The sequence below is a fragment of the Schistocerca piceifrons genome, chromosome 5 (assembly GCF_021461385.2).
Source record: "Schistocerca piceifrons isolate TAMUIC-IGC-003096 chromosome 5, iqSchPice1.1, whole genome shotgun sequence".
Classification (NCBI taxonomy): Eukaryota; Metazoa; Arthropoda; class Insecta; order Orthoptera; family Acrididae; genus Schistocerca; species Schistocerca piceifrons.
Genome location: NC_060142.1, coordinates 490,633,290 through 490,921,647, shown reverse-complemented (window position 1 = coordinate 490,921,647; position 288,358 = coordinate 490,633,290). Strand labels below are relative to the sequence as shown.

At 42.2% G+C, this 288,358-nt stretch overlaps 1 pseudogene; it reads right to left on the bottom strand.

The window, feature by feature from the left end:
- Window positions 1–240,552: 240,552 nt before the first annotated feature.
- LOC124799520 lies at window positions 240,553–240,669 on the bottom strand (annotated as a pseudogene).
- Window positions 240,670–288,358: the final 47,689 nt, after the last annotated feature.

Genomic DNA, 288,358 nt, shown 5'->3' with positions numbered 1-288,358 from the left:
TATTACACTACATTACTTACACATTTCCCCTTTACAGATTCATTATCTTACACTTTTTTTTAATCTACCAGTTCTATCACGTGTTTTACGACGTTTTAAGCTTTGCTTCATGAGAAACGCTTTTATTCCACACGTAACGCTATGCTGTATTCTTATATTGTACATGCGTGGCTCACATTGACACTGATGCTGTTCTCTGAGACATGTTTTTCATCACATAAGCTCTCTGTCTTCAGATTATAAGACAGTGTAGGTTACGCAACCAAAAAAAAAAAAGTTTCTAGGGTGCGATTTCTTACACGTCGAGGCTCTGAATCATATGGTTTGCACCTCATGCACATCTTCCATATTTAATAGTATTACTTTGAAGTAAATTCTTTTCTTTTTCTTTGTGCTTTTACCTAAGCATTGACCTGTGCTGTTGCTATTTTAAAGTCAAATCGTGTTATCAGTGGGTCATATTCACTGTCTGGCGGTATATTTCCGGGTTTGGGTCGAGTTCATAACTTTGTATGAACTGAAGGGTATTGTTTTGAAAGGAGAGGCAGCCTGCATCTATAAGATCCTGCTGCTTTGTTCCTAACAGATACAGCTCATTGCTTGTACGTGACACCATACGCCTTATATACAGATCACAAAAATCCGTCTACACATAATAAACTAACAAGCGCCGGAGCTGATCCTCCTTGGTACACAAAACGGGTTAGAACACTGTTGCAGAAACAACGAAACAAAAATGCCAAATTTAAACAGACGCATAATCCCCAAGATTGGCGATCTTTTACAGAACCTCGAAATTTAGCGCGGACTTCAATGCGAGATGCTTATAACAGTTTCCACAACGAAACTTTGTCTCGAAACCTGGCAGAAAATCCAAAGAGGTTTTGGTCGTATGTGTAGTGTGTTAGTGGCAAGAAACAGTAAATGCCTCCTCTGCGCGATATGAATGAAGATACTATCGAAGACAGTGCTGCCAATGCAGAGTTACTAAACACAGCCTTCTGAAATGCCTTCACAAAAGACGAAGTAAATATTCCAGAATTCGAATCGAGAACAGCAGCCAACATGAGTAACGTAGAAGTAAATATTCTAGAAGTAGTGAAGCAACTTAAATAACTTAATAAAAGCAAATCTTCTGGTCCAGACCGTATATCAGTTAGGTTCCTTTGGGAGTATGCTGATGCATTAGCTCCATACTTAACAATCATATACGACGGTTCGCTCGACGAAAGATCCGTACCCAAAGACTGAAAAGTTGCACAGGTCACACTAATATTCAAGAAAGGTAGCAGGAGTAATCCTCAAAATTACAGGCCCATATCGTAAACGTTGATATGCAGCACGATTTTGGAACATATATTGTGTTCGAACATTATGAATTACCTCGAAGAAAACGGTCTATTGACACACAGACAACATGGGTTTAGAGAACATCGTTCCTATGAAACAAAAATAGCTCTTTATTCACATGAAGTGTTGAGTGCTACTGACAACGAATTTCAGATCGATTCCATATTTCTGGATTTCCGGAAGGCTTTTCACGCTGTACCATACAAGCGGCTCGTAGTGAAATTGCGAGGTTATGGAATATCGTCTCAGTTATGTGACTGGATTTGTGATATCCTGTCAGAGAAGTCACAGTTCGTAGTAATTGACGGAAAGTCATCGAGTAAAACAGAAGTGGTTTCTGGCGTTTCCCAAGGTAGTGTTATAGGCCCTTTGCTGTTCCTTATCTATATAAATGATTTGGGAGACAATATGAGCAGCTGTCTTCGGTCGTTTGCAGATGACGCTGTCGTTTACCGACTAATAAAGTCATCAGAAGACCAAAACAAACTGCAAAGCGACTTGGACTAGATATCAGAACGGTACGAAAAGTAGCAGTTGACCCTAAATAACGAAAAGTGTGAGGTCATCCACATGAGTTCTAAAAGGAACTCGTTAAACTTCGGTTACACGATAAATCAGTCTAATCTAAAAGCCGTAATTTCAAGTAAATATCGTGGTATAACAATTACGAACAACTTAAATTGGAAGGAACACATAGAAAATGTTGTGGAGAAGGCTAACCAAAGACTGCGTTTTATTGTCAGGACACTGAGAAAATGTAACGGACATACTAAGGAGACTGCCTACACTACGCTTGTCCGTCCTCTTTTAGAATACTGCTGCGCGGTGTGGGATCCTTACCAGATAGGACTGACGGAGTGCATCGAAATAGTTCAAAGAAACGCAGCACGTTTTGTATTGTTGCGAAATATGGGAGAGAGTGTCAGAAAAATGGTACAGGATTTTGGCTGGACATCATTAAAAAAAAGGCATTTTTCGCTGCGACTGAATCTTCTCACGAAATTCCAGTCACCAACTTTCTCCTCCGAATGCGAAAATATTTTGTTGACACCGATCTACATAGGGAGGAACGATCACCACGATAAAAAAAAGGAAATCAGAGCTCGTACTGAAAGATATAGGTGTTCATTCTTTCCGCGCGGTATATGAGGTTGGAATAATAGAGAATTGTGAGGGTGGTTCGATGATCCCTCTGCCAGGCACTTCAATGTGGCTTGCAGAGTATCCATGTAGATGTAGATGTAGAATCAAACTAAAGTGCAGTGCACCTGAAAGATATCGTATTTCGTATCGTTGTCTTGGGAAAACGATAGTCTCATACCAAACAAAACCCACTGATATTTATATTTTCTTCTATAAGCATCAGTTGTTAATCTTCTTCGTCTTATAATATTTTACGAAATATGCAGCATTCAAGAACTTTATTTCTTCTTTTTGGGAAACATATTTTGTCTACTATGGGGGAATTTCAAAAACTCAACCCGGAAAGGGGCTGGGGAAAGATTCCTTCTTGCAGCAGAGGACGGGAACACAAGTGGTAGAAGAAATCAAGTACATCTCCAGTTAATTCTTAAACGATGCTGCTTTTTTTTCCTTTCTTTTCAGTGACCATCTCGCTGATGCCTCGCTACGGCCCAGAATGTGAAGCGCCTTGAAAGGCATATATTGCCTTTGAATTTGTATTAAGTAAGTTATTGGTGGTGACCAACATCAAGCTAAGGATCCTTTCAGGAAAATGTTACTTCAACAGGTTCCATGAATTCGAGAAGAAACTTCTTTCCTCATTTAGCTTTCGAACTTTGCTGAAAACGGAATACAATTTATGTGTTGTACTACGCCAGGCGCCCTTCGGAAAATAAAACCTATCGGTCCGTCTTCTTGTTATCGACGTACAACTTCTTACTTCGGCGCGGCGCTGCGCACATCAATAATAGATCCTGTCGTGTGAAGTTACTACTTGGAAACTAGTCTCCTGTTTCACACTTTAAGTTATCAATACGTCAGGTGAATATCTCATTTCATTCCATAATCGTAATAACACGAACCATGTGTCTAGTATTGTGTGTATGTGGTACAATGATTGACCATAGTCAAGTATGCACTTCTTTAGATGCACCTGCTCGTTCCTATTTCTTATCTTCCACCAGAATTACGGCACTGAACGTCATTTTGTACAATGTAAAATCGAAGATCTGATTCCCATCTCTCGGCTATAGACCTCGGAGATCATGGTGACAATAAACATAGCACATGCAGAATCCCGTGAGGCTGTTGGTTGGCACCGCAGGTTTATGCGTAAAAGTAGTCTCCGTATCCAGTGAAGTACTTCACTACCACACAGACTGCCAGAAGATATTACGGAGTAACTTATTTACTTCCATATGTACGTAATCCAAATGCTGTAGCAGCACTCTTGCCCTCAATGTCAGATCGGCAACAAAGAAAACGCGACCGTCTATTTGGACATGCTGGACAATATGTCAGTGAAATATGAAGTAAAGAAAAGTATCTTACTAGGAATAACAGAAAATAAAAAAACAAAGAACTACTATGAATCAAACAGTTAGTGCTGAAAGAGGAAACTCGACACTGATAGCGAAGTTGATAGTTACATCAATAAAGATTGTTTAGTATTTTTTGTGTAACTTGTCTACATTGCAGTATTGAAAAGTAATTAGTAAACACATCAAAAAAAGTTTTCCATCACCTAACCTGTACAGAAAATTGGAATAGAGGTCAACATAAACATCATTTCCGCCCTTGTTATTCCTCATGACGAACTTGTGTATAGTATGCCACGACGAATACAGGTATGCAACAATGCAAGAGAACGTGCTACTGGGTATTAGAGGTACCGGTGTGTACAGCAATCTGGACCACCACCTCTGAAAGTCTCGCTGTATGGTGGTACAACATGAAATGTGCACGATGGGGGCGCGAATTATCGTCCATGAAGACGAATGCCTCGCCAATAAGCTGCCGATATGGTCGCACTATCGGTCGGACGATGGCATCCACGTGTCGTACAGCCGCTACAGCGCCTTCCATGACCACCAGCGACGTACGTCGGCCCCTCATAACGCCACCCCAAAACAACAGGGAATCTCCCCCTTGCTGGACTCACTAGACAGTGTGTCTAAGGCGTTCAGCCTGACCGGGTTGCCTCCAAACACGTCTCCGACGATTGTCTGGGTGAAGGCATATGCGCCATCCGTCGGTGAAGAGAACTTGATGCCAATCCTGAGCGGTCCAATCGGCATGTTGTTGTGCCCATCGGTACCGCACTGCGTGGTGTCGTGGTTGCAAAGATGGACCTCGCCACGGACATCTGGAGTGAAGTTGCGCATCATGCAACCTATTGCGCACAGTTTGAGTCGTAAGACGACATCGTGTGGCTGCACGAAAAGCATTATTGAACATGGTGGCGTAGCTGCCAGAATTTCTCCGAGCCATAATCCGTAGGTAGCGGCCATCCACTGTAGTAGTAGACCTTGGGCGGCCTGAGCGAGGCATGTCATCGACAGTTCCTGTCTCTCGTTATCTCCTCCATGTCCGAACAACGTACCTTTGGTTCACTCCGAGACGCCTGGACACTTCCCTTGTTGAGAGCCCTTCCTGGCGAAGTAAAAATGCGGACGCGATTGAACCGCGGTACTGACCGTCTAGGCATGGTTGAACTACAGGCAACACGAGCCATGTACCTCCTTCCTGGTGGAATGACTGGAACTGATCAGCTGTAGGAGCCCCTCTGTCCAATAGGCGCTGCTTATGCATGATTGTTTACATCTTTGGGCGTGTTTAGTAACATCTCTGAACAGTCAAAGAGATCTGTGTCTGTGATACAATATCCACAGTCAACGACTGTGTTAAGGAGTTCTAGGACTCGGGATGATGCAAAACTTTTTTTTGATGTGTGTAGTTATGGTATTGTGAAAGTGTTCAGAAACAGATGATGTACCATAAATTTACCGCCAGTCTGTTTCTGTCTTTCTTCGCTCTCAAAATTAAAAGTGTCAGTTGCATTCAGAAGAAGCTTAAATTTGGAACAATATAGTATATAGTGCGGTTGCACAAAAATATGGAAACACAACAACACATTATTATGCCTAATACTCTGAAGGAAACCCATTTGCATTCAGAACAGCTTTATGGCGTCTCGGAGTGGATAAATACAGGTCCTGTATGGTTGCCAGGGGTATCTTATACCATTCTTCCTGCAAAGTGGCAGTATGTTCAGGAAACAGTGACGAAAGTGGGTAGCGATCAAATACTCTACTCTCCAGGGTACACCACAAAGTCTCACTAATACTGTCGTCTAGCGACTGTAGTGGCCAGAGCAGAAACAATTCATACTTTCGTTCACAATGATAGGCGTCACGTGTAATTTTGGTATCTCCATCGATTATGAGCGAGCAGCGACGTCGTAAAGCCGTATCGCAGAAGTTAAGTTAGTATCTTTGATGTGCGTGATGGCGTTGTGGAGCAGTCAATGTTAAGCTTTGATAGAGAGAGCAGTAAAAGTTTAGCTGTGTTAGAGTGAAGGAGATAATGTTAAGAAATGTTAGAGTGAGTAAGCAACGGCAAAATCATATTTCAAATTTAAAGTCTCAATTTATCATTTAATTTTTTGTAAAGGAGGAAATGTAATGGAAAACTAGGTAAAAGATACAATGATGTTACCTTTTTTTCATTATTGCCGCGCCACCGGACTAACCTGGTTATTGTGCAGAGAGTTGCTAGGTTTGAAAGATACGGAAGTGTATTATTGGATGTTAACAACTTCAGGAATGTAATATCTGCCTTGAGCACTTTTTCTCAGTATATAGAAAACACAGTGATGTCATTTACGCGTATTTCATTTTCTTACCAAACTTTACCTTACAATTTTTAAACGATCATGCAGCCAAGTGTGTTCGAAAAACAATTCGATTTGCAATTAACAGAGAATTCATTGCAACTATCGAGTGTCTCTGTGTAGATACAGTAATCTACAGCTTCAGCGTAGCGGCTCGCGAGACAGAGCAGTATTGCAATGCGTTATACAGATTTGCGCAAAATAGATGTAAGGAACAAATATTTTGAATTTTTTAAATTTATTCAGTGGGGGCCAACTTACATTATTCAGAGACAGTTCTTTGTGATCAATTTTGCAAAACCAATTACGCTGGGTATCATGTCAAAGTTCATTATTCAGGCAGTTTATACTGTTCAAAACTCTTGCAGTCAAATTGATAAATTTTACAGTATGAAATACTTCTCTTTTCATTATGGCCATTAATTATTATTACAATACAGCTTTGGTTTCGCATTTCGACAGTACACCTTTCTTTACGACAGTTCATTTATCATTACAGCTCAGAGCTTACAATCAGAAACAGAGTACTTCAGACATATTTTTATTCTTTTAGATAACCTTCGCTATATTTTTATTTATTTAAATGACTTTCACTTGTCGATGTCCTTGCACAGTACGGACGACGAAGGAATATTTTGAGAAACAGTCAGAAATTGTAAACTGCTCTGTCTTAATTACTTCAGTGCAATTCATATTTTGCTAATACTGTGTATTGCCTTTCAGCTTTGACATTACTCTTCTCGACGCTGTCTTTTACATATGTGATTTGCTTTTATATTTGTGTGTTATCATGCCGCATAGTACGTTTGTCATCAAATCACATACTACGATGTATTCGCAAAAATCTGATTTTCAAAAAGCAACCGACAGCACCAATACCTTCGCTGATCATTCTATTGCTACTAACACTAACCATATTTCTGATGTAATAACGCAAGATGCTGTGTCTTTGCAACCAGATAGTCAGTGCATGAACATTGTAGGCACTCTTGATTCTGACGTAACCCAACATACTGATATTAATATTTGTCGTAATACTGATCTTCGGTTTTCTGAGAATATTAACTGCACACAGATAAATATGGAAGATCCACTACCTTTGACGAAATCAAATACGCAGCCTCGACAAAACGTTTCCGACGATTCCGGTACGCAATAGGATTCTATGCCAACCAACAATTCACATCCTTTTCCTCAATCAGATCTTGAACGCCTGTGGGAAGCTGTTAAGACATTAGATGACGAAAATAATAAACGTTTTGATGAACAAGCTACTCGTTGTGCTGACTAAATTAAAAACAGTAACGAGACTCTGCATGGGGGCTTAATTAACAATATTAATGAATAAATACAATAATTTTAGTAGTTGTGTGACCGGTTACGAAGTCTCGTAACCGGTTGGGCCTGACTAGTATTAGCAGGCAATCTGACTGCATAAAATAAAAATAAAGAATGACATGGAATTTCCATTAACACAATTGATTAATTAAGTCCCCTGCAACTATAAAAGCTACGATACAACAAGGCACAAGTGTAACTGTTCTGTGTGTGGTAGTGTGACTCAACGTACATGTATCTGGCTCGGTTCTTTCTCAATACGACAAAGTATTTTAAACACAATTTACAATGAATTAATTGAAAAACCAGAAATACTATAATTGCACATATAAACCAGAATTACAAGTCTAATAAATGAACACGAGCCAGATGCCATGTTGACTGTACCTGTGAGTAAGAGGCATTGTCTTTAAAGAAAACTGTAATACCTTTTACCTCATTATATATTGATGAAAATTTTCCATTACACCAGCATCATAAATCGAAAGCCCATCTCCTTTCTCAAATACACTCTGACAATTGCAACTTCTTCCATCTATACATTACACCAATCAAACAGCATGTACTCTCTCGCCCAACAGAACAACAACTACCCTCGACATCCTCTGAACTACTACTGCACCAGTGGAGGCGGCGGAATAATAATCTTTGGCGCAATCTCTGGCGCTGTGACTCAGTGTAGCCACCTTTCATATGACCCCGCTCCACGAGCTAGAATTTTGTTGTATTTTTGACAGCATTGGTGGTGAAAATACCACCGAATTCGTTCATTACTAAAACATTGTCAAAATCAGCAAATGTATGCAATCATGTCGCTTCACAAGTAAATTCATTGATCATGAAATTTAACAGAAGGTATAAATCACGTAATCGCGAGCAGCAAATTACGTATGAAGTACAACCTAAGTAGAAATATGTTACCTGAAAAATAAACTCAATTAATAGTTACCTTTTTAGTTTATTACTTTCTTCCACGAAATTGCATGCTTCCTGAAATTTTCTCGATAGCAATTCTTATTAATGTCGGACACGCAGAGAATTTACCTGAAGTTCTTAAATATTCTATACAACTGTATCCTGGAAAAACTGAACGTTAATAACATAAGTTATCAAGTCACTATAGCTTTATACTGAATTTAATCGGAGAAACTAGACTGTGTGTTTGCCTACGGCTGTCAGGAAGTAATTGTTTGCGGACAACGACTGTCTTGTGCGGCGCGCGGACTGACTGTCGCTTTGTGTACGTGCTGCCGCTAGAACAAGGCGCCGTATCCCTGTATTCTCTGCGTGTTTACGCGTAACTGTTAATTTCTTAAAAGTATTTCATTTCACAAAAATTTTAACGTTCGATATGTGATGTATTCCCTTAGAGCGCCGTGATTTAAGAGTTTCTACTTCAACAGTGTTATCATGAATAATTTTGCGAACTCTATATGGACCGTTATAAAGCAGAAAAAATTTGCGACACTAGCCTTTTCCTTTTTGAGACAAACGAGAGACTTAATTAACACCTTTTGACCAACTGACAAAGTTTTTAAACGACCAGTACGTTTAGGTGATTTCTCTCTTCTAGAAGCCGCAGTTGCAATATTTTGTAGAGACAGGTTGACAACTTCAGAATGCCGCAGTTTCCTTGTAGGCGGAAAAGGAACGATTTCAGAAATACGATTTGTCGGTGCTTTATTTTTTAATATCAATATAGGCGGTAAAGAAGTTGAATCATTATGGATTTCATTCAGAATGCTTTGAAAAATATGAAGTACTGATCCCACGTTCTTTGATCATGATGACAATAAAGACGACACAATTTATTGAGTTCCTTCATCCATCTCTCTGACGCGTTAGATTGAGGGTGAAAAAGTGAAATGAAAATTGCTTTCATCTTACGACACCGTAGAGAACGAAGCCAAATTTTAGAGCGAAACTGTGATCCATTTTATCTGTATAACTTTATCAGCATGACCCACTTCTTTAAGAAAATGTTTGATGGTAGCATTAGATACTGAAAGAGCTGTTTCTTTGCGTAAAGGTGTAAAATACACATATTTTGATGTCAGTTCCACTGCTACCAAAATGTACGCAAAACCATTAGTAGAACGAACCACTGGACCGAACAAAGCGACTGCACCAATCTCCTTTAATCTCGCTGGAATGATAGGAAACTCTGTGAGAAATAGTTGGCGGTTTAGCCTTTTGACATAATTTGCATTTAGCAAGAAAAAATCGAATACGTTTTTCCATATTACTGAAGTAGCAAAAAAATGGTTCAAATGGCTCTGAGCACTATGGGACTTAGCTACTGTGGTCATGAGTCCCCTAGAACTTAGAACTACTTAAACCTAACCAACCTAAGGACATCACACACATCCATGCCCGGGGCAGGATTCGAACCTGCGACCGCAGCGGTCGCGCGGTTACAAACTGTAGCGCCTAGAACCGCTCGGCCACTTCAGCCGGCTACTGAAGTAGCAATTTTCTCGTAATTTATGAAAGCATTTTCTGGGACCAAAGTGTACATAGCTGAAATGTGTATACCAAATCAGTTTATTAACCCACTCATCAGGAATGCAAACTAACCAAACAGAGTTGTCAACCGATTTTCGTTTGAAAGAATATCATTGCGAACTCAATAATATTGTCTAATCGCTACGCTTTCCCTTCTCCTGCACTTCTCCTTTATGTCCTTCCAGATTGGATACTTGTTTTGCTCCTTAGCGATGTCCTGGATCGAAGACGAAATAAAATTTTCAAACGCAACGCCTTGAATATACATCATACAATAATTGTTTTCTTTGCAGTCCTCCTCAGCACTTTGTTTCAAACCCATAGGTGCACGTGATAAAGCATCAGCAATAATATTAGAAGAACTCTGGATGTAAACAATACTAAAATCAAATTCCTGTAGATACAGTGCCCATCGTGATAATCTTCCATGAGTTAATTTTGTTGATATATGAAATTCCAGAGCTCGATGATCGGTGTAAACCTTAGTATGCCTGCCATACAAAATGCTGCGAAATTTTGTGAAAGCCCAAACAACAGCCAAAGCTTCAAGTTCCGTAATCGAATAATTCTTTTCTGATTTAGAGATAACACGACTTCCAAATGCAATAGTTTTCTGTACTACAACGCCGTTTTCTTCTATCTCTTGAAATAAGTGTGCACCTAGACCTTTGTATGATGAGTCCGTCGCCAAACAAAAATCTTTAGATAAATCCGGATGTGAAAGAAGTGGAGCAGCAACTAAAGCATCACGAAGTTGTTCAACCTCTAATTGAGCTTCCTCATCCCAACACCAATTAGAATTATTTCCAGAAAGTTCACATAAACGAGGTGTGGCCAAATAGTCCAGTCTAACAAAGCGTCTAAGAAAATGACAGACACCAAGGAAACTACGAACGTCACTAGTAGTAGTCGGAACAGCATAATTACGAATAGCGTCTAGTTTCTCTGGATCAGGAAGTATACCTTCTGTAGAAATAATATGACCAATAAATTTAACCTGAGACCGACCAAATTCAGATTTTTCCAAGTTCACTGTAATGCCAACTCTTGCAAAAATACGTAATAATGAATCCAAAATTCTGTTATGTTCACTCCAAGGACGTTTAGCAATAAGAATATCGTCAACATATGAAGTGATATTGATACGAAGATAAACAGGTAAAATTTCATTTAAACCACGAATGAATGTCGCTGAAGATACAGTAAGTCCAAACGATAATTTCCGAAATTGATAACAGTTACCAAAGGCTAAAAAGGCAGTGTATTTTCTACAATCAGGGTGGAGTTCAATTTGCCAAAAACTTGCGCCCATACCAATTGTGAATGAAACGTTAATTCCATGGAAATGTTGAAGAAGTTCATCTAAATTCTGCGGACGGTCAGTTTCAGAAATGATGATATTATTTATCTATCTGGAATCCAGAACCAAACGAATTGACCCATCCTTTTTAAGAACGACATGTAATGGGCTGGTATAAGGACTGACTGCTGGCTCAATAATGCCTTGATCTAACATGTATTGAAGTTCACTCTTAACCTTGCCTCTATAAGCCAAAGGAATAGCGTACGTTTTTCCCCAAAACGGTGTCTGTTCTTTTACTTTAAATAAATATTGTAAGCCTTCTATAGTTCCTGCGTGATGACTAAATACTGTAGCATGTGAAGTCAAAATTTGGTGCAATTCTTCTCTTGCAACGTCATCTGTCACTTCAGCTTTGTTAACCTTTTCATTAATTAATTCTTCACTATTAATCATACCATCCATCGCGTCTCTGTATCTATTGTCGTTGATATGAATGAACACATTGTCGTCGTAATACTCAGCGAAAACGTCAGAAATAAGAAACCTTAAACAATTTGTGTCTGATTCAGGTTTCGTTACACACTCGAAAAAATTCAAACATCTCGGCATTCCGGCAACAGTCAAGTTCACACTTCCTTCCTTAAAGTTTAAAATTGACTTATATGTGTTAAGAAACTCCATAACTAATATAATTTGTGTACTGAGTAATGGAACAATAATAAAATTATCAGAAAATTCATATCCTTGACAAATAAAATTTAAGTTGGTCTGTTGTTTGACTTCCACACTTTTTCCAGAAATAGCTCCTTGAAATGTAGTTTTAGAAACGGTAACACAGGACAAGCAATAGATCTTACACATATACGAAAAACTGATCACTAATTACATTCAATGGGCTCCCAGAATCTAAAACCGCAGTGAACTTATTCTTACTCACACATACTTCAGTAACAGGATGTAAAAATGCGTCTACATTATTTTCCTTTTCGTCTCGCAAAATATCTCTCATGTCTTCCAAGCGTACGTAGTGCAAAGTCGTTTATATTGCTGCCAGAAGCCGAAGCTACAAGTCATTGTCGATTGTTTGCGTCACGTCTTTGATTATTCGCGTCAATTCGCGGATCAATTTCTACGAATTGCACTTGTCTCTCTGAATTTCTGTCACGTGGAGGATGCCAGTTAGGTCCCTCCTGTCTGTTAGATGTAAATTCTTGGTTGTGTCTGTTATTAAAATTTCTATTTTCCTGGCTATCTGCATGACTACTTCTTGTGTAATTTCGACTGTCACTTCTGAAATTATTGTTAGGTCTACTACCCTGGTTATTTCTGTAGTAGGAATTTCTATTATTGTATGAATAATTTCTGTCTTGATGATACCGATTACTGTTTCCGTATGATTGATAATTCTGGTAAGAATTTATGTTATTATAATTGTCTGTTTAATTTATGATAGAACGCCTGTTATTGTCATAAGGCTGGTATCTATTGTCCTGTCTGTTTCGTGTGTCATTTTCAATATTACCGCTATAACGTCCGTCCCTTTTCTCTGAAAATCTATTGTGATTACCATTACTGAAAAAACTACAAAAAGTTCCGTCGTCGTTGTCATACTCAAGTTCTTGTAGCAAAGTCTTAAAAGTTTCAATGTCGTCTTTACATCTTCGTCTTTACATCTTCCGGCTAAAGCAATGTGTCTTATCGATTGTGGCAGCTTAGTTAAACAAATACGAATTAATTCAGTCGGGCTATAACGGTTGGAAAGGAATTGATACTTTCAAATCATGTCTTCAAATTATTGTGCCGACGTGCGGAACTCAGACTGTTTAAAATTACGCTGCATAATAAGACTATGTTTGACTCTGTCTTGCGTGTTCTCGGACCAATATGCCGATAGAAATGCATGATAAAAATCATTTAAATTATTACAATCTCAAATAAGTGCGCGCATGCGCGTCGCTGGTTCGTATTCTAAATATCCACACATAAATTCCAGTTTGTGACTTAGTGGCCAATTTGGCGGAAGTGCGTACATAAATTTATCTAACCATGAACATGGTTGTATGTCATTATTAGAATTGCGAAAGATTTTAAATTTCCGAACTGTTAAAAAATGTTTATAGGCAAAGTTTTCGCCTCGTGGCAACAAAGACCTACCACGTCTGTCCCAGTACGAATGTCGATTATTGTCAATTTCGCGCGCCTGGCGCTCTCTTGTTGTACATCGTAAATGAAATAAATTATTTTCTTCAAAACCCCCGCTATCGGTGATTCCAAACTTCTTCTACTGTCTTTTCCTACGATTTCGCTTTCAATTTGTTTAACTTGCTTTCGTAAAGCGTCAAATTCCCTTTTAACGCGTTCATTAAATTTTCCCTGATTTTCAACATGTTTATTTATATTCTCGAGCTCTTCTGTTTCTGCAAATGGCAATGGAGCTGTATCATCTGAATCTCTGTCCCAATTTAAACTAAGACTTGTCAATTTATCTGAAATCTCCTCAACTTTTTCCGATAAGCCACCTATTTGTTCTTTCTGTTTATTTACGTCTTCCATAAGTGTCGCAACTCGGGTTTCAGTATTGAAACATTTAGTAGTTAACTGTTCATATTGTTGTGTTAGGTTATTTATTCTGTCATTTGGTACAGATTCCTCGATTCTTTCAAATATCTCTTCATTATCGTGTGCACGTTGTAAATTTAACTCGGAAATTTTTTGTATTATCATGCAATCTCTTTCTTCGTGTTCTCTATCCTGTTCCTTTTGTCTGGTTTATATGGAAGTTAATCTGTTATTGTGAGCATTCAAAATCGGTTGTACTTCTTCTCTAATTTCTTTCTTTAATTCATCTTTCATGTTTTCAAAACATATCCCTATTCGTGAGTCTAACCGTGTTTCCATTGTTCCTATTTGTGATCCCAAATTTAATATTTCATTCATCAGCTGCTCCATACTAACTGGTTAGAAACTCTTTTCGCCCCTAGCATTTCCCATGAAACTAACTTACTTCGTCATAGCCGTTAAGCTATCTGTGTTCGATACTAATCATTTACCAAACATACAAAACTCATCACTATACGAAAATTACACACAATATCACACTTTATCACCAACAATACCATTCACACGAAATGCTTCCCGACAAACAAGATTAACGAGCAATTAAAACCTTCACAATTGCACAAAATTGTCAAACCCGTATACGACACATCAAAAATTAAATTATGCAAAAATACCATCAAAAGAATGACAAGACAACTACAAATGTTCACTTACAAAATTTACACGTGCAATATAGACTACAATCACTAAACTACAAATTACTGCAACAATACTATTGCCTACTATTTTTACTATCAACAGAATTCCAATGGTCGATCCGAAGCAGGGTCTCCACGTGCATGGGCGCTTAATTAACAATATTAATGAATAAATACAATAATTTTAGTAGCTGTGTGACCGGTTACGAAGTCTCGTAACCGGTTGGGCCTGACTAGTATTAGCAGGCAATCTGACTGCATAAAATAAAAATAAAGAATGACATGGAATTTCCATTAACACAATTGATTAATTGTGTCCCCTGCAACTATAAAAGCTACGAAACAACAAAGCACAAGTGTAACTGTTCTGTGTGTGGTAGTGTGACTCAACGTACATGTATCTGGCTCGGTTCTTTCTCAATACGACAAAATATTTTAAACACCATTTACAATGAACTAATTGAAAAACCAGAAATACTATAATTGCACATAGAAACCAGAATTACAAGTCTAATAAACGAACACGAGCCAGATGCCATGTTGACTGTACCTGTGAGTAAGAGGCATTGTCTTTAAAGAAAATTGTAATACCTTTTACCTCATTATATATTGATGAAAATTTTCCATTACACCAGCATCATAAATCGAAAGCCCATCTCCATTCTCAAATACACTCTGACAATTGCAGCTTCTTCCCTCTATACATTACACCAACCGAACAGCATCTACTCTCTCGCCCAACAGAACAACAACAGCCCTCGACATCCTCTGAACTACCACTGCACCAGGGAGGTGGCGGAATAATAATCTTTGGCGCAATCTCTGGCGCTGTGACTCAGTGTAGCGACCTTTCAACTCTCAATAAACAATTTCAAGAACTCATTGATAAATGTTCTAAAAATCATAAATCTCTTACAGAACTATTTGATGTATATGCTACTTATTTGGAAGAGCTTAATCACAAATTCGAAGAGCATCAAAAATCTTTAGATGTGCTCCGTAACAATCAGAAAGCACTCTATGGCGAATTAAAAGGCAGCCACAAAACAGACCGTACAAAAGATGTTTCAACCGACGTCACCAATGTCACATTTCGTTTAAGCGAACTAACTACAGCTCATGACAACCTTAATCAATGTGTGTCAGACAGAAGAGTAGCAGTTGATGAACAACTGAATACCATTTCTGAGTCTCAGCGGCAAGACAAAGCCCTAATTATTGCTACAATTAGGAAGTCGGTACCGAGTGAAATTGTTGCTACTCCGCAAAAGAAAACGAGTAGTCACGCTATACAGTTACGCTAGGCACAAACTGAGACGCGTATAGGGTGTGTGACGCAGCGCAGCACACTTCTTTGTAACTTCACTGGTTCATATGGGACGGCGCAAATTGCGACGCGACGCGATTGCGACGCGATTCGTGCCTGCGCTGGATCGTGCGGCTATGTAGTTGTGGCAAAGTTTCTAGCGTCGCGCACCACGCGAGCACTGTGGGAGGGGTGAGGCGGGCAGCTGTACGGTAGTCCTGCCATATGCTCACCTCGGCGTAGGGCATATGGAGAGCGGAAGTATTGCCCATTCGAAAAGTCAGCCATACGGTATACCGAATTTTATTGTCACTAAGTAGTGTTTCGTTTTTCGTCGTTTAAGCGCTCCACTTCTTTTCGTTAGTACATAAGTTTCCAGTTACACATATCTGTATACATTTTTGTTTTGTTCATTCTTTTATCAAGAGCAATGCACAGTTCAATAACTGGTGAGCCATTAGCCACTGGAATTTTATCTTCTGCCTCCATAATGTTAAAGATCGTAAGAAGAGACATACTTCATTGTGAGGGTAGTGAATAAGGAAGTAAAGGATATTATAAAATCATGTGATCTGGAAGCAAGGCAACAAAGTAAAACAAGGTTATGTACTTGCTGCCTGTGCTGACTTATCTCTACGATCTGTTACAAAAAGTCAAAAAGGCGTAATTTTCACATGTAGAGCCCCTTAGTGGTCCTGGTAAATAGCGTCCGAGATATTAAGTACGTAAGTTTCACTATCATTATTTGGATATGGATGTAATAAGAGACATTATACTACGTACATGTGGACATCACATTTCCACTGCGAGCTAGAAAAATACTATCAGCATAAATAAATTATATAACAGGTTACACAAATGAAGTAGTGGTCGGTATTATTCCGAAAGTATGAGTATCCTGAAAGAGTGTTGTGATTTGATATTTTTAATTTGTTGAAATGTATTGCTGACAAAGGCAGATCTACTTTCACAACAATGTTTTTAGAACGACTTGAACTCTCCCTCTGACAAAGCACTCTTGGCTAGCTTCCGCATTCTGTCGCACGCATTATTCAAGTGGTTCAAATCGCTCTGAGCACTATGGGACTTAACTTATGAGGTTATCAGTCCCCTAGAACTTAGAACTGCTTAAACCTAACTAAGCTAAGGACATCACCCACATCCATTCCCGAGGCAGGATTCGAACCTGCGACCGTAGCGGTCGCACGGTTCCAGACTGTAGCCCCTAGAACCGCTCGTCCACCTCGGCCGGCGCACGCATTATTCTCAGCTGCTGACGACACACCGATTGTTCTGTTGAGCCACGTATCAATTGTTTACTTTTCTCAATAACAACTATTTTATTCGCGAATCACACATTGTCAGTTCGGCAAGGCATAGGTGACTAACCAGCATCTCGTATGTGGGTGACATTACGCCTGAAGGGTACACTCATTATTTTAATACTTCTCAAATGAAGAAAAGGAATAAAGTCTTTTGGTAACTTTCCATTCCAGTTGCTCAGTGTGAAAAATACGATGGATTATGGGATTCAACCAAAATTCCAACACAATTGGCGATTTACTTTTTGTGTGAACTGTTAACATTTTCTGATTCGAAGAAGCATCACCATTTATGAGTAACGCCTACATTTCTCTTGCTGACAGGTTTAATTGTACTTTTTTTGCCAAAAGTAACTGGCTACCAGAGGACTTAAGGAAAACCTCATTGTTTCGGTTTACGGTAGCACAAGAGAAAATATTTCCTGTTTATTTTCATACTAGGAAACTCTTGTTTCACTAGCTGCCGATAACTCTTTAAGAATTACGGTCGCTAAGTTGAAAACAATAAAATAGAAAGTACAACTTCTGATACATCATCATAGATAAGAAAGATCAGTGTGTTTATGAACTGGCAAAGTACTCTCCTTGTGTGCCATCATTCGCCAAAATCTTGTTTCGATGTCTCGAGTGGCTTAATGGATATGAGGGATGTTGTGAATAATTCATTCCAGAGGGCGTGAGGTCTTGTGTGAAAGCACTACATTCTCAAGATGCTGACAAAGTTTCACTGTCAGACGTTAAATTAATATAGACTGTTTAATGCTTTACACCGAAGCATCATCTGATGAGAATAAACTTTTTTTACTATCTTTGGTAGAAGGCGTGGCACCTATTCCAGAACACAGCAAGCTTCAGACAAAAATTGAAACAATGCAAGTTGTTGCTAAATATAAGCTGCAGACTTCCACGACTATGCATCGGCCAGGTTGTGCAAACTTTGAAGCAGAAATGGCACCACAATGTAATATTCACCCAGCAGCTTTTTAGCTATCCCAGAAGTTTTCCACAAACGCCTTTGTAACGAATCACTCAACTACCCATCTCAATTTTTTTTAAACAGCAGTTGCACACAACATTCTCCACAGCCCACTCCAGAAATCGAAACCCAATCTGATAATTCGTCACTTCTGAGACTTTGAAAAAACTTCTTACCTCGTTAATACATACAGTACTTCAACTGTCGTACAATTTGGAAAAATCTCCATGACATTCGATTCTACTACGTTGTTTGACATTTATACAGATGACAAATAATTTGTTACAATTCTAATAAAATGTTCAATGTTTCTGCAACAATGACGTTTGTTTTGCATCCACCTCAGAGTAACACTCTTTCTTCCACTGTTATATGCTTCCTCATGTTGGTTTCTGTATTGCACACAGTTCATGGAATACTGTTAATGACATATGACAGAAATTTCTCAGGATCGGCTTGCAGTATCATGTGCAGGTGATGAAAAGTCGCAAAACTTAACTGACATCTAAGTATTGGGTGGCTGCAATGCTCTCTTCTCTGTACTTTCCGTTTCTACAACTACTTTCTCTACAGTAAACAACGACTTCCTTTACAGTAAACATTTTGTTACTGACAAGTTCTAGAAGGAAAATTTTTGGAATTTTGTGCTAAGATCTTATGGGACCAAACTGCTGTGTATTCAGCCCTAAGCTTACGCGCTACTTAAACTAACATACTCCAAGGACAACACACACTCATGTCCGAGGGAGGACGCGAACCTCCGACGGGAGGAAGGGGGGAGGGGAGGGGGAGAGGAGCCACGCGAAACATGCAAGACGCCTGAGACCGCGCGGCTACCCTGCGTGGCGTTCTAGAAGCAACACGCTGACAGACAGCTGTTCTCTTTCGCACCACGTGACAACTGCAGCGGGCGGGTGTTCTGTCCGAGAACCGAATACAGCCTGCAGTGAGCGGGACTTAATGCACGGTCTCCCATGTGAAAGGGCTCCTAGACGTATTGTACTGTGACGATGAAAATCGTTAATACAGTCACAACAACGGTAGCCAAAGTAGGGACCATTACATTAATAATGTCAACCGTAATCAAAACAGAAATATCGATGACAACCATAAACAAAATAAAACCATTGCATTGCCAACCACCATCAAAGCAATTTTAATAACGATTAGAAAGTAAGATTCCCTCAAGTGGTTGGAAGGAGAAGAGTACTCTACAGCATTGGCTTGCATTTGTCGTGAATCTCTCCCCCAGCACAAAGTCCGAAGCGACTGAAAAAAGCGCAGGTAACGCCAATATATATGAAGGGTAAAAGAAATGGCTCTCAAAATTACAGATAATTGTCCCTAACTTCTGTTTGCTATAGAATTCTTGAACATATTCTCAGTTGGGGTATAATAAACTTTCTTGAGACTGAGAAGCTTATGTCCACGAATCAGCATCGTTTTAGGTAGCTTCGTTCGTGTGAACTCAGCTTGCTCTTTTCTCACATGATATATTGCAAACAATGCGTGAAGGACAACAGAGAGATTCCATATTTCTAGATTTCCAGAAAGCATTTAACACGGTGCCTCACTGCAGGCTGTTAACGAAGATACAAGCCGACGGAATAAGTACATAGAAACATCAGTAGCTTGAAGACTTCTTGAATGACAGAACCCAGTATGTTGTCCTCGACGGCGAGTGTTCATCAGAGTAAAGGAGTGCCCCAGGGAAGTGTAATAGGACCACTGCTGTTCTCTATATAGTCCTGTGGTTTGGCGGACTGGGTGGGCAGCATTCCGCGGTTGTTTGCTGATGATGCCGTAGAGTACGGAGGATGTCGAAGTTGAGTGACTGTATACGATACAGGACGACTTATAATTTCCAGTTGGTGTGATGAATGGCTGCTAGCCCTAAATGTGGAAAAACGTAAGTGAATGCGGTTGAGCAGGAAGATCAAACCTGTAATGTTCGGATACAGTATTACTTGTGTCTTGGTAAGAGTCATGTAAAGGAGATCGCGTGTAGGGTGCTGGTTTGACCTATTCTTCAGTACTACTCACGTGTTTGGGATCGATCCCAAGTCGGATTGAAGGAAGACATCGAAGAAATTCAGAGGCGGGCCACTGGATTTGTTACCGGTGGGTGCGAAAAACACGCAAGTATTATGAAGGTGCATCGGGAAATCAAATGGGAAGCCCTGGAGGAAAAGCAACTCTCTTTTCGAGAAACACTATTGAGAAAATCTAGAGAACAGAAGTGTGAAGCTGACTACTGAACGATTATACTGCTGCCAAAAATCATTGCGCGTAATGACCACGGGGATAAGAGACGAGAAATTAGGGCTCATACGGAGGCATATAAACGGTTATTTTTCTCCCGCTCTATTTGTGAGTGGAAGAGGAAAGAAAATGACTAGTAGTGGTACAGGTACCCTCTTCCACGCACCGTACGGTGTCTTGCGGAGCATCTGTGTAGACGTAGATGCTAGTGAAAACGGAGATCCGCAACAATGGAGGGGCGTACTACTGCGGGCAGCGTTGAGAGGCCCCACCGACATCAAAGGCAGAATTGCCGCCACGACAGCAACAACAAAACATATAATGTGTTTATGCAAGGTCAAGTAAACGACAGTAACGGTGGACACTATCAACAGTACATAAATATCGCACTTCGGCTCCAGGTTGAACCAAAAGTAGTTGCAAACGAAAAGACGAGCGTTGTCGGAATGACTGTTCGCGCTTGCTGCTGCACCGAGTTCGGCGCTAATTCCGGTTGTGGAATCGCAAGTCGGCTTGGTAAGTGGAGAGCAAATTGTAGTCGAGAGTAGGGAATGGCTAATGCAATTAAGTAAATGTATGATGGGTTAGAAGAACGGAAGAAAGAAAGTCATGTACGTTTTATAGAGAGTAACAATAAAGTTATCAATTATGGTAGCGAATATGTTGTATGTGAAACGAAGGGGTGCGAGAAATTGGAAACAGATATTGCGTAAAGTAGGTATTTTGATGATGTATGTAAATACAATGAGTATGAGGCACGTGGGGTGCGTAAGAATAATGTTTTTGTTGATGCCTTTACCGTGCGCGACATAGGCCGCGGATTCGAAAGGACAGCCAGAAACTGTTTTACAGGGCAAGAGTGTATTAATTTTGATAACCGGGTGAGATTAGTGATCGAAACCGAAGATTCAAAGGTACACAAAGTTTTGTTGTTGTTGTCTTCGGTCCAAAGACTGTTTAGATGCAGCTCTCCCATGTTATGGCAGACATATTACGTACAGATGAAAAAGGCGAACTTGCTGACGCGATTAGTAATACGGAGATAAAGCATATCTTATATCAAATGGGAGGAGGAGATAAGAAAAAAAAGATAAAGAGAATGAGCCGGGCGATGTTCTGGGAATGAATAGGAGATGGAATAGGACTTACTATGGGAATATAAAGGTAACGAATCGAAACGAGATAATCAAACTATGGTTCCTGTAAATATATATCATTTAGAAACTCAAATGTTGATTTATAGTGGTAGTCAGATTAGTGCGTTATCCCCGTCATTTGACGAGCATAGTAAGAGTGGATTAGAAACAGTCGAGATGCCAGTTACTGAAGTGAAGGTAATAGGTGCAACTGATACTTGTAGTAAACCGATCAAAGCTCAAATGTTGATATTAAGAATGTGGTATTTGAACATGATTTCTTAGCGGTTTGTCAGTTGACCGCTGGTATGGATTCGACGATGAAACACCAAGTAAGTATTCATTGTGATAGAAAGGTAATGATTTGTTCGGTAGGAGGAGTTAAAGTAACAGCGAATTTTGATGAAATTGGAGAAACCTATAAGAGTGATACAAATTTGAGAATAATTACAATGTGAATGTGTTTAGGTTGAGTGAAGAAGCTGAGCGTTATTGAGATAGAAATTTGAACTTGTATTCATTTAAGGACATATTGAGAGAAGTAGTCGAAAGAGTCCAGGAATATCAATCTAAGAGAAAGGGTAGTTGTACAAAAAGTTTGGTCAATAACAAAGAAGAGTTTCCGGATAAAGCTGTTCTGGTACGTGACTTGTAATATAAAATTGAAACAGTACCACACGAACCCTTTTCAGATATTCCTGGTGTGGTATGGGACTTTGAATATAAAACTGAACGGGCACCACGTAAATCACTCCATCAAATGCCGTTAGCTAGGAAAGGAAGCAGTACAAAAGGAAATAAGTAGTATGGAAGAATGTGGAACTACAGAAATACCTGTCAGTACAGAATCCTCTCTTTTCGATCAGTAAAAAAGATGGAGAGAGACCTGTTGTAGACACTCGCTATCATAATAAAGTAGTTCAAATGGATCAAATGGCTCTGAGCACTATGGGACTTAACTGCTGAGGTCATCAGTCCCCTAGAACTTAGAACTACGTAAACCTAACTAACCTAAGGACATCACACACATCCATGCCCGAGGCAGGATTCGAACCTGCGACCGTAACGGTCACGCGGTTCCAGACTGTAGCGCCTAGAACCGCTCGCCCACTTCGGCCTGCAATTATAGTAGTACTGCTCGAAATTGATACACCGGAATGTTTAGACGACGGGCTTCAGAAATTCCATGGTGTGAGATACAAGCGAGTCTCAATTTTACGACGGGATACTAGCAAATATCACTCGAATTGGATACAAGAAAACTGACGGCATTTCTTTTCGTAGGAAATAGTTATCCTCCTTGGATTAAACATGTCTGAGTCAGTTTTTATCCAACCTTTGGATGGTGTGTTAGGAAAAGAGCTACATTGCAGAATAACTGTATGTAAAATAAAGATAGGGGAATAACTTCAGATCTGCGGAATAACTTCAGATCTGCGAAGGTAGAAGCTATCAGAGAGCGCCAACAACCAAAGACGAAAAAACCACAAGTCAGTTTTTGGTCTCTGTAATTTCTATCGCAAATATGTAAACAGGCAGGCTTATAATGATCCAGTGTTGTAGCTTATTGAAGAAAATAATGTGTTTGTTGCTTTCGACAGGTTTTAACAAAACTCAATGGACTGCAATATAAGGATGTAGACAGTGTGAGATGTGGATGTTTAGGTAGGTCCATGTCGTGTATACAGATAGCCGTTGTGGTTAAGGCAATCACTTGAATCAGGGGGAAATTCGGGCTCGAGTCTCGATCGGGCACAAATTCGCATATGGATAGTGGATTTGTATTCGTACATAATACAGCTAATGTGAAAGACTTCGTATTCAGATTGTTCAAATGGCTCTGAGCACTATGGGACTTAACATCTGAGGTCATCACTCCCCTAGACTTAGAACTACTTAAACCTAACTGAGGACATCACACACATCCATGCCCGAGGCAGGATTCGAAACTTCGATCATAGCGGTGGCGCGGTTCCAGACTGAAGCGCATAGAACCGCTTGACCACAGCGGCCGGCGACTTCGTATTCAGCAAAGTACTTTCGAAAGCAGTGGATCATCAACACTACTCGTTCTCTCAGATGTACATGTACATTTGTATTCGATCTTACGAAATTTCTCCTTTTCTCAAACACTTTTCTTGCTATTATTTCATCCTTTCTGAAATACTTTTTTTTGCTGTTAACATCCTACATTTTATATCCTCTCTACTTCGATCGTCGTCCGTCATTTTACTACCTAAATAGCAGAACTCATCTGCCACTTCTAGTACCTCATTTCTTAATACGGAGCGGTTAGGATAATGGAAGCGCGTTTGAGAGGACGACGGTTCAAATTTGCGTCAGGTCATCTAAATGTAGGTTTTCCGTGTTTTTCCTAAACCGCTCCATGCAAATTCCAAAAGGTTCCTTTGAAACGGCACCGCCGAATTACTTCTCCATCGTTGAAACAACCTGAGCTTTTGTTTCGTCTCTAACGATCTCGTTGCCTATGGGAAGTTAAACACTCATCTTCTCCCTTTCCTTCCTTTTGCACCTTAATCTAATTCGCTCAGAATCACCTCATTTAAGTCGCCTACATTCCCTTATTCTTGCATTACTTTTACTGATGTTCATCTTATAACCTCATTTCAAGACACTATCCATTCCGTTCAACTACTTTTCCAAGACTTTTGCCGTCTCTGACAGAATTACAATATAATCGGCCAACATGATCGTTTTTATTTCTTCTTCCTGAACTTAAATTCCGATTTCAAATTTCTCCTTGCTACTTGCTCGATGTACAGATTGAACAACATAGGAAGTAAACTACAACCCTATCTCACTCCTGTCTCAAACACTACTCCCTTTCATATCCGTCGACTCTTACAGCTGCAGTCCGCATCCTGTATAAGTTGTGGATAACCTTTCGCTCCATGTATTTTACTCCTGCTATAGTCAAAATTTCGAAGAGTATATTCTGCTGAACGATGTCAAAAACTGTCTCTAAATCTACTAATGCTATAAATGTAGATTTGTCTTTGTTTAACCTGTATTCTGTAATAACTCATAAGGATAGTATTACCTCTCTTATTCCTACATTTTTCCTGAGCCAAAACTGATCTTCCCCGAGTTCAGCTACTAATAGATTTTCCATTCTTCTGTAATGAATTCACGTCAATATTTTGTAAACATGACTTATTAAACTGATGATTCTGTTATAATCACACTCGTCAGAACATGCCTGGATATTTTTCCTGTGTCTCATATGTTTTGTGTACCAGGTGAAAGTTTTGTCGTGGCTGGTTCTCCAAACGATCTGAATATTTCTGAGTAATGTCTCCTTCTCCAGTTGCCTTATTTCGTCATAGACTTCAGACATCGCACCAATAAATAATAATTGCACTTTTACCTCATATTTTTGTTAATATTAGTCGAAAACTTTGCCTTGTCTTTCCAAAATGTGTAGAAGTTCTACAAAGGTAGTAAAATCAGGTAGCGGCACCAGCAATAGAATTTTCAACAAGAGCAGATTGGATAGACCAATTATCCTGCTGGTAGGAGAGAACTGATTAGTGGTTGATTTTTACAGAGGCCTATTGTTTCGGTTCAGTAGTAAGATTGGTGGAACCTGGATCAAAGAGCGTTTATTTTCAAAACAAGATCGAGAGCCGTCTAAGATTATAATAATTAAGAATTAACGAAATTCAGGTTACAGTATTCTGACTCCAGAAATAAAACAAAACATTAACAGACAAAATAAAGAATAGGAGTACCTAGTTGATGGCACTGATTTATTTCACATTTTTAGATTACGTTAGAGATGACACAGTTAATGTTTTTCGGTATACATACAGTTATTCACAGTTCCAAAAAATTACCATGTATGGAAAGAAGCCAAACTGGCAACCTCTTTCACACTGCGAAGGGCCAGCAGAAGTTTATGCAGTAAATTTTCTGCTTCAGCCCTCTGATCTTAAATCACTCGAGAAAGTTGTTTACGGGTGATAGTTAAGCCGTTTTCGTATCTGATTCATATTTTACCTCTCTGTTTCGGCCACCGTGGATGCCTTCACCCGGAAACGAAAAGGCTTACTTACGAGAACGAAAGCAGATTGTCGGCGCGATAGGAGTTTAAGGGCCAATTTCGCGTGACAGAGCTACGAGCATCTCCCCTCTCCAGCCTATACCTCCTCCCCCTCCACCGGCATCCCTTGATGCACGGCATAATTTATCCCGCCTGTCGCTGCCAGCTAGTGTTTACCCTTCAGGCCTGGTCGTGTCACGCACCCACAGGAGTGGAAGACGTGCTCCCACTGTGTTCGCTATTTCCATCTTGTCAGTAAGTCGGCAGTTGTAGCCCCCACACGTGCTTCTCTTGCCATGCCATTTAAGCTATATTATGTCATGACTGCAGCTGCAATATATGCTTTATTTATAGCGTACAGCAATTTATCGTACGTTTTCAGTTAAGCTCGATGTGAAAAAGAATAACTTGCTTACAAACACTTTTCAAATTTTATTACCATATATAGTACCTGTTCTGGGCCATGCTTTGGCTCAATTTAGTTAAATGGAAAAGAAATAAAAGAGAAAGCACAAGTCTCTAATATGTATGGGAATTAGATGTGTGTCCTAATTTCGCCCCTTCCTCTGTTTCTGCCGATTCACCGCCTCGCCCTTTCTCTGTCCATGTTCCATGTTCTCGTGCTTCCCCTGTCTCCATCTCGTCCTGCCCCCCTCTCTCTGCCACTCACCCCCTTCCTATATCAATCTTTTCCTCTTCCATTTCCTCCCGCTCTCCTCTCTGTCTATCTCGTCCTTTCCGCTTTCTACGTCCAATATCTTCGATCCCTCTGTCCTTTTTCTATTCGTCCGTTTGCTGCTGAGCCTTGTTTATTGTTGCTGCAAATTCAGGTTCTAGTAGTATTCTAATGATAGTATTCTAATGATAAGCTGATAAGCCATAAATTTAGCTAATGTCATATATATAGGAGAGAGAGAGAGAGAGAGAGAGAGAGAGAGAGAGAGAGAGAGAGAGAGAGAGCCTGTATGTGTCCATATATTTATTAGAATAACATGTAAAAATATGAAGTAATTGGTCAAGTACTTTTTTAAATATTTGGTAAAATGGTATCCTTCTATATATTATACATCCATTTATACTTTATATATATTAAAATATATAGCCTATGTCCGTCTGAAACATTTATCAGAGCATTGCGTAAATATTAGAAGTAAGTCAGTAAGGAACTTTACGAGATTATTGATAACGTTTTCCCTTCATACATTACATATTTATATATTATATTTGATAAAAAAGTAGGCATATAAAATCACATGTGTATTTGAATGCAACGTAGTGTCAAAATTTTGGAGAATTATGTGAAGAACTTTCAGAGATTTAAGATTTTTACGTTTTATGTTAGTTTGATCAGAATCGTAAATCTCCGATTGCATTGAAATTTTGACACAACGTTGCATTCGAAGTATCGCGTGTTTTAATATGCCTACTTTAGTGCCATATAGTATATACATTGATATGACAGAAGTCGTGGGATAGCTATGTCCACAATAACACCCAAGTAGCAAAAGACGAATTTTAAAGGAGAGCCCACAAACTGTCTAGAAAACCTGATACGTTTCATAAGGACACGAAATTTGCATTGCTGCATTACAGTGATATTACGCATCGGAACAAAAAGTGAAAAAAAGGAAATACTCTTTATAAAGCTTAAGTACGGCAGATACGCATAATTGTCTCGGTATTTATGAAAGAGGAATGTTATCTACGTGGTATTTGTTTGACAGTCTACTGTACGACTTACAACTTTTACCTTATTTTTGGTTCTGAAAAACAATAACAACATCGTTTTGGAAAGACTTTATTGAAAGACTTCATGGGAAAACTTCAAATATACACACGGTTCACATGCGTCTGATAATTTTTGTAGACTGCTTCAAGAAAAAACTGCCGAACAAGAAGAACTACGCCGCACTGTCATTCCTGAAACAGTTACGTCCAAGTTGATGATCATTCGTAAGGCATGTTTTCATAATAGCAATGACAACCCTTAGGAACAACGGCTTTAAGTTGTTGTAAGTGAACCCGTTTGACTTCCTTTATTTTCAGTCTTTCTTTGTATACTTTCAGGAAGCAAACTTTTCTAGAAATATTTCTCGGACGTGTTGGTATTTCTTGCCACACTTCGTTGAAAGTGCACTTGGACGGTACTGAATCGCCCTCAGGTCCGTTGACTCATTCTTTGCAGCTCTTCTAGGCTTAATTGAGTCATACAGCCACACACTTTTCTCAGCTTAGTAGAAAAAGGAGTAATCTAGGTAATGGACTTCGCTTGGTTAGGAAGTGTAACTTCACGGCTTTTGAGCTTGCACTGTATGGGACTGTGCACTGAGTCACATTCCCTCTGAGTATGACCTGTCTCTAAAAACTTTTGCGTACTCGATACCCCTGAATCAGTCGATAATCTTGAAAGAGCGTTATCACGTTTCTGTTCTGATACATGCAGCCGTCACAATACAAAATGACTGGGACAGGAATTTCCTTAATCGTTTCGGATAATGTGTCCACAATGCACGAGGCAAAACTTGATGCAAACAATTCACCTTGCGTTTCATCGAACCAGTAACACACGGCATCATGACTTTCTAAATTATACATTGTAAAGTTATTGTAGGCAGTTCTGTTTTATAATAAACTGCACTTGCCTGTAAGAGTGATGCTACTTTCACGGCCTGTAAGTCCATGGAGTAGACTCCGCAGAGCTTCCACTGGGCATCTTCCTTATCTAGATCTTGCTGCAACCTCGCCTGGTCTCTCCGTTGTATGTGCTGCTTCCACATGTCAAGTTTCCGAGTCTGTAACTAGTCGCACTGGTCTTTCTTGGAGAAAATAAGCTGAGGTTACCCTCTTCGAAAATCAAGTTAAAGGTGGCCAAATTAATGGTGAAACCTGTTCCTTACTACATTTTTGGATGTAGAGTCCATACAGCTATTGTTTGCTTTGTACAATAGGCTCAATATACAGCTTTGAGGAGGACTTTCTGCAGTAATGTGCTGGCAGTTTCTAAAGAAAGTTCAGGAATTCTTCTACGATCTTTATATCATCTTTCTTCTCCGTTTGTTGTATTCGGGAACTTGACGATCCAGAATCAGGACTCAACCCCTGTGTGAAATTATCGAATCAATATATCACTGTCCATTCCTTATGCCAAGAGTACAGAGAAGCCTATTTTGCATACTTGATGTTCTCTCGTATCATTTCTCAGATAATAAACCAGCGAGCTTTTTTTCCTGGATTCACCAGTAATCTTCCCTGGACGTTTGGTTGGAATTATCTCCACAAGAATGATTACATAATTGTTCGTCTGTCCCATTGCCGGTCTGTCACCAGCAAAAAATTAACATTTTCTTTGAACGGATTTCTGACACATATTTGAAGTACACGTCGAACCTAATTTTCGTGCCTCTCTTGGACTATTATGAATAACTTTGCCACTTCGACTTATTTGCATCCAGTATAAGCTTGTCCGCGCATTTCAATTTTTTTTCTTTTTTTTTTTTTTTTGGCGTTTTTCATCCACTCTTCAGGGCAGGCTTAGAATTCTTTTTCCTGTCATCACAGAATTCTTGGCCGCCACTTTCAACATCCTTAATTCCTTCAGCTTCGAATAAGTTATCTAAATTGCCCGGTAAAAAGATCTGCACCATCGTGTAGCAGTAAATGCGAAGAATTGCTGTCATCTCCAGTGGCGATGCGCCGGCGCGGTTCCTTTCGTCCATTACCGGCACCTACCAGTGAACTCGTTGCAGCAGATAGCCAGTAGGAAAGCCGAGCAGAAATCTACCGTACTGCAACTCGCACCAGGCTGCATGCAAGGTAACTACTCCAAGAATCGGGTGAAAGGTCTTAATTTTGAATGAAAGGAGGAAATACTGGCAAAACGTCTACACAAATTACTTAAAAAATCCGTACTTTCTATAACACACACTGGAATAAATATGCCTTCACTCTAAAACACTTTTGAAGCGTGTAGTACAACTAAAACCGGCAAACTACAACTATCTTCGGAGCTCATGCTACACACAACCGTACGATTGAAACGCTGGGTTCCGAATACTTTAGACTGCTGTAAGCGTTCTCTATCTCCAAGAGCCAAAAGACGCGCGAAGAATACGCCATTCTGGTTGTTCAGTTTTCTATAAGGCCAATAGAAAAAACATAATTCTCCCTGTTAGTCCGCGTTTTACGTGACTAACCAGTCAACAACTAACACACTTTCGAACTGTAGTTTTTCCCGAAATAAATATTTAACATTCTGATATTTTGTTTCTACTTTACGTTATTAACTGTTTTCATTTGAACTCGAATTAGTTTTCCTTTTGCCATAAACGTACCTAACATATTATGATACAAAATTCCCCGTCGTTTGAATTCACACTGTCTTAAAAGCTTCTCACACTACTTCGTACAGCATTTATTAGTCGAACAATGATCTATATATTTACTTTAGACCACATTCACGCATCATTCACACTACTAAAAGGATATACAAAACTGTACAAACATAAATAAACAAAAAGGCGTTCAAGAAATAAACAGAACAATTCACAAAAACATTCTCTTTACCTATTTCTTGAATGTATCTGTCCACTACTGTACTCTGGTGGATGAAAATTAGAACTACGTACTCAACTGAACCCGCTTCAGACCATCTGTCATTGTGCACGCAGGACTCATTCTCCCAATACACAGGTTCGAGACAGGGACCATATAAGGCGCCATGCCTCAGCAAGTTCATTTTGAGCATACTTGGATGCAGTGAGCGACGTTTCTAGAAAAGAAATGTCTGAAAAATTAACTTGGGAAGACCAAAGTTGAATTTCAGATTCATGTCTTTACGATTACATTATAATTAATAACACTAATAGTCATAATAAAAATTACCGGTGTCATTAGAAGGCACAGGAAAAGTGACTGGGAACCCCGCATACGAAATTGTTTCTTCTCCTGCGCATGTAACTTCACTGTTGCTACTGTCCTTGCCTGTTGTTTGCTCTGTATTTACATGAGAATATATAATCATTTGGGCATTCGAAACATACCTAGCAGAAATTGAAAAAGCACACAATAAGCGTTGTGTGGCGTTACAATAAAGCATCTGTGGGACTTCAAAATTTTAGATATTTAGCGGACTGCTGTTAATGCGAGATAAATGAAAAACAATTTTCTTACCACTATCAATGACTTTTAAGAAGATTCTCGGCTTTCATACCCTAAATTCAGCCGAGAAACAATTTCTTCCTCAGTAACGATATCATCTTATAAAACGCTGTCCATTTTCATGAACTGCAGGTAGAACCAAGGAACCATTTTTAAACACTGAGAGATAAACAGAACAATTTGCTGTGGCTGCGCACTTTTGAATTCACGCAGTGTTATGTACCACATCCGAAACAATCTAGTTACGCAGTATAACGTTCTTTTGCACTGAAGCGGTATTTCCATCCATTTTTCGCTGTGTCATATATGCGGCATCGCTTTAGTTCACTTTATATGTAAATAATTTAAAAAATCGTCGTTCTGGCGGTAACAGAAAATGCGCAGGGAGTCAAGGATGTCAACTGACTGAAAACCGCAAAATCGATATCAGTCAGTTGCGCGGAATGTTTGTACATCGACGATATACAGAACGGTGTGGCATCGCGTACACAGGGTATAAAAGGCAGTGCATCGGTGGATCATTTGTGGTCAGGTGATTCATGTGATAACGGCGACACAATGGAATTAACCGACTTTGAATGCGGAATGATAGTTGTGGCTAGCCGCATTGGATATTCCATCTTGGAAATTGGCAGAGAATTCAATATCCAGAGATCCACACAGTTAAGAATGTGCTGAGAATACCATATTTCAGGCATTAACTCTCACCAGGGAAACCGCAGTGGCCGATGGCCTTCGCTTAGCAAACGAGAACAGTGGCGTTTGCGTTCGGTTGACAGTGCCAACAGACAAGCAATACTACAAAGATCAATGTGTGCCATAAGACGAACATACCTCTTAGGATAGTGCAGCGAAATAATGATGTTAATGGGCTATGGCAGCAAACGTCCGACGCGAGTGCCTTGGCTAGCAGCATGACGTCGCCTGCAGCGCTAATCCTGGGCCGGTGGTCATATAGGTTGGACCCTAGAAGACTGTGCTGCGCTAGTATTAGTCTTAGTCGCAGGAAAGAGGAAATTTTATTAAAAGTCAATGAACGCTCGGTTGGACGATGGAATCTGGGGCCGCTGGCAGAGTGTTGAAACAGTCGACAGCTAGGAGGCCAGGAAATGTAAACATAGCACTCGCGAGCACATTGCTGCGACGGTGCTATTGCGCGCACGAATTGCTTTGTATGAAGCAACAGCGAGGCAGAAAACCGCAGCGTTGCTTGAAGTTATTGCGATATGAGGCGAGGAACTAGGCTGGAGCCAAGTCGAAATTTGTAGATGGCTGACGTTTGAGAATTTATCTCTGCCATAGTTTCTGTCTCTCTGTGACACTACGTCAGAGGCGTAGGGAAAGGCAGTTTAAAAAGTCAGGTACTTTTACCTTGGGGCGGAAGGTGTGCTAGGCCAGTCTAGCGTCGGGACAGACCTGTGCTGGTCCACGCTTATAGGGGCCAGTCTGGCAGCAATGTTGTAAATCTTCTATATAAATCTTACTTTGTTTCTATGTACTTGTTCGGACTGTATTCCGCCTCCGGGACTGGCAACCCTGGGGCGCGACGGAATGGCAGCCGGGTACTTGGAGATCGCACGGTCAGCCTGAAGGAGGGCAGTGGCAGCGGTCTGCAGCATCCAGGACAGGCCACGTTCAGTTCCCACCTGGCGTACCGGGGTCCGGGCGAGGCGTACGCTACGGGAGGCTAGGCAGCGCTGGAGCAGTGCCAGGGACAGCAGCGGGGATTGCCATCCGGCAAGCACCACTAGCGGCAAGTTGCGGCACAGCGTCCTGGTGGGTGTGCGTTCGAGTCCGTTCCGGTCCTGGCCACGGGTGACCAGTACATCCACCTTCGTTCCATGGTCGGACAGAGCAGGCCAAACAGGGCGAACGGCGGCGAGGACCGAGGACTGTAGCAGTCTACGAAATAGCGGGCAGCGGCGCAGCGCCAGCCGCTACGCCTCGGGAGGCGAGGGCGATCGCGCGAGCGCTGCTGAGTTCCAGCTGAGCGGCCTTGCAGACGGCAGCAGCGGTGTCGGCATACCAGGAGTTGCTGAGCCGGCTAGATTCGTGGCCACTGACACTATGCTGCACTAATCGAAGCACTGTAAATTATGAGATTAAAGTAATGCCAACAAATACCGCAATATCACTCTGCACTTCCCCTTGACGCTCTTGAACTTGCTCGACCTCCTGACGAAAGAAGGCGGTGCGTCCCGGCTTCAGATCGGCCATCTGGAGTCCCGGGTTCGACCATACTGACCACCCTGCAACAACTGGAAAATCGTGACCTGGTCAAGTGAGTCCCGATTTCAGTTGATAAGAGCTGATGTTAGGGTTTGCGTGAGTTGCAGAACCCATGAAGCCATGGAGACAAGTTGTCAACAAGACGCTGTGGAAGCTGGTTATGGCTCTAAAATGGTGTGGGCTGCCGGCCGGTGTGGCCGAGCGGTTCTAGGCGCTTCAGTCTGAAACCGCGAGACCGTTACGGGCGCAGGTTCGAATCCTGCCTCGGGCATGGATGTGTGTGATGTCCTTAGGTTAGTTAGGTTTAAGTAGTTCTAAGTTCTAGGGGACTGATGACCTCAGATGTCAAATCCCTCAGTACTCGGAGCCATTTCTTTTTTGGAATGGGCTTTGTTTATATAGAATGGACTGGGTCTTCCAAGCCAGCTGAACCACCCATTAAGAGGAAATAGTTACATTCGGCTACTTGGAGATCATCTGCAGCCATTCATGAAATTCGTGTTCCGAAACAACGATGAAATCTTTATGGGTGACAATGCGTCATGACACCGGGCCACAATTGTTCGCGGTTGGTTCGAAGAACATTCTGGACAGTTTGAGCGAATGATTTGGCGAAACAGATTCTCTGAAATGAATCGCATTGATCATTAATGAGACATAATCGAAAGCTCATTTCGTGAACTAAATCATGCATTGGCAACACTTCCGCAATTATGGACGGCTATACAGGCAGCCTGGATCAGTATTTCTGTAAGGGACTTCTAGCGACTTGTTGAGTTCGTGCCATGTTGAATTGCTGCACTAGGCTGGGCAGGAGGAGGTCTGAAACTTTATTAAGAAGTATCCCATGCTTTTTGTCATCTCAGTGTAAATACACGAATTACGTTTTATATCATATGGCGCTCCAATAGACCCATATTCCATTGCAACAATGTGTTAAAATTTCAGAACATTAGGGAATATACGATTTTGAAAGAAACGAACATTTACATTTTTGTGTACATAGATTCACAGTTGTATGTTTCACAGTTGGAGAGCAAGGATAAAAGAAGATATAAGTCGACTGATGTCACAATAGAGGAAAATACATTTTTAACTTCTAGACCTTATGTGATAAGCGATTTAAAGTAGCGAAACTGTCCAGCCACTAAATCATCATCTCGCGTATGGGTTAATTGGTCTAGACAGTGATATGGCCAGCAAAATGCTGTGCTGGCCGTTGGCTTTCCATATCTAGGAACCACTGTTTCTCACCAAGTAATTCATCAATTGGCATCACGAGACATCGCGTTGTCTTCACGTCCTCCCACCATGGAGAAAACCCTGATAGTACTGGGCATTTAACCCGGGTCTTCTCAATGGCAGTCAGACCTATTGATCACTGAGGTGCGAAGGCGGCCTGCTAATGGTTGTAGTGAGGTGACGTACACTATAATACACTGAAGCGTCAAAGAAACTAGTGTAGGCATGCGTATTCAAATACAGAAATATGTAAACAGACAGAATACGGCGCTACCTTCGGCAACGCCTATGTAAGACAAGTGTCTGACCCAGGTGTTAGATCGGTTACTTTTGCTACAATCGCAGGTTATCAAGATTCAGGTGAGTTCGAACGTGGTATTATAGTCGGTCCACGAGCGATGGGAAACAGCGCCTCCGAAGTAACGATGAAGCGGGGATTTTCCATTACGACCATTTCACGAGTGTATCGTGAATATCAAGGATCCGGCAAAACATCAAATCTCCGACATCGCTGCGGCAGGAAAAATATCCCGCAAGAACGGGACCAATGATGACTGAAGAGAATCATTCAACGTGACAGAAGTGCAACCCTTCTGGAGATTGCTGCAGATTCCAGTGCTGGGCTATTAACAAGTGTCAACGAGCGAACCATTCAACGAAACATCATGATCTGGGCTTTCGGAGCCGAAGGCCCACTCGTGTACCCTCGATGACTGCATGACACAAAGCTTTACGCCTCGCCTATGCCCGTCGACACCGACATTCGATTGTTGATAACTTGAAACATATCGACTGGTCGGACGAGTCTCGTTTCAAATTGTATCGAGTGGATGGGTGTTTACGGGTATGGAAACAGCCTCATGAATCGATGGACCCTGCGTGTCAGCAGGTGACTGTTCAACGTGGTGGAGGCTCTGTAATGGTGTGGGGTGTGTGCAGTTGGAGTGAAATAGAACCCCTGATATGTCTAAATACTACTACGAAAGGTGACACGTATGTAAGCCTTTTGTCTGATCACCGTTATCCATTCTTCTCCATTGTGCATTCCGACGAACTGGAGCAATTCCAGCAGGACAATGCGACACTCCACATGTCCAGAATTGCTAAAAAGTGGCCCCAGGAAAACTCTTCTGGGTTTACACACTTACGCTGTCCACCAAACTCCCCATAAAAGAACTTATTGAGCACATCTGGTATGCCTTGCAACGTGCTGTTCAGAAGAGATCTCCACCCCCTCGTGCTTTTACTGATTTATGGCCTGCCCTGCACGATTCCTGGTGTCAGTTCCCTGCAGCACTACTGCAAGTATTAGTCAAGTCCATGCCACGTCGTGTTGCGGCACTTCCACGTGCTCGCGGGGGCCCTACACTGTATTAAGTAAGTGTGCTAGTTTCTTCGGATCTTCAATGTAGAATGATAATAAATTCTAAAATGCACTCGAACATCATTGTAACTTGAACTATTTCAATGAGACATATTTTGGATCCTTTTCTTCCTCAAGGGATCTTTTCCCTCCTCAGTAGTGTAAAACCGTAGAAAACTCACAGGGACTTGATATTTTCCTTTGATAATAACTGGTAGAAGAAGTTAAGTCAAGGAACTGTTGAGACATTAAGATTGCTAAGCAACACACTGCATTTACCTGTTGTCATCTGGTGATTTGCCAGACGCTTCAGGCTCATTTGTATGTATACAACTTGATTTCTTGTAATGCAATATTGCTCTGCTATAAACAGAAATCCATACAGAATTTCACTTGGTGAGCACCGAAACAAAACGGGATATAAATGGCATCAATTCCCAGTTTTGCCCTTATTCAAGGAGTCTGCATGAGCGCTTATTTTTTTCAGTTTGCTTTGCTTTCTGCTTCGGATATCCCTACATTTAATAATGTGCCCAAAAATCCAAGTATAGTGTAGATGATTACATATCAATTATTCCCTGCTCTGTAGCATGATCATGAGGCACTAAATTAAAATATGTGTCCCACTATTTTTGGACACTACATTCACTCGACGTTCCACAGGGAGTTTCGTGGCGAAAGAACTGTGCAGTACCTTTGTCTCATGGTTGTAGCCTGGACGCTCCAGAGTGCTACACTCGTCTCCAGACAAACATCTTGATCCTTTGGTTGACCCTCCAGGCTACCTTTGTTAGGCAATGAGAGCTAGTCAGTTAACACTCTCATGACTTTTATCACCTTGTCCATTAAAGTTGATCTCCTCACGATGATACCAAATAAAATTTATAGTAGGTGTCATATTTTAACATCAGAAATTAAATGTGTTGGAAACCACTTAGGAAGGTCACTGCACTGAGGAAACGAGTTCTTTGCATGCACCTATAATGCGGTACTGAGGGTTAAGTTTGTGTGACTCAGGGGAACTGGTGAAGAGCGTCGGTCTGCCACAACAAAATTCCACGCACTGAAATACTTTTCAGGATAATGAATTTACTGAAATATTCACGGAGGGCTCGTTTATCTACTTCTATTCATTTTGCTTAGCAGAGATATGGTACATAGTTATCGGGGTTGCTGTCTAATTTTGACCCAAAGATATGTATCAATAACGCCGTATCGCCTGAAATCGCTCGTGCCGTTCCCTAGCATTATACTGATATTTTGTCGAGAACTTTTAGTGGCTCCAAGAATAAGTGTTCTCTTTAATAGAGTAGAATCAGCTTCAAGTTTCAATTAAGCTTTGTAGTTTTGAATTTCGTTTTCACGTTTGTCGAGAACTTCTTATGGCTCCAAGTATACTTGTTCTCTGTACCGGAGTAGAAGAAGATTCACGTTTTAATCAAGCGTCGTAGTTTCGAATTTCTTGAGCAGCTTTGAAAGCTTTGCGCGGAGTGGAAGCTCCAACTTTTGAGACAAGGAATGTCGTGGACAAAAGCGGTACGTGTCAGTAACTTAACTGTCGCCTATTTATTTACCTTGCCGCACACTGTGTGTGTGTGTGTGTGTGTGTGTGTGTGTGTGTGTGTGTGTGGCGGGGGAGTGCTGTATGTTTTCTAGTCAGACTTCATTAATTTTGAGCTGTCCGTTGTTGGTAAGTACATTTTCATAATCTTTTTTATTCACTGTGAGATTGTAGCTTGCTTATGGAAGGGAAATTTCTTTGATTGAGGGTTTTCGAATTTGTGTTTGTTTTGTTTAATTTGGAGGGGGGGTTTGTATAAATGTCTGTGTTTGAGCTATATAGGTCTCGTGAAAATTGCGATAATTATTGTTATAGTTTTATGGGGGTGAAGAAGAGGTGTGTATGTTTTGAAGTAAAATTTACGGTACTATTTACTATTTATCTGTGAGAGGGGGCGGGGGTGGAGTGTCAAGTATGACTGTCTTTCTTTCAGCTATAATAATCAAGTGAAATATTCGATTACAATTTTATTTTTCTTGTGTTATTTTGTCTGGTTCATTATGGAGGACTTCGTGTGCGTTATTTTTCGATTTTGTGGTTATTTGGAATGACGTTAGTCTTAACGTAGCGTGTATTTAGTTTGTCACTACAGAAAACCACCAAATTCTAGTGGTTGTCTCATATGTTTAATTTAATTATGTGACTGAAATATTTCGCCTGTTTCTTCTGTCTGTTTGCGAGCGTAATGACCTATCTTGTGGTCGCCGTCTTGAGGCATGTAAGCAGCCCGTTATTAATTGTTGCATGTGGCTGTCTTAGTAAGAAGTGTATACTATGATGCTTGCTTCAAATATGAACTCATGGGTCAGAGCAATCGGGTGAAATCAGAACGTGCGATAATCCCTGGAAGTGCCTCGCTACACATACATTCCCAGTGGTAGGCTGGAGGCTCACATACGGTATACGCGTGTGGGTGTCGTTATTGTGACGGAAAAATCTCGCTTGATGTCGAATCCACCTGAAAAGCGCTTCCCCCAGGCGTTGTATGTGGAGCAGGATGGGCTGTCGTAAGGCAGCTTGGGGAATTCGCCTCACTGTGACTGCCACTGGATTTTCAAAAATGACAATTAACTGGCGGGGCGCCAGTGCCGATGCCGCAACAAAAAATAATTTTAAGAACAATAACTACGAGTGGCGATTTTAAACAGGCACTGATTTCGCCGTTTATGAATACGAAGCTACTTGTGACCAAAGCTAAACCCATAATCAAAACCACTTCATATAGGATAACATTAGGTCTCATAAACAGTGTAAATTAGTTATTCTGTTTCACCTAACTTATCATTTTTATTCCGTAAAATATCGGAACGAAAATATACATTTGGCATGTGATTAAATACATGTGAATAAAAACAGGCGAATTATTGCCAATCTTCTGTGGAAAGTGCATTAACAATGTTGGGCCAAACTAATATTGCCCTTGAAAAGCTACGCTCGGAAAACTTACCCCTGACAATTTATTTTTATTTGTTGACTAAATTTTTGAAAGTATTGCAGAACATCGACCCGACCCACCGGGGCGCTTCTGAGACGTGGAGGTATATCGGCCCCGGATCGATCCACCCTGCTAGGTGAATACCGGGCTGGCACCCAAGCTTCGTTTCAGTTACACGTTTTGCAAATATTGAGAAGACTTTCGCCCATTTTCACAATAATAATACTACGCGCAGGCGACTGGGGTACGCATATTCCTTTTCGGGATGGTAACGGTGTGGCGAAAGGAAGAGCATCGGGCAATCTTTAAACTAAACATGCCAAACACGTTAATACCCATGCCAACGTTACGCCTATGAGGGACTCGGCCGCAAGAAAAAGAAGAAGCAGGTTGGAGTCACCGTTCTCGCCTCACACCAATACAAGTAATACATTCAGCTGGCGATGTGAACAGCTGCAGGGTAAACGCTCCCAGCTATCAGCGATGTGTCTGTGTGATCACCGATACGCCTGCAGCGAGATAGCAGAGTCGTGGTTCTGTGATTTACTGCCCTCTGTGAAGGGACTCGTGGCCGAAACGGTCAGCAGCGCAGATCGGTGCTGAATCGAGTGGGCCTTTCCAAAAGAGTTTTACCATCCTGGTTCTTACGTAAAGAGAAGAAATATCTTTTCGTAGCATTAAAGGAAAATCCATTGAATAGAGCTGGCATGGAATATTCCTAATTTTTACATCACGGAATCATTCCACTGCAAAATATTATTATTACATTGCTGCCATGAAAGCAGTAACACCATGATAACCGGATAGAACATACTGCAATTTGCATGCCGTGTACTATATCCATGGATACACAAACGATGCGTATTTCAGCGCAACCTTACAAAATAGGTAGGAGCAAGACCATCTACAACCAGTATACACTACATGATCAAAAGTATCCGGATAAGCCTATGCAGTGTAAAAATAACTAATGGATGTCTCGAGAGGTGGATTTGCCAGTATAAAAGGTGACGGGATGTTCTGTTTTGTCAGTAGGGAAGCACTGACAGAAGAATGTGTCAGTCAAGAGAGCTTAGTAACTTCGAACATGGACTAAACACTGGATGTCACCTGAGTAACAATCGTCAAGGACATGTCAAACTTTCTAAAACTACCCATATCGATTGTTGGTGATGTAACTGTGAAGTGGAAACGCGATGTAACAACTACACTAAAACAATACCGCGAAGACGTTATGTACCGACGAACAGGGTGAAAGTTACCTAAATAAACAAAATTATGTCTGAAGTACTCTGTTTCTGATTGTACGCACTTAGCTATAGTACTAATCGAAATCTCGTAATGAAACTTACTCTGTCGTTATGTGAAAGCTGCAATGTAAAAGTATTCAACTGTCGTAATGAAAAAAGGAGTATTTCATATTGTAAAAGTTAACAGTTTGACTGCAAGAATTTTGAACAATATAAACTGCCTGAATAATTAACTCGGACATGAAACCTAGAATAATAGGGTTTGCAAAATTTAATCACAAAAATTGTCTGTGAATAATATAAGTTAGCCTTGATTGAATAAATTGAAAACATCGTAATATTTTGTCCTTACCTGTATTCTGTGCAAATCTGGATAACGCGTTGTAGTACTGCTCTGTCTAGCGCGCCTCTATGCTAAAGTTGAAAATTACTATATCTACACACACACTCGAGAGGTGCAATGAGATCTCTGTTAATTGCAAATTGAACCGTTTATCGAGCATACTTGGTTGGATGATCCATTAAAAAGAGTTGTAAGAGAAAGGTTGGTAAGAAAATGAAATATGGTGATAAATGACAAAACTGTGTCTTTGTCGTATATTTAGAAAAAGTGCTCAAGGCAGATTTGAAATTTAATGAACTTCTCAACATCCAAACAATACACTTTCGTGTCTGTTAAATCCAACCACTTTCAGTACAATAACCAAGTTAGTTCGATGGCGCAGCAACTGTAAAAAAAACTAGTATCATTAATGTATGTACCTGACATTCCATTAGATTTCTTCCTTCACAAATCATTCGGGAGGACGACGGCTCAATCCCGTCTCCAACCATCCTGATTTAGGTTTTCCGTGATTTCCCTAAATCGTTTCAGGCAAATGCCGGGATGGTTCCTTTGAAAGGGCATGGCCGATTTCCTTCCACATCCTTCCCTAAGCCGAGCTTACACTCCGTCTCTAATGACCTCGTTGTCGACGGGACGTTAAACACTAACCACCTACCTACCTACCTACCTACCTTCACAAATCAGTTTCATAAACTTGTTGATTGAACAAAATGATAAATTGAGACATTAAATTTGAATCATAATATTGCCATTACTTCCTCACTCCAACACTGCTTAACATTGTCAGCCTAACTCTAATACAGCAGAACTTTGGCTGCACTCTCTACCAAAGCTAAACGTTGTCTGCTCCACTGCGCCCGCGCGTGGCTCAAAGATACTCACTTCTGCGATATAGCTTAAACATCGCTGCTCGCTTACAAACGATTCAGACACCAAAATTATACATAACACCTATCAAGGGGTAGTCATTGGGCGGGATTGTTGTACGAAAACACATGAAAGGAGCAGAAGGAGATACTAATTGCCACCAGAAGTCCAGGCAGCATAGTGGCTGTGCGTAAGGACCCAAGAACAAAGTACTGTGGTCCAGCAGTTTCTCATAAGCCACACGTTTCCGTAGTAAACGTTAAGCGACGCTTTTCGTATTAAGTGTGTGGTCACCTTATTGTACTTAAGGAAACGCTACATGCGGAAGGATACGAACACTTTTTGCAGCATTCTGTACTGAGCAGAGGAACAATTCGGAGACCCTGATTGTTTCTCGTCATTATGAACTTGCCTCTCTGAGGCAATGGTTTGTAGACAAAAACATTTCTGAAAAGGACTGCCTGCACAACATCCCGACCTGATCCCAATGAAACACCTTTAAGATGACTTAATAGTTTTCAATATCATCACAGTTTCTGGTTTCTGCTGTTAGAAAGAACGGGATAACGTTCCTCCACAGACATTCAGACACCTCATAGACTCATTGGAAGTGTTCGCAGCAGAGTTCTAGCCGTCAAAAAGGCGAGGGGTGGATACAGCTCATCTTAATATACATTAGTAAGTGTCGGGATACTTCAGATAATATTGTGTATGGGGGTAGAACCTGCGACGTGTTTCTCATTTAGAAATCGCATTTAAATGTTGTTTGTTTGTGAGAAGATCGTGTTATGCTTCGTGTAAACAGGAGAAACGTCTTCCAGCATCTCTCAGACCCAGGCAGCAGTAGGATCGTAACACGATTTTCATCAAATTTGCCGTTAAAGCAAATGAGCTGGAAATCGGGCTGAATCAGGATTACTCTTACGAAAAACACGTTCAGCATTCCTTTAAGATTTTATTTAATTATTTGTTTACAAATATTTCAGCAGTGGAATCATACTAACAGCACTGTTAGGTAATAAGTTGACTAACGTATGTTCGGAGGTTTGATGCAAGCCACCACGATTTTCTCTCCTGTGGCAATCTGTTCATCTCAGAATGGCACATATATCCAACGTCCTCAATTACTTGTTAGATATAATACAATCCTTTCCTTCCCCTTTCTACGCCCCACCTAATAGATACCCTGCTTCTATAGAACCAAGTCTTAAATGCTTCGATTACCTTGTTTTTGGGTTTACAATGTACCATTATTCTCTTCTAGCAAAGCTGTGCTCCAGGTGTGATGTTGTTGTATTCAGAAGAATTTTTGCTGCAGTTCTCCAGGCTAGTCTGTCCTGTGTAAGCCTCTTCATCCCCGAATAAGGTTTCAATCTTCTTACTGTATACCTGTCTAGGTCTCCCTCTAGAATTTTTATCTCCCACAATTTCCTCTATTACATAATTGACTACTCGTTGATGTCTCACGATGTGTTATGTCAACTGATCCCTTCTTGTACTGAATTTCCGTAATGATTTTCGTTCCTTCATAACCCCCCCCCCACCCCCCAGTTCCATTCAGCATCCCCTCATTGCTTATACGCTCTATCGCTATAATCTTCTATAGAATCAAATCTCAAATGCTTCTATTCTCTTCTTGTCTGAAACATAGCGTGTTGTCGCAGTGGTTAGCAATCTGGATTCGCATTCGGAAGCATATGGTTAAAACCTGCGTCCAGACATCCTGATTTAGGTTTTCCGTGATTTTCCTAAATCGCTCCCAATACCGGGAAGGTTCCTTTGGAAAGGAAATGGCCGATTTACTTCCCCTTTGTTGAAACATTCTGACCGTGTGTTCTGCGTCTAAAGATATCGCTGTCAGTGAGACCATAAACCCTAGTTCTCCTTCCTTTGCGTGTAAACAGTTTATCGTTCACGTTCCGTATCTGTGCAAGAAATAATTTCTCATAGATCTCTTCGCCAAATTAGGACCAACGTTTGATACTAGTAGAGCTCTTTTAGCAGTGAATGCCCTCATTGCCTATTCATTGCCTTATTCTGGGTGATTCGGCTGGCCTACCGATTCGTTTTATGCAACTCGCACTACAAAGATATCGGGAATCGTATCGAGACAGGCGACAAGCAAGTTGACATAAGTTCTCTCTCAGAGCTTGGAATGACCTCTTAGCAAATGGAATCACATTGTAAAAAAATACAACTGATGATGGGCCATGAGTTAGTATTTTGTGACCAAGATATACCTTCCTACTCTTACCCAAGTCGCCCGAATCTTCCTTTGTGTAATTAACGATGTAGTCACACAGTTTTTGAATGTCTCTGTAAGTTTATTTCGTCTACAGTACTTAATCGTTCGTACATGGTTCAGAGGTTCTGTACCGGAATGTTGTTACTTCTACACTGCCCGTTTTGAAATCTCCTATTAATTTTGTTTCTCATGGTGAAACACACTTTATAAGGTATCATTTCTGAATAATTTACGAAAGATGAAGTATTATAAACGGCATAAACTTGCAGAGACTTCCAAAACTTGTGTGACTACGCCATTAGTTACACAGAGGAAGACAGGAGACACTTGGATAAATGTAGCAGAAGCAAAGTATATCTTCGTCATGAAACAGCATGTAACTCACGGCCAATTGTCGCTTGTATTTTTTACAGTGCAGTTCCGTTTGCTAAAAATCGCCAGAGCACCGAGACGGAACTAATACCGTTCATGATATAGATGAAGTGCCGGTTGCATAAAGCAAATCGGTAGCGGCGGTAAATGGATCACCCTGTATACTCTACTTGCTTCACCTGTAATGCGTAATTTTGCCTCCACGCTAGCGAACTAGCTTCACTTCGTTTTCTTTGTGGTCCCAAGTTGTGACGTTAAATATATTGCCTATCTCACTTTTGCTACTCCTGTTTACCTTTGTCTTTCTTCGATTGTGGCCGAGCGGTTCTAGGCGCTTCAGTCTGGAACCGCGCGACCGGTACGGTCGCAGGTTCGAATCCTGCCTCGGGCATGGATGTGTGTGATGTCCTTAGGTTAGTTAGGTTTAAATAGTTCTAAGTCCTAGGGGACTGATGACCTCAGATGTTTAGTCCCATTGTTCTCAGAGCCATTTGAACCATTTTTTTCTTCTATTTATTCTCAATCTGTAGTGTTCGACGGTTCTTTCCGTTCAATAGGTGCTGTGATTCATCCTCACATTCACTCAGAAATCACTATCATCTGCTAATCGTATAGTGATATCCTCTTATCCTGATTTTAAGTCCCAGTCCTCAACTTCACTTAGGACAACTTTTTCAGTTACTTTTGAATCTGAAGAAAATGTCAGAACTTAAATTTTCGCTTAGGGGACTGGTGCGTGGGCTGTTTTCGTTGCGTGCCAGCTTTCCACAGTGACACACAGTGCTGACATTGAAGGCAAAAGGGTTCGCGCATAACAACAGATCGTCAGATACACGACAAGTCACGCGAGATTTGCGACCGCTGTTTACTCATTACACCAACGCAGTATTAATGACCACCGTCCTACGGCGTGCGACATGTTACGCTCCGAGGTGCGCCAAATATTGGCCGTAATCAGCGCAGGTCGTTCCCACCCGCAGGGCGGGCCGCTATACAGGTGTACAGGTACGTCGCAGTATCGCGGACGACGCCTACGGCAGGCGCCAGCGGCAGCAAACACCTCATCCCATGGTACGCCGTGTGTCGCTGGCAAGGCCCGCTGTTGTGTGAACACGAACGTGGCCTTCGGTACACGCTGCTATCTCGCTGACACCTTGCAAACATGCCACCTGTCAGAAAGATCTCTGCTGTTACCGAAATTCTGTAGTGATTTACGCTCAAAAGCTCGAAACGCCCCAAGTGCCCTCCATGATCCGTCGATTTATATCCCTATCCCTCTGGCTGCCTCTGCTCGTTATTACACACACACACACACACACACACACACACATATATATATATATATATATATATATATATATATATATATATATATATATACTACGTCCTCAATTTTATGCTGGGTGTATTCGAATGTCTGCATTCCTCTAGAGATTTTACCCTCTAAAGGTTCCTCTAGTACCATGGAAGTTATTCCCTGATATCTCAACACGTGTCCAAGCATCGTGTCCCTTCGTTTTGTCACTGTTTTCCGTATACTCTTGTTCCTGTCCTTGCAGATTCTGCGTAGAACCTCCTCTTCCCATACCTTATCAGTTCACCGTATCTCAAATGCTTCAATTTGATTCCCTTGCTTTTTCCCATAGTCCATGTTTCATTACCAATACCATGCGGTGCTTCAAATGCACGTTCTCAGAAATATCTTCCTCAAATTAAGGCTTATGTTTGATATTAGTAGATTATCTCTTAGCTAGCAATCCCCTTTTTGCCTGTGCTAACTGCAATCTGTGATTTCCTTGCTCCGTCCGTCATGGATGAATTTCCTAGGTAGCAGAATGGCTTAACTTCAAATACTTCGTGATCTCCATATTTGATATTTAGTTTCTGGCTGTTCTCGTTTCAGCTACTTCTCATTACTTTCGTCTATCTTCGATATACTCTCAATCCATATTCTGTACTATTTAAACTGTTCATTCCATTCAATAGCTTCCGTAGTTCTTCTTCACTTTCATTGAGGATAGCAATCTCATCAACGAATCGTATCAATGGTATCATTTCAACTTTAATTTCAGTCACAGTCTTGGACCTTCCTTTTCCTTTCATCATTGCTTCTTCGATGTAAAGATTGAACAGTAGGGGCGAAAGACTACATACCTGTCTTACACCCTTTTCAATCAGAGCACTTCATTTTCGTTCTCCACGTCGTATTGTTCATCCTTGCTTCTTATATAGACTGCATATTATCCGTCTTTCGCTACAGCTTACCTCCATTTTTCTCAGAATTTCGAACATTCTGCACCATGTTCACGTTGTCGAACGCTTTTTCCAGGTACCCACATCCTATGAATGTGTCTGTATTTTTCTTCGGTCTTGCTTGCATTATCGACCCCAATGTCAGGGCACGGCACAGCGGACACACCAGGAACCGCGGTGTTGGCCGTCGAATGGCGCTAGCTGCGCAGCATTTGTGCTCCGCCGCCGTCAGTGTCAGCCAGTTTGCCGTGGCATACGGAGCTCCATCGCAGTCTTTAACACTGGTAGCATGCCGCGACAGCGTGGACGTGAACCGTATGTGCCGTTGACGGACTTTGAGCGAGGGCGTATAGTGGGCATGCGGGAGGCCGGGTGGACGAACCGCCGAATTGCTCAACACGTGGGGCGTGAGGTCTCCACAGTACATCGATGTTGTCGCCAGTGGTCGGCGGAAGGTGCACGTGCCCGTCGACCTGGGACCGGACCGCAGCGACGCACGGATGCACGCCAAGACCGTAGGATCCTACGCAGTGCCGTAGGGGACCGCACCGCCACTTCCCAGCAAATTAGGGACACTGTTGCTCCTGGGGTATCGGCGAGGACCATTCGCAACCGTCTCCATGAAGCTGGGCTACGGTCCCACACACCGTTAGGCCGTCTTCCGCTCACGCCCCAACATCGTGCAGCCCGCCTCCAGTGGTGTCGCGACAGGCGTGAATGGAGGGACGAATGGAGACGTGTCGTCTTCAGCGATGAGAGTCGCTTCTGCCTTGGTGCCAATGATGGTCGTATGCGTGTTTGGCGCCGTGCAGGTGAGCGCCACAATCAGGACTGCATACGACCGAGGCACACAGGGCCAACACCCGGCATCATGGTGTGGGGAGCGATCTCCTACACTGGCCGTACACCACTGGTGATCGTCGAGGGGACACTGAATAGTGCACGGTACATCCAAACCGTCATCGAACCCATCGTTCTACCATTCCTAGACCGGCAAGGGAACTTGCTGTTCCAACAGGACAATGCACGTCCGCATGTATCCCGTGCCACCCAACATGCTCTAGAAGGTGTAAGTCAACTACCCTGGCCAGCAAGATCTCCGGATCTGTCCCCCATTGAGCATGTTCGGGACTGGATGAAGCGTCGGCTCACGCGGTCTGCACGTCCAGCACGAACGCTGGTCCAACTGAGGCGCCAGGTGGAAATGGCATGGCAAGCCGTTCCACAGGACTACATCCAGCATCTCTACGATCGTCTCCATGGGAGAATAGCAGCCTGCATTGCTGCGAAAGGTGGATATACACTGTACTAGTGCCGACATTGTGCATGCTCTGTTGCCTGTGTCTATGTGCCTGTGGTTCTGTCAGTGTGATCATGTGATGTATCTGACCCCAGGAATGTGTCAATAAAGTTTCCCCTTCCTGGGACAATGAATTCACGGTGTTCTTATTTCAATTTCCAGGAGTGTATTATTCTTGTCAGCAACTTGTATACTTGAGTTGTTAGGCTGATTCTGAGACAATTCTCGCACTTTTCGATTCTTGCTATCTTGGGAATTGTTAGGATGATACATTTACGAAAGATTGATGATATATCGCCAGTCGCATACATTCTACAAACTAACGTTTTATGGCGTCTTCCTCCGATGGTTTTAGAAATTCCGATGGGATGTTACGTATCCCGCTTCCTTATTTGATTTTTAGTCTTCAAAAGGTCTTGATATCACCTGTACTCATCTCACAAGAAATCTTTGTATTCTTTCCGTTTCATTTCACTTAGCCCCACTGAAACTGTATTGATCCTTAGCATTTCCCATATCAGATTCCTGCCTTCCCTATCAAGTTCAAACTCCGGTCGTTCCACGCACCGCCTCGTAGAGCACTATTCTTTCGTTGGCTATTCAGTCTTTCTCCCGTGGTCGTCTCCTCCTTGGAAGTCCCCTCTCGGAGATTCGAATAGGGAGCTAATCCGGAATCTTTTCCCAATGAAGAAATCATCATGACACTTTTTCAATGTGTGTGGATACACATTATGTGACTTTGGTGCGGTGGTTTCCATTGCCTCCTGCATCCTCATGCCGATGATCATTGCTATTTCCTCCGCCTTTTAGAGTCAGTTTTCTACCCCTAGGGCCATAAACGTCTCCCCGCTGTTCCGCCCTCTTTGAAAAGGTCGTTGGCAGGGTTAGGGTGCCTTCTTATGTCCGAAGTCTTCGGCAGCCATTGCTGTTGATTTTTATTCAGAATGTAAGCAATGGCGTAGTTCGTACCCGGGAATGAGGACGTTCTATCGACTATTGAAAGACGCTGTACCTAGACCACTATTTCTTTTTTTTGTGACTACCATTCCACCATTGCTATATAAAGTTTTAAACTGCAATTCAGTGTGCAGCACGTAGCATTCGGTAAGTGGCATGCCAGTGACATTTTTCACACTGAGATCTATTTAACTGTCGTTGTTTTGTTTATTAAAATTAATCCCCCATCACCAGATTCTCAAGTCCAAAACTCTCGTCGATATAATTATCTTGCTGTCGCTGATTTTACAGAGTTGTAGGTCCACACATTCATTTTATTAATTAAGTGATTTTTAGTTTCATATATAACACAGTCCTTCACAAACTGGCAGTTCGTATGAAAATCGTGTTCACACAGTATTTTAAGGGCTCTAAGACCCTATGGACTATAAGACGCACCTTAATTTTAAGCATTTAAAAAAAAATAAGTATTACCATTTTTATTATTACGAGGGTTGAATGATAAATAATGCCTCCATCTTCGTTAATTGGGTTTCGATGGAAATATTTTAATAAAATCAAACGCAGAAATAATACTTAAAATGTGATCTTTAATTACCAATAGTCACTTTTCCACATAATCACCAGCCAATTGGATACATTTCTGCCAACAATGAACAAGTTTTCTGAAGCCGTCACGGAAAAAGTCGACACTCTCTTTCCGCAACAACAGTCTCAGTTCTCTCAACGTCTTCATCGGAAGCATAATGATGTCCCCGCAGTTTGTCTTTCATTATCGGGAACAGATGGAAGTCTGACGGTGCTAAATCTGGACGGTATGGAGGATGCCGCAGGTGAGGTCCAGTCTCTGAAGTTCTGCTGTGGCGGTACGTGAAGTGTGTGGCTTGGCATTGTCATGCTGCAGGAAAACATTTTCCTTTTCGTTTCGGACGCTTTTTAGCCGTCGTTTGAGAGTTCGCAGCGTTGTGATGTAACTGTCTAAATTTATCGTTGTTTCACGATCAAGGAAATCAACATGGATAACACCATCTGCGTCCCAGAACACTGTGGCCATGAGTTTTCCAGCTGAGGGCTGCGTCTTGAATTTATTTTTCTGGGGCGAGTCTTCGTGTCGATATTCCATATACTGATGTTTCGTCTCCGGGTCGTAATGGTGCACCTACATTTCGTCTCCTATCACAATTGAATGGAGAAAGGCGTCACCTTCATTCTCATAACGCGGGAGGAGTTCCTGGATAATTTCAAGTCTGTGCGCTTTCATTTCAGGAGTCAGCATCTGTGGTACCCATCGTGCACAGATTTTCCGATAGCCAAGCAAAACAATAATGTGATCCACACGTTATTATGAAATGCTGATTGTGCTTGCAGTTTCTCTCTGAGTGGTACGACGATAGTCTTGAATCAATCTGTTAACATTTTGCTTGAGAAACTTGGCGGTTGCTGCTACAGGACGTCCAACTCTTTGTTTGTCACGCAGTTCAGATGTTCGCTCCTCAACGTCTTTAAACTTACTCGCCAAACGACGCACAGTACTCACATCAACACAATCACCATAAACAGCTTTCATTCTCTAATGAATCTCCTTTGGGGTGACACCTTCTGTTGTCAAGAATTCAATGACTGCACATTGCTTAACCCTTTCATGGATAAAATTCATTTTTTACAGATTTTTAAAATATTAAGGTGATAACGGTTTCTCTTCAGTCCCATTATTGTATTTTCACCACCAAAATATTTTTTAAGTTCTCCATTTTTTCACAACAGGAAGTGGGACACATATGTCCCATGAACCATGAAGAGTTGATAATAGCCAGATCAAGAAAAAAATAGAATAGTCGATGCCACCATTTTATGGATCGTCTGCCTACCATATATCTTTCACATAGCTGATCAAATCGGTCAACGCCGCCCATTGTGTTATTGTAATGACTTACTACTTCAGGATAAGATACAGTTAAGTTAGAGCCATCTTTCAGTTTTCTTTCAATAAATTTGACATCTTTTGGATTGTTGTATGTGGAAAGAAGGCCAACTGCTTTATTGTCCTGCCATTTCACAGCAGCTACACCACACTTTACTGCAAACTGAAACTCTCTACGTTTGAGATTACTTTTTTTTGTTTTCTAATAATCCTGGTAGTCCTTTCCTGTTTCCTCTTACAGTTCAACAACTGTAGAGGCCTTTGTTCCTCAGTCCTTTCATCAACTTGTAAGTTGTGAAGAAATTACCGAAGACAATGATTCTGCCTGTGTAAAAAAAAAAAATGGTTGACAAGGTTCCAGAACCAATCGTTCACACATCTGATAATTCTTGAAGTCTTGTGTTGGAGTGCTGTATTTACCAGTGTACACTTCAAAATTTGAAACAAAACCGCTTTTCGAGTCTGCAAGACACCAAATTTTGTAGCCCTTCTTTGTTGGCTTCATGGGCATATACTGTTTGAGAGACGTACGTCCCTTGAATGCCACCATTGATTCGTCTACTGCTAATGTAGAAGTGGCTCATATACTGCAAAACAGTTTTTGTTTAGTGCTGCAATAATGGGTCAAATTTTCTAAAGTTTGTCATAGTTTGGATCTGTTTTTGGAGGAAGAATAACACTGTTGTCATGGCAGTGCAGGTTCTGTACGATTTTCTTGTATCTTGACAGTGTCATGACGTTTGAGACTGAACTCACTTTTAACATTGGATCTGAACTCCAGTAATTGTCAGCTGCTGGTAGTTGATGGATACCCATTATTATGAGCATGTCTATGAATGCCTTCAGTTCAGGAACAGTTATTTATTTCCATTTGACACTTCTTCTGAGCAGCATATAAATTTGTTTGAAAACATGTGTGCTCCATAATGTTTTTGCAAAAAAGTTTCTCAAAATAAACACATTCACTGTCTGTTACACTGAAATCTACTTTCGATATTGGCTCCTTACACAGAACCACAGTGTTTTCAAAACATGTAGTATCATCACCCCAGTCACTGTCAGAATCACTTACATCTTGATCTCCTGTCTCTTCAGTGTTTATATCACATGCATTATGTTCAGCCTTTTCATAAGAGGTCTCATCAGCGAATTTATCAGGAAAGACCTTTGCAATTCTACTGTTAGTGTTATTTGTTATTTGTGAAATGTCTGAACTACCACCTGCTGTTCGATTTTCTGATACCTCATGTGGCATACCACTTCTAGATGACTCTGCATCGGAAGTATTGTCCTCTTCAAGATAATCAGCTTCAGCTTCCGAATCCTCAGTATCATCTGGCAGCGAGAAAAGATAATGGAGAATCTCACTGTCTTTTATAATCTGCAAAATAGTAATGACAATTCATTGATAGCAAGCTTTAACTGTATTATTTTCAGTGTGAAAAGGAATAAAACAGCATCACATTATATTTCAAACCGTTAAATAACTTTACAAATAATGTCTGCTCACCGCCTTCTCTATTGCCTTTACAGTGCAGTCCCGATTTTTTCTCAGGTTCAGTACAGTCGTCCCTAGATGGCAGCATCATGCAGAGTTGGGTGACATATATCCCGAACTGATGCTCAAAGTTAGTGGGACATATATGACCCATCAACCACGAAAGGGTTAAATCACATTGACCGACCGCCTGCCATGGTTTCATACTTTACACTGTAACAACGCAACCATTCACTGTCTAAATGGGCTGCTTCTGTGTTGGCAGCGCTGTCTAGCGCTTTGCATTTGATCTCTGACTGCGCTTTCTTTGTAAGAGACTCTGTGGCTGGTTGGACTCGTTGTTGGAAGTTAATCGCCAGTAGTGTTGGGCAGTTGGTAGTTAGTCGCCAGCAGTGATGGAAGTACTGTTAGGCAGTTGGAGGTGAACAGCCAGCAATGATGGATGTTAAGTGTGAGAAGTTAGCGTTGATGGAGAGTAGAGGTCTGAAGTGATAGCGTAGGCTAACTATCTGGAAGTAACCGTCTAGGAGACTGAAAATTATTCATAATTATATATCTCTGTACTAGATGTCAATGACGATTTATATTCGTGTTTGAACTGGATGTCACATTATTAAGGTAAAAAATACGTTATTTGGTTATAAGTTATTGTTAAGGTTTCTTTTTAGTCAGGGCCATTCTTTTGAATTAATTAGGTTGTAATTTTTTTTGAGCAGTCAGATTGCGTTGAGCAAGAATATTGTGGGTCAGTGTTGACGTGATAAGAACAAGTAAAGCGAAAGTAGGCTCAGTACGTTCAGTTTTACTCAGCTGTTTCAGAATCAAATAACTTGGAAGTTTCATCTTCTCAGTCTTTCAGCAATTTAAGTTCAGATGCACTCATTTAAATAAAGAAGATTCAATTGCTAAGACTTCCCGCCAACTGGAGCTGTACATAAGAGGCTACGGAACAAGCCAGTACCTGCCGCATACCAGTGCTGCCTAGTGTTGTAGAGTTAAGAAGGTGGAGGCATTACTTTTCAGTCAATCCTCGTGGATTGCAAAGCCAGGCTAAAAAAATATCTAGTTTATAAAACGGAACCGACATTTAAAATCCCTGAAAATCGTTATCTGAACTGTCTTCTGCTTCTTCTTCTTCGTCTTCATCGTCATAGTTGTCCTCTTCATGTATAAGATGGTATTCACTGTCATCGAGAGCGTTACTTACACCGCACTTCTTGAAAGATTTAACAATGATGTCTTCTCTCACTCTACACCACGACTGTTTCATCCACTGACGCACTTGTTTGATTGTAGGTCTTTCTAAGGTTCTCATCGGAATGAATTCATGTTGAGTTCCATCAATTATCCATTTCTTCCTTTCCTCTCTCATTTATAATATCTCTTGTGCCAAGAGATGCTGTACATGACGCATCTTGTGCGGTCGACGAAGCCACTCAAATATCGCATTTCTATCCCCTCTATCCTCCCTCCCAAATTACACACTATTGTTGCATATCGTGGTTGCAGCCGAGGATACGAAGGAGGTCTGTGCCGTGGTGCCACAAATGGAACTGGCTTTGGCAGAACCGTAGATGGGATCAAACCAACACACGTCCCGACGTTCGTCTTGTGAACCACCGGGTAACTGGAGGTAGGACTTCCATACAACAGCGGCATAGGTGGGTGCAACATCGGCATTGTTGTGGACGCCGAAGGCTGTAATTGTGATACAGACTCGATGTCCATGACTGATATCGCAGTGAACGGCGACGGCTGCTGCGGCCGCGCCAGTGGCTGCAGAATCGTGGCGGCTGTGTGGGTGGGCGGGGGTCGACCTCTATGTCAGAATGGTCTGAAGATCCAAGCATTCGAGTGACAGGTATGGTAAGGGCTGCCCAGGGTAGTCTAGGATGCAAGCAGTGTTCCTGAAATGTGAAAACCTGAAAGATGAAAACATATTGCAGGATCACAATAATCACAATTGCACTGTTGTGACTGGTGCCTCTGTTGGGACCTGTTTTGCTGCAAATAATATAATGAGCTCGGCGAGTCGCCTGAGTGACGATGTTGGAATCCCATTTGTGAGGATGTTAAAGATATGATAGAAAACTTTGTCCTTCGGGCAGAACGTTTTTGCATCGGTTGCAGAAGGTACCTCACCCTATGTCATACAATGGAGAGTTGCCGCTATTACCAAAGCGGCGGCGGCGCCACCGACGACGACGACGACGTCGACAACCGCGAGGGTCTCTATCAGGGGTAGAAAACACATTACAAGAACGAAGTATTTCACGTCGGCATTGGAATCCCATTTGTGAGGATGTTAAAGATATGATAGAAAACTTTGTCCTTCGGGCTGAACGTTTATGCATAGAAAACTTTGTCCTTCGGGCAGAACGTTTTTGCAAAGTTGGCGCCTGAAGCAGGTGAAGTAGGTGCAGCAGAGTGCGGTGGCGCCGACCATGTAATAATTCTTCCAGCGAAGAGTTGTAAAAAGGCAGAGTGCTGTAGGTGTTGAGGAAGAGTAACACAAAGTATTTTGCCTCAAGTGCAAAACACGAAGTTTTAACATTTTAGTCCAGAAATTGAGAACAAAACATCTGGCTTCACCATCCGGTCGAGGAGAAAATGGTAGATTAAATGGATCCGATTTTGTTAGCAAAATTGTTGAAATTCCAATTAAGAAAACTGCATCACTGTCAGAAACAAATGTTAGTGGTAAGCCTCTTAAACGAAAGACAGAAGCAGTTGCTTTTATAGTGCTGACCTATGGCTATTTGTGGTGGAAAGACATTCTAGATCGGAGAAGCCATCGCCAGTGTAGGTCTATCATAAGATGCGTCCAATGCAGTGGGCAATCCGATTGAACCAAATAAACTAAGCCTTGATTCGCATTATTGTGCGGTCAGTGGCACCGAGACGTCGCTTTATATGAGTGTGTAGCCTGACATTCCATATCATATCTTATGTATAATATAGCTGCAGGAAGGGAATGATGTGCTGGATTCAGTGAGTAGTTTGGTCGAAAGGAGTATCGTGTAATATAGGAGCGAAATGGTGAGGGGGTGGCATCCCTCAGTCTCAATGAAAATGCAGTTGATGAAGGGCATGTTAATAGCGAGGTTGGACATTCCGGAGGAGGATAGGATGAGGAGGAGGAGGATGAAGAGGAGGATAAGTGCACTGGAGCTACAAAACATGGGGTATTACAGGACGTTGCTAAGGCTGCATTACATAGAAAGGTGGAACATCAGAAGGGAGCAGACAAAATTTGAGGAGCTGTTTTTGGAATCTGACGATTTGTTTTTTCTTTGAGGTACATTGCCAGCGATGCCATCATGAAGCACTAAAATCGGACAGAAAATGAAGCACTGGTGTACTGCAAACCTTATAGACTTATTCGATGTTTACAGCCTCTTCTAGAGGAGTTTGTCAATCAGCAGTTGGCTGGTGGGATAAAGAGAGTAATAGCTAACGGGAGCGCGAATAGCGATTGTGTCAAAAAAGTCTAGGGACAGTTGTAAGAAATACAGATTCTGCTGTGATTACCATCACCCTAATAGTTTGACCATAACAGATGCTTACCCCATATCAAATATCACGGAGACGATAGACAATCTGAGGCGGTGCTTGTTATTTCTCTGCCATAGATTTGAGAAGAGGATACCATCAGTCAGATGTGGTCCTAGAAGACTGACCAAAGACAGCTTCTTCGTGATCCTTGGACCATTGTCTACATCTACATCTGTATCTCCATACATACTGTGGAAGACGCGATATAATGCGTGGTGGCGGGTACCCTGTACCATTACGGGCCATTTCCTTTGCTGTTACACTCGCAAACAGAGCGAGGGAAAAACGACTATCTGTGTGCCTTCTTATAAGCCCTAATTTTTCATATCATATCTTTCAGGTCCTTACGCAAAATGATGTTGGCAGCACCAGCATCGTTCTACAGTCAGCTTCAAATGCTAGTTATCTAAATTTTACAAAGAGTGTTTCTAGAAAACAATGTGTCCTTCCTTCCTGGGATTCCCATTTGAGTTCCTGAAGCAACTCCGTTAATACTTCCATATTGTTTAATCCTATCAGAAACAAATATAGCAGTCCACCTCTGAACTGCTTGGAAGTCTTCCTTTAATCCGACCTGGTGCAGATCCTTGTTGTATGCTGCCTACTAGTCAAGTATGGGGTGCATAGGAAACCTGCTTTCTCGGATCGCTAGATAACAATTCAAGCAAATCGTATTAATGAATTTTATTATAGGAAATAAATGTCAGTACTTAACTTTGAGAATTACGGAAGTGTCGCAAGCAAAGGACGACAAAATAAGAAATCACTTCAGTTTGGACAATAGTACATAATAGAAGCGTAATAACTAATCTTGATGCTATTCTTGAACTCACTGCTGTAGATCTCGTAGAACCGTCCGCGGCGAGGCGGCGCGGTGGTTACACCCTCTTCGTGCAGATGGCGCTGCCCCCGCATTGCCGTCCTGAAGAGAGCTCGGTCAGCGTGCAATTGGCTCATGTCATCTCACAGCCCTTTCTGCTCTAACGTTCCCGCCTGGCGTGCCGGCGCTGGACTTTACTCCGGAACAATCCTAAACACCCGAGCAAAAGTAAATAATAGGTCCCTCTAGCGTCCTGCATTTGGCCTGCTTTACAGATGAATCACATTTTCCCGAAGTGGCGCCATGCATCGATACCACTTCACAGGCGTCATGATTGGCAAAAGAATTTCAATTTTCCACCTATTGCTGATAATGGTAGCACGGGGTCTGGCGGAGCCATTTATGCGCGCCTGCTGAGCATCCCTGCAGCGGCTAGGTTCGGCGAGCGCACCTCTGCTGCTGCGATATAGAATTTCCAGTGGCAGTCAGACAGCCTGTTTGCACTTGGCGCCTCTTCACTATTACTTTAGGGAGGTTAATCCCAGTTGACATTGTGATAAGTGGTCACTGTTTCTTGCTACATTATTTGTAATGTGTTTTCATACACTTGCAGAAATACAAGTTAAGTAAATCTTCTGTTTACTGTGTTAACTTGTTTGCTAATCAGTACTGCTCCTTTTCTACTTTTCTATGACGAAACTTGCCACATTACTATGCAGGCCACCTCTCCATACCGTTCGAAAAGGAAGTTTGTCATTCACCTTCCCTACACGATCCTCAGATGCTCTTTCCTTTCCATATCCCTTTCTCTACGCCCAGATATTTAAACTATATGACTGGGCAAAGCAGGGCGTTACTAATGCTGTATTCCAGCGCTACACGTTTGTTTTTCGCACTCAACCACACTAACGTACGTTTTTCTACATTTAGAGGCAGCTGCCATTCATCACACCAACTAGAAACTTTGTGTAAGTAATCTTGTATCAACCTACAGTCACTCAACGACGACACCTTCCTGTACGCCACAATAAAGAGTAAGTACTGTCCTATTACGCTTCCCTGGGGCACTCCTGACACTATACTTGTCTCTGATGCACAGTCGCCATCGTAGACAACATACTGGGTTCTATTACCTAAGAAGTCTTAAAAGCCACTCACATTGTAGACATAAGCGTTTTGCAGAATGAGATTTAAACTATGCAGTGGAGTGTGCGCTGATATGAAACTTCCCGGCAGATTAAAACTGTGCGCCGGACCGATGTTCGAATTCGGGACCTTTGCCTTGCGCGGGAAAGTGCTCTACCATCTGAGCTACCCAAGCACAACTCACGCCACGTACTCACAGCTTTACAGCAGTACCTCGTCTCCTACCTTCTAAAACATTCTAGAAACATCCCCCAGGCTGTGGCTAAGCCCTGTCTCCGCAATGTCCTTTCTTTCAGGAGTGCTAGTTCTGCAAGGTTATCAGGAGAGCTTCTATAAAGTTTGGAAGTTAGGATACGAGGTACTGCCATAAGTACAGCTGTGAGGACGGGGCGTGAGTCGTGCTTCCGTAGCTCAGATGGTAGAGCACTTGCCCGCGAAAGGCATAGATCCCGAGTTCGAGTCTTGGTTCGGCACACAGTTTTAATCTGCCAGGAATTTTCGTAAGCGTTTTGGTCTCTAGAAAATTTATTACATTCGAAACCAGAATATGTTCAAGAATTCTGCAACAAACTGATGTTAAGGATATTGGTCTGTATCTTAGCAGGAGGATGCCCTTTGCGATGAAGAATGCTCTTGTGACGTTTCTGCGGTTACTGTCGGCCGGGGGGGGGGAGTTGAAGCCTTTCAGTGTCTAATTTACCTTGACCGATATAGTTGTCGTCTCAAGAGACATGGAGGAACGTAGACTACAATAGAGAGAGGTATTTAAGGGGTTACAGGCTGCACATCTGATGCTGAGTACGGATAAGTTTTATTTTGTGTTGGAGGAAGTAGGTTACTTATGACATATGGCTACAGAACTACGAGTACAGTCATTCTTGGGACTCTCAAGCTGTTATAGGAAATTCATGGCGCTGTTTGCTGATATAGTGCGACCACTCAAACGACTCTTGAAACTAAGGTGCGAAAGGTACATTCGTGGAGATGAATCGAGCTTTCATGTCGAGTCTAGTACTACTTTTTCCAGATTCCCAGAACAAATTTATATTATCTTGCAATGCGTCCAATCAGGCTTTAGGGTGCATCCTGGGTCAAGGGGCTATTGGTGAGGAACACCCTATGGCTTTTGAATTGAGACAATAGAGCCAAGAAAAGCTATTCAAACCTCGGACAAGGAAGAGCTTAGCCTCATATAATGAGCTATGTATTTTCAATGATACCTTAATGGGAAGAAATTTAAAGTAATAACCAATCATGCTGCTTGAAAATGGTTATTAGGTTTGAAAGACCTGTCTAGCAGACTTACAAGATGTGTACTGAGACTGTGTGCGTTTTACTGTGAAGTAGTTACAAGGCAGGAAAGAAACATGGAAGTGCAAATATGTTAAGCAGTGTTAAGGTAAAGAATAGTAAGGGGTAGGAAATTAGAAATTTTTGTTAAATATTGTTAACATTGCCACTGGGAAAATTAAGTCATGACAAAGAAGCAGGTGGGAGCAAGAAGCGAACCATTAAGTCGCAAGTGGGTCTGGCCCTCAACATATTATGACACCATATGCTGAGTGAAAAATGCATTCAGCTGAAAGAAGACTGCGACAGGAAACCGAAGGAATAGAGACAAGCATATTCGTTAAGTCACGAGCCAAGGTGCAAGAAACACTGTTACACTAGAGCTTGTAGTGTGGAGCTGAAAGAGCAGTTAACGGTATGTTAAGTGAATATAGCACAATAAGGACAACACATGTGTTCATTATGAACCGAGCCTCGTGTTATAGGCTCTCTTTCAATGCTCCAACGTTCCTTTTCTTGCCGTGAGCTGATCATTGGCATCTACGGGATTCACAATAATAGCACTTGATTCCTGGATTACGATACTGTAGTGAACCTTTGTCCTAAATGATGCAGCACAGTCTATGAACGAGCCAAAGCTGTTCTCAAGATGATGGTCTTCACCTGGTGAAGATCCTGCTAACTGCCTATCAACTACTGATGGAGAAACTAACAGTCTTCTGACAACACCATATCCAGAAGGCTACCAGCACTGAATTTCAGTACAGAAGCCAGCAGCAGGACCTCTTTGGGTCCACTTTCCTGTTCAACACTCAGCCACATCCAGGTGCCGAAATCTACCATGGAGTAGGGAGGATATCAACGGACCACACCGCTACAGACACAGGTACACAGTGGATGGGTCAATCAAGAGTCGTCGAAGACTTCATAATGGGACCAAGGACACTCTAACAGCCAGCACGAGATCACTTTAAGGGGGGCAATGGCTGCTCCTGCTCGCTGGAGATCTACCGTGGCACCAGGGTCTTTAACATCTTCCCCTGGGCGTGCAACCAATGAGCTGGTTGGACAGATGTCAGCTAGAATCCAACACATAGGTTAATAGTCAAGTGAAGACTGGTGCGGAAGAACGATGACTTGTAAACATTGTGAATGAATAACTGATCCCTAATAATGCTTTACTACCATTGAAGATGCTTCACAGGTTCCCAACAGCTGTCCTGACTTCGCACAGAGAAGTCTTCGCTCGTCTCCCCAGCAGCAGGTAGGTAGCAGTAATGCAAGCACTGCATCAGGGACTTGCTGGATGGGAAACAACATAGCAACTTGACAGTACGTGCGAACTATACAAGACCCAGCCACGGTTCAATATATATGACAATCAGTTGTGTAATGTAACTAGTTTAGGGCTGTGCGTGTCGTCCCATCTAAGTTGAATAAGAAGATCTGAGAGAGAAACAAGAACGTGTGCTGCCTGGTGTGGATGATGCAGAGTAACGAACCAAAGGGTGCTTTAGACAGTCTGCTGGAAGGGAAGAAAGGGATATATGGAACACCAGGTATGGAACTGTGTGCTGCGTACACGAGATGCGAACTTGACCTGCGAACGAATATTATGACAGAGAGTGCCAGATGCATCAAAGCTATTTTAAATGGTTAGCGTGGATTCTTTACGATTGTTTACCCAGACTCAGTAATGGGCCTTCACGCAAAATTCAGGTCTTACACCATGCACCCCTCTATGGTGAAATGAGGAGCTATAGGGAAATCTGTGCAGGTGAGGATAGGAAGTGAGCTACTGACTTCTGAAGAGAGGGACAAACATGCAGCGATGACAGAGGAGGACCTGCAACAATCTGGGAGGGAAAGGATTGCAGTGTGTTCAGTTCGAGTGATTCAAACTGGCGCAAATGCATCGTGGTGCAGTTACTCATGGGCGGAACAGGGGGACAGGATTGCCTGGAGGATACTATGCAATCTAGACCTTATTTCCAGCGAGCAGGATTGCACTAGATTTATTATGTGTATGACAGCGTGGTATGGATAGAGAGTTGCTACGAGCAATTAAGGTTCACGGAAGCCAGACGCTTAGAACTTATTGCACTATTTGTTTATCGTTCATCTAACATTTTTTTTTATAATTTTTGCTTTAAAATTTTTTCGCATATTGGTACTATATATTAAGTGTATGTAAAGTGAAGTGCGCTATACTGGAGGTTGAAGTTCTTTGCTTTGTATGTAAGTATGTAAAATACTATGTAAATTACGTTAAATAATTTTCTGACATTTTGTATTTAAAAATATATGTGTATATAAACTGTTCATGTTGATGTAAATCTGAAATTTTAAGAAATGGTCACGCTTAGGAACATGTAAGAAATAGGTGTTGTGTAAAGGCCAGTGTGCTTTTGTTTGAAACGAAAGTGGCTCTGGGGAGTGGAAATGGTGGCAAGGGCGAATTGGCGCGCTACCTGGAGTCAGCGCGGGAAGTACGTCACACAGTCGGTAGGCAGCAGAGATTGAGCCAACACCCTTGTGGAGCAGGAGAAGCTTTGCCTGCAAATTTCTACAAAAATGCCTCGGATGAAGGCTGCAAACGGCTTACGGCATAGTTGCGAGTTGCTGGGCTACTGTAGGTAAAATTGAACGCCGACGCCAAGAAGAGAAATTGAGCCCATACAGGAAGACACTTGCACGCCGAGCTGTGGGTAGTGTAGCCGCCATAAGTGTTCGCCACACTCAAGCCTACAACCACCAGATAAGATTTTTTTTATTTTACTTTTGCACAGCGTGAACCATTAATTTAAACTGTGTTGTATTAGTGAATAATCTTTCTTGAACTTCAGAGAAACTGGTTCACCCTGTTAATTCATCCTAATCATACACCTATACAGTGGTTAATTAATCCGAGTATCCTATCTCACGGACTTACGAAGTGCCAAGTTAATATAAAGAGGCGCTATTTAAATTGCTGTTGTGTAAATAATGAGATATATGTGTGAGGGACTAAATCCTGTAGTAATGAAATCACTTCTCAGTAGTGGAAAAGTGTAAATTGAATAGAGTGAATTTAAATGTAATTTTGCATCATAAAGTTAAAGAGTTCATAAATATTTTCAACTTGAACAATAGTTAAAGAAAAGTGGTCTTAGTTGATTCACTGAAAGGCGTAATGGAAATTTTAGTTAGAATAATAACACGTCCACTCTTTAGTACATGCTTTAGTACATTACAGAGAAGTAAAGTCAAACTATTGCAAAGTGTTATAGTAAAAGTTTGCTGACTTAAAATTCAGTCAGAGTGAATCAAAGTTACCAGATCTTTTAACTGACTATACAGAGTTAGTTCGAAGAGTAACATTTTTGCCGGCCGTTGTGGCCGAGCGGTTCTAGGCGCTTCAGTCCGGAACCGCGATTCTGCTACGCAGGTTCGAATCCCGCATCGGGTATGGATGTGTGTGCTGTCCTTAGGTTAATTAGGTTTGAGTAGTTCTAAGTTCTAGGGGACTGATGACCTCAGCTGTTAAGTCCCATAGTGCTCAGAGCAATTTGAACCAGTAACAGCTTTTGAAAGTAAATACCAATAATAAGAAATTTTTTTAAGGGAAATAATCAATATAAGAAGTGTGTGCTTTAGTGTCCAAGTATTTTAGTATTTAAGTTTATTGGTTATGGAAAGTGCTTTTCTAAAGGTCCCCCTGGCCAATTTTTTTAGCTACCTTGAAGTTATCTACTGGCCTGTTCCTCTTTTAAAAACGTAGTGTATAAGGGTGTAGTAGTCAAATAATTTCAGTGTCTACACCAGTATCGTTTACGTGGAGCAATATTTATTTGAAGAAGCAACTTAAACAGTAGCAAGAAAGTAGGGAAAACTCATACTTCTGCTTTTCCAGTACTTCACTGTTTCATTTCCTGGATAGGCTGGCAGCCGTTAATATATATTTTAATGCACTGAATAAACTTGGAACTGAGTTGTCCTAGATTCAATATAACACTATTCACATTGCATTTCTTTCTATTAGCTGGGTAAGGTCTTAGGAAAATAATTGCACAATCTGATTTACTTATCCATTAGACACAACACACGCTCAAATCCTGTTAAAATAGTAACTCTACTGATTAGCTATTCCTATTAACAGGACTATCCTCCCATAGTGTACTTTATTTGGAAACTAAATGTATTAAGAGGGTTATACGTGGCAATGTAGAAACAGGGTGTTCTGTTATTTAGGTAAAAGAATACTAAATTACAATAGTTGCAGTAAGTAGAGGGACAACCTATGCGTCAAGACACGCTGTGTTGTTGCCAATTTTCTTCAAGATGGCGGCGATGACGTCATCCAAGATGTCGACATGTAGAATTGGCAACATCGCATGACGCCATCCAATGGCGACTCTTGGTGGGGAAAAAGGCCAATTGTGCTATGTCCACTAACCTTACCTTCAGAAAAAATGGCGGGAATTTTGAATTTTGGGGGGGAAAATAGCTCAAATGTGCTATGCCCACTAACCTAAGCCTACAGAAGAAAAAAGTGGCGGCAAGTTGGAATTCCAACAGGATAATGCATGCAAAGACCGTACTTGTCTTTATTATTATCATTTATTATTATTGACCTGCCTCCACTAGAAAATTCCATCCAAATTCAAATTCCAACACGATAATGTCTCGAAAACTGTACTTCTATTTATTATTATCATTTACTATTTATTCAAGACGGCCGATTTTCTTGGCGAGAAAGCCATTTTCCTTACATCCATAACAAAACTCTATCACAAGCTCAAATCCCAATACCATAATTGATCACACATACGAACTTTCTCCGTCACTTTCTTTTTTCACTGGTAGCCTATCATAATCACGTCAAATAATAAACTGCTCTTACAGTAACATGAGTCATGTCCTTTGATTTCTCATGGGGGAAGGGACTGAAGACTTTATTTCAAGCAGTACGGTCATCACTTGTTCTCCAACACAGTCAGCACACACATCTTTGATATCATAGTGCTGTCGCCACGACGTCCGCGCTCCAACTGAATTAGTTCAAATCCTCGCCACCCCCTGGCCAGCACGCAGAGACACTGCCGACGCCTGTCACGTGAGGCGGCCACCCGTGCTGGACTACTGGTACGCTGGGGTGGGGGGGAGGGGGCGAGCCCAGCGATCGCTCCCACGTCATAAACATGTTTTCGCTGGACATGCTGGAACTTGCCGAGTTTGACGTCACAGCGGCCCCTTGTCCGCTCACCACGTGTATTCGTCGCCTCCGCACGTTTCCCGCCAAAATTGTTTGCCTCGGAGCTGAATCACACAATAGCCGGCTGTTCCCAGCCACACGTTTCGCGCCAAAGTTGTTTTTCTGGGCACGTTCAAACCTGTCGATGTCGACCGCTCACCGTCCACCACGTGTCCCTGTGTGAGCGAGAACGCAGCGCTACACTCTTGGCGGCAAAGTTTGGTCGACAGTGGAATCCGCCATGACTAAATAACAGCACGTTTGGACCGCACTAGAATGCTCGCTAATTGACTCTCTCTCTTGCGCACGTAGTAACTGTACAATCGCTGCGCCGCCGCCCCTCTTACGTCAATGGTTCAAATAGGTTTGAGCACTATGGGACTTAACTGCTGAGGTCATCAGTCCACGTACTCCTAGGAACAAGCGCCAAGTTTGAAATCTGGCATTAAACAAAGCTCACTGGCGCTTCCATCACCAACCGAAGAAAATTGTTGCAAACCAAGTTCATCAGCGCTAAACTAAGCCACCAGCACTCAACCTATTCATACACGTTTCGGGTAATAGGATTCACCCTGCACTAGGCCCATGGATGGAGGAAGCAATTTACTTTATTTAGGAATGGAGTATATGTATCACACCGACATGTTCCACACCAATCAGACCTGCAAAACACTCCTACATAACTCGTTTATAATGATCTAGACATATGCTTGCTAATTGTAAACAGTTAAAAATAACTCATAGCACAGCCTACAGACATGCGAACAGCTCATAAATAATGCGAGACATTTACCTCCAAATAGCCAAACAACTGCTAATTTTCGGAAATAATTTCAGTGCATAGGCTGATGGAAGGAGGAACGAGTGTACTTTATTTATTTGCGACATATCTTTTTGAAACTTTTACTTCTCATAGATTTCGATATGTAATGCTGTCATAAAGCAGTTTCTGAACTTTCTGAACTCCAGTAGTGCACTACACTGGGCAACACAACCACACCCATCAAGATATTCATTCCAATCCAGACCTGTAACTCCTCTACAGATAAATTTGTCCAGTTATTTGTCTACTCACTCACATTCTGACCAGATTGCCGTTATTGCGCAAAAACAGCTCAGACTGCGCTGTGCTGATCGGGGAAGTGTGGAAGTGCTGCACTCTATTTATTTGGAGCCCTTTTATTTAGTCACGGATTATATTTGTTACAAAACACCCACACTGATCCGACTGTGGTCATCTGACACAGGCCACAAACACGTAAACAACTCCTAATTTCACCACACAATAGCAAACAACTCTTAAATAATGCAGTACACAATATCAGCAGACGAACTCTGTACTCTTAAACTCTCCAAATAAAGCACCGCTCAGTGCACAGACATGCTCGCAAAATAGTGCAACAGACACGCCCAAACAGCCTCAGCTCCCAAACTGACCAAAAGTCTCTGCTCGGCCTCCCCCCAAACATGACCTCAACACACTCGCATTCCCACCTATCACCGGATAAATTGATATCGCCTATACGCCTTAGATTACGCTCCAAGGCAGGCCGCGCGCGCGTGCGGTCAGCAGGGAAGGGGGTTCCAGAGTCTCCAGCCAAGTTCAGCTTCCGAGCGCTCGTGACAGCCGACACATGTGAAAGCTGCATTGTTTTTCTCATGTATACCGCTGACGCCTCAGGTCTGGACCTGCCTTCACGTCTATTGTCAGAATAGCTCATAGCTCGTTGACACACGATTAACGTGGCCGGGAAAACATTTACTACTCGCATGCAACCGAGATGGTGACGGAAAACCAATCACTCTGATCTGCACTGCAGACGCGTGTAATCATTGAGAACACTGTATTTATTTTTTCGAACAACTTATTTAACCATACAGTATATCTATCACGCTATCACAAAACACCAATCCCAGATGTGCCCTGGGCAATGTTGCACAGCCCACAGACACGCACCCAATCATAATTTCAGTACACATTATAGAAAACTGCTACTAAATAATACATCACACAGATGTGTAGATACGCTCAGTACTCGTAAACTATCCTACTAACGCATAGCAGAGCCTGCAGATCCGCACGCAAAATGACTCAGCAGACATGCGCAGGTACCCCCACTCTGCACCCCGCCCACAGAATCGTGAAGTCACCCATCCGCCTGATTTCAGACCTCGCACAGCCGCTGCTCGGCTTCCGCAAGCGTGAGTTGGCACGGTCAACGCGCTCGTCAGCGGTCAAAGCACACACATACGTCCGTCCACGACCTTGATCCCGAGCCGCGACCACCGGACGCGGGTGAAAGTCAACTTTATATCAACGAAGCATAATTGCAAAGCGCAGCCTCCATACGCTAGACACATCATAGCAGCACATGTCTTTACCTCCTATGACACTGTAGCACACTTCGCATTGCTCCTCACACGACATTACACGGCCCTTTAACTAAACATAACTACACTTCCCTGCTCTCGCCTCGTCGGGTGACCAGCCATCTAAAATCTTCTCAATATTATTCTTACTTTACAACATTGTTTTTAAAAAAATAAGATCTAATTTACACCTCCCACCGCACCTAACGTCACACCCGTCCCACCATCAACATACGCAAACGTCCTCAACCCTATCTTGACACTCATATATCACCCCACAAACCATGCCCATCAATAAATTTACCATTGTCACCCCCTCTTTACGAATTACAAACGTAGCCTCTATCTAAACACCAGTCCACTCATCTTTCTCGCGCTTTCAACGGTAAAATAAATTTTACACACACACAGAAATACCAAACGCAATTAAAGAGTCAAACTTTTATACAGAGCATCAAGCACATACGACACTCACACCAATATTCAAAGCCTGGTCCATATTTACCACCTCCACCTTCAATTAAATATTATTACCATTGCCGCAACATTCTGCCAGCGCTCGATTTGTACCTATTTTTCCGCTCTTAACTGTTGTCACTAGCGGTCGAATATCACTATCTATAGATTTCATAAATTTCCACATAAAAAAAAAATCTTGCCCCCCCCCCCAGTTAGAGACTCCTATTACCAAACACATAGCATCATTCAACTATCACTTGCTCTTATCAAATAACCCATCCATCAGGTCTTGGGCAAGGTCATCCCTTTCTTTCTGTCTTTCTTTCTTTCAGCAGCAGACAGTTATTTTTTTTACAGTGGTAGCTAAACTGCGCCATCAACTTAACATCACCATTCACGAAACGTATCTTCAAATACACTTACTCAATTACACAGCGGTCCCGCTGAGGACATGACCTTCAATATTACAGATCTTAATCCAATAACCACCGAAACATGTACTAAATGCTCAAACTAATGCCATACCGCCTTACAAAGCGAGTGTCCGAGCGACCCCGGCGGCATGTCAAAGCCACATAGCTGTCCATCTAAACAGCCATCCACTCAGCACCAGGACCAGAATGCTGAAGTGGGCTCTCGCTATACTTGCTCTCCAGCTATTGTCTAACAACACACAGTGCACTAATGGATTCCTGAATAGCGCAAATCTCTATCTCCCCCTTGCATCTCCAACAGGACATGTAAACAGTGTTTCTCCCCAACCAGCGAACCCGACGTCATTCACCCTTCGCTGACAATTTCCACTCGTATATATAAAACCATATTCACTCTTGCCAAAACTCACTTAATAATAAAAAAGAATTCTCGCTTTCTAATCATAGATGAGTATGCATTTATCTTCACCCATCTGATCTCTGCAATTTAAGTCGGAGAAAGACATATCTATTACCTTCTGCAACCTTTCTATAAACCGAACGATCTAAGTTACTACAACATGACTTTGTTTTGACCATTCGCCGGAAATGCGCGCAATGTTGTACCCCTCAAACTGGGTACAAGTACAACAGATCCTCAACACCCTAACATCTTTATCCTCTACCATCAAACAGTGAAAAAGTCACGAAGGCACCAATACGATCCAGCTCCAGCGCGGACAAACGGAATTCACAATACTCCCCCCGAATAACTCAAGAGTGCAACCATCCAAGAATTCCTAACAGCTCGCCAAATCCATCACCTCAAACTACAGATGCCTATATGAACAAGATCATATTAAATATACACACACACTGCAGAGACCCCTTTAAAGTTTGATCACCCATACTCTAAGCGAATGAGAAGCTGCCTCTGGCCCTTGTTCATATAGTGTTTTCTAACACGCTTTTGCACACTGCCGACCATTTCGTCTTTCAGCCGCGACTTCGAAGTCATTGTCGGATTCTAAACATACATTAACACGGACTGATGCACGACCTCGCACGGGAAACTATACCTTGCACCTTGTAAATCATATTCTTACAGTCGATAGCATAACATTGAATGATTTTAAATAAAGGAAAGCCAGAACACAAGGAAAATAGAAGAGCCTGCTCGCGTTGTAGCGACTTCGCTCGAAAGTGATTGACAGTCTCTACATTTCTCTACATTTAAAGTCAATTGTCGGAGTGACCGAATAGTTTATAACTATGCATTCCATTTCTAGTGGTTGGTCATTGTAACACACAAGTACGGGATCACCGTTTTTGGTGCTAGCAACCCCGGAAGTTGCGGTCCATCAACCAAAATTTGTCCCCCAACTCAAGCAAGCATTGTCAGTCAATCATTATGTCGTACCCAATGCACAGATGCGATGGATAAGACACCACCGATCTACTGTAATATTATCCATCACAGCTGATAACGCGAAAAATCTTACAGTAAATCCAACACTGGCCAACCATGTGACAGCTTGTTTTCTTAATTTCAGTATCAGAGCTAAACCATACATCCTCTACTTTGAAAGTATCATTGCGACCATTCATAGATGACTGTTCAGCTCGTCCATTCACACTTAATCTCGAACACATAAAGACGATCAAATTATAACAGACAACGCTATACATATTTCTAAGACCTCGCGCATAGTACTCGATCAATCCCTCTACGTATGGCGGTCACAGAGCTATCTAGTCCTCTTGCGTTAAAAGAACATCCTCACCTTGCCATTGACCTACCTACCCCGCAACATCGCTACCCAATTATTCCTCAACCGAACAGACGAATACAGCTACACTCCACCTCTCTTGACTGAATGGAGCTTTCCTGGTCCTAAGCCATCCAAGTACACCACATTTCTTGAAATGTAACCAAGTCTTGGAGCTTACCACACCATATCGATCTATAGTAACAGATCTCAAAGTGCCTTAATTTAATGGCATACAGTTAAGAAGAAGAACAAGAATGGTGCGATATTTATACACAACGTAGTTCTATAGATTTTTAAGCAAATCATCCAATCTATCATGTGTAAAGTATTGTTCTAGAGTCCATGATCGGTGCATCGAAGGTTCCGGTAGGAGAGAGTGAGAGAAAGAGAACATTAACACACACACACTCCTAAGACTAGAACGTTCAGAACTTAAATACGGGAAATATCCTTAGATCGCTTACTTTTCCGTTCTGTCAGACGTACATCCTTCTACCCGGTCACCCTACGCTGAGCCATCTCTACCCCAATCTTAAAACTTTTCCTTCCTATGATACGAGTCCAATATAACCCTGTGGATACGCCTAGCGCCAAATGATCACACCGGATCACAAGTCAGATATAATACTATTACTCCATCAGGTCTATATAAAAAATGATAGTTATTAGCAGCAGGTACATCCTACAAGCAAACAGATATGTATAACAGCAGCGTCCAACATGTGAAAATTACAAGTCATCCTGTCACCAACTCTGTAAGTTTCCCGTGCGAGGTCGTGCATCAGTCCGTGCTAATGTGTGTTTAGAATCAGACAATGACTTCGAAGTCGCGGCAGAGAGACGAAATGCTCGGCAGTGTGCAAAAGTGTGTTAGAAAACACTATATGAACAAGGACCAGAGGCAGCTTCTCATTCTCTTAGAGTATGGGTGATCAAACTTTAAAGGGGTCTCTGCAGTGTGTGTGTATGATATGATCGCTATAGTATGATATGATCTTGTTCATATAGGCATCTGTAGTTTGAGGTGATGGATTTGGCGAGCTGTTAGGAATTCTTGGATGGTTGCACTCTTGAGCTATTCGGGGGGAGTATTGTGAATTCCGTTTGTCCGCGCTGGAGCTGGATCGCATAGATGCCTTCGTGACTTTTTCACTGTTTGATGGTAGAGGATAAAGATGTTAGGGTGTTGAGGATCTGTTGTACTTGTACCTAGTTTGAGGGGTACAACATTGCGCGCATTTCCGGCGAATGGTCAAAACAAAGTCATGTTGTAGTAACTTAGGTCGTTCTGTTTATACACTCCTGGAAATGGAAAAAAAGAACACATTGACACCGGTGTGTCAGACCCACCATACTTGCTCCGGACACTGCGAGAGGGCTGTACAAGCAATGATCACACGCACGGCACAGCGGACACACCAGGAACTGCGGTGTTGGCCGTCGAATGGCGCTAGCTGCGCAGCATTTGTGCACCGCCGCCGTCAGTGTCAGCCAGTTTGCCGTGGCATACGGAGCTCCATCGCAGTCTTTAACACTGGTAGCATGCCGCGACAGCGTGGACGTGAACCGTATGTGCAGTTGACGGACTTTGAGCGAGGGCGTATAGTGGGCATGCGGGAGGCCGGGTGGACGTACCGCCGAATTGCTCAACACGTGGGGCGTGAGGTCTCCACAGTACATCGATGTTGTCGCCAGTGGTCGGCGGAAGGTGCACGTGCCCGTCGACCTGGGACCGGACCGCAGCGACGCACGGATGCACGCCAAGACCGTAGGATCCTACGCAGTGCCGTAGGGGACCGCACCGCCACTTCCCAGCAAATTAGGGACACTGTTGTTCCTGGGGTATCGGCGAGGACCATTCGCAACCGTCTCCATGAAGCTGGTCTACGGTCCCGCACACCGTTAGGCCGTCTTCCGCTCACGCCCCAACATCGTGCAGCCCGCCTCCAGTGGTGTCGCGACAGGCGTGAATGGAGGGACGAATGGAGACGTGTCGTCTTCAGCGATGAGAGTCGCTTCTGCCTTGGTGCCAATGATGGTCGTATGCGTGTTTGGCGCCGTGCAGGTGAGCGCCACAATCAGGACTGCATACGACCGAGGCACACAGGGCCAACACCCGGCATCATGGTGTGGGGAGCGATCTCCTACACTGGCCGTACACCACTGGTGATCGTCGAGGGGACACTGAATAGTGCACGGTACATCCAAACCGTCATCGAACCCATCGTTCTACCATTCCTAGACCGGCAAGGGAACTTGCTGTTCCAACAGGACAATGTACGTCCGCATGTATCCCGTGCCACCCAACGTGCTCTAGAAGGTGTAAGTCAATTACCCTGGCCAGCAAGGTCTCCGGATCTGTCCCCCATTGAGCATGTTTGGGACAGGATGAAGCGTCGTCTCACGCGGTCTGCACGTCCAGCACGAACGCTAGTCCAACTGAGGCGCCAGGTGGAAATGGCATGGCTAGCCGTTCCACAGGACTACATCCAGCATCTCTACGATCGTCTCCATGGGAGAATAGCAGCCTGCATTGCTGCGAAAGGTGGATATACACTGTACTAGTGCCGACATTGTGCATGCTCTGTTGCCTGTGTCTATGTGCCTGTGGTTCTGTCAGTGTGATGATGTAATGTATCTGACCCCAGGAATGTGTCAATAAAGTTTCCCCTTCCTGGGACAGTGAATTCACGGTGTTCTTATTTCAATTTCCAGGAGTGTAGAAAGGTTGCAGAAGGTAATAGATATGTCTTTCTCCGACTTAAATTGCAGAGATCAGATGGGTGAAGATAAATGCATACTCATCTATGATTAGAAAGGGAGAATTCTTTTTTATTATTAAGTGAGTTTTGGCAAGAGTGAATATGGTTTTATATATACGAGTGGAAATTGTCAGCGAAGGGTGAATGACGTCGGGTTCGCTGGTTGGGGAGAAACACTGTTTACATGTCCTGTTGGAGATGCAAGGGGGATATAGAGATCTGCGCTATTCAGGAATCCATTAGTGCACTGTGTGTTGTTAGACAATAGCTGGAGAGCAAGTATAGCGAGAGCCCACTTCAGCAATCTGGTCGTGGGGCTGAGTGGATGGCTGTTTTGATGGACAGCTATGTGGCTTTGACATGCCGCTGGGGGCGCACGGACACTCTCTTTGTAAGGCGCTATGGGATTAGGTTGAGCTTTTAGTACCTGTTTCAGTGGTTATTGGATTAAGAACTGTAATATTGAAGGTCATGTCCTCAGTGGGACCACTGTGTAATTGAGTAAGTGTGTTTACGTATTGATGATATGTTTCGCAAATGGTGATGTTAAGTTGATGGCGCAGTTTAGGTACCACTGTAAAAAAAAATAGCTGTCTGCTGCTGAAAGAAAGAAAGGCAGAAAGAAAGGGACCTGATGGATGAGCTATTAGATAAGAGCAAGTGATAGTTGAATGATGCTTCCTCCATCCATGGGCCTAGTGCAGGGTGAGTCCTTTTACCCGAAACGTGTATGAATAGGTTGAGTGCTGGTTGCTTAGTTTAGCGCTGATAAGCTTGGTTTGCAACAATTTTCTTCGGTTGGTGATGGAAGCGCCAGTGAGCTTTGTTTAATGCCAGATTTCAAACTTGGCGCTGGTTTCTAGGAAGACGTGGAGGTCGGGTTGCTGAGGATAGTACAATTGCCCTTTATTTACAACAATTTTGTTAGGTTGGTAGAGAAAGCAGAAGTGACCTTTCTTTACTGCCAGAATTGAAACTCGGCGCTGGTTCTTAGGAACAGGTGGCTGTCTGGTCCTCGAAAAGCAGTTGAAATTAGGCAGTTGAACAGCTTTGCATACATATATGAAATTGTAAATTGAATTATTTAATATTATTAAAAACGAAATGGAATTAAGTACTTAGGTATTTACAGAAGACTAGGTCCGTCACGTGTATGGAGGGTGTGAGATGTATGCGGTCCGGCCATGGTGGCCGAGCGGCTCTAGGCGCCACAGTCTGGAACTGCGCGACTGATACGGTCACAGGTTGGAATCCTGCCTCGGGCATGGATGTGTGTGATGTCCTTACGTTAATTAGGTTTAATTAGTTCTAAGTTCTAGAGGACTGATGACCTCAGCAGTTAAGTCCCATAGTGCTCAGAACTATTTGAACCATTGACATAAGAGGGGCGGCGGCGCAGAGATTGTACAGTTACTACGCGCGCAAGAGAGAGAGTCAATTAGCGAGCATTCTAGTGCGGTCCAAACGTTCTGTTATATAGTCATGGCGGATTCCACTGTCGACCAGACTCTGCCGCCAAGAGTGTAGCGCTGCGTTCTCGCTCACACAGGGACACGTGGTGGACGGTAAGCAGTCGACATCGACAGGTTTGAACGTGCCCAGGAAAACAACTTTGGCGCCAAACGTGTGGCTGGGAACAGCCGGCTGTTCTGTGATTCAGCTCCGAGGCAAACAATTTTGGCGGAAAACGTGCGGAGGCGACGAATACACGTGGTGAGCGGACAAGGGGCCGCTGTGACGTCAAACTCGGCAAGTTCCAGCATGTCCAGCAAAAACATGTTTACGACGTGGGAGCGATCGCTGGGCTCGCCCCCCTCCCCCACCCCAACGTACCAGCAGTCCAGCACGGGCGGCCGCCTCACGTGACAGGCGTCGGCAGTGTCTCTGCGTGCTGGTCAGGGGGTGGCGAGGATTTGAACTAATTCAGTTGTAGCGCGGACGTCGTGGCGGCTGCACTACGATATCAAAGATGTGTGTGCTGACGGTGTTGGAGAACAAGTGATGACCGTACTGCTTGAAATAAAGTCTTCAGTCCCTGGCCCCCTGCAAAATCAAAGGACGTGACTTACGTTACTATAAGAGCAGTTTATTATTTGATGCGATTATGATAGGCTACCAGTGAAGAAAGAAAAGTGACGGAGAAAGTTCGTACGTGTGATCAATTATGGTGTTGGGATTTGAGCTTGTGATAGTTTTTTGTTATGGATGTAAGGAAAATGGCTGTCTCGCCGAGAAAATCGGCTATCTTTAATAAATAATAAATGATAATAATAAGTAGAAGTACAGTTTTCGAGTCATAATCGTGTTGGAATTTGAATTTGGCGCAATTTTCTAGCGGAGGTAGGCCTATAATAATAAATAATAATAATAAATGATAATGAATGATAATAAATGATAATTAATGATAATGAATGACAATGGATGATAATGAATGATAATAAATAATAATGAATAATAATAAACAAAAGTATGGTTTTGCAGCCATTATCGTGTTGGAATTTGAATTTGGATGGAATTTTCCAGTGGAGGCTGGTCAGTAATAATAAATGATAATAAATAATAATATATGATAATGAATGTTAATAAATGATCATGAATAATAATAAAGACAAATACGGTCTTTGCATGCATTATCCTGTGGGAATTCCAACTTGCCGCCAATTTTTTCTTCTGTAGGCTTAGGTTAGTGGACATTTGGGCTATTTTCCCCCCAAAATTCAAAATTCCCGCCATTTTTTCTGAAGGTTAGGTTAGTGAAGGTAGCACAATTGGCCTATTTTCCCGCCAAAATCCGCTATCTTTGATGACGTCATGCCAAGTCTACATGCCGCCATCTTGAATAAATTTGACAACAATGCAGCGTGTCTTAACACATAGGTTGTCCCTCAACTGCGGCAGGGTTGTTAACCGAGAGTTGATGGGTTGTTGATTAATTATACAGTAGGCGACATAACAGGCCCAACCTTCCATCTACCAGTCATGGTGCTGCACTTGAACATAACACAGCTACAGCTGTACTGACCAGACGAGCCACTAGAGATAATCCCAAAACAGAATATAGCCCTCCTGAATCATATGTTTAAATCAGACCTGATCGAATTAATTTCCACAGAAGAGGGGCGAATTCCTGCGAAGTAGTTAATACAGCATCTCGAACAATAATGAGAAGAGCACGTAACGGCGCGGTTATTATGTTCCTCGTGGTTATCTTCTTCTGCAGCTCGAATACTCGGTTGCCCTGTTAAAAACGAATAATGTTTCTCTACTGGAAACGTTGTAGTAGAACTAGTAACATTACAGGAGTCAAACCGGTGCAACAAATGATTTTTAGCATAAAATTCACAGAGCTATTAAATGATGAATACTTTGAGAGTGAAAAGTTCAATATTTTGTTTGTTTGTTACAAAAACACAGGCAGCCACGTGCAAATCTTAAGCTACAGTTTCAACACTCAGACGCAATCACAGATACTAACAATACCCAGCTTGTGGTACATGACCAAATCTGTTACCGGAAATGTAACAAAAGGTGGTGTCTATAAAAAAACACTTGCTCAAATAGGCACAACTCGATCCCTTTGAACATTTAGTTCTCGCCCTCGACTTAGTATGCCACGCGGATTTTCGTAATTAAAAGGTCATAGTATACACATAAAAGTTGGAATTTCTGGCGTTCATGTTTCTCACAAGTTTTCGTTCACTTTGCGTGACTTCATGATCAAGTTTTTCTCATTATTCAGCAAAGTTATTACACCTATAGAGAGTTCCTAATGTGCGTGTCCGAATATGATGATAGCTTTATAAAGCAATGACATTATCCCACAGAATACGTGCGAACATACTGTGCTCTGACTGGCTGATACAGATCGTGGTCAATCCGATGTATTAAACCATGCAATCCCGCGTCTCGTACTTTTGACCAGTCACAACTTAATAACATTATCGAACAATTTAGTAAGTGCACAAGTTTAGAAAATCCACAACTATCGAAATAAATCCTTCTTTAAATAACAGAATTACCGTAAAATATTTCTTGTTTTCCGAGTCTCATAACTGGCTAGTCGCACATTACAAAGTTTCCCCCAAGGGGGACGTATAGTCCGTTAATAGGCATAACAATAGTCATTTATTATATTATTCTCTACTCAGATCATTATTCACACTGACAATTCAACTTATTAAATTACCAGTCGTTAATAGAGGATACAGTATTGTTTCCAAAATAAACTAGTTTATCTACGTATGATTTCATAGTCAGTAAGATGCTGACACCTTTCGGGTGCAGTCGTAACTACTTTCAGCTACCTACTGGATCGGATCGCACAACTGTCATGTTATATGACTGGTGTATGAATCCGTCTGCTTGCAGCTGCCCAACTAAACTAGGCGTGATGCTAGGCGCTGCGCCTCAGTCAAAGACGTGTTACTGTGACCTTGAGCATCGCAGTATCTAGCGCCGTGGTGGCTCCAACTCTGCCTTCATCTATTTAAGGCGGAGAGCCCCCCAGCGAGACGAACCTCCTGTAATATAAACTCTCGTTGACTGGATCTCTAGAGCGTTAAATGTGTGAAGAATATTGCTATCTAAATACTAGAGACAAATGTAATTCTTAGTGTGTAAAAGAGTATAATGCCACAGAATAAGCCGTGAATATTTACAGATAGAAGTGCCAAGGGGACATGACTGACAGTTTGTGGGAAGTATAAAAGCATGAAGTAACGAATATTCTAGAGCAACTAATAAACTGTTAAGTGGATAGTTACGAACAACTAAGTAGCGTAAGATGAAATTCAATACTTGAGGTTTGTAAGTTAAATGTAGACCTTGAGCTGTGTAAAGCGACCTGCCTGATACATTATGTGATCAAAAGTACCGGAGACCTGGCTGAAAATGACTTACAAGTTCGTTGCGCCCTCCATGGGTAATGCCTTGATGACAGCTTCCACTCTCGCAGGCATACGTTCAATCAGGTGCTGGAAGGTTTCTTGGGGAATAACAGCCCATACTTCACGGAGTGCTGCACTGAGGAGGGGTATCGAAGTCGGTCGGTGAGGCCTAGCTCGAAGTCGGAGTTCCAAAATATCCTAAAGGCGTTCTGTAGGATTCACGCCAGGATTCTGTGGAGGCCAGTCCATTACGGGGATGTTATTCTCGGGTAACCATTCCACCACAGGCCGTGCTTTATGAACAGCCGCTCGATCGTGTTGAAAGATGCAGTCGCCATCCCCGAATTGCTCTTCAACAGTTGAAAGTAAGAAAGTGCTTAAAACATCAATAAGGCTTTTTCTGTGATAGTGCCCCGTAAAACAACAAGGGGTGCAAGCCTCCTCCATGAAAAAAACGACGACACCATAACACCATCACCTCCGAATTTTACTGTGGCACTACACACGGTGGCAAATAACGTACACCGGGCATTCACCATACCCACATCCCGCCATCGGATCGCCACATTGTGCACCGTGATTCGTCTCTCCACACAACGTTTTTTTAACTGTTCGGTCGCCCAATGTTTGCGCTCCTTACACCAAGCGATGCATCATTTGGCATTTACCGGTGTGATGTGTGGCTTATGAACAGCCACTGAACAACGAAATCCAAGTTTTCTCACCTGCAGCCTGTCATAGTATTTGCAATGGAACCTGATGCAGTTTGTAATTTCTGTGTCATCGTCTGGGTAGATGGTTGCTATTACACATTACGACCCTCTTCAACTGTCGGCGGTCTTTGTCAGTCAACAGGCAAGGTCGGCCTGTACGCTTTTCTGCTGTATGTGTCCCTTCTCGTTTCCACTTCACTATCACGTCGGAGACAGTGGATCAAGAGATGTTTAGGAGTGTGAAAATCTCGCGTACAGACGTATGACACAAGTGAAACCCAATTACCTTATCACGCTCGAAGCCCGTGAGTTCCACGGAGCGCCCCATTCTGCTCCCTCACGATGTGTAATGACTACTGAGGTCGCTGATATGGAGTAGCTGGCAGTAGGTGGCAGCACAATGCTCCTAATATGAAACACGTATGTTTTGTGGGCGTCTGGATACTTTTGACATAGTGCATTTGTGTAACAAAACTTGTGTGTTGTATGGTACATACGATATACTGTGTAGACTGGTACTGAGAGAGAACGGAGGGTATAGTGTAGCATCACTACCATATAAAGGGCTGTTGTGGAAAACTGCATTAGCAGCTGTTACCTAGTGAGCACGGCGCGTTGTCATTTGGGCTAAGGCAACAGGGATGTTGATTCATTGCAAGAACGGCAACGCTCGCTCGATGTAACCTGTCTGAAGAGCGATAAAGTGGTGCACAGGCAAGGGAATAACTCCACAATGGGGTTTCGATTATGTTGCCGAACATGTGACCAGAAGTGGCGCATAGGCATAACAGGTGCACTGCTATCAGTAAAGTAGCAGAATAATTTTCAGCCCATCGTACCAGTGTAACAGGACGAAGGATCTCTGCCAGACGAGGAGGCGACGTGTAGCCATCAGCAGCACCCGTAGGCTTGACTCTCTGTCACATTACCAGCTTCCAACACTAAGTCACATCTCTGGACTTACTGTCATAGTATTGTGAGCCTAAATGGCTCACTCCAGCAGAATCTGGACTCTTTCCCAAAGACAGTGGATCACACCCCAGGCACAGCAACTACCTTGTGACAAGACAGTGGTTTCGCCTCCTCCCTGCATGTTTCGGCTGCCCTTGTGGGATCATTGGATACCTCTGTAGGATTCCCGATCATTCGTGTAACAGTGACGCGTCCCAGGCACGGAGTGCAAGCATCAGCAAAGCAAGGCACTGGCTCATGTTGCAGCTAGCGGACTGGTCGCAACAGCCGCCTAGAGAGCTACCTGATATCTATCCTTGCAGTGTTGGCGTAATCGCCTCCCCAAATCGGTGCAGTGTTGATGCACAATAAAATATTGATTTTTGTAGCCACTATCGCTGGGTCTTCGTCGACCTGCCACCCTTCTTCAACCCTCATCCGTTCAAAATCCTGACAATGTAGCCACCCATACAGGGTTTTAGGGCCATAGGTACAGATATTGTGAAAACTACTATGTTAGTATATACCTACTTCAGTGTATTAGTTGCTTTTTCTCAGCGTCTGTTTCGATACCTGACCTGCGGCTCACGGGGCAATAGACATTAATGGGTTGCTTGTGCCACACGTACCTGGAGGTTCTAACCAACCTAGAAACACACTACTCGTAATAGCTACAATTATTAGTCTGCAGACGAAACAAATGTTGATGCCACATTGTTCAGTACACTATCCTCAACACCAGTAGATACATTTGCACGTATACATAATACTGGGGTGACGAAAGTCATGGGCTATCCCCTAGTATCGTGTCGGACAACCTTTGATCACCTTCTGCCAGACGTAGTGCCGCGACTCGATGTGGCATGGACTCAACAAGTCTTTGGAAGTCTCCTGCTCCCTCTGTAGCCGTCGTTAGTTGCGAAACTTTGACCGGTGAAGGATTCTGTGCTCGAATTGACTTCTGGATTATGTCGCATAAATGTGCTGATGGGATTCATGTCGGGCAATCTGGGTTGCCGAATCATTAGCTCGATTTGTCCGGAATGTTGTTCAAACCAATCGAGAATAAATTGTGGCCCCTTGACGTGCCACATTGTTATTCATAAAAATTCCATCGTCGTTTAGGAACACGAAGTCCGTGAATGGCTGCAAACGGTATCCAAGTAGCCGAACGCAGCCATTTCCAGTCAATGATCGGTTCCGTTGGCCTAGAAGACTCACTCCATTCCATGTAAACACAGCACACACCATTGTGAAGCCACCGCCAGCTTGCACAGTGCCTTGTTGACTACCTGGGTCCATTGCTTCGTGAGGTTTGCAATGTTTCGAACTCTATCATTAGCTCTTACCAACTGAAATCTGGACTCATCCGGCCAGGCCATGGTTTTCCAGTCGCCTAGGATCCAACCGATATGGTCACGAGCCCAGGAGAGGCACGCTGGCGACGTCATGCTGTTAGCAAAGGCTCTCGGGTCGGTCGTCTGTTGCCATAGCCCATTAACGTCAGGTTGCACCGCACTGTCCTAACGGATAGGTTCGTCGCATGTCTCACATTGATTTGTGCGGTAATTTCATGCAGTGCTGCTCGTCTGTTAGCACTGACGAGTCTACGCTGACGCCGCTGCTTTCGGTCGTTACGTGAAGACCGTCGGCCACTGCGTCGTCCTTAGTGAAAGGTAACGTGGGAAATTTGATATTCTCGCCACACGCGTGACGCTGTGAATCTCGATATATTGAATTCGGGAATGAAATGTTCGTCGTCCAGCTCCAGCTACGCTTCATAATCTGTTAGTTCCCATCGTCCAGTCATAAGCACGTAGGAAACCCTTTCACACGAACTCACCTAAGTACAAATGACAGCTCCGCCAATGCACTGCTCTTTCATACATTGTGATACTACCGCCATCTGTAAATGTACATATCGTTATCCCATAACTTTTGTCGCCTCAAGTGTTTTTGTGCTTGTAGAGCGCGCACACACACGCAAAACAGACACGAGTTGGGGGACTGATGACCTTAGCTGTTTAGTCCCCCTTAAACATCCCAACAACCACCACCACCACCAGACACGAGTAAGCGCGCTCGTGCTTACGAGTGTGTGTGTGTGTGTGTGTGTGTGTGTGTGTGTGTGTGTGCGCGCGCGCGCGCGCGCGCGCGCGCGCGCACGCTACAAGCGGTTCATTCAAGATGCGTTTAGTCCAAGACACAAAATGCTTCAGCTTTAACCAAACTTTTATACTTTATTTCTTTTGTTTTGTTTGCGTACACCACTCACATGCGAAGCAAGGCTTTTCGTGTATACAGCTTGTTTCCGCAATTAATATCCTGTAACTGAAAATAAAACAAACATTTTTCCGTTATGAAAAAATGCATCTCACAGACAGAAACTGAAAACAATTATTTATTAAGAACACATATTAACTTTTAATCATCTGATACTATGCAGCCCATGCATAATCCAGTCTTTATCTGCCCTGACTGTTTTCTCTCTCACTACTGTTCTTTCCACTGGCAAATTAACTATATCGGGTAGCCGTAGCAGATATCGTACCTACACGTGCCTTACTCTGGCATCGCCAGCCGTGTACGTCTTTCCTGAAATCATTCTTTTCCAAACTTCCTTAGCTAGTAATTCATATGTCGTCTTACGTTTAACACTCTTCAATGACACTAAAAGTACATCTCGAACGCTACCTCTTTCTTTCTCTCCGTACTTCTTGCGGTCCTGGCTCTGAGCACTATGGGACTTAACTTCTGAGGTCATCAGTCCCCTAGAACTTAGAACTACTTAATCCTAACTAACCTAAGGACATCACACACATCCATGCCCAAGGCAGGATTCGAAGCTGCGACCGTAGCGGTCTCGCGGTTCCAGACTGTAGTGCCTAGAACCGCACGGCCACCGCGGCCGGCTCTGGCGGTCCTCGCTTCACTTCCATACACTGTAGCAGTTTTCACTTTTGACAATTTGCTTTCTCTATGTTTCTTGCTTTTACCTTCATGTACGATCCTGCTTCCTAATTTTTTCACTTCTAAAAAATGGTTCAAATGGCTCTGAGCACTATGGGACTTAACTTCCAAGGTCATCAGTCCCCTAGAACTTAGAACTACTTAAACCTAACTAAGGACATCACACACATCCATGCCCGAGGCAGGATTCGAACCTGCGACTGTAGCAGTAGCGCGGTTCCAGACTGTAGAGCCTAGAACCGCTCGGCCACCCCAGCCGGCTTTTCATTTCTACCTGTACTGTCAGTTTTCATGTTACTCCTCTTTCTATTATTTTTCAGCCGAGCGGTTCTAGGCGCTACAGTCTGGAACCGCGCGACTGCTACGGTCGCAGGTTCGAATCCTGCCTCGGGCATGGGTGTGTGTGATGTCCTTAGGTTAGTTAGGTTTAAGTAGTTTTAAGTTCTAGGGGACTAATGACCTCAGAAGTTAAGTCCCATAGCGCTCAGAGCCATTATTATTTTTCACATCGTTTAGCTAATACTTCAGTGTTTTTGTTTTGCCTGGGTATCCACTCACACGAAACGGAGGGCGTTTCGTGCTTTCACAATAAAATTTCTGTAAATGAAAAAAAAATAAACTTTATTCCACTTTGAAAACTGCATTTGACAGAAGAACTCTAAGAATAATTATTTAAATCATCATATAAATATTAGTTTAGAATATGTATTCATTTTTAATCATCCAGTACCATGTAGACTAGTGTAATCTGTTCATGCAAGTCCTAGTCTTTGTCTACCGGTAGTGTTCCTCCGTCTGCAGTTCCTTACGTTGCCAAATTAGCTACAGCTGAGCCCCATAGCTGATATCCCAATTACATGTTCCTTTTTCTGGTATGGACCACTCACAGACGTCTTTGCTAAAATCATTATTTTCCAAATTTACTCAGTCTGTAATTCACTTGTCTACTTAATGTTTGACACTGTTCGACTACACATCTCAAACGCTACCTGTTTCTTCTTTCCGTGATTCCTGGCGGTCCTCACTTCACCTCCATACTGCACTCTGCTCCAGACGTAAACCATCAAGAAATTTATCCTCATTTCAATCAATATCTGAAAGCGGTAGAGCTCTTTCAGTGTCGAAGGCGGTTTTCACTTTGGCAGTCTGTTTCCCATACCTTTCTTGCTTCTACTATCCTGAGTAATTTTGCTGCCTAAAGAGGAGAATTATTTTCACTTCTAGGGTTTCATTGTCAGTGTTGATTTTATTCACCTTTCTAGTGCTTTTCACCGACTTTGCCTTTACTTTTTTAATAAGGCATATTTCGTGTCGAGTATATGGGCCAATCTTTTCAACCGATTTTGTAAGCTTCCCTTACACCTGGGCATACTTGCTCTGTGGCCTGGGATCCTTATTCTCGGTATCTGTTCCCATTTTACCTAACCATGATGTCCAGTTGGAATCACTCTGTTTTTTATGTTTTCTTTTTGTGTTCTACTCAGGATTTCGAAAGAGAGTGCTTTCTACAAACAGATGATACCTATTGTAGATGCTTTTCTCCCCTCGAATCCATTTCACCCACCCCCTATTCTCCAGAAAACCTACCTCCAAACTCCTCTCAGGTATTCCATTTCGGTTTGGTTCCCTAACAATATCAAACTTTCATCCTCATTTACATATTTTATCAAGTCTATTTCCTCACATGTTCTCTCAATGTCCTTATCCGCTTACAATAAGGGCCTTTAAATCTGTGCAATACTGTTTGGTATAGGTTTCGTTGAAATCTGCAGAAGAAAAGTTTTGTCACTACGTGGCTGTCAGTAACTCGCACTGTTAACTGTTTCTCAACTGACAATGTCGACACTTACTACACCACTGATAGATGCTGCTTTTACTACACTATAACATTCCGACTAGAAATATCAGTCCTCTATCTCCTTACCTTCAGTAATCCCTTCGAAATCTAAGACTAGTCCGCTCATCTCTCTGTTCAGCATCTCAAGTACCTTTGTAACAGTGAGACTTTAGTCCCTCTTCTATTCTAGACTGTTAGCCTAAGTATTCGTCCCCCTGATACGTCCCTAATGGTAGTCCTCACTAGGAGATACAAACGTGCTACTCGTTTACCTCATTTTCGACGGACGTCATATGACTGCGCAGGAACAAATAGACACTGAGTAAACAGCAAATATGCACATCCTCATTACATCAAAGAAGACTGGAACAAATAAAAAACTTAAGTTCAATTGATTAAAGTTTTTCGTCTTTTACTATACATTTTTGCTTGTGGACTGTCTGGAAATTAGCACCGTAATTCTAAGAATGAAGTTGTGGAACACGTTTCGTATCACGAACATCATGCCACAGTCTTTGTGATATGTTTACTGGATTTCCTCCATGTATTTGTAGCTTATGGATGCGTTAGAAACACAAAAGGAACTATGAATGAACTCATGTATAACCAACCAATCCGCAGTTCTCACAAAGCAAGTGGATATAACTACGCAACGCTCGGTTGCATGTAACGAATGAACGAACACTTTTTTAACAGCGGAGCCGTACGCTATCGGCATTTTGTTTATTCAGCCGGGTTGCTCGAAGCAGATACGTCACAAAATCAACAAGCCTAGGCAAATACTCAGGGAATGTTAATAGACGGCATTCCTGACGGAATGATCAGAGACGGAATAAGAGCTATCTTTGAATGTAACTCATTGAAACCACTTTGTACTACCGCAGAGCAATAATTTTCAGAGTTAAGAATACCTTTCTCAGTTTTCAGCTTTGACCTGCAAACATATCTGAAATTCATTTTCCATGGCGTGTTACGGTAAAAGCCATTCGCTAATGGTATGGAACGCTAGACTGAGCGAACCTTTGAACAGCGTTCTCTGAATATGTCGCATTGCGTTATTTCAGAAAGGCAATCTCTGTGAAGCACGGAAAAGTCTTAAGTAATGAGTAAATAATCATGCTTCCAGCCGTTTACAGTGTACAGGAAAAGGTACGCCCGATACTGCAGGACACATTCCTCAACAAAGTGTGTAAGCAAATACACTCGTGAGGCAAACATACTCACTTACAGCAGACTGGATGGCAATCGGCAGCAAATTACGACGATTCAATGAAATTACGAAACCGTCAAAGTTGCACAAAAGTGTTTTATTTAAATCGCGACCAGTTTCGGACCTCAGTCTATTATCAGGCCGTCCACATAAGTGCCATGATAATGTGTGTGCGCTGGCCACATTACGTGAGTGGCTAAGTGCGTGGGACAATTTGCATACGACAGTTCAGAGCTGCGTGCAGCATTAGTCTGTCGTATGCCAATTGTACATTGCACTTAGCCACTCACGCAAACAATTTGGCCAGCGAACACACATTGTGGTATCACTTGCGTGGATGGCTTGATAATGGACTAAGGCCAAAAACTGGTCGTCATTTAAATAAAAACAAACTTCTGTGCAACTTTGATGGTTTCGTAATTTCATTCAAAACATTATTACCACTGCCCAGCACACAACTGAGTGTTGCTTGGGGGGCGTTGTGGGCAAATGACGTGGTTAGGAAAGCGTGTAAGAGGAACAGAGACGAATGGGGACATATTCTGGTGACTATGCTCGTTACAAATGCAGAAATCCTCTGAAATAGCCGACTTTTACAAAAGGCGGAAATTTACGGCCCATATCCCGGGAACGACCATATAGGAAACGGCGAAGCTGGTCGGTTTTTCACGTGCTACTGCTTGTGAGAATCTACTGAAAATGGCTCAGCCACGGTGGAACCATGAGCAGACGACAATCTATTGGATATCCACGCCTCAATACAGGACATGGAGCTCGGAAGTTTTCCACACTGCAGACGACCGAGTACATTGTTCCCACAACCACAAATGTTTCGTAGCAAGTCACTGAACATGAGGCACCACACCAGGCAACCCGTACGTGTTCCAAAGATGACCGGACGACATCGTCAGTTAATCATTGCCAAGGTCACGAGACCATCGAAACAGCCGTAGACCAATGGAAACGCATTGCCTAATCGGATGAATCGAAACTGGCGTTACTCCAGGTCACTGGTCGTCTGGGGATCCGCCATCATAACTCCTTCGAACAGCTCGAATCATGCGCCGCGCCACTGTGTACGCAGACCAGCAGAGGCAATATTATACAATGGGTATCACTCAACTTGGCTTCCATGGGACCTCTGGTAGTAATCGATAGCACCGCGAGTTTTGTGACATCATAGCAGTCTACCTGCATCCCTTCATACTTGATTTGCTCCCTGAGGGAGCTGTCAACTTCCAGGAAGATAACTGTCCGTTTCAAGAAATCATACTCGTGCTGCAATGATTTTAGGACCACCATAGTGAACCAATGTTGGTATGTCGGGCAACATTTTCGCCTGATATTGCTAAGTTCTCCTGGTTTTTTTTATCGTGACATTGGGTGGCGAAGTATCGTCTAATCGGGAGTAAGACTTCCTGTTATTTACTCTTGCTCTCATTATTTCAGCACATTAGCCAACCTCTTCTGATCGAACATTTTCTCGAAGAGCTACTGTTAACTGCTTGGAGCTAAGAAAACAAATCCATCACTTACTGCAGGAAGTTAAAAGTACAAATCCAGTGTCCATCACGCAAAATAAATACGATGTATCTCATTAATAGCGTCTCGTCTCCATCAGCAGATGTCTACGGAATGTATCCGTGTAACAGGTTTTCCGTGACGTCATAGCCATCGTCACTGTCGCTTTTCCTCTATGAGGCGCACCGTATATCCTAGGCAGAAACCGACGACAGGGACTAATCCGCCAGACCAGCAGGTACCGCGAACGCGGTACTATGTCTATCCTCGTTCCGGCTTGCAGTTTTGCTGCATTCTTCCATCTCATGATAGATGCGCATAAATAAAACCCTCAATAACACAGAAGTTAGTCTAATATATTGGCTCTGAGCACTATGGGACTCAACATCTGAGGTCATCAGTCCCCTAGAACTTAGAACTACTTGAACCTAACTAACCTAAGGACATGAGACACATCCATGCTCGAGGCAGGATTCGAACCTGCGACCGTAGTGGTCATGCGGTTCCAGACTGAAGCGCCTAGAACCGCTCAGCCACAGCGGCCGGTTTGTCTAATATATTACGAAAGTAAACTTTTTATAGTGGCGATCATCATCCGCCAGATTGAAAAATGCTTGTGTAACATATCACTTCATCAAAGTGATACGTTACATTACAATCTGTATCCAATGGAAAGCATGCAGAGCTCTTACGGGAAATGTATGACCTATGCGTAGTCGTCTGATTCCTCATACGTCCGGGAATCTACCAAGCATTTTCCCGATGTATGCCTCGCAGAAACACTAAATTATTACGTTCCAAAGGAGCACCAATACGCTATAAAGTGGGTAGTCCTCATGTTTGTGGCATGCTAGTACGTATTATATGGACGTCAGTCAGATAAAGCTTTGTTTCCGTCAGAATCGATTTTCTACAGAGCCATTACATGGCGATGTTACAAACTTTTAGGAATGATGGAGAAGGATGAAAGTATCAGTTTGAGATAAGGGACCCTGAAGTTGAAAATTATCAGCAAAAATCGATCGGATTATTCTGGTAGTGGAATTCATGTGCCGGTAATCCTGTTTCTAAGATTGTAGGACAGTCAAGCTATGGCACTTGACCAGTAGAGGAGATGTGTATCACAGTAATGAGAAAATGCTTAAAGTTCTTAAGGTATGCATATCAGAGCCCGTGTTTGCTACACATTTTTTTCTTCTTTTGATCCATACTAACACCTCTGAAAATTTGCCTCGCTACTGTCTTAGAAATAACAGTATTTCACTCTCAGGGCTATCGGATTCATTTTTGTTTTTAGCTTTCGAATTTTTTCGGAACCAGAGACCTTCACTTAAAATTTGTAGTTTCACCCCTCTTCATCACAGGCGAAAGTTGCTAAAATTATCACGGAATCACCTTGTAGAGCTCCCCATAACACACTGATTACGACAAACACGCAGCAACGCAATGTACCAATATAACACACGAAATTCTTTCTTAAGTGAAACTTTCATAGCATTTCCATTAGCAATAATACATGCCTTCCCCCATGAACCATGGACCTTGCCGTTGGTGGGGAGGCTTCCGTGCCTCAGTGATACAGATGGCCGTACCGTAGGTCCAACCACAACGGAGGGGTATCTGTTGAGAGGCCAGACAAACGTGTGGTTCCTGAAGAGAGGCAGCAGCCTTTTCAGTAGTTGCAGGGGAAACAGTCTGGATGATTGACTGATCTGGCCTTGCAACACTAACCAAAACGGCCTTGCTGTGCTGGTACTGCGAACGGCTGAAAGCAACGCGAAACTACAGCCGTAATTTTTCCCGAGGGCATGCAGCTATACTGTATGGTTAAATGATGGTGGCGTCCTCTTGGGTAAAATATTCCGGAGGTAAAATAGTCCCTCATTCGGATCTCCGAGCGGGGACTACTCAAGACGACGTCGTTATCAGGAGAAAACTGGCGCGTGGAATGTCAGATCCCTTAATCGGGCAGGTAGGCTAGAAAATTTAAAAATGGAAATGGATAGGTTGAAGTTAGATATAGTGGGAATTAGTGAAGTTCTGTGGCAGGAGGAAGAAGACTTTTGGTCAGGTGAATACAGGGTTATAAATACACAATCAAATAGGGGTAATGCTGAAGTAGGTTTAATAATGAATAAAAAAATAGGAGTGCGGGTGAGCTACTGCCAACAGCATAGTGAACGCATTATTGTGGCCAAGATAGACACGAAGCCCACGCCTACTACAGTAGTACACGCTTATATGCCAACCAGCTCTGCAGATGATGAAGAAATTGATGAAATGTATGATGAGATAAAAGAAATTATTCAGATAGTGAAGGGAGACGAAAATTTAATAGTCATGGGTGACTGGAATTCGAGACTAGGAAAAGAGAGAGAAGGAAACATAGTGGGTGAATATGTATTGGGGGAGAGAAATGGAAGAGGGAGCCGTCTGGTAGAATTTTGCACAGAGCATAACTTAAGCATAGCTAACACTTGGTTCAAGAATCATAAAAGAAGGTTGTATACATGGAAGAATCCTAGAGATACTAGAAGGTATCAGAAAGATTATATAATGGTAAGACAGAGATTTAGGAAGCAGGTTTTAAATTGTAAGACATTTCCAGGGGCAGATGTGGACTCTGACCACAATCTATTGGTTATGAACTGTAGATTAAAACTGAAGAAACTGCAAAAAGGTGGGAATTTAAGGAGATGGGACCTGGATAAACTTACTAAACCAGAGGTTGTACAGAGATTCAGGGAGAGCATAAGGGAGCAATTGACAGGAATGGGGGAAATAAATACAGTAGAAGAAGAATGGGTAGCTTTGAGGGATGAAGTAGTGAAGGCAGCAGAGGATCAAGTAGGTAAAAAGACGAGGGCTAGTAGAAATCCTTGGGTAACAGAAGAAATATTGAATTTAATTGATGAAAGGAGAAAATATAAAATCGCAGTAAATGAAGCAGGCAAAAGGAATACAAACGTCTCAAAAATGAGATCGACATGAAGTGCAAAATGGCTAAGCAGGTATGACTAGAGGACAAATGTAAGGATGTAGAGGCTTCTCTCACTAGGGGTAAGATAGATACTGCCTACAGGAAAATTAAAGAGACCTTTGGAGAAAAGAGAACCACTTGTATGAATATCAAGAACTCAGATGGAAACACAGTTCTAAGCAAAGAAGGGAAAGCAGAAAGGTGAAAGGAGTATATAGAGGGTCTATACAGGGGCGATGTACTTGAGGACAATATTATGGAAATGGAAGAGGATGTAGATGAAGATGAAATGGGAGATACGATACTGGGTGAAGAGTTTGACAGAGCACTGAAAGACCTGAGTCGAAACAAGGCCTCGGGAGTAGACAACATTCCATTGGAGCTACTGACGGCCTTGGGAGAGCCAGTCCTGACAAAACTCTACCATCGGGTGAGCAAGATGTATGAGACAGGCGAAATACCCTCAGACTTCAAGAAGAATATAATAATTCCGATCCCAAAGTAGTTCTAAGTTCTAGGGGACTGATGACCTCAGATGTTAAGTCCCATAGTCCTCAGAGCCATTTGAACCATTTGATCCCAAAGAAAGGAGGTGTTGACAGATGTGAAAATTACCGAACTGTCAGTTTAATAAGTCACAGCTGCAAAATACTAACGCGAATTCTTTGAAGACGAATGGAAAAGCTGGTAGAAGCCGGCCTCGGCGAAGACCAGTTTGGATTCCGCAGAAATATTGGAACACGTGAGGCAATACTGACCCTACGACGTATCTTAGAAAATAGATTAAGGAACGGCAAACCTACATTTCTAGCATTTGTTGACTTAGAGAAAGCTTTTGGCAATGTTGACTGGAATACTCTCTTTCAAATTCTAAAGGTTGCAGGGGTAAAATACAGGGAGCGAAAGGCTATTTACAATTTGTAAAGAAACCAGATGCCAGTTATAAGAGTCGAGCGGCATGAAAGGGAAGCAGTGGTTGGGAAGGGAGTGAGACAGCGTTGTAGCCTGTCCCCGATGTTATTCAATCTTTATATTGAGCAAGCAGTAAACGAAACAAAAGAAAAATTCGGAGTAGGTATTAATGTCCATGGAGAAGAAATAAAAACCTTGATGTTCGCCAATGACATTGTAATTCTGTCAGAGACAGCAAAGGACTTGGAAGAGCAGTTGAACGGAATGGACATTGTCTTGAAAGGAGGATATAAGATGAACATCAACAAAAGCAAAACGAGGATAATGGAATGTAGTCGAATTAAGTCAGGTGATGCTGAGGGAATTAGATTAGGAAATGAGACACTTAAAGTAGTAAAGGAGTTTTGCTATTTGGGGAGCAAAATAACTGATGATGGTCGAAGTAGAGAGGATATAAAATGTAGACTGGCAATGGCAAGGAAAGCGTTTCTCAAGAAGAGACATTTGTTAACATCGAGTATAGATTTAAGTGTCAGGAAGTCGTTTCTGTAAGTATTTGTAGGAGTATAGCCATGTATGGAAGTGAAACATGGACGATAAATAGTTTGGACAAGAAGATAATAGAGGCTTTTGAAATGTGGTGCTACAGAAGAATGCTGAAGATTAGATGGGTAGATCACATAACTAATAAGGAGGTGTTGAATAGAATTGGGGAGAAAAGGAGTTTGTAGCACAACTTGACGAGAAGAAGGGACCGGTTGGTGGGACATGTTCTGAGGCATCAAGGGATCACAAATTTAGCATTGGAGGGCAGCGTGGAGGGTAAAAATCGTAGAGGGAGACCAAGAAATGAATACACTGAGCAGATTCAGAAGGATGTAGGTTGCATTAGGTACTGGGAGATGAAGAAGCTTGCACAGGATAGAGTAGCATGGAGAGCTGCATCAAACCAGTCTCAGGACTGAAGACAACAACAACAACAATAATACGTGCATCATGCCTGCATCACATACTATCCACGGTGCACCGACTCATCCACGGAGTATCGTGTATAGCCTGTTCCAACGCTTACTCCTAAGGTGCGCGCATCCTTTGTTTTGCTCGAGGGCAGGTGCACGTGGTATAGGCTAACTACGAGGCGGCGCTATTACACGCATCACGCGAATGTGCTAACTCTGCTGCCTGTCCTCTGCTCGTGCAAAACTGTTCCATAAGTTTCATCCCAACTACCTGATCGCCCACAAGCCAACCTTTTGCCTACCCCTGCTCACCTATGCCCATGAGTGGCTGGTTACCCGCCTGCAAAAGAGTCCAAACCTGTAACACTTACGGCTTGGACTCAAGAGCCGAATTTTTGAGAGAAAGGTGGTGTTAGCCAATCACTCTTCTATACGTAAGGTCTTCAAATGAAGCCGTATTAACAATGCGACGAATCTTCCGCTACCTCTGAAATGTTACTATTTGTTAGTGGAGTAACAATTCAAATAAAGAAAATTCTCCAGGAGATTGGTAAACAACCACTTTTGTCAGAACAAAATAAATGACTCTTCCGCAACTTATAATCGACGTGATTGAATGCCATCACGCTGCGGGAGACTGATATCACGTGTGGTTGTGCCAAAGAGCATGTAAAAGAACCCTGGAGGAGAATTCAACAGCACCACATACTTTTAAAACAAAGCGTACAATTTGTTGTAGCATAACACGAGGAAAAATATAGCCTGGATATACACTGAAACGCCAAAGAAACTTGTATAGGCATGTGTACTCAAACAGAGATTTGTAAATAGTCAGAATATGGTGTTCGATCGGCAACGCCTATATAAGACAACAAGTGTCTGGCGCAGTTTTTAGATCGATTTCTGCGGCTGCAGTGTCAGGTTACAAGATTTAAGTGAGTTTTAACATTTTGTTATAGTCCGCGCATGGGTGATGGGATACAGCATCTCCGAGGTAGAGATGAGTGGGGAATTTCCCGTCAACCATTTCACTAGTGTACCGTGAATATCAGGAATCCGGTAAAACATCAAATGTCCGACATCACTGCGGCCTGACAAAAATCCTGCAAGAACGGGACCAACGACGACTCAAGTGAATCGTTCAACGTGATCGGAGTGCAACCCTTCAGGAAATTGCTGCAGATTGCACTGCTGGGTGTAGCGGAACTTTGAATTTCGCCGCGCTACACTCGTACCCTCAGATAAAAAATATCCCGTCGCAGCGGTATGAGCGCTCGACGGCAGAGAAACTACTAAAATTGTAACTCTTTTTTTGTTTTCTATTCGTTTCTTAATTGTCTCTTGACAGCCGAAGCTTAAGGCAGACGTGATCTGATTAAGTCGAAAAAACTTATTAATGTGTAGACATTGTGGAAGTTGTTATGAAATTCGGAGGATGGAGAGTAGCACTAAAATAAATTGTATTTAAGATCAAGACGGTTTTGTATACATTAGAAATTCCTGGACAATGAAACTTATTGCAAGATTTCGGAGCAGACTTTTCGCACAGAAATGAAGTAGGAGATTATTGAAGACCTGGACGCCGCATGAAAGAAGAAGACATTTAACCTGGTAAAAGATGAACTCTCATCTACGCCATTTCCCCCTGTCAGTTACATTTTGTTATTCTCTGTTCTTTTTCAATACTTTTTGTAGTGGAAATTGGTTTAACTTTTGCCCAAAAACGCCACAAGGACCACCCCAACAATAGATTTTCTGTAATACGAAGTCCGATTTGCTTTTCATTCTTTCCCTTTTTTTTCACGGTCATTTACGATATTAAAACCCCTTTTTTTACTCGCCATTTTTTCCCACATTTTCAACCTTTTTCTTTTCTTCTCTATTTTTCTCTTTTATTAACCACTACATGGGCCATTAACAAGTGTCAGCATAGCATGCGAACCATTCAACGAAACATCATCGATGTGGGCTTCCGGAGCTGAATGCCCACTCGTGTACTCTTCATGACTTCACGACACAAAGCTTTACGCCTCGCCAGGGCCCGTAATCACCGACATTGGCCTGTTGATGACTGGAAACATGTTGCCTGGTCGGAGAGTCTCGTTTCAAAATTGTATCGAGTGAATGGACGTGTACGGGTATGGAGACAATCCCATGAATTCATGGATCATGCGTGTCAGCAGGGGACTGTTCAACTTGGTGGAGGCCCTGTAGTGGTGTGGGGCGTGAGCAGTTGGAGTGATATGGGACCTCTGGTACGTCTTGATACGACTCTGACAGGTGACATGTACGTAAGCATCCTGTCTCATCACCTACATACATTCATGCCCATTGTGTATTCGGCCGAGCTTGGGCAATTCTTGGAGGACACTGCGACACCCCACGCGTCCAGAATTCCTACAGAGTGGCTCCAGGAACACTCGTTTGAATTTAAAAACTTCCGCTGGCCACGAAACTCCTCAGACATGAACATTACTGAGATATCTGGGATGCCTTACAACGGGCTGTTCAGAAGTGGTGTCGCCCGCCTCGTAATCTTACGAATTTATGGACGTCCCTGCAGGATTCATTGGTGTCTGTTCCCTCCTGCACTATATCATACATTAGTCGAGTCCATGCCACGTCGTGTTGCGGCACTTCTGCGTGCTCGCGGGGGCCCTATACGATGTTGGCAGGTGTACCAGTTTTTTTTGGCTCTTCAATGTAGATTTAAATAACGTCCGAGTGATGGCCAAAGAAAGTACTGTTCATAGAAGGTAAATGCGAAAGTAACTGAAATTTCTAAGAATGAGTCCAATCGAAATAGATATAACGGCTACAAGCTTCTGGCTTCGTGGCTTGTGGCCAATGCAGCCACCACGTGTGACAAATAGAAAAAGTTACCACGAACCACGCCAGCAGCATGACGAACAAATTATTAGATAATATTCCCTCTCTTTTTCAATCCAAATGTCATTCAATTACATCGCAATTGCATTTTCACATTAGTTATCATTGTTCAGTGATGACTAAATTTATAGTGGTGCCCTTCACATAATTACTTAACCTCTTCCTCTAAATTGGTTAAAGCAAAACAACTAAAATTTTATAAACAGAAACTGAGATATGTAAACAATAATATGTTGATTCTGTCAATAATAATCTGTGTCACTTTCCTGGAAGCTAACTTTCAATCAATCTGAGACAAATAGTACATTAGTATGTGGAATTCGACGTGGGAGTTTTAGTGCATGTAACTACTAGACAGGGCCCATTATCTGGGAGATGTCACCTGTTGAATAGCATCGACGCTGTATTTCTCAAAGGGCTGAAGGCAAGCAACATGCGTCAGGGCCCTTCAGCAACTACAACTGTGCTCGTGGGAACTCGCCTCGCATTACGTCTGACGAGAAGCATTTTTCGCTTGTCTTTTGTTCTTTCCTTGTATAGAATCATCACAAAGCCTAACAGAAAAGTGCGCGTTCTGTCTCCTCTTTATCAAATGTCACGCTACCGAAGTTCCATATCTGCGTTTCCAGTGGTAAAAATCGATTAACTTGCATAATACCGTAGTCACTTTCTGGGATGCTCCATAATCGCTCTAAAAAGTGAAGTCCAATCTAAAATTATCCTAAGTGACATTCCGCTTCACTCAAATCGAAAAAATCACGAAACTGCTTTGCAAGGGCAGGAAAGCCTTTACTACATTGAAGTTTCAGTCTTCTACTCATATCTGTTCGGCTATTACCATGTTTAAAGCCACCATGTGCAATAACGTCTTACCACACCTGTCTCTGTCTCTCTTTTTGTCTAGGGATTATTAACACAATTGTGGTCTTATTGTGGAGCAAAATGAGCTATCTGTGTTTTATGGGTCCATAAGGTAGGTATACATCAAAAACCTTCCTCAAAAGTTCAACAAAGCAAACGAAATCATAGAAAACAACACGTTAAGAACTGTTGCACGTATACCATAGTTGTTGGTGGCTTGTGGTGGTGCGACATACAAACCGAGTCTGATCGTATTTCTGTTGATTAATCTACCACTGAACATCATTTGTAAACTACTGTGTTAACCTACGGCAATAGGTTTCCTATGCATTCTCCCACTACGCTCCACGTGAATTCTTCGTTATCTTTATTGTAGTACTGCAACACAATCGAAAAGAAAAATAACAGACAAGGAGGTTTCAAGAACAATAAAATTATATGGAACGTTTTGCACTGAGTTACAGGCCTTGGTTATGCACCAACTTGAAGAGTGAACGCAGGTCTCCATTCACGAGTAACCAGTAGTTTATCAGCCACATAAAGTTCAAACACATCAGAAAACTATTTCATTCTTAAAGATAGGTCAGACAGTTCATCACTCCCGTTCACCTGTACACTATCTGATCAAATATGTCTTAGAAAGAGTGGCACAATCGTCCTACAAGCTGCCAAATGTTAAAAACACTATGCCAACGGCCATGTTACTGTCACATACGGTATTGGTTTTACAGGTGCTCACAAGTATTGCTAACGATAGCCATGTTAATACCTATACAAGCCTTTTAAATCGAGGTATGGCACTATCACCAAATGAAGTGGTTTTCCTACACAAATACCTCAACCTTTCAAACAGACAGTGATCACCGGAGTGTGTATTAATAGCCCGACAGTGCTGTTACACGTCGCAGACGGTGTAAGCTCGTAATAAAATCACCGAATTTAGATAGTGATTCGGTTAAGGAACATGTTAAGAAGCTTATATTTGCAACTCCCTCGTGCCACCACTTGATAATTCTCCAGTATTTGTTACGTAATTTTTTCATTGCACAGTTTGTCACCATAGTTAATCGTAGAGAAACCTCCAAGGAGAAAGTATGTCGTGCGCTGGAAATTTACATTGGGATGGTAATAGCGTTGCATTCCATATGTCTAATAGGTTCCCTTAGGAGTGCATGTCTTTATTTTCTCTCTTACCAATATCTTCTTGGTAATAACCCAAGACACTACAACAGTACTTTAGAATTGATAGTGTAGTTGATTTACGTAAAATGCTGCAAACTCCATCTCCCTGGACCTCGATAATGCATAAAAACCACCCGCTTTTTATTCTTAACTGGCTTTTATATCATCACAACAGTTCTATATGAACTATACAACGATCAGGGGTGCCAACTTCCTCGACATTCGCGCATCTGCGGAAATCCTATGCTCTTAGATGATTGCGGGACAGCAGTCACAGCCTCGGTTCACACCGTTCCTTCACGAAACGTGGAATGTACCGGTCTACTCCTGGTGAGCTGCAGATTAAATCGGTGACAGTGATGCAAAATGGTTCAAATGGGTCTGAGCACTATGGGACTTAACTACTGAGGTCATGAGTTCCCTAGAACTTAGAACTACTTAAACCTAACTAACCTAAGGGCATCAACACACTTCCATGCCCGAGGCAGGATTCGACCCTGCGACCGTAGCGGTCGCGCGGTTTCAGACTGTAGCGCCTAGAACCGCTCGGCCACCCCGGCCGGCGACAATGCTGCAGGGAGCTTAAGTCAAAGACCATGCGAAGAGATCTTTCGGTCCCTAATTTTATCCTAAGAATGCGAGCGGGCCCTCTGACTCCCACCCACATACAGAAAGATCGTAAATTACGCACTCTGATAGAAGTGCTAGACATATGTAGGCTACTGTCTGTTATACTTTACAGTATATGTTAGAGAATTGGCAATGAATTTATGTACTGGAAAGTCATCTATTTAGATTCGCAATGGTACCCGCAACGTAGCGCAGGGGCTGATTAGCAACGATGCAGAAATGGGGAAGCATGCTGCCATGTCATTGGTCGGTGTTGAAATTACGGTAAAATTGCTAAAAATAATCTCACTATCAACTGTGATGTTTTTTATTACAGCACATCGACGGTGTCTTTTCCATACCATCTGTCCACTGGTACGCTGTTGATTACCACATAATGACTGACTGACATCACTTGTTTGGGATGGGGAAAGAGTTTTGGTGGAAGGGGGCAACACCTTCCGGGGACGGCTAGCACCGAAACAGTGATAGCGTTCATGGCAGCAATATGAGGAATCAACCAACCGGAACACAGAGCCGTCAGCTATCCCGTCACTCTGAATTATGAGTTTAGATGTAGAGGTCGTCAAACACCTTTGGACAGCTGTTTGCAAAAGCTCCATAACACCTGAAATCTCTTCCAGGTTCCTTATGTTGTGAAAGTCTTTTGTTTCAAGCGCCCAGTGCGTGTGTGTGCTTATGGAGCAGCAGCAGCAACAATATCATTTACACTGTGTGATGTCTAGTACTCTGTGAGAGCCAATGGATCAAACTATGTTAATGTCAGTTCACAGCCTGACTCAGACGGAGGTTGTGGCGGAAAAAACAAAATATAATGCAATGTACAAAGCGTGTTGGCCGGCCGTGTGGCCGAGCGGTACTAGGCGCTTTAGTCTGGAACCGCGCGACCTCTACGGTCGCAGGTTCGAATCCTGCCTTGGGCATGGATGTGCGTGATGTCCTTAGGTTAGTTAGGTTTAAGTAGTTCTAAGTTCTAGGGGACTGATGACCTCAGATGTTAAGTCCCATAGTGCTCAGAGCCATTTTTTTGAACTCGATTCGAAATTGCAAACAGCTTTTCTACCGGAAAACGTAGAGATCTGAAAATCCAGTGTATATTTCGTATAAACTCAATCGGCACACCATCTACTACATGCGATGATTCTGAACCAACCATCGCCTAAGACCCAGAGGATATATTGCAGAACCTCTAACGTGGCATCGAGACAGAAAGTGTTTCAAATACTGGAGAAATATCTAGCAGCGCCATGAGGGAATTGCAAATACAGATTCTTTAGCGGAACCACTTTCTAAATTAGGCGATTTTATTACGCGCTTACACCGTCGGCGACATTTAACAGCACTGTCGGTCTGTTAGTGCACACCACGAGGACACTGTCTATATTGAAGGTTGACGTATCTGCGTGCAAAATCCACTTCATTCAGAGATAATGCCATACCCCGATTTATAAGACTTGTATAGATTTTTAACATGGTTATCGTTAGCTGTGCTTGTGATCACCTGTAGAACCAATACCGCATGTGACAGTAACATGGCCGTTGCTATCGTGTTTTTAACATCAGGCGGCTTGTAGGATGATTAGGCCTCTCTATCTAAGATACAGTGGTACGACGTACAAGGAAAAAACTTATGCGACACTTCCACCCATTGCTGATTTTCGCTCAACATTGTTTCGTATCGCCAGCATACAGTTATTGGTGAAGTGTTATAGTGAGTAGCAGTAGCAGGTGATGCGTGATAGATTCACCTTAAGCAGCAGGCTTACAAAGTATCTGAGTGTTCCGATATGTGCAAAGAAAAAGGCTACATACTTTTGTAAGGGACTGTTTCAATTTGACGTGGAAAATTGCGATAGTCGTAAGGAATGAAAGCTTTTTCTACACTGCTTATGGAGGAACAATAGAGGAGTACATTCAGTTTGCTGGTTATGATCTTCCTCCAGTACAGACGACAAAATTTTATGCAGATATGTGCAAAGGACTTCGAGCACTAGCCTCCAGGTCCAAGCAGCGATACAGTATATGTAATATGCTCAATGACAACACGCAGACAGTAATTGTTATTCGATATATCTAAAGAGAGAGACGCGCTAAAGTCTTATAGGAGGTACAATTACAAGGAGTGCTATAACTGGTTAAAGTTTGGATACAGACTGTTATCTCAAAACTACAGCGATTTTGCTCATAAAACTAATAGGAATCAGCTGCTTCTATTCTCGTGGACTCATGGTTGTTTTTTTTTCTGTTGTTATCGTCATGATTGCGGGTTTAAAAAAATAGGTATTATTTCATATTTCATAACCTCTAATTATAATGTAGACGCCACTTGAATTATAGCTCATTGTGGAACATAGAAAATTACCTCGAGCAATTAAACAGAGAACCGACTTGTGGAGATAACAGCTTGGACCTACTGATAACAAACAGACCCGCACTTTTCGACTCTGTAAGCGCAGAACAGGGAATCAGTGATCATAAGGCCGTTGCAGCATCCCAGAATAAGGAAGTAAATAGGAATATAAAAAAAAGGGAGGAATGTTTATCTGTTTAGCAAGAGTAATAGAAGGCAGATTTAAGACTACCTAACAGATCAAAACCGAAATTTCTGTTCCGACACTGACAATTTTGAGTGTTTATGGAAAAAGTTCAAGGCAATTGTGAAACGCGTTTTAGACAGGTACGTGCCGAGTAAAACTGTGAGGGACGGGAAAAATCCACCGTGGTTCAACAACAAAGTTAGGAAACTACTGCGAAAGCAAAGAGAGCTTCAGTGCAAATTTAAACGCAGCCAAAACCTCTGAGACAAACAGAAGCTAAACGATGTCAAAGTTAGCGTAATGAGGGCTATGCGTGAAGCGTTCAGTGAATTCGAAAGCAAAATTCTATGAACCAACTTGACAGAAAAGTTCTGGGCTTACGTTAAATCAGTAAGAGACTCGAAACAGCATATCCAGACACTCTGGGATGATGATGGCATTGAAACAGAGAATAACACGCGTAAAGCTGAAATACTGAACAGCTTTTTCCAAAGCTGTTTCACAGAGGAAGACTGCACTTCACTTCCTTCTCTAAATCCTCGATACAGTTCCGCACTGTCGTCTGATAAACAAAGCAAGAGCCTACAGAATATCAGACCAGCTGTGTGGCTGGAATGAAGAGTTTTTAGCAAACAGAACACAGCATGTTGTTCACAATGGAGAGACGTCTACAGACGTTAAAGTAACCTCTGGCGTGCCACAGGGGAGTATTATGGGACCATTGCTTTTCACAATATATATATAAATGACCTACTAGATAGTGTCGGAAGTTCCATGCGGCTTTTCGCGGATGATGCTGTGGTATACAGAGAAGTTGCAGCATTAGAAAATTGCAACGAAATCTACATCTACATCCATACTCCGCAAGCCACCTGACGGTGTGTGGCGGAGGGTACCCTGAGTACCTCTATCGGTTCTCCCTTCTATTCCAGTCTCGTATTGTTCGTGGAAAGAAGGATTGTCGGTATGCTTCTGTGTGGGCTCTAATCCCTCTGATTTTATCCTCATGGTCTCTTCGCGAGATATACGTAGGAGGGAGCAATATACTGCTTGACTCTTCGGTGAAGGTATGTTGTCGAAACTTTAACAACAACCCGTACCGGGCTACTGAGCGTCTCTCCTGCAGAGTCTTCCACTGGAGTTTATCTGTCATCTCTGTAACGCTTTCGCGGTTACTAAATGATCCTGTAACGAAGCGCGCTGCTCTCCGTTGGATCTTCTCTATCTCTTCTATCAACCCTATCTGGTACGGATGCCACACTGTTGAGCAGTATTCAAGCAGTGGGCGAACAAGCGTACTGTAACCTACTTCCTTTGTTTTCGGATTGCATTTCCTTAGGATTCTTCCAATGAATGTCAGTCTGGCATCTGGTTTACCGACGATCAACTTTATATGATCATTCCATTTTAAACGACTCCTAATGCCTACTCCCTGATAATTTATGGAATTAACTGCTTCCAGTTGCTGACCTGCTATTTTGTAGCTAAATGATAAGGGAACTATCTTTCTATGTATTCGCAGCACATTACACTTGTCTCCATTGAGATTCAATTGCCATTCCCTGCACCATGCGTCTATTCGCTCCAGATACTCCTGCATTTCAGTACAATTTTCCATTGTTACAACCTCTCGATACACCACAGCATCATCTGCAAAAAGCCTCAGTGAACTTCCGATCTCATCCACAAGGTCATTTATGTATATTGTGAATAGCAACGGTCCTATGACACTCCCCTGCGGCACACCTGAAATCACTCTTACTTCGGAAGACTTCTCTCCATTGAGAATGACATGCTGCGTTCTGTTATCTAGGAACTCTTCAATCCAATCACACAATTGGTCTGATAGTCCATATGCTCTTACTTTGTTCATTAAACGACTGTGGGGAACTGTATCGAACGCCTTCCGGAAGTCAAGAAACACGGCGTCTACCTGTGAACTCGTGTCTATGGCTCTCTGAGTCTCGTGGACGAATAGCGCGAGCTGGGTTTTACACGACCGTCTTTTTCGAAACCCATGCTGATTCCTACAGAGTAGATTTCTAGTCTCCAGAAAAGTCATTATACCCGATTATAATACGTGTTCCAAAATTCTACAACTGATAGACGTTAGAGATATAGGTCTATAGTTCTGCACATCTGTTCGACGTCCCTTCTTGAAAACGGGGATGACCTGTGCCCTTTTCCAATCCTTTGGAACGCTACGCTCTTCTAGAGACCTACGGTACACCGCTGCAAGAAGAGGGGCAAGTTCCTTCGCGTACTCTGTGTAAAATCGAACTGGTATCCCATCAGGTCCAGCGGCCTTTCCTCTTTTGAGCGATTTTAATTGTTTCTCTATGCCTCTGTCGTCTATTTCGATATCTACCATTTTGTCATCTGTGCGACAATCTAGAAAAGGAACTACAGTGCAGTCTTCCTCTGTGAAACAGCTTTGGAAAAAGACATTTAGTATTTCGGCCTTGATTCTGTTTCAGTACCACTTTGGTCACAGAGTATCTGGACATTTTGTTTTGATCCACCTACCGCTTTGACATGAGACCAAAATTTCTTACGATTTTCTGCCAAGTCAGTACATAGAACTTTACTTTCGAATTCATTGAACGCCTCTCGCATAGCCCTCCTCACACTACATTTCGCTTCGCGTAATTTTTATTTGTCTGCAGGGCTTTGGCTATGTTTATATTTGCTGTGAAGTTCCCTTTGCTTCCGTAGCAGTTTCCTAACTCGGTTGTTGTACCACGGTGGCTCTTTTCTATCTCTTACGATCTTGCTTGGCACATACTCATCTAACGCATATTGTACGATGTTTTTGAACTTTTTCCACTGATCCTCAACACTATCTGTACTTGAGACGAAACTTTTGTGTTGAGCCGTCAGGTACTCTGTAATCTGCTTTTTGTCACTTTTGCTAAACAGAAAAATCTTCCTACCTTTTTTAATATTTCTATTTACAGCTGAAATCATCGATGCAGTAACCGCTTTATAATCGCTGATTCCCGATTCTGCGTTAACTGTTTCAAATAGTTCGGGGCTGTTTGTCACCAGAAGGTCTAATATGTTATCGCCACGAGTCGGTTCTCTGTTTAACTGCTCAAGGTAGTTTTCAGATAAAGCACTTAAAAAAATTTCACTGGATTCTTTGTCCCTGCAACCCGTTATGAACGTTTGAGTCTCCCAGTCTATATCCGGCAAATTAAAATCTCCACCCAGAACTATAACATGGTGGGGAAATCTACTCAAAATATTATCCAAATTATCCTTCAGGTGCTCCGCCACAACAGCTGCTGAACCAGGGGGCCTATAGAGACATCCAATTACCACGTCTGAGCCTGCTTTAACCGTGACCTTCACCCAAATTATTTCACATTTCGGATCTCCGTCAATTTCCTTCGATACTATTGCACTTCTTATCACTATAAACACGCCTCCCCCTTCACTGTCCAGCCTGTCTCTGCGGTATACATTCCAATCTGAGTTTAGGATTTCATTACTGTTTACGTCTGGTTTCAGCCAACTTTCTGTCCCTAGTACTATATGGGCGTTGGGACCGTTTATTAATGAGAACAGTCGTGGGACCTTTCTATAGGCGCTCCTGCAGTTTACTATTAGCACATTAATATTGTTATTCCCTATTGCATTTTGCCTACTCCTACTTTGCCGCGTCTCAGGAGGCGTCTTGTCGGGCCTAGGGAGGGAATTCTCTAACCTAAAAAACCCACATGTGCACTCCACACGTACACCGCTACCCTTGTAGCCGCTTCCGGCGTGTAATGCACGCCTGACCTATTTAGGGGGACCCTACATTTCTCCACCACATAGCGGTGGTCGAGAAATTGGCACCCCAGATCTCCGCAGAATCGTCTGAGCCTCTGTTTTAAGCCTTCCACTCGGCTCCAAACCAGAGGACCGCGATCGGTTCTGGGAACGATACTACAAATAGTTAGCTCTGATCGAGACTTTCCGCCTTCACCAATTCCGCCAACCGCCTGTACGAAATGAGGATGATCTCTGAACCCAGACGACATGAGCAACAATTTGCAGTCGGGTGCACCCAGTGCTCTCTATCGCCGCCGGCAGGGCCTCCTCCACATCTCGGATGAGCCCCCCGGCAAGCAGACAGAGTGAACACTGGCCTTCTTCCCCGACCTTTCCGCTATTTCCCTACGGGGCTCCATCACCCGCCTAACGTTGGAGCTCCCAATAACTAATAAACCCCTCCCCCCGAGTGCCTGCACGGACCTTGCTGAAGGAGCGGCCACATGTCCACTCACAGGCAGAGCGGGCGATGCCACACGGCCAGACTCCACTTCGACCCTCCGCCTCTTGCGCCGTGAACGCCGCTGAACCCGCCACTCCCCTTGGGGAGAGGGTGGCCCAACCGCGCCCGGTACCCGCGAAGATGTCTCGACAGCAGGGACAGTGGGTGAAGCATATAACACCTGGGGTGTACCATGCGACGCACCAGACTCCCCACTGCCGCTACACTCCGAGGCAGCAGCCTGAAGACGGCTGACCGCGGCCATCAACACGTTCAGCTGTGCCCTGTGCAGGAAGATATGCAGCGGATTGGCACTTGGGGCACGGAGTGGCAACTGACCCTTAACACGGACAAATGTAATGTATTGCGAATACATAGAAAGAAGGATCCTTTATTGTATGATTATACGATAACAGAACAAACACTGGTAGCAGTTACGTCTGTAAAATATCTGGGAGTATGCGTGCGGAACGATTTGAATTGGGAATGATCATATCAAATTAATTGTAGATAAGGCGGGTGCCAGGTTGAGATTCATTGGGAGAGTCCTTAGAAAATGTAGTCCATCAACAAAGGACGTGGCTTACGAAGCACTAGTTCCACCTATACTTGAGTATTGCTCATCAGTGTGGGATCCGTACCAGGTCGGGTTGACAGAGGAGATAGAGAAGATCCAAAGAAGAGCGGCACGTTTCGTCACATGGTTATTTGGTAACCGTGATAGCGTTACGGAGATGTTTAGCAAACTCAAGTGGCAGACTGTACAAGAGAGGCGCTCCGCATCGCGGTGTAGCTTGCTGTCCAAGTTTCGAGAGGATGCGTATCTGGATGAGGTATCGAAGATATTGCTTCCCCCTACTTATACCTCCCGAGGAGATCACGAATGTAAAATTAGATAGATTCGAGCGCGTACGGAGGCTTTCCGGCAGTCGTTCTTCCCGAGAACCATACGCGACTGGAACAGGAAAGGGAGGTAATGACAGTGGCACGGAAAGTGCCCTCCGCCACACGCCGTTGGGTGGCTTGCGGAGTATAAATGTAGGTGTAGATGTAGATGTAGTGTTCTTTTCCGACATGTGAATAGATTGAGTGAAACAGGTTGTGGTGATCAAATTGCTTACAAAACTAGAACGCAAGACTTGGGTGCTGTATGACAAAAATTTTACAGCCATGTCGGTAGAGGTGAGTTATGCATCAAAAGTGTCAAATGTAAGCAGGCAGATAGTTATTGGTTTCAAAGTTACGGAAGAGATGCATGGTAAAATCTCATAGGAGGTTCTGTTACAAGACAGATTCTCACGATTTATTTAATAAACATCTGTATGCTTTAGCATTGCAATGGTAAAACGAGACCTGCCATACTCTACAAAACAGCAGCGCCATTTTAAATTATAGCTTGTTGTCGAACGTAAAATGATTGTGCTTCTTTCTGACATGTGAGCTAATGGCATGAAAGATGAAAGATTTACGTGTCTGAAATATTTGTAATACACATGTGATCATCTGTGATTTGCGGCAGTGCACTTCGCTGGATGTCGCAAAATAATGAAATGTGAATTGTGTCCTGCGTAACGTAAAAACTAATACCGATTTTGCTTATAAAACTAAAAGAAAGTGGACCGTGCCTATTTCGTGGAAAGAGCACATTTATTATCGTTGTGATTATCTGTTACTTTTTTAACAGTTGCTTTATTATAGGAGTAGTATTCATGTGAAATACAAATGTTATAGTGTAGTGCTCGAACCGATGTGATGTCTGAGTTTCCTAAGAGGTCGTAGCTGTCCATTTAGATGAATAGCCTGCAGTGGGTATAGCCCTCATTTATCACTGTTTAGTTGTGAGGGATGCTGGCGTCGTACTCTGTTGTATGTGATGCTATTGTCGGCGTCGATAAAGTTGTTTGCCCAGCAGTGTGCTCCCCGGGACACATTGTACTGAGGCTGTCGTCGCTTTAGGGGGAAGACTTCCTGTTTCTCAAGCAGCTATCTTTGAAAAGGTCATCTGGAGCTTTCTCTGGTCTCTGGAATTTCGTTGTCGTTCCAGGGAGGTCCGGTCATTCTGAGAAATATGTTTAACAGATTTCAAGAACGAGTTACTTTTATATTATGTAAAAGTGTTCTCCAATGCAGAACGGCAGTCCTGTTGGAAGCGTTGGGAACAGGCCTAGTCTGTGGGTGTTTGCTGCCTAACCAGGGAGTCGGCATGTGGGGGCTTGGTTGCTATATTTTAGAAGAACAAGTTGCACTTGCGACGGCTGTCGTTTTATTTCCTATTGTTTAGTTAACTATACATGCTTTTTTGTTTCCTAAGGAGCGTTGCCTCAAGGTTGCCAGCGATTTTGGGGGTAGTGCAGCGGGCCGTTTGAGAAAGCCCCCCCCCCCTGCCTTCATGGGTAGATGGAGGGGGAAGGAAGTGAGGAGAGGCATGAGGGGAAGTAAGAGGGCCTCGGCTTTCGGCAGTTTATGGATGCCTATCGACTTGAGCGCACTTTCAACTACCGCCCCTTTTGCAGTATTTTGGGACAATGACTTTCCCCAGTACTTGTCTTGCATTGTGACCCGTTCATTACGACTGCTGTTTTTTTACTACAATTTTAAGTTTAACTAGAACTGTGATGGATTTCTTCCATCAGTTAAGGTAGCGTGTATTGGTTTTGGGTACCTGGACTGTGTGGTGGTTTTTGAGCAGACTTCTGTACCGAAGTCTAACGTCAAGCATCGATAGATACTGTCCTCAGCTGTATGCTTATAGGTAATACACTTTCTAAATTCCTCTCTGTCCAACACCTGCATCTCGTCAGTTGAACATATTTCCAGCCAGAAAGAAGAAAGAGAGTACCTTACCCCTCTGCCTTTTTCCCGCCACCTTACCGGTGAAGAGGAAAGTTTGAGTATGTCTATCACTAGTTTCGAGTGGTGTTGTGAAATTTTTTCCCAACCTCAGTTGAATGGTATCGTCAGTTTTTTAGCTTTTTTGCGAATTTAGGCCGTACTTGCGCAGCGGTACCCATATGGTTGTCTAATTAGGCCCGATCCTTATGATTAATTACATAATTAGGAAATATCTTTACTTCATCGTTACGACCAAAATAAATAAAATGTACCAGCCTAACCGTTCTTTCCTGCATCTAGACAGTTTCCATGTGTTGGAGGAAGCACTTGGGCTTTCCATCCAGTAGAACCAGGGTTTGATTTCCAGAAAGGCCACCGCCATTTTCTATTTCCCGCCTATTCCTGGATGGGTGGGTTGTCAGCACAGCCCTGGGACACAGAAAGTCCCACCAAAATTCTAAATTCTGGCCATAATTCAAAATTGCCATCAATATTGGAAATTCCCGTCAATAAGGTAGGTCGTGGCAGGGAGAGGGTGGGGAGGGGGAGGGTGCTGTAACCCACATGCCGTCTGATAAAAACACATGACCTCATCTGGGTGTGTTGATGAGTGTGGTCAGGTGTGTGGCTGGGCCTGGTCAGGGAGGGATCAATTTAATTAATTTGCATATCAATTTGATATCCAAATTGCACCAAGAACCCCATCTCCCCACTAATCTTACAGTCTGCTGCGTCAATCACACAGCCTCAACATACAAGGAATGCACGGCTCTTGGTCAGAGGTACTGTCATTAATTAGCGTCATCTAAGGCGGCAACAATGCATTTCTGGACTCATGTTCGTAGGAACTTTTTTCCTCCATTTCCAGTAAGGAATCCATCCCTGCAGTTTGTCGGTTTTATTAATGTTCAACCTGTATACCCTTCCTGCTGTCATGGTAGGAACTTCTGTGTTGCAGGGCGCTAATAAGAACGACTATTAAATGTAAAATATGTGTACAACCATTTCGTGTACATAAGTTAAAAAATTTTCTCTCTCCAAGTGAAGGCCTCCGATTTCAGGAACATTATGGTACCCATAGTGTCTGTAAACATGAAGGTCTCTATTTTCAAGCTCAATGCGGCTAAAATATGAAATATGTAAAACAGAGGTGCTATCGTTTGACTTCTGAATTTTAAGTAGCTACATTCCGTTTTCTATTAGTAACAATAAAGTAACATTGTACAGAAGGCGATCACAGCTGTTGTTAATACGTGTAACCATGTGCAACGTATACATTCTTGGTTAACTATTCTAAAGCGCATGGCAGAAGGTATATCCCGTTGTACCAGTCGTTAGGGCTTCCTTCCATTCAATCCGCATATGGATCAAGGGAAGAAAGAATGCTTAAACCCCTCTGTACGCTTTATATTAAGTGTAATACTGTCTTCGCGGCACCTGCGAGTGTGTTATGTAGGAAATTGTTCTATGTTCCTAGATTCGTCATTGGTTCTAGAAACTCTGTGAGTAGGCTTTCAAGAGATGGTCTGCGTCTATCTTCAGGTAACTGCCAGTTCAGTCCTTTCAGCATCTCCGGGATGAGCTCCCACGGGGGAAAGGTATCCTTGACCATTCGTACTACTCTTCTTTGTTTAGTTCAACGTCTCCGTTAAACCTGTTTCTATTTGGTGCGTGTTCCACACATCTTAGCAATATTCTACGATGGATTGCATAGACATTTAGTGTGAGATGTCGTTTTTAGGTTGATCACATTTCTCTCTTGTTCTACAAATGATTCTAGCTCTGCCACTTGCTATACCTAAGGTTGATCCTGTGTGACCCTACTATTTTATATCCCTACAGTTTGTTACACCCAGGTATTTGTAAGAGCTGAGCGATTCCAGTTGTGACTCATCGATATTACAGTCATATGAAACAATTTTTTTTTCATTTAGTAAAGTAGTTAATGAAATAACTGAGCCCTTAATTACTAAACAGTGAACATAGCACGTAGGTATATTCGGCAAGTAGGCAGTGCTTTTAACATTTTAAATGTTCGGATAATAAGTTGCCGTCTCTTTAATCTAAGAATGGATGATCAATGCAGCTAGGCGCTATCTCTGTGTAATGTCTTGTCTGTATAGACGTGTATCTGTTGTCTTTAAGATCCCTTCACCTCCACACATAAGTCTATACAGTAAAGTAAGGCCCTCCCAGTTCTTGGCTGATCCGTGATAAGACAGGCGAAAAATTAGACTAATGGAGGATTATTAGTATTATCTCTATTTTCATTCGCTCTTTCTCTTTCTCTCCTTTATCTAAGTATAGTTTTTAATATAAGATTTCATTACGTGACAACGAGAAACAGCCAAATAGAATCTTTGGTGGAGTCCTTCGTCTTGGTAATCAGCGGCTGGCTTGCTGTAAGAGATCTTTACATTTATTATTACTGTTAAACACTGCAGTCAGTCGGGAGAATCAATCGTTTGGACAGTTTGTTCCTTTTACGAAATATTGCGAATTCCAGATGTGAACGAAGCGTTTTTGGACGATTTAACACAGACTCAGTGATTGCAGGCTCTCTTCGACACAGCTGAAACTTCCCCACTAATTACAGGGCCAAAGTGATGAACAAATGATTCAGAAAAAAACTCATTCGTTCATTCACTCCAGAACAAAAAAGTTACAAACCTTGTTTATGGAGGAAATCGTGTATTAAATCCATTTCCATTACATGTCCAGATCTCCGGTGATTCCACGCCTTAATTATTTTCCTTTTACAATCTCTTTCTCTTCAAAACAAACCGCCAACGGCACAAATGTTAATTGGCTCGCTTTAGCGAGAAGAAAAGCAGAATATGTATCTCTCAGAAACACGCCAATCCCTCAGAAACACGTCAATCAGATACTCCAGAAGCTGTCCTAGTTACCACTCTAACAACCATGGAGAATGCATATATGCATCTCTGTTATTTCAAAGAATAAACGCACTAGAAAATACTTTAGCGTCGGCGAGCTGTCGCCGCATATATTACGAGAAAATCAGATAAGATAACTTTTTCAAAGTGAATGAATGTGGATGGTTTGATTGAAAATGATTAATTGGTGCGTGGTAGAAGGTATTTGCTGTTGGGACATTACATGCTGTCAGACTAATTAGAGAATTACCTGATAAACGTAATCTTTCTCAAAATAGTAATAAATAAATAGCAAAAAGTAAGTAAATAAAAAGTTAGTCATACATCCTTGGTTTACTGGAATATGGGACTAACAGGAGCCAAAAAGTTGACACTTCATTCCAGAGTGACAGTCCTTTAACATTGTAAGCTCTGTTACCTTTAAATTATAGCTATCCTACCACAACATAAGTTGATACTGCAAATGATTAATTCCACCACAAATTAAGTTATTCACGTCGTAAGTTGCTCCCGATCTTGTGAATTACACCTTGCATATAAATGCAAATGTAGAATAACTATTTAAGACCCGGAGTACACCGCCCCCCCCCCCCCCCAACCACAGATATAAGAGAGAGTTTTGAAGTGTAGCGCTATCTGATTAGGATATGATAGTGCGAGGCAACTTACGCAAGAGGGAAACAAATAACCAATTTAATCGTGTGCTACTGAACATTCATCACGAATTGTACAAGTGCAAGCACAACTTGTCCCCGTCCCCCACCGAAAGATCTCGGAGAAAACTGCATCCGCATCAGACTTACCTTACGACCCGAAAAACGATTCACGGAAGACAAGGTCGAAGGAAGACGCTAGTACAATGTTTCCTTGAGAATACTAGTATTTACTGTTCATATGAGCTTGCTGAGAAGTTTGATTCTAAATTTCAACACGTTTGCCATGTAAGTAGGGTATTTAGGTTTTTATGTTGGTAACACCACGTAGCGCTCTTTTATTTAACTGGCAGTATTGGCGCTCGCTGTATTGCAGTAGTTAGAGTAACGAAGATTTTTGTGAGGTAAGTGATTCATGAAAGGTATAGGTTATTGTTAGTCCCGGGCATTCTTTTGTAGGGATTTTTGAATGATTGCGTTGCGCTTAAAGTATTGTGTGTCAGTTTAGTGTTGATCAGAATAAGTAAAGAGAGAAATGTCTGAGTACGTTCAGTTTTGCTCAGCTGTTTGAAAATCAATTAACGTAATTGTTTATCAGCACAGTAATTCATTAATTTTTCGAAGGGGATGTTTCAGCCATATCACATGGCAAGTCCGATACTCTGGGAAAAAGGGAAAATAAATTACTTACAGCTTGTAGTTATATAGCCTGAAACTTTAATTGAAAAACAATAATATCAGATACACAATTTAACTTTGGTGACTGTATTTACTCATAGGAATCAACTAACATTGCTCGTAATCTGAAGAATATATTAGAACTACAAGAAGGAGAATAGTATGGGATATGAAATAAAGACATCGTTCAATGCGAGATAAACGTCCTGAAAGCTGTACACGATTTGGAATGCGTATCACAGAAGTATATTTCGGATCAGATATGCTAGAGAATAGGTGATGAGTTGAACGAAGACGCACATTTGACACACGAAATTACTACCTAGTAATCCGACAGACAAGACCTAAATCGAAAGGAAAATAAAGTGGTAGACGGCCGGCATTACGCATTATCACAAAAATATATCAGAGTATGCTGCTCGGGAGCATCCATCTTGTGCGCTAGACGAAAGATTTGAGTAATTTTGCAGATATGGCGTGCTCCAAGTCAGCATGCCTGTCACGTCGAACGGACGTCCACTAGCAGCAGAAGAACAGCATAGAGTCTTTGTGTGCTCGGAATTCCGTTACTGGAAAAACGTCAAATATTACCACGCTGACCGGTGTTCAAATGCCTTTATGTCGTAGAAGAGACGACCGCACGTTCACAACGGCAAAGATGCAGAGCGTCCGCGCTGTGCACTTGACACGCTGATAGACACTCTGGTGAAACAATTGACGAATACAGTGCATATTCCAGTTTCAGGAGGAAAGAAAGGGCACGGGTCATTAAGTAGCCGGCTCTTAACGTTAAGACAATTATTCACATCAATATCCATACATAAAAGGCTTGTGTGTGTACGTACTGACAGACTTTTCTCCATGACCACCGCTTCTAAACACTCATGGTTGTGTGGTTGATATACCTCAGTCCCATGTTGTTTGTAAGGGAGTTTGGTCGCGGTGGGTAAGTGCGGCGAGCAAAAATCCGCGAAATATGAAACAATAAATTCTCTGAGGAAAAATTATGCGCTGTATGATGTACAAACTTTACCTTACATGTGAAAATGCGTTTATTGCTTCATAGGTCCAAGATAATACGATGCATGCACGGTTCAGATGGTTCAGATGGCTCTGAGCACTATGGGACTTAACATCTGAGGTCATCAGTCCCCTAAACTTAGAACTTATTAAACCTATCTAACCTAAGGACGCCACACACAACGATGCCCGAGGCAGGATTCGAACCTGCGACCGTAGCAGCCGCGTGGTTCCGGACTGAAGCGCCTAGAACCACTCGACCACAACGGCCGGCATGCACGGTCTAGTCATTCAGACCTTAATAACGACGTGTAATATTAAACAGATCAGTTTTCAATCTCTCAGGGCGTTTGTGTCAATCACACCTCGCCGACGATCGATAGGGATGGTTCAAGTGGTTCAAATGGCTCTGAGCACTATGGGACTTAACATCTGAGGTCATCAGTCCCCTAGAACTTAGAACTACTTAAACCTAACTAACCTAAGGACATCACACACATCCATGCCCAAGGCAGGATTCGAACCTGCGACCGTAGCGGTCGCGCGGTTCCAGACTGAAGCGCCTAGAACCGCTCGGCCACAGTGGCCGGCGATCGAGAGGGACACGAACAAAAGAATTCTGATAGATTCAAAGATAAAAATACTCGTATCTAACAAATTAATAATCGAACGGTACACTACAGTGATTTCGGGTAAACATTTCGCTTATTCTTCCTGAGTATCATCCTTTTCATAATATAGCACGTTTTCGTCAATTACCTTCTTTAGGCTTCTTTTGCATTATCCTTCGTGAGACTAATCCTTACCAGACTTGTATTAGTTACTGTGGATGATATAATATTACTCATAACATAATTTCGTTTGCAGACAAGATGCCGAAGCATAAAACTGTGTTCTCACACTCTTTTTCGAAAACCAGCTGGCTCAAACGAAAAGGAAAAAGAATGAGAAGCGACACATTCAACATCATTGGCCGCGGAGTGTTAGCAGTGGTTAAATATGTTTGCGTAACGTAATGTTAATGCCAGTAAGGAAAGAACAGGGTGAAGATTCTATAAGCGAGTATACTCAGTAATGCGGTGAAGTTCTAAAGTCATAGAGAATACAGCTGACTTTAAAGAGAACTAAGTGCCCCACATCGCACTTTATATTGAAATATCTGCCAACAACAGTCATCCACTTGCACCCACCATAGTATGGATGGAACACTATGAGAACTCTTATCACCATTAAGTTGCAGCGTGAAAGAAACAGAAAATTTTCACTTATATGGTGAAGTTTGTAAGTCATATACAGTATTAATATTTAGAAGAATCAGCCTCAGTTGCAAAAATTTTCTGGTCTTTACCAGGTTCCGGCTAAATTAATCTAACCTTCTTCAGAAGCATAAAATAACTACAACATGCCAGAGTAAGGCAGCGGCAACTACGTTGGCCCAGTATTATTTAGCTTTACCTAAGAGTATTTATTGCTCCGTATTTCGCGAATTTTTCCCTCAGTACTCACTCTCTGCCACGCACCACGACCAAACTACCTTACTAACAGGCTAACTGCATTCACAACATCCTTAATGAGGTATACGTCTTTATGCATCGCATATCGAGAATGCTACTAATGCCTTCTCCCATGTCGTATATTCTGACCCGGGCAACTTCGGGTTTCTCACCTAGTTGTTTGTAGTTGTACTACCCTAGGTGCAGTGTACCACCTGCGATCATTCCGCAGCTATTAAATCAAGACTTTTCACTTTCGTTCCGCCATGTTTACATGCTCCTCACGTTCAAGCAGCTGCTCCCTTAAACCCAGAACTACTTAACTGGTGCTGCAAACTCGTGCCAGACGAGCGACTGTGGTGGGGGAGAAGCGAGAAGTTGTCTCGCAGCAGGCACCGCCGCTATCTGGACGGGAGCTGAATGCAAACGGGCTTCCGGACGCGAAGCGTGACGTTGGTCCAAGAAAGACCCCTCCTGCCGAGTTCTCGCCGAGGCTCCTCCAGGGCAGCCGCCAAACAGAACGAACTCTTGCCAACGTCATTTCAGACCGTAAAGGGATATCCTAGTCTGTAGTCAGAAGCGGACGTGAATGCTCACTCGCTAAATGAAACTCTGTGTAAAATTCCTTACGGTCCAAACGGGTAACGTGCTAACGTGCAGTCAGATCGTGAAGACTGTTTGCTTTTTAAGCAAGGTTTAACTTCCTGCTGCCGTGTGTAATTATCTCGAGCAGCATTGTACCTAGCGGAAGTACAATGAGGTGACAAAATTCATCTGATACGTCATACTACCGGGTCGGACCTCCTTTTACACGACATAGTGAAGTAACTCGACGCGGTATGGCCCCAACAAGTCTTTGGAAGTACCCTGCAGAAATATTGAGCAATGCTGCTTCTAAAGTCGTCCATAATTGTGAAAGCGTTGCCGGTATAGAATTTTGGGCACGAACAGACTTCTAGATAACATCACATAAATGTTCGATGGGATTCATGTCCAGCGATCTTGGTGGCTGAATTATTCTGTAGAACTGTCCAGAATGTTCTTCAAACCATTTGCGAACAATTATGGACCGGTGACATGACTCATTGTCATCCATAAAAAGTCTATCGCTGTTTGGGAACATAAAGTCCTTGAATGGCTTAAAATAGTATACAAGTAGCCGAACATAACCATTTACAGTCAATTGGACCAGAAGGCCCAGTCCATTCGTTCGATATGAACACAGCCCACTCTGTCATGGAACCACCAACAACTTACAGAGGGCCTTGTTGACAACTTGGATCCATGGCTTCGTGGAGTCTCCGACGCACTCGAACCCTGTCATTAGCTATTGCCAGCTGAAATCGGTACTCATGTGACCAGGCCACGGTTTTCCAGTCGTCTACGTTTTAGCCGATATGGTCACGAGCCCGGGAACGGTGCTGCAGGCGATGTCGTGCTATTAGCAAAGGTATTCGAGTCGGTCGTCTGCCACCATAGCCCATTAACGCCAAATTTCGCCGCACTGTCCTAACAGATATATTCGTTGTATATCCCACATTGACTTCTTCCGTTGTCTCATGCCGCGTTACTTGTCCGTTAGCAATTGCGACTTGACGCAAATGCGGCCGCCCTGGCTCGTTAAGTGAAGGCCGTCGGCCACTGCGTTGTCTGCTGTGAGAGGTAATGATTCAAATTTAATATTCTCGGCACACTCTTGACACTGCATCTCGAAATTTCCGAGATGATACGTCCCGTGTGGCTAGTTCCAACTACATTCCGCGTTCACTGCTTGCTAATCCCGCCGTGTTGCTATAATTATGTCGGGAAGCTTTTCACATTAATCAACTGAGTACCAACAATAGCTCCTCCAATGCACCGCCCTTTTACACTCTGTGTAAGCGATACTACCGCCACCTGTACAGCTGCATATCGCTATCCCATGCCTTTATCTCCTCGGTGTAAAGCACACGGTGTTTGAAAAAGAGTCATCGGATCTCACAAAACTGCATGTGATACATGACTGAAGACAGAAACTTCAGGCAGAGTTTAACTTACTCATCGAAACTAAAAGCTGTCGTTGCTGGTTCATGTAGCAGCCGGCTGAGATCTTGCTGGTGCAGATAGTCGACTCGCTTGTTCGTCTGGTTTCTTCCACAATTCCAAAAACATAACCCAAATTTTATTTTTTCCAACAACATGGAGCAACACTGCACTAGCAACCTGCATGTAAGAACTTACTTATCAGCTCGATATTGCAGTACCTGTGTTATTACAAATTACGATGCAAGCGTGCATGTCCGAAGCAACAGGCACTGCGGCGACTACAGCTGTTACGTAATGGGTGTACAAGTACAGGTTGTAGACTCACAGTTGACGACATATGGAAGTTTGGGGGTAGCAGTGAGTCGTGCTCGGACAGCCACAAGGTAAAGCGACCGCTCGCGAAAAGAGCGAAATTCGGGTTCGAGTCCCGGCCCGACACAAATTTTCACTGTCGTCGTTCCCTTATACAGCTGATAATTGCCCATATTCACAAGTGCAAAGTGTTTAATGTACTCATTAACGGGCTGTCTCAACGGTGGACCCCTGCCGTTAGGAGGAGTAAAGATGTCGCATTCCATGGTTCTCATCCAAGATCGCCTGATCCCAAGGTAGTTTTATTTTAATTCCTTTTTTTGGGGGAGTGTGAGAGGGGACGAACGGTTTGTGAAAGTATTTGTCGATTTGCCCTGTCTGTTAACAGACGTGTGTGAAGTCCGATACAGCACACCAACAAGAGTGAACAATTCAGACAACCTCGTCAAAGAATGGGGCAAGATTGATTATCGTTTGGATATTTGTTAGGCGTCTTGTAGAGGACATGTTAATAAGGAAAATGGATAATTTGATCCTAGATCTTATTGCAAAACCCATCCCAAAGTTGTATGCGAATGCATGTGAAAGCTTTACCCTTGCGATATTAGTTGTTTCTTCTGAAGATAAAGAGGAAGTCAAATGGTAGTAGTTAGTTATTTAGACATTTAATGAAGTAGTATCGCAATACTCAGGTCCATCTTTAAATGACCGTTAACGCTATCATAGTCGAGATAGCACAAAACCAACACTTACCTTGATATTACAAGCATTAATGCCTGCGAGGACCATAGATGATGACATTGAAAGAATGTATGATGAGATAAAAGAATGTATTCAAAGAGCTGATTGAGACAAAAGTTTAACTTTCAATTCATTAGTAGGAAAAGGAAGAGGAAGGAACATAGTGGGAGAATGGGGACTCAGTGGAGAGAACGAAAGAGGAAGCCATCTGGTAGAATTTTCGACAGAGTATAACTCGATAGCTGCATTACACAGTGGTAAGAGAGTCTTCGAAACGAAATTTTAAACCACAATTCAGTTACAAGGGCAATGCATTCTTACTGTAATTCTGTAATTTAATGGCTACGACCTGCATATTACAACAAAAGGTAAAAAATTTTGGGATGGTATAACACGTGAGCTGCAAGTTAGCGCCAAGTATAACACTAACCCATACTAGCGTTACCGTCTGGGAGGATTTTTTGTAGTGTTTTGACCGTGTGTTTAACTAGTAGGTAGAGGGCAACGAACAGTAATTTCGTATTTAAGGCAATTAATAGAAAACGGGACAGGCTTTGCTCTGGGAGTAACGAAAGTCGAAAGGTTCATACAAATGAAACTATAAACTGTGGCCACCTTAATTACCCATAATAATTTGAAACACTTTGGTTGAAGAAGTATGAATGTGAGTCACTAATTTGACTGTCATTAATAGTCCTTTCAAATAGTACAATAAATACCCACGATTACCGGACGAACTGAGTAGTGGGTAGCAGTAGTTACTATTTACACAAATCAGCAATCATAGAAAATGTAAAAGTTATTTCATTCGAAATAATAATCGTTACTGTAGCAATCAATACCTAATTCAGCACAAAAATGTTATTATAGACATCACGAAATTAAAATTGGGCAAGACAAGAGTCCTGGTCTAACTAATATACAGACACCACAAATGAGGTTAAATAACATTACACACACTTTTTATACTTACACTCTTATGGAATTGCTTAAGATTTCTTTAGTGAAAACAATATTATTTTATTTTTCTTATAATAGAGAAGAATATAGTGGGGAGTCATAAACTGAAACTGTTTTTACAGGCAAATTCTTTGGCTATTTCAGAAACAAATTGCAATTTGCCAATATTGGTTTCGAACCATACTTGAAATAATTTATATGTTCATACTTTAAAGCAAGTAATTTAAATATTAAGTTCAATTAACTTCAGAAATTGCTTCATGGTAATAAAACAAAATTGCTTTTCATATAGGTTCAAATTTTGTGCCTTATCCATTTCCTGTGAAGCAGGTAATTTTAAGCAAACACTACGTACTTTGGCACCGAACTTTAGCACATTTAGTACAGAAGAAAACCATTAATTAGTTACAAACAGGATACTCGATTTATGCACATTTAGGATGGGACCCTGCCTTGCGCAATAGTGGCGGCAAGCACTTGGCGGCTATCTGTTGTCATACTCTTGATGTTGAATAATCTTTATAAATTCTTCTTGGCGACGTATTATCATTGCCATTCCATTATAACAAGAGCACTATATGACAGCTGGAACGACATCTGATGCAATTTCAATGTAAATTGGCTTTCAAATGCTTCAGGTGGCACCCTCGATGTTAACCGTACAACGGCTAGCCACTGACTGCGTAGCGTGCTCACCCAGTAGCTGCCTAGATCGACTGCCAGAACCACCTTTTAGCACGTGGGCCACTTCTACAGCTGGGGGGGGGTGGGATTCCCTACTCCTTTTATACAATACAATACAAGATCCATAAGCATGAACCAGTTTCATACATACACATTTCTTTTTCTTAATATACATATTTTACAAAGTTTCATTACTTTTAAACATTATTAAGTTTTTACAATACGTACATCACAAACTTCAACTTCCCTCTGACAATTCAAAGATCTTAACTAGTAAAGAACAACTACTTCACAGTTACGCATACACAGTTGCATAGTGCAATCTGCTTACTATCGACATGGGTGTTACACATACCCCATGTTTCATTGAGGTTACACAACGGGGATATATCTGCGAAACATCAATAACACTTATGCGATGTCTAGCAGTAAATAAAAAAGGAAAGGAAATTAATTAATTTAACCAGAGTTGGGCATAAAAATGTCACAAAATACGCTAAAATACAATAAATAATATACACATCTTCATCAAAACAAGACATAAGCATCAATATTCAATCCTATAGACCCATGACAATTCTTTCTCATTTTGTGAAACAATAAGTTAATCAAGATTACCTGTATTCCTAAGAAGATTGCATAGTATTCCAGAAAAGTGTAGGTATATATACACAAGCATAAACATAACAATAGCATAAGAAAGTTTACACTGGACACTTCGTACATCCTATAGTATAGTTTTGAAATTATTAAGTAAAGGATTTTGTCAATGCTGCTTCTAATATTAGCAGCCCATTCCAGAATATTAACACAGACATGTAAACATATTTAAATTGAATTTGGCATTCTTTTCTCACTGCCCTTACTTGACACAGACAGTCAACTTTAGAAAAATCATAGTAAAACACACACAACATTGATTAAGAAAATAATCAAATTATTTTACTGCCTGCAATAGCATTTGGCAGTCCATATTTGCAAACACTTCAGTTTTATCCTACACTAAGTATTTGGCTGCCCACTTTGAACTTTATGGCAGTTCATTTCAGACACAAATTTACACAGAAAACACACAAAATAATTTTAATGCTAAACACTGCCTATCCCTGATGTATGGCAGTCCATAATTAATATTTTATCATATTCACACACACTTTTTTGCCCCTATTTTGGCAAGTCCGTTCACGCTGCTCACTTTGTATTTAAGGCAGTCCTTTTTTTGTCATCACCATTGTTTTTCTGCCCAATAACACATTTGGCAGTTCATTTGGTCTACTGCGAGATTCCAGTAACGTAGTTCTTACATAATTCATAGTCAGGAGTTTACATATGTTGTACGATATTTCCTCTTATATTATACAGAATCTGAAACTTACAGAGATGCATTAGAAATCTGATACCAGAAAAGTCAATTTCAACACGACAACATTTGGTAATAAAATTTCAAAACATGAACCATATAGATTAATTTCTGTAATAACTTTTAACTTATTGTTCCTTATTATTCAGTTCTGTGGACATACAGTTTTAAGTCTACAACATTGTGAACACTCAATGGTTTTTTCGATTTCGGGTATACAAGTTGACATGCATTAGTGTGCGGAGTTCCCTGCACATCAAAAGCACCATTATAAATATATTTGATTTTAGAAATTTCTTTGTTTACCTCACAGGATTTTTCCTGAGTTTTTACTAGAACAAAATCACCAATTTTGAATTTGGTCTCTTTAAGACCCTTATTGTGCATTTTAGATCTGGCTTTTTCCTCTTTCAGATCAAGTTCTACAACAGGGGGAAACTGTAAACTCTCTTCAGTTTGCTTTTACGATTTCGTAACATTTCTTTAGGTGTAAATCCTGTAGTTTCATGATGGAGGGTATTCATTACATTATCGAAATCCGGAACAAACCTACCCCATGCTTTATGACTGTGGTGGCAGTAAGTTTGACACAACCTACCTAATTCACGCATATGCCGTTCCACTAGATTACTTGCCGGATGGTAGGCCAAAATGTATTTTTCTTGGATGCCATTTTGTTCCATTCCTTCCTTCCAAATTTTTCAGGTAAACTGAGGCCAATTATCAGATAGTATCGCCTTTGGTTTTCCCATCGTATTAAAATATTCGGTCTTTCTATTAAAAACTGCTTTTGCAGTAACGTTTTTGACGGGAAATAATTTTATAAATATAGAAAATACATCCGATATTACTACAATGTATGTACAACATCTGGAAGTCTTCGGGAGAGGTCCATATAAATCCACTGACAAAAATTCAAGTGTGTCTTCCAGGATGTTCTGCATACATCCTTGATCGGTGCAGTATGTATCCTTTGCCCTTTGACAAATATCGCATGATTTGATTCTATCTGTTATCTTCTTTGCAACACTGACATTGATTACTATTACATCAGAGAGTTTTCAGATACACTTCTTCGGACCACAATGTCCTCAAGTGAGGTGGAAATAATAATTAACCTCGGTTTCAAATGGAGATACCCAACATAATTTACATTCCTCTCTATTTACAACTCTCCTTTTGTACAAAATACCATTAAAGATTTTATAAAATTTACGAATTTGAGGATACTTGGTGTTATTGAAATATACATGAACGGAATGGATAGTGTCTTGAAAGGAGGATATAAGATGAACATCAACAAAAACAAAACGAGGATAATGGAATGTAGTCGAATTAAGCCTGTTGATGCTGAGGGAATTAGATTAGGAAATGAGACACTTAAAGTAGTAAAGGAGTTTTGCTATTTGGGGAGCAAAATAACTGATGACGGTCGAAGTAGGGAGGATATAAAATGTAGACTGGCAATGGCAAGGAAAGCGTTTCTGAAGAAAAGAAATTTGTTAACATCGAGTATTGATTTAAGTGTCAGGAAGTCATTTTTGAAAGTATTTGTATGGAGTGTAGCCATGTATGGAAGTGAAGTTTGGACAAGAAGAGAATAGAAGCTTTTGAAATGTGGTGCTACAGAAGAATGCTGAAGATTAGATGGATAGATCACGTAACTAATGAGGAAGTATTGAATAGGATTGGGGAGAAGAGACGTTTGTGGCACAACTTGACTAGAAGAAGGGATCTGTTGGTAGGACATGTTCTGAGGCATCAAGGGATCACCAACTTAGTATTGGAGGGCAGCGTGGAGGGTAAAAATCGTAGAGGGAGACCAAGAGATGAATACACTAAGCAGATTCAGAAAGATGTAGGTTGTGGTAGGTACTGGGAGATGAAGAAGCTTGCACAGGATAGAGTAGCATGGAGAGCTGCATCAAACCAGTCTCAGGACTGAAGATCACAACAACAACATGAACTGATTTTCAGACTTCATCTTCGTTTTGATAGAGCCACATATTATTGCAAATTTGTTCAGTTTTCTTTTTAACCTGAACCTCTTTGATATATCTCATATGAAAGTACCGTCTTCACTAATTTCCTCTGGTACACTGGCCATGCCTTCCGGTAATCTGGATAAAGCAACTACTACCTAATTTTCTCTGCCTTTTACATACAAAATTTCATAGTTAAATTGTTGGAGATACAGTGCCCAACGACTTAATCTGCCGTTAAATAGGCGGCAGTCTTTTAGAAAGATCAATGCATTATGATCTGTATATATAATGGTATGGTGTCCCCATAAATAATTTCGGAATTTTTCAAACCCCATATAATAGCTAGAGCTTCCTTCCCTGAGATTGTATAATTTCTCTCGTATTCAGTTAGGGTTCCACTAGCGAAAGCGATAGTCCTGCGTTTCGGTTCCACTGATTCTATGTTCTCTTGGAAAATCTAAACCAATCCCATATACACTGCTATCAGTACTTATATGGAACGGTTCGTTCAAAACCAGGTGATGCAAAACATGTTCCCTTATTAATCCATTCTTCAGCTCCTCGAAATCCTCTTGGCTTTCTTGTTTCCAAATAAGAGCACTACTTTTCTTTAACAGTCCATTTAAATGAGGGCTATTAAACGCTTGCCCCTGCGCAAATTTGCAATAAAATGCACAAAGACGGAGAAACGCTTTCAACTGCTTACAGTTCCAAGATGGTGGGCATTTTTCGATAGTGTCTAACTTCTCTGGGTCCTTTCCAAACCTTGACGAAGTTATAATATGACCCGAAAACTTTATCTCTAGTTTTACTAACTCGCACTTTTTCAATTTCAATGTCAATCCTCGTGCTTGAAGAGCAGAAAAGGTTTTTTTCAACAACTCGCAATGTTCCTTCCAATTTTCGATGGCAGTTAATAGGTCATCCACATCGATTGTCAATCTAGCACTAAGTTCTCTTCCTAGTACAAACACTAAAGCTCTAATGAAAACAAACAGAAGTATTTAGACCAAAATGAACAACTTCATACTGGTAACATTTTCTTGCAAATAAAAATGCGTGTATTTTCGGAATTCTTTATGTAGTGGTGTTTGGCAGTATCCCATCATTAGGTCTAAGCCAGTCAAATATTTCACATTGTGGAACTTTTGTAACAGATCGTCTAAGATTTTCAGGTGGTCTACTTCTCTTTTAGTAACTTTGTTCAGAATTCGTGCATCGATCACAACTCGTACGCCTCCATCCTTCTTATTCACAATAATTATTGGGCTATTATATTTACTATTGCTCCTTTCTACAACCCTTCATTCGATCATATTATCTATCTCAGCCTGTATGGCTTTTGTCTTAGCTAGTAGTACTGGGTAAGGTCTCACAAAAAATGGTTCGTGTTCTACCGCATCAATACAGTATTCAAAGTCCTTTACCATCCCTAGTTTATCTGAGAATACTTCATGATTAACAGTTAAAATACTAAACAAATCGGCCTTTTGTTCTGTTGTAAGTCCTTGTATCTCATCAACAGTCTCTTTAAAATTTTCTGTTGTGTCATTACCCATTAAGCTCTTCACGTGATAAATTTCGTACAGGTTGGATAAACCATCATTTCCTGGTTCTAATTCTAATACCAGTGACTCAACATTTGTGTCCAGTAGAGTTTGGTGTTCTGGGAACTTAATTTCTAAGTTGCCAGATTTACTAATAATTTTGACAATTCCGTTACCACAATCGATGAATACTATTTCTTTGTCTAAGTAATCAATACCCAAAATCATTTCAGCACTTGACTCTCGTACAACCAAGAAATCATGTTCAAATTTCTGTCCATTAATTTCAAAATCTACCAATACCTGTCTCCAAATGGGCTTACTGGACTTTCCAGTTGCTTCTACAATTTTCACCCCATTCGCTGACATCATAACCAACCCACATTTATGTGAAATATGTTACAAAAAGGATTGTGAAATAGCACTAATTTGGGGAGCCTCTATCCAAAAGTACCTGTAGTTTAATATCGTAAATTTTGACTGTGATGGTGGTTTGTTTAATTATTGTACTTTCTGTATTTTCCAGTTCCTCCCATAACAAATCTTGTTCGACCATCAGATCACTCCAAGAAATGTTATTAACTGACAACTCATGTATAACTGTTTTTTTTGTATTTTTTTGGTCTTTTGATCTCTACTTTCTTTGCAACTTGCATTAATTTTTGCGCTGCTAAAGTATCATCAGGAGCCTCTTTTGGTTTTTAAAGTTCAAAGTCCTTCACTACTGTAATCAAATCTTGCCCCAGCATTGTATCATCCAGAGGCTCTTTCTTTTTCTGTACGGTGTTTACCACAAGATTTTGCTTAGAAAAAAATTTAATTAGTCCTCTCATATCTATTTTCGGTAAAGTTTTGTTCTCTCTCCTCTATTTCTATGTCTTCTTCCCCTCAGCTGTTACTCGTTTCACCTTCATGACCTGATTCTAGCATGAATGCTACCATAAGATTGATGAGCCAGTTCATCGTTTGATCTTTCGTTATTTTCTACTTTCTGATTATTTTGAAAATTTTGCACTTGATTTTCAGTTACAGGCGTTTACTCAACATCACTTCGGATGACGTCAACTTTCACTTCATACTTAGTATAAACATCATGAATTTCAGTGGTTCGCATGTAATTGTCAGGATCGACATATTCATCACTATCGCTAACAATTGTTTGTTCGAGGTTTTCGTCAGCTAGGATCGAATCTACACTGTTGAGGATTTCATCCTCCTCCCAATATCTACTCATACTGGCCACTTTCCCATTTTCTGAACCACTTTCCCTAATATCGGCAGCTCATGTTCTTTGTGCGGTGCCTTCGTTCTTCTCACTAATCTCTTCTTCTAAATTTGCTGCATGCACACCTAATTTCTTTTTCTAAATTTGCCACATGCACACCTTGCATGGTGCTTCCTATTTCCATTTCAGTTCCATTTATGGGAATGTCCTTATTCCGACGTGTCCTCCATTTATTACATTCCTAGCCATACAACCTTCTTCAAAATTATCCCTCTCATACTGTTTTATACTGTTAATTAAATCATCATGACCTTTTTCAACCCCTGATGACTCCCTGACGAACAACTTTTGTTCCTTTGTACTTTATTAACCAACATGTCTGACACAGTTTTCGTTTAGGTGCTATTTTCCACCAAAACATGTGCACTGACTTCTTTTACTACGTTATCTCTTTTTACTGCAGATACTTCGGTCTCACAGTGGCCAGTTAATCGCTCCGCGAAGTTCAATGCACGCTGTGGCCTAGTTTGCATGTTACTGCCTGTCGCCCTGTCGTCCGCGCATGAGTCATATTTACCAGCACCTGTCATTCTGTGTACACCACCTCATAACGGGTTCCTACCATTAACTTGTGTCTTACGTTTATCTTGATTTATCCTGTAACGTTTCTTCAATATCGGCCCAGAATAATTTTCATCGCGAATCTGGCCCGTAATACACGCAGGCCTCAGTTTCTGTACCATCTCTGTTTCTAAAGTTTCGTGGTACAGATCCCCTACCGCGAAATGATATGTTACCACGACATCGGCCTCTAACTCTTTGTGTCATATTTATTCGGTAACATTCGCCTTCAGTTTGTTCATTCTGATCGTGATTTTCCCTTGTTTGGTTGTTATTGCTTTGATGATAATCACGATTTCCTGCCCAGTGATCTTCGTCTTCTATTCTCTCAAAAAATGATGAGGAGTTTTTATGGTTGCTTCCCACATATCGTTTCGAAACCTCTGGGAGTTTTTTCGATAGCTCCCACACTATTTCGGATTCTGTTTGCCTAGTTCTTAAGTGGGTCAATTTCCGTTACAAAATTTCGCAAAATTCTTTCAAGGAGTTCCTACCTCTAATATCATACAACCTCGCCAAGATAAATTCTCGCCATAGGTGGTCCTGCTTCCGTTCTGATCAGTGTTCCTCAATAAATTTTTTCTTAAACTCTTCAAAAGACATCTGGTCTGTATCTAGATTTAACCTCCATCTTTTTTCATCACCTATTAAGGCGCTGATTACCACATTAAACCCTTCTTGCTGTGTCAAATAATCAGAGAAATTCCTCTCATCATTTTTCAAAGTGTCTAAAGGATGCCATCTGTTATGTCTTTTCGCTGGGTCGAATCGTTCTTCGCCCTCCAGCAATTTACTGCAAATTATTCTTTCATTGGCATAATTTGGTTTTTCTCTCACCTTTCATTCAATATCGCTGACTTTTCCTTGAATCTGTGAATTGTTTTGTTCACACTTCTTCTCGCAAGTTGCTACTTGTTTACTCAATTCTTTTTCAGACTTATTCACCGTTTGTCTCAACTGAGACATTTCTGTGTTACATTTACTAATAAATTCGGTATTAAGGCCGAAAACTTTTTCGTCACCTTTCGTTACTACCAACGTTCTACCTTGTCTTGGGTTTTTAATCATTTCAGTGTCGAAACTATCGTTAATGACATTAATCTGTCCTTGCATGGTGGCAACGTTGTTATTAATAGTATTTGTCTCAAATTTTAAATCCCTAATTTCATTGCACACAACGCCTACTCTTCAGTTTACTTCTTCGACTTGTTTACTAATTTTAACCCCTTGCATTTCAATTTGGTTCCCTTGTGCTTTAATTACATCTGCTTGTATTTTAAGTTGGTTGTTAATTTCATTATTCTGAGCTGCAATGTAATGACCTTTTGCTTTAATCTGTGTATTAATATTACTACTCTGAGCTGCTATTTGTGCTTTAATATGGTTATAATTGCTTTGGCTGTGTGTTGCAACTTGTGTTGCAATTAGGTCGTTAATATTGCTACTGTGTGCTGCGATCTGTGCAGACAACATTTTTAATAAATCGTTCATGCTCAGTGGTTTTTCGCTTTCCTGTTTTTGTTTTTTCTTTATTGGATTTAAATTCCCCCCCCCCCCCTCCCCTCATCCCAGAGATGGGGTGGGCTGGCAGCAGCACAATACGCCTCACTGCAGCCTACAGAAAAGTTAAAAAAACAAAATTAGGAGATATGAGAACAATAAAAGCAAGTGGTAAAACGGGGACTGTTAAAAATTGAAACATGGAGGAAAAGGTGCGAAGAAAATATAGAAATAAACGGTTGGTGAGGCTGATTGAGACACACAGCAAATAGTCACACACAATTAAAAAACACGGCGACAGTCTGGTTCGTGTTGGAAGTAGATAAAATAAAAACTAGCGACAGTATGGTGGCTGTTCGCAACACTGACAGGGGACGCACAACATTAATCACTCGCTTAAAACTGCACCATAGAGGCGACACGGTTCTAGATGGAGCGAGAGAGGACACGGACCTATGTGAGGGAAAACGGGGAGGAAGAGGAAAAGAAAAAATGGGGAAGCCGATGGAGGGAGGGGATATTGAAAAAAGTGGGGGCTGGGCGGGCGCGAAGAGTGGGAAAGGCAGTGGAGAGGAGAGCAAAAGGACTCGGGGGTGAGAAAGGAGTCAGGGAGTGGGTAGATAAGGGAAAGAACAGGATGGAAGGAGGGGGAGGCGCTTTCCTGTTCTAATATTTCCTCATATTAGGATTCATCTCCTTGCATTTCACTAGTTTCACTTTCGACTTTCGATGAATTAAACATACCCATGGAGTCGTTAATGTAGCCACTGTCTTTAGTTATTTCGTCTTTCCTACCTTGTTTCATTTGCGGCGAGTTCACCAGTTGAATCTGATCGTTTACGTGCGTATGATAATCCACGTAAAGCTGTAGCCGTCTGGTGGCGTTTCTGTGTTTGCGTCTAGCGAACTACTGCCACCTAGTGCACTGTGTACTTTCTCGTCCCTCTCGTCCTGGTCTACTTTCGTTTTTGTATCCATTTTTACTTTGACACTATTTTATATTGTAACTTCCAAATACTTGGGAAACTTTCTATCAACTATTTTGCCTGATGTATAGCAAGTTCGTGCCGCTAGACATCGAATACTCGCCTTACAATTGTTTTTCGTTCAATATTCTGTTCTGAACTGTAGTTGTAAGTAAAACTGCAAAACGTCTTGGCACGCGGTGACACGTTTAACACATGAGCTGCAAGTTAGCGCCAAGTATAACACTAACCCATACTAGCGTTACCGTCAGGGAGGATTTTTTGTAATGTTTTGACCGTGTGTTTACGTAATGGGAAGAAGGCATCGAACGGTAATTTCGTATTTAAGGCAATTAATAGAAAAATGGACAGGCTTTGCTCTGGGAGTAACGAAAGTCGAAGGGTTCATACAAATCAAACTATAAGCGGTGACCAGCTTAATTACCCATAATAATCTGAAATACTCTGTTTTAAGAAAAATGAATGTGAGTTGTTAATTTGACTTTCATTAATACGCCTTTCAAATAGTACAATAAATACCCGCGGTTACCGGACGAACTGCGTAGTGGGTAGCAGTAGTTACTATTTCCACAAATCAGCAATCATCGCAAATTTAATAGTTATTTCACTCATAATAATAATAGTTGCTGTAGCAATCAATACCTAACTCAGCACTAAGACGTTATTAAAGACTTCACGAGTCTAAATTTGGGCATGGCAAGAGTCGTGGTTTAACTAACATACAGACACCACAAATGAGGTTAAATAACACTACTAACAAAAGCAGTATTTAGTTTATTTTTCTTATAATGGAATAGAATGTTGTGGTGACCCATAAACTGAAACTGTCTTTACAAGCAAATTCTGCAGCTATTTCAGAAACAAACTGCAATTTGCCAATACTGATTTCCAACCCCACTTGAAATAATTTATATGTTCATACTTTAAAGCAAGTAATTCAAATATTAAGTTCAGTTAACTTCAGAAATTAGTTCCTGGTAATAATCATAGCAAAATTGCTTTTCATATCGGTTCAAATTGTGTGCCTTATCAATTACCTCTGAAGCAGATATTTTTACGAAAACACCACACACTTCGACACTGAACTTTATCACGTTTGGTATAGAAGAAAACTATTAATTAGTTAGAAACAGAATACTCGATTTTTGCACGTTTAGGATGGGACCCTGCCTTTCTTTCATGATCAGTACAATTTTAAGGTAAAAGACGTATTTATATCACTGAAATTATTATTCGAAAACACTCACACAAATATACTGGTTCATACTATGATACATATCTGAGTTCCTGAGTTCAGGGCGGTGGCGCAATAGTGCTGGCAAGCACTTGGCGGCTATCTGTTCTCATACTCTTGATGTTGAATAAACTTTATAAATTCTTCTTGGCGACGAATTATCGTCGGTTTAGAGCCATTCTATTATAACAAGAGCACCACATGACAGCCGAAACCACATCCGATGCAATTTCAGTATAAATTGGCTTTCAAATGCCTCACTTGGCACCCTCGATGTTAACCGTTCAACGGCTAGCCACTGATTGCATAGTGTGCTCAGCCAGTACCTGCCCAGATCGCCTGCCAAAACCACCTTTTAGCGCATGCAAGGCCACATCTGTAGCGGAGGGGGCTCCCTACTCTTTTTATACTATACAAGTTTCCCAAGCATGAACCAGTTTCTTACATACACATTTCCCTTTCTTAACATACATATTTTATAAAGTTTGATTACTTTTAAACATTATTAAGTTTTTACAATAAGTAAATTGCAAACTTCAACTTCCCTCTGACAATTCAAATATCTTAACGAGTAAAGAACAACTACTTCATAGTTACATATACACAGTGGCAAAGTATAATCTACTTACTGTCGATATTGGCGTTACAGTGGGACCTAGATAGGTTAAGAATTAAAGGTTTTCGAAGACCTCATTGGGCAATGACTGCATTAAACAGGTGTGCCGTATGGAGATTTCTGTAAGTTTTCCTCTGTGGTGTGCCGTATGGAGATTTCTGTAAGTTTTCCTCTGTGGTGTGTGCGGTAGGCAACTGACACTTTTTTATCTCTGGGAGCTACTGGCTGTGACTGATTTTTATTTCATATTTTGATTTTTTGGTCGATGTCTTTTGAAGATTTTCGTGGTTACATATAACTGATTTCTGCTATTAGCTTTCGGCCGTCGATGTTTGCAAGTTCAGTGAAGTTGTTTTTCTTGCTGGTGTTAGCTGTTGTTAAGCGAGTAAGAGCAGGGACCAAGATTTTATTAGTGTCGGTGATGTGTCGTTGTGCTATAGTATCTTTTCATGAGAGGAATTCGTTTGACGTTTGTTAATCTGTGGTTAGCGTTGCTCCAGTTCTTCTTTAAATTTTTATGTGGTTTCAGGGGCTGCGGTGACTAGCACGGCTCCTATTGGGATGTTCAATATATGTACATATCGCTATACCATGACTTTTGTCACGTCACTGTACAAACCATTTTGGGACGTTAGCAGGAGCCTTCAGCAACCCTTAAGCTATTCACCTTGTAAATCCTCATGCCGGACTCAACCTGCCTCCAATTATCACAATGCTCTGGTGCTGTCTGACATTTCCATATATTTTGTCGAATTTAGTCATGCACACGATTCAGTTTCAACGATGCGCCCACATATGCGTCAAGTGAAACCATATGCGCCAAGTGAAACTTCCTTTCTGATGGTGAAGATATTTTTATACTTGGTCTCCAAATATTTGCTAACCATCTTGGTAATAAGAATACAGAAATGAAGGCGACAAAACCTGCTATATCGAGGCAGAAAGCTATAAGACGAAACGATGAACTCTCTCGGGTCGTATCTCTTCAACTGGAAGACCTTGCTCATTGTTGTACTTTCTTCTCTCTAGCTTTTGGATGGCTCAATGGACATACGCGATGTTGTCCAGTTTGCCACTTACCATAGCACTGCAAGTTTGCTCTAAAACTTCCGAAACAATCCTGTACTAAAATATTACTGCATTATATACCAAGGGCCATCATGTGGAAATTACTTAAAACCTGAAATATGCCTGAATAAGCCTAGAGCTACGGCATTAACTACACGAGATCTCTGAGGGTACCGTGATATGATGGATTTGGAATATGGTGAACTTTTCCTTCGTTGTGAGGCGCAGTAGTTCTAGAGGAAAGTTTCTGAATACATTCTGAAACTTGAAAAATGTTGTTTCTGATTTTTTGAAGAGGAAAATACACTACCTGCAAGAAGGAACCTACGGCATAGAGCTAAGAATTTAATTTATCATTTTTATTTGAAGTAATTGCCAACTCAGAGTTAGGATTTGAGTCAGTTTTCTCACCTGAAAGAACAGAGTGAATGTGTCGCAGATAACAGCAAAGTGACCAAATGCATTGAAAAACGTAATACTTTAAGGATCAATTGAAAGTTGTTTTCATAAGTTTTAAAGCCATTTTTCGTTAGTAAACAAAATACAATGCAGATTCGTAGTGTCACAGAAGAGAGCTATTTAATTTAAAAACAAATTCATTGTTAAAATGAAATCTGATAAGCATTTTTCGTATCAAAATGATTCTGTCATAATTAATTTGAGTATGGAGTGAACATTTCCTAAAATTCAGAACGTTTACACATAGTTAAATGGGCCTATGCCTCTTTGAGACGACAGACAGATGAATCCAAGGCTTTTCATCCTTGACATTTATTAAAGGCAGAACCACTTAACTGGCAAAATAATCAAATTAATGGCATGTAAGGCTCCTCTGCTGTAACAGGGGTTATTTAAATAAATTAATTAAATAATTTAAAATGTTAAGTCTATAAACGTACTTATATTTTAGGCTATTAAGCATATGCTGGATCTCCTCCTAGAGAGCAAAGGGAACAGACAGCTCCAAGTTCCTCTCTCTCCCCCTCTCTCTCACTCACTCACTCTTCGCATCCAAAAATCTGGCCCAGCGTTATGCTCACTAAACTATCGAGGAGGTGATTTTCGACTGCTGATGATGGGTGCTCCTATACGCTGTGTCTTTTGAAGAGACGTAAATTAATTGTTGGAGTCCCGGACCGGCAGACAGTTTGAATCTGTCAGCTTAATATCAGCACACACTCGGCTGCAGAGTAAAAATCTCATTCGGAAAACATCCTCTATGCCAACGACGCCATATCGCCGCAATTTCCTTTCCTGCAAGAGTACTAGTCTTACTAGTTTAGCAGGAACGCTTCTGTGAAGTTTGTAAGGTAGGAGATGAGGCACGGGTCGAAGTGAAACTACGATGGCTGATCCCGTGTCGTGCTTGGATAGCTCCGTTGGTACAATACTTGCCTGCAAGAGGCAAAGGTCCCGTGTTCGAGTGTCTGTCCGGCACACAATTTTAATCTGCCGGTAAGTTTCACACCAGAACACACTCCGTTGCAGAGTGAAAGTTTCATTCTGGAATTATCTTTGTTTCTTGAAAGACTTTTTTAAGTTATAATTTCTTTGCAGTTTTAGTCTGTGTTTCGTAAAGTAGGTCGTTCAAGGATTTTTTTTTCAGTGATAAATCGGGAAAGGAATTTTCTTTTACACTCCTTGGCTTTATTGTATGTCTTTTATTTCAAAATATACTGCGGCCAATTCGTCGTAAGTGCCAGCAGAAAGATAAATCCTCACTGACAGACAGAAATTACCAACCAAAAGGATCAACAAGAAACCTAGGTTCCATCAGACTTTAGTTCACGTAATTAAACAATCAGATCAAAATTAAAACCTCTCCAGATGTTGGCATCACACGTCCCACTAAATATGCTGTACGTGTGCTCCTGTAACGGTTCTTTTAAAGGTTGTTATCTCAAACCAGGCCCACAAATCCTCCAGCACACAAAAACTAAACAGCCGCAACTCCATAGTCTAAGTGTGCCACAAAACAACAAAGTGGTCACAACTCAGTTACCTCTGAATGTACTACCTGAACAGAGAAGAGTACGGATTCCAGTCCGTTGTCATCAATCAACAACTCACAATCACAATAATTAACTATTGTTCCTTACAGGCCATTAATTCATATCAATACAAATAAATATGTATGCAAGCCCAACAACCACTAGCTCATGACCAAATATATTCCAACCCCCCCCCCCCCCCTCCTCCAAACAAAGTGTCAGACGATTCATAACTTGTTACCTACGAAACCAGTAAACCAGATAATTCCAAAATTCATATTTATCTTCGCAGAATACTTGAAGCAGCATGTGTTATTGGTAGTCACTCTCTGCATCACACGAACTGTTAGGCGAATCCTCCTTGTCAACCATGAACCTAAAAAACTAGATAATCCTCAGTTTATTTTGGTAGAAAACTTGAAGCAGCAGTTATTGTTGATATTCACTTCCAATTATGACTTACCGGACACAAGAGCATGCTCCAGACAACTTTGTACCCAAGACTACCATTTCACAAGTTGAACCGACTTCTCGTTGAGTTAAAATGGTACTGGCTGTCTAGACCATACAAAAAATGGTGGGGGCCATTAACGTCGACCAATGAACAAGCCAATATTCCTTTCGTAGATTTAGACATAGTCGTCAGAGGCTGTCACTTGCAGTGTTAGTAGCCAGCTAAAACAGTAGGCTGTAACCTCTCTGGACTGTACGGTGACATGTTGTAGCATACAGCACCATCTCTCGGGCATGCATGTGCTGTATCTCGACATTTGGAAATCTACAACACATTTACAAAACATACAATAGAAAACTCTTATGCACATCGGTTTTTCCATTTCCGTGGATGTTAATCTATTTCTGAATTTCAAAATTCACTAAGTAAAGGCAATACATACCTACAAAAATAAAGTGTGTGTTTTCAACTTCACACAGCATACACTGCATTCATTATAGACTGGAATGTAATGGAATCTTTAACGGTGCCTTTTCGTTGAGCCACTGTGGATTCCATTTATTAGACATTAAGTCTGAGTTTGTGTTTCACTACCTTGATGATCTGGTTATCTATAGTGGAATTATGGAGGAAAATTGGGATCATTAAAATCACGTTTTTGATAGACTATGTCATGCTGGGTTTACAGTTAATCCAAATAAGGTCAAGTGTGCACAGAGATCGAATCCATATTTGGCTCATATAATCTCTGAGGAGGAAGTAACCATTGATCCAGAGCGCAAACAGTTCTTAACTGTCCTAGGCCTGCAGATGCTACAGCCACTGCCACATATTTTGGTACGGTAAGGCAAATTTCCTTAGGAAGTCTGTTGCTGTATTTTGTTAAAGGCAGCGCCACAGAATGAGCTTATGTGAAAGGGACAGAAGTTTGAATGGGCTGCATCAGAAGAAGTTGCCTTCCAGGCACTGAAAGGAGGGTTTGTCTCTGCTCAAATTTTAGCTTTACCCAATTTTGATTCATTGTACAACAAACGCATTCATGTCTGGCCTAGTTGCTGTGTTATTGAAGAAAGGAAATCAAGATAAACGGCTGATTGCACACTCGTTGAGGAGATTATCCGATATTTAGAACAAATATTTGGTTTGTAAATAGGAGGTCTTGGCTAATTTTTTTACTGTGGAAATTGTGTTACTATACTGAACATACCACCTTCATCTCGAGACCAATAACCGGGCACTGAGCTGTGTCCTCGGCAGGCCTCCTAAGACTGGGCGATTAGTGACAGGACTTCTTTTTTTGGGGGGGGTCTGTTGTCAGCAGTGCTCACTATTCAGCACTGAATTCTGATGGGAAGTGAAGCACCAGTGTATTGTAAACCATATCGGATATGATTATGGAGGAGTTCATCAACCAGATGTTATCTAATGCCATAACAGGATACATTAAATGGGGGCCACAAATTATGGTTGTACTTAAAACGTCTAGGGACGCTTCTGCTGTGATTGCTGTCAACTTAATAATAAGTTACAGTTTAAGAACTGGATTCCATCAGCTGGAGGTGGTTCCACAGGACCTATCCAAGACAGCATTCTCAGTTCCCTGGAGTCATTATCAGTACAGGAGGAAGCTGTTCGGGTCGAAGAACACTACTGTCATGTTTCAGCGGCTGTTGGACGGAGTATTGATGAAACTGAAGTCTCACCAATGCATAGTTTACCTGGATGATTCAACTGTGTTCTCAAAAGACATAGAGGAACATAGACAACCACAGTGAGAGGTATTTGAGAGGTTGTGGTCTGCACATCTGATGATAAGTACTGCAAGGTATCATTTCGCTTTGAAGTAAGTAGGTTACTTGGGGCATGTGATTAACAAAGATGAGGTGAGAACGGATCTAAGATTGGTATGGTCAGTACAAAATTTCCCAGATCCTAGGTCAGCTACATTCGCTTTAGGGACTCGCCAACCGTTACAGGAATTTTGTGAGGTGATTTGCTAATACAGTGTGTTGTCAGAGTAGTATTAGAGTGTGTATGAAGAACTGAATGGTTTAATGTCAAGTCCAGTTTAAATTTTTATGAATTTTCAGGTTGACTTTGTACTATCTTACGAAGCATTTGACCACGCTTTTGGGTCTTTTCTCAGTCAAGAGATTTATAGGAAGACTCATCCTTTAGCTTACACATCCAGGCAACATAATACATCAGAAAAAATTCTTCCAGAGAGAGAGGTGCTTAGACTTTTGTATGGAGTCACAGATTGTCAGTAATGCCTTTAAGGGAATAAATTCAAAGTAGTGCCTGACAGTGACACTCCAATGGTTATTGTGATTAAAAGATCCGTCCAGCAGAGTAACAAAGTATGCATTAAGTTCCTGAGAATTTGATAACAAAGTTGTCGGCAGATATTACTGAAACTAAAGAAAGGCAGATGTGGATCAGTACGTGCGAAACTATGTGCAGCGTGAGCACTGTGCATGGACGAATATCATTACAGAGACTGCCAGTAGAACTAAAGCTGTTGGAAATGATGACTAATTTTATATCGGACTTGATGTGGAATTGTGTTACATATTACACATGAAGAAACAGAACAAGCAGTGTCCAGCCAAAACGTAGGACAGAATGTGTAACACCACAGCTCTTATGCTGTATGGATTCATTTTGCTTTATTTAATGTTACATTGTTGATCGCCTGTGAATGTGTTCAAATCGATAGCATAAAATTGTGTATTCTTTTCTTTGTCAAACCTTTGATGTCGTGATTTGATTCTATGCAAAGTAGTGTATCTGCAATTTGTATTCTTTGTCCCATTTGGAGGGAACAGAACTTATTGTATGTAATTGTAATTTTGTGTGAATAATTTTTTGTAGAAGTGTCAATATGTGAAAATGTTCTGTTTTATTTAATGTATTTGTTTGCTGTTATGTAAATTGCTGATCCTCACTTAGGGTTCTTAGTTAGTTTGTATGTAAATGGTGTAGTGGTTCCCCTCTGGAACGGAAATGCGTAGCACGCGCAAATTGTGGTTGGCATAGGTGGAAAAGGTGGAACTGATAGTCAGTCGGAGACGAGCCACCAGTCGGAAAGGAGCTACCAGTCTGTGCACTGTCAATGTAAAGGTGCATATCATGCTGATTCAGAGAGGCTTTTACTGCTTCTTTCCAATGCCTCGGATGGGTGGATAAATAGCTGGATCTATTCTGGAATTTGTATGAATCATCGCCATGAAGATACGATAAAGTCCGGCAATTCTACCTGTAATTCCACCTACCAACATGCAGTTGCCACCACATTGCGCAATCACTGTAACGTAATACTATATTGATGTACAGTGAAGGATCAGCCTAATGGATGTGTTAGTGTGCTGAAATATAAGGTAATTCATATCGGAATTTATTTACCTACCTTGATTTTACTCCTCATCATAACACCTCTCAGGGTCCTCTCCGTTTGAAGTAAAGTGATTACCGAGTGTCCTTACTGAAAGTACGTTGAAGCCTAGAGCTTTGTTAAATAATGCCTCTTGAACTTATTAGAAAGATAGTTAAAGCTAATGTGGTAACAGAGTGAGTTAAAGCAAATGTTATTTGTCCAATAATAATTTTCCTATTGAAACTGTTATTTAAAATGCTGTTACCAACTTCAAACTTTAGGCTGAGTCTTATAAAGTAAATGATCACGTTGTTGTCTGTAGTAAATTCTAAAAAGGAGAGTCAGTTCCTTGCAATTTTGTCAACATTGTGTTTCGTTGTAGTAAAAGTGAGAAAGCTGCAGTTGTGAAACGTTACATTCTCATGTATGCCAAGTGTTTGTCTCTCTTGTGTGCATATTAACAGTATAAAGACCACTCAGTTTGTGTAAACCCTGAAAGTGATAGTGTTTTTCTGTACCTGTTATAATTTTGAAAATAGTTCCTGCTGCTCTAACTGTTAGCTTCAATCTTAAAACATATGTGTGTTAGAGTTCATTGCACTCGCGTGTTGCTAAGTCTAGGTTGTGTCTGTTGTGTTGTCCATTATAGTTACTTATACCTACTTTCATAAACGAGAATGTTAATCTTTCTCTTGCCTAATTAGGCTGGCGACCGTTTCCCTTATTCTATAAACAGTATAGCTAGGCAAAATTTTGTTTGTCACTATTCCAATATTAACGTAATTCTGACTTTCATTTCCGATAAGCCACTTCCATTAGGAACAATACGGTCAACTTAACAAAATTCCTCTCAGAGGGTAACACTGCTCTGTTGCTTTGTGCCATAGTTACTTTTACAAAATTGTTTTATGTTACAACCTGCTTCTGGCATTGAGGTTATGGTACAGTAGATAGCAGACGGGGAGTGTTATACGTGGCGCCGCGTGACAGGACGTTGTTCAGTTTGCACCTACAGACGGAAAAAATTATAAGTAGTTAGCATTTTACAAACATTGAGTGAACATAAAACGTCCAGCGGCACGAACCTGTACATTACTTGACAGAACTAGTAGTGAAAGTTCAGTTTAAATTAAAAACAAAAGGTATCAGTACTTAATAATAGCTAAAATGGACAGGAAATTAGAAATAAATTTAGACGCGCGAGAGCAGAATGCTACCGAGAGCAGTTCAGGCAGCACACCAACAGATGGCATGACGCGCGAGTTAAATTACGTACGTTATCACGCAGACGCTAATAAACAGATCGAAGCTATGTGTGTAGCGCGTACTAAGCAAGACAATGTAGGCGATGTTGTCGAAGACAGTGGCTATGCTGATGAATCGAGGGATATGTTTGAATCACCAAAACCAAAAAGGGGTGTAGGATCTGAATACGAAAAGGCAGTAGAATCTAAAAGTGAAAGACATTAAATCTGACTGACTTGCTTAAAATACTGTCTGCACAAAATGACAATATTAAGGCACAAATTGCAGTACACAGTGACAATATTAATGCACAAATCGCAGCACTAGGGCAACAAAATGTAGAACAAAGACAGCTAATTGCAGCACAGGGTAGTGATATTAGTAAACAGATTGAGAAAGTTGATGTAAAAGTAGACATTGTGAGTAATGAAATTAAAAACCTCAAAAGCGAAATTACTGTCATCAATGGCAATATTGCCAACATACAAGGACAAATTGATGACATTAACGAAAGATTTGACTCTGAAGTAATTAAAATTCAAGATCAAATTGAACCCTTAGTCTGTACTAAGGTTGACGAAAAGGTATTCGGTATGAAATCCGAAATACAAATCGAATGTAATTTGCACAGATTAAACAATCTGTAACAGAAACAAGCAGAGCTCTAACCAAACAGATTCTTACTTGCGAAAAGAAGTGTGAACATAACACTTCACAAATCCAAGGCAAAGTGTATGACTTGGAAAGGAAAATACAAACCGGACCTACACATTTTACTGAAAGAATGCCTCTCAGTAAAATATTAGAGGGCGAGGAAAAATTCGACCCAGCGAAGAGACATAACGGCTGGCACCCCCTTGATTTTGTAAAGAATTGCGAAAGAAATTTTCCTGAATATTTGTCTGACCAGGAAAAAATTAATGTTGTAATTAGTGCACTAACGGGAGAAGCAAAAAGGTGGGGGTTGAATCTTGATACTAACCAGATGTCTTTTGAAACCTTTAAACAAAAATTTATTGACGAGTACTGGTCAGATCAAAAACAAGACCAGTTGTGGCGTGAATTTCTAATGGCCAGACTGTATGATGTCAGAGGTAGGCAAACCATGAAAGAATTTTGCGAATCATGGTACAGAAAATTGATACATTTGAAGGCTAGAAGGACTGAAGCTGAGATCGTTTGGGTTCTTTGGCAGAAACTGCCTGAGGATTCTAAACGGTATGTTGGGAGTACCCACAGTAGTTTTTCTGCGTTCTTGGAAAGGGTAGAAGATGAAGATCACTGGCGAAGAAATCGCGAGTACCGTCCCCATAATAACAATAATTATTTGCGAGAAAGTAATGACCAAAATGAACAACCTGAAAACGAAAGATATCGTGTAAACGCGATTCAAAGAGGTCGTGCGAGAGGTAGAGGAAATTATACGACGCGCGGCAGAGGATACATAGCACGAAATTCCCAAACTAGAGACGAAATGGAAAACTAAAGACCGCGTGTGTTACGGGCCGGATTCACGCGGAAACCTATTTTGGGCCCAAAGAAAAGATGCCAAATATTAGATTCGAGAAGGAAAGACGTGAACTACTGGGCAGGAAGGTTAAGGGCGCGCCTATAGCAGACGGGCGCGGAATGATACATAGTGGCGTTCCCAGTGCGAAGTCACGTGACCGTTCGTGCTCTGGCCAGCCGTTGCCGAAGCAGCGTACATTGCACTTGGCAGCAGACACAAATGGCAGACGTCGGAACAAGATGGCTGCCGTAGAGAGAGACAGAAGAGGCGGGATCGGACACTTCCGATTGCCGGTTTCAGTAGTAGATGAATGTAGAGATGAAAATAAAGTTAATATGTCATATGATAAAGATAACTCAGTATCGGAATCGTGCGAAAAGACTTCATTAAAGAATGAAAGGGAGATAGAAAACGCGAGTGAAAAAGAGAATATTGGTACTGTTAATAATGTATATGAAGTAAAAGACGTAAATGTGGGGGAGGTTGTGATGAATAAAGAGGAAAGGGAGGTAGAATATGCCACGCAAAAGACGTGTGCACAATTAATAATAGGCAAAAATGAGGTAGAGGAGGACGTTAGTAATCATGACATTATGAGCAGTGCAGATGAAATTATTGTTGATGGAAAGGTGTTTAATAGTTTTGATGCAGAAGGGTCCAGTAAGAATTTCGCACGATTACCTGAAAATGACAGCATGGAAGAAAATGAAATGAAAGTTATTGAAGTATATGACAATTATACTAAATATGAAGTTAAGGCTGAAATCGTTCAAAGTGATATAACAGAAGTGTCTGACTGTCCAAACGATGTGTATTGTGTAGAAAATGAGTCAAAAAACGAAGTGGCTGAAACATCTAGTGATAATCTGCCTCACTGTTTAAAAGTTGCCTTACTGCTCGAATCTGATGACGAAAATGAAATCAGTGATAGTTCAGATGATGAAGGGTATATGAATACAGATAAGAACGAATATTCTAACATTCCCTATTGTGCAAAGGTCGAGGTCTTAAGTGAATCTGATGGTGAGGAAGAGAGTAGTGATGACTCTAGCGAAGATGAATTTTCGGGTGTAAACGAAAGTGAATACACTTTTACTGAAAGAGGGTATGAGAAAATTAGTGACATTTTACCAAAGCAAGATACAGAAAGTGAAACTGGGCCAAAACCGAATGAATTATTTAGTAATGTAACACAGGGGCATAATTTACAGGAACCTCCAGATGATACTATACTGGGGCAAGCCTTGATAAATGTTTTGAAGGAGTGTGAATTACAGGAACAAAAAGAACCACCTGATAAAATAATAACAGAACAGGAGATGTCGTGCCTTCCTAAAGACTTTGAAATCCCAAAACCTAAAAAGCCACCTGATGAAACAAAACGTTGGCAAGATCTGAATAGCTTAGTGAAAGATGTAGAAAGTAGGAGGCCTAAAAAGCCACCAGACTTGAGTAACTGTTTTATGAACCATAAGAGACTGCCTTGTTAATAAAGAGACTGGGGGCAGGATTCTATATGTATATATACTGTTAATATAATGCATGACTATTATTATTGTACCGGAGTGTTACCTGAAAGTGAATTATTGTTTTGTTGATCCTGAGACCTGGGGGAGGTTGCTTATTTATTGTACTGTACTGTATGACTCTGCTTAGGATCTGTTTCAATTTTAATTGGATACTTATTGTTGCCAGTCTAATTATGAAGAGAGGGCCATGTAATGTAAGAAACCTGAGAACCTTATGAATAATTATGCTTATAGTAACTCAATGAGAGTGCAAAGAACTCTACAAGATAATGATTAATTTCTAATGTACTTAAAAATCAGAAAGGGCGTATGTTTGCAGCATGTGGTTTACTCAAAGAGACATGTGCTCAGATGAGGGTCCTTAATCCTCAGGGGACAATGCACTCTTTGCATTGTCAGGTGTCTGACAAGCACCAGGGACCCGAGTCGTTGCCAGCACTACTTCCATTTCTTTTCGTGCTGCCAACCTTCCTCTTCATCATTCAGAACTTTTACTATCTTCTTTCCTTCTTCTCTATCAGAATAAACTGAAAAGTGTAGAAATAATGTAAGATACTGTGTATTGTTTGTGGATAAGTAAATGAATAATTAAAATGGGTACACTAGAAAATGACTAAGAATAATGAAAGTATAGTGGGTATTGTAAAGGAAAAATGTAATGGAAAAGTAATGGGAAAGTATAGATGAGAAAAGAATAGGTTACTGAAAAGAAAATGCAAATGAATGCCATATTATGACTAAATGTAAATGTTTCTGAAAATAGGGATAATTATGATGATGAAAAATGTTCTGTGTCAAAACTGAGGAGAGAAACCTGATTAATATGTGTAAAGTAGATATGAGATATATGTGTCCAGTGCCACAAAGAGTAGGCAGAAGTCACAGTAGGATTTAAAGTTATTGTTCTGATCTTGACATATATGATGACCTAAATGTGTGAAAAAATAATTAAACTAAATACTGACGTCATAAGAAATACTACTGAGTAAGAAAGTGGGGAGAAAAACCACAAATCAGGGACTCAAATAACCCCTGAATATTGTCATTATGCCAAAAATGTCATTTAAAATTTTCTTGACTAATGTATATGTTTTCTGATGTTGTCATTTGAAAAGAAAAATTTAATATTACCAGTGTCTAATTACTGTTTCAAAGTTGCAGATTTTATGTTTTATACCATTAAAGCAAATTTTACCAAAGATATGATATAAAGATGAAAAAACCTGGAAATGATGTCAATAAAATGCTCAAAAATATGTTATTGGGCAACAAAACAAGACAAAAGAATAAAAATGCTGTGGTCCTGAAGTTGAGGGCTACCAAATATGCTGTGTTGAGCAGTAGCCAAAGGACTTGCCATTGTGGGGCAAGGAGTTGATAAGTGGTCATGAACTGCCAAACCTAGAGGATGAGGCAGTCTGTCAATTTAAAAATGTGTTTTCTTTAGTGTTATTAATCTAAATTGTGTTTTTGTGCCTAAATGTTTAAGGATAAAGACTGCCAAACCAATAATGGTCAGAATGTGTAACATGGACTGCTAGCACTGAGGCAAGCAGTGAAGTAAGTTAGGTTTTTTGATCAGTGTGTTATGAACTGGCTATTCTTATTGAAGTCAGTGAAAAGTTGTTTTACAATATATATGTGTTCTTATTCAAATGGATGTAGATGTTTGTTTTGGACTGCCTTGTTTTAAAATTACAGCAGTGATGATTAAAGATAGGGTCTGAAGAGGTTAATGTGTTTATGTGCAACAAATATTTTGGAGTGCTATTAATGAAGAGCAGCTTTAAAGTTAATTATTTTGAAACAACCTTGCAAAGTTACTTTGGTATTTAAGGAGTCAGTTGGAAAAGGTTTCTCATAGTTGTTTGTATAAATAATTGTGCATATCCGGATGCAAACTGAAATTTTCAATATTTCATTAATTGCTGAACCTTGTAAAATATACTGTGATCATTAATATGCTTGTGTGTCTGTGAAATTTTACATTCCTCTATAATTATTGAGAGACAAAATTCTGTTTTGCTAACTTAGAATGTCCTGTGTTATTGTATATGTGTTTAAATTTTTTTTCATATTATTTAAAGGCTTTTCCTATTCTACTTATATGTAGATGAGTTTGTGTACTGATTGCCTATTAATTGAACTGTGTGTGTATGAAAAGAACATGCTTAAAGATATCCTGTGTAATGGTGCAAAATTAGTTTCCTTAAACCAGTGTGAAATTGAAAACTGCTTTAGATATTTTACTTTGAAAATATTTTGGAAGAAATATATGCAATTTCTTAGTGTATATACTGTATATTTGTAATGTGTGTGTGTGTTTTTTTTTCTCCCAACTGAAGTTGGATGGAATAAATTTTTTTTGCAGCCAGCACCACTTAGGTGTTATGGATGTGTCCTTGAAGTATCCCTGATGGGAAACTTCAACGAAACATGGGGCATGTGTAACACCACAGCTCTTATGCTGTATGGATTCATTTTGCTTTATTTAATGTTACATTGTTGATCGCCTGTGAATGTGTTCAAATCGATAGCATAAAATTGTGTATTCTTTTCTTTGTCAAACCTTTGATGTCGTGATTTGATTCTATGCAAAGTAGTGTATCTGCAATTTGTATTCTTTGTCCCATTTGGAGGGAACAGAACTTATTGTATGTAATTGTAATTTTGTGTGAATAATTTTTTGTAGAAGTGTCAATATGTGAAAATGTTCTGTTTTATTTAATGTATTTGTTTGCTGTTATGTAAATTGCTGATCCTCACTTAGGGTTCTTAGTTAGTTTGTATGTAAATGGTGTAGTGGTTCCCCTCTGGAACGGAAATGCGTAGCACGCGCAAATTGTGGTTGGCATAGGTGGAAAAGGTGGAACTGATAGTCAGTCGGAGACGAGCCACCAGTCGGAAAGGAGCTACCAGTCTGTGCACTGTCAATGTAAAGGTGCATATCATGCTGATTCAGAGAGGCTTTTACTGCTTCTTTCCAATGCCTCGGATGGGTGGATAAATAGCTGGATCTATTCTGGAATTTGTATGAATCATCGCCATGAAGATACGATAAAGTCCGGCAATTCTACCTGTAATTCCACCTACCAACATGCAGTTGCCACCACATTGCGCAATCACTGTAACGTAATACTATATTGATGTACAGTGAAGGATCAGCCTAATGGATGTGTTAGTGTGCTGAAATATAAGGTAATTCATATCGGAATTTATTTACCTACCTTGATTTTACTCCTCATCATAACACCTCTCAGGGTCCTCTCCGTTTGAAGTAAAGTGATTACCGAGTGTCCTTACTGAAAGTACGTTGAAGCCTAGAGCTTTGTTAAATAATGCCTCTTGAACTTATTAGAAAGATAGTTAAAGCTAATGTGGTAACAGAGTGAGTTAAAGCAAATGTTATTTGTCCAATAATAATTTTCCTATTGAAACTGTTATTTAAAATGCTGTTACCAACTTCAAACTTTAGGCTGAGTCTTATAAAGTAAATGATCACGTTGTTGTCTGTAGTAAATTCTAAAAAGGAGAGTCAGTTCCTTGCAATTTTGTCAACATTGTGTTTCGTTGTAGTAAAAGTGAGAAAGCTGCAGTTGTGAAACGTTACATTCTCATGTATGCCAAGTGTTTGTCTCTCTTGTGTGCATATTAACAGTATAAAGACCACTCAGTTTGTGTAAACCCTGAAAGTGATAGTGTTTTTCTGTACCTGTTATAATTTTGAAAATAGTTCCTGCTGCTCTAACTGTTAGCTTCAATCTTAAAACATATGTGTGTTAGAGTTCATTGCACTCGCGTGTTGCTAAGTCTAGGTTGTGTCTGTTGTGTTGTCCATTATAGTTACTTATACCTACTTTCATAAACGAGAATGTTAATCTTTCTCTTGCCTAATTAGGCTGGCGACCGTTTCCCTTATTCTATAAACAGTATAGCTAGGCAAAATTTTGTTTGTCACTATTCCAATATTAACGTAATTCTGACTTTCATTTCCGATAAGCCACTTCCATTAGGAACAATACGGTCAACTTAACAAAATTCCTCTCAGAGGGTAACACTGCTCTGTTGCTTTGTGCCATAGTTACTTTTACAAAATTGTTTTATGTTACAACCTGCTTCTGGCATTGAGGTTATGGTACAGTAGATAGCAGACGGGGAGTGTTATAAATGGTGCATCCAAACATCAGAAGGATGTTACGCTACTACGCGCACTCACACCACAATGATTCTGACTCACATTTGTCATTTCTCGTTTCGAAATACAGGTAAGAGGTCCACTTTAACATTGTATTATCTCTGTATGTGATAGTATAACCATTTGATATGATTAAGGCAATAAGGGTCATGGATGGAGATGATCTTGGGTGAACAGGAAGAGAAGTTTGGGGAAAGGTGTAGAAGGCAAATACAGAAGTCAAGGAGAGAGAGTATGAAGCTGTGAAATGCGTGGTGAGCTTACCACATTATACAGCAGGTCAGAGGGTAATGTTATTCAGCTCTTACACACCGAATGATAGGAATGGCTGAAATGGCTCTGAGCACTATGGGACTTAACATCTGAGGTCATTAGTCCCCTAGAACTTAGAACTACCTAAACCTAACTAACATAAGGACATCACATACATCCACGCCCGAGACAGGATTCGAAAGTACGACCGTAGCCGTCGCGCGGTTCCAGACTGAAGCGCCTAGAACCGGTCGGCCACACCGCGCGGCGAAGGATAGGACTAATAAATTCGTCATAAGGTACTAATAATCTTATAAAGTGGTTTAAGAGATATCCACAGTGAACGTTAAACTTAAGTTGTCAACAAGGTCAACAAAGGAAGTGCTTCAGACTCGATTCTATGAGTCCTAAGAGCTGGGCCTGAGAAGGACGCATACAGGCTGAAGTGAAGGAGTGGATGTGAGAATGTACATGGACCCTTCAGGAGGTAAGGTATGTGTTGAGGTCAAGGAAATAGCAGTTGTATTTTGTTGTGTTTATAGGTAATTATGTGCAAGATATCAGATAGTAATATATAAAGTGCAAAGGTATAAGTTTTTGTGTTGGAGTAAGGGTACTTTAAATTTCCTTTGTATAGGACTGCTGAACTGTGGCAGCTGCCCTCTGAGGAGGATGTAAAGATGATGATGATAATCCCTGTCATCAGATTGCTGCAAAGTGTAACCTTCCAGCCCCACTACAATTTTATGGGCAATTCTGTGAGAGTATGTGGTGTATTATTACAGTAGGCTCTGCTGTCTTGTGAGCGCAGGGGTTTTCATTTCTGTTATATCAACAGAGCTGTTGAAGTATTGTGAGAGAGGATAGGTTGACTTGGTAGAATCTGCCAGTGGAGGAATAAAGCACGGAACTGTCAAGGCGATTTCTCCACTAGAGGGTCCAGTAGTATGCCTTAGACGTCACCAGAAGCGACGCATTAGGATAACAGATGCACTGCTATCTTGTATTAATAGTTCGGTGGCAGTGTCATTCACAGCTCAGCAGTTTTACCATGGTGTCGGGGCTACATCTGATGAGGAAACCACATCGAGCAGACCAGCAGCAATCACGCGTTCAGTTCTCCATTGCAGTACCAGCTTCCTGCACTACATTCACCCTCAGGACATAGTGCCACGGCACACCAGGCAATGCCAGACTCACCCCATCAGAAAGTGGGACGCGTGCAAGCATCATTGCAAGATTCCTAAATGTGCTTGTGAGCCACTGACGAAGGTGATTTTGTTGCGACTTATGCAATGAGGTTGCATGCCACACACTGAGCACAGGTGTCAGCAAAGGTTGGCGCGCATGTTGAAGCCAGCCGGCTGGGCGCTAGTCGTCACGTTGCCAGGCACTCGACTGCCGATATGGTCAGTGCATCGCACCGAAGTAACACATATCGTGAAAAATAAAGTGTTGATTTTAAAAGCTGAGCCTCCCTGAGTATTCACTAGCCCTCTTTATCACTTCAAACATCTGCCACCTGCCATCCTGCCATTGCAGCCTCCCGTTCAACCCCGGGAATGGCTGGATTACCAAACATTTCCATTTAATTGTAAAAAGTGCAAATTGTTTTGCCTTGTGAGAAAGTACGTTGTATATTTTTACTAGGTTTCATGCAATATGTACTTTTTGTATTTCTTGATTATATTGCGAGTATTTATTTTTGATACATTAAGAGAAAAAGCAGGCAGCCACGTTTTATCGAGATTTATTTATGCAGAGACGCGTTTTGGGCGCTATACTGTCTTCAGCTCGTGTGATACGAGAGGCGTTCAGTAAGTAATGCAGTAAAGCAGATTAGTTTTATTCTAGATCGAATACACCATATTGTTTCCTACTCTTTTGGCTACAAAACCCTATTTTTCAACATAATATCCTTGCAATGTGATGGCCCTACGCCACCCTACTGGAAGGGCCCGTATGGCTGCATGGTACCACTCCACTGGTCGACGTCGGAGCCAACGCGTTGCTCCATCAATAACCGCCCCATAATCCACGTACTGCTTCCTGCGGAGTGCATCATTCATTGGGCCAACCAAATGGAAGTCGGAAAGTGCAAGATTCTGGCTGTGGGGTGGATGAGGAAGAACGGTCCAGTTTTTTTTTGAGCTTCTCTCAGGTGCGCAGAATTGTTCAAAAATGGCTCTGAGCACTATGGAACTTAACATCTGAGGTCATCAGTCCCCTAGAACTTAGAACTACTTAAACCTGACTACCCCAGGGACATCACACATATCCATGCTCGAGGCAGGGTTCGAACCTGCGACCGTACCAGTTGCACGGTTCCGGACTGAAGCGCCTAGAACTGCTCGGTCAGGGAGAAGGCGAAGTTAATTTGCATATTTGTGGCGACGAACATGCTAATGGCGTTTCTTCAATTTCCTGACAGTAACACAATACACTTCAAAGTTGATCGTCACTCAACGAGGGAGGACGTCAAACGGAATAACCCCCTTGAGAGTGCCGGAAGAGCATCGCCGTGTCATTACTGGCTGATAGTGCGGCTTTGAACTTTTTCTTCGGAGTAGAGGTGGTGTGCCACCACTCCAAGGATAGCCGTTTTTTTCTGGTTCGAAGTAATAAACCCATGTTCCATCACTTGTGGCGGTGTTTGACAAATAATTATCATAGTCAGCCTTGTAACGCGCAAGCAGTTCCGCACAGACTGTCCTCCGTTACTCTCCATCGTCATCTGTTAGACGGCGTGTGTATCAGCACTACCAACAGAGACTTCCAGTTGCACAGATAGATGTTTTCCCGTGATCCGTTGATCACCTCGAATGAGTGTGTCCGCACGTTGCAACACTGCAGGAGTCACAGCTGTACGCAGGAGACCGGACCGGTTTGCTCGACCTTGTAGGCAGATGACAGATGCCTCGTCCAATGACTCGCCGTGTTTCTGCAAGAGTCTGTAAATATAAGTGGTACTCTGTTTTACGCCAAAAGAAACTCAATGGCAGCTCTCTGACTGAAATGCACCTCCATTACAGACGCCATTCTGAAGGCTACATACAGCGCCTCCACCTATCGGAGCTTAATGAAATTGCAGTGTCTGAAGCGGGAACATTCCACGACGTCCTGCAATAAATTCTACATACAGCACTAATGCGCTTAATTACAGGCCCATATCGTTAACGTCGATATGCAGCAGGAGTTTGGAACATATATTGTGTTCGAACATAATGAGTTACTTCGAAGAAAACGGTCAATTGACGCACTGTCAACATGGGTTTAGAAATGATCGTTCTTGTGAAACACAACTAGCTCTTTATTCTCATGAAGGCTTGGGTGCTATTGACAAGGGATTTCAGATCTATTCCGTATTTCTGGATTTCCGGGAGGCTTTTGACACTGTACCACACAAGCGGCTTGTAGTGAAATTGGGTGCTTATGGAATATCGTCTGAGTTATGTGACAGGATTTGTGATTTCCTGTCAGAGACGTCACAGTTCGTAGTAACTGACGGAAAGTAATCGAGTAAAACAGAAGTGATTTCTGGCGTTCCCCTAGGTAGTGTGATATGCTCTTTGCTGTTCCTTACCTATATAAACGATATAGGAGGCAATCTGAGTAGCCGTCTTAGGTTTTTTGCAGATGACGCTGTTGTTTACCGAATAATAAAGTTATCAGAAGATGAAAACAAACTGCAAAACGATTTAGAGAAAAGGTGGTTCGATAAACCCTCTGCCAGGCGCGTAAATGTGATTTGCAGAGCATCCATGTACATATATACAGAACCGAAACTAGGAGAAAAAAAATGTTGCATTACTTACTGAACACCGCTCATACATAAAGGTTTTCATCTAAGTAGTTCTTTAATAGACTGCAAATCGAATGGTGCGGATGTCCCTTTATCCTAATTGAATGTTTATGATTAAGTAATAAACAGCTGTATTTACTATTATTCTGTAGCTTCTAGCTCATTTTTGCATCGCACAAACACATCTAGATTCACTCAAGCAGCTGCAGTGTTAAAAAAGTAGTCCTGTTGTTGACTAAGATGCTGTAAATTTATAAGCCCCTGAAAGACAAACGAGGAGAATGGTTCAAATGGCTCTGAGCACTATGGGACTTAACTTCTAAGGTCATCAGTCCCCTAGAACTTACAAGGGAACCTCCCCATCGCACCCCTCTCAGATTTAGATATAAGTTGGCACAGTGGATAGGCCTTGAAAAACCGAACAAAGATCAATCGAGAAAACAGGAACAAGTTGTGTGGAACCATGAAAAAAATAAGCAAAATATACTAACTGAGTAGTCCATGAGCAAGATAGGCAACATCAAGGAGAATGTAAGCTCAGGAGCGTCGTGGTCCCGTGGTTAGCGTGAGCAGCTGCGGAAAGAGAGGTCCTTGGTTCAAGTCTTCCCTCGAGTGAAAAGTTAATCTTTTTATTTTCAGACAATTATTATCTGTCTGTCCGTCCGTCCGATGCGAGGTAACTGCGCCGTAGTATGGGGACGCTACACCTAAACAAACGTTAAAAAAATATGTTTTGACAGAGCACACGGAAAACTGCGCGACTGTGAAACTGTTGCATTCATTTGTTGCAGTTTATGTGACAAACTCTTATGCTTTCATCACTTTTTTGGGAGTGATTATCACATCCACAGGAAAACCTAAATTGGGCGAGGTAGAAGAATCTTTTTACCCATTCGCCAAGTGTACAAGTTAGGTGGGCCGACAACATATTCCTGTCATGTGACGCACATGCCGTCACCAGTGTCGCATATAATATATCAGACGTGTTTTCCTGTGGAGGAATCGGTCGACCTATGACCTTGCTATCAAATGTTTTCGGTTCCCATTGGAGAGGCACGTCCTTTCGTCTACTAATCGCACGGTTTTGCGGTGCGGTCGCAAAACACAGACACTAAACTTATTACAGTGAACAGAGACGTCAATGAACGAACGGACAGATCATAACTTTGCGAAAATAGAGAAAGTAAAATTCTCACTCGAGGAAAGACTTGAACCAAGGACCTCTCGTTCCGCAGCTGCTCACGCTAACCACGGGACCACAGCGCTCCTGAGTTAATGCTTTCCTTGATGTTGCCTATGTTGCGCGTCGACTACTTAGTGTGTATATTTTGCTTTTTTTTTTTCATAGTTCCACACAACTTCTTCCTGTTTTCTCGAGTGATCTGTGTTCAGTTTTTCAAGGCCTATCACCTGTGCCAACTTATAACTAAATCTGAGGGGGGTGCGATGGGGAGGTTCCCTTGTTAGAACTACTTAAACCTAACTAACCTAAGGACATCACACACATCCATGCCCGAGGCAGGATTCGAACCTGCGACCGTAGCGGTCGCGCGGTTCCAGACTGTAGCGCCTAGAACCGCTCGGCCACCGTGGCCGGCGAGCGAGGAGAATTCAGGAAGTAAGCTACACATCAGCTTATATTTAATGCGGTACTAAATTTCAAAATGACGCAGATACGTGACATTATTTTCCAACAGTGTCACGAAGTGTATGTAAAAAGGGTTCAGGTCCTTCTATCAATCGTTCAGTTCCTTGACTATAGAAATTCAGTCATTCATGACCGAGAGATCACAAACACACCGCTGTGCAGCTGGACGTCTTTGTTGGTAGTGCTGACACTCGGCCAGCAGATGGGGTTTTCAGTAGTGTGCGCGCGCTGGATTCCTTGCCACCCATGAAGGGCAACGATGGAAAGTCAGTGCGGAATTGCCTACGTGTTACAAGACTGACCATGACTATTACTTGTTGAACTTCGTCACAGGTAATTGATGGCTCCATTTAACTATGGCAGCACGCTACATTGCATTTGGTCGATATGCCGTCGATATTTCGCTGTGAATCTGTGTGCAGTTTAGACGGTTTGCCCATAAGAATCGTACTGTCCCGCGTATTTCTACTTTAGAGTACGTTTCCAGTTGGCACGGCCTTTCACCCCCACATTGTGATGCACCTGTTATTCGTACTCCAACAGGACTGTGTCTGGAAGAAACTCTGAATATTGATATCTTTTGACAATGCGCAATGGTTTTAGCGTGAGATGACATGTGCAACTTACTTCTTTGTAAGAATATAATTTATTAATCGAGTTTGTAGGTGAAACTAACAAGCCTACGAAGTATGAGATGAAGGTGGTTGATAGTGAAGTCCAGACACAAGGAAGGCGGCAAAGTGGCTTGTCATAAGCACCTCTAATGAAGAGCAGGTGGATGCTGTTTTTGTCCAAGTAATTTAACCGTAAGCTACGGACATCAGACACCATTAACATGTATAAAATTATGTTTTCATTTCTGACGTCTGCGGCACACCACCTGCACACTAGTACGACCACAAAACAACAGCATAGTTAACAGATAACGGCAATGTTGAATACAAGATCGTGCCACCAAAATTGTTTTTTAAATAAAATTTTCCGCCTTTTCACTGTTAATTGTTCATTTATTTTACACAGTCATGATTTTGATCTCATAGCGATTCTCAAGTGCATGTTGAAATGCTAAAATCTGACGTCAGCTCACGAAGAGAATCGACGAATCACAGGAACATAATCGCTGTTAAATACACCATAATGTGGGTTAATCGTTCATTCACTGTGCACATAGTCAGCCATATTATGTATCTTCGATGTGTACTCATGTCCTGCAATACGACAACTGGTCTACAAGACAAGAAATATGTTTTTTCGACTATGACATGTCACAGTCAGGTCCGACGTATTTTAACATTCCAACAACCACCTGAGAATGGCTATAAAGCCGAAATCATGATCATGTAAAATAAGAGAACAATTAACAGCCAAATGGCGGAAATTCCTTTCTAAAAGCTCTTCATAACTGTGGTCCCCCAACAAAGACAAGACGAAGATTTCTGGTGGTTGGTGCTCAATACAAATGTTCTTCTAATATATAGACGCTTGGAAGCACCACCTACAGACAATGTATATGTAGTAATAACTGTGTACGCTCCGAATGAACGCGATCAACCATCGCCATTTAAGGTGAAGCGGCGTAAAGACAGCTCTTGGTGGAGACCTCTTTGGGAAATGCGTGTGCCCTGCCGAACGCTTTGATCGGCCGTGCGGAAGAGCGCATCGTCTGCAGTACAGCACCAATGCGCATCCAGGCCAGCGAGAGCAAATATTCCGCAGATCTCCCACGCGACGGTACGTTACCGAGAGAAGCGGTAGGCTTGTGTTTAGTGGCGCCAGTGTTCTGGCCACCAGTATGGACGCCGGCTTTGTCTCGTGTAAGGCCGCGTCCAAACTGCATTCAAGAGCGTTGAATTCCTGGAAATTCAATTAACGCGACTAGCATGTGACGCAGACCGCAATACAATAGGACATTTGCTTGCGTCAGTATCAATCCGTGCTAGTGTAGCAGCAATGGTAGGACGAAATTTAGTGTGACTGGAATTAGTGACAGAGATAGCTCAACGCTCCAAAAATCCTATATATTGAAAGTAACTTAGTGGTACGTTTGGGTTTAGTATTAATTTACGAAAGGCGATCCCCAGAAAACTTACTTCTGTGAATAAAATGCTGTTCTCATCCTCAGTAAATGCAAGCAACTTAGGGCACAATCTCAGCAACAATAAAATCACATTTGCACAGTATATCTATTGCATTACTGGTACATAATGAGTTCTTCACTATCCAGAGGGCATGCAGCTTTACTCTATGGTTAAATGATGATGGCGTCCTCTTGGTTAATATATTCCGGAAGTAAAATAGTCCCCCATTCGGATCTCCGGGCGGGGACTACTTAGGAGGACGTCGTTATCAGGAGTAAGAAAACTGGCTAATCGGAGCGTGGAATGTCAGATCCCTTAATCGGGCTAATAGGTTAGAAAATCTAAAAAGGGAAATGGATAGGTTAAAGTTAGATATAGTGGGAATTAGCGAAGTTCGGTGGCAGGAGGAAGAAGTCTTATGGTCAGGTGAATACAGGATTATAAATACAAAATCAAATAGGGGTAATGCAGGAGTAGGTTTAATAATGAACAAAAAAAAATAAGAGTGCGTGTAAGCTACTACAAACAGCATAGTGTACGCATTATTGTGGCCACGATAGACACGCAGCCCATGCCTACTACAGTACTACAAATTTATATACCAACTAGCTCTGCAGATGATGAAGAAATTGATGAAATGTATGATGAGATAAAACAAATTATTCAGATAGTGAATGGAGACCGAAATTTAAGTCATTGGCAACTGGAATTCGAGAGTAGGAAAAGGGAGAGAAGGAAACATAGTAGGTGAATATGGATTGGGGGTAAAAAATGAAAGAGGAAGCCGTCTGGTAGAATTTTGCACAGAGCATAACTTAGTCATAGCTAACACTTGGTTCAAGAATCCTAAAAGAAGGTTGTATACATGGAAGAAGCCGGGAGATACTAGAAGGTATCAGACAGATTATATAATAGTAAGATAGAGATTTAGGAACCAGGTTTTAAATTGTAAGACATTCCCAGGGGCAGATGTGGAATCTGACCACAATCAATTGGTTATGAACTGTAGATTAAAAAATGGCTCTCAGCACTATGGGACTTAACATGTGGTCATCAGTCTCCTAGAACTTAGAACTACTTAAACTTAACTAACGTAAGGACATCACACACATTCATACCCGAGGCTGGATTCGAATCTGCGACCGTAGCGGTCACGCTGTTCCAAACAGAAAGCACGGCCACACCCTCCGGCGTACATTAAAACTGAAGAACCTGCAATAAGATGGGAATTTAAGGAGATGGGACCTGGATAAACTAACTAAACCAGAGGTTGTACAGAGTTTTAGGGAGAGCATAAGAGAACAATAGTCAGGAATGGGGGAAAGAAATTCCGTAGAAGAAGCTGTGAGGGATGAAGTAGTGAAGGCAGCAGAGGATCAAGTAGGTAAAAAGACGAGGACTAGTAGAAATCCTCGGGTAACAGAAGAAATAATGAATATTATTGATGAAAGGAGAAAATACAAAAATGCAGTAAATGAAGCAGTCAAAAAGGAATACAAACGTCTCAAAAATGAGATCGACAGGAAGTGCAAAATGGCTAAGCAGGGCTGGCTAGAGGACAAATGTAAGGATGTAGAGGCTTATATGGAAACCCAGTTCTAAGCAAAGAAGGCAAAGCAGAAAGGTGGAAGTAGTATATAGAGGGTCTATACAAGGGCGATGTACTTGAGGACAATATTATGGAAATGGAAGAGGATGTAGATGAAGATGAAATGGGAGATACGATACTGCGTGAAGAGTTTGACAGAGCACTGAAAGACCTGAGTCGAAAGAAGGCCCACGGCGTAGACAACATTATTAGAACTACTGACAACCTTGGGAGAGCCAGTCCTGACAAAACTCTACCATCTGATGAGCAAGATGTATGAGACAGGCGAAATCCCCTCAGACTTCAAGAAGAATATAACAATCCCAATCCCAAAGAAAGCAGGTGTTGACAGATGTAAAAATTACCGAAATATCAGTTTAATAAGTCACGGATGCAACATACTGACGCGAATTCTTTACAGACGAATCGAAAAACTGGTTGAAGTCGACCTCGTGGAGGCAATACTGACCTTACGACTTATCTTAGAAGAAAGATTAAGGAAGGCAAACCTACGTTTCTAGCATTTGTAGACTTAGAGAAAGCTTTTGACAATGTTGACTGGAATACTCTCTTTAAAATTCTAAAGGTGGCAGGGGTAATATACAGGGAGCGAAAGGCTATTTACAATTTGTACAGAAAGCAGATGGCAGTTATGAGAGTCGAGGGGTATGAAAGGGAAGTATTGGTTGGGAAGAGAGTGAGACAGGGTTGTAGCCTCCTCCGATGTTATTCCATCTGTATATTGAGCAAGCAGTAAAGGAAACAAAAGAAAAATTCGGAGTAGGTATTAAAATCCATGGAGAAGAAATAAAAACTTTGAGTTTCGCCGATGACATTGTAATTCTGTCAGAGACAGCAAAGGACTTGGAAGAGCAGTTGAACGGAATGGACAGTATCTTGAAAGGAGGGTATAAGATAAACATTAACAAAAGCAAAACGAGGATAATGGAATGTAGTGGGACTAAGTCTGGTGATGCTGAGGGAATTAGATTAGGAAATGAGGCACTTAAAGTAGTTAAGGAGTTTTGCTATTTGGGGAGCAAAATAACTGATGATGGTCGAAGTAGAAAGGATATAAAATGTAGACTGGCAATGGCAAGGAAAGCGTTTCTGAAGAAGAGAAATTTGTTACCATCGAGTAGAAATTTAAGTGTGAAGAAGTCGTTTCTGGAAGAATTTGTATGGAGTGTAGCCATGTATGGAAGTGAAATATGGACGATAAATAGTTTGGGCAAGAAGAGAATAGAAGCTTCGAAATGTGGTGCTACAGAAGAATGCTGAAGATAAGTTGGGTAGATCACATAACTAATGAGGAAGTATTGAACAGGATTGGGGAGAAGAGGAGTTTGTGGCACTACTTGACAAGAAGAAGGGACCGGTTGGTAGGACATGTCCTGAGGCATCAAGGGATCACAAATTTAGCAGTGGAGGGCAGCGTGGAGGGTAAAAATCGTAGAGGGAGACCAATAGATGAATACACTAAGCAGATTCAGAAGGATGTAGGTTGGAGTAAGTTCTGGGAGATGAAGCAGCTTGCCCAGGATAGAGTAGCATAGAGAGCTGCATCAAACCACTCTCAGGACTGAAGACCACAACAACAACATCCGTCCACATTATCTCATGTTTGCTAAGCTTGTTAATTTTACCTATCAATGCGATTAAGCAATTATATGCTTATGAAAAAAGAGAACGGTGTATCAAAAGTGTCAGAGGATGTTTCCAGTGCTTACTTACGTCCAGAGAGGTGTTGACAGAATTTACTCTATACTGGCCTACACTGCGTAGTAAAAACGAATGAAACACGCAAGAGATACGGCCGGATGTCAATGCAATATCGTACACATATACACGATTGGCGGGTGAGTAAATGATTTGTTCGTGTTTACTTTTGTTACAGGCTCGGTAGGGCACGTAAGGGGCGTGAACAGAGTCAGATGTTGAGTGAGCACTAAGAAGGTCGCGAAGATGCCACGTACTCGTGATAAATAGCCTTATCACCGGCTGTCAGAGTTTCATGTGACAGTACTCCTATGTTGGACTGCATACAAACTTGAGGGTAGTGTTGTTCCACTACCATGTCAGGGGCAAATCAGAGAAAATATGTGGAGGAGTATTGCAGCAGCCACTGATAGTTGATGAGCGCAGGATATTATCTGGGTTGTAGCAACAGAGCTGTTGAATTATTGCAAACACTACTCCGCCCCCTCAGTGAAACCGGCCAGCAGGGCGTTGCAGAGTACGTGACTAGCTTTGTAAAGCCTCGTCACCGGTTTTGGTAAGGCATCGTCGCTACTGCTATGAAGGAAGAGTTGCCACTGTTATTACGGTTGGCCGAGTCTGTGATTTCGTGAAACGGTTTCTGGCGCAGTACACCGCTAAGATAATTTCTCCCTGCCACTATTACACAGCTACACCCCAGAGTTAGCTAACAGGATAGGAGAACGAAGGTTCTACAACACTCCAACAAATTAGTAACAAAGTCACGCAAATAAGTTAAAAATGTTTACTTATCTTTTTTGACTTGTTGAATAAGGAAGTCTGCAACACTGCATGTAATATATCAGAAAATGTCTCTCAGTGGCTAAGTGCAAATAATCGCTGTTAAACTTCACAGTACACAGCAAATGAAATTTACAACAACCGTCTGTTCACTTCTAAGAGTTCACTAAACGACGTCTCCTGTCTAGGTCAACCCTGGAATATGATCTATAACCAAGTGGTCGAGAGCTGCTCTATCTTCCGAGTAGGCTTCTGTCCATTGTCGTCCGGTCATTGGCGGGTTGTACTCAGCCGGCAATTGGCCGAGGCGAAGCCGATATCTTCATCCTCAGCGCCGCCCGTGGCGCTGATGATACCCGCGCAAATGGCCAGTCTCTATATCACTAGCGCCAGCTCGCATCATTGTGCCTGTGGTTCTTTTGCCCTGGCTGTGTCTTTTTCGGACGGCACAGTCACTAAAAGTGACGCAGTAGCATAGCAGATGCGCTGGTGCCTTGTGTAAGTACACTACTGACCATTAAAATTGCTACACCACGAAGATGACGTGCTACAGACGCGAAAGTTAACCGACAGGAAGAAGATGCTGCAATATGCAAATGATTAGCTTTTCAGAGCATTCACACAAGGTTGGCGCCGGTGGCGACACCTACAACGTGCTGACATGAGGGAACTTTCCAGTCGATTTTTCATACGCAAACAGCACTTGAACGGAGTTTCCTGGTGAAACGTTGTTGTGATGCCTCGTGTAAGGAGGAGAAATGCGTACAATCACGTTTCCGACTTTGATAAATGTTGGATTGTAGCCTATCGCGATTGCGGTTTATTGTATCGCGACATTACTGCTCGCGTTGGTCGAGATCCAATGACTGTTAGCAGAATATGGAATCGGTGGGTTCAGGAGGGTGATAACGAAACGCCGTGCTGGATCCCAACGGCCTCGTATCACTAGCAGTCGAGATGACAGGCATCTTATCAACATGGCTGTAACGGATCGCGCAGCCACGTCTCGATCCCTCAGTCAACAGATGGGGACGTTTGCAAGACAACAACCATCTGCACGAACAGTTCGACGACGTTTGCAGCAGCATGGACTATCAGCTCGGAGACCATGGCTGCGGTTACCCTTGACGCTGCATCACAGACAGGAGCGCCTGCGATGGTGTATTCAACGATGAACCTGGGTGCACGAATGGCAAAAAGTCATTTTTTTTAGGATGAATGCAAGTTCTGTTTATAGCATCATGATGGTCGCATCCGTGTTTGGCGACATCGCGGTGAACGCACATTGGAACCGTGTATTCGTCATCGCCATACTAGCGTATCACCCGGCGAGATGTTATGGGGTGCCATTGGTTACACGTCTCTGTCACCTCTTGTTCGCATTGATGGCACTTTGAACAGTGGACGTTAGATTTCAGATGTGTTACGACCCGTGGCCCTACCCTTCATTCGATCCCCGCGAAACCCTACATTTCAGCAGGATAATGCAGGGCCGCATGTTGCAGGTCCTGTATGGGCCTTTCTGGATACAGAAAATGTTCGACTGCTGCCCTGGCCAGCACTTTCCCCAGATCTCTCACCAATTGAAAACATCTGGTCGATGGTGGCCGAGCAACTGTCTCGTCACAATACGCCAGTCACTACTCTTGATGAACTGTGGTATCGTGCTGAAGCTGCATGGCCAGCTGTAACTGTACACGCCATCCAAACTCTGTTTCACTCAATGCCCAGGCGTATCAAGGCCGTTATAACGGCCAGAGGTGGTTGTTCTGGGTGCTGATTTCTCAGGATCTATGCATCCAAATTGCGTGAATATGCTATCACATGTCGGTTCTAGTGTAATATGTTTGTCCATTAAATACCCGTTTATCACCTGCATTTCTTATTAGTTTAGCAATTTTAATGGCAGGTAATGTAACTGTAATTTCTGTAGCAGTTTCAATCACAGCTCAGCAGTTCTAGCAGGACGTGGGCGCTACGCCATGCAAGGGGCAAGCAGCCAGCAGCAAGCATGAGTTCGAGTCTTCGTTGCAGTGCCAGCTTCCTACACTACACCCACCATCCGGTCATGGTGTCACAGCGTAGCAGGCCTTCCGGGCTCACTTCAGTCGCAGCTGAACTCTGGCCTCGGAAGCAGTGGGTCGCATCCCATGTACTGCCGAGAATTCTTCCGGGTTGTATTGCCGTGCTCCATGGAACTCCTCTATCCCTGACGTTTCGTCCAAAGCTACGTTGGACATCTTCGGAGGTGCTCCTGGTTGTGCTCAGTCTAGTCTACTAGCACTTCCGAAGATGTCCAACGTAGCTTTGGACGAAACGTCAGGGATAGAAGAGTTCCATGGAGCACGGCAACACAACCCGGAAGAATTCTCTGCAGCTGGAACATCCGGTCGTGAAAACCTTCATTTTATGAACCCATGTACTGTTGCTGATTTCCACCATCGTGGTGGGTGCTGTTCGATGCTACACACCAGTGGTTGCCTGGACCTGGTCGTTATTCAAACAGATGGCTACCGCAGTAAGATCTCCGTCAGCTTCAGTCGTCGCTGAGAACTGGTGTTTTCACCATTGCACATGCAACAGTGTCGCATGCCAAGCACTGAGTGCAGGTGCCAGGAAGTTGGGTGCGCGCATATTCTAGCCAACTGGCCCGGATAGTGGCTGACATCTTGCTGGCCGCCGACCCTCTTCCCAAGGAGTGGGGGTGTGAGGTTACCCCGCATCGACGCGGCTTTGATGTGAGAATGAAAAGAAAATATTGATTTTGATAACCGCTTCTTTCTGCTCCTTTAATGGCCTGATACGTTGCCTCAACCATCCACCACCGGCTGTCCTCCGTCATTCCCCGGGGTCGGCTAGGCTCCGGTCACTGTCTTGTGCATCAAGCATCATAACTCCTTCACATTTGCGGCTGCCATATCAGAACAAATAATGGACTCCCTGCAACACTGTGAGTCATCGCACACCTTTCGTGTAATACCACTAGCGGTCAGAATAGGGAATTACCGTAGGCTGCCGTTAACGCCACAGCAAAAACGGCTTTGTTTGTAGTTCACAGACGACTGTTGAATGGCATCGAACAGCAGTGTTCAGCGATTATTCACAGTTCTGCACTACGCCAAACTATCATCGTCGGCGAGTATGGCTACGACCTCGGTGTAGGTCCCATTCTTTTAATGTGTTGGAGAGGGGTGTTACTTCTGATATCATGCTGTGTGGAGCCATCGGGTATCACTTCAGGTCACAGCTGGTAATGATTCAGGGAATTGTGAGGGCACAATCGTACGTCACGGGCATTTTGCGTCCTCATTTGTTACCTCTCATGCCACAGTATCGTGGAGCCTTAGCCCGTAATGAAAATTATTGCCCTCACATGTAACGTGTTTCTAAGCACTGCGTGTTTGAAGTTGGAGTATTGACGCGGCCAGCAAGACCCCAAGGTCTGTCCCCTATAGAACTTGTGTGGGACCAGCTCGGATGTCAACCCTGTCCCGTTGTCAATATCTATGATATTAATGATCATATTCAACAGTTGTGGGTAAGAGAGTCTCAGGAGAGGATACAACGTCTCTATGACACCCTTCTCAATCGAATTAGTACATGCATACAGGACACAATGATACTGATATGTGAATTCATACTGCCAAGTACCTTGTAAATTTGACTCCTTTTGCAATGACTGCGGTAACATCACATACCCTCTCAACCTGTCGTTAACATCACATACCCTCTCAACCTGTGAAGTTTCAGTTTTTGTACCCCTTCCTTTATGGAAGCAAGTTGCTGTATCTTTGGCAAGATGGAGCTTCTTTCCAAATTATTTGAATTTAATAACCAAATTGTTTTATGTATTATTTTTTTATGGTCTGTTTTACACATCAGCATATTTGAGTGGATTATTTGGTGAAATTTTAATTCATAGGGCACAGTTTTTTATTCATAATCGCAACTTTATGTTAATGCAAGAAGTATTTAGTACTAAATTTCATATGGGTGTTGCTTAGGTATTAATTCACAGATAGAGTGAATACTTGCTGTCAGATTTAAGCGAATTCCATATGGACAAATGGCTCCCATTAAAAAGTTAATCTCACGAGTATTCCTCTGTAATTTAAACGCTGTTTTCTAATTTGACTTGCTATGTTTGTAATATAAAGAACGTTAATCTTTTTATTAATATGAAGCGGAAGGAAGAAAAATAATAATAACGAAATAAAAGTAAAATTTGAAGGAAACGTCCCCCACAGCACCGCCCTTTCTCAGCTGGAATTTACGTCTAATTTTTGAACCAGTAGTTGACTGACACGCTCATTAGGCAGAGGTTTTAATACTGACACCGAACCTTGTTTCGCAAATTCAGATTATTTTGTTGACTGAATAAGTTCAATTTACTTAATCAATAGGCGAATGCATAATTACAAAAATAATTAGTGAGTTCACTGAATGCAATATTTCTGAATATAAAGGATTTTTTACTAATTTTGTTGCAGACCAAGGCAAGCAGTATTGAGCTTTCAGTTTGGCTCACGAAGTTTCGTTGCGTTTGTTGTATTTAACCTTGCGTGGTTTGTAAGTGGTTCGACGTACATACTGGGTGGTTGTAATTAAAGAGCAGGTACCTACGTAGGTCCAGTGTGGGCTGTAATTATCGTATGCCGGTGAAACTCGTTAGCTGTGCTAATGCAATAATGCGGAACCGATTTACGCTGAAACAATTTAGTTCCAGTTTCAGCCACCAAATACTAATCTGGCGCTGTAAAGAATCTCGTCGACGTTCCTGGCGCTCATACTGAACAAATCGTGTAAACCGCGCTTAATAACAATATCAACATTATGCCTTTTTCAGTTGTTTGGGTTTTTCTGCATGCGTCTCATTCCTAATCCCTTACATACTGAAATATTTCTATATGTTTCTGTTGAATTCTCAGCGCCAGATTTGCATTTCCTTGCTAAAATTAGAACTTTTTTTCACTGTAAATCGGTGTCGCATTAACGCATTAGAATATCGACGAAGTTTCACTGCCATATGAAAACTGCAGTCCACACTGGGCCTGTGTGACTAGCTGTGTTTTCATTATAGCCACTCGGTATAGGAAAATTGTGAGGTAGCCTTTACAGAGTGGGGAAACACCAATACACAATTCCATACTGTCCGGGGTAAATGCCTCCATTTCACAGCATTAGGAATGCAAAAAAGAAGAATATAAAAGATGAACAAAAATTCCATCTATCCCCTAGGGAGTTCTAATTGGTAAAAAGCGCGGGAAACTGCTCTAAGAGAGAGAGTGCAGCAATTGGTTGAAAATGAGCGTGAAAGAGATGCGAAAGCAAAGGACAGCGCATGGAGCAACTCCTGAAAAAGAAGCTATGTAGTCAACACGCATAGCAGATTGCATGCATGCATTATTTTGGCAATCTTGGTAACCGTGTGAATCCTCTCATGATGCGACCGACTTCCTACTGTGACTCCTCTACCCACATCTGACTTCAAGGTGATGGAGGTCAGAACATGCTGCTAGGTATACTTGCACGCCAGACTTCACGAACGATCCAAAAACCAAACGGATAAGACGAGAGACTCTCTAAGAAAGCTGCTGACCGTTCCCCTTTAGTTTTGCTGCCTATGTGGTGTGATTCCATTGGTAACACAGAGTACATGCAGGCAACATTGAATAGACTGGATTGGCCTATCCTATTGTTTTCTCGCAGCTGGGCGGAAGTGACTTCCAGGCACTTACATCTACATCTACATGCCTAATACGCAGTTCGGATTTAAGCGCCTGATACAGGGTTCATCCAAAGACTTTCACACAGTTTCTCTACCGTTCTCCTCTTGCCTAGCTCGTGGGAGAAAGGTGCACTGAAATCTTTCCGAGCGAGCTCTGATTTCTCTTACTTTATTATGATAGTCATTTCTACCTGTTTGGGTGGGAGTTAACTAAATATTTTCGGATTCGCAGGAGAAAATTGTTGGTTGAAATCCTGTGAAAAGACCTAGCGGCAGCGACAAACGCCTTCGTTTTAATGAGTACCACCACAGCTCACGTATAATATCACTGACATTCTCGCTCCAGTTTCACTTTAATGCAGATGATGCTGCCCTCTTTTGATCTTTTTCTATGTCCCCCGTCAATCCTGTCTGGTAAGGAGCGATTTGGTTCCACTATTAGTGAACTACGGGTAGTGCTGATACTGTCACTCAAGGTTTTTTTATTGTTGTTTTGGGATTTACTGTTATTTGTTTATGACCATTGGGAATTACTTATATTGTGGTTTTTTTAAAAAAAAGAGTTTTACATAATACACTCCTGGAAATGGAAAAAAGAACACATTGACACCGGTGTGTGAGACCCACCATACTTGCTCCGGACACTGCGAGAGGGCTGTACAAGCAATGATCACACGCACGGCACAGCGGACACACCAGGAACCGCGGTGTTGGCCGTCGAATGGCGCTAGCTGCGCAGCATTTGTGCACCGCCGCCGTCAGTGTCAGCCAGTTTGCTGTGGCATACGGAGCTCCATCGCAGTCTTTAACACTGGTAGCATGCCGCGACAGCGTGGACGTGAACCGTATGTGCAGTTGACGGACTTTGAGCGAGGGCGTATAGTGGGCATGCGGGAGGCCGGGTGGACGTACCGCCGAATTGCTCAACACGTGGGGCGTGAGGTCTCCACAGTACATCGATGTTGTCGCCAGTGGTCGGCGGAAGGTGCACGTGCCCGTCGACCTGGGACCGGACCGCAGCGACGCACGGATGCACGCCAAGACCGTAGGATCCTACGCAGTGCCGTAGGGGACCGCACCGCCACTTCCCAGCAAATTAGGGACACTGTTGCTCCTGGGGTATCGGCGAGGACCATTCGCAACCGTCTCCATGAAGCTGGGCTACGGTCCCGCACACCGTTAGGCCGTCTTCCGCTCACGCCCCAACATCGTGCAGCCCGCCTCCAGTGGTGTCGCGACAGGCGTAAATGGAGGGACGAATGGAGACGTGTCGTCTTCAGCGATGAGAGTCGCTTCTGCCTTGGTGCCAATGATGGTCGTATGCGTGTTTGGCGCCGTGCAGGTGAGCGCCACAATCAGGACTGCATACGACCGAGGCACACAGGGCCAACACCCAGCATCATGGTGTGGGGAGCCATCTCCTACACTGGCCGTACACCACTGGTGATCGTCGAGGGGACACTGAATAGTGCACGGTACATCCAAACCGTCATCGAACCCATCGTTCTACCATTCCTAGACCGGCAAGGGAACTTGCTGTTCCAACAGGACAATGCACGTCCGCATGTATCCCGTGCCACCCAACGTGCTCTAGAAGGTGTAAGTCAACTACCCTGGCCAGCAAGATCTCCGGATCTGTCCCCCATTGAGCATGTTTGGGACTGGATGAAGCGTCGTCTCACGCGGTCTGCACGTCCAGCACGAACGCTGGTCCAACTGAAGCGCCGGGTGGAAATGGCATGGCAAGCCGTTCCACACGACTACATCCAGCATCTCTACGATCGTCTCCATGGGAGAATAGCAGCCTGCATTGCTGCGAAAGGTGGATATACACTGTACTAGTGCCGACATTGTGCATGCTCTGTTGCCTGTGTCTATGTGCCTGTGGTTCTGTCAGTGTGATCATGTGATGTATGTGACCCCAGGAATGTGTCAATAAAGTTTCCCCTTCCTGGGACAATGAATTCACGGTGTTCTTATTTCAATTTCCAGGAATGTAGTTGAGTGATTTAGTTCAATAGTGTTGTTAATAAATGATATCACTGAAGAATATCGTTACGCCTTCACAAACTCAGCCTATTCAATTGCATAGTCCATGTTGCTGGTAATCCTGATTTCTCCCCACCACTTTGTGATCTCAGCAAAATTTGATTGTGACTAATAAAGGTTAATGATACATTCATATAAAAAACTGATTTTCTATTGGCTTAAGAGTGGAATAAGTTGGCCACAGCACTTTATCCTCACTTGTCAGTCCAATGAAGAGGTTATAGTGCCAGGGGGACCCAAAATGAAAACGAGACAGAAGGAAAAATGTAACTGCTGATTATTTCAAATGTAAGAGCCATATATGGTAATACATTAATCCCACTGTGAGATAAGTGCCATCATAGAAAAATGTTTCCGGTTGCCTGCGGGAAGATGATTGTGCCCAGACGTGCACCTCATCGTCCGAAGCAAGCGGACGTCCACGGATATCTTTCTTCAGGTCTCCAAAAATATGGAAATCACCAATTTAAGATATCGGGGCTGTTTGAAGGATGTTTAAGGAATTCCCATAGGAGATTCACCAGTGTACTCAAAACAACGTTGGCAACATACGGGCGGGACCATATTGCCAAGGTTCTTTGCAGTACGCTGCTGAAGTTTCGCAGAGAGGTAGTTACACAATTTCTATACAGTCTCCAGCTCTCCCAATGGTGTTTCCAAATTTTTGGAGCCTCGAAGAAAAGATATTCATGGCCATCGATCTTATTCGAAAGACTAGGTGCACGCCTGGGCAGAATCATCTTCCCGTAGGTAACCGCAAGCATTTTTCTATGAAGGCAGTGACCCTCTTGTCTCACAGTGGGATACATGTATTACCAGATATGACGATTTACTTTGAAATAACGAACAGTTTAATTACTTTTTTTCCATTTGTCTCGTTTTCATTTAACTGCCCCTTATGTAATATAGTCACACATACGATGAAATGCGAGAGCAGTAGGATTGAAACGGCATATCTAATCTGTTAAGATAAATTATGAAAGTATAACGAACGATCGCTTGTTCAGTCTGAACACTCGAACTGTTATTCGGTTGGTACATCAGCATTATCTCTGGAGTTCAAGCAGATACATGAATCTGTGTCATCTTTACTTAGACGCGAGACCTGTAGTGGAGTTCAATGAAACGTTTTAAGAGACAGTTTTGACCTGAGTTTGGAAACATAAATTATTCAAGTGACCATGGTACAGTGTACTTATCGAAAAAAATTAATAGGCCAGGTAATACTGTCTCTAACAGCTGCCTGATGAATAATTATATTAGAACTACCAGAACACTAATACAGTGCAAGTACTTGTACACATGAGTAACATTTACATTACTTATTTCAAGACAGCTGAATATATTTTAATCACCCAGACAAACTCTAATAACGTTTTACGATACCGTTTACAACGGAAATTAAAATACTGACTGGAAAGGATGGCTCTGAAAGGCAGTTACAGACAAAAATTCACAAAGAACTTCATTAACGAAATTCTTGAACATCAGGCAAAAACAAATTTAAATAATTGTTTCAGTACACTGTTCTATTCCGGGCGGAAGGCGTACCGGACGAGGTCCGGTGTGCCTCCCAGTCTGTGTATGCTTCTTAAAGCGGTTTTCCATCTGCCTCGGCGAACGCAGGGTGGTTCCCCTTATTCTTCCTCAGTTGCACTGTGTCGGCGATTGCTGCGCAAAATCTTTCTCCACGTACACGTACATCATAATTGCTCTACCACGCAAACATTGGGGTTACTCTCGTCTGATGTGAGACTTTCCCCGGAGGGGTCCACTGGGGGCCGAACCGCACAGTAATCCTAGGTTCGGTGTGGGCGGTGGTGGGTGAGTAGACTGCTGTAGCCTGTTGTGGGGTTGTGTACCACTGAGGGCGATGACGGAGTCGATGCCTCTCCGTCGTTTCTAGGATCCCGGTTCCATACATTACAATACAATATTGTTTTAAATTTTTATCACTTTTGTGACGTAAGGTGTACTATTAGCATTTTAAAACGGAGCATACCCCAGTTAACAGGAAATGGGACAATCATAGGGTACACATCCAAAAATAAAATATAATATTCCATATCTGTCTCTTTAGAGAAACAAAATCTGACGCATTCATCTACAATTCTATTGACTCATGTGCCTGTACGTTCCACGATCGTGGTGTGAGATGTATGTTGGAACAGGCCATATGTGTCTTGACTCATTTTGGAATGTGGAACCTAAAACGGACAACGTCCATCTTGTTTTTTCTTCGATTGCTGCTCTTATCGTCAACAGAAAATCTGTACATTTAATGTTTTATTTGTATCTTTCTCTTGTCTGAGCAAGTATCTGTTGTTACTATGAGAAACAAATTCTGCATTACACGCATTTTGTTACATAGCCACGAACTTCTGAAGCTAGCTCCTGTAACATTTGCTAAAAAGAAAATATTGAAAACTCTACGAAATTTCCATCCTCGTTGCTAATAAACAGCAAACACGGTAAACTGTGAAGCAGTGAATTTCTTGCATCCTTACTATGCCGTTCATTCTGATTCCTCCTGTCGAATTATCTCGCAAAGTGAGCTATAAAAAATATTGACCATACACATCCATTAGTACGTCAATGAGATCCGCTAGTCTGTCAATGACGGAAAATAATTAAACTACTCTAACCAGTAAGCTACTGTTATCGCGTTGCATACTTCGAACACACAACTTCTTCAAGACAACGTTATTTTGCCATAACCAAAAGAATAAAAGGCAACAGGTCTGCTCAAAACTGGAGTTGGTTGAGATGGAATTGGCATAGCTGCTAGAGTGAAATAAATATCTCCACACGAATTGAGGCTAGACTGTAATCCATCACGACATTAATTGAATTTTGATAGGTAAATTTAAAACTAATTGCATCTGTACGGTTCGGAGGACAACACGTTGGAGACACCTCTCCCATCAGCCGGAATAATCATTTCTCACTTACCCAGAAATTTACATTTAAATAAAACATAAACTACAGCGCTTTACCGTGTAGTCGATGCAGTTCCCTCGAAAATAATTGCTTCAACTTCGTAGTGACTATAATAATCGAAAATAATATGCCGTAGTTGTGTATAGGATACGGTTATTAATTAATTACATATTGTTTCCATGTTTAACAATGATTGTATATTTACACTTACATACTATTCCTCCTCCTATGTAAAACGAATGGCTTTTTACGCAGTATGTATAACAAAAACACCAACAATTCTTGATACGTTGTGTAGGATGGCAGAGCTGTTTCAAATACCAAGTTCGGGTACTCAGTGTGGTAACAATGATGACGATATTATACGCTACTGGATATTAAAACTGCTACACCAAGAAGAAATGGAGATGATAAACGGGTATTCATCGGACAAACATATTATACTAGAACAGATACGTGATTACATTTTCACGCAGTTTGGGTGCATAGATCCTCAGAAATCAGTACCCAGAACAACCATCTCTGGCCGTAATAACGGCCTTGATACGCCTGGGCATTGAGTGAAACAGGGCTTGGACGGCCTGTACAGGTAAAGCTGCCCATGCAGTTTCAACACGATACCACAGTTCATCGAGTAGTGACTGGCGTATTGTGACGAGCCAGTTACTCGGCCACCATAGACCAGATGTTTTCAGTTGGTGAGAGATCTGGAGAATGTGCTGGCCAGGGCAGCAATAGAACATTTTCTGCATCCAGAAAGGTCCGTACAGGACCTACAACATGCGGTCCTGCATTATCCTTCTGAGTTGTAGGGTTTCGCAGGGATCGAATGAAGCGTAGAGCCACGGGTCGTAACACAACTGAGATGTAACGTCCAATGTTCAAAGTGCCGCCAATGCGAACAAGATGTGACCAAGATGTGTAACCAATGGCACCCCATACCATCACGCCGGGTGATACGCCAATATAGCGATGACGAATACACGCTTCCAATGTGTGTTCACCGCGATGTCGCCAAACACGGATGCGACCATCATGATGCTGTAAACAGAACCTGGATTCATTCGAAAAAATTACGTTGTGCCATTCCTGCACCCAGGTTCGTCGTTGAGTACACCATCGCAGGCCCTCCTGTCTCTGATGCAGCGTCAAGGTTAACCGCAGCAATGGTCTCCGAGCTGATAGTCCATGCTACTGCAAACGTCGTCGAACTGTTCGTGCAGATGGTTGTTGTCTTGCAAACGTCCCCAACTGTTGACTCAGGGATCGAGACGTGGCTGCACGATCCGTTACAGCCATGCGGATAAGATGCCTGTCATCTCGACTGCTAGTGATACGAGGCCATTGGGACCCAGCACGGCGTTCCGTATTACCCTCGTGAACCCACCGATTCCATATTCTGCTAACAGTCATTGGATCTCGACCAACGCGAGCAGCAATGTCGCCATACGATAAACCGCCAATCGCCATAGGCTACAATCCGACCTTTATCGAAGTCGGAAACGTGATGGTACGCATTTCTCCTCCTTACACGGGGCATCACAACAACGTTTCACCAGGCAACGCCGGTCAACTGCTGTTTGTGTATGAGAAATCGGTTGGAAAGTTTCCTCATGTCAGCACGTTGTAGGTGTCGCCCCCAGCGCCAGCCTTGTGTGAATGGTCTGAAAAGCTAATCATTTGCATATTGCAGCATCTTCTTCCTGTCGGTTGAATTTCGCGTCAGTAACACATCTTCGGGGTGTAGCAATTTTAATCGCCAGTAGTGTATGTTGGATACCAATAGAGAAGTACTGAAGTAACCGAAACCGCTTTGACAGGGTAAAGATGGTTGTATCAGCAGGGCTGCTGCGCAGTTTTCCAGTAGAAATACTCTTCACCATTCGCCGTTCGGAGGAAGTGATAGAAGATTACAATATACTAGTTGCGAGTAGATACAAAAGAAGAATTACGTTGGAACTTGACTTAATATAGGCACTGGCCGACAACAAACTGAACATAAAAAGGAAATGTCAGAAATAACTAGATCAAACAGCCTTATTGACTCCTTATGAAATGCAACTTCATCAAAAATACATACTCGTAGCTTCGTTACTGGGCACAAAAACACAATTACACAGAACACGTCACACTACATCCCGTCGTGCCGTCGTACAAAGCTAAAATCGCAACCGCCTGAATAGTGTCCAGAGCAGAGAAAACAAGTAGTGCCGAGGTAGTAGTAAGTAATACAGCACTAGATGTCGACTGATAACAGCTTTAGGTGACACGCACGAGCATTTTGTAACTCTCACAGCGGCGTTATTTAAGTTCAGCGGTCGAACCTTGGCTGATTGGTAAGATCTCACAGACCACACACTATACGATCAAAAGTATCCGGGCAACGCCTCTGCGGAATTAAGCACTAGAGGAGCTAGTATAAAAGGAGGTGAGGAGTATTGTGTTATCAGTAGGGAAGCAGTAACAGCAGAATGGGTTGATCAGGAGAGCTCGGGTGACGTCGAGCTTGGACTAGTCAACTGAGTCCGCCTGATTAATAAATCCCTCAGCGACATTCCAAACGTTCTAAATCTGCCCATTCAACTGTTGGTGATGTGATTGTGAAGTGTAAATGTCAAGAAACAACTACAGCTAAACCAAGACCAGCCAGGCCTCATGTACTGACGGATAGGGACCGACGACCAGTGGGAAGGGTGGCTGTAAAAACTAGCATGAAATTAGCGGAAGGCATCACTCCTGATTACCAAAGAGCTAACAGCACTGTGCAGCTAGCGCAATGAGTGTGAGTACATAATTAAAAGGAATGGGGTACAATGACCGAGCAATTTTTCATAGCCACACATTTCTATAGTGGTGCACAGAGCAATGACGCCACTGGACAGTAGAAGATTGGAAACAACAGATTTGGAGTCATGAATCGCATTAGACCCCCTGGATATCCGAGGGAAGGGCTAGGACTTGGAAAATGCCTGGAGAACATTGTCTGCCAACAGTGAAGTACTGAGGTGGTTGACTTACTGTATAGAGTGGTGTCTTTCATAGTTGGGGTGTGGTGTCCCCATGGCGCTTAAGCAAACGTTTGATGTGGAAAGATACGAGCACATATTACAGCAATATGATTGCGAAGAGTAAAGGAGCAGTTCGGAGACGATGATTCTTTCTGTCAGTGTTACAATGTACCCACTCATTAAGCAGCATCTGTGAACCAATGGTGCACGCACAATAACATTCCAGAAGTGGACTGTGAAACAGAGAGTCCTGATCTGAACCCAATGGGACACCTTTGGTGTAAGTTAGAACGTCGACTTCGCTTCAGACCGCAGTTTCCAACATCACTACAGATTCTTGTTTCGGCTTTGGAGGAAAAATGGTGTGCCACTCCTTCACAGAGACTCAGACACCGGACTGAAAGAGCCGCAGCACAGAAGAAGCCATCATAAAGGTGAGCATGGAGACGTTCGAGCTGGTAGAATTGGTAGAGAGAAAAAACATAAAAGTATATGCACATCATTCAGTGTTGGTCCAATGTGTATTTTATATCCTTACAGAATATACATTGCTTTTCGTAGGTAACAAAAATTATTTGATTACGTAACTCATGTGACCGAAGGTATTACTTTTGATGCAAGTACATTTTACATGCACAAACATAACAGATATAGTTATTGTTGCTATTTTGTACTCAATAGAACGTTCTTCATAATGATCAAAGGCAAGAGTTTCCTGTTATTAGCGATAAATGCGAGAGCTCTTTAAGAGTAACAGAAACATATTGTACGTAATTTCGACGAAGTATTGAAGCGGTGTTCGACAAAACTGTGTTTGGCGTTCTTACTTTTATTTTTTATTTTACCTTTCTGCTGAGCAAACTGTGTTTTGTAGCGCTATGCCATAGAACTGTACTGCTTTCTTAATTTTTATTAGAAAATCCCTCTGTTTCACGTTACAGATCAACAGCTTTCAAATAAAACCTGAATTAACCATTTGCAGCTTGAGTTCTGCTATAAATACTCTTTACTCTTAAGTACCAGAAAACGTCCCTTAGGTCAAGAAGCCCTACATATATGAAGGGCTTATTTCAATAGTGGTACAAGTCCATTTTTGTTCATTCTGTGATACACAGTCCTAAAGTCAAATGAGAGCTGAAAAATCTGCCCTAACCTAACCTAACGACACGGTATCTCAGAATGAACGAAAATGTACTTGTACCACTATTGAAATAAGCCCTTCATATCCTCACCCAGTTTCTAGACGGTTCACAGCTTCTAGTTTTTAGGGGATCTAGTAGGTCACTGATCGCATTAGTGAAGAAAGCTATCGTTATGAGAGAACACCGGATGGGTATGCAACACACGCGATGCACAGGTAACGCGGGTATGACAACTGACCAAAACTATTAAGGTAGCTCCAGTAGTCTACGCTTACTTATGGTAGTCTACTTAGGCTACTGTGGTTTTACATCTCTAACACAGATTAATTGAAATAAAGTATACTGTAGCACCACCAGTCACTGAAGGGAATGCACGAGCGACTGCCACAGAATGACAGCAACAGTAATGACTGAGGTGGCGAACATCGCCGTTGGTGTGCTGAACGTGTTCGGCAATTACAGAGCTAACGACTACATCGGCAGTCCAACGCTCTTTTTCCGCTTCAGGCAGATTCTATTTGGTCATTTTGCCATCGGAGCCTGGTGCCTAACTGGGCGCAATTGGTCGGTCAGACCAGCCCTGGGCTAGACGGGAAGAGCTACGTACGTGCTCACGCAACAGTCGGGACGCGCTGCGGCTGGCGCAGATAGCCTGGGGACCCGAGGCAGTGCGCGCTACACAGCGGCCCAGCCGACAGCAGCTGCGCACTCGGCTGTAATTTGCACGTGGCAGTCCCTCGGGGTCCGTCGCTCACGTGCTGTTAAGAGCAGTGCGAGAGAGGGCGGGCGGCTGACTGACAGGAAGACAGAGCGGAATGGCAGCAGACTGGGTGGAAAAGGTGGCTCCGCGACAGTTTGAATCATTCACTTGAGTTGTCCCAAGCGTCAAGGTTGGCGACAAAATTGTTTAAGGGACATGAGAGGATTAAGTAGTAAAGGAGTTTTGCTATTTGGGGAGCAAAATAACTGATGATGGTCGAAGTAGAGAGGATATAAAATTTAGACTGGCAATGGCAAGGAAAGCGTTTCTGAAGAAGAGAAATTTGTTAACATCGAGTATAGATTTAAGTGTCAGGAAGTCGTTTCTGAAAGTATTTGTATGGAGTGTAGCCATGTACGTAAGTGAAACGTGGACGATAAACAGTTTAGACAAGAAGAGAGTAGAAGCTCTCGAAATGTGGTACTATAGAAGAATGTTGAAGATTAGATGGGTAGATCACATAACTAATGAGGAGGTACTGAACAGAATTGGAGAGAAGAGAAATTTGTGGCACAACTTTACTAGGAGAAGGGATCGGTTGGTAGGGCACATTCTGAGGCATGAAGGGATCACCAGTTTAGTATTGGAGGGCAGCGTGGAGGGTAAAAATCGTAGAGGGAGACCAAGAGATGAATAGACAAAACAGATTCAGAAGGATGTAGATTGCTGTAGGTACTGGGAGATGAAGAAGCTTGCACAGGATGGAGTAGCGTAGAGAGCTGCATCAAACCATTCTCTGGACTAAAGACCACAACAACAACAGAACACTTGAAGCAAAAAACAAACTCAAAAATTTCGGTAATAAATGAGAGTGCGATTTTTCGTATCAGTTTTTAGTCATGCAGCAGCAGCTGAGGAATGATAAATTGGTGGACCTAATGATGATACACGATCCAGATGTACTTGTACCCTGCTTTTTTGTGAAACAATACCTCGTTGCTTTAAAAAGTTCCAAACTCTGTCCAAAATGGTTAAAAGCAAGTCTTTGTTTGACGTATAACATTTTCAATTGCAGTGACACATCTCCAAGCTTAACTCGGCCATGTCCGGCTGCTTAAAGTTCCAGAGTTCCTTAGTTATCTGAATGGTCCATAGGTCATAATAGTGACCTCTCGCTATGATACTGAATGAGTCATTTTTAAAATTGTAGCAGATTACACATGATCATTTACATGATTTATTAAGTTACTTCTTCTCTCTCTCTCTCTCTCTCTCTCTCTCTCTCTCTCTCTCTCTCACACACACACACACACACACACACACACACACACACACACACACACCATACGAAAGAACAAACGCACTACTGCCACTGCTGTTACTACCACTACTATTACTATACATTCGCAATTTTTTCTGTCGTATAGAGTAATTCATTAAGCAAATACAATTTCAGCTTGCGTTTGAAGTCAGTTTCATTATCTCTTAAATTCTCTGCATTTATGGGTATATGGTCAAAGTTTTTCATGCCTCCAGTTGCTGGATTTGGACGGGTTACTTCTGTAACTGAAATATCAGATCTGAAGATGGTTCTGAATGAACCGAAACCGGTCATATGAATAATAAAAAAAAATTTGCAATCAAGACGGATTTTAAGTAACATTACAAAATCACTGATTGCTGTTATCGCGTAAGACATTGTGTCTGTTTTTGCAAAGAGAAAAAAGTAACAGCCAATCGTAAGCAGTTCGCCAACCACGTGACCACGTGACCACCACCGTCAACGTCAAACTATTCATTCCAAGTATACCGGCCGGCAGGCAAACTGACGTTGACGTGGCGTGGCCCACCGTGTGAATCGAGCCTTAGAGTGCCTGCCAGTCAAACATGCCCTTGACTATTCGCAGCGCCCTACTTTATAATCGTTTGATGTTCCCTGCCAGCTGGACATGAAAAGTGTACCACAACTTTTTAACAGGATTCAGGAATGAATTACACAAGTTGAAAATTAATTCTTCATTTGCAGTTTAATTTTTACTCACAGTATCTTTGCTTCTCTTAAATCTCTCTACTTTCTTGGGAACAATTTGGGTGTTTCTGCTTTAATCAGCTTCGATTAATCGAAATAACCTCTTTGGGCGATTTTTGTGTATGTACGGAGACATTACGAATCTTTGGGGGTCGGTTTTCTCAACCAGTCAGTGAGAAGCCTAATCGATTTTGGAAATACGAGGCGCTCCAGTGCAACTTGGCATTCACCATCCCGTTACTGTTTTCCGTCGAGTAATGTTCTGTTTGATTTAGGAGGAATACTGTCTTCATTTGTTGTTCGCCTGAGCTGGGTCAGAATTTCTACCACGATGAAGAAATCGGGTGAGACCCTTTCAGTTACTTGTCGTGGTGAATATTAAGCGAATATGTTATTTCAGACAGCTATTCTGAAGATCTGCGCAATTAACTTGCGATAACTCCGCTTTCAGGCTCACGAAGATATTCTTCCGCGTGACAAAATGGAACCTCATAGGTTGCTCACTTTTTATCAAATGGAAGTTGATTATAGGAGCGAACATTATCTTTTCAATCAATTGTGTTGTAGATTACAAACTTTTCATGCTCTCCTGAATTGTAAATGAGGTAGTTTCATGTAGGAAGTAGTGTACTGCGACCGTGTCTTTTCGTTACTCTTTGCCAAAAAAATTGTTCTATTCTGAAGCTGGAAACAACCAGCAATGAATTTTATCAATAATTTTAACAAACAAGGTTTCAAATGGAGAAGGGTAGATCGTAGGCTGCTGTTATGGTCGTTCGCTGTTTTCTAATGGTACTGGAGAGGGACCTGGCATTTTACTGTGACGTGTTGCGGAATACATGGTAACAAAGGGTTTCCTAATTCCAGTATGAAGTGGATCTTACATCCTGAACTTGTGTTTCAATCTTAGTAGTTCAAGAAACGATTGGATTAATTATTCTTTCAAATTCAGAGTCTATGATTACATATCTGAGGAAATATCCTCATCTACATTGCTTGAATGTATTAGATGGAAGCTGAGGCACTATTTAATTCTGGACAGCTTCTTGGTGAACAATAACTTATTATTTGATGTTTGAACGGCAGCTATGCGAAATTCATTTCAGCTGCACTTAGATTATGAAAGAGTGCGTTTCAGTGACTATTTTATCAAATATTCATGCACCAATGCTATTTATGCTTCCAATTTGTTTTCTGCTGCTTAAATGTTGTTTTTTACAGGATAGATTAATGATTCGGGGCTTTAACTAACTGTTGGTGTTAGAAGATAAGTTTTTACCACACTCACACACCGAAAAAAGTTTATGTGCATTCACTTTGGAAGACTGCGGTTTCTATCTATGCTACCAAGAAATAGTAGCGCACTATGTGCATTACGTCACAGCCGAGCCTGTATAGTCGTTCCACTTCATTTCATAAAAATTATTACTTTAAAATATATGTATAACATGCTGCCCGTTAATGCTATAGGCAAAGATTAGCAACCATTTACTTTTTGTGAAGTATACGAGTTTACATTTCTTAACGTTAAGAGCTAGTTGCCAGTGCATACACAAGGCTGATATTTTGCCGATATCTAACTAGATATTACTTGAATTTATAGCTTACAGAACTTCCCCACAGATAAACGAGTGATTTGTGAAAAGCTTGAATTGGTATAACATGACTGTCAATAATCCTTTCTCAAGGGCCATACGAAATATCGCCTCACTGTCTGTAACTGTTTATATATACTCGATGATATTCATAAAAATAAATTGCTTCATTTTATTAAACAAAGAAATATAAGGCCATAATTCTAGAGAAAGGAATAACTACCACCTTTTTTGCAAATAAATACAAAAACACATAATGACTGTCTATATGCTGGATGAATTTAGGCTCACTGAGGTACTTCACTGGCTCAAGAGCACAAAGAAAGTTCAAGAGTTCAAAAACCAATTGAAACATTTGAAATATGGGAAAATACCTAAACAGTTCGCCAGGTGCGCGATGGATTCACTCACTGATGGTTCCGTAAAATCTTAATTACGAATATAGACAGTTCATCCATAAAAATAAAAATAAAAACACTTTTTGCGTCAGTCTTTTGTTAACTTTGCCACTACCCATTTCGATGATTCACACCATTGTATTCAGGTGGAGAAAGGTTGTTTACGTCGCTGGTGTTGGTAACAACCCTTCACCTCATGACGATGGTGTGAACCATCGAAATGTGTAGTGAGAAAGTAAACAAGTGAGCGACGCAGAACACTGTTTTATTTGTATGTATCAACAGTCGTAGCCCTCATAACGCCGTCCTTTACGGACGGAATAATCATTCCGTTCATCCATTCCGGGAATCGAGGATCTCTACGATTTTTGCCCGTTATCGAGAAGATATCGGTCCCAGAGATCTATAACTAAATCTGTATAGATATTCCGCAAGCCACTGTGTGGTGTGTGGCAGAGGGTACCCTTTACCATCACTTGTCATTCCTTTCCTGTTCCACTGTCAAACGTATCTAGAGAAAAACGACGGTTATATGCCTTCTTATGAGCCCTAATTTCTCGTATCTTATCTTCGTGATCCTTATGTACCGGGTGATCAAAAAGTCTGTATAAATTTGAAAACTGGATAAACCACGTAATAGTGTAGATAGAGAGGTAAAAATTGACACACTTGCTTGGAATGACATGGGGTTTTACTAGAACAAAAAAAAAACAAAGTTCACAAAATGTCCGACAGAAGGCGCTGGACAGCAAAATGTCAGTGGCTGCGCATGACAATTGTGTATAAAAGGAGCTGTAATGAGAGAGAGAATCAGATGCGCCAGCAGTCGCAGCATGTTGACGTTACCTGAAAAGGTGCTTTTAGTGAAGCTGTATTATCAGAATGGGGAATGTGCTAGTTCAGCGTTACGATCCTATCGCCATAGGAAGGGGATTCGAACGGGTAAGGGTCCGTTGACAAATGCAGCTGTGGCGAGAATGATTTCTAAGTTCGAAGTCACGGGTTGTTTAGACTAGAGACCCCGTAGTGGCCGATCGAGCACAAGGCGTAATGCTGCTGAGACAGTTCAGGAAGAAATGGAGACTGTAGCGGGTTCGTCTATGCACGGGGAAGTCAGCGCTCCTGCAGTCGCACGTCGCACCGGCATTCCATACACTACTGTTTGGTTGGCACTTAGGCGTACCCTCCGATGCTATCCGTAGAAAATCCATCGGCATCGTGAACTGTTACCTGGAGATTTAGCGAAGAGGGGGGCATTTGTGGTGTGGGCGTTTCAAAATATGGCGAAAGATGACGATTGGTTGAGTAACGTGTTGTGGACCGACGAAGCTCATTTCACGCTCCGAGGGTCTGTCAACGCCCACAACTGCAGAAATTGGTCTACCGAAAATCCTAGCACTGCCGTGGAAACTCTACTGCACGACGAGAAAGTCACGGTATGGGTTGGATTTACCACATCTACCGTTATCGGGCCTTTTTTCTTCGAGGAAATGCGTGATTCTGGTTTTGTAACTGCTACCGTGACGGGTGAGAGGTGTGCCGATATGTTATAGAATCCCATCATCCACAGCCTGGATGATAGAACATCTGCTAGACGCGTGAAACATCTCTTGCGCGCGTCGTTTGGTGATGATCGTGTGCTCAGCCGCCACTTTCGTCATGCTTGGCGTCCCAGGTCCCCAGACCTCAGTCCGTACGATTATTGGCTTTGGGGCTACCTGAAGTCGCAAGTGTATCGTGATCGATCGACATCTCTAGGGATGCTGAAAGGCAACATCCGACGCCAATGCCTCACCATAACACCGGACGTGCTTTGCAGTGCTGTTCACAACATTATTCCTCGACTACAGCTATTGTTGAGGAATGATGGTGGCCATTTTTAGCATTTCCTGAAAAGAACATCATCTTTGCTTTGTCTTACTTTATTATGGTAATTATTGCTATTCTGATCAGATGAAGCGCCATATGTCGGACATTTTTTGGACTTTTGTATTTTTTTGGTTCTAATAAAACCCCACGTCATTCCAATCATGTGCGTCAATTTGTACCTCTCTATCTACATAATTCCGTGATTTATTCAGTTTTCAAATTCATACTGACTTTTTGATCACCCGGTATGTTGGCGGCAAGAATCGTTCAGCAGTCAGCTTCAAATGTCGTTTCCCTAAATTTTATCAAATCCTATTTGAGTTCCCGAAGCATCTCCGTAACACTTACGTGTTGTTCGAATCTACAGGTAAGAAATCTAGCCTCTGAACTGCTTCGATGTCTTCCTTCAGTGCGACCTGGTACAGATCCCAAACACTCGAGCAGTACCCAAGAATAGGTCGCACCAGCGGCCTATTTGAGGTCTTCTTTACAGGTGAACCAGTCTTCCCTAAAATTCTCCCAATACGCCGAAGTCGACCATTCGCCTTCCTTACCACATTTTCCATATGCTCGTTCCACCTCATATCGCTTTGCAACGTAACACCCAAATATTTAAACGATATGACTGACTCAATAACGACACTAGTAATACTGTATCCGAGCATTACTGGTTTGATCTTCCTATTCATCCGCATTAGCTTACATTTTTCCACATTTCTTCATACCAACTGGAAATTTTGTATAAGTAGTCCTGCATCTTCCTAAAGTCACTCTTCACCTTGCGGAACACCACGGCATTATCAACAAACAACCACAGATCGTTGCCCACACTGTCCGCCAGATCATTTATGTATATAGAAAACAACAGCGGTCCTATCACACTTCCAAGGGGCACTCCTAACGATACCCTTGTCTCTGATGGACACTCGCCGACGAGGACAACATATTGACTTTTATTTAAGATGTGTTCGAGTCACTTACATATCTGTGAACTTATTCCATATGTTCGTACCTTCGTCAATAGCCTGCAATGAGGCGCTTGTCAAACGCTTTCCGGGAATGTAGAAATTTGAAATCTGCCTCTTACTCCTCTTTTCAGTATATCATGTGAGAAAAGGGCAAGCTGAGTTTCGCACGAGCGATGGTTTCTAAAACCATGCTAATTAGTGGACGTAAGCTTCTCAGTCTCAAGGAAGTTTATTGTATTTGAACTGAGAATATGTTCAAGGATTCTGCAGCAAACAGAAGTTAGGGGTATTGGTCTGTAATTATGCGGGTCCATTCTTTTACCCTTCTTGTGCACAGGAGTCACCAGTGTTTTTTTCCAGTCGCTTGAGACTTTTTTCTTGGCGATAGATTCACGATAAATGCAAGCTAAGCAAGGGGTAAGTACCGTACTCTTTGTAAAATCGAAGTGGAATTCCATCCGGATCTGGTGAATCATTTGCTTTCAAATATTTCAGTTGTTTCTCTACGCCTGGTATGCTTATTACTATGTCGCCCATATGGGACTCTGTCCGATGGTCAAATGGATTCCAAGACTTTCAAGAATGTATAGACTTATAGACTATAGATCTCAGTATGTGAGATACTTTTCAACTCGGTGTGTCTATCCGTCTCTGAGAAAAAGGGGATGGATGGATGGTTATGTTGGTATGGGCGCACGACAGCAAAGTCTTCAGCACCGGCGCGAAAACAGTTTGAGACTAATGTTGGTAAAATACACTAAACAGGGGGATGAAAAAGAACGTAAAACAATGGTAACAAAAGTTGGAAGACTATGTGAGGCCGGCCGGAGTGACCGAGCGGTTCTAGGCGCTACAGTCTGGAACCGCGCGACCACTACGGTCGCAGGTTCGAATCCTGCCTCGGTCATGGGTGTGTGTGATGTCCTTAGGTTAGTTAGGTTTAATTAGTTCTATGTTCTAGGGGACTGATGACCTCAGAAGTTACGTCTCATAGTGCTCAGAGCCATTTGAACTATTTGACTATGTGTGTACCCGCACAGAAGCACGGAGCCAAGTATTGCGTCAGTAGTCAAACATGAACGACACAGGAAGAAAGTGGTATAAGGAGGTAAAAGAATATAGCAGATGGATGTCGCTGGCTGACCGCAAGAATAAAAATGGAGGAGCCAGCCACTCTGCAGCACGCCAAAACCTCCAGCATAAAAGCTTAGGTCAGAGTCCAGACGGAAGTACTGACAGTCAGTCTGATAACAAATGGCAATTTTTATTCGTATGCAATAATTAAAAATTCACTGTTTCTGGATTTTTCTCTTTATTTCTACAATGAAATTTTTCTCTTCTCAAAGTTCATGATTCAAGACCAACGGGAAGTACCCTGCACGTTTTGATGAGTGAATTGGCCAGTGTCAAAATATGTGACATAAATGGTCATATCTTTTGATGGCTTTGACTTAGTAGCTTCACTTCTATACACCGCCAGAGGACCGTAGACCTTAATGTGCAACACAAATTTCTACTTGATACGTCTGCCCGTTACTGAGTAAAAGTGTTTTGCACAGTCGGACAAGCAAACAGACGGACAACGAAGTAATTCTATGAGTGTTCCGGATTTACTTATTGAGGTACGGAACCCTAAAAGGGTATACCTTACTAGAGATGTTCAAATGTGTGGCCGGCCCGTGTGGCCGGGCGGTTCTAGGTGCTACAGTCTGGAACCACGCGAACGCTACGGTCGCAGGTTCGAATCCTGCCTCGGGCATGGGTGTGTGTGATGTCCTTAGGTTAGTTAGGTTTAAGTAGTTCTAAGTTCTAGGGAACTGATGACCTCAGCAGTTAAGTCCCATAGTACTCAGAGCCATTTGAACGATTTTTTTCAAATGTGTGTGAATTTCTAAAGGACCAAACTGTTGGGTCATTGGTCCCTAGACTTACACACTACTTAAACTGACTTAATGTAGCTTATGCTAAGAATAATACGCACACCCATGCCCGAGTGAGGACTCGAACTTCCGGCGGGAGGAGCCGCGCAATTCGTGACATGGCGCCTCTAACCGCGCGACCACCCCGCTCGGCGTACCATGCTAGAGATCCGAATTTTATGTGCTTTAGAATATAAGTTGTCGACCTCGAGAGCACTGGGCTAAATAGGGGGCAAGTGAAAGACAGCGAAACTCTGCCACATTCTTCAGTGTATTGTTTCTGCAATCCACTACGAAAAGTACGTGAACCTTCCATGTAGAGTGTTAAATTTCGTAGAGATGGCACTGCTTAAACGTCTTTTAACACCATATACTTACCAGGACACAGTGTTTCAGAGGAGAATTAGATATCTCAAACCATCAAACAACTATAACAAGGGCATCTTTTCAGCATTCTAACTTGCAGTTTTCATTCTTAAAAGCATAATGGTATCAGCGTCTAATGGTCATAGACTATCAATCGTAAGAAGTCCTTCCAACGATATCAGTTCCACGGTCATTTCTACTCTGGTTGGAGATGTAGGTGGTAAGCGGGCCCGGTGTCCTTGTGATACTCGCAGAGTAGCCCTCCAGCCACCCAACAGCGAACCTCAATCCTTTAAGGAGCTGCTGAAACCAGGACTACTTTCACGTTGTGCTTTGATCCTATTGGAATGAGTGCTTCCGTATGTGTAACGTAATGGCCGGCCGGTGTGGCCAAACGGTTAAAGGCGCTGCAGTCTGGAACCGCGTGACCGCTACGGTCGCAGGTTCGAATCCTGCCTCGGGCATGGATGTGTGTGATGTCCTTAGATTAGTTAGATTTAAGTAGTTCTAAGTTCTAGGGGACTGATGACCTTAGAAGTTAAGTCCCATAGTGCTCAGAACCATTTGAACCATTTGTAACGTAATGCAACACTTCATTAAAACTTAACGGATATAGCACTGGAACCTGTATGTTGAATGTATCAAAGAAATGAACTCCTATTTTCATGCAGTCAGTCATATAAAACGTACTAAGAGTGCACATATTTAACACATATTTAGCACATGATCAGCCTTAAAAACAGAATGGACCTCAGGAATTCCACAAATTCATGGCCGAAGCTTACTTCTGCATCTACATCTACATCCATACTCCGCAAGCCACCTGACGGTGTGTGGCGGAGGGTACTTTGAATACCTCTATCGGTTCTCCCTCCTATTCCAGTCTTGTATTATTCGTTGAAAGAAAGATTGTCGGTATGCTTCAGTGTGGCCTCCAATCTCTCTGATTTTATCCTCATAGTCTCTTCGCGAGATATACGTAGGAGGGAGCAATATACTGCTTGTCTCCTCGGTGAAGGTATGTTCTCGAAACTTCAACGAAAGCGCGTACCGAGCTACTGAGCGTCTCTCCTGCAGAGTCTTCCACTGGAGTTTATCTATCATGTCCGTAACGCTTTCGCGATTACTAAATGATCCTGTAACGAAGCGTGCTCAACTCCGTTGGATCTTTTCTAGCCGGCCAGTGTGGCCGAGCGGTTCTAGGCGCTACAGTCTGGAACCGCGCGACTGCTACGGTCGCAGGTTCGAATCCTGCCTCGGGCAGGGATGTGTGTGATGTCCTTAGCTTAGTTAGGTTTAAGTAGTTCTAAGTTCTAGGGGACTGATGACCTCAGAAGTTAAGTCCCATAGTGCTCAGAGCCATTTGAACCATTTGATCTTCTCTATTTCTTCTATCAACCCTATCTGGCACGGATCCTACAATGATGAGCAATATTCAAGCAGTGGGCGAACAAGTGTACTGTAACCTACTTCCTTTGTTTTAGGATTGCATTTCTTTAGGATTCTTCCAATTAATCTCAGTTTGGCATCTGCTTTAGCGACGATTAACTTTATATGAATATTCCGTTTTAAATCACTCCTAATGCCTACTTCCAGATAATTTATGGAATTAACTGCTTCCAGTTATTGACCTGCTATATTGTAGCTAAATGATAAAGGATCTTTCTTTCTATGTATTTGCAGCACATTACACTTGTCTACATTGAGATTCAATTGCCATACCCTGCACCGTGCCTCAATTCGTTGTAGATCCTCCTGCATTTCAATACAATTTTCCATTGTTACAACCTCTCGATACACTACAGCATCATCCGCAAAAAGCCTCAGTGAAGCTTCCGATGTAATCCATAAGGTCATTTATGTACATTGTGAATAGCAACGGTCCTACGACACTCCCCTGCGGCACACCCGAAATCACTCTTACTTCGGAAGACTTCTCTTCTTTGAAAATGACATGCTGCGTTCTGTTATCTAGTAACTCTTCAATCTAATCACACAATTGGTCTGATAGGCCATATGCTCTTACTTTGTTCATTAAGCGATTGTGGGGAACTGTATCGAACGCCTTGCGGAAGTCAAGAAACACGGCATCTACCTGGGAACACGTGTCTATGGCCCCCTGAGTCTCGTGGACGAATAGCTGGGTTTCACACGAACGTCTTTTCGAAACCCATGCTGATTCCTACAGAGTAGTTTTCTAGTCTCCAGAAAAGTCATTATACTCGAACACAATACATGCTCCAAAATTCTACAACTGATCGACGTTAGAGAAATAGATCTATACTTCTGCACGTCTGTTCGACGTCCCTTCTAGAAAACGGGGATGACCTGCGCCCTTTTCCAATGTTTTGGAACGCTACGCTCTTCTAGAGAGCTACGGTACACCGCTGCAAGAAGGGGGGCAAGTTCCTTCGCGTACTCTGTGTAAAATCGAACTGGTATCCCATCATGTCCAGCGGCCTTTCCTCTTTTGAGTGATTTTAATTGTTTTTCTATCCCTCTGTCATCTATTTCGATATCTACCATTTTGTCATCTGTGCGACAATGTAGAGAAGGAACTACAGTGCAATCTTCCTCTGTGAAACAGCTTTGGAGAAAGACATTTAGTATTTCGGCCTTGATTCTGTCATCCTCTGTTTCAGTACCATTTTGGTCACAGAGTGTCTGGACATTTTGTTTTGATCCACCTACCGCTTTGACATAAGACCAAAATTTCTTAGGAATTTCTGCCAAGTCAGTACATAGAACTTTACTTTCAAATTCATTGAACGTCTCTCGCATAGCCCTCCTCACACTACATTTCGCTTTGTGTAATTTTTGTTTGTCTGCAAGGCTTCACTGCTCGTCGTGTTGAAAAATTCTCGTCCGACACCTGATCACACATGACCATACAGCAAGTCCTAATGACGACAATAAAGACTTTCGGAGAGATGTCTCATGGTCACTGCACAACGGATATGGTGTTGGCCCGATCAGCTTTGGAAATGCAAATCGTCTGCAAAGAAATGGATGTGTATAGTGAGGTACACTCAGGAACATCTGAACGACGTCTACATACAAGGCCGTCACGCATACCACACTTCTGAGAACATCCACAGTTCCTTGAGCCTAAGGAGCCAGCCTCTCTTAGCACAAGAACAATTGGTCATGAAGTGGAAAACTTATTTAGCTCGAGGAACTAGCATCAATTGCAAATGTGCGATAAAACTGAAGATGGGTAATGTAAATGAGAGATAAGGTTGTTATTGCCCTTTTCCAATAGTTTTCAATGTTAGCAGTCTGATGATAAACTGAGAAGTTAATTCGGATCTCGGCTTGCTCCCTCTCGAATGCCTCACTTCTCCTAGCAAGGTATCCGCAAGGGCACGCAGTCAGCGTTGTATGTAGCGTTTGCCTCGAAAGAAGAAACGAAAGAAGGCTAAGGTTTAACGTTCCTTCGACATCGAGGTCATCAGAGTCGGAACTAAAGCTCGAGCTGATGCAAGGATGGAAAACAAAATCCTCCGTGCCCTTGCGAAGAAACCATCGCTCCGTTTGCATGGAGGGATTGAGGGAAATAACGGTAAATCTAAATCAGCATGGTTGACGGCGGATTTGAACCGTCGTCCTCCAGAATGTGAGTCCTCTGTGCTACCCACGGCTGCGCCTCCCTCGTTGCATTCACTCAGACACAAGAAGGAGAGGAGGACCTTGTAATGTGCAAATTTATATAAGTAAATATCAATTGACGCCTATATGAAAAAACGAGTTGACCGATTTGGTTGATTTTTTTGTTGTGTTCGTTAACATCAGGAAGACGTTTGTAGGAAGAAAATCTTAGCAAAATCCAAAGGAAGAGTCGAAAATTAACATCAATTACCACATGCACAAAATATCATGAGTTAAGAATGGGTCGACGGATTTTGTTCGTTTTTGTCTTTATTGTGTTCGCAATTGCCAGGACTTGCTTTGTATGAAAGGAAACTCTGAAAAGTTTTGGAAAATCCAACGGAGCAGTCGGAAGTGAGATTGAATGTGAAAGATGGTCGTCTGATAAGGGCTCATCGATATGGCTGATTTTATTTTGTTGTGTTCGTAATTGTGAATGGTTATGGTATTTTTTGTATGAAAAAGAAAATTAAAAAAATGGCATTCAGTTTGACGGTTTGATACAAAAAAAAGGTCAGTTTGACAATGACACATACATAATATGTAAGAAGAAATGTTGTTACCGAAAGTCACGAACCGTTATTGACCGATTTACTATAATTATTTATACGACTCTCCAATGAATGTTGGGAATGGCAGATGCTATGCACATATAATGCATAAAGGGGGACGGGAGTTACCACATATCTCGAAAAGTTCTTCAGTGATTTACTTCAGATTTTTATACGGTACTGTGACTACATTCGGATGGACACAGGTAGGTGATTTTATGTATATAAAAGTCGGCCTCGTAAACTGAGATACGGCCAGAAGAGCGGTATGCTGACCAAATTCCCCTCCACATCCGCATCCAGTGACGCCTGTGGGCTGAGGATGACACGGCGACCGGTCGGTACCGTTCGGCCTTCAGGGCCTGTTCAGGTGGAGTTATGTTTTTTAATATAACATGTTACAATATTCATTAGACTTTCGGGTAAAAATTGGAAGTAAACCGGTCAAGAACGTTTCGAGATTTGTGTTTACAACGCGGCCATATATAATACCTGCATCTGTCCATCTGAATTTAGTCACAGTACCGTGTAAAATTTGAAGTAAATCAGTCAATAACTTACAAATATACATATATATGGCCGCGTTGTAAACACAAATCTCTAAACGTTCGTGACCGGTTAACTTCCAATTTTTACCCGATAGTCTAATGAATATTGTAACATGTTATATTAAAAAACATAACTCCACCTGAACAGGCCCTGAAGGACCAACGGTACCGACCGGCCGCCGTGTCATCTTCAGCCCACAGGAGTCACTGGATGCGGATATGTGGTCAGCATACCGCTCTCCTGGCCGTATCTCAGTTTACAAGGCTGATAATATGATATAGAATTATGTAAATATATATATAATATATAATGAGGAAACGTTGTTATCAAAAACTTAGGAAAGATCTTGACGGATCTACTTCAGATTTTTACACGAAACTCTAGTGAACATTCAGACGGAAATGCAGATAGACCTGGGCTAGGTGGAGATGGATAGAGAAGCTTATGCACAGAGAGATGGAGCGAGGAACAGATGTACAGAGAGCGGGGGGATGAGAAGATGGCCAGAGGCGGGGGATGGCAAGCAATTTAGGATGTATATGCAATTACCATACATATTTAGCAATTTCGAAGCACTGGTGGGTTCGCTAGTGTGTATAATTGACAGTGGATATTTTATGCAGTCATGTAGTTGTATATACTACTACTGTAACAGCGACGTTCGAGTCAGTGGGCAAGGTTTATGTGGTCTAAGTGTAAAAATACGTTAGAAGTAATGGTATAGTAGTTTTTTGTGGGTATCTTAGCGACGTGCATTATCAAACAGCTGCCGCATATTTAAAAAATGCAACACATGAAATGCAACATATCAGCAGCCATAATGAATAAGTTTTCTGTAAAGTACTCTTAGTACAATAGAGACGCCACAGGAAGAGCGTTGATTTGAGCGTTGGCTGGAAATGTTTCGCAGACTCAGAGGTATCACATGAGGTCATGTGTCGAGCCGTGAGGTGCAGCAGTGCGTTGGCCGTGCTCATATATGATTATACTCGAGGCTCCGCAGGGAACTGTCCTACAGAGCCAAAGTGGAAGGGGTGGCGTGGACTGCCACACAGTATACAGCTAGTGCAGTATAGAGTTCAGTAGAGGCAGCGGTCCATGTTTGATGTCTATGTAGGTAAGGCTCATTGTCTGGACTTGTAGTATTCGCTGTGACTCTGATCTCGCTCATATTTAGCCACGTACCTCCCACTATAAGACTTTTCAATGAGGAATAGTGTACTTTCATTTAAGCTATTATGGAATTCTTGCCCCGACGAGCAATTCAAGAATGTAGGTATTTGAATCTTGCCTTTGAACGATCATTTCCCGTCCGAGTTTCATAACTCTTTCAAACTGTTATGTCCTAGCCAGTAATGCCAACCGAGCCCGCTGCCAAAAGGTTGGCAGCATCAAAGTCCGGACGCCGTCCGCATAAGCAGCGCCAGCGAGACAGCAAATCGCCGCAAGTCTGCGCGCGCCACCGCTGGCTTCTGGCTTCTTAAGCGCTGGAGTCGCGAGCGCTAGGACAGTTCTGCATTCGCCGCTCAGTTGTGTACTCGCCACCGAATTGTGTACTTGCTAGTCAGTTGTGTGTTCATCGCAGCAGAGTTGTTGTTTGTCGTCAGCCGACGCTGACCTAGCCGCTCCGACTCGAACTAGACAGATTTCTGTAGACACCGAGTCCACTACTGTGTTACTGTATCTTCCTTAATAAAAGATAAGTACCGACTTTTATTTAATCTGAGTGTTTGGGCTTTCATCTTTCTGTTCACTGTTCCAGCGGACCGGTCGGCCCGCTATTAAAAGTGTGGCGGTGACTTCGTAAGCCATTTCTACAGCCAAGTGTTTGTCGCTACGAACACCGCCACAAAACAAACTTCTCAATTTCAACTGCCTGGATGGACCTTCTCCAGGCTCCAGTGTTATTGAGTGTCTAGACCGCTCGCTGGCAGGACATAGGGACTTTATTTTCTGGTGCAGGCGTGTGGGTTGTTTCGTGGATTAGCGCGTCACGCCACGAGCTTTAGGAATAGGTCACCTCTATTTGCACTACCGAACTTGTTCAGCCTGACATCAAGCAAAACGACGGAACGCCTTCGAGAACCCCTTTTGCATTACTTGAATGAACCGTAAGCAGGCTAGCGGCAGAGCCATGAGGCAGGAGAGTACAAGAGCTCCCGAGAAGAAGAAGAAGATCGTCCGTATTTAGTGGCAAGGAAAGGACAGCGCCTGGGAAAGTCAGAAGAAGAGGTCGGTGCCAGCCCAGCAGACCGACGGCGCCTGGGGATGGAGAGGTCATCCCGGGAGGCGGCCGGAGATGGTGTAACTTCAGTAGCTTCGGACGACGGCGCGAAGACACCTTGCAGCCACGGCAGGAAGCGCGGGTCCCAGACGGCGTGCAGAGGTGGTGCATCGGCACCGGCAGTTGTGGACAGCGGCGCGAGGTCGCCGATGATGGTGCGAGGGCCCTCCAGCAGCAGCGGCAGCCGCAGCAGACAGCACGGGGTCGCAGGCGACACAGAGGCGGCGCAGCAGTACCAGCGAACACAGACAGCGGGACGGGTCACGCCAGCAGCGGCTTTAGCGCAGACGCCTCAGCGGCGTGAGACATCAGCAGCGGCGGCGGCGGCGTCGTCGACGGAGGGCGGCGCAGCCATGGCAACGCAGATGGTGCACGTAAGGGACGACGGTACAGGGAATTCCAACGGTAAATTAAATTCTAGCAGGCATCTCACGAGACAGAGATCATTTTTTCTGGTGCAGTTTCTGATGCGCCTGAGTCACAAAGTAAGCAATTTGTTAGTTTGGCAGACGCGGTAAAATTAATATTGCAATCTCTTGATGGCACTGAGAATACTCTGAATGAGTTCATTGACAGTTGTGATCTCATGTTTGAACTTATAGGCCCTGAGCAGAATGCTATCCTTTTGACATTTGTTAAAACTAAAATAAAGGGCTCGACAGGTAGTCAGAGACCCAAGCGCCACTTGGTGAGATATGCGTGCCATATTAGTATGAAACTATGCTAGTAAAGGGACACTTGACTTTTAAGTATGATAAATGTTTCCAAGTCTGTAAGAACATAGGGAAAGTATTGCTCAGATCAATTCAGTTCAGTTCAATTTATTGCTCGTAACACGTAATTTTACATCCATCTGCGTTTTCAACTAAGTATATAGTTTTTACACTTACAATTTTTTAGTTTACATTATTTCTTATTACATTGTAATTCATGATAAATTTAAGTTATATGGGCATAAACCATTGCTTGACTCGCTTCTTACAAGTATCCCCTGTCAATATCTTAACTTCATTAGGTAACAAATTATTAAAAGAGCCCCTTTGGCATAGGGACTTTTCGCTGTTAAAGTTAATCTTCTGTTAACCATATGACAATCTTTTCTATGCCTTGTTTCATAGTTGTCAATATCCATGTTTCTTTTTGTGATCTTAGAGTCTTCTTTCACCAAAATTATAGTTTCTAGTGTATAAATGGCATGAATTGTGGGAGTATTGTGTCTAATGAATAAAGAAGTTCCTGGTTTTACTTTTGCTATGATCCTCAAGGCTCTCTTCTGCAGTTTGAAAACCCTTTTCACATTAGTTTGGCATGTCCCACCCCACAGTATTATTCCAGAAGACAAGAAAGGGTACACTAATCCATAATATACACTCCTAAGGTTGCATAATTAAGAAATGGTGATAATCTTCTCAACCCATATACACTGGGTGTTATTTTTTTACAGACATAATCAGCTTGCTGCTTCCATGAAAATCGATCATCTATGCATAAACCCAAGAATTTACTTCTGTAAAGGTTTCTGGTAGAATTTCATCAATCACAGTATTTTGTCTGTTTGGACAACTTGGTTTAAAATGAATAGTATTCGTTTTTTCTCTGTTTAGTTGTAGGTTCTCTCTTTCAAACTGAGCTCTTGCCTTTTCAGTAAAGTTATGTATCTCTTGAACTAGGCTGGGCTCACTCTCTGCATAGCAGACACCAGATGTATCGTCGACATACATGGTAATCGATTGGTTCTTGTCAAGAGAACTTGGGAAAGCGTTTACATTACATATGAAGAGGACTGGGCCTAAAATGGAGTCTTGAGGAACTCCAAAATATATATTTCTTATACTTGGCCTTCTCCTCCCCAGTATTTCTCTACTAGAGTACATAATCTCCGTTACCTTTGTCTACCCTTTAAATATGTTTCTAGAAATTGCATGAGTTTTCCAGTGACATCACTCTTCGCAATTTTTGATAAAAGCACGTCATGATGCTCTCTTGATAGAGAGACCTTGAGAGGTCCAGGAATACTTCTGCTGCTTGGGATTTTTCAACTACATGATGGACAAATTGTACAGCTGCTGACATGGTACTTCGATCTCCTCTGAAACCATGCTGGAAATCACTTAATATGTCAGCATTGTCGAAATGTTCCAGAATTTTTTAAATATTATTTTCGCTACCAGCTTGCTGTAAGGTGAGATTAGGGCAATGGGTCTGTGGCTCTGTACGTACTTTATTTCCGCTTTTTGTGTATTGATTTCACTACAGACAGTTTCAACTTGACAGGGAGCAGCGGAGCTCGAGGTTGTATACCATGCAGCACTATTTCTGGGAAGCAATCAGAGCTACCCAGGGAGAATCGGAGCTAGAAGGCAGTCTTACTCTCATTTGGAAATTAAGCTGGGCAGTGATTTACGATGACAGGATAAAGATAATAGTGCATGAGCAAGATGAGCAGCTAACGTTAGCAAGGCTATAGAGATAGTTCTGACACAGGAGAGCGCGGTAGCCTTGACCCGAGAGAAGATGATCGACCGAGGGGTTAGTGCCATGCCGCAGACCAAGAAGAAAGCCTCCAAGAGTTTCCAAGTGTGGGAAGTCAGGGCATATGGTGCAAGAGTGTATGCAGATAAAAGAACGAGAAAGGCAGGGAAACGGACCAGTCACGAGTAGTGAGGTGCTCACATTGTAATTCGCCAAGTCATAGAGGCCCATGTGTGCACCCCTAGTCCGTAACGTGTTTTAAATGCGAACAGAACGTCCATTATGCGAGAGACTGCCCAGAAAGCGTTTGCCATTCACAGAATGCACATAGAAGTAAAAGGCAGCAAAAACTAAGTGAAGGCGTAAGAAATCTGTCACCTCACGCCTTGCCTGGAAAGATATTAGAGTCGGCTGCAAAAGGAAAAATGAGTTTATAGATTTGAAGTGTCAGGGTGGCATTTCTAAATGTCTGAGATATCTCGTGGATGGCGGTGCGCATATAAGCCTAGTTATGACAAGTTATTTGAGAAATGGGGAGTGTGATCCAGCCGAAGGTATTAGGATTCGGGAGTTTGCTAATGCGGTTGCAAGGACAGAGGGAACTGTAACACTCAAAAAGGTATTAGAAACGAGAAACGGATTGCAAGTGAGGCACCGTTTCTACGTAATTGGGAAAGATTTAGACCCTCCATTTGATGTGCAACTATGCCGAGACCTTTTGATAGAACATGGCCTCATAATCAGTTATGCTACCGGAAGCTTATGGATATGCGGGGAATGGATCAGAATGAAACGAAACAAGAGTGTGAGCTCCGCCTGGTGCAGATTGGTATTAGAAGTAAGAGACTTGCTAATATGGATCTTCAGGTAAGACTCTTTCACAAGAACGTCAGATACTCAGCGAAAGGCGTGTAAGGAAAGGAAGGCGGAGTCACAGGGTGAGTTCTACAAAGTATATTCAAAGAAAATTGTAGGCTCTTGTGACAGACGTTTCAATGCAAAGTGAGGAACATGTAAAAAAGCAGAGAGCGAATAGTGACAGAGACTTATTAACTGTCAGAACGGAACAGAGGTAGGCAACAGGTAATTCTGGAGGGAAGCAAAAGAGCGCAAATAATTTATTTCAGTACTAATGATAGCATCCGGAGAGGAACGGGTGTGTCGAATAAAAATAGAGGCGAACGGAAAGAGGAGGGTGTCATGCTGACCTTAGGGCAACATAATGTGCGGCTGACAGAGATATTCAAATGGCTTGCTTCGCACAATTTAAACCTGGAAGTGGACAAGTGCGAGTTTTTACGAAAGGAAATATGCTATTTGGTTCATATTTTATCGGACTAGGGCTTCAGGCCAGATCAACAGATCAAGGTGATAAAGATGTATCCACAGCCCAAAACAATGAAACAATTAAAGGCATATTTAGCCCTCGTAGGATCGTTTTGTAAGCAACTTCAGCAAAATCGCGAAACCGCTATATGAATTATTATAAATAAAACTGCCTTACACCTGCGGTGTCGAGCAAGAAAACACATTCCAGCATTTGAAAGAGAAGCTGACCAATCTGGCAGCGATTTTAAGTCAAGGAAAAATCGGAAGCGACTTACCTGTCGTGTAGACCTCGAGGACGCTGAACAAGGCAGAAAGAGGGTACAGTACGAGTGAGAGGGATATGATGGCCATTTGTTGCTCAGAGAAATATTTTAGACCGTATGTTTTAGGAATAAAGATTCCTGATGTGTTGTGACCATAAACCTCTAACATGGGAGGGTAGTATATCAGATCCGTCATCCAGGTTGATGAAATGTAGGTTAAAGCTGGAGAAATTTGACCATCAGATCCTGTACAAGAGTGGCAAGCGAAATCAAATTACCGACACACTCTCGAGAGTGAGACAGGTCAGGGTGACTGGTACGCAATCGGAAGGTGTCAGTAACCTAGGTCAAGACACGGCGGAAACGGAAGCCATGATGCAGGTCAGGGACCCACTGGCAGGCGACGAGAGCAGGGCTGTTGCCACACGTGAGCAGGCAGCAGGAGTGGCCGATAAGGACAAAGAACACAAAACATCTGATCCGAGAACACAACGCTAAAAGATATTTTTCAGGAATGTGAAAACTGCATCAACGATATAGAAAAGTATTTGCGGAAATAAGAGCTGAGTCGGGAAGCAGGGAAGAAATAAGTGCGACTAAAATAGGTGCAGTATTATAACAGTTTCACGATTCTCCCACTGGAGGAGACCAGGGCATAGGAAAAACTTTTGAGCGAACGAAGAAGTATTGAGAATGTAACGATATGAAGAAAAATATAGGAAAATATACCCGGACATGTGAAAGTTGTCAAAGGAAGAAGCTCACTAGAAAACACATAAAGATGCCTCTAGAGATCACGAAAACACCTGAGCACCTTTCCGAAAGGTGTGACATTGACATAGTAGGTCTATTAAACAAACAGACAGAGGGAACAAGTATGTACTTAAGTTTCAGAAAGCGTCATGGTAGCTGAACCCGTAGAAAGGCAAGATGCCAACACAGTAGCGAAGGTGCTAGTTGAGAACATTATACTGAGGTATGAAATACCGTAAGTATTGTTAAGTGACATGGAAAGTAATTTTATGACTGTGGTCCTTTGGTGCAGAGCCGAGTGGAGGGTCTGAATCAGAGGCTCGGGCGGTTCTGTGACCGTGTAGGCTGCAGATTCCTTGACTTGCGCTATCGGGTGGTGGGTTTCTGGGTTCCGCTTAATAGGTCAGGAGACCACCACACACAGGAGGCGGATACACGGGTAGCAGGGGCTGTGTGGAAGGGACTGGGCGGTCTTTTAGGTTAGAGGGTCTCAGGGAACCACAGAAAGGGCATCCGTCTACAAGAGGGCAAATAAAACACAGTAAGGTAGTTGTAGAAACGATTGGTATTGTAGTTGTAAATTGTCGTAGCTGTGTTGGGAACGAAACAGAGCTCCAAGGCCTAATAGAAAGGACTGAAGCTCAAATAGTTGTAGGTACAGAGAGCTGGAAATAAGTTCAGCAGAAACTTTTTCAAACGATCTAACAGTGTTCAGAAAGGATAAATTAAATACAGTTGGTGGTGGAGCATTTACTGCTGTCAGAGGTAGTTTGCCTTGTAGCGAAATTGAAGTAGATAGTTCATGTGAAATAGTATGGGTAGAGGTTATACCTGACAATCGGACTAAACTATTAATTCGATCGTTTTACCGCCCCCCGACTCGGAAGATATAGTTGTTGAACAGTCCAATGAAAACTTGAGTCTCATTTCAAATAAGTACCTCACTCATACAATTATAGTCGGTGGTGACTTCAAACTACCCTCGATATGCTGGAAAAATTTTGCCTTTAAAGCCGGCGGCAGATATAAAACGTCATCCGAAATTGTACTGTATGCTTTCTCAGAAAATTATTTTGAACAATTAGTTCTTGAGCCCACTCGAAGCTTAAATGGTTGCGAAAGCATACTTGACCTTCTAGCAACAAATAATCCTGGACAAATAGTGAGTGTTGTGACGAATACAGGGATTAGCGACCACAAGGCAGTTGCTGCTAGGCTGAATACCGTAACACCTACAACCATCAAAAAGAAACGCAAAGTATATCTATTTAAAAATGCTGATAAAAATGCTCTTAACGCCTTTTAGGAGACGGTCTTCACTCCTACCGGTCTTACCATGTAAGTGTAGCAAAGTTGTGGAATGTTTTCAGAGAGATAGTATCAACAGCAATTGAGAGATATATACCACATAAATTAATAAGTGACGGTACTGATCCCCCATGGTACACAAAACGTGTCAGATCGTTGTTGCAGAAGCAACGAAAAAAAGCATGCCAAATTTAAAAGAACGCAAAATTCCCAAGATATGCCAAGTTTTACAGAAGTTCGAAATATAGCACGTACTAGAATGCGAGATGCTTTTAATAATTTCCACAACGCAATTCTGTCTCGAGATCTGGTAGAAAACCCAAAGAGATTCTGGTCATACATAAAGCACACCAGTGGCAAGACGCTATCAATACCTTTACTGCGCGATAACAACGGTGAAGTCACTGATGACAGTGCCAATAAAGCAGAGTTATTAAACAAGGTTTTCCGAAACTCTGTCACCAAAGAAGACGAAGTAAATATTCCTGAATTCCAGTCAAAAACAACTGCCAAGATGAAAAACATAGAAGCAGATATCCTCGGTGTAACAAAGCAGCTTAAATCACTTAATAAAGGCAAGGCCTCCGGTCCAGATTGTATACCAGTAAAGTTTCTCTCAGAGCATGCTGATAAAATAGCTCCATATTTAGCAATTATATACAACCACTCGCTCACAGAAAGATACGTACCTAAAGACTGGAAAATTGCTCAAGTCACACCAATACCAAAAACGGGAAGTAGGAGTGATCCGCTGAATTACAGGCCTATATCACTAACGTTGATTTGCAGTAGGGTTTTAGAACATGTACTGTATTCGAACATTATGAAGTACCTCGAAGAAAACGATTTATTGACTTATAGTCAGCACGGATTCAGAAAATATCGTTCTTGTGAAACACAACTAGCTCCTTATACTCATGAAGTAATAAGTGCTATCGACAGGGGATGTCAAATTGATTCCATATTTTTAGATTTCGAGAAGGCTTTCGACACCGTTCTAATCAAACTGCGTGCCTACGGAGTATCGCCTCAGTTGTACGACTGGATTCGTGATTTCCTGTCAGGAAGGTCACAGTTCGTAGTAACAGTCGGAAAGTCATCGAGTAAAACAGAAGTAATATCCGGCGTCCCCCAAGGATGTGTTTTAGGCCCTCTGTTGTATATTAACGACATAGGAGACAATTTGAGTTGCCGTCTTAGATTGTTTGCAGACGACGCTGTCATTTATCATATTGTAAAGTCATCAGATGATCAAAACGAATTGCAAAATGATTTAGATAAGATATCTGTATGGTGCGAAAAGTGGCAATTGACCCTGAATAAAGAAAAATGTGAAGTTATTCACATGAGTACAAAAAGAAATCAGTTAAATTTCGATTACGTGATAAGTCACTCAAATATGAAGGCTGTAAATTCAGCTAAATACTTAGGGATTACAATCACAAATAACCTAAATTGTAACGACCACATAGATAATATTGTGGGTAGAGCAAACCAAAGACTGCGATTCATTGGCAGAACACATAAGGTGCAATATGTCTACTAAAGAGAGTGCTTGCATCACGCTTGTGCGCCCTATTCTGGAGTATTGCTGTCCGGTGTGGGATCCGCATCAGGTGGGACTGACGGATGCCATCGAAAAAGGGCACAGAAGGGCAGCTCGTTTTGTATTATCGCGAAATAGGGGAGATAATGTCACAGACATGATACGTGAATTGGAATGGCAATCATTAAAATAAAGGCGATTTTCGTTGCGACGGTATCTTCTCATTAAATTTCAATCACCAGTTTTCTCCTCCGACTGCGAAAACATTCTGTTGGCACCCACCTACATAGGGAGAAATGATCATCACGATAAAATAAGAGAAATCAGAGCTCGCACAGAAAAAAGTAAGTGCTCGTTTTTCCCGCGTGCCGTTCAAAAGTGGAACGGTAGAGAGACAGCTTGAAGGTGGTTCATTGAACCCTCTGCCAGGCACTTTATTGTGAATAGCAGAGTAATCACGTAGATGTAGATGTGGAGACTATGAAAAGAGTATGTAAATTACTGCGTATCGAGAAGATTCAGTCGACAAGTTATCACTCTCGCAGTAATGGAGCGTTAGAGATCGCATCGAACTTACCGGATATGTTGTGACACTATGAAGAGCACAGACGAATTGGGACAGCAGTGTTTCATTCATGGTTTCTGTGTGTAATACAACACCCCGTACTGCATCAGCTTATACATCATGTGAATTGTTCTTTGGAAGAACATGTTACGTCCCAGGGATACTATAGAAAGATCAGGCTGGAGTGAGGTGCAATTGTGATGATTATGTGGCAGAACTATAGGTGCGCATGCAAGAACTGCACCATTTGCAAGTACGCACAATGTGCAATGTAAGATAAAAAATACGTAATATTATGATAGGACCCTCAATTCAAAGGAATTCTGTTGTGGGGATAAGGTTCTGTTGTTTTATGAGAGGCAAATCACGTCAGTAAGATACACAATGGTGGGGTCCGTACATGATGGTACAAACAATGGGTCCTAATGTTGTAATCCGTCTAAACGAAACAAATATCTTGCGTTTCAAACCAACAGGCTGGAGGCGTTTTCCTAGGTGAAGTCATGTAGTGTGAGTAGAGCAGAATGCAGAAGTGCAGAATATAAGTGCCACTTGAACGTAGGAGAAATAGAAAAGGCTCTGCGTTCGATTGCGAAGTTGGCATCGCTTGAATATCGTATAAAGAAATGAAGAGCCCTAAACTTCGTGGGCGAGGCCAGCAAGATTCTGTTCGGAACCCTAGAAGAAGATGACGCCACGTACTTCAAGGCGAAGGTACGTGGCTTAGAAGGAGAACTTAAACAGCTACTCGCACTTTCGAAGGGACAAGTGACAATAGTTAAGGCAATCCTGACTAGTTTTAACCAAACGGTAAGCTTCAAAGCGACAGATGAAGATATTGTGACGTATGGACTGAAGCAAGTACGCCACCACACAGTTAAATCTGAGAACAGCGCTGACAAACGGTTACAGCGACCCGTAATTTTGATTACCGTAACGAACAGTTGGTACAACGGACGGACATTATGAGTGAGATAGAACGGAAATACGATACTTCAATTTTAGCGACTGTCAAAGCTCAGAAAGATATTCTGGAGCCGCACGTGATCACTGTGGTTCAGATCGTAAAGTATCTTCAAGTAATAAAAGATGACATCAAAGACCAGCGGTTCCATGTCGACCTTACGGTAGACAGATGATACCAATTAATCAGAATCATTGACCTGGATGTTTTTATTGCTGGAAACATCTTAAGTTATGTTTAAATGTTCCGCCAGTAAAGAACGACATGTATAACCTCTACAAAATAGTACCGTTACCCTCAGAAGTGAGCGGAAAGAGACATTCATTTACGTATATTGTCCCAGAGAAGGAGCTACTGCTAACTGACGACGCGAAACGTCAATATGCGAAGTTAAATAACGAGCCTCAGAAAATTCAAACAGGTTTTTACTTTTTTTCACGTATGATCATAAGAAGGGTGAGCCTAAGCTGCTGCAAACAGTGCGAGAAATTCCAAAGGATTGTGTGCAGAAGTTAATAGTATTAAACGAAAGTCGTCCCGCAGATATCATGCTCCGAGGCACAGAGAAGTTAAAATTTTTAGGTAAACGTCGTGGGTGTACGGCTCAGATGGTGATACAGTCTAAGCCTATGATACGAACAAATGTCCCCAGTAGTGATATTGTGCCGAACTTAAGCATGGAAATAGATTGCTGCATAGTGAATAATGAGAGGAAGGATATAAATGAACTTCAGCTGGAACTGCCAATACAACCTACAACTTGTCAGCTAGATGACCTATCAGCTGCAGGACATAAGTTGGATGAATACGAGGAGAGAAGTGTCTTCAGCAACTTCTCGTTAAGTCACTTCACTCTCTGTGGTTCCATTGGCTTTGTTGTAGTAATTATAGTAATACTATGTTCTTTATGCAGATACTGTAAATTTTGTCGAGACTGTTGTAGCCTTGTGTGCAAAACAAAGGGGAACCATTGTTGTAGAAAAAATATGTTTTAAAGACACTACTGTAAATCAGAGGGGGAAATAGTCACGTACCGTCCCACGAGAAGCACATCTAGAGACTGTGGAGAGATAATTTTTAAGGCTCTAGAGCCTGCTAGACATGTTAGAAGTGAAATTAAAAGTGGTGTTTATCCAAGTGTTAAGACAAAAACAGACAAACGCTGAAGAATAATAACACTGATAGAAAGTGTGAAAAATAGTGGGAACTGTTTTCTCTGTCAAGTACTGGAGACGTAATTATGTAATGAAATGTACATAAATTTATCAAGTGTAATTGTTTGTCAGTTTGATTGCAAAGCAGTATATACACACATCCTACCAGAAACGAGAACTGGTAGGATAGTACGAAATAACTCATACTATGAAATAAAATGTATCTTATTGCACACGTTAGAATATGTAACTCTGATACTAAGTGTGAAATGTAAAAACGTAAATATTTATCTTACAGAAAAAGATTGATTTATATGTTTTCTGTCGCGGATATTTGGAAAGCAATCGTGTGTGTCTTTTGAACATTAATTGTAAATCAAATGTGTATGTTTCCCGATTAATGGAATAAAATTTTTAGTCGCAGAGGACAGCACCTACAAATTTTTCCCTAAGGGGGCGGGTTGAGGTGCCGCATATTTAAAAAATGCAACGTCTGAAAGGCAACAGAACAGCAGCCAGAACGAATAAGTTTTCTAGAAAGTACTCAGAGTACAAAGGAGACGCTACAGGAAGGGCGTTGATTTGGGCGTTGGTCGGAAGTGTTACGTAGACTGAAGAGGTATCAGGTGAGCTCAAGTGTCGAGCCGGAAGGCGCGGCAGTGTGTTAGCGGCGACCATATATGGTAAATTGGAAATGAGCGTTTGGCGTCATTGGCCGGGAGGCCCCTTACGGGGTAGGTCCAGCCGCCTTGGTGCAGGTCTTATTACATTCGACGCCACATTGGGCGACCTGCGCACCGGATGGGGATGAAATGATGATGAAAACACAACATCCTGTCCCTGAGCGGAAAAAATCCCCGACCCAGCCGGGAATCGAATCTGGGCCCCTTAGGATGGCAGTCCGTCACGCTTACCACTTATTTTGTTCTGTACTGTTCGTTGAATTTGTTCGAGGCGGACGTCCGATGACCCTTTCAGGTTCTTTGTTGATCCGTTCACTTAGTTTTTTATTACAGAGGGTAGTTAACCCTCTGACTGAGCACGTTCAGCTACGGTGCCGGCCTATCTATTCAGCTATCGGGGTGGACACCATATATGGTCATACATAAGACCTCACAGGGCGATGTCTGGAAGCGCCAATGTGGAAGGGGTGGCGTGGCCTGCCACACTGTATAAAGGCCTGTGGGGGAGTTTGGTACAGACAGTGACCCAGGAGGGGCGTCTGTGTAGGTCAGGGAGACTTGTAGTATTACCTCTGGCTCTGCTCACGCTGATACGTAGCCGCGTATCTCCCTCGATGGGGTTTTGCAGTCAACAGTAGCCTACTTTCATTCGAGTTATTATCCAGTTATTGCGCAGACGATCAATTAAAGTTTGTAGTTATTCAAGCCTTGCCTTTGTTCGATTATTTCTCGACCAAGTTCCATAACTCTTTCAAACTTGCAGTTATTTATCTCCATGTTAGCTGCACGGACGGACATTCTCCAGTCTCCAATGTCACTGAGCGTCTAGACCGCTCACAGGACGCTACACCACCAAAGCAGCAGGATTTTCTGCCATTGTCCACAATATCAGTTCCTCCACAACAGCCATTAAAGTGTTTACGGGCAGATTCGATCAATTTGGGGTTGGACGCTAAGAAGAGGAAGGTTTATTCCCGTAACAACAGCGAAAATGGGAGAACCAGTCTATTTAATCGAAATAATTTAGTTGCAAATATACAGAAGGAGGCTGCATCTGCAAAGAAAAAGCTTAACTCCAATACTCTGTCATTTACAAACATTATTGTGGCCATGCAGCGTAAGCCTGGACGACTAGGAGGAAGTTGCTGTCAGTGTTTTACGACGAAGAAATCATAACCGACCTCATCATGGCTGAGGAGGAGGAAGAAACTGATGCTCAGTTTGACTTGGTTTATGAGCCGAATACGTCAAAGCATTAACTTTTCCTGTGCGATTCTGTATTTTGTAACATGTTCCTTCATTCGAAGAAATTTTAATTTTTTCAGTGCACATGTAGGTTGTAAGAAATGACATTGTATTTGTTATAACAGGAAATTCTCATAAAATATATATTTCATAAGTCAAAAATTATGTTTTTCTGTGTGCTTGTATACCAGTACTGAATGAAGCTGCTATTCAAGACAAGAGAGGGGAGGTCTGTTATTGAGGTTGTTTAACGTTGATAGTTGGTAGCATATACCATAGAAACTGCTGTTTTTGCTAGTTTTATGCCGCAGTAACAGAAAAGAACATCCCAATGAGGGTAGTGTGGAGGGGCAGGCGAGCGTTATGTTAAGTATTTGTTACCTTTTAAAGAAAAAGTTAGTTAAGTATATTGCTGATGCCAAACCAAGTCTTTCTTGCAGTATTTCCATTTTGCTATAATTTGAGAATTCTGACTTACCTTTGCAGCTCTGTATCTTCGTAAGTATGTAAAGTAAAAATACACAGGTGTGCAAAACTTAAGGTCCGAAGTAACTTTCGCATGATGTGTCACTGACAAGTAACACAGCTCCATGAGTCTTGGACCATATGTAGAAAGAACTACTACAGTATAGTACAAAAGGTAACTGAAAGAAATACACTGAGTGACGGACACAAATGACACTTTTCTTCATAGACAATAACTACAATGAAGTCACCGCAACTGATGATGGTTCCCTCCACAGTACAAGCCGCGGGACATGGTTGGATGTGTGATCAGCACAGACAGAGACGCATGCTGTGCAACGTACTCCCATGCTGTTCAGAAGGTTGGTAAGGAATTCTTGGGGCAGGACATTCTCCTCCTCCACCAGCGGGGTTGACCATTGCTGGATGGTCATTGGCGCATGTGGACGTCCTGAAATACGTCTCCCCGTTGCATCCCATATGTGATCGTTGAGGTCAAAGTCCGACAAACGCGTAGGCCAGTACGCTCACCGAACATCTACCCTCTCGTTCTAAAAGCTCCTACACCTGCGCATTCATATCCTTAAAAATGAAGTCAGGGCCGAATGTACCTCTGTAAATACGCACTGGAGGAAGGAGTACAGTGTCGCAATAATGTTGACTGGTGAGTGTACTGTGTTCAAATGTTTTGAGGTCAGCAAGCCTAGGCAACAGGTTCTGCAGGGTACAGAGTGTCAAACCAATTACATCGCACGAATTAGATCTGTTGTTGTTGTTGTGGTCTTCAGTCCTGAGACTGGTCTGATGCAGCTCTCCATGCTACCCAATCCTGTGCAAGTTTCTTCATCTCCCAGTACCTACTGCAACCTACATCCTTCTGAATCTGCTTAGTGTATTCATCTCTTGGTCTCCCTCTACCATTTTTACCCTCCACGCTGCCCTCCAAGGCTAAATTTGTGATCCATTGATGCCTCAGGACATATCCTACCAACCGATCCCTTCTTCTCGTCATTAGTTATGTGATCTACCCATCTAATCTTCAGCATTCTTCTGTAGCACCACATTTCTAAAGCTTCTATTCTCTTCCTGTCCAAGCTATTTATCGCCCATGTTTCACTTCCATACATGGCTACACTCTATACAAATACTTTCAGGAACGACTTCCTGGCACATAAATCTATACTCGATGTTAACAAATTTCTCTTCTTCAGAAACGCTTTCCTTGCCATTACCAGTCTACATTTTGTATCTTCTCTACTTCGACCATCATCAGTTATTTTGCTCCCCAAATAGCAAACCTCCTTTATTACTTTAAGTGTCTCATTTCCTAATCTAATTCCCTCAGCATCACCCGACTTAATTCGACTACATTCCATTATCCTCGTTTTGCTTTTGTTGATGTTCATCTTATATCCTCCCTTCAAGACACCATCCATTCCGTTCAACTGCTCTTCCAAGTCCTTTGCTGTCTCTGACAGAATTACAATGTCATCGGCGAACCTCAAACTTTTTACTTCTTCTCCATAAATTTTAATACCTACTCCGAATTTTTCTTTTGTTTGCTTTACTGCTTGCTCAATATACAGATTGAATAACATTGGGAAGAGGCTACAACCCTGTCTCACTCCCTTCCTAACCGCTGCTTCCCTTTCAAGCCCCTCGACTCTTATAACTGCCATCTGGTTTCTGTACAAATTGAAAATAGCCCTTCGCTCCCTGTATTTTACCCCTGCCACCTTCAGAATTTGAAAGAGAGTATTCCAGTCAACATTGTCAAAAGCTTTCTCTAAGTCTACAAATGCTAGAAACTTAGGTTTGCCTTTCCTTAATCTTTCTTCTAAGATAAGTCGTAGGGTCAGTATTGCCTCACGCGTTCCAACATTTCTACGGAATCCAAACTGATCTTCCCCGAGGTCGGCTTCTACCAGTTTTTCCATTTGTCTTTAAAGAATTCGCGTTAGTATTTTGCAGCTGTGACTTATTAAACTGAGTATTCGGTAATTTTCACATCTGTCAACACCTGCTTTCTTTGGGATTGGAATTACTATATTCTTCTTGACGTCTGAGGGTATTTCGCCTGTCTCATACATCTTGCTCACCAGATAGTAGAATTTTGCCAGGACTGGCTCTCCCAAGGCCGTCAGTAGTTCTAATGGAATGTTGTCTACTCCCGGGGCCTTGTTTCGGCTCAGGCCTTTCAGTGCTCTGTCAAACTCTTCTCGCAGTATCGTATCTCCCATTTCATCTTCATCTACATTCTCTTCCATTTCTATAATATTGTCCTCAAGTACATCGCCCTTGTATAGACCGTCTATATACTGATTCCACCTTTCTACTTTCCCTTCTTTGGTTAGAACTGGGTTTCCATCTGAGCTCTTGATAATCATACAAGTGGTTCTCTTTTCTCTAAAGGTCTCTTTAATTTTCCTGTAGGCAGTATCTATCTTACCCCTAGTGAGATAAGCCTCTACATCCTTACATTTATCCTCTAGCCATCCCTGCTTAGCCATTTTGTACTTCCTGTCGATCCCATTTTTGAGACGTTTGTATTCCTTTTTGCCTGCTTCATTTACTGCGTTTTTATGTTTCCTCCTTTCATCAGTTAAATTCAATATTTCTTCTGTTACCCAAGGGTTTCTACTAGCCCTTATCTTTTTACCTACTTGATCCTCTGCTGCCTTCACTACTTCATCCCTCAGAGCTACCCATTCTTCTTCTACTGTACTTCTTTCCCCCACTGCTGTCATTTGTTCCCTTATGCTCTCCCTGAAACTCTGTACAACCTCTGGTTTAGTCAGTTTATCTAGGTCCCATCTCCCTAAATTCCAACCTTTTTGCAGTTTCTTCAATTTTAATCTGCAATAGATTGTGGTCAGAGTCCACATCTGCCCCTGGAAATGTCTTAAAATTTAAAACCTGGTTCCTAAATCTCTGTCTTACCATTATATAATCTATCTGATACCTTTTAGTATCTCCGTGATTCTTCCATGTATACAACGTTCTTTTATGATTCTTGAACCAAGTGTTAGATACTGTGTAATTCACACACATGTATAGCGAGTGGCTGTATGAGATTTTTTTACGGTTTATTGTCGGCGTTTTATCTCTTGTTACGTCCCCCTTTCATTATTCCGTGCCGGCCGGGGTAGCTGAGCGGTTCTAGGCGCTGCAGTCTGGAACCGCGCGATCGTTACGGTCGCAGATTCGAATCCTGCCTCGGGCATGGATGTGTGTGATGTCCTTAGGTTAATTAGGTTTAAGTAGTTCTAAGTTCTAGAGGACTGATGACCTCAGAAGTTAAGTCCCATAGTGCTCAGAGCCATTAGAACCATTTTTCCGTTAGGCAATCCGGAAGTTCTTGCCAGTACGAAACTTGAAGTGAAAGTCAGATTGCGTTTATTCACATAATGCTGGGTAAGTAAAAACTAGTGGGAAGCTTCAAACGTAAAGTACGAAATGAATACGTATTGTATAATATAATGAGGTAAGAAGTTCCTGGAAGATCCTTACAAGGATAAGCGACACATTAGAGATACATCTCGTACGGCATCCAGGAATAGTAAACTCGACAATGGAAAGAGAAAGATAGGGCGAAAGTAATAAGGACAGATAAATATTGGAAAATATGAAACACATTATGGACGATGACGCTTGCGGCAGGGACATAGAGACGAAGAGGTTTACAAGAGAGACAAAAAAGATGGAGGACGGCCTACAACAAGTCGAATGACAGATGAAGAAAGAAAAGGTACCAATGATTAATCTTGAGAACAATGCTGTACTACTGTTGGTTTGCGTAAGCTGCACTGCAAAATTTCCTTCTTTTAGCTGATGGTATTTTGTGCAATCTACTTTTAGTTGAGCGCTACATGCGTCTGGACACAGATGTGTGGATAATTCTCTTTAGAGATTAAAACTGTGCCGGGCGACCACTCGAATCTGGGCCTTTACCGCTAACGCTTTACAGTCTCACAGATTTGCTCTGGCAGTGCCGCCTTTTACAGAAATGAAGTGAATCGAAACGGTCGCCGTACTAAAGACTCGGATGCCTAATGTTTTATCGAAGACGTGAAATCTGTAGCAATTCACATGCACGATTTACAACTGTCAGCTTTGTGACGACTCTGAAACGGTCAGTTAGTGTCGGTGAGTCTGGCCTGTTCAGAACTTTGAAATGTTTAGGGTTGAATAGCGGAGTAGCTGGTCGTCAAAACAGACTGAGAAATTTCTGGAAAGAGTTTCATAAAAGAATTTCAGAATGCACTTATTATTGTTTCTCGCGAAACAAGGAAGGAAAACTAGGATTGAGCACTAAGGTCTGCTTATTTATTGCCGAACATTTATCTTCTATGCGAATGAGTGTTTCGTTGAAGATATCGTTGGATTCGATGATCAATCACTTCAGGGTGAGCTTGTCGGATACGGAACAGTATGCCATCACTCATACTCTCTTTGAAGTAGTCCCATAGCTGTTTTGGATTCGATGGGTTACAGATTGTTAAACTTACGGTAAAAAAGTCTCTCTCATTTGTTCAGCCGAGGTTCTGATTAGGGCTTCTTGTAGTGTCAATTTCCAGTGGTTGTCGTTTTGCACTAGTCCTAAGCATTGGCATGCTTCTCTGTATATCTGGCATAGGTAACCGTCAACACCTTTGAGGTATGTGAAACTTGTCGGTCTCCGTATATCGTGTAGCAACATCCGGAGATAGAAATATTCGCCGTTGTTCGGATGTATGGTGTATACTCGGTCCAGTGCTCCAGATTTCTTGATTCCTGGATGATCTTCTACTGGAATTCCTTGTTTTCGTCCGAGAAAGATGTTTCGTTTTGAGTTCCAAGTATAGTAGGTACTGACGCGACATGTAGAAATGTTTTCGTGGATGGATCCGTATCGCACAGTTCGTAAAGAGCTGTTAATGTTGTGTTCTGACGTGTTTCGCTGGCAATTTTTCTGCCACTGACTTTTGTGAAGTATACTCTCTGTCTATTCTCCAAATGTAGTGCTAGATATTGCACAGTTGGTTCGCATTCGTGTATAGGAAAACAGAAAATCCGTCCTGCCGCTTCGTCACTGTTGATGTATCTTCCCACTTGATACATGAGAGTCTCGTCGTTTCTGTTTTATTGTTCGCTGTCTTTGGCTGTTTGAAATACTACCATGTCACTGTCTTTGTTCACATACTTACATATTTGATGTATTTCACTGAATTGTAGTATTTAATGTTAATGCGTGCTTGGAATGTTTTGGAAAGCAGTGTGAAGCCACCATTTTTGGGTGATCGCCTTCCGTGCTTGAGGTAGCCGTCAACTCCGGTTTGTGTGTTGTCCAAGCACGGTTTTGGGTACTCCTTTGCACATTTTCCATCACTCACAAATGGCGGATTGGGCTTTAATGGTCTGCGTTGTACGTGAATCATGTTTTTCACTTTTATGTCGTACAGTTCCAGATCTTCTTTTGGGTTGGGATATTCAGCTTCTATGCTTTTGTCGATGAATTCCGTCCTGTGGCCATTTCAGAATTTTTGAGTGAGGCAGTTCTCGTTTTTACCATTCGACGGTGTACATCTAGCATCTAGTGGTTCCAAAGATGTTGTTCTTTGTGATGACTTCAATAAGTCTCATTCCTTTTTATCGAAATACTCGGACTATTATGTCGTGCCGATGCAGGGGGGGCTTGTCAGTGTCTTAATTGTTCTTTGACTTCTGGCCAGGACGATTTGCTTGTTAACGTTACGAACAGGTCAGGTCGTCCATATTTTCTAATGTAGGTCATGGTATCTTCAGTGTATTCATGTATGTGCCTCGGACTTCCTATCAATCATAAGGCTAAGATTACCATTGTTCCAACGTTGTCAATGTTTGCGTCAATTATGACTGCGACTCGAAGATGGGTGTATTGTTCCGTGCTTAGTTTCTCCTGATTCAGTCTTATGTAAAGCATCCGTTCCGCTTCTGTTTTTGCGTAATATCTACCAGAAATTGTTGGAATAAATGGCGAGTGTTGAGTATGTAACTGTACGTCTCATTCTTCACTTAAAACTTCCGGGCTGATAGGCCGTGGTCGTTGTATAAAACTGTCTCCTGACGTTTCGTCTCCGACTGCGGGAGACATCCTCGGAGGTAAAACGGCGAACTGCGAAGAGAACTCGAGGAAGCGCTGTTTATATAAGCTTATACTGAAGGTCAATTTCACACCTTACATGAGAGTTTATATACATTGTAACGGGAAGGTGAATATGTCCCCTGACATAGTTCGGCAGATTTGCCTGATGTACAGTATGCAAAGCAAAGCAAAGAGATGAGACTCAGTCGACGGTAGTAACACACCGAACCTATATAATGTGTGTTAACGAGCAAATGGTGAAATTAGCGGCTGGAGAGAACGGTGCGTTTAGAAGCAAGTGTGAGGGGTGCGTCATGGGTGGAATACAACAGAAAGCTTTTAAAGGTGTGCTGTGGAGAGAGTCAACGAATGGGCCAGGTGACTCAACCAGGAGGGCAAGTAGCGGGTCACCGAAGCGGTATGGAAAGAAGCTTCAGGAAACTGTCTTGCGGAATTTCCAAATGGAGACGAACACACGAGTGATGCAGCTGATCATGTGAAGAGCTCATGGTACGCTCATGATGGACGCATGTAACTTTAAGGCGTCTGGAATGGGCACAAAATGTTCAATTGGCGGAAACGAACTTGGAAGGAAATTTCGTCGCAGTTTAATGGTAGGGTCTTTGCTATTGGCAGAGAGAGTTTCCACAAAATCAGAGGAAGGCTTCTATTCGCCAGAAAAAGCTGTGACTTGGAGAATGAAAGGACCAAGGAGGGGGACAGTTTTGCTACGAGAACGACAAGACCGAAAATTTCGTGAAAATTTCTGAATTGGCGTCAAGTGCAGAACGGGGAGCATGAAGCTCTGTATGATGCAGAGGAGATATTTGTGTGAACGCTGCGTTCACTGTAGCTGACATTCAACTGGGTTTTAGCTGTAGCGTCGATGAGCTCCTACAGCGGAGAACGAACTAGCCTCTTTGTTAATTGTTCTTCTGAGAACTGAGAGGGCATTGTAATATGCACGCTGCTATAGCCATGTGCGTTCATATCGCCGTATTTCAAGAACAGAGATGAGTGCATGTTTTCTCGCCAAATGAGAATCATAGGAGATTTTCTGTCGATAAAATAAGCAATGGTTTTGATTAGTTTTTATAGGAATTTGAGAGAACGATAGCAGCCATGCAGACGACAGCTCATTACAGCTAAGGTAAATACCGCAATCCGAGGCGTAAACTTGGTTCACCAGCTTGCGTCCACTGTGAACTCGAGCAAACCTTGAGTAATCTTTTGCTCAGCTTGTCTGTAGACTTGATTGTCATCCTAAATATTACCAAATGTAGAACTGGAATCGGATGATTTGTCGTAATATTGGCTAACTTAGTAGTAAGAATAATTTCGTAAAGAAACTTCTAGTTAAAATTTGGTGTGATGTGTTTAGAGTTATTTCGATTACTCAGGACGAGATGTGTTATCTCGACAACTGTCGTAACATTGTTACATTACAAACAATGTAAATTCGTGTATTTCTTTGATAAAAATTCACCATTAAAACCAATTTATTTCCAGCTTAAACATCGTTGTGCTCCGTTCTTACGCCAGTCATTTATTCAAAAGACGCTGACGCACTCAAAGAGTGTTTCTGCTAACATCTGACGAAAGAAAAACGGAGTGAAGTGTCAGATTATAAATAAATATTCTTTATGTGTGCTTTTATTTTAATTATTGGTTTAGTTATTCGTTATAATTGGTTTAGATTAGTTTCCTATTTCATTTTATCTTTACTCTCCTGAAAACCTGGAAAACATAAATATTTCGTTTTAAATACCACAGGTACGCAGATCGTTCGCCACAACCGTGTGCTTTGTTGTTTGATGATTCTGGATGATAGGGCCAATTATTTAGCAAGATAGAATTTATTAATTCAGAGATAATCTCTCAACGAATTCTGACCGTGGAAAACGCAGGTTCGCATTATTGTTGCACACTTCACCTTCCACCGCTCTACGTTTCGTAATATCTGTACCGTGATAATTAACTAATTTCAGTATGGGATATACACACCTTGAATACTTGATGTTAGTTATTGGATTTTATTTTTTGGGAAAAACTATTGGAGTATATACTATATAGGCTACCGTAGTGGCGTCTCATAACAATACTATCTCTCTCCTCCACTCGCACGTCCGATCTCTCCATTTCCTTCACAAAGAGTCTATACAACAAAATCTTTGGTTTGGTGAGACACAGACACGCGTTCGTAGCACAGAACGTCTGATTCTCGCAGTCGGTATATGGCGTTCACCACAATATTAATTCGTCACACCCGTGTTTCTGTTCAGCAGTAATTGATAGTTGAAGCGTATTCTTTTAAATTCTGTAAGAAGTATTTGTATGGCGATTCTGGATATACCCTGAACATGCAAGTGTAGCTTCGTGCATAGGTGACTCGAGTGGTGGAAATACAATGTTCATGTAGCAGAATCCTGGTGTTCCTCTACCATAGTCCTTTGCGTCGCAAAATTGGCAGATATTTTTGTGTTTGTTATATTCTTACGTCGGGTCATATTGGAATACTTCATTTGTTAGGTTATACTGTTTACTTGCCTACTCATCTAAGCTGCTCATAGGGTGATATTTTCATGGTTGGCTTGAGTTCGCAGTCTTTTATGATAAGATTGCTTCGCAATTCTGGATTCTTCAGTCCGTTCATTTCGTTGTTCTTCGGTTTTTCTACTTATCACAGTGCTCATTGTCGTTCGTTGGGAACTGAAACATGCATGGCGTACTTCGTCTGTTTCGTGATCGGCTTAATCACTTTGACTATTCGCATTTCACTGTTTGTTTTTATTCACCCACTGCACTACCTTTTCCTTTCCACCTTTCGTCACTGATAAGAAATTGACGTTCGAACCCACGACGAGTCTTGTTTTATATACGCCTACCAATGGGGAGCCCCACCAGTGGCGAATTACAGAACATACCAAAAAGGCTTCGAATGGTCCACAATGTTCCACAACATTCGAGAGTGTTCTAGAATGTTCCACAATGATCTGGGATGTTCGTGAACAGTCTGGAATCTTCCCGAATGTTCCAGAGTACTTCCGAACATCCCGGATCATTATGGAATATTCCAGAACATTATGGAATGTTGTGGAATACTCTCGAATGTCTTCGAAATTTCTAGATGTCGAAACTTCCCAGGCCTTATATCTTCAAAAGCACGGCCTTCAGGTGAAAACTGTAACCTTCTTCGTGGATGGGGAATAGAGAGCTACCACACCATATATATCCCTTGATCGTACCAGGGCTCGTTTCTGAGTTTTAGCGGCACGCACAGTGTACACTTACTTTTATTACATATATTGATTACCAGCTTACAGGAAACAGTGGTACATTGGAATTGCTACACGTAATGTGCGACTGATGCAAGCTATACTGAAAGCACACAAGTAAAAATTTTACATAAATATGAATAAAACGGTATTCCATTAATATAGTAGATGTATACGTGTTTAACATGGTGGAATATTGTCACGTTTCGTTTACAAAGCATCATACATCGTCCATTCCACAGTTTTTCAAACTAACAAAGTTTGTGATGAACGAGTTTATAAAAGCGAAATCACTTTTATAATAAGTTTGAACAACATGCACAATGTTAGTATCCCTACTGGGCAAGTTTTAGTATTTTAAAAACATAGTTCAGTTCAAGTTCTGAGCATCTGGAACGATTATTAGGACTGGTATCACCCCTCGCGAGACGATTGTAACACACCATCGTACCATTAATAATAGGGAGATGGCGGCATTAGAGCAATTTTTATATCAACTTGATATCTAAACCAATTAAACTGATCAATTAATTACCCCTGCAAATCACGCCCACTCCCCACCCACCACAAACCCCCAGATCATGTGTTTTCCTCAGACGCGACTTGGGCCACTCCCCCTTCCCCTCCCCTTCCCATACTATTGGTGGGAATTTCGAATTTTGGCGGGTTTTTCGAATTTTGGTGGGAGTTTGTATGTTACAGGGCTGTGCTGTCGTCCCACCCGAACCTCACCCGGGAATTGGCAGGTAATTAATAAAGGCGGTGCTCTTTCTGAGACTCGAACCGTGATCCTTCCAGATGGAAAGCCCAAGTGCACTTCCCCCCCCACTCCAAGACATGGAAACTGCCCAGATGCAAGAGAGGAAGGTTAGGTTAGTGTATTTATTTTGGTTGGGAAGGTGGAGTAAGGGTTGGTCCTACTTAAGTAATTAATCATAATGATCGGCCCTAATTATGTAAATACACACACAGCGTTACACAAGGACTGCCTAAAATCGCAATACAGCTAAAAAATTGACGATGCCATATGACTGGTGTTATCCTGCTGGGATAAAATTCCACAATTCCACTCGATACTAGTGGCAGACACACTCAAACACTACCCTTCATCTACAAACTGCGGGGAAAAATGGCTGGAGTGGGAGGTATTATGTTTATTTTTTTGGTAGGGAATAATTCAACCAATATGTTACAGGGCTGTGCTGTCGTCCCACCCGAACCTCACCCGGGAATTGGCAGGTAATTAATAATGGCGGTGCTCTTTCTGAGACTCGAACCGTGATCCTTCCAGATGGAAAGCCCAAGTGCACTTCCCCCCCCCCCCCCCCCCACTCCAAGACATGGAAACTGCCCAGATGCAAGAGAGGAAGGTTAGGTTAGTGTATTTATTTTGGTTGGGAAGGTGGAGTAAGGGTTGGTCCTACTTAAGTAATTAATCATAATGATCGGCCCTAATTATGTAAATACACACACAGCGTTACACAAGGACTGCCTAAAATCGCAATACAGCTAAAAAATTGACGATGCCATATGACTGGTGTTATCCTGCTGGGATAAAATTCCACAATTCCACTCGATACTAGTGGCAGACACACTCAAACACTACCCTTCATCTACAAACTGCGGGGAAAAATGGCTGGAGTGGGAGGTATTATGTTTATTTTTTTGGTAGGGAATAATTCAACCAATGAGAAGCTGGTGCTGGACAGAAAGGATTTTAATAAATGTATTACCCGTAAGCATACAGGCATGTATCACTGTTTGACGTCGCAGTCTGCTGCAGACGCCAACTTGACAATCACCCTGTATTCCACGTAATTGAAGCCAATACATGCTACCACAACTGTTGCGTCACTGTTCTAATTACACATCGAAATTGGCTTAAAAAGACCAGAACCTCGTAATGAACCGCCCATAATACAACACATATACTGGGGAAAATCGTTGTCCCTGAAGATTGCAGAGGGGACAGTAATTGAACGTGCGTTCTCCTCGATGTACGATCATAAACTCCCCTCTTACTTCCCCTCATCCCTACCCTCCCTCCCTCCACCTACAGAGTCTGATAGGCTTTTTCACACGCCCAGCTGCTACTCCTGAGGGCCTCGAGGTTTTATGCGGCATAGCACCATTCTGCCGGAGGACGAGTGCGCATCCCATGAGCTCGCGGTCTCCTTGAGTCTACGGTTCTTCGCCAACACAAATGCATGTAAACCTAACTAATGAATAGGAGGTAAATGAAGGCCGCCCCGTCCCACAGGCCGCGCCGTGGTAGGGGCACAGCCACCTAGCATAACTAACTACACACATACACAGGACCATCCTCTAAACCACCCCACTGCAAGCGTCCGCAGTCCTGCGATGGAGAACACTTTTATATAAAGTCAACGCATCTCTTACGATCAAGCACCTTTTAAAAAGGGAAACACAATCTCAACGATAGTAAATTCCTCTTGCCATGGAAACAGACGCAGTCCACTTTCGTTTAGTTTGTGAGCAAAATCGGTATAGTTTTTACGTTCGACTGCAGGATACAATTTGCATCTCAGTAGTTCGCCACGTCCAACGAAGTGCACCACCACCGATAACAGATAACCAAAATTCAGAAGCCTGTAGACGTGCACCCTGTGTAGAACTGGCAAAAAAACCTTCCACTATTTTGCTGCAAAAACTACCGACCACAACAAAATGTCCTCGTTGTTTAGCAACCGTCATTGGAGTAAAGAAAAAGCGAGAATTTAAACTCCGAAAACATCTATATTAAGCAGTTTCTTTCAGGTTGATGGAGAAATTACATGACCTGAGAGCATCTCTCACGTTCGAATTATTGTCTGTAAATAAACTGTCATTCACGTATGTATTAGAAACATTTCAGCTACTTGAAATAACAATTTTTCACGTCATTAGCTCACACATCGGAATAAACCCAATTATTTTAGTTCGACAACATCAAGTTATAGTACAAGAGGACGTTGCTGTATTGTACACTGTGGCAAGTCCTCTTTTACCAATGTGAAGTTACACTGAAGAGCTAAAGAAACTGGTACACTTTCCTAATACTTTGTAGGGAACCCGTGAGCCGCGACGTGACGTGGCATGCATTCGACTAATGTCTAAAGTAGTGCTGGAGGGAACTGACACCATGAATCTTGCCAGGCTGTCAATAAATCAGTAAGAGTTCGAGGGGATGGAGATCTCTTCTGAAGAGCATGTTGTAGGGCATCCCAGATATGGTTAATGAAGTTCATGTCCGGGGGTTTTGGTGGCCACCGGAAGTGTTTAAACTCACGCCATCACTCAGATACAGCGTTCGTGGTACAAGAATCGCCAGTAGGTGTCCATAGTGTGTGCTGTAACGAACGCCGCTTCGCATAATAAGTTACATGGTGCAGACTGTGTACCATAAAAATAACATTGCACAACAGGGATGAACCGAATGAGACTGTATAGTTCTTAAGGCACTAACTTCATGCTCAGAAGGAAGGAGTTGCTCAGTCTCGCAACACTGATTTACGTTTTCCGTGTGTCTCGTAAATAATTTCAAGACAATACTGGGACGGTTCTATCGACAAGGCAGCAGCCGAACAACTGTTACATTCTCATAAAAAGTAGCTTGTATATTCTATGTGTATGTATATTTAGAGTTATCTAGTTTCATACTTGTACGATGACAAATTCTGTATAATTTCAGATGATCTCTGGATGAATAGATAAATCATCACTGGACTCTCTCGTTATAAGATCCATGTGTATTTTCATATGAAGCAATCACCCCAAAATAATCAATTAAATCATTTACCAGTACCTGAATGGTAAGCGAAATACCTTCGGTATCGTTCAGAGAGAAGAAAGTGATATGGTGAAAGAATTTCAGCAATAAAAATGGAACTGGGCAATCAGTATGTAACCACTATACTGGCCACGTTCAACAGTAGCCAAACTACCTTCATTATTAATAAAAAATAAAATACGTATTTATGTCAGACACTGTACCCCTAACTGTGTATCATCAGTTAATTTCATCTCACATTTTTGCAAACAGCATCAAAATACGTGAAGAGTGAAACTTACTGTAATTTCACATTTCCCTGTGTTTTATACTTCTCTATAAAACTGTTTGTGTCAAATATAGTATCAAGAACTTTGCTTCGTCAGCAAATTTCATATCAGAGATGAGCACCCCATCGAAGATTCGTTAAAGTCCATATTATTGAACAAAAATATGTAGAGAGCTAAAATTCTGCCCCATCAATAAATTTCATGTCTCTCTCTCTCTCTCTCTCCCTCTCTCTTTCCACACACACACACACACACACATAGAACTTCCTATCCTAGCACAATATCTTATCAACTATGAAATGACTGACGGACTTGCGCTGTTGCGCTGTGGAAACTACTTAAAACTTAGATGAAATAACATACTGAATTGTGATTGTGATTAGCCCATTTCCGATTACGATAAAGAAAGGAATAAAAGTTCCTATTGACATTAGAGACGGAGTGTAAGTTCTGAATGGTTCAAGGATGAGGAAGGAAATTAGCTGTGCTCTTTCAAAGGAACCATCCTGGCATCTGGCTGGAGCGATTTAGGGATACCGCGCAAAGCTGATATATGGATGACTTGACGTGGATTTGAAACACCGTCCTCCCAAATTCAAACCCAGTGTGCTAACCAGTGCCTCATCACTTGGTCCCATTATTGCACACAGTAAACAAAGTATATTATCTCACACCGTTAGGTCTCATATTAATGGAGCTAAATTTTGTATGAGTGTACTGACTTAGTACATGTTGTACCATTTGAAAACATTTGAAAGAACCTGTACAGTGAAACCATTAATACCTTACTCATAAGAGTTGCTCCACAACTCACACTCTCAAGGTAGAAGACGATGAATAGTGTCCGTGTGCTGACTCAAAAGTCTCCACTGTTGTGAGGCTTTCGATCTCTGGTGCGCGCCTCTGCCGCTAGGGCTTTTGGGCGCTGCTGTGCGCTGTGAGACTTTGGGCTTCCTGAACGAAGTTGCTGTAGTCTGCTGCAGAATGACAATATTATTCTTTTCTGCTCCCAGCTTGGAACCTGTTGCATACCTCGAGGGACTCCATCCTGCTGAAGCCCGAGACATGTTTGTTTTTCTGGCTTTGGATCGTCAATGGCAGCGTCTGTCATCGAGTGTAGTATCGTTCGCCTCTTCAGCATTATGAACCCTGATGTACTTGTTGCATATGCAGAAGTGCTGGGTGCCCTTATTTATTATCCAGAAAGGCGCTTCTCGTGATTCAGCAAACCGTTGTTGTGGATGGCCAATGGCAAGTTTGATGTTTTAAGTTTATGATTATGATGGCCCCATTCTTGCGGATTGCTGTATTTAATCAGAGCTCAGTCAAAGGAGAAGCCCTGAGCAACATTGTATGGCTTTCATTAAATGTGTTCATAAACGTGGACAGTTGTTTGACTGTGTAAAAACAATTTTTTTTCTATGTTAACGGTGAATCGCATTCACATCACTGCATTTCTCATTAATTGACAGTGGGGAATTTGTAAGTCTGTTTTACTAAATTAGTTTCATTATGGCGCCTTCTGTTTACCCTAGAAAACAAACTGTTGAAATCTAGCAATAACATCAACTTTTGTGTGGTGTGCATTACCAAGAGGAGGATACTTTGTGTCCACACTAAAAAAGATTGAAAAAGAAAACAAAATTTGTGGTTTATTGTTGACTTATACTAAAAACATAGTTTCTAAAGATGTACTGATGTGTAAGTAGGGTACAGAACCTGAAAATATCTTTTAGCACAATCTTAGCAATAACAACACACTTTCAGTAATGTGAACTACCCAGGGATTTGGGGGGGGGGGGGCGGAGGCAGAGTGAGGGGAAGCACTTAGTGACCATCACGAAAAAGGTCAAAATATGATAAATTTGTTCATTGTTTTTCACGTTTACAAACAAAATGCCTTTCAAAGACCTATTAATGCGTACCTAAGGTGTTGAAATTGAAAATATTGAATATGACATGCATTGGAGAAAGTGACATCTACTACTAGGAATTCACTTTTGTGTTAAGTTTAACTGCAAAATTAAAAGAAATATGGAATGTGGCAGAAGATTAATTAAAAACTTTAAATATATGTTGTTTAAAATCTATCGTGACTGACTAGATTACAATATTTTCAAAAGTTTGTCATGAATCTACCTCACACACCTTGTTATTGTGTGGGTTAAAATTATATTATCTTAAATTCATTCCATTTGAATATTGTTGTTCTATTTTAATAGCAGTTTTTGAAATAAAAGTGTAACGTGTTTTGAAGAAAAATATAGCATTCACCTCTACACATTTGTACAACTGACTTATTATGTACCAGTTTTATCTTAAGGTTTTGAATTATCTTCTAGAAGTGACCCTTACCTAAGTCTCTTTGTAAATGATTTGGCTTGTGTTACTGCTTCTGGATACCCACACATATTTGGAGTACAAACCAATTATAGGGTAGCTCTTCAGCAGACTCAGTTTGTATTTTGGTAACAACAAAAGCAAGATTTCGATGAACTGAGGCATCAACTATAAACTACCTCTTTCTATAATGCATCATAGATGGGAAGAGAAAAACGAAACAAAACAAGAAGATGCTTCAGAAATAAATTTATTATAAAAGCATTACATTAATTTCTTTGTCGTTACAGAATTAAACATATGAACTTAACACAATTCTTATTTTCTTTGAAAATATTTTAGATCATAATTGTAAACAGTAGATTATTACAATCTGAGTAAATATGTTAGACATCTCACACAGCTAACCAGTTTTTCACAACTATGTTAAATTTAGTAAAATCGTATTTGTTGCGAATTGCATTTTGTGGGCAAACAATATATAATATGAATAATGTTTCGTTACTGTAACTATTAAATAATTTGCTGTACTGAATCTTAAACAGTTCAAAGTGATAAAGGCAATCATATTTCTCATACTATTCAAAGACAGTAAAGTGTTCACAGTCTACAAAAAAGGCTATCTTGAGAAAGACCAAGTACTTTCTATGTGAAAACGAAACTATCTTGCAAACCAGAATTAACCTCCTTTTGGAACCAAATATTAATTTCCCTTGGTGTCCTACTCAGTGGCACCCAATTAACAGGTACTAGCATTGATGATCCTATATACATTCTTAGAATGTGCACTAACGTATACATAGTTATTACTAAACACATATGAAGAGTGCAGAGGAAAAACTGGATAAGTCACATTTTGTACAATTATAAGGAAAGAAGATTTAAACTTTCAAATTTACTAAAAAATGCATAAAACACTCAGACTGAGTTTAACTAATATAACTATGATGAAAAATTTATGATCGTAGAGAATGTACACTAGAAAAAACTGACAGTTGCAATCATCTGCTAAATAAGAAAACAAATACTAAGGAAGTGCATCTTCCCAAGAATAGAATGTGATAAATCCATCGCTTTTTGTTAAGCTTTCGTCCCTTCTTAGCGTTGTTAAGCGTTGGAAGTTTATTTTGCTGGTCTGGGAGTTTGGTTCGTTATGTGGTATCCTGGAATAGAAAGTTCTTACACTTTGACCACAAAACTGTTTAAGTTATTGGAAGTTTGCATAATTTCCACAAGGTTGGCAGGAGCTCTGGAAATGTACCCCCATAATTAGTTATTTGCAAGACAATCGTGACTTACGCTTCAAAAAGTTCCATGTTACAAAAAGCTTACAATTACACGCTAGTTGAGACTATAAGAATTTGCCAGGACTCAGCAGTTGATACGAGTCTCGGCGACTACTTGTAGACAAACGGAATGTTCCAAAAGTACTGCTGTTCAGGCTCCATTTCAAGTAATCCTGTATTTGGACAGGATGTCTTACTTCACAACCAGAGCTTCTATGAGCTGTTGTGTCTTGAAAGAATACTTCGGTTAGTAATATGCTTTTAAAAAGGCCATTCAATCTCGTATTCTTACTTGTTAAGCAATAATGATTTTGTAAGTTCTTGAATTCACTCTTGAGGCTTCAGAAGCATGAATCCTGGTCTTTTGGTAACCCTCCAATAACTTTCTTTTTATCACACCGAAGTTTTTATTATATTACATGTTAGAGCGTCCTCATATTGGGAATACTATTTTGATACTACTTAAACTCGTAATGGTATGAACGAGATAGTGACTGTGTATAAACACAGCATAGTTCTTATGAAGTCCTGAGGACGAATAACAGAAAATTACAAGAACCATAACTTTTGGATCAAAGATTTCACTCACGTAATAGCGCAAGAAACTAATAACTCTATTCGCTCCTTTGTTCCCTAAATCTTAAGTGTAAATATAACATATAAGATCGCTGTTCGAGGTTCGATGCACGGTGAAGCAATAAAAGGATAATTCCATGCAAAGCAAAGTGGACCTTTTGGCAAACGAGAATTTCATTCATGGTATAATTCTTAGAGTGTACGGGAAAGAGCAATCTGTGGCGTAGGAATCGTCATGCTTAGGCCTTCTACGAGTAGTTTATGTCACAGGAATTAAGCTGGTTAAATAGGAAGATTTGTCATTCCACTCACCTAACAAATTAAAGTTCTTGATAAGTTGTTCTCTTTCGTTGGGAGATGATTTGTTTTAAACACTCGAAACGTGGCATAGGAATCGTCATGCTTAGGCCTTCTACAAGTCACAGGAATTAAGCTCGTCAAAGAGGAAGATTTGTAATTCCACTCACCTAACAAATTAAAGTTCTTGATAAGCTGTTCTCTTTCGTTGGGAATTGATTTGTTTTAAACGAGCGAACAACGAGCATTTGCAGACTTCCCTTAACTCATGTGACATTGCCATAAGGTCTCTACAAACATTACCCATTCTGTCATATCGTTTTCTCTTTTCAGCTGATTGATTATACGACTGCTTCTCACCATCTTGTGATGATCCACACATTGTAACGACTCTAAGGGGGCCAGACTACTATGACACTTCACATTAAACACTGTTACTATAAGGAAGTAACACAGAGTAAAACATGGAATAGATCAAGTTCGTAGCTGCTGTTCAACTAACCTACACATGTATTGCAAATGGTTGAAGTAAACCTTGGATATGCTCCATTCTTTCCGTGAGAAGTCCGACTTGGGACGTTCTTTACATTACCACTAAAAGCAAAACTCTACGTATCTTGGCACACTGCCACGTTATTTGTAAGTTATTTTAACTGCCTTGTAGTATAGACCGCTACCCCTCAAATGGTCCTCATATGCAAACTGAGTTTGTATCTCTACGATGTTAATTCTTATAACTATTTTCAAAAGCAACTGTGTCCATGTTATTTACTCTACCACCATTGAGGATGCATACATCGCCATTATTGAATATGTGAAGTTACTTATCACTTATGGTTGCAAATTTTGTTATTCATGTAGAGCAGCACTGCTGCTCAAAATTTCGTGGTGGTGCATCTTGTTCTCAAGATCTGATGCTTTTCTTCCTGCTCCAACGCCGGTAGTTTTTCGGTGCATTTAAGCTTCAACCTTAAATTCGGAGACTTGGAGGAATAAGAATCCCTGTTTTCTTTAACTGCGCAAATGACAAGATAAAGCCAAATGTTATAGGTAATACTGCGATGTAGTACACCTCAGATTTACATTTCGGAGGGTTTTGTGTGGTGAGTGTGTGTGTGTTTGCGAGTGAGTGTTTTCAAGTAAAACATTCAACTGCTGTCGCAGCATGAATAACACGCTGTTCCTAGTAGTTTTCTTGCTTTGATTACCTACTTTCCTGATGAGTCTACAAGCTGAGACGTTCAAACAAGAGAAAACTTCTTCCAACATACCAAAATGATTAGTCAGGACTTTTTCAAACTAGCGAAACAGTTAGTCAGCAAGTTGAGATTTGTTTGCACACGTACATTCAAAGAACTGTCATATTTTGCTGAGCCAATTCAAATGCACATGTGTTGAAACGTTGTGAAATGCTTAACCAAAAAGTTGAGACATGTAAACGTCTGAACATGTGTACATTTCGTTGAACTCATTTAAATGTACGTTCCAGAAGCCACCACATAACCTGTGAGATGTATAATAAACGAAATTCTGAATGTTATAAAAACGTCGACGCGCTTTATAGCAAAAACTAATGTACAAATATCGTGGTAGACCATACCACGAAATTTACGGCTGCTCGGTGCACAACAACACATGATTACATGACATGCGAGCTACTTCTCGATTATCGATATAAACTCATATTGCTCACCACCTGAAGTGGTTATGTTACACACTTAATAACGTATGAGGAGAAGTCATACTATTCTTCATTTAGAAGAAAGGCGAAAACATAGAACAACCTGTATGTGTAGATATACATTGGAGGCAGTAGAATCGTGTCAATTCTTGTATATAGTTTCCTTCTTGTAACTTACAAGTTCATTCCAATTCCAACATAGCATCTGGGTATGTAATCAACGTGGCTATAACCGGCAATTCTGTATGGACTCTTTTTCTGCCTTCAACTATAATTTTATTACATGACTTTATAAGTATTAAACACTTACCACTGTACTTCAGGCTTAGTTGCCAACTATACGTTGTGGTTGCCAGTCAAGTTACATGGACCGTGAACGTGCCATGTAATTTAATGCAGACTACGTAACACTTACTTTGTTCTAGTCATGTGTTACTCTTATACTTCTAGCTTTTTTTGTGCTAAATTTGTCTATTTACTTGCAACAATGATGATAATGATGATGATCGTACGGCATTGTTGACCGAGAGGCCCCATACGTCGGAGTTCGGCCGCCGTATTGCAAGTTCTCTTTAGTTGACGCCACATCGGTGACTTGCGAGTCAGTGATGATAATGATGGACCCACAACACCCAGTTCCCTGCCGGGAATCGAACCCGTGCCCCCCGCGTGGTACGCGGTAACGCTACCGCGTACGCTACGGAGGCAGACACTTGCAACATCAAAGTTGAGTAACTGAAAGGGGAGAGTGCATTCTGTAGTGTACTCACTTCTTCAGTGTCTCTGAGGAAAGCTGTCAAGCAGTTATCCGATATTTAAATCATTTTCAATGCTTATACTTTAAAACTTCCGTTGTCAATGCCTGCAAAGTCAACTCATACATGTTACTGCTCGCAACAGATATATCACAGTTATACCCCGTTAGTTACGTATTAAATGATGTCAACACGATACATAATTAAATGCAAGCCACATACGCAGTCGCACTGTATCTACATGTTGTGATCTCGATAACGTGCATATAAACCATTGCCAAAATTTAAAACTGATACATTCAACAGGCTTCTAGAGACAAACTCCTACGGAATACGAGCATTGTATTTGAGTTTGCATCGATGTTTTCGTAATGAGGAATCATTTTCGAGAAGGCAGCTGTGCGCAGGATAGTTGACGATTCGAATACAGAAAGGGGGACAATTTGTTTGATGGTTATCTGTAACAGAATGCAAACTGAGGGAGGTCATCCATTGTCAAGTTATTGTCACACACACAGTGAGCTTCTAGTGTTAGAAAATGCTTTGTGTTCCGAATGCCTATTTGTCTGTGTCATCTACCATCTATCTGCATAGCCTACGTCCATAATGTCTGTAGTATGATTTTGCAGAATTGTTGATTGTAGTACATAATGTGGTATTATTGATGTACCCAACACCAACAAACATAGATGTCACACATTTTTTATGCCTATGAATTCATACAGAAATGTTTTGTGCTACGTTATTTAAAGCCTTGAGGATTTTTAATTCGAAGTGAAAGTTTACCACCAATAAATTTAAAATCTGTGGACTAGAAAAAGGAGATTCATTGCAGCTTTAATGTCACTCAAATAATACGCACAATTTCATTTAGGCTATTGATTATATCATTAAATTCTTGGTATTCATAGCTTTAATAATTTTAATTACTAAACGTCCTAGTAACTCCCAAACTACTCATTATAAAAGCACAAAACTACATCTCTGGATGTATTTATATGTCCCCAAACAAAATCCATAATCGAAATAATAGGTCATTATAGAGTAGAATTTCTGTATTCTGTTGATCCACAGCTTCACTGGGAGTGATGAACTGCTCCTGTGTCGATACATCACTGCCATTTCATAGGGGGAGAAACACCTGTGAACCGATTACTAGGCAGTATGAAGTATGAGAGTGTACCGAGGATGGAAGAATACCCATTCAGAATGCAGACACTACAGAATACGCCAGCCAGCACCTCTGAAAGATGAAGTTGTCACTTCTTATGGCTCCAGCACGGCTTTTGAGGGTACTGACTAACAAGGAAAAGTGAGGTAAATGATGTCATTGTTTCTCAATGGTGGGCATCTGGCTGCTCCAGCCTGTTGTGATTTCTGGTGTGGGAATGCTGCTGTTGGGGAAACACTACACAGTCCAGGCAGAATTTGCTGCCACCAGCATGCACCGCCTCCCTTGTGGACAGCCGCGGATCCTCATATGTTCCAGCGACCATGACCAACAGATATTGCTGACTTCCTCTGCAGCTATGATCCCATCTCTGTAACTGTCGTGAATATAGGACTTCCTTAGCCAGGGATGTTTTACTGATGGTCCCCTGTAATATCGCCATCACCACTGCAGCCTACGTCCCAGCAGGGGAACTACACAACATCGTGATCTACCTGCAGCTCAATTCACCCACCGCCGTAGGGGTCACTTCCAGAACCCTACAATTCAGAATGCACTAGGGTGCATGCTGGCTTCTCAGTGGTCGGGAGTCTCTGTGTTTCTTATCTCGACCAAAGACATGTCAATTAAGCTGCCCAGGAAAGGATTACATCTACATGAAACAGCTTTTTAAGTAATTTGCTTTTCAGTTTCTGTAAGGTGGAGTCGTTGTTGTTGGTGGAGGGGAAAGCTATGAGATAAACAGAAAATTATGAGCACTGATCGTCTCTAATTTCTTCTGCTATTCTCTCTGATAGCATGGAACTCTTATCGTGTTGCAGTCTGAGCAATGAGAGCAGGTAGAGCTCGTAAGTTATTCTTTACTGAAATTTCAAAGTACACAGATTTTTCTAACTATACTTGAACTAAGAGAGTAAATGTAAATACACTAACTTATGACTACATTTCTACCTTTAACAGTCGTAGATCTCGTTAAGTGATGATGATTATGACTGATGATTACCATGATCCTATTGAGAAATGTTGAAGGGAAACTGAAGAATAGTGGAGAAATTTTTTATAAATATTGTATGCATGAGTCATACATACAGAAATAAATGTAACCTTTTTGTAATTAGTTTATATATAGGGTATTTTTGTTGGTTTTGCATGCTTTTTCCTTCCAGACCTAATATCTCACGAAATAAGCGTCAAACGAAAAAACTAGAAAGAACGAAACTTGTCTAGCTTGAAGGGGGAAACCAGATGGCGCTATGGTTGGCCCGCTAGATGGCGCTGCCATAGATGAAACGGATATCAACTGCGTTTTTTCAAATAGGAATCCCCATTTTTATTACATATTCGTGTAGTACGTAAAGAAATATGAATGTTTTAGTTGGACCACTTTTTTCGCTTTGTGACAGATGGCGCTGTAATAATCACAAACATATATGTTCGTGGTATCACGTAATATTCCGCCAGTGCGGACGGTATTTGCTTTGTGATACATTACCCGTGTTGGGATGGATCGTTTACCAGTTGCGGAAAAGGTCGATATCGTGTTGATGTATGGCTATTGTGATCAAAATGCCCAACGGGCGTGTGCTATGTAAGCTGCTCGGTATCCTGGATGACATCATCCAAGTGTCCCGGCCGTTCGCCGGATAGTTAAGTTATTTAAGGAAACAGGAAGTCTTCAGCTACATGTGAAATGTCAACCACGACCTGCAACAAATGATGATGACCATGTAGGTGTTTTAGCTGCTGTCGCGGCTAATCCGCACATCAGTAGCATAAAAATTGCGCGAGAATCGTTAATCTCAAAAACGTCGGTGTTGAGAATGCTACATCAACATCGATTGCATCCGTACCATTTTTCTATGCACCTGGAATTGCATGGCGACGAGTTTGAACGTCGTGTACAATTCTGCCACTGTTCACAAGAGAAATTACGGGACGATGGGAGATTTTTTACCCGCGTCCTATTTAGCGACGAAGCGTCATTCACCAACAGCGGTAACGTAAACCGGCACAGTATGCACTATTGGGAAACGGAAAATCCACGATAGCTGCGACAAGTGGAACGTCAGCGACCTTGGCGGGTTAATGTATGGTGCGGCATTATAGGAGGAAGGATAATTGGCCCCCATTTCATCGATGGCAATCTAAATGGTGCAATGAAATGAAATGTCGTGTGACGAGGGCCTCCCGTCGGATAGACCGTACGCTGGTGCAAGTCTTTCGATTTGACGCCAGTTCGGCGATTTGCGCGTCGATGGGGATGAAATGATGATGATTGGGACAACAGAACACCCAGTCCCTGAGCTGAGAAAATCTCCGACCCAGCCGGGAATCGAACCCGGGCCCTTTGGATTGACAGTCTGTCGCGCTGACCACTCAGCTACCGGGGGCGGGCAATGGTGCAATGTATGCTGATTTCCTTCGTAATGTTCTACCGATGTTACAAGATGTTTCACTGCATGACAGAATGGCGATCTACTTCCAACATGATGCATGTCCGGCACATAGCTCGCGTGCGGTTGAATCGATATTGAATAGTATATTTCGTGACAAGTGGATTGGTCGTCGAAGCATCGTACCATGGCCCTCACGTTCACCGGATCAGACGTCCCCGGATTTATTTCTGTGGGGAAAGTTGAAGGATATTTGCTATTGTGATCCACCGACAACGCCTGACAACATGCGTCAGCGCATTGTCAATGCATGTGCGAACATTACGGAAGGCGAACTACTCGCTGTTGAGAGGAATGTCGTTACACGTATTGCCAAATGCATTTAGATTGACGGACATCATTTTGAGCCTGTATTGCATTAATGTGGTATTTACAGGTAATCACGCTGTAACAGCATGCGTTCTCAGAAATGATAAGTTCACAAAGATACATGTATCACATTGGAACAACCGAAATATAAAGTTCAAACGTACCTACGTTCTGTATTTTAATTTAAAAAACCTACCTGTTACCAACTGTTCGTCTAAAATTGTGGGCCATATGTTTATGTCTATTACAGCGCCATCTATCACAAAGCGAAAACAGTGGTCCAACTAAAACATTCATATTTCTTTACGTACCACACGAATATGTAATAAAAATATTTTAAAAAACGTAGTTGATATCCGTTTCACCTATGGTAGCGCCATCTAGCGGGCCAACCATAGCGCCACCTGGTTTCCCCTTCAAGCTAGACAAGTTTCATTCTTTGTAGTTTCTTCGTTTAACGCTTATTTCGTGAGATATTTGGCCTGGTAACGATCAGTGAATTAAAATTGAATTATGACAATGACGTCGTTGCCACCTATTGAGCAGCCACCAGAACTCAAGAGAGGTGCACGACTTGGGAGAGCAGAAAGTGTGACCCAGCATGCATCCGGTGTGGTGGTCTACCTGTAAAGTGTGTGGCTAGAAAACGTAACGCTGTACGGTAGAATCCTGGTTGGCTCACATTCTTTCCCTCTGCCTTTTAATCTAACATTCACTTCTCGAGAATGTGAAGACTCACTCGAAACAAAACGGGGCTCAGATTCCAAATTACACAGTATCTCCCCTTTCCCCGGCTGGATAACTGCTTAGCACCAGGCAAGCCGCCTAAGTGACATCCAGCAGGTTGCAATTGTTTCAGAACAACTGCACGGCTAAAAAACATGGGAATCCAAAACTGTACTGTCAGTTCTTTATGCGTAGAGTATAACGCAGCTTGGGATGCAGCTTTGCTTCGAAGTTTTACAGCAGCGTAGCATGTGACTCAGCTTTCCGCTATCTTATTTCCGTGAGTCAAACACAGTTGCAAAAGTGAGTCTCTGGATAGTGGGGCGAAAGATATTATTTGTTTGGACTGGTAAACGAATCTCCACTGGCGAGTAAGAAATTTTGGTCTTTTAAATACCATAGGTACAACGTGTTGCATGGGATCCAGCAACTTATTGTGTATGAATACATAAGAATTCGAATTATGACGACAAATTCAGAGTGCGAGATTCTACTTCCCTCAGAATAGCATTCTAAATTCGGACTCTTAATTCACTGCATATTCTTTGAACAACGGGCAGTGTGTTACTCAACTGTCATCTATTCTAATAAACATGATCACTAACGAATAAAGAACCATATTATCATGTGATTCTAGACCTACAATTAGAAATAACCCGATGTATTTAACAAATAGTTTCCCTACAACAGTTTGTGAATTGCACTGCAAAAGAACACATGAATCCAAAATAAGTTTTATTTTTCATGCTTCAAGTAAAACGGTTTCCGAAAAACTGCTTCAGAAACTTGGCATGGTTGACATGCAGTACGCTCTTTAAGCAGCGCGGGATGTGATCCAGTCCAGAACAAAGAATTACGGCAATGACCGTCAACGAAGTATCAAAGAGCCTTTTAAGATTCGCAAGGAATGTGAACTTGTACATCATGTGTGGTTTTTTAAAATTTTTATATTAGTTGTGTCATACCAGTCAGCCTCCAGTACGTACTGTATCACTCTCACACACGCATACCCATGATCCCCATATAATATTTATTATATTTACGTAGATCGAAATGTCCACGGGTGTACCGCCGGTTCAAGTTTAATGGACACAAAATTTCGGCAATCAGACATGTCGCCATCGTCAGGTACGCTGACGAAATGAGCTCCTGAGGGCGCGTGGCCGACTTACACTTGGGTCCAAAATTACAGCAACAAACTGCTTTTTGTCCGCCCTGTGTCTAATTCACGATATAATCATACAAACTTTCAACATGGGTCCCTGCGATCTTGTTATGCACGAAAGATGACATTCCGGTCAACGGACAACTACGACAACGACGACGTCGGCCCACCTATCAAACAGGCAGTGTTGGCCAGTTAGTCCCACATCCATAATCGCTGTGTATACAGTCACAGGCGGTGCACTATGCAACAGAGACGCTTTGCGGTGGAGGTCCGCAGGATGAATAAAAGTTGCACAGTCGCAAACTTATGTGGCCTGATGGCTTAATGCGAATCGTTCTGTCGTTTCACGGATGTGGCAAGAGTTTATAGAGACCGAAACTGTATCCCGAAGACAGAGCAGGGCCGACCATGTGTGGCATCAGAAAGAGAGGATCTTTATTTGGCCGTAAGAGAACGACGGTACAGCTTTAGTTCTGCACGACATCTGGCTTCTAGCATCTCAGCAGCCACTGCATGTGTTATATCGAAGCTTCGGCAAAGTAGCCTTTATTGTCGGAGATCTTCTGTATGTGTGCCTCTGACGCGTCTTCGCAGGAAGGAATCTTTGAGTGGAGTCGTCAACATGCTACCTGGACTGTCGAACAAAGGACTAATTTTCTTTTCACTAATGAATCCCTATTTGGTCTGGAGAGGAACTCACGACGGATTCGTATCTGCAGAAAACATGGCACACGATTACGGGACCCAAATGTTGTCGAAATGGACCGATATCGAGAGGAATCGCAAATGGTATGGGCAGGGAGTATGTTGACCACTCGAACACCTCATTAAATTGTATTGGTGAATAGGCATGGTTTAACTGCGGTCAGGTATAGTGACGAGATCTTGGGACCTCATGTGCGACTGTTGCGAGTTGCTGTGGGCCCAGATTTCGTGTTGATGAATGATAATGCTCAACCTGACACGGCACGGGTGGTTGATGTTTCCTTGTGAACGGACGTTATCGCATGCACGGCGTGGCCTACGCGTTTTCCCAGTTTGAATCCGACTGAGAATGTCTGGGATGCACTAGCGAGACGGATTGGATGACGTCAGTATCCACGAACCACCCTCCAAGAGTTGCGAGCAGCTCTGCGGAAAGATTGGCCGTTATTGCCTCAAAATGTGATTGGTGACATCATCCACAGCGTGACCCGTCTTTGTTAGGCCTGTATTGCTGCCGGAGATAGTCACGCCCCATAATGAGCGCATTAACGAGTTATCGGAATGGGTGTGCAAATCCGCTGAGTTGGAAAAAACGAAGATAACTTTTTTCTACTGTTATGCATATTGCAGTTGTTTACGTTCTATATTCTTTATTTCACTATCAGCTGTTTACAGTATTTTGTGGCAAAATAAGAGCAGCGTTGCAGAATTTCCGATCGTTACTTTTATTTTGGACAGCGTATATATCCTCTGCTCCCGATAGCCGCTGCCCACGTCAGCGCGGACCACGGATGGTGCGGCTTACGGGGAAGGGGAGAGGCGGGGGATGCAAGTCGCCAAGTGCGCTCCGGAGGTCACTTCGTCAACGCACCTCACCTTGGTGACATGTCTGATCGGCGAAGTATTGTGCCCATGGGCACTATGAACCGGCAGTACACACGAGGACTGTTCGATCAACAAATACGCCGGGAGAAACTGAGGAATCACACAATATTTACAGTGGTTGTAAACACATTGCTTACATCATGATATGCTTCCATCATTGCCATGAGATATCACTGCAAACGCTAAATGCATGTGGAACGCATACCATTCATGATTTCAGACAACCTTCCTGCCTATCACTGTTTACATTGCGTAAGTTAACATGAAAGTGATGACATCCAGTTACTTAACGTAGTCCGCTGAATAATTTTATTCGTGGTCCACAATCAAAATAAGTTACGCTAGTTACGGCATCTGGTCGCAGCGGGCGCGGGACGCTGGCGTATTATACACAAAAATATTTAATTGTTGACGCCTCATTCCAGTGAGAACTTGCTGTTAACAAGGATTCAAGATGACATAGCCGAAGTGCTGAACAGTAATTGACATGTACTCCAACTACGCCTGGGCCGCCTCTCTAAAGATTAAAATTGATGCCTTTGTTAGGGATACACTTGGAAAAATATACGAGATAAGTAGCTGTGGGATTCTGAATCACTTACAGACATAGTTTGGTAAGGATCGTTTCAAGAAGATAATGCAAAAACACGAGATTAAACGCTATTCGTAATTATCTACTTTGAAAACGTCAGTTGTAAAGCGATTCAATAGAAATGTTAATCGTATCATGTTAAAGTTGTTACACTGCACAAGGTTCACTCAAATGAATTTACATGTTGCAAGATGTAGTAAGTCACCACAATCACACGAATCATGGAACAATTAATACGAGACACGTCGATGTAAGAATTCTCTACTGTGAATAATAATGGCGGAGCAATGGCAGTCATCCTGTACTATTCCGTGAGTTATTTGAACAAATTGTCGTGCGTGACTGTACTATTTATTAATATGAAAATGAAAATGCAAAAATATTAATTGCTTGTTTGTATTGTGCATACAAGTACGACTTAACGAATTATAAACTGAAGTACCGAAGAATAGATCGCTGGATGCTAGTCTAAAACACTGTTCTTCTGTTTCAGAAAGCGTTGCTGGTTTTCAACAATTGCCCAAGATGCTGTCTATGGATCAGCCAAAAGTATTTGTTGGAGTTACCCTAGGTAAATAGCACTGAAGTTCAGTAACTAAATATGCAGGCAGGATTATGTGTTGAAAACAGTTAATGTTCACAACTCACAGCGCTTTTGATTTAAATATAATCTCAGTTCATTACTGCAATTTCTACACTGAACAAACATAACGAATAGGTGAAAGCATTAAAACAGTAGTAAACAAGAGCAGTATACCATGCTACGTGCAGAACCCGCTAAAACCTAGAAAATAACTCAAAATTTCATCAGCGCATGTTTTAAGATTAAATTTGAACTACAAGTTCAAATCATTCACAAGTAATAGCAGAAACGTCTGAAAGTACTATCCTGTTCCCCTAGCGTGAATTGTTCTGAGTTCACACGCTATCTAACTCGTCGAAATATTTTCTAAGTATTTGCTGCCGATACGAGCGTAAAAAATGTCTCAGATACTGTGCTTGTAAATTTTTCGGACACTACGGAAATACGACTACTCGCTGCTCACACTTAAAGGGTCACAGCTCTGGCAAGGCCAGATCGTCGGGGGTTATTTAAGCACTCGTAATGATTTTAGTATAATTCAAAACCTTCTGTTTTCCGAAATTTATCTATAAATTACCAGTTTCACACTCTACATGTATATGATACAGCACAGAATGTAAATTTACTCAGTTGTTCGCTGCTGTCCTTGATTTTCCGCTACGTTTCTTTGTTCGTCCAATATTTTGTATTGCACAGTTGTAAATCTCTCCCCCCCCCCCCCCCCCCCCATGAACCATGGACCTTGCGGTTGGTGGGGTGGCTTGCGTGCCTCAGCGATACAGATAGCCGTACCGTAGGTGCAACCACAACGGAGGGGTATCTGTTGAGAGGCCAGACAAACGTGTGGTTCCTGAAGAGACGCAGCAGCCTTTTCAGTAGTTGCTGGGGCAACAGTCTGGATGATTGACTGATCTGGCCTTGTAACATTAACCAAAACGACATTGGTGTGCTGGTACTGCGAACGGCTGAAAGCAAGGGGAAACTACAGCCGTAATTTTTCCCGACGGCATGCTGCTTTACTGTATGGTTAAATGATGATGGCGTCCTCTTAGGTAAAATATTCCGGAGGTAAAATTGTCACCCATTCGGATTTCAGGGCGGGGACAACTTAGGAGGACGTCGTTATCAGGAGAAAGATAACTGGCATTCTATGGATCGGAACGTGGAGTGTCAAATCCCATAATCGGGTAGGTAGGTTAGAAAATTAAAAAGCGAAATGCGTTGGTTAAAAAGCTGTATATGGTGGGAATTAGTGAAGTTCGGTGGCAGGAGGAACAAGACTTCTGGTCAGGTGAATACATGGATATAAACACAATATCTAATAAGGCTAATGCAGAAGTATGTTTAGTAACGAATAAAAAATAGGAGCGTGGGTAAGCTACTACGAACAGCATAGTGAACGCATTATTGTAGCCAAGCTTATATGCCAACTAGCTCCGCAGACGCCGAAGAATAACATGTTCAAATATGTATGAATTCCTAAGGAACCAAACTGCTGAGATCATCGGTCCCTAGACTTACACACTACTATGCAAAGAACAACACACACACCCACGCCCAAGGGAGGATTCGAATCTCCGGTGGGAAGGGCCACGCAATCCATGACGTGGCGCCCTAAACCGCGCGGCTACTCCGCTTGGGTGACGACGAAGACATTGAAGACTTGTATGATGAGATAAAACTAATTATTGAGATATTGAAGGGATACGAAAATTTAGCACTCATGGGGGACAGGAATTTGATAGTAGGAAAAGGAAGAGAATGGAGGTATGGAATGAAAGATGAAGCCGCCTGGTAGAATTTTGCACAGAGCATAACTTAATCATAATTAACACTCAGTTTAAAAATCATGAAAGAAGGTTGTATACGTGGAAGAGGCCTGGAGACACTGGAAGGTTCCAGATAGATTATATAATGGTAAGACAGCGATTTGGAAACCACGACTTAAATTGTATGACATTTCCAGGGGCAGTTGTGAACACTCACCACGGAACGATTGAGAAGATCGGGGGAAAGAAATATAGTAAAATAATAATGGGTAGCTTTGAGAGATGAAATAGTGAAGGCAGTAGAGGATCAAGTAGGTAAAAAGACGAGGGCTAGTAGAACTCCTTGGGTAACAGAAGAGATACTGAATTTAATTGATCAAAGGAGAAAATATAAAAATGCGGTAAATGAAGCAGCCAAAAAGGAATAAAAACATCTCAAAAGTGAGATCGACAGGAAGTGTAAAATCGCTAAGCAGGGATGGCTAAAAGACAAATGTAAGGATGTAGAGGCGTATATCACTAGGAGTAAGATAGGGACAGCCTACAGGAAAATTAAGAGACATTTGGAGAGAAGAGAACCATTTGTATGAATACCAAGAGCTCAGATGAAAAACCAGTTCCAAGCAAAAAAGGGAAAGTAGAAAGGCGGAAGGAGTATATAGAAGGCCTATACAAGGGCGATGTACTTGAAGCAGATATTATGGAGTTGGAACAGGACGTAGATGAAGATGAAATGCGAGATATGATACTGCGTGAAGAATTTGACAGAGCACTGGAAGACCTAAGTCGAAATAAGGCCCTGGGAGCAGACAACATTCCATTAGAACTACTGATAGCCTTGGGAGAGCCAACCATGACAGCTCTACCACCTGGTGAGCAAGATGCATGCGACAGACGAAATACCCGCAGACTTCAAGAAGAATATAATAATTTCAAATGGTTCAAATTACTCTAATCGCTTTGGGACTTAACATGTGAGGTCTTCAGTTCCCTAGACTTCGTACTACTTAAACCTAACTAATCTAAGGACTTCGCACATATCCATGCCCGAGGCAGGATTCGAACCTGCGACCGTAGCAGCAGCGAGGTTCCTGACTGAAGAGCCTAGAACCACTCGGCCACAGCGACTGGCTAATAATTTCAATTCCAAACAAGGCAGGTGTTGACAGTTGTGAAAATTACTGAATTATCAGTTCAATAAGTCACGGCTGCAAAATACTAACACGAATTCTTTACAGACGAGTAGAACAACTGGTAGAAGCCGACCTCGGAGAGGACCAGTTCGGATTCCTTTGAAATGTTGAAACACGTGAGGCAATACTGACCCTACGAATTATCTTAGGAAAGGCAATCCTACATGTCTACATTTGCAGACTTAGAGTAAGCTTTTGAAAATGTTGACTGGAATACTCTCTTTCAAATTCTGAACGTGGCAGGGGTAAAATACAGGGAGCGAAAGGCTATTTACAACTTGTACAGAAACCAGATGGAAGTTATAAGATTCGGGGGGGGGGGGGGGAGGCGCGGGCATGAAAGGGAAGCAGTTGTTGGGATGGGAGTGAGAAAGGGTTGTAGCCTATCCCCGATGTTATTCAATCTGTACATTGAGCAAGCAGTGAAGGAAAGAAAAGAAAAATTTGAAGTAGGAAATAAAATCCATGGAGAAGAAATAAAAATTTGCGGTTTGCCGAAGACATTGTGATTCTGTCAGAGACAGCAAAAGACCTGGAAGCGGAGTTGAACGGAATGGACAGTGTCTTGAAAGGAGAATATGAGCATAGAAAAAGCAAAAGGAGTACAATGGAATGTAGTCGAATTAAATCAGGTGATGTCAATGGAATAACATTAAGAAATGAGGCACTTAAAGTGGTAAATGAGTTTTGCTATTTGGGGAGCAAAATAACTGATGATGATCGAAGTAGAGAGGATGTAATGTAGACTGGCAATGGCAAGGAAAGCGTTTCTGAAGAAGAGAAATTTGTTAACATCGAGTATAGATTGAAATGTCAGTAAGCCATTTCTGAAAGTATTTGTAATGAGTATAGTCATGTATGGAAGTGAAACACGGATGATAACTAGTTTGCACAAGAAGAGAATAGAATGTGGTTCTACAGAAGAATAGTGATGATTGGATGGCTAGATCACGTAACTAATGAAGAGGTGCTGAATGGAATTGATGAGAAGAGGAATTTGTGGCACAACTTGAGTAGAAGAAGGGCTCGGTTGGTAGGAAACGTTCTGAGGTATTAAGGGATCACCAATTTAGTACTGGAGGGCAGCGTGGAGGGTACAAATTATGGGTGGAGACCCAGAGATGAATACACTAATCAGACTCAGAAGGATGTAGGTTCCAGCAGTTACTTGGACATGAAGAACCTTGCACAGGAGAGAGTAGGATTGAGAGCTGCATCAAACCAGTCTCTGGACTGAAGACTACAACAACAACAACAACAACAATAGTTGTAATTGTTACTTTGCTTTGTTGTTAATGAAGTACAGCGTATAGAACTAAATAGTCACTATCTGAGTCTAAATTGATCAGCTGCCGTTACTTTCATTTTTTCCTTGTTAATCATTTTCCTGAAAATCCACTTTTAGAGCAGTATCCATAGTCCGGCATTTAGTTTAAAATACGCAATGTTTCCAAAAATATACGATTATGTTCTGATAGAACTCAAAGTGCTTTACACGTGGGCACTTAGTTTATGAAAATTGCACCAAGCGTTGCGGAGATATTAATTTACAAAGTACATTTTAATTATAGAACACACGCAGTAACCCCATTTTCCTCTTTGCAGCGAAGTTACTGGCTTTACCGACATTATCGTGGATCGGTATTATTACCCGTCAAACAAACGCAAACTGTGCCACCTCTGCTTCCCCCTCACAACAAGATACCCACGTATAGCTGCATCTGCTTTTAGAGTTTGGCTCGCACCTGTGGGGTCTCTTGTCTCGATGGAAGAAGTTGTCGTTATTACTTGTAGTAGAAGTGAGCTAATCCTTGCATAGCTGGTAAAATACTGGGTTGCCCTATTTTATTTTAACGCCATTTAAAATACTGATGATTTCATTGAGAATCTGAATTAGGGTGTCTTGGCTTAAAAGTTCATAAACTAGTCTGTTTTTACGAGAGGGCTTGGCATGCTGACGTAATAGGAAGGGAGGGTGTGTCTCATGGCATCATCATGATGAGAATATGGAAAGAAGGTGTAGCTTGTGACGCCACTGGTAGGATACTGGCCTGTGCAAGTGACAGCATAAGGGTTCAAGTCTTTCAAGGTGTTCCCAGTAGTGCACGGTTTTTTTACTTGGAATCCATCAAAATTATAAAAGTGGATGTACATATGTATGTTTGGATGTCCCACATCTCCTTAACAATTGGACCATTTTCAATCAAACTCGGTACAAAAATCACTTACTGTCTGGAAAGAGTCACTGTTCGTTTAAGAACCACCCACCTGTCAAAGTGGTGGAGACTGGAGTACTAAAACACTGTAACCTACGACGAGCGAATTCCCATATTTTCGTCGTCCAGTGTTGAAGAATGAGAATACTTCGAGATTTCACACATTTGAAGTCCTTATGGAACTTTTCTCACTAGGCACACTTCAAAATGATTAAATGAGAAATGTTTACCACTTACTAAATTTTCGTTGTCCATGCAATGAAACGGCCGCATGAGACATAAAGTTTTAGTTGATTACTTCTTTACTACTTACTGTATTCCTGGCACATTTTGCAGACTGTATTCACATACATACTGAATGAGCTGAAAAATGACACCATTGTACAATACTTAGTTCAGGAGATACGACGTCATAAACACTAAGATGTGGGAAAAGCTACTGCATTATGGAAGAAGTTTAAATTTATTACTTCGTTGCTACTAACTCTATTCGAAACAGATTCCGAACACAGTATCCACGTAATGTCGCTGAATGTACTTATGTACTTACACAAGTATATCATTGTATGAGACATAGTTCACGAGATATGAGTCAATAAACCCTGAGAAGCGTCAAAACTTGCAGCTTCATGCATGACATTTTAATTTATTAGCTCTTGACAACTAATTACACAAATCAACAAAATTTTGCATCACCTCGGTTCCGAGAGTTACGGAACCTGTACGGAAAATTAGTAAAGAGATCAACATAAACATCACTTCCGCCCTTTTTATTGCTCATGAAAACCGCACATTGCATGTTGTACCTTCCATACAGCGAGACCTTCAAGGGTGATGGTCCCGATTGCTGTACACACCGGTATCTCTAATACCCAGTAACACGTTCTCTTGTACTGATGCATGCGTGCATTCGTCGTGACATACTATCCACAACTTCATCTAGGCACAGTTGGTCCAGATTGTACACTCCTCAACGGCGATTCGGTGTAGATCCCTCAAACTGGTTGGTGGGTCATGTCGTCCATAAACAGCGGTTTTCTGTCTATCCTAGGCGTGTTCGATATTGTTCATGTCTGGAGAACATCCTGGCCACTCTAATCGAGCAATATCGTTATCCTGAAAGAAGTCATTCACAACATATGCGCTATGGGGGTGCGAATTGTCGTCCATGAAGACGAATGCCTCGCAAATATGCTGCCGATATGGTTGCACTATTGGTCGGAGTTTGGCATTCACGTATCGTACAGCCGTTACGGCGCCTTCCATGACCACCAGCGACGTACGTTAGCCACACATAATGCCACCCCAAAAAAAGCAGCGTACCTCCACCATGCTGCACTCGCTGGACAGTGTGTCTAAGGCGTTCAGCCTGACCAGGTTGCCTCCAAACACATCTCCGACGATTGTCTGGTTGAAGGCATGTACGCCACTCATTGGTGACGAGAACTTGATGCCAATCCTGAACGGTTCATTCGCTATGTTGTTGGGACCATCTGTACCGCCCTGCATGGTGTCGTGGTTGCAAAGAAGGACCTCGCCATGGATGTCGGGAGTGAAGTTGCGCATCATCGAGCCTTTTGCGCACAGTTTGACTCGTAACACGGCGTCCTGTGGCTGCACGAAAGCATTATTCAACATGGTGGGGTTGCTGTCAGTGTTCATCCTGGTCATAATCCGTAGTTAGCGGTTATCCACTGCAGGCATAGCCCTTGGGCGGCCTGAGCGATGCATGTCATTAACAGTCTATGTCTCTCTGTATCTACTCCATGTCCGAACAACATCGCTTTGGTGCATTCCAAGACGCGTGGACATTTCCCTTGTTGAGATCCCTTCCTAGCACAAAGTAACAATGAGGACGCGATCGAACCGCGGTATTGACCGTTTAGGCATCGTTTAATTACAGGCAACACGAGCCATGTACCTCATTCCTGATGGAATGACTGGATCTGAACGGCTGTCGGACACCCTCCGTCTGATAAGCGCTGCTCATGCATGTTTGTTTACATCTTTGGGCAGGTTTAGTGACATTTCTGAGCAGTCAAAGAAACTGTGTATGTGGTACAATATCCGTAGTCATCGTCGATCTTCAGGAGTTCTGGGAACCGGGGTGATGCAAAACTTTTTTTGAAGTGTGAATGTTCACAACGCATTTTTCAGACAGTATCCACACATAAAGCTGGATGTACCTGGAAAATTAAAGGGTGATTTTATTTCCACCGTGTACAAACTCTAGGGATTGATCGATGAGAGGGTACGGAGGAAAGAAGGTCTAATGAACTTACGCCATGAAATGTATAGTTTCCATCATAGAGACTATTTAATCGATCATACTTTCCTACAGAGACTGCGTTCTAATACCTGCTGTACCATGCAGCCACAGTTAGAGTATGCATGGTTTCCTCCTGGAGGGTAGTACTGTTCCTCATACGTCACACCCTGGCGCTGTCTCCTGCCATAGTAATTGATAATATTGTGTCGGACTCACTTCTCTTGCTAACTCACCTTGCAGTGGATGTTATAAAGCGTAGTACAAAATGGTTATGTATTCGAATCGAGAGCTTGACGACATGGTGTTTCCTTACAGAAAGGCAAATGATAACGGGCAGCGAGCAGGAAGGGTGTGTCAGGAGACCTTTCCCCGCCAACAACAACCACAGCATTCAACGTTTGCATCAGTGTTTCGTCTGAGACAGGGTCGTTTCAGGAAGCACGAAATCATGAAGGACCCACCCGATATGTTCGGACACCAGACTTGAAGGAAAATGTGATTAATAGTGTGGAAGGCGACCGCCGTGTCGGTACTAGGCAGTTGGCCCGGCAATACAGGTAATCCAGACGACTGTGTGTAACATTCTCTATGACAAATGTTACTACCTTTATCACTTACAGCGTGTGCAGGACTTACTAGTGACAGATTTTCCACAACGGCAGCAGTTTTGCCACTGGTTTCTTCACCAGGCAACCAAGATTCCAGGATATGTGTCATCCATCCTATTCACAGATTAGGCCACCTTTCTGCGTAATGGTATCTTCAACCTTGATAACAGTCATCTGTGGAAAAGTATGCAGAACCGCCATGGTATGGTGACAGCGAAACATCAGCATCGGTGCAGCCGGAATGTGTGAGCAGGAATAACTGGCGACCGCACTTTAGGACCAGTCTTTCTTGCATGTCGCCCAACAGGCCGAAACTTTGGCGTTTCCTGCAGGTGGCTTTGCCTCCCCTGCTGGAAGAAGTGCCATTGATGATTCGGTGGGTTATGTGGCTGCTACTTTATCGTGCTCCAGCCCACTTCACCGTTAACGTCCGGACGCATATCAATCGTGTTTTCCATGATCGGCGGATTGGCCGAGGGAGTGCAGTTGCATGGCATGGTCCTTCACCTGATCTTAACCAGTGCAATTTGTGGTTATGGGCCATCTCGAAAGTATCGTGTATGCAGAGCCCATTCCAGATGTGGAGACATTAGAGCAGCTTATTCATGTTGCCTTTGAGAGTGTTCCGATACAGCCTGGCCGATCTCAACATGGAAGACACAACATGCTATGACGCGTATACCATTGTCAACACTTCAAGTAACTGTGGCTGCATGGTATAGCGCATATTAGACCGCTGTCTCGATGACGAAGTATGACTGAATAAATGATCTCTAGCATGGAACGTAAGATCGTTAGACCTCTCTTGTTCCGTATCCTCTCATCGGTCGATCCCTAGAGTTTGTGCACGGTGGAAAATATCGCCCTGTACATCACTTTACGGCACATAATACATAAACATTGAGTTGAGCGAAAATGAAGCTGCGGGATGAAATTCACTAGATATACAATCGAATATGTATACAAATACGTGTGAAATATGTTACACAGATGTGAAATATATTTGACATGTGCGTATCCGGCCCAAGCAACGAGTAAATATCTTATTCTAAACTCCTCGAACGATTTCAGTAAAATTTGTTACAATCTGGAAAGAAATACTGTATGGGTAAGAACCACCAGCCTCCTGCTGGGGTGAGTGTGATGACGTGGAGAGGGAAAGGAGGATGAGGAGATGTACAGACAGCGAGGGGAAAGGAGCAGATACCACAGATAGGAGGAAGTCGAGATGCAGACAGAGAAGAGGGGGAAATGGACGGATAGAGATGGAAAGAGAAAGGAAAGAGGAGAAGATGAACAGGGAGAGAGGGGAAGGAGTTGGATAAAGGGCAGAGAATAGGAGATGGACAGAGGAGGAAGGAGAAGATGGATAGAGGGGGGGGGGAGAGGAGCAGATTGACAGAGACAGGAGGAGGGGACGGACAGAGGAGGTGAAGGAGCAGATGGAGAGAGAGGAGGGGGAGGGGGAAGAGGAGGTGGTGTAGTAGGAGCAAGGAATAAGTAGATACGCGAGTAATGCCGGTATTCAGCTAGTCAAAAAGTAAAATGTATTAACATCTTGGAAAGCGTATGTCAAACAAAAAATAAATCATCCATAAATGAGTTTAATGAGCAGAGTGTATTAATCGTAGCTGCTATGGGATGTGTTAAGAGAGAATGAAGCCTTTAATTAATATGTCTAAAAATTTCTTGTACTGACTATGAAGGCAATCGTTTTCCATCACCATTGAAGTTTGTAATCACACGCCACCAGATGCTACAAAGAAATCGTCACATAGACTTGGCTATAAATTCACAGAGTCCTACACATAGTAAGTCATAGATATACTATAGAAATTACTGTGCTTCGATTGTTTAACGCGAGAAAATTTTTTAATGGGTTGGAAGCAGGTACAATTTATCGATCAGTATAATTACAACCTATGATGGTGTAATCATTGCTAGGTCACTTCATTCGGCTTCACTCTCGAAACAATCAATCTCAGAAAAGTTTCGGGTGTCTTAACAGCAATTACAGCCAGACTCTCCTTATCCAGCATTTGTAACTTTTTTTTCAAATGAGACTCGAACAGCTGATAAGCAAACTCAGCGATAAGTAAAATTATATCGCTTCCCAAATCATTTACTTGACACCGGTAGGAAAATAAACAGGGTATATTTAATTTATTTGTTTCAGTTTGTAGTTTCTTGACAAAAATTAAATAAATACATATACCTCATTTTATTTTGCTACAGTTATAAAGATAATCATTTCAGGAACAATATAATTTTAGTCATTGAGTAAGCACATATCAGGATAACTTACAAAAGATACAGAGGGTATTCGAAGAAGATCAGCTTGAAATGTAATAGCTTCTTCAGCAAACGGGAGCGCACAGAGAGAAGCTCAGTTCGGTACAGCGGCAGGCACTGGGAGGTGAGACGTTACTGGTTTCTAGAGGACGCACTATCGAAGAGGAGTGATGTCAGGTGTTACTTCCTGTAAAGCGTGTCTCACGAGATGATCGCGAGTGAGGAGTCTGAACAACTGAAATTAGTACTGTTATTTTATCAATAATTGTTCTTCTCGTTCATCCAACGGCACCCATATCGTAGGTTGTAGGGTGGGAGGGCGGAGGGGCTAGGCCTGGAGCTATGGCGTATTTTTAATATTTTGGAAGACGAAAGGCGGCTTGTAAATTGCCATAGAAAAGTTCCATTTTCGACCTACGTGATACCGACTTTCAAATAGTTTTCTTGAAAGAAAAACACCTCACTATACTATATGCTCCCCATGCGCACGGGTATGGGCGCCCTTGCGTTCAGCTGTTTATTGCTTGAGAAAAAAATTGCGAAGATGGCCTGTTGCTACGCCCAAGATCAGAACCTCTGTTGCTTTTCCCCTTCCTAGATTTAGTGCTTAGAAATAAAGAACAGAAAAAAATCGTTTAAAGGGACATCGCAAAAACTCAAGACGTCGACATGTTGTTCTTCAACATATACTTGACACTCCAAAATCATTTGTATCAGCAAGCGGTGGGAATACACAGGAAAAATAACTGATCTCATCGTAGGATACGAGCAGTCGCCAATGACAGTATCTGCAGTCTCGTGGTACATGAAGTCTGAAAGAGGGATTATGTGCGCAAAATGTGTAGTCTGGGTGCCATTTCCTACTGGTTTATGTGGGTGCAAAAAAACTCTCAAAACCCCCTTCCACATGTCATGTTTTTACAAAAATCTGTTGCTTTGTCATGATATTGGATCAAGGGGATTCCTTTGGTGTTGTTTGCGGTCGTTGCCCATTGTTTGAAACTAAGAATAGGCTACTTTTCCTCATTTTTAACCCATTCTGTGAAACTGAAAGTAGTTCATGAATTCTGAAATACACTTTTTTCACCTCTCTAAGCAACGCGTTGAGAAATTTTTCAGTATACTACAATTTCAGATTTTTACAATCAGAAAAAAAGCACTCCGTCTTCAGGCCACACGTGGGCCATCGGGACCATCTGACCGCCGTGTCATCCTCGGGTGAGGATGCGGATTAGGAGGGGCGTGTGGTCAGCACACCGCTCTCCCGGTCGTTATGATGGTATTCTTTGACCGGAGTCGCTACTATTCGGTCGAGTAGCTCCTCAATTGGCATCACGAGGCTGAGTGCACGCCGAAAAGTGGCAACAGCACATGGCGGCTGGATGGTCACCCATCCAAGTGCCGGCCACGCCCGACAGCGCTTAACTTCGGTGATCTCACGGGAACCGGTGTATCCGCTGCGGCAAGGCCGTTGCCCCTTTACAATCAGAACTTATGCGAAAATATTGCAGGAATCGCCCCGGAGTCGTCGTTCGCGGTACATTTTTCTGCATATGATTAATGTAGAGAAAATAGTGGAGGGAGACGAGGGTTCGAATGCAGCAAGCTGGTTCAAATGGATGTAGACTGCAGCAGCTATGCAGCGAAACTGAGCCTTGCAGAGAACACAGTAGCATGCAGAGCTGCATAAAGAAACCTTCGGACTGAGGACCGCAACAACACACGTGTAACCTCTGCACAAACGTAGTATTTGACCCATTGACATGCGCAAACAACGGGCAGTTTTCCTGCATATTTTCAATGATTCTATCTCTAGATTTGTTTTTATCTAATGCTAGACCTACTTTATCTCTCCACACATCGTACGTGTCGGCGGATTACTCGTGTATTTACTGCAGGGGCTAGTCATATCACACCCAGACCTGATTCCATGAGCAAGTATGATCCACATTCTTGAATGGTGCCCGAGGTCGGCGTCGAGAATAAAAAAATAAGAAATGTGGTGGCAGTGCAACGTTGAAGCCTAGGACCAGGCCACTAGTTGCGTAACTTCAGCTCCAGTGGAGAAATTCACTGGAGTGGGCTCAGTGCCAGGGAGCGCTTTCCGCTTGCGTGCTTCCATCCCCGCACCTCCCCAACCCCTTCCTCCAACACCCTCACCACTCCCCTAGCAGTGTTAGGGCCATACGTGTGTTGCGTAAAATGGCTACAGAGGAAGCTTTAGAAGCTCTTTCACCGAGAGCACTGCGTGAAACGCCTTCGGAAATCCGGCCTTCTGAAGCCATTTGCTGCAGAAACGCCGATAGGGGCACGGAGTTTGTCGCCTGCGCTATCGACCGTAGTCGAGGCAGAGGGAACAGAAAATACGTCCCGACCTTCGGCAGCTGTCTCCTTCGGATAGCGTGTAGCGCCAGAACCACAGCACTTCAAGGCAACACACAATGGGAAGGCATCCGGTGTTGGAAAGTCATTGGTAAATGTTGTATCAACATCGGACATGTTTTAGAGAATTGTGTTGGCACCTTACTTTTCCGTATTAATGACCTTGCAAACAATTCTAATTTCAACTTCAAAAATTGTGCAAGTGATGCAGTTATCTATAATTAATTACAATCTGAAAAAGATATCAAATATTGCATATGATTTCGAGAATACTTTAGCGTACAATGGTTGGAAACTTGCTTCAAACGTTAATAAATCTGAAACTGCGCATTTGAAAAAACGCAAGGACGTTGTACGTATACAATATTACTGAGTCATCTTTGCAATCTCTCACTTTAGACAGTCTGCAGGGGTAATGCAATGAAATGAGCACATGAGCTCAATCGTAGGTAAAGCATTATACGAACTTTGACTTATTATTAGTATACCTGGATAATGCCGTTAGTCAACAAATGAAGCTGCCTATAGAACACTAGGCCGACGAATCCTTGATTATTGCTCAAGAATATGAGATCCATGCCAATTGACCCAAGGTACGCTACTGAACGTATACAAAGAATGCCAGTACAAATGCTTACGGGTTCGACTCGCGAAGCATGCCACGGAAATAATGAAACGTTTGAAGTGTCGGTTTCTTTAAGAAAGAAATCAGCTAATTTGTGAAAGCGTACTAATAAATTTCTAGAACCAGAACTATATAAGGAATCTAGGAATATGCTGCAGTCCACTACGAATCGCACCTGTAGGATCAGAGTAGTCAAAATGAAACCAATTCCTCCACGCACAAAGGCATTAAGCAGTCATCCCTCCCATTTTCAGGAAGAGGAAATCATTACACAAGGACGTTGAATAAGTAGAGCTACACATTTCTTTTTCTCGACCATTTTCGGTTGAAAAAAATGCAGAATCCGTTGTGAGACATCGTGAAATATTTCCACCTCAGCCCCTACAGTTTTATGAAGTTCGGATAGGTCGTGGCCCCATACGTAGCGTTCAAAATGGCGTCTGTAACAGAGGTGCTTATCAAGCTGACGGCTGTTATTTCCTTTTGGCGGAAAACCAGACCATCGAAGATATTCTTAGGCACTAGTAGAATGTCTCCGAGGACATGGTAGTGAACAAAATCACTGTGAGTCGCTGAGCTAGGGGTCTGTCATCATCGAAAGAAGGTCGCGTAAATCTGTTCTATCTTCCGCGTGCCGGATGGCCGCAAATACTTGTGACTCCTGCTCTTTTGGTACGTGTAGACTCATTCGAGGTGATCGACGTGTCAAAATCAACCACCTCGCTCCATAACTGTACGTCCCTGTTGGGAGTGTTGACACACTCGTCCACCTGTTGGGGTACTCATAGGTGTGTGCCCGCTGAGTTTCTCGGCGCCTAACAGAAGACGATAAAGAGTAGCGAAGAACCATCTGTGTGGAATCACTTACGCGCTACGAGGCTGACCATGACAATTTTCTATCGAAAATCTTCAGAAGCTTTCATCACTTCGAACCGGAAACAAAACGCAATCCTGGAGTGGCGGCATACCATCCTTCCTATGAAGAGAAAGTGCCCTTATGGCGACGGTCTTCTGGGATTCTGAAGGGGTTATTATGTTTGATGTCCTCCGTCAAGGTCCGACGATCAGCTCTGAGGTGTTTTGTGCTACCCATAGAAGACTGAAGAAGCGACTTCAGGGTATTCGTGGGCACAGAAATGCAAACGAACTTCTCCTCCTCCATGACGACGCAAGGCGATACGCAAGTCTACGCAGCCGTGGAGCTAAACATCGCTGGACTGTTCCTCCTCATGCATCCTACAGTCCCGATCTCGCATCTTCTGACATCCATCCATCTGTCTGTCCGAATGAGGGGATGCATTCCGTGGGAAGCAGTACCCTAATGATGGGGCGGTTATTGATACAGCAAGATGGTTCCGACGTAAACCAGTAGAATGGTACCGTGTGGACACACAGGCCCTCCCAGTAAGGTGGTGTAAGGCCGTGGTATTGAAACGAAATTATACTGAAAAATAGGGGTTTATAGCCAAAAGAGTGGGCGATATCTTAGTGTATTGAATTTGTGATTAAAACCAACCTGCTTTCAGAATAATATGCGTTGCTCTACTTACTGAACGTCCCTCGTATATGATATAATAGGAGGTAGCATCCGCTATACAGTTAACGCTGTTCTGCAGTGTATAGCTGTACCTGTACATGAAGTTATAGGTGGAAATTGTCACCTGATTTCAGATTTTGTGTTCGTAACAGTGTGGTTTGTAGTATACAGTAGGTGTAGTTGAGTAACTGGCGGACACATGCTAAATAATTGCTAAAGATATCTCCTACAAGATCAAAAAGCTACAAACAGTTTGTGATTCAACATTGCTTTACTGGTAAGAATAGTACCGCCACATGCGTATTACGTGCTACTTGATTTCTTGTACAATGGAATGGGAACCATTTTTGATAGACATTAAAGTATGAAGAAGAGAACAAAATAGAGCATTACACTTGTAAAATACGCCAAATGTACTTATCGATAATGTCAGTACTATCACCACTTAAGAAATTCATTTGCAATTACCATTACTAGATCAAATTCTGAAACCAATTTTCTTCAGTTTCAGCCACCTGTCAGTTCATGAATCTGCTATCAACAGTACCTTCGCCCTGTTGTACCTTTTCACGTTGTGACCTAGCAATGAGTAGTGCTGCATGGATGATGCTCCACAGGTCCACACTGTTCATGGGTTATTGGCTCCAAGTCTAACTAGCCGCAAAACAGTAAGCAAACATGATTCAAATGTTCCGATGGAAACTGGAATGACGATCCTTCTGTTGTATGTAAGCCTGATATCTTTCTTCATCTACATCTACATCTGCATAGATCCTCCACAAGCCATCATAAGATACCTGTACCACGACTTGTCATTTCATCTCCTGTTCCACTCGCAAATAGAGCGAGGGAAAAACGACTGTCTGTACGCCTCCGTATGAGCCCTAACTTCTTGTATCTTATCTTCGTGGTCCTTACGCGCGATGTCATGCTGGAGCAGCAGAAACGTTCGGCAGTCAGCTTCAAATGCCGTTTCTCTAAATTTTCCAATAGCGTTTCCCGAAAGGAAATCCCCCTTTCCTCCAGGGATTCCCATTTGAGTTCCCGAAGCATCTCCGTAACACTTACGTTTCGTCCGAACCTACTGGTAACTAATCTAGCAGCCTTCCTCTGAATTGCTTCGATGTCTTCGTCCAATCCGACCTCGTACGGATCCCAAACACTTGAGCAGTACTCAAAAATAGGTCGCCCCAGCGTCCTGTATGCGGTCTCCTTTACAGGTGAACGACTCTTTCCTAAAATTCTCCCAATAAACCGAAGTCGACCATTTGTCTTCCCTACCACAGTTTTCACATGCTCGTTGCTCCTCATTTCGCTTTGCAACATTACGCCCAGGTATTTAAACGCCTGGACTGTTTCAAGCTGGACATTAGCAGTACTGTATCGGAACATTACAGGTTTGTTCTTCCTACTCATCCGCAGTAACTTACATTTTTCCGTATTTAGGGCTAGCTGTCATTCACCACACCAAGTAGAAATTTTGTGTAAGTGGTCTTGTTATCTTCCTACAGTCACTCAACTTCGACACCTTGCCGTACACCACGGCATCATCAGTAAAGAACCGAAGATTTTGCTGCCCACCCTGTCCGCAAAATCATTAATGTATATAGAGAACAACAGCACTTCTATCTCATTTCCCTGTGGCACTCCTGACGATAACCTTGTCTCTGATGAACACTCGCCACCGAAAAAAAAACTACTGGGTTCTATTATTTAAGAAGTATCCGAAACACTCCCATATCTGTGAACTTATTGCATATGCTCATACCTTCGTTAATAGCCTGCAATGGGCCACCGTGTCAAACGATTTTTGGAAATCTAGACATATCGAATCTGCCTGTTGCCCTTCATCCATAGTTCTCAGTATATCATGTGAGAAAAGCGCAAGCTGAGGCTCACAAGAGCGGTGGTTTCTAAAACGGTGCTGATTCGTGGACATAAGGTTCTTCACCTCAACAAGGTTTATTATATTCAAACGGAGAATGTGTTCAAGGATCCTGCAGCAAACAGAAGTTAGGTATATTGGCCTGGAATTTTGCAGGTCCTTTCTTACACACTGGTGACACCTGCGCTTTTTTCCAATCGGTTGGGACTTTGTGCTGAGCGACAGATTCACGGTAAATGCAAGCTAGGTAAGGGGTCCATGCCGTAGAAAACTCTTTGTAAAATCTAACTGGGATTCCTTCCGGACCTGATGATTTATTTGTTTTCAAACCTTTAAGTTGCTTCTCTACGACACGTATTATTCCTATGTCGTCCATACAGGAGTCTGTCCATCGGTCAAATGAGTATATTTGTACGATTCTCCTGTGTGAACGATTTCTTGAACGTGAAATTTAGCGTTTTGCTATCTTCAACTACCACGCCAGACTGGTCAACAAGGGACTGCACGGAAGCCTTAGACCCGCTTAGCGATTTTACGTAAGACCAAAATTTCCTCGAGCTCTCTGCCAGTCTTTTTCCGAGGTGTGACGGTGGTAATGTTCTATGCTTCGTGCATAGATCTTTTCACAGACGCACGAATCTCAACTAACTTTCGATTTTCGTCATTTGTGCGTTCCCTTTTGAACCCCGAGTGCTACAGCCTCTGATTGCTCAGCATCCTACGAATTTCGTTATTAATCCTTGGTGCGTCCTTTCCATCTTTTATCCACTTACTAGGCACGTAACGCTCCAGACCTTGATTTACAATCCGTTTAAATTTTGACCATGATTCCACCCATCTTACTGGTATCAAGTGATGACAATTCAGTGTCTAAGTAAGGTGTTAATAACTGGTTATGTGCCCTATCTAGCAGAAACACTCTCCTAGCCTCCTTGACAGATTTATTAACTTTCTTAATCATAGATTCTATAATGACATCATGATCGCTAATCCCCGTTCCTATACTGACACTGTCGACAACATCCAGCCTGTTTGTAGCTTCGAGGTCTAAGATATTTCCATTGCCCGTTGACTTTCTTCTGTCAACTTGAGAAACACAGGTTCGAGGCTTCCACTTCCGGACCATTGGAGACCACTCACTTCCTACACTGCTTTGCATCTGAAGAGACCTCAGCCTCAGCTTGCTATAGGATGAAGGGTCGGGCTGGTGCCAGTCCGATGGCACCTTCGCGTAAAATCCTAGCAGTCGTCTACTTTGTTTACTGCAGCGCGAGCGGAGCACCAAAAAGAAAATGTAATCTGGTCGGAATCATTGTGTCGTTGCAATACTGCCTGGCTCTTGTAATATATATATGCCCAATTGAAGGAAGGTAATGTTGACTTCGGTGCTTGTGTTGACATGCGACTTATTGCTATATAATACTAGCATCAAGCACATCAGTGCGTAGCATCAACAGGTTAGTGTTCATCACGAACGTGGTTTTGCAGTCAGTGCAATGTTTACAAATGCGGAGTTGGCAGATGCCCATTTGATGTATGGATTAGCACGGGGCGGTACGTTTGTATCGAGACAGTTTTCCAGAACGAAGGTGTCCCGACGGGAAGACGTTCGAAGCAATTGATCGACGTCTTAGGGAGCACGGAATATTCCAGCCTATGACTCGCGACTGGGGAAGACCTAGAACGACGAGGACACCTGCAATGGACGAGGCAATTCTTTGTGCAACCCTAATGTCAGCGTCAGAGAAGTTGCTGCTGTACAAGGTAGCGTTGACCACGTCACTGTATGGAGAGTGCTACGAGAGCACCAGTTGTTTCCGTACCATGTACAGCGTGTGCAGGCACTATCAGCAGCTGATTGGGCTCCACGGGTACACTTCTGCGAATGGTTCATCCAACAATGTGTCAATCCTCATTTCAGTGCAAATGTTCTCTTTACGGATTCATTCCAACGTGATCAAATTGTAAATTTTCACAATCAACATGTGTGGGCTGACAAGAATCCGCACGCGATTGTGCAATCACGTCATCAACACAGTTTTTCTGTGAACGTTTGGGCAGGCATTGTTGGTGATGTCTTGATTGGGCCCCATGTTCTTCCACCTACCCTCTATGGAGCACGTTATCGTGATATCATACGGGATACTCTACCTGTGCTGCTAGAACATGTGGCTTTACAAGTACGACACAACATGTGGTTCATGCACGATGGAGCTCCTGCACATTGCAGTCGAAGTGTTCGTACGCTTCTCGACAACAGATTCGGTGACCGATGGGTTGGTAGAGGCGGACCAATTCCATGGCCTCCACGCTCTCCTGACCTCAACCCTCTTGACTTTCATTTATGGGGGCATTTGAAAGCTCTTGTCTACGCAACCCCGGTACCAAATGTAGAGATTCTTCGTGTTCGTATTGTGGACGGCTGTGATACAATACGCCATTCACCAGGGCTGCATCAGCGCATCAGGGATTCCATTCGACGGAGGGTGGATGGATGTTTACTCGCTAACGGAGGACATTTTGAACATTTCTTGTAACAAAGTGTTTGAAGTCACGCTGGTACGTTCTGTTGCTGTGTGTTTCCATTCCATGATTAATGTGATTTGAAGAGAAGTAATAAAATGAGCTCTAACACGGAAAGTAAGCGTTTCCGGACACATGTCCGCATAACATATTTTCTTTCTTTCTGTGTGAGGAATGTTTCCTGAAAGTTTGGCAGTACCTTTTTGTAAGGTGAGTCACCTAACGTTACTGCTGGATATATTTCGTAAACCACATCAAATACTGACGAATCGATTCCACAGACCGAACGTGAGGAGAGGGGCTAGTGTAACTGGTTAATACAAACCATAAAAAAATGCACGGAAGTATGTTTTTTAATTCAAACCTACGTTTTTTTAAATGGAACCCCGTTAGTTTTGTTATCACATCTGAACATATAAACAAATACTTAATCAGTGCCGTTAGTTGCATTGTAAAATGTTAATTACATCCGGAGATATTGTAACCTAAAGTTGACGCTTGAGTACCACTCCTCCGCTGTTCGATCGTGTGTATCGGAGAGCACCGAATTACGTAGGGATCCAAAGGGAACGGTGATGGACCTTAGTTACAGAAGAGACTGGAACAGCACATAACACCCAAATGCTAACACCTTTTTATTGGTCTTTTTCACTGACGCACATGTACATTACCATGAGGGGTGAGGTACACGTACACACGTGGTTTCCGTTTACAATTAGGGAGTGGAATAGAGTGTGTCCAGACATGTCAGGCCAATAGATGTTCAATGTGGTGGCCATCATTTGCTGCACACAATTGCAATCTCTGGCGTAATGAATGTCCTACACGCCGCAGTACATCTGGTGTAATGTCGCCGCAGGCTGCCACAATACGTTGTTTCATATCCTCTGGGGTTGTAGGCACATCACGGTACACATTCTCCTTTAACGTACCCCACAGAAAGAAGTCCAGAGGTGTAAGATCAGGAGAACGGGCTGGCCAATGTATGCGTCCTCCACGTACTATGAAACTCCCGTCGAACGTGTACCTCACCCCTCATGGTAATGTACATGTGCGTCAGTGAAAAAGACCAACAAAAAGGTGTTAGCATGTGGACGTAATGTGCTGTTCCGGTCTCCTCTGTACCTAAAGTCCATCACCGTTCCCTTTGGATCCCTACGTAATTCGGTGCTCTCCGAAACACACGATCGAACAGCGGAGGAGTGGTACTCAAGTGTCAACTTTAGGTTACAATATCTCCAGATGTAATTAACATTTTACAATGCAACAAACGGCACTGATTAAGTATTTGTTTATATGTTCAGATGTGCTAACAAAACTAACGGGGTTCCATTAAAAAAACATAGGTTTGTGTTAAAAAACATACTTCCGTGCATTTTTTTATGGTTTGTGTTAACCAATTACACTAGCCCCTCTCCTCACGTCCGGTCTGTGGAATCGATTCGTCAGTATTTGATGTGGTTTACGAAATATATCCAGCGGTAATGTTAGGTGACTCACCCTGTATATGTGAGTGTGCCTGTGTTTTGGATTATAACCGGCTTTGTTGAGACTGGGTGCACATTGTAAGTCGGTTTCTGACATTACTTACAGTCACTGGGTTTAAGAAATTCTTCTGTATCCCTTAAAAGGAACTATGCGCCTGAGGGACTCAATTTTTATAGACTGCCGGTACAACCCGCTATATTCGCGGGAATGCCTCTGTAAGTTCACACAGTTTCGTTGTCAGTCATGTGGTGTGAGGCATTGCTCATGCTGACTCTTACACTGGAAGTAATAATAGTTTACTCAAGCCGGCCGTGGTGGCCGAGCGGTTCTGGGTGCTACAGTCTGGAACCGCGTGACCGCTACGGTCGCAGGTTCGAATCCTGCCTCGGGCATGGATGTGTGTGATGTGCTTAGGTTAGTTAGGTTTAAGTAGTTCTAAGTTCTAAGGGACTGATGACGTCAGATGTTACATCCTATAGTGCTCAGAGCCATTTGAACCATTTTTTTTTTTTTTGTTTTCTCAAATGTCCCTGCGTCTGTGAAACACATATTTCCAGCAATGCAAGTTTTGTTGCTTCTCTATTAGACATTTATTTCCAAAAATGGTACTTTTATTTCTGGTTAGTGGAACTGAATGTAGTTGATTGCCTTTTCTTTTAGACGTTACTTTAAGTTACGAGGCCTATCACTTTTGACATATATTATTCAGGTGAGAAAAATAGAGCAGGTTGCATCTACGCCACGAAAGAGAAGACAAACCGAAGAACTGAGGGGGGAGGATCTAAATTTTAAAGACAAATTTGCTAGGACGTAAAGTATTTATTCCTCGACTGTTCCGATTGCGATTCTTCGTTTAGTGCTGAAAAAAGCAGCCTTAGATTTTCCTCTGATGAATAACACGCTGTTGAGAGTGCCGATTTCTTTGCACAGGGTTCTAAACAAATAATGGTGTTTCAATAACCTTCAACATCGCAGCGCGTCAGCAGTCGTTGGTGAATATATTAAAAACTATAAATCCGCCTCGATTGCGAAAAAAAGCACCTAGTGTTAAGAGTTACCCCACGTTTCGGCGTAGATAAGTATACCTTCTCCAGAACAACAATAAAGCCCACAAGTGCCTAAGAAGACGTCGGTCAATGATTAAAAGAACACCATAGTTATACATTTATAAACGAAAAAGAAAAGGAAACACATACAGTACATATGTACAAAGTCAAAACCACTACTTAAATTACATGCGGGGATTGTCCAAAATTTTACATCGGGCAAACGGGACGAGCTCTGGGTCTGAGGTATACAGAGCATATTCCTACTACAAGCGGTGAGAGTACTAAGGGCTCTACTTATGCGGAACACCTTGTGCAAACGCCTCATGCGCCGAGCCCTCCAGTTAATATCGAGTTACTTCATGCCCAGATTAATGGCTTAAAACTGGTTGTTTAGGAAGAAAAGCAGATCTTTAAGCATCTGCAACATGTTAAAGACAATATCCTCAATGACCAACTCCTACTAAGGGATAGAAATTTTTTTGAAGGTTTCGCGCCTTTACTTTGTTCTTCATACTTGTAATTCTGATGTTCTGGAGATTATCACATGCGCCTGCTGATTGGCGAGCGCGGTTGGCCAAGTTGTTCATCTTCTTTCTTTTTATCCTCATTTTCCTTTTACGATGAAGGTGATTTTAGCCCGTTGAACACCTCACGTTCTATCCCTATATCTTTATTACCACGACGTCTTTAGATTACGTCCCCTCAGCCACCCCCACCAGGCTAACTACTGGCTTTAGGTATAGTTTTTATGAGTTCCTCCTGTTGTCATAGGTAGCTTCGTATATAAGTTTCTTTACTAGCATAAGCAACCGTGTGCGGTTACTTTTAGGTTTCGTCTCCTGTAAAAGCTCGTCTCTTGTTCTATCCATCTCATGTTTTGATATACGTTGATCCACGGTTGGGAATATATGGGCTATTTAGCCCCGACCCATGTGTAAACTTTCTAGTATTCCTATGCGCATGCGCATTCAAGTACCTTACGTTGTCTCGTGCATGTGCATAGACAGCGGGTCAGGCTTGTAAGTGAGCGACCGTTTGTAGCTGTAGTTTATGGCGGGTCATGGCCCGTCGAACATAGGCTGGTGTGAGGTGGTTTTGACTTTGTACATATGGACTGTTTGTGTGTGCTTTTCTTTTTCGTTTATAAATGTATAACTATGGTGTTCTTTTAATCATTGACTAATGACCTCAGCAGTTGAGTCCCATAGTGCTCAGAGCCATTTGAACCATTTTAATCATTGACAAAGGTCTTCTTAGGCACTTGTGGGTTTTATTGTTGTTCTGAAGAAGGTGTAGTTATCGACACCGAAACCTGGGTTAACTCTTAACACAAGGTGCTTTTTTCGCAATCGAGGCGGGTTTTTAGTTTTTTAATAAATGGTGTTTCAGTTTGGTTTATAAAAGGATAAATGGATTTCGTCTTGGGTCAAAGGAACCGGGGAATACTGGGCATAACATGCACTGTTAAAAACTAAGGTAATAACGCTAAGATAGAAGGTATTTGGTCTTTGATGTTCGGTGATCAACTCACAGAACAAATTATGAAATGGACAAACGTAAACCTGGAACAAGCTATCGGCTAAGTAACTACAAATGTACTGAGCTGTGTGACAAAAAAGCGTTTATGACGCTTTGTATGCTAACTGTAAGTCTGGGAATGAATACAAACTATCATTGTTCTCTGCTGACTCTAGAGGAACGCCTACAATAAAAGGGGCAAAGTAGGTTAAGCGGTTACTCTATTTGCGATTTCATGACCCTGAAAAAAGAGAAATACGTAAGAAGGAAGATAATTCAGAACCAGTTTCGGAATTTTTTTCGAAAGTCCTTAGCAATAATCGAAAGATGTACTCCCTTTGGAGAATAGACTTGCGTAGATGAAATGCTTGTGCCATTTCGTGGCAGATGTGGTTTGAAAGCGAGTTTGCACAAAATACCCGCCAATATGTAATAAAAATCTTGTGTCTAACAGATTCCCGCACATCACATATATATACAGTGCTTGTGTAGTAAGGTTTCTGACAGTGGAGCACTGAGCAATGAGGGCAGAAAACTTGATGATCCTACGCAAACAGTTCTTCGATTAGTTCAAAAGTTGAAATGGATGTGACGTCCTAAGGGACCAAATTTCTCAGGTCATCGGTCCCTAGACCTACACATTACTTAAACTAATTTATACTAACTTATGCTAAGAACAACACACACACCCATGCCCGAGGGAGGACTCGAACCTCCGGCGGGAGGGACCGCGCAGTCCGTGACATGGCGCCTCAAACCGCATGGCCACTAGGTGCGGCTCTTCGATTAGTGTAGCCAGTTTTAAATATTAACGGGAATGTATCCACTTACAATTGGTTTTCCTCCGTTGAACTTCAGAGTAAGAGGTTAACCTACATAGGTACACGCAAGAAAAATAAACCAGAAATTTCAGTTAAACACCTGCCTCCTAATAACAGTGCTACTACCTCTACTCTTTAAGGATTCAATGGTAAAGCTACTCTGTTGTCAACAGTGCCGAGAAAGAACAAACCTGTAACACTATCTCCGAGCAAGCATTTCTCAAAGGGAGTGGATGGAAATTTTGTCCTTCTGCAACAGCGCCAGTGTTGGAATACACACTCTGAACCAAATATTTCCAAACTACTTATCTCATAGAAACTGTAGACGCTGATCTCTAGCACTGTTTTATACATTAATAAAAAACAATGAAATGAACAGCTACATTCACTACTTCCTCTGGAGAACAAGCTGACCACTCTAATCGAGCGATATCGTCATCCTGAAGGAAGTCCTTCACAAGATGTGCACGACTGGGGTGCGAATTGTCTTCCATGAAGACGAATGCCTCGCCAATATGCTGCCGATATGGTTGCACTATCGGTCGGAGGATGGGATTCACGTATCGTACAGCCGTTACGGAGCCTTCCATGATCACCAACGGCGTACGTCGGCCCCACATGACGTCAACCCCAAAACAACAGGTAACCTCCACCTTGCTGCACTCGCTGGACGGTGTGTCTAAGGCGTTCAGCCTGATAGGGATGCCTCCAAACACGTCTCCAACGATTGTGTGGTTGAAAGGGTATGCCACACTCATCGGTGAAGAGAAATTGATGCCAATCTTGAGCTGTCCATTCAGCATGGTGTTAGGCCCATCTGTACCGCGCTGCATGGTGTCGTGATTGCAAAGGTGGACCTCGTCGTGGATGTCGGGTGTGAAGCTGCGCGTCATGAAGCCAATCGCGCACAGTTTGAGTCGTAACACGACGTCCTGTGGCTGCACGAAAAGCATTATTCAACATGGTGGCGTTGCTCCGAGCAATAATCCGTAGGTAGCGGTACCCCTGAGCGAGACATCTCATCGGCAGTTCCTGTCTCTCTCTATCTCCTCCATGTCCGAACATCTCTTTGGTTCACTCCGAGTCGCCTGAACACTTCCCTTGTTGAGAGCCCTCCCTGGTACAAAATAACAATGCAGGCGCGATCGGAAAACCATTCACATCAACTCCAACCACCCACCAGCACGCAAACTCTCAAGTTTCAGAGACGTGCTACACAGACTCAATAGAACTCCACTGGACAAACTCAACTACGCACAGGAACTAAATACAGTGCACCAAATAGCCAGAGAGAATGCGTACAACACACAAATGATAAACAAACTGAACAACAAAATTTAAAAAAAAACTAATTAAAAGAGAACAAACCATCAACAAATCACCAGCCACAACAGAGAACCAAGAACAAAAGCTCCAGACAAACACAGGATACCAGGAAGACCCTACAAAGAGTACAGTATGGCACACACTAACATACAGTAGCAAAAACGTACACGGGGTGGGAAACATACTGAAGAAACAAGGACTACAAATATCATTCCGCACAAATAACACAGTACAGAAGAATCTAAGATCTAAGAACACCTCTGCAGACAAACCATCCATAGCTCGAATATATCAGTTAACCTTCAGCTCATGCCAGTCGGTCTACATAGGCCAAACATGCAGAAATTCATCTTTCCATCTCTCTGTCTCTCCCATGCGCACACACACACACACACACACACACACACACACACACACAGACACACATTAAAAATCAGTGTCATAACAAACACAGACCAACGATGAACAAGGGAGCAACGACAATAACATGACACATCTCACGGAGGGTATTGTCAGAAGTTTCTGCTCAGATCTCATTTCGCCACATTTTGTGTAAGTGCATGTGAGGCGAAAGAGTGAAATTGAGGTGAAATTTATGAAAAATGAGTGAAAGCAATGCACTAAATAGTGACTGATTGAGACATCAACGAGGGACACGAAACTGGACGGAAAATGTAAGTACAGAAACGTACATAACCTCTACCCTCGAAACAACTCTCCACAAATATGCATTAATTTTCTTCATGGCTAGTTTGCAAATGACATGCTGTAAGAAAAAACGACGAAAACGAGCACTAAAATCGATGTAAAATAATACAGTTCAATTAGCGATGTAATTTTAAGGTGAGTGTCCAAAGCAAAACGAAGCAAATTGCAAATATTGTATTTCTTAGGCCTACAGTAGTTAAATTACTACAAATGTGAAATTATCCTTTACAGAAATAAAGAATTTAACCCACAGAAGATAACACACTGGTGTCGAAACCTGTCTGGGGAAATATAAAAATAAACTAATTGTGTTTGCATAAAGCTGATTTCCAAAACAACTCAGTTTTTTAATCGCAAACACGGATGAACGAAAAGAGAATCGTCAAACCTTAATAAATGAATAACTCTGAGAGTTTTGTATGAACCTCCCTCCATATTGTGACATGCTATACTGTTCAGTTTCATTAACTGTGCATCATGATCAGATAGTCTATTAGCAATTGCGTAGACATGAATTGTCTGAACCTGAGCTCTTTCTATAAAAATATTATCAATCAGTGTTCTACCATTTTATTGCACATGAATGGGAAAAGTGACTACCGAAATTAGATTGAAACACTCAAATAATAAATCAGTTTCATTTTTCTTCTACATTTTAAGAAATTTATATCGAAATCTCCACGAACTACAAACTATTTCTTTTTGTCAGATACGTAGTTCAATAACACATCCAGATTTCTCATAAATAGAGGAAACTTTCCCAGAGCAGATCTGTAGACTGTTACAATTATCAGAGAAGTATTTTGCAGTAATAACTCAGAAGTTCCTCCTTTTAAGTTCTAATCAACATAAAAACTATTTTTTCAATGTTTTTGACTTTGTGTCCAGCTTTTATGTATGTTGCAACTACTGCTTTTTCCATGTTAATTGAGGTAATAGTTTCAGATGTTGTTTCTATGGAACTGAAGCAACTGATTATCAAGAGCTGACACATAGCGTACAAATCGATCTTTCTTTATACTTAGTGGCAAGGTTTTGTTAAATACCAAAAATCTGTTTAAATTACGAAGTTAAGATTTTGCTTCATTAAATTATTATTTCATAAATGCTGCCAAAACTGTCATCTCATTATGGACGTGGTGGACGGTTATTTAGCCGAAACCGTCAACCAAGAACACATAAAAGTGAGATGAACTTTTTAAAATTGTTTTCGTCTAGTATTATTTTTACCGTTCTCATTATTGCTGTGATTTTGACCATTATTATCCTTTCCGAATTACGATAGAAGGTGCCCTATTCAGTATTACATGGCCTAAAGGACGAGGCAAGTTTGGGTAAACTTCGAAGGAGGTAACTAAGTACTCAGCGCTCCAGAGCCTGCGGTGTATTGTCCATGTCGCTGTAGGGCTTATTTCCTGTGTGCAAGTGGTCTGCGCATAAACTGCCCAGAATCTCAAATGTTGGACTGGTAGCTGTAGTGGAGAACGCTGTCGAACTTCGGAGGGATGAATAGCGGCTCTGTGGCAGCGAGAAACAGCAAATACCGACGGCGGGGGGACGGCGGCGGGTCTCAGTAAACAGGGAACACCCGGAAATCCGCTGTCAAGGGGAGTGGCCGACCCCGGCAAACTGTGCTCCCAAGTACGTCGCTGACAGTGAGACGTGACGCCGGAAATCTTGACTGCTGAACTTGTTGAGAAAATCACGACAGCTATAATCGTGCTGTAGTTGATTGAGTTTCGTGTTTGACACGTATTACAACCTCATGTCACTCAAAAGTCACTCATGGAGAAATAAAACTATTTTTTACTGTGCTGTTATTGTAGTTAGCAACACGACAGACATTAGCAGTTACTATATACGTACCTGCAGGTGATTCTAGAGTTATCTGGCTTAGTTTCTGTCTTCAGTCAAATGAAGTTACTATCCTGTTTCTGATAGATCTGCTTTCCTGACAAATTTATGCGTTTCTCGTACCACTAAATTTGTCATATTTTGCTATTACACAGAGCGAGGTCTCTAGTATGTGGAAGGAAGTCAGAGATATATATTTTATTTAACTCAACATATATTTTATTTAACTCAACATTATGAGATGTGTTTTACTGCAAGTATTAATTATAATATGACATAAAATGCCAATTTTAAGAGATTCTGTAAATATATCCTTCAGTGGAATAGAAGGGGCTACCCAGCGTTAACTTCTTTAATTCAGCCTTCAGCCACCCAGTACTGTCAGTAGCACATTTAACACGTTTTGGTTGGTTTTTGGGAACAGATGAACGTAAGAGTCTGACACCTTTCTGTGATAATGCTGTTATCTTCAAGTGTTTGTAGAGATTTTTTTGGTCCTTGTATTACACCCACCAAAAGCACTATATTATTAGATGAGAGAAATACTGATAACAGCGTATGACGTTAATTAACAAATGCACTGGGAAGTAACTCCCAAAAACCTATCTTTTTGAACAGACGCTGCAGGCTCTCATTACACTAACACATCACATAATATCTATAACTCGCTTCTTTATTCTAAAAATACTGTCCCTTTGCGTGTACATATATTTAAAAGATGTACCATTGTAACATCGGATGGTTACTTTGTCTTAGTCCTGTACATCGTTTTCCCATTTTAAAAAAAGTATGTTTGCACAAAAAATAAACTTTCTAATTATTATTACAATCTGTCTTCATTCACGCAGAAACCGAATGAATCTGATTGAATCACCCTGTACAATTTTTTGATGTTTTACATTATATTGTAAATCGGAGGAATATTAAAACTATTATTATTCCAATATCCTTAGACAAATAGCATAAGCTATAATGCCACATGGGTAATGTTAATATAGTAGGTCGATTAGTTATTAAAATCAGTGCTTCATTTAAGCTATAAATGAGAAACAACTCTGGCCGTCAATTCCTCCTCGCATAGCACGGAATAACAACGCTCGAGCTTATTTCACGCATCACGTGACTTAAATGTCAGTCACAGTCAGCGCAGCAGTGAAAGTAACGTGCTCGACATGGGGACTATCTGCTGTCCAAAAGTCATAAAATAGGCGCAAGAGATTCGATTTCGTCAGTGCATCAGTTGATGACACGGGAATCGTTGACTTTTTGGTGTTCACTCGTGTTCCACTAGTAATATAATTTGAAGCTTAATTACATTTGTTACATTCCAACTTAATAGTTGAAAATCCAAAATTACTAATTACACTCTTCGTTATTCTACGTAACTCGTGCCTGACAGCGCTCATGAAAACAAAACAATCGACGTTAAAGAACCTAAAAAGCTCAAAACTCATTCATTGTCAAAATGATGCGTTGCAAAAGGAAGAGGATTTGAGATAAGCTTATTTCAGTTTCCAGATTTCAGTGCCTCACACTGTGCTAATTACTGGACGTACGTTGGGAAATTAAATGGTTACTGTGAAATTACAGCTTACTCCTATGGATTCACATATAATTAGTTCCACACCATCTAATTAATACTACAGGCTGAGGGATTTCACGCATTTACTGTAAGCTGAAGAATTCCGGTATTTCCGGTTGTGTTACAACAATCTGGCCAACTGAGAAAAACAGTATAAGTACTCGATGGAAGTTAGCTGCTATTTATTGTTTTATTAGTCAGATTTAGTTATAGCCTCAGTTTAGCCAGCTGTTATTAGATTACACATCTACATACTGTACTTTCTTTTGTGTAACATGCCACACCGACATTTACATATACACCCATTATAATAAATGTAGAAAGTAATACTGATAGCAATAATGAAATATTTTTTAAAAAATGTGATCCTATTTTAGTTATATGTCATCCAAGGAAAAAGCTATAAAATAAAATAAATAAATATTTAAAAACAGGCGTTAAGTATGAAGTTTCCTTAGATATAATGTTTCTCCACGTAGTTTTCGTCAGCGTGCAGAAAGTCAGGAATCTCTACCTAACGTGCTGTCTAAGCAAGCATGATTAACTTTGTACTCTGCCCAGCTGCAATATGATGTGCATGGAGTTGCTCTAAAATTCAAAAGAAAAAGCTTTCCGACTCCGTGAAGACACAGGATGTAACCCAGAGAGTGAAGTTGCTGTTATAGTACTTGACATGATGTTTACAATCTGAAATGGGTAAGAAATCTCTAATGAGGTACAAAACGATCGAAACTTTTTACCCAACTATAACGCAGTGGACGATTCAAAGCACAGGCATCAGCAGCACGCTGATGTTGTGTCCTCACAGACCAAAGTTAGGTGATTTGCCCAGCAGAGGTGACAGATAATCAAAGATCACTGTTCCCAATGGTAATCAACTTCCAAAGCCGGGAAGAGTGGCGTTGCATGAAGCACGCCTGGAATGTCCCCTAATATGGCACTAGTGTCGTACAAATGCCTAACACATTCCGTCCATTCTCTCTTAAAAAACTCTGTTCTTGAATCTAATGACAACAGACGTAAAGACTAAATACTAAATTCCACTATTAAAATGTATTCATAAAGAATACTACCGCCGTAACATTTTGAACTACACCAAAAAGGAGAATAAATGGCTTTACAAAATAGCAGACTTGTATTCCTTACTGTTACTAGAACAAATCGCCATCAATCTGAGTTTCATTCGTTATGTGGGCTCTGTACTGCGAACGTTATTGCTAACTGCAGTGGGCGAAACTTCGAAATTGGGCACCGACCCACGTCAGATGAGGTCGCTCGTCAAGGTACGAGAACCTCATAAGGGGCTATTATCAGCCAGACATAATACACGCCTGGAAATGGAAAAATGAACACATTGACACCGGTGTGTCAGACCCACCATACTTGCTCCGGACACTGCGAGAGGGCTGTACAAGCAATGATCACACGCACGGCACAGCGGACACACGAGGAACCGCGGTGTTGGCCGTCGAATGGCGCTAGCTGCGCAGCATTTGTGCACCGCCGCCGTCAGTGTCAGCCAGTTTGCCGTGGCATACGGAGCTCCATCGCAGTCTTTAACACTGGTAGCATGCTGCGACAGCGTGGACGTGAACCGTATGTGCAGTTGACGGACTTTGAGCGAGGGCGTATAGTGGGCATGCGGGAGGCCGGGTGGACGTACCGCCGAATTGCTCAACACGTGGGGCGTGAGGTCTCCACAGTACATCGATGTTGTCGCCAGTGGTCGGCGGAAGGTGCACGTGCCCGTCGACCTGGGACCGGACCGCAGCGACGCACGGATGCACGCCAAGACCGTAGGATCCTACGCAGTGCCGTAGGGGACCGCACCGCCACTTCCCAGCAAATTAGGGACACTGTTGCTCCTGGGGTATCGGCGAGGACCATTCGCAACCGTCTCCATGAAGCTGGGCTACGGTCCCGCACACCGTTAGGCCGTCTTCCGCTCACGCCCCAACATCGTGCAGCCCGCCTCCAGTGGTGTCGCGACAGGCGTGAATCGAGGGACGAATGGAGACGTATCGTCTTCAGCGATGAGAGTCGCTTCTGCCTTGGTGCCAATGATGGTCGTATGCGTGTTTGGCGCCGTGCAGGTGAGCGCCACAATCAGGACTGCATACGACCGAGGCACACAGGGCCAACACCCGGCATCATGGTGTGGGGAGCGATCTCCTACACTGGCCGTACACCACTGGTGATCGTCGAGGGGACACTGAATAGTGCACGGTACATCCAAACCGTCATCGAACCCATCGTTCTACCATTCCTAGACCGGCAAGGGAACTTGCTGTTCCAACAGGACAATGCACGTCCGCATGTATCCCGTGCCACCCAACGTGCTCTAGAAGGTGTAAGTCAACTACTCTGGCCAGCAAAATCTCCGGATCTGTCCCCCATTGAGCATGTTTGGGACTGGATGAAGCGTCGTCTCACGCGGTCTGCACGTCCAGCACGAACGCTGGTCCAACTGAGGCGCCAGGTGGAAATGGCATGGCAAGCCGTTCCACAGGACTACATCCAGCATCTCCACGATCGTCTCCATGGGAGAATAGCAGCCTGCATTGCTGCGAAAGGTGGATATACACTGTACTAGTGCCGACATTGTGCATGCTCTGTTGCCTGTGTGTATGTGCCTGTGGTTCTGTCAGTGTGATCATGTGATGTATCTGACCCCAGGAATGTGTCAATAAAGTTTCCCCTTCCTGGGACAATGAATTCACGGTGTTCTTATTTCAATTTCCAGGAGTGTATGAATAGAATGTACGGCCGCTAGTACTGAGGAAATAAATTATCCGTTCCAGGCACCAAATACTGCGATTTGATACGCAGTGAGTGAGCGGTAACTGTTGACAACGTACCACAGTGGCATGGAGGAAATCAAGACGTAAAGCTTGATACAGGACACGTATGGTCTATCAAGTCATTACACTACCTTCTATTGGCCTACTGTTGGTTTCACGCGCTATTTTCAATGTCTAAGCGCTCACTTCGCACAAACATTAGTCTTGTACAAAAGTAAATGAGCCATTTTCTGTAGGAAGTTTAATCTAGCGTCATTTTGTACGGGGATACGTTACGGTGCACGGAGCGTTTTACTTTTTGAAGGAAAACGTAAAAATCTACCTTCAAACGCACGCCTCCCCTCACATTCACCTCCCACCGACCAGGATTTCTGGTGTGTTATTCATGACTTTCCCTCTAACCTTTGTATAAAATATCGCGAGTACACGAATTGTATTCCATATTTTTGGTTGTCAGTGATTGGGCTATTATGCCAAGGAGCATAGTAACACACTTTAGAGTTTTGTGCATTTAAACAGTGTGAAATTAACAGTGCATTCGTTTTGTTCGTCTGACCTTCTTACTGCGAAACTACTGTGTTTGTAAGGGATAAATGTAGACCCAATTTTAACTGTAGTTCGTTTCCGCATAACGTTTAAAAACATGTGGTTTCTTTCATTACATTAACAGCAAAGTTTAAATTATAATGTTAACAAAATAGCCGACTAAGCCGGCATCGTAGTAGCTCAGTCCATGAGTACCACAAAGGGTCGAATATGGGAAATAATTCATGTAACCCTTAATTTTTGTACAACGGCACGATAGAGTGCCATGGACAACACACAAAATATCGTTAGTGATTTTGCAAGTGCTTGGAGGTGGGGCTGTGTCTGAAGGTAACATTTTTACGTTTTTTTTTATTTTAGTAAAACTGCGGCCCCGCGCGTGCGCTATAGCTTAGGTTGTTTTTGTACGCGAATTTGAGGTATTTTCTCGACTTCATATACTACAAGTGTTCCATATCAAATTGTATTTCTCGAATTCCCTTACATTGATTTTCAACGTTATAAACAGTTATCGCTAACTCCTGTGTATTCTGTCCACTTTTTGAGAGAGACCACAAGAACATGGAAAATGTACTGCAGAAAGAAGCTCAGGTTAACGGACTGAAGGTTAAATCACTGAGTCCTCCATCTCCTCGAGTTGTAAAGATCCAAAAAGCTCTTGGGGATTGCGGTGACCTCTTCTGCCGGCCAGTCACTGTTTCAGATGCCAGATATCACTAGACACTGTATTAAATGCGAACAGAGGCGCCTGGCTGTTTCAACTGCAGTGAGCCCATTGGAAACTGCGGTAGCACAGCGCACTGCAGCAAACAGTTGACAGAGCTGCGAAGGAGACGCGATTGGTAGCAGCCAACATGTACCTCACCTCGTGTACGAAGCGAGCGGATCCCACGAGAAATACGGGGCCCCGCAACGAACTTGTGATGTCACAGTAGTCGCCTTTTCCGCTGTACTTCGCGAACGCTCGGCTCCACGCAGGGCCCATGCGAGATCAATAAGTCAATGAAATGGGGCTGAGTAAAACATCTTAATTTTAGCGAGTGGTATCGTGAGCTTGAATGCATTAAAATGTGCAGTTAAGCATATTGAACTCGCTTGAAGTAGTTATTCGTTCCCCACCAGAGATGGCAGCTGGTACTTGTAAGACCGCCGGTGTCCTGTATATGATGTATGTGCCACAGCCAGTCTTTCTCGCTGGCCTCGCGAACCGAGACACTGACGTCACGGACGGGTCACTCTGCTCACTGCTTTGTTAAGCAACACGTCAATATCAGAGTCAATAAATACCGTCATGTTAAACCCACGATACCGCTAAGTGTAAAGCCCGACCCCCTCCCACCACTCCTGAACTCACCGTACCTGTCCGTCCCCTGGACGCCCCCACCCCTCCTGGCAATTCCCTTCGTCCCCCCCCCCCCCCCCACTGCTGAGGACATCATCAGGTTCCTCACCATTGTCCTCCAAAACGTCCATCCCTTTCAGCGCCCCCACACCTTACAACAGGTCTCCCTCGCCGCCCGTTCCATATTCCACCTTAAAATGTACGCCACCTATTCCAATAACCAGGCCCATTTCACCTTCTCCCGCCTTGACACCCTCGTTTAAGTCCTTATCATGGCGCGACAGCATCGTATCCTTTTCAACAATATCCGCTCCCTTCCCGCCAACAAGAACCTCTTCCTGCACACCCTTGCTACCCACCGTGTGGATGCCTTCCTCCTCAATGAAACCCTCCTCCAACCCCACCACTCCATCCACACCTCCCCCTATCTCCTCCACCGCTCCGATAATCCCCTCCCAGTTGCGCGTGGCGGAGTTGCCATTGGCCACCACCGCCAGATCCCCGTTCGGCTCCAACCTCTCCTTCCCGACCCCACCGAACACCCGATCCTTAGTCTCTTCTTCCCCGGCCTTACCATTACCTGTGCCACCATCTATGTCCGCCCCAACGCCCCTCTTCCTTTCGACTTCCTCTCCCACATCGACCGTACCTTCTCCTCCTATGTGATCGCCGCCGACCTCAACATCCATAGTCGCTCCGCTGCCCAGTTACGGCGGTGGCATCGGTTCCTCTCCTCCCTTCAAGGCGACCTCATCCCCATCCCCCAGCACACCCATCCCGAATCCAACTCCACTCCCGATGTTATTCTCTCCTCCCCCAACCTCCTTGGTCGCATTACGGTGGATGTCCTGGAGCCTGTTGGTAGCGACCATCTCCCTGTCCTCCTCACCGTTTCAGACGGCCGTCGCCTCCGCCCCGACCCTCGTCATGACCCTCCCCCTAAGTACATCCATGCCTATTCCCGTGCCAACTGGAATGCCTACCGGGATACCCTCTCCACTCAGGTCGATAGCCACCCTCTCGCCTACCGCCGTCCCGATGATGTCACCCATGCCGCCTCCTTTATCCAGCAGACCTTGTCTGAGGCCGTGGAGGCCCACGTCCCTACTGTTGCCATCCACCCCCACCGTCCTACCTTACCACCACAGGCCGTCCTCCTCCTCCGTGAATCCCGTTGTCTCTACCGTGCCTTCCTCCGCACGCGTGACCCGGACACTCTACGACGCCACCGGCAACTACAGCGACACATTCGAAATTTGCTCGCGGCTAAGAAACGCCGGGACTGGCGACAGACATGCACCCGTTTAAATGCTACCCTCCCTATGAACTCGTCCAAGTTCTGGACCGCCTTCCGTCGCCTTACCGGAACTAAACCCTCCCCCTACTGTCCTCTTCTCCACGATGATCACCCCTTCCCTGACGCCCTTAGTAAGGCCAATCACTTTGCCTCCTACCTGTCCGATGTGTTTTCCATCCCTGATGATCCCCAGTTCGATTACTCCCTCTTCCCAGATATCCGCGATCGAACTGACACCTCTGTCCCTCCCCTCGCTCCTGGTTTCCAGTACTTGGACAACATTCCACACACGGACCTAAATGCCCCCATCACCACACAGGATCTCATCACTACACTCCGCACCAAACGCAACACCGCTCCTGGTCACGATCGTGTCACCTACCGTCACCTTCGTGAAGCTCCTGTCTCTTTTCTCTCCACCCTGGCCAGGCTCTACAATGTAGTCCTGTCCACCGGTTAATACCCCGACCTGTGGAAAACCTCCCGTATCCTCATGTTCCTCAAACCTGGCAAACCGCCGTCCGCCGTCTCCTCCTACCGTCCCATCAGCCTTACCTCGGTCTTCAGCAAGGTCCTGGAATCTATCCTCACCCGCCGCATCCACCAGCATCTCCGCCAGCACCGCCTCCTCCCCGTTACCCAGTGTGGCTTTCGGCCGTCCTTCTCTTCCGACGATCTTCTCCTTCACCTCACTCATCTCCTTTCCGAACAGCTCAATTCCCGTCGCTCCGCCATCTTCCTCTCTCTTGACCTCGAACGCGCATATGACCGCGTATGGCATTCCGGTCTCCTCTTCAAGCTCCAAACCTTCGCCCTTCCCATTAACTACGTTCGTCTGATCGGTTCCTTTCTCTCCCGCCGTCCTTCCCATGTCACCATCCATAACACCGATTCCTACACCTTTTTCCCCTCCGCCGGTGTGCCCCAAGGCTCCGTCCTCTCCCCCCTTCTGTACTTGTTGTACACGGCGGACATGCCGCCGCCGTCACCCCCCGTCCACCTTCTCCAGTTTGCCGATGACACCGCCTTCCTTGCCCTTGCCCCCACCCTGCAACGCTCCCAACACCTTCTCCAATCCCATCTTGACCGGTTCACCGCTTGGTGCAACCAGTGGTTGCTCAAGGTCAATCCTTCCAAAACCCAGGCGATCATTGTAGGCAAAACCACTCCCTCCTTCCGCCTCCTTGATTTCTATCTCACCGTTTATGGCCGTCCCATCGCTCTCACCCCCACCCTTAAGTACCTTGGCGTCACCCTCGAGCGTCGCCTCTCCTGGACTCCCCATCTCCAGACAATCCAAGCCAAGGCACGTTCCCGACTCCGTCTCCTCAAGCTCCTTTCCGGCCGAACGTGGGGTCTGGACCCCTCCACCATCCTCCACACCTATAAGTCCCTCATCCACCCTATCCTCTGTTACGCCCATCCAGCCTGGATCTCCGCCCCCCCTTCCTTTTATAAATCCCTCCAAATCCTTGAACGCCATGCTCTCCGCCTTGCCTATCGCATCCGTCTCCCTTCCCCCACGCGGATCCTGTATGACCTTATCCCCTTCCCCCACCTCCTCCTCTTCCTCGAAAGGATACGAATCCTATACACCTCCCGTAAACCCGATCCACCTCACCCGCTCGTCTCCCCAATCCTCTCCCACCCCCGCCCGCTGCTGCACCTGTACTCCCATGTCCCACCCGGTCTCCATCTCTCCACCCTCCTTACCCTCTCCCAAGGTGGCTTCCGCCAGCTCCCCCTCCCTGATGATGCCCTCCTCCCCTCCATCTACCCCTCCTACCAACTTTGATCCTCCCGCCCTCCTCCTGTGCTTGCTCCTCAGGGCACCCTCCCTCCCTTCTCTCCCTTTTCCCTCCCTCCTCCTTTTCTCGTCCCTCGTCCCCCGGGCCCCCCCTCCCCTGTCCCTATCCTCCTGTCCCCGTCTCCTAAGCCGTGGCATCCTCTTTTCCTCCCCTCTCCCCCTCCTCATCCCTGTTGCCCTCTTGGCAGGTCCCCGGACTCGCACACGCTCAGTGGACATTCGCGCGCCGGAGATCACCGCCATCAGTGTATCGTGTGTGCCGTCATGTTTAGTGTTCCGTTTCGCCGTCACGCTCCATTGTTCACCAGTGACATCGTCTTCTTCAGTGTTTGTGCGTCGGGTCTCCAGTTCATAGTGTGGATTGTTATCAAGTGTGAACGGCTTCTTGTGCTTTTATATTCTTGTGTCTCCTGTTTTTTCCCGCCGTTTTTCTATGTAATGTCTCTTCTTTGTTTATCTCCATGTACTCTCTTCGGCTGAAGAGCGGCGTATTGTGCTGCTGCCAGCCTACCTGGTTGTTCAGGTTTCAAAATTACAATAAAGTAAAAAACCCACGATACAGCTTGGACGGTGCAATCGAGTTCTGGGGTCCTGTCTCTGGACTACTCCTGCCTCCTTCGCCACCACTATCTTAAGATATGTTCTTATTAAAACAATTGTGGTCACAGTCAGTATATATACAGGGTGTTACAAAAAGGTACGGCCAAACTTTCAGGAAACATTCCTCACACACAAATAAAGAAAATATGTTATGTGAACATGTGTCCGGAAACGCTTACTTTCCATGGTTCAAATGGTTCAAATGTATCTGAGCACTATGGGACTTAACATCTATGGTCATCAGTCCCCTATAACTTAGAACTACTTAAACCTAACTAACCTAAGCACGTCACACAACACCCAGTAATCACGAGGCAGAGAAAATCTCTGACCCCGCCGTTACTTTCCATGTTAGAGCTCATTTTATTACTTCTCTTCAAATCACATTAATCATGGAATGGAAACACACAACAGAACGTACCAGCGTGACTTCAAACACGTTGTTACAGGAAATGTTCAAAATGTCCTCCGTTAGCGAGGATACATGCATCCACCCTCCATCACATGGAATCCCTGATGCGCTGATGCAGCCCTGGAGAATGGCGTATTGTATCACAGCCGTCCACAATACGAGCACGAAGAGTCCCTACATTTGGTACCGGGGTTGCGTAGACAAGAGCTTTCAAATGCCCCCATAAATGAAAGTCAAGAGGGTTGAGGTCAGGAAAGCGTGGAGGCCATGGAATTGGTCCGCTTCTACCAATCCCTCGGTCACCGAATCTGTTGCTGAGAAGCGTACGAACACCTCGATTGAAATGTGCAGGAGCTCCATCGTGCATGAACCACATGTCGTGTCGTACTTGTAAAGGCACATGTTCTAGCAGCACAGGTAGAGTATCCCGTATGAAATCATGATAACGTGCTCCATTGAGCGTAGGTGGAAGAACATGGGGCCCAATCAAGACATCACCAACAATGCCTGCCCAAACGTTCACAGAAAATCTGTGTTGATGAAGTGATTGCACAGTTGCGTGCGGATTCTTGTCAGCCCACACATGTTGATTGTGAAAATTTACAATTTGATCACGTTGGAATGAATCCGTAAAGAGAACATTTGCACTGAAATGAGGATTGACACATTGATGGATGAACCATTCGCAGAAGTGTACCCGTGGAGGCCAATCAGCTGCTGATAGTACCTGCACACGCTGTACATGGTACGGAAACAACTGGTTCTCCCGTAGCACTCTCCATACAGTGACGTGGTCAACGTTACCTTGTACAGCAGCAACTTCTCTGACGCTGACATTAGGGTTAACGTCAACTGCACGAAGAATTCCCTCGTCCATTGCAGGTGTCCTCGTCGTTCTAGGTCTTCCCCAGTCGCGAGTCATAGGCTGGAATGTTGCGTGCTTCCTAAGACGCCCATCGATTGCTTCGAACGCCTTCCTGTCGGGACACCTTCGTTCTGGAAATCTGTCTCGATACAAACGTACCGCGCCACGGCTATTGCCCCGTGCTAATCCATACATCAAATGGGTATCTGCCAACTCCGCATTTGTAAACATTGCACTGACTGCAAAACCACGTTCGTGATGAACACTAACCTGTTGATGCTACGTACTGATGTGCTTGATGCTAGTACTGTAGAGCAATGAGTCGCATGTCAACACAAGCACCGAAGTCAACATTACCTTCCTTCAATTGGGCCAACTGGCGGTGAATCGAGGAAGTACAGTATATACTGACGAAACTAAAATGAGCTCTAACATGGAAATTAAGCGTTTCCGGGCACATGTCCACATAACATCTTTTCTTTATTTGTGTGTGAGGAATGGTTCCTGAGAGTCGTGCCGTCCGTTTTTGTAACACCCTGTATATTGTACTGTGCCAAAAAGAAAGTGAAGCACCCAGAAGGGCAGAAGGAAATGTAATAAATCTTCACGACTTTAGAGGATTTATTTAAGTGGTTTCAAAATACAGTCAGTTTGACAAAAAAACTTGTTAGTAAGACCTGACTTATCAATGTGACGTCGCACCTGTATGGCCGGTGTGCATGCACTAATTCGGTGGAGAATGGCGTTGTAACGCCATTCCTGAGCAACATACTAAACAATTATTGTATCTTGCGCCTGAGATCCTAGATATTGGCACTGGGATGGAGTTGATGTGTGAGATGGACACAAACATGTTCTGCTTTGTAACATTCTATGGATGTCTCTGGCCACGAGAGAACCTCAAAATGACGAGCACAGTTCCTAGAGACAAGTGCTGTATGTGGACATGCTTCAGCCACTACCAGCCTTGACGAGAAGTCATACCCAATGACCCAGAGGTGCCGCAGTGGTTAGCACACTGGACTCGCATTGGGGAGGACGACAGTTCAATACCGCGTCCGGCCATCCTGATTTAAGTTTTCCGTGATTTCCCTAAATCGCTCCAGCCAAATGTTGGGATTGTTCCTTTGAAAGGGTACGGCCGACTTCCTTTCCCGTCCTTCCCTAGTGTGATGAGACCGATTACCTCGCTGCTTGGTCTCTTCCCCCAAACAACCCAACCCCAACCCTCATACACAATGGCTCCCCAAAGCACGACTCTGGAGTAATACCGCTATGCTACTCCAAGGCATTGGAGGAAGTCAGTACTCCACAGGTTCACGGCATACTCGCCGACAGTGGTCAGTTAGGCTACTGCAGAATCGTGATTCATCGCTAAACACAGTGTGACACCATTCATCAGCAGTCCAGGCCTCCTGTCAGGACACACTCCACATGCAGCATTTCTGCTGTCATGTTAAGGCGGCCTGCACAATGGGCGGTAATTCCTTTGTCAGGCTACTCTAAGTCTCCGATCAACGGTGTAGGATGGCATAGAATCTTGCAGGAAGTCAGTTACTTATTCACGGATGGCAGGCGCAGATGTGAAGGAGTTGCAATGCTCTTGGTGCACAATATGGCCATCCTCGCCTGTAGCGGTCAGCCGTGGTCGACCGCAACCTTGACAATGAGTACAACTGCCCTCATGTTCCCATCCGTTCCAGCACTGGACCACTGTAACGTCCATAGCATCTACAAATCAAGATGCAGCATGATTCGACCATATGGCGAAATAGACGCTCACAATGATGCCCATATCAAACTCTGACTGTTGCTGATAATGCTGTCTCACATGCGTACACGGCATCCCCGGTGTACTTCACAACGATTACTCAACATCTGACACTGTTCACGTCTCTTCCATACTCTAAACAGATCTAGAAACAACGCTAAACCCGAACAACATTGCTTGACTCTGGTGACCGTTCTACCTTTCACAGGGCATCGCAAATATAATCATTTACATATGCGTTTTTAGGGTGTGTACGAATGGGAAGTTACATTGACATTCAACCATGTCATCTGGGTGCTTCACCTTTTTTCACAGCCAATGTGTTAAGTTCGACATGGCATTAAGTTATTTCCTCCTCTTCCGTTGAATGAAGAAATGCTTGCATAAATAGCATTTCCAGAACTACGAACAGGCGATTTTGGCGATGAAACTTTTCCTGAAAAGACAAAATGCGCACTTCTGCATCCAGGGTACTCACCAAAACATCCGTCTGTGGATAAGAATGTCTAATTCTAGGGTGAATATTATAGAGGACGACTAACATCCATCACAATCTTTCATCGCCGCAGCTCGATTTTGTCGTGGTAATAACTAAAATTACTGAGAACTCCTCGTACGTATCAGTACGAGCATTATTTCACTTATTTTGTCCTCATTGACCTTACGGAAAAATCCTGCAGTCAGACGCATAAACTGGGTCTCCGAACGTGGTCAACAGCTGGAAAAAGCACATACGGGAAATGAGAGGATAGGAATAACAACCGGCAATGAGTGTCGTGCTGATATTGTAAAAAAGTGCCTGACAGCTATTTGTAGTTTATCTTAAACATGCATAACCTGATATCTAACCAAATAGTATCACGTCGAGGAATACAGGTTCCGCACTAGCGTCTCGCGGAAAAATCTTCTTCCCTCTATGAATTGCTAAGCAAGATCACGGAGCATTTCTGTAGTACTATTGTGCGTATTGAAACGACTGGTTACACATCTAGCACCAGGCCACGCCCGGTAGTACAAAACATGTAAAAGAAGCTATGACATTAGATACCATCAAAAGTAAAAAGCCAGAAGCAAACGTGCATTGTCAAACATAACAATCTTCCCTGGAAATCTGACATCGACTCATAATACGCTCACGAAGCTCCGCTGTAAACTAAAGACAGCTACTATCCAGTAACGTGCATCTCACGGCCCCCTTTGATGTTATTGCTACCGTAAAATCTTTAAACCTTATATATCAAATCCCATCGAATCATAAAGACCAATACTGCACCTTTGTAGCTATGTGTGCATCCGTGTAGAATGACCAACAGAAAACTTTAAAACTTAACACCGTTAGGTAAAATAAGTAGGTGGTTGCTTCTCAAGGAGGCTATTGCTAAAGTGTGCCTAGAAATGCGTCTTAGGCACTTCTGCCTCCTCATTTAACATCTTGTCGTACATATCCCTTAAAAGCGCAGCAATTCTCCTTGTTATTAGGATCTTTAAACCTTATTTTAAAGTTTCTTCCCGCTTACCCCACATATTTCATTTCCAATCCTGGAACTTGCTTTCATAAACTCCTAGTTCCCCAGTTAAATGGAGATAAATCACCAATGTGACATGAATCGGTATTTCTGTGACTTTTTCTCATTTTGATGGTTACTGTCTCTTACCACTGGGTCAGTTCTATTTATTAAACCTGTTTCAAAATCATTTTCTACCGCTATTTGTCTTTTTCATTTCTTCATCCCTGTTTTTATGGGTTAGCGGGATGGAATTAGCCTTCTGCACCGCCGTTTTGAAGAATGCTATTTTTATGTTCTTGAGGGTGGCATGAAGAGTTATCAATTACTTGAGGTGTTATCAATTACTGAATGTGGGTTCCCCAAATGTTCCTTGCTCAGGCTTGTTATTTGGCAACGGCCTTGACGCAGTGGTAACACCGGTTCCCGTCAGATCACCGAAGTTAAGCGCTGTCGAACAGCTGTTGGCAAGCGGGGTGTACTCAGCCCTTGTGAGGCAAACTGACGAGCTACTTGATTGAGAAGTAGCGGCTCCGGTCTCGTAAACTGATATACGGCCGGGAGAGCGGCGTGCTGACTACACACCTATCCCCATCCAGTGACGCCTCTGGGCTGAGGATGACACGGCGGCCGGTCGGTTCCGTTGGGCCTTCCAAGGCATTTTCGGATGGAGTTTAGTTTAGTTTTCGGGCTTGTTATTCTTATTCTCGATCCGCGTGTCAGAATAATTTTTAACACCCAGTTGCTCAATTTCTGCTGTAAATGCTGCTTCATTATGCACTTGTTAAGGACCCTCGCTAATTCATTTATTTCTTCCTCGGACGTTATATATACCTAAGTACGGAGTCAACATGCGTTCTGTCTATATTTAGTTTACCACGGTACTTAGTATTTTCCTCTAAATAGTCTATTTCATATGCGTTCAAGAAGATGTCACCATAAGCCTTGATAATGCACAACCTTTGATACACTATTCACTTGTACATAAAACCTACCATTAAAAAATAGTTGTAATATAAAACAAACTTTGATAGTACCTATAAATGCATACGTTTCAATGTCATATATTTTACCATGCTCACGTAAGTTGTTTCCTATAATTTCTGAATTTCTGTCATTCCCTCTGCTGGCGCAGATGGATACAAATCAAGTTACTAGTATATTTAATGAAGCCAAATATTTCAATGTCATATATTTTACCATGCTCACGTAAGTTGTTTGCCGTAATTTCTGTCATTTCCTCTGCTGGCACAGATGTATACAAATCAGTTATATGTAATGAAGGCAACTTCACACCCTCATTTAATTTGAGTATTGTATCCGCAGTGCTATCTTCCTTCCACCTTCGACCGAGAAGGGTTCATTGTAACTATACCACTTACAAAGCATCTCACTTAACTGTTATACGTTACAAGACAGTGCTATTTTCGGTAGGTGAAGGCAGCTGCCTTTATTTAACAACTGAGCTTTGTGGGAGTATTATACCCCAATATGAAACGTTAAAGGAAGAAAAAAAAATGTTTCAAATAGCTCTGAGCACTATGGAACGTAACATCTGAGGTCATCAGTTTCCTAGAACATAGAACTACGTAAACCTAACTAACCTAAGGACATTACACACATCCATTCCCGAATCAGGATTCGAACCTACGACCGTAGCAGTCGCGCGGCTCCGGACTGAAGCGCCTAGAAACTCTCGGCCTCCGCGGCCGGCTTAAAGGAAGGGTTTTGTGTTTGAGAATGCTTGTTTACTGCTGTCTGGTTTACTGGTGCTTAATGGCATAGATACTTGTACCCTCCACAGTAGGCGATGCAGGAGATGAATCTGGCATCGAGTCGATGATTCAATGGAGAATACCATCCTAAGATATGTTATGCCACACCTACTCGAACTTTTCATGCAATTCTGTAAGATTTGTTGGTTCACGGATCACACGAGTCACTTCTCGTCCATTATATTTCACACGTGCTCGATTAGAGACAAGTCCAGAGATCTTACTGGCCATAGCAGTTGCTATACGTCTTGCCGAGAACGTTGATTTTCACGGGCCGAGTGTGGGCCAGCATTATACTGTTCGAACAACACATCACCTTCCTGTGGCAAGAAAGGCAAAAGAACGGATCTAACAATATTATGCACATGCCGAGCGCTGATTGACGTCCCCTCCAGAAACATCAAAGGTGAACCAAAGTTGTAGCTTATCGCATCCCAGACCACTGGGCCTCGGGTAGGGCAAGTGTGTCTTGGACGGGCTAGAAGTGTGTGTGCCCATAGTCCCATTGCTAATATCCCGTTAACAACAGTTCGTGTTGATACGTCTGGGCTCAGAAGCCCTCATATCTGTGCTGGGCTAGCTTCCCTTAAAACACAAAGATCCTGGAGGCCGTCTGTGTTGCGTGGACGTCCGCTTCCTCGTCCACGTTTGTGGGAATTTTCACGTGACTATTGACACCAGTACCGTTGCACAACTGACGCAGTACATCCAACTTGTGTAGCATTTCTCCGACATTCGGAAGGGCATAGTTTGACACCTTTCTAACTCGCTCAGTTGGCTGTAAGAAGCGCAAGTGCATCTGTGGCATGGTTGCCTTCTTGCTTCACACGTTTGCGCCACACTGAGTCTTCTAGCTGTGAGCATTTCCTATTAAAGGGTAGATACAGATGGCGCTGACGATGCTGAAACCATTGTCTGTAAATTTACTATCTCCGAGGTGACATATGCCATCATCGTATCAAAATCTACGTCATCTTTCTAGGTGTACTAACATTTTTTTCAGTAGTGTAGATATTTACATGGTTGTCAGCATGTGTAGTATTGCGATTAACCTGTATTGATTTGTGTTTCTTTGTGTCAAGGATCCTTACGGGATAGCTTAGTGCCGCAATCCGTGGTCAACCTGAAATTGTAGAACTTATTCAGCTACTTAAGTCGTACTTTCCCATATGTACCTCTCTTTCGATAACAATTTCATCAAAAAAATTAGGGCCTAGCGATGTACTGTCGGCTAGCAGCACAGTACCCAGTATTTTTATACATCAATTAGAAAATAAATCTGTAAGTAGGCTGTTTAGGTTTTTTTATTGGTAACGCCACCTCTGTATGAAAATCACTGGCTGTGCTGTGTGCAGTCTGTGGCTGCTTTGCATTGTTGTAATACTCGCCATTGTAGTGTTAGGCAGCTGGCTGTGAACAGCGCGTAGCGTTGCGCAGTTGGAGGTGAGCCGCCAGCAGTGGTGGATGTGGGGAGAGAGATGGCGGTGTTTTGAAATTTGTCATGAACTGCTATATTTATATATGATGATATCAAGGTAAATACATTGTTTGTTCTCTACTAATATCTTTCATTTGCTAACTATCCCTATCAGTAGTTACTGCCTTCCACAGTTTGAATCTTTTATTTAGCTGGCAGTAGTGGCGCTCGCTGTATTGCAGTAGCTTGAGCAGCGAAGATTTTTGTGAGGTAAGTGATTTGTGAAAGGTATAGTTTAATGTTAGTCAGGGCCATTCTTTAGTAGGGAATTTTGAAAGTCAGATTGCGTTGCGCTAAAAACATTGTGTGTCAGTATAAGCACAGTCATGTAAAATTGTTCAAAGGGGACGTTTCAGTAGGGAATTTAGAAAGTCAGATTGCGTTGCGCTAACAAAATATTGTGTGTCAGTTTAAGCACAGTCTTGTATAAATTGTTCAAAGGGGACGTTTCAAATCCTTTAAAGAACAATCACAACTTGTAAAACAAACAGTGTAATATAGAAGATATGAAGACGATACAGCAATTAACATAAATAGAAATATGAACCAAATTAGTGACCTCCACAGAATTTGTGATAATGTGAATAGGAACTTAAAATTTACCACTGAAATCTGAGAAAACAATGGAATTAAATTTTTAGATATGAGAATAATATATGGTGGTTGTAAATTTTAATTCAGTAGATTCCATAAACGACCAATCTCTGATGATATCACACAACAGTCTTCTTGCTATCCAGAAGGACATAAAAACGTTTTTTTTCAGTTCAGTGACTCAACGATTTATTAAGCTCCCACTTTGACAGGAAAATGGGCAAAATGAGATACATTACTAAATAGAGCGAAACGTGATGGATACAAATCTGATAGCAGACAGATTATTTAACAGAAAAATGAAGGTCAATGGAAATCTAAAATGAAAGGAAATTACGCTGAAAATGTAGAGAGTAAATAAGAAAAACTAGTTTGTTATACTTCCATATATAGGGAAGGTGTCTGACGAAAATGAATGACGTTTTCATAATAGTAATTTTGTAGAAGCTTTCCATAATAACAATACCATCGATAGTTGGGAGTATATAGAACTAATTTTAGTGATTGTGGTTAGATCTATATAGAACAAACTAGACGTAAGACACTTATCTGATACAAAGAACATTTGCAATAGTAATGAGAGGCAGTCCACATTCTCTCTGCACCTGAGAAATGAGAACTATTCTGTTTCAACTATGGAGGACAACCTAGAACTGGTGCTCAGGAAAGAAAAAATGTAATCGAAAATTTCAAAGACATTATCCAGACCCTGTAATGGTTCCAAAAGACACATTATTACGAATACTCTTAATTGTAGATTGATACCATATGATCCATCCATTTCTTCCACATCATATACTGAGAGATATGTTTATAGACTACAGTGCCTTTTTTATTAACTTTAAAACGTCCATAAAAATGGCTGCAGTATTTTTGTCGACATGTTACTTTTCTTCATAACATTTGGAACGTGATTAGACTTAAAAACTCATTCAATCTTCTTTTCTGCTCATGTAGTTCATTCTGGGGCCCATTCTGTCTACAAAAGAGTTAAAATCACATCTGTTATATTATGTTAAACTATGGAACATCTAGTGAACGTATATTCGTTTCACGCTCTATGCAACACAGTTTTATTCAGCATATTTGTTTGCTATTTTGTAATAGATTTTATTTGTCTTATATTAGGCAAACAATACAGTCGGCAGTAAGTATAATGCCTCGGTTTCTAGCGCTAATGATGATTGTTGCTGTAGCATGGGTATTTGCACTGTCTTGCAGTTTGTGATTGAGGATGTGGTTTGTATTACTGTGTGACAATAGGTAACTCTGCAGAAATGCGATTTATGAATGGTTTGCATAATATACTCTGTTCATGGTTCTCTTGTGCGGTGCGTCGCAATTTTACTTTCAGTGATGAATTCATGGATTTTATTATCTAACGCCGATGTCTTTATAAAGACTAATTTATGTTGTAAATGGGTTAACGTGAACATCTGACATTTTGTTGCATGTGGTTTTGGCTAAAATTTACATCAGTTACCAGAACTGTGGCAGTTTAATATTGTGATGCCTGATATATTTCTTTCTACTGGTATACAGATTCTGTGGACGGAAACTGGTTGTTAAATAAAGAAATTTTATTAGCAGCTGTTGGCGGTAATCATGACGTTCTTCAAAATAATGAAGAAACGGAGGCAGCTTACAATCAGCTTGATTTATACTTACGGCAGAGGCAGCAATGGATGAAAAGGAAGGGTGGAATAGGGAGAGAAAGGGGAACGTGGCACAACACAAGAGAGGTGGAAGGAAGTGGCTGGCTTATTGTATTGAGAAAGAAGCAGAACTGGCTGAAGATGCAGCATTTGTTTCACTGAAACTTCGTAGCAGATTGAAACAGTGTGCTATACGGCGACTCGAATCTGGGACCATTGACTTTCATGGGCAGATATTCTATCTACTTTATATTTTTATTTTGTACATTCCACCTGTTAAGCGACCATTGCTTCGCTCGTGTACAATGTATGGTCTCCACTGAGATTTTTTGTTTTTGTTTTTCTTTAATTGTCATGTTGTTAACAAACTGCAACGTATTTCACGCTAATTGACGCCGTAGAAGCATGGTCGTTTCCATATGTAGGCCCAACTTCTGACCAAAAAGCTGTTCTGGTAGCTGGAGTCCAAGTTTTTGTTAATAACGACTTTTTCGTTCTTGTAGAGATATTTCCACAGAAACTTCCATCCCCTAACACATATTTCTTTATATCCAACCGTGAAGTGAAGTACCAATTTTCGTAGACATAGCTAAAAAAATTTTTTGATATAACGGACTATTGTCTTATAAAAGTTTTATACCCTATTTCATTCCCATAGGGTCGCATTTCCAAAAATAGTTAAACACGTATTTTGTTTATTTCTAAAAGAGAAACCAAGTACCAGTTCTCGTACTTCTACTTCCAAAGTGGCCTTAATAGTGACATTTTTTGAAAACATTTTCGTCCTCTACTTCAAACCATTTGGAGTGGAATTTCAAACAGGGTCCTCTTCAGTGATGCCTGCAGGATAAGATCCACATTTTTGTCTGAGCGATGATATGTCTAAACGTGTGTGGCTCTATTTCACACCATTAGGTGTTGAATTTCCGAAAAAAGTGGCACATTTTTTTCCATTTCACTCCATTCCACGACCACCTTGGTCGCACACAAGACTGTTTTTTCTGTTGTTCTAATTTTTTTTTCGTTTTCAATCTAGAAGCGAAACACCAGTGTTCAAAGATTTAGCTTGAAAATTTTTTCAGAATGAAATAATTACATAAAATATTGCATGCCCTAGGGGGCTGAATTTCCAAAAACACTGAAACATGTGTTGTGTTTTTATTTGCGACCGAGAAATCAAGTAAGTTTTCGTAGATGTAACTTTAAAAATACTCTAGTAGTTCTTTAACAACGATTTATATTCAAAAACATATCATCCACTGTTTCGTCCACATCGGGGTTTAATTTCCAAAAATGTTGAAACATGTGTATTTTTATTTCTGTCCGCGAAAGCAAATACTGGTTTTTGTAGGTCTAGCCTCAAAATTGCCTTAAAGGCGACGTACAGGGAGGCGCAAAGTCACTGGACAGTTGGTTACAAGATAACAAAAGTATTAGCAACAGCTAGTTCAGTAAGAAGTTTTAACCCGTTGTTATTACCAAATGACGATAATTACTCTTTTCAAGTTGGTATATAATGCAATGACAAACAAAACGAACACAATAATCAGACTAGTGAGTTGTTGAAAGCGTGTCTGTGAGACGTACTTACAGCTGCTGTTTTCCAAACTGTCACTATGTTAACGAAAGAGGAAAGGATTTTCACGTTAAATACGTTATATAAAAGTGATGCTACTGCAGTTGTTAATGAATGGGGAAAACACTTTAGATCAAAACCACCGTCTAGACAAACAGTGGACGACATACGAGACAGATTTGAAGAACATGGATTCGATATCGATACACTAAGGTCAGTCACAACTGAGGAAAATGAACTGGAGGTATGTTTAGCTGTGACCCAAAGTCAGCGAAAATCAACCAGGCGATTAGAAACAGAGCTGGATTTATCAGGAACGTCAGTGTGAAGATGGTTACACAAACAGAACTTTAAAGTTTACATTCTACTTTTACGAAATGGAGTACTTGACGATGATCCACATCAACGTCTTCAGTTTTGTGAATTGGTGCTTGACCAACAGAAATATGATCCTAACCTATTCAAGCTGAAGAGTCCAATTTTAAGTTAAGCGGACAAGTTAACAGACATCACTGCACTTACTAATATACTGACAATCAAAATCTTTAGTTAGGACAACCGCTAAGTCAACCTGGTGTGAGTGTTTGGGGGGCAATACCCTCATGTGGCGTACTTGCACCATATTTTTTGAAGGAACAGTGATGGAAGACAACTATTTGGATATGCTTCAGAATTACATTGTACGAGGATTTATGAAGTGTGATCTAAACTTTCAAGAATCTTACCTTCAACACAATATGCTCCAAATTATGCCACTATAGTCCGTGATTATTTAAATGAAACTTTCCAGAGGAACGTGATTGGTCGAAAGGCAAATATTGACACGCATCCAACATCACCAGATATCACGCCTATGGATTTTTTGCTATAGGATGTCATCAAGGAGTCTGTATGTTCTCAAAAGCCTCAGACTGTTTTTGAACTAAAAGACTACATACCCGACGCATTTCATGATTTGCCATAGAATATGTAACAGTGTTCCAAAAAGACTTCAAAGATTTATTAATGAAGACGGAAAACAGTTTGAACATAAAAAATAAGTGTAAGTATTGATTTATTTGTATTGACACATAAATTCAATCTTTTGTTTAAATCAACGCCCGGTGTCTAGTGACTTTTACTCCAGCCAATATTTTCAAAAACCTTTTCACACCCTTAGAGCATGAACATCCTCTTCAAACATCAAGTTTCTATCGTTTGTGTATTGGGTGAGCGATGATGAGTCAGTCAGTTAGGAGGTTGCCTTTATGTAATACGCCTCAAAGTTTAGGACACTCCTCTTCAGCGTGACGAAAGAACCACGGTTCCACTTCGAGAAAACACACTTTTTTAAACGCAGACATGATACCTTTTCCCAAATAAATAGGACTCCTCTTACAATGCAAATGAAACTCCTCTTGTATGGCAAGGAAGATTACTCTTTCAAAACAACCAAAATTTCACTTTTAAAAGAAAAGAAGGCTCGTCTTCTGAAATGAAGATTGCTCCTATTCTTAGACACTTTTTCTCTTCTAAAACTGTTTCAAAACAGTGACGTTCCTCTTTTATAAGAAACAAGACCCTCCTCTAAATTTTATCTGAAGTAATATTCTTGCGCAGATTGTGAGAGACAAAGATTTTCATTAAGCGTACATACACTCTGCAACACTAGCAACACTACCGTTTTTTTTTATCCTTTGCAGTACTATGAGTGTCATTTTGTTCCTTAGCATCGGCCGGTGAGGTAGTACAGGGGCGAAAATTCGGGCAAAGTGATCTTTGTATTTGGTGTGTTGCAGTCGTGCTCCACCAGTAATTTCTGGTGCCAGTTTCAGTTCTCGTGCTAATTCAGTAGTGAGTATAACGGGCTAGGAGCAAGAAAAATGCGTTATTTTTCATTTTTGGACAGAAGGGCAAGACTGGAAACAGAATGTTTTCTGAACTGTATGTTGATTGAGAAGTTCTCCATTTGACAGGAATTTTTTTTCTGGTCCACTGCCAAAACCTTCTGAGCTGCCCATACGACTCTCAGCCTCCCCTCCCAGCCCTACTTCCTCCGGTATCTCTTCTTTCCTGGGGCTACGAGGTCGAGTCGAGAGTCTTATTGGAAGGAAAGCAAGACAGCTCAGTAGGTAGAGCGCTTTCCGGCGAAAGCCAAAATCTCACGTTCGTATTTCACTCCGGGGAGCAATGTTAATAGACCAGGGAATTTCGAATCAGCGCACGCTCCACTACAGAGCGATAATTTTTAGGGAAAAGTTATGAAACTGAATACGGCAAGTGTTTCAAGATTTTTCTTAAATGCAGTAGGGCACTGAGTTGTGTGCGCATTGCAAGACAGAGGCGGACAACGGAAAGGAGGTATTTGTAAATGTTCCGTTCTTCATGGATTGGCACAACTATGTACGATTTTAACATACATCCATATTAAATTATACTTACTTATACGTATTACCAACTTCTAATGATTATACCAAACAGAAATTCTGTATAAGTCATTGGGAATAGTTCAATAATCGAAGACGACACTTTCCTGTACGTAAATCGTCATCAGCAAACTGTCTCTGATTTCTGGCCAACATATTCGACAAGCAGCTCACTACATGGAGAACAGCCGCGACCATACAACACTTAATTTGGGCACTTCTAAAATGACAGTCGTCCCTGATGAACTCTCGCCATCCGGAGCAAAGTAATGCTTTCCAGCACAAAACGTTTTCGAGATATTCAAATATTTGAGATCCTATTCCGTATGATCGAACCTTCGTTTACGTTTGCTATTATAGTAGGCTACTTCGGTCGGCTAGAGCCGTGAGAATCTGAGCATTTTTAAATTCCTGGCCACAGTTCTGAGCCACTTGTGCTGCATTCTCGTGATCGCCAAGTAGCTGTTAGTGACGCTCGTCCAAGCCTGCTCCAAATTAACACAGAGTGGCCTCCGGCCGCAGAATGCGCCGCAGTCCTCCCACCTCTTGTAATTGGTTGGATTAATGGAAATCAGACCGGTTGCACTCTGCGCTGCCACAACAAGCGCCCCTAATTGCCCGTGTACCGTGTTTGTATTGACTAAACCGCGTGATTTCCCTTCACGAATAAAACGACAAAGGACTCCAATTTAATTTACCTGAAGCCTGCGAGTTCTGCATTAACCAGAAGCACTGCATGGTAACGAAAAGAAAAATCTCGGCAATTGAGTTAGTTCTAAAACCTCCACCACCGTTACCTGAGAGACTTGCAAAGGCACTGGAATTAATGAAGGAAGAAGCTACTGTAACGTAATGCAGCATAGAAACTATCTACGTCTTTATTCCCCACGTCACCTTACGGTGTATGTCGGAAGTTACCTTGTGTGCCGCCGTCATTTCCCGCCTTACCTCTCCCGCGTGGTCCGCTGGAAGAATGATTGTTGTTTTTGGTGATCATCTGAGTACACTCGAGTCTCACTGATTCTGCTTTCTTCTCGTGCACTGGAATTGGCTGAGCATCTCCGTGACGCTTTTCTGCTTACTACATGAACCTGTAATTAAACAAGCTGGTCTTCTTCTCATCATATTCATTTCCTCTATCTATCCTGTTTCTTATGAATCACATTCTGATTACCGCTATTCAAGAATTTGCCGAACAAAGCTACATCATATTTTGATGGATTACACGTCCTGAGGATTCTTCCAATGAATCTGCCTGGCACCTGCCTTGGCTGCGATTATTTCTCTTTCAGTCTCCCAGATGTTTAATGGACACGACTGCTTCCACTGATTGTTCTGCAGTCACACAACAATTGATATTTCTGCCTATTTGAAGATACCTCTCCGTTAAGAATGAAATACTGTGCTCTCTTCTCCAGGAATGACTCAATCCAATCACAGAGCTATGATGTTCCGCAGGCTTACATTTATTCATTAGGCAGTAGTGCAGAAATGTATCGAACGCCTTCTGGAAGTCAAGCAACTAAATAATACCTCCGTTAGAACCGCTAAAGACGGCAGTAAGGACCAGAAATTCACCTACAAACTGTCAGAGATTGTTCAGAGGTACCTTTTGAGTATTTTGTTATAAGGGACCCACGGTCCAGAGCGACTCGTAACCGAGTTACTGCATTTTGTTTGATTTCTTGCCTCAATTAGTTCTTTATTTCCATTATTTAGTCAATTATTGCCGCCTTGAGATCGTTTTTCCGGTAGTGTTAGTTATTCATTAACAGTGATACAGAGCAGTATAAATACATTTATTGTTGGAGAATTGTCCAATACGCATCTCTTGTACGACTTCACTAAATTCAATGGAACAGCAGCAAATGCAGCTACGCACGTTGTTCCAGCAACAACAGCAACTATATCAGAGTATTCTTTAGTTCCAGAATGAGATTTTCACTCTGGAGCGGAGTGTGCGCTGATATGAAACCTCCTGGCAGATTAAAACTGTGTGCCCGACCGAGACTCGAACTCGGGACCTTTGCCTTTCGCGGGCAAGTGCTCTACCATCTGAGCTACCAGAGCACGACTCACGCCCGGTACTCACAGCTTTACTTCTGCCAGTACCTCGTCTCCTACCTTCCAAACTTTACAGAAGCTCTCCTGCGAACCTTGCAGAACAATTCTTTAGTTAATTACTTAGATTCATGTTCCATGGATCATTTGCATGATAAATTGTACTGGTGCGGAACGAGTCATTTTACGTTCATTATCACAAAGTAATATCTAAATTTGGCTACATGCTAAATATTTACACTTTTGTCAATATACAGAAATGACTTAATAAGTTCAGCCCGCCAAAATTTTACACATTACATTGATAGAAATACAAGGAGTTATCAAGAAGAAACTTTTCAGTCTTCAAAAACGGTACCAGTTTGCTGTCCGTCAGACATTTTTACCTGTTTTGTGCTAAATACAACCTTCATGAGGAATAATGAAAGTCATTTTCCTTCTCGTATTGCAATTAGGTACGTTATTGTTCCACTGTTCCTTTTGAACTGCAATGACCAACTTACTGAGGGAATAAATATACTGTGATGCAGTAGTCAAAATGAATAGATATTTATTGAGCGAGGTCATTGTTCTGCGCAGACAGCTTCTACTGTTGAAATAAATGCTTTATTTCGTGTTTTTTCGCTATTAGTTAATTTCACCCCATTAGGGATTTCAAAGCTACCTGGTAGTGAAACAGATTACAAAAGTTACAAGAGCTTCAGTGAGAAACTTTCACATTCTACACATTAGTGTGGAGGCATCATCTAATGGTATCCCTAATAAAGGTTACTTATGAAAATGATGGTAATGGGCACAACCTGCATGTACATCACTAACTGCCACAATTCACAGAAGAAAAGTTAAAACATGAATTGCTTTCGGGATTAATGTCAACTGAAGCTACAGATTTCTTTCACAGATGTGAATTCCATATGTAAAAGATACAATCCAACTGTTGGTCGCTGTGTGAAGAGTTACAATAAATAATTTCAGTGCCAGATGGTATATTATGATCTCCACAGAAAAACAATACCTATGTTAAGGTCTATCTTGTTTTGTCACATTCTGATGTCTTTACTTTTTTAGCGTTGGACAGAATATAGGCAGTTGGGAATATGTCCGTTCATATTTTAATAATAATCATTCAAGCGAAGAAATCAGTGTTCACAATTATCACTGCCCTGTGTCACCTTTTAATGCAGAGAAGGCAAAGGAGTTTACCTGATCTTACAGACTGTAAAAAGAGGTAAGCGAAAACTGATTAGTTCCTGGCTGGCTTGGACTGCGTCGATGTGGCCGCTTACGCGGTATGCAAAAATTAAGCGAGTATAATTCTCACCTTTTTCAAGAGCCTACTGTCTTCAACTTTCCGAATTCACGGTCAAAACGTAAAAGGAATAATATTTTTCTGCAGACCAGCTCATCAGAGATGCCGTCTAAAGCGAGACATCATGAAACTAACCATAATCACGAAATGTGGCACCAGGATATGACCCGTTTGTACCTCTCTCGCTAATGTAGGTCCCTTTTATTTGCTGTGACTAGCAGTTCCAACGAGAATTAGCCTCAAATTGCGGCGTATCTGATTTTCAAAATTATTAAATTACTTTTCTTTCACTAAGCATTCAACAATGTTTCTATCCCCTTCAGCAAATGCAAATCACACATGAAGAGATTTTACACTAGCGACCGTTGCATGACGTAAACATATCTATACTACTAAAATACAATTGTTACCTAAGTAGTTGCTATTTTCGTGCTATATGCAACTGAGCGCATGGCGCCAAGCAAACTACAATAATAAGTAAATATCTTCCAAAATTCTGAGACAATAAAATCAGGAAAGAAAAATCTGGAAAAAATACTTTCCAAACGGCAGCAAAACAGCACGTCAGGTAATGAACATCCGTATTCATTTGTAGTTCTTGTTCTAGTTAAAAGTGGGAGTAGAATTGATTTTTTACGAGAGCCACTGTGTGCTGTACATAGAATTTCATTTCTATTGTAGTAGTTTCAAAATTTATTTGTTGTAGTAATTTTTCATTAGGTACGTGTTTCACAAGATGGCGGAAACTTTCTTGCAGTAGCGCCCAAACACGCTTAGCTGTACGCAATTGTTTTCCAAAGAAATATTTCTCAGTAATTTTATTTAGCATATGACTAACACAGACATATCATAAAATTAAATTGCATATACATATGTACATATTTACACACAAGGAACTTAAGTTTGGCTTTACAACTGAATATCAAGACCTTCAATCCAGCGCACTGCATCTGGAGTTGCTAGCACGAGGTCCTCTTCAGCACCGTGATAGGCTCGAATCCTTCAATCACTGACAATATGGTGAACGGTCTGGCATGAGGCCCCACAGCCACAGACTGGATTAGGCAGATTCTTCCACTTAAAGACAACATTCCCGCATCTGCTGTGGGCAGAACGGATACTGTTGAGGATAGTCCAGGTCTTGCGAGGTAGGTCGAATCCACTTGCAGGTTTAGCACCTGAGAAGATGTTATGCAGGCGCTCATCTGTCACTGCTTCGCACCGACCTTTCCATTCAACAAGGGGTTTGATATCCTTAGCAAACATGTCGGCAGCATCACACAGAGTTGGATGGCGTGATTTCAGTCCCTTATGATTTAAAAGTGGCAGATCGCTATGCACAGGTAGGTTAGAAGTCCTGGAGATCTTGTGGAATTCCCTCATAAGGGCAGTACATCTGTGTAGATCAGGAGGCACTATACCGGTTAACAGTGGAAGCCAATAAACTGGAGTAGACATGATTTCACCAGATATTACGAGCATTGTCGTATTCAGCTGGGTGTCAACAAGCCTTATATGATGACTATTCATCCAAACAGATGCACAATAATCAGCACTTGAGTACACCAAGTGGCAGGTCGCTATGCACAGGTAGGTTAGAATTCCTGGAGGTCTTGTGGAAATCCCTCATAAGAGCAGTACAACTGCGTAGATCAGGAGGCATTATACCGGTTTAACAGTGGAAGCCGATAAACTGCAGTAGATCTGTTTGCACCAGATATTACGAGCATTGTCGTATTCAGCTGGGTGCCAACAAGCCTTGTATTATGACTATTCATCCAAACAGATGTACAATACTCAGCATTTGAGTACACCAAACCCAAAGCTGAAGACAGCAGGGTGGTTACCGAAGATCATAAGGTAGTTCCGCATAGCTTATCTAGGATGTTGTTTCAAGTGTTCAGCTTTTGAGCTAAGTTAAGAAGGTGTTGTTTGAAGCGTAGTGTATGGTCCAGGATGACACCAAGATATTCTGGGTTCCAATTATGACGAAGAATTCTGCCTCTGAAACTTACTTGCGGTTTTACGTTCGCCAACCGATTATTTAAATGGAAGCAACACCCTTCTGTTTGACTCACACTGGGTTGGAGTCTCCAGATTTTGAAGTAATTGTCTAATACAGACGGGTCAGTGGTTAGACTCTCTTCTTCTGTCTTCATTTCCTGATGTAGTACAGATAGACCTGGTCGTCGGCGTAGCAGCATTTTCTGGACGAAGTGTAAGGTAGATCAGACAGATATAGGTTGAAAAGTAATGGTGAGAGAACTGATCCTTGGGGCTACCCGTTATTTAGCTTCCTCCCCCTACTTACGTTGCTTCTAGTGATTGCCTGGAACTTCCGATCGCTTAGCATGCTGTTAACCAGTCGAACCATTGTTCTGCAGGGTATGATGCGGAGAAATTTGTAGATGAGGCCTTCCTTCTACACGGTGTCGAAGGCAGCAGTCAGATCAACAAACGCCACAGATGTTTTCTGTTTCATTTGGTATCCTGACTCTATGAAGAATGTGAGAGACAATACGTGGTCGCAGCAGCTACGCCCTGGTCTGAAGCCTGCCTGATCAACTGGAACATTCTCTAGGATCTCGCTACTTATTCTATTATATACTAATCTTTCAAAAAGCTTGTACCAGCAGCTAAGTAGGGCAATGGGGCGATACCTTACACCGTGTTGCTGGATTTGTCAGGTTTCAGAATAGATATTATTTTCGCCTTTTTAAACTCCAATCTAAGCTGACCTGTCAGCAGGATGCCAGTAAAGAATTCTGTCAGCCACCTCTTAGCGTTTCCTCCCATATGAATCAGCAATTCAGGATGGATACGATCGAATCCAGGCGCCCTAAGAGGTTTGAGGTCCTTCAGTCCAGAGTCAATGTCTGAAACTGTGAAGGGACAGGCATACTCAGGTGAAGGAAATGACGTCTTTTTCATGTCACGAAGCTGTCGTCTGATATGTCTTGTATGTTTCTCGTCGAGAGGCACTCTTGAGGCAGTAATGATGCGGGAAGCAATTTGGTCTGGTGTTACCTCAGAAATTTTTCTGCATGCTGGTGCACATCCTCCCAGTCTTCCCAGAAGACTCCTCCTTCCCTACTCGAGTGGGTAAAGTCCATATTTTCGACTGTTTCTGCTCATTTCTGCCTCCGAGACGTGTCCAAGCTGGACAATAGTTGCGTAGCTATCTCTGGAAGTATAGTACAACGTTTCACTTTCATCATTCCATCCTGGACACATTCTCTTGGGATACACTTTTTAGCTGTTTCTGTTACTGCACCAATAAAGCGTTAATAGTTCTTATATGATGGAGAGATCCAGCGAACTGTCTTATCCAGTTCCGTTGAAAACTTCGTCCAGTCAGCTTTCTGGTAATTCCATTGAACATGTGGGTTGACCCTATGACAGGAACAGGCCAATTTGTATTATTACAGGTCTGTGTTGGCTGTGAGGAAAGGAATCTATCGCTTTTCTTGTGACTTTGATGGGACAGCCACTTTCGTTGCAGCTAACAAAGCATAAGTTAGGATTTGAAACCTTGCCCCAAGCAGCTGACCTGAAAGTGCCTTGATCTTTGGTATCAAACACTTGAAGATGATTCTCTTCAATCCATTCTGCAAGCATGCTCGAATTTTCATCATTTTGAGAGTACTTCCATAGTTCATGGTGACTATTGAAGTCTCCTATGTAAATTGCAGGATGTCCTGTTGTGTGTAGGACAAAATCGGGCCATGTTGTTTTGGGTAGTTTGTAAACATTTGTAATAGTAATACCGTGCAACTTTATGACAACTGCATGTATATCTGCCCCCACACTTACAGAAATCAGTGAAGCTTCGTTTATGTTACGAGGGCTACCCACGAAGTACATTACGTTTTGGAATTAAAAATAAATAAAGTATTGGAAATTTTTTTAATTATATACAGATGAAGCCACACTTAAATACTACTTTTGTACATAGTTGCCATTTAAATTAAGGCACTTATCGTAGCGATGGACGAGCTTGGAAATTCCTTCGTCGTAAAATTCGGCCGCCTGCGCCTTCAACCACGTGGTTTCCTCTTCTTGAAGCTGT